At 45.5% G+C, this 232,161-nt stretch overlaps 7 protein-coding genes and 2 long non-coding RNA genes across 18 annotated transcripts; 4 read left to right on the top strand and 5 right to left on the bottom strand.

The window, feature by feature from the left end:
- The first annotated feature begins 24,657 nt into the window (after positions 1-24,657).
- LOC109204143 (collagen alpha-1(XII) chain-like) lies at positions 24,658-36,372 on the top strand. The gene is made up of 11 exons (XM_019364428.2): positions 24,658-24,789; positions 26,387-26,452; positions 27,925-27,978; positions 28,571-28,606; positions 28,674-28,736; positions 29,947-30,009; positions 30,587-30,716; positions 31,027-31,089; positions 34,826-34,973; positions 35,072-35,122; positions 36,287-36,372. Exons 1-7 carry the CDS (start codon positions 24,703-24,705, stop codon positions 30,656-30,658), a joined length of 441 nt encoding a protein of 146 aa, XP_019219973.1. The 5' UTR covers positions 24,658-24,702; the 3' UTR covers positions 30,659-30,716; positions 31,027-31,089; positions 34,826-34,973; positions 35,072-35,122; positions 36,287-36,372.
- A 4,411-nt stretch (positions 36,373-40,783) lies between these two features.
- LOC109204142 (collagen alpha-4(VI) chain) lies at positions 40,784-62,467 on the top strand. 4 transcript variants are annotated; one of them, XM_019364425.2, is made up of 5 exons: positions 40,784-41,221; positions 44,773-45,397; positions 45,471-45,555; positions 47,530-47,612; positions 61,687-61,980. In XM_019364425.2, the coding sequence occupies exons 2-5, from the start codon at positions 45,037-45,039 to the stop codon at positions 61,857-61,859; spliced, it is 702 nt and encodes a 233-aa protein (XP_019219970.1). In that variant the 5' UTR covers positions 40,784-41,221; positions 44,773-45,036; the 3' UTR covers positions 61,860-61,980. The 4 variants fall into 4 exon arrangements, 3 of the variants coding, with proteins under 3 accessions (XP_019219970.1, XP_025767124.1, XP_025767125.1); XM_025911339.1 differs by having other exon boundaries at positions 44,752-45,397; XR_003222116.1 differs by lacking the exon at positions 40,784-41,221 and adding an exon at positions 62,355-62,451 and having other exon boundaries at positions 61,687-61,979.
- LOC109204144 (uncharacterized) lies at positions 48,068-49,248 on the bottom strand. Of its 2 annotated transcripts, XR_002063700.2 has the most exons (3): positions 49,005-49,248; positions 48,878-48,939; positions 48,068-48,803 (listed from the first exon to the last, which is right to left on the bottom strand). It is a non-coding gene; the product is annotated as an uncharacterized LOC109204144 (long non-coding RNA). The 2 variants fall into 2 exon arrangements; XR_003222117.1 differs by having other exon boundaries at positions 48,878-49,248.
- Positions 62,468-63,908: 1,441 nt separating the features above from the next.
- On the top strand, positions 63,909-139,253 carry col6a4a (collagen, type VI, alpha 4a). Of its 4 annotated transcripts, XM_019364405.2 has the most exons (44): positions 63,909-64,009; positions 64,112-64,214; positions 79,459-79,530; positions 92,251-92,348; positions 94,082-94,684; positions 95,048-95,635; positions 97,005-97,574; positions 99,589-100,209; positions 100,316-100,876; positions 101,464-102,021; positions 103,337-103,915; positions 105,060-105,638; positions 105,749-106,101; positions 107,281-107,359; positions 107,438-107,583; positions 108,330-108,422; positions 108,855-108,908; positions 109,314-109,385; positions 109,469-109,495; positions 109,581-109,625; positions 110,564-110,617; positions 111,360-111,422; positions 112,725-112,790; positions 113,091-113,144; positions 113,727-113,762; positions 114,095-114,157; positions 114,234-114,296; positions 117,119-117,181; positions 117,608-117,670; positions 117,748-117,798; positions 117,966-118,001; positions 122,465-122,527; positions 122,611-122,673; positions 123,720-123,755; positions 123,839-123,875; positions 123,955-123,966; positions 129,407-129,900; positions 133,165-133,252; positions 135,143-135,784; positions 135,960-136,047; positions 136,251-136,408; positions 137,266-137,436; positions 137,848-137,895; positions 138,140-139,253. In XM_019364405.2, the coding sequence occupies exons 4-44, from the start codon at positions 92,273-92,275 to the stop codon at positions 138,313-138,315; spliced, it is 8,292 nt and encodes a 2,763-aa protein (XP_019219950.1). In that variant the 5' UTR covers positions 63,909-64,009; positions 64,112-64,214; positions 79,459-79,530; positions 92,251-92,272; the 3' UTR covers positions 138,316-139,253. The 4 variants fall into 4 exon arrangements, with proteins under 4 accessions (XP_019219950.1, XP_019219949.1, XP_019219952.1 ...); XM_019364404.1 differs by lacking the exons at positions 63,909-64,009; positions 64,112-64,214 and adding an exon at positions 69,338-69,465; XM_019364407.1 differs by lacking the exons at positions 63,909-64,009; positions 64,112-64,214; positions 94,082-94,684 and adding an exon at positions 69,339-69,465.
- LOC112848163 (uncharacterized) lies at positions 76,603-78,290 on the bottom strand. Its single transcript, XR_003222121.1, has 2 exons — positions 77,842-78,290; positions 76,603-77,039 (listed from the first exon to the last, which is right to left on the bottom strand). It is a non-coding gene; the product is annotated as an uncharacterized LOC112848163 (long non-coding RNA).
- Positions 139,254-139,674: 421 nt separating the features above from the next.
- On the bottom strand, positions 139,675-154,285 carry pik3r4 (phosphoinositide-3-kinase, regulatory subunit 4). Of its 2 annotated transcripts, none has more exons than XM_005455998.4 (21): positions 154,003-154,285; positions 151,841-152,570; positions 151,599-151,732; positions 150,642-150,852; positions 150,172-150,561; positions 149,964-150,098; positions 149,654-149,875; positions 148,830-149,003; positions 148,537-148,682; positions 148,257-148,460; positions 145,943-146,144; positions 143,597-143,688; positions 142,908-143,130; positions 142,662-142,827; positions 142,420-142,584; positions 141,953-142,164; positions 141,709-141,840; positions 141,521-141,621; positions 141,351-141,439; positions 140,711-140,831; positions 139,675-140,625 (listed from the first exon to the last, which is right to left on the bottom strand). In XM_005455998.4, exons 2-21 carry the CDS (start codon positions 152,556-152,558, stop codon positions 140,455-140,457), a joined length of 4,008 nt encoding a protein of 1,335 aa, XP_005456055.1. In that variant the 5' UTR covers positions 152,559-152,570; positions 154,003-154,285; the 3' UTR covers positions 139,675-140,454. The 2 variants fall into 2 exon arrangements, with proteins under 2 accessions (XP_005456055.1, XP_005456054.1); XM_005455997.4 differs by having other exon boundaries at positions 151,841-152,575; positions 154,003-154,284.
- A 6,839-nt stretch (positions 154,286-161,124) lies between these two features.
- Positions 161,125-193,247, top strand: atp2c1 (ATPase secretory pathway Ca2+ transporting 1). The gene is given in 29 exon segments (XM_013275003.3): positions 161,125-161,261; positions 178,007-178,111; positions 178,312-178,428; positions 179,961-180,050; positions 181,496-181,531; positions 181,736-181,797; positions 182,679-182,752; positions 182,755-182,786; positions 183,777-183,932; positions 184,529-184,597; positions 184,705-184,780; positions 184,965-185,031; positions 185,574-185,698; positions 185,798-185,895; positions 187,195-187,290; positions 187,382-187,471; positions 187,992-188,096; positions 188,957-189,113; positions 189,204-189,374; positions 190,047-190,144; positions 190,255-190,305; positions 190,427-190,593; positions 190,956-191,024; positions 191,107-191,223; positions 191,559-191,706; positions 191,852-191,947; positions 192,033-192,174; positions 192,447-192,562; positions 192,707-193,247. Coding segments are annotated over 29 exon segments (2,856 nt in total). The 5' UTR covers positions 161,125-161,237; the 3' UTR covers positions 192,809-193,247.
- A 9,031-nt stretch (positions 193,248-202,278) lies between these two features.
- On the bottom strand, positions 202,279-205,439 carry LOC102076842 (sialic acid-binding Ig-like lectin 10). The gene is made up of 5 exons (XM_025911144.1): positions 205,388-205,439; positions 204,911-205,285; positions 204,560-204,820; positions 204,283-204,373; positions 202,279-204,011 (listed from the first exon to the last, which is right to left on the bottom strand). The coding sequence occupies exons 1-5, from the start codon at positions 205,437-205,439 to the stop codon at positions 203,966-203,968; spliced, it is 825 nt and encodes a 274-aa protein (XP_025766929.1). The 3' UTR covers positions 202,279-203,965.
- A 7,364-nt stretch (positions 205,440-212,803) lies between these two features.
- Positions 212,804-230,798, bottom strand: cmtm6 (CKLF-like MARVEL transmembrane domain containing 6). Of its 2 annotated transcripts, none has more exons than XM_005456020.4 (5): positions 230,639-230,798; positions 228,778-228,898; positions 220,841-221,017; positions 215,424-215,522; positions 212,804-215,266 (listed from the first exon to the last, which is right to left on the bottom strand). In XM_005456020.4, exons 2-5 carry the CDS (start codon positions 228,889-228,891, stop codon positions 215,108-215,110), a joined length of 549 nt encoding a protein of 182 aa, XP_005456077.1. In that variant the 5' UTR covers positions 228,892-228,898; positions 230,639-230,798; the 3' UTR covers positions 212,804-215,107. The 2 variants fall into 2 exon arrangements, with proteins under 2 accessions (XP_005456077.1, XP_025767127.1); XM_025911342.1 differs by lacking the exon at positions 230,639-230,798 and adding an exon at positions 229,305-229,402.
- Positions 230,799-232,161: the final 1,363 nt, after the last annotated feature.

The raw sequence follows: 232,161 nt of genomic DNA, 5'->3' as shown, positions 1-232,161 counted from the left end.
CTCCAAAACTTTGGAATAATCTTCCTCTTCACATTAGGCAATCGACATCAGTGCTGGTTTTTAAATCCAGATTAAAAACACATTTTTATTCGCTGGCCTTTGACTCAGTGGTTAACTGACTTGTATTTACTTATATTTTATTGTTATTACTATGTTTATTATTTTATCGTATTTATTATTCTTATTGTATCTCTTATATTTCTCTTGTTCAGCACTTTGGTCAGCCTTGTGTGTTTTTAGAGTGCTATATAAATAAACTATGATGATGATGATGATGATCACGCATACACACACACATGGACTCAGCGTCAGCACATCCAGCCTCACAGCGCTCACTCGCTCATAAAAGCTTATATGCAAACATATAATCAAACAACACCAAGCACCACATATTGCAGCCCATGGAGCCTCTCGCCTCACTTTACACTGATGTATTTTTTTTTTCTCATCCGTGCAGCGTGCAACATTAGCTACACACACACAGCTATAGGTGTTTGTTACATGGAACGTGCATGGAGCTGCTCCAGAGAGAAGAGGGTAAAGATATTTAACCAGCGTGAAAAACTACAGGCAGACATTGTTTTATTATTGACACATAGTGTCATGAACGACTGTGTGCAGGCAGAACAGAGAGGACCCAAACGCAGACCCATACACTGAGTGTGTGTGAATGGGGGTGCGTTTGTGTGACTTCCTGCTGATCACAAAGGGTCATCTCCCCTCACCCCTCTATATGGCTTAACTTTTACCGTATACAAACATAGGTGAGGAGATAAAGAGCAGGAAGTAAAACATCCTCACTAAACAAGAAAGCAGAACCCTCACATAGAATGTGCCTACAGTTACACTGTAGCCCCCCTCAACATTCAACAGGCTGGGGAGGGGAACAGAAACAGAAGAATGTCTTTGATCATGCAGTTTAAGGCAAGGCTTACAAATTTAAGTACAATAATGGCAACATTTAACATTTTCAACCTAAGAGAGATGCTGAGATGAATACACAGAAGGATAACGAGGAACACACGAGGAACACAGCTGACACGAATAACCATAACGAGACAGGGGAAGCAAAACTGAACAGAACGAACACGAACAAACGAAACACGAGACTTTCACAATAAAACAGGAAACAGAGGAACATGAGATATAGAGGGCAAAGACACGAGGGGAATTCTAATAAACAAATTTAAACAGACCAACCCAGGTATTATTGAATAAACTGTGGACCTAAAACATAAATAGTATTACAAAATGACACAAGACACAAGAAAACTCCAAAGACTGGGTGATATGACCCGGGACCATGACACACAGACCTGTCACAGGTTTCCTAACGTGTTCTCAGCCTGCTATAACTCTGGACAAAGGGGGGTAGCAATTTGAATACATAAAAATATTAATTTGACAGTACTCAGTACACAGTTGTCAAAGGAGTTTGCGAAGAAAAGCGTCTGGACTTCTTTAAGTTGCTTGAAGATGTTTCACCTCTCATCTGAGAAGCTTCTTCAGTTCTAAGGTCAAATGGCCGAGAGTCCATTTGACCTATTCAGGTCAAATGGACTATTCAGGAATTGAAAAAAAAACATCAAATCCTTAGAAGAATCCTACGTGTCCGACCAAGATCAGGAAACATTGAACAAAATACACAAAACAAAACTAGAATAAGAATAAACCTCATTTTTTAGGATTTCTATGAAACTTTATATTCACCACAAATAAACCCATCTATAAATGAAATTGACGAGTTTCTTGACATCGTAACGCTTCCAAAATTACTAGACAGCCAAGCAATGGCACTGGATTCACTGCTGACACCAGGTGAACTCCAGGAAGCCCTGATAAGTATGCCCAATAATAAGGCTCCAGGTCCAGATGGCTTTCCAGCAGATTTCTGCAAAGAATTCCGGAAAATTCTGGCACCAGTATTCACAGAGTGTTGCAGGAAATCAAGGAAAATGGCAGACAACCACCAAATTCTGCAAACATTAATCTCCTGCTAAAACCAGGCAAAGACCCCATATTTCCCTCAAGCTATCGTCCAATATCCCTTATAAATGTAGACCTCAAAATAATCTGCAAAGCTCTCTCAAAAAGATTAGAGAAAATAATCCCCCTTTTAATTCATCCTGACCAAACTGGTTTCATAAAGGTAGGCACTCATCAACAAATACACGTAGATTACTTAATTTAATAGACTACTCAACAACAGACACATTGAAACCACAATATTGCCTCTAGATGCAGAAAAAGCGTTTGACAGAGTTAAATGGAAAGTTTTATTTGCAACTCTACACAAATTTGGTTTTGGAACCTCTTTCATAAACTGGTTAAAGATATAATAAAACTCCCCAACAGCCTGTGTCAGGAAAAAAATGACCAAACATCCTCCAGCTTCTGTCTCCTGAGGGGCACCAGGCAGGGATGCCCACTCTCCCCCACTAGCAGCAGCAGTTAGACAGGCCAAAGTGATTAAGGGCATAAAATGTAAGAATGTAGAACAAAAGATCAGTCTTTATGCGGATGATGTGTTGCTTTCTCTCCAACACTCACCACGGATGCTTCCGTGTGACCAGAAAATCCTTTTGATTTACAAGTCAAACATGTAAATCCACCTCTAATGAGGAAGATGATGGGAGGAGCAGGAGGAGGTGAGACCCTTCCTCCTCCACCCCCGTCATCGCCCCTCTCCTCCTCTAAAAGCAGCCCTGATCTGCAGCTCTGGGTCTGCTGTGTTTGGTTGCAGAGGTGCTGATGCTGCTGCAGCAGAGCTGTAAGTGGGTTCACGTCTTTCTCTCTTTAATCTTGTGCAGTCAGAGAAAATGTGCAGATTTTTCTGTGTCGGGTTGGGAAATTTGGAAAATCCTGTGTGTCAGAGAGGAAATAATTTCAGCTTTAAAAAGACTTCTTGCGTGAACAGTTTACCGTCTGTCTCCTCCTGAAAATATCACCTGATGATGTCTGATCACAGATCAGTTTTGTTGTGATCCTTGCTGTGATTTTGATTCTTCTTTGGAATCAGATGGTGTGAAAGCGGCTGCTTATCTGCTGAGACTTTTAGTGAAGCTCAAACTACAGACTGAGCTGCAGCAGCTCACGGTGTGTCAGAGCGGACCGGGCATTAACGCTTCAGCTGCAGCTGCTCCAACATACTTCACCCTGGTACCCACAAAGACCAGAGTGTTTCTTACTTTGGCACGCTTACACAGCCGCCTCTTCAGATTGGGATTCATTTAAAATGTGCTGCTTGATGAATGATGCTTGGATGGACTGACACTGCCTTATAGCCCGCATGCTATTTCGACCTTTATGTCAGATCTCAGATCTTTGTGCTTTAATCAAGGACCTTTTTTATTATTGTTGTTAATTTTGAAAATAAAGTCAAGATATAACAGTAAAGACATAAATCTAAAAGTACAAATTCAGAGTTAAAGTCAAAATACTGTTTACTCTTTAATCCTGAAATAGTACTTTGAGATCTCAACTCTTTGACTTTGTTCTTCAAATTAACAATAATAATAATAATAATAATAACTAAAAAAAGTTGCATTTCCTGTGAAAATGCTGTGTGAATGCCTTGTAGTGGAATCGGAAAACAGCAGAAGATGGAGAACAATCTGCTGAGAAAAGCTGAAGAAGCTGACGTTTGTGCTGAAAACAGCTGAAGAATCTGGAATTTGTGCTGAAAAGAGGTGAAAAAGTGAAAGTGTTCACTGAAAAAAATGTTGCCATAAGCACGACTTGAACCCTGGTCTCCCACTCTGAGAACTGCTGCTCATCTCACTGAGCTAAAACACAGCTCAGCCCAGAGAACCAGATCAGCAAAGACACTAGTGATTTGGTCCCAGTCATCAAACTGGGCCAAAGAAAATGGCATAAAAACCTTAATATTTCAAAAAGTATAACAGTTATGAGCACCAAAAGATATAGCAGGCATCAACTGAAGGAGCTGAAAAATTAGCTGACAAGAACTGAAAAAGTTGCAATTTCTGCAGAGAAGAGGTGAAATAACTCAAATCTGTGCTCGAAACAGGTGAAGAAGCAGAAAAGAAGTGAAGACACTCAACCTTCTGGGTCAAATACTGTGATTGAGCAAAAATACTATGCTTTGGCACAAATACTATGATTTGGTAGAAATACTATGTTGTAACACAAATACTATGATTTAGCAGAGATAATATGATTTGGCAGAAATACTAAACTTTGCCACAAATGTTATAATTGAGTACAAGTACTATACGATAGCAGAAATACTATAATTTCTCTCAAATACTATGAAATAGTAGTAATACTGTGATTTGGCAGAAATACTACGTTTTAGCACAAAAACTACAACAAAGCGGAAATACTATTAGTTAGTAGTAATACTATAAAATGACAGATATACTATGATTTTGCAGACATACTATGTTTTTGCACAAATACTATGATTTGGTATAAATGCTATGATTTGGCACATATATTATATTCAGCACATATACTATAACCTAACAGAAATTCTACGACTTAGTAGTAATACTATTACATAACTGATATATTATGATTTGGCACAAAAACTATTTTTCAGCAGAAATACCATGATTTGGCAGAAATACTATGTTTATGCAAAAATACTATCTTTTAGCAGATATTTCTGCTAAAAGATAGTATTTCTGCTTTTTAGCAGAAATACTGTGCTTTGGCATAAATACTATAATTTAGTAGAAATTCAAAAACAAAGCAGAAATACTATGATTTAGCAAAAATACTAAAACATAGTAGAAATATTATGATGTGGTACAAATACTATGATTTAGCTGAAATACTATGATTGAGCAGAAGTACAAAGATGTAGCAATATCGATACACACACACACACACACACACACACAGAGCGCAAAGGGACCAGTGGCTGTTAAGAGTCTGGGCTTGGTATATCTAGGTCAGTTAAATTAGCTGCAGCTGCTGTAATCAGCACTTACACACACAGACACAGAGAGAGGTATAGGTTTTCTGCAGTGTATTTCTGACATTCAGGATTCCCCTCAAACAAATGGCCATAATTTCCTAACCGTAGGGGCTAGAACGCTCATTCTGACACCGCTTTGTTCAGAAGAGATGGGGGAATCTGCAGGTCTTCATAATTCATAATTAAAATATAAATTATTAAAGATATATGACTTGTAATACACTGTAACTGAGTACAGGCGAAGCAAAAACTGCCTTGACTTGCCCTCAAACAATGTTTTGTAACTCTAAATCTATATGGAGCATCAAAATCATTCTTTCAGTGTAAGAAACAGCAGGCTTTGGTGAACAGTCATGGGAATTTTCAGGTCTCTGTGGAAATCCATCAAAAAGATCTGACGAGAGAAAAAAGTGCCTCATTTCCAGAGTTTGAAATCTGAAGAAATCTGAGTGAGGGACGAATTTCCTATCCTCAAACAAGTGTAATTCATAGCCAAACGGTAATAGGTGAGAAAGAAATTCTTGAATTGTGAGCATCACGAGTGTCTGAAGATATACTGGCACAAGCCTCATGTCTTAATTTTGCTTTGTTAAGGAGATATGAGTATTTGAAAATGTGTCTCATTAGAGAAATCCAGCAGTGATTTTGAACAAACTCTCCATTGACTGTCTATGGAGAGTTTTCAGACTTTGTGTTGCTCTGAGGAGATTTCCAAAAATTCTGTAAGTCCCACAACAATGATAGTGACATTTTATGAAAGCCAGCAAAAATACCTATGTTTTGATGTATAATTTGTGGGAGTTGAGTGAAAATTGAGCGAGTAACAAGAAGTTGTTCGGACATGAAGAGAAAATTCAGAAAAGACCAGTGGCCACTCTAAGTTAGTTGCATAGCAACCATAACAACGCATGTATTTTCTGAAAAATCACAAAGCTGCAACTGAAAACTTAAAGAGGCATTAAATTAAAACGGTAACAGATATGAAAAAGCTGAATCATACATGAATAGCCCAATCATTTGAGAACATTTTAAAGTTTGAATGGAGTTTCTACGTGAAAGTATGAGGATGTTGTTAAGTTTCAAAACCAAGCAAGTTTTAGCAGAATTGTGGAAGTTTTCCATTCATTTCAATGAGACAAAAAAAAGGAAAAAAGCTTAATATTTTAAAAAGTATAATAGTAATAAACACAAATGAATAGGATGAGGGACCTATGGATTCTTTGATACCCAACATCCACAATGACGGCGAAACAACTAGTAGCTCAGTGTTCCAACATTCAAAAGAAGGGACTGCTCTCACAGCAAGAGATTGACGAGGTACAACATAAATGCTACGGCAAGGGGGAGCCAGGACACCAGCTCAGGGGGGAGATATCATCACCCCCACCCGAGATTGGGTACCAAGCCCCAAGTGCGATAGGAGAAGGATCGCACTTGGGTGTACTCTCAGTGGCAGGGGAACAATATGAGAACAGCACCACCAAGGCTGGAGACAGAACAATACTGGAAGAGCATATGGGAGAAGGACGCAACTCATAACAGCAATGCTCAGTGGCTAGTGGATCTGAGGGCAGTGTGACAAAGTGGCTAGGACTGGATTCATTTACCATTTGTCAGTTGCATATATTGTTATTTTGTGTTCTGTTATCCTATAGTCTATCATAATGCTTTAATGTAAACACAGCACATGTAACCTTGGCTCTACATACTATCCCGGGTCTGTTTGTGGTAGCATTGATTATATTCATTTCATCTGTGCAAATGTACTTAAAGCTAAATGTCACTTCATCATTAATTGATTTGAATCTTTCATTTGTTTATGTAGTTTGGTTATACTTACCATTGTGTGTTCCTTTGAGCAGGTCCTATGTGTAAAACAGGTATGTGGGAAGGGCTGCCCCAGTACTTCCTGATTTAATAGGATATGATGTCACTGATCATGTCAATTGGGTGTAACCAAATGAAGGGGTGTTTCTTTTGTGTAAAGTTGTTTATTTCATTTAAAATAACCTCATGAGTCAGATTAAGTGAAGAGATTGACTTTTCAAACTGTTTAGTTGGGTGAATGAGTTTGTTAAGTGGAAAAATGATTTTATTCCTGTTTCTTTGTCTAGACTGTTATTTAGTCTACCCTGTTTTCCCAATGGTAGAGGTTAATGAGATCCAGGTGTGAGTGGAATTCTATATAAAGCAGGTGAGATTTTGACTGCCAGGTTCTTATGTTTTTATGAAACAATTGTTGAAAGGCGACGCCAGAAAATAAAGAACACTTAAAAGAAACTTGAACAGTCTGCAGATGCTGTCTTCCTATCACTTTCCATGCTGCTTATGTTATGCTACTTCACAGGCAGACCACAGCGACCTCCCTGAACAGGGTCCAGTAACCATCACAGTGGCAGATATCCAAGAAAGGGTCTCCAGTATGAAGAGTTGGACAGCACCAGGCCCTGATATGGTTCACACCTACTGGCTGAAAAAGCTGACTGCACTCCACGAACGCCTGGCAGCACAAATGAACCAGCTGCTAGTTGACGAGAGACACTCAGAATGGCTAACCGAAGGCAAGACAGTCCTGATCCTCAAGGACCCCCAGAAGGGACCGGTCCCCTCCAACTACCGACCAATAACCTGCCTCAGCACCACGTGGAAGCTCCTGTCAGGCATCATAGCGGCTAACATGTACAGGCACATGGGTCAATACATGAGTGGGGCACAGAAAGGTACGGGCAAGAATACCAGAGGCGCAAAACACCAGCTACTGGTAGACCGAGCAGTCAGCTGAGACTGCAAGACCAAACTGACCAACCTGTGCACTGCCTGGATTGATTACAAGAAGGCCTATGACTCAATGCCCCACACCGGGATCCTGGAATGCCTAGAATTGTATAAGAACAACAGGACCCTGAGAGCCTTCATCGGGAACTCAATGGGAATGTGGTGTACAACACTAGAGGCCAACTCCAAGCCCATAGCACAAGTCACCATCAAGTGCGGGATCTACCAAGGAGATGCTCTGTCCCCACTGCTGTTCTGCATAGGCCTGAACCCACTCAGTGAGATCATTAACAAGACTGGCTACGGATACCGACTACGGAACGGAGCAGTTGTCAGCCACCTCCTGTACATGGATGACATCAAGCTGTATGCCAAGAGTGAACGAGACATCGATTCACTGATCCACACTACCAGGATATACAGCAATGACATCGGAATGTCGTTCGGACTGGAGAAGTGTAGTCGGATGGTAACAAAGAGAGGGAAGGTAGTCAGAACTGAGGGGATCGAACTACCAGAAGGCAACATTGCAGACATAGAGGACAGTTACAAGTACCTGGGGATCCCGCAGGCGATTGGGAACCATGAAGAGGCCGCTAGGAAAGCTGCAACCACCAAGTACCTGCAGAGGGTCAGGCAAGTCCTGAGGAGTCAGCTGAACGGTAAGAACAGGATCCAGGCCATCAACACCTACACCCTGCCCGTGATCAGGTACCCTCCTGGGGTAATAGGCTGGCCAAAGGAGGAGATAGAAGCCACTGACATAAAGACAAGAAAGCTCCTTACCATGCATGGAGGGTTTCACCCCAAGTCCAGCATCTTGAGGCTGTACGCTGAGCGGAAGGAAGGAGGTCGGGGACTGGTGAGTGTCAGCACCACAGACCGGGATGAGACAAGAAACATCCACGAATACATCACGAAGATGGCCCCAACTGACAGCGTGCTCAGTGAATACCTCAGGCAGCAGAAACCCAAGAAAGGGGAGGAAGGTGAGGAACCATCATGGAAGGACAGGCCCCTGCATGGTATGTACCACCGGCAGATAGCGGAGGTGGCTGATACCCAGATATCCTACCAGTGGCTGGACAAAGCTGGACTGAAAGACAGCACGGAGGCACTAATCATGGCAGCACAGGAACAAGCACTGAGCACAACATCCATAGAGGCTGGGGTCTATCACACCAGGCAAGACCATGTATGCAAGATGCTAGCAGGCAAGGCATACATGGAACACCCTAACCAAGTGGCCGGCATAGTGTACAGGAACATCTGTGCCGAGTATAACCTGGAAGTCCAGAGGTCAAAATGGGAGATGCCCCCAAGGGTGATGGAGAATGACCGAGCTAAGATCCTGTGGGACTTCCAGATACAGACGGACAAACTGGTGGTGGCTAACCAACCGGACATAGTGGTGGTAGACAAACAGAAGAAGACGGCTGTAGTGATCGATGTAGCGGTTCCGAATGACAGCAACATCAGGAAGAAGGAACACAAGAAGCTCGAGAAATACCAAGGGCTCAGAGAAGAGCTCGAGAGGATGTGGAGGGTGAAGGTAACGGTGGTCCCCGTGGTAATCGGAGCACTAGGTGCAGTGACTCCCAAGCTAGGCGTGTGGCTCCAGTAGATCCCGGGAACAACATCGGAGATCTCTGTCCAGAAGAGCACAGTCCTAGGAACAGCTAAGATACTGCGCAGGACCCTCAAGCTCCCAGGCCTCTGGTAGAGGACCCGAGCTTGAAGGATTAACCACCCACAGGGGCGAGCGGGAAATTTTTTTCTTTTGTGTATGTATATATATGTACATATATATATATATATATATATATATATATATATATATATATATATATACTTCTTCATAGACCTGAGGTACGTGTGTTTGAGTTTATAAAGTATACTTCACAGATTTGTGAAATTCCTCGATATTTCATGTTATTCATTAACAATTGTCATCTGAGTGTTTTAGAATGATTAACACAGATGGCTGCTGTCATCGGGATGAAGAAGGACTGAAAGCAGGCTATGCTTTCAGCAAGATCGATCAACTGCAGACCAGACAACAAACGACGGAGGCACCAGACAAATGCAATCAAACGATGAGTTTATTAACACAGGAGAGGAAACATCAGCATATGTCTTCCTCTGACAAAAATACATCAAATGCTGGTTTTATAGCATAGAAAATTAACGCCCACACATACACGTCAATACAGGTCAAAAATACATTGTTTACAGACATGAGCACATCTCGTACATCTTAATAACTATAAACAGTCATATAACTTCTCTTTTCTATAACACCTGCCTTTTAAGGTAATAAACTTCAAGCTTCGGGATCGTTAAGAGCTAATAATTGACCCTCGTCCTCAATCACTAAGTAGACTGAATTGGCGCAGGTCTCAAAAAGAAGCAGAAGACACTTGGGCCTTCGCTCAGGCCTGCTACTAGATTTATGTGTATTGTAAGCATGCATGCAATTAACCTGCTATGTTCTCATCTTCCCTCAACATGTATCACCTGGACACTCTCACCAGTGAAGCTTAAAACCCTCTTGGATGGAACATCAACTCTAAACAAGCACAGTTATGCATTGTGTATAGAATAAACTCAACCTGTGAATAGAAAGGTCAATGTGATGACAAACATATTCAATGCAATATGAACCCTATGAGAAATATTACCAATAAAATAATACTGTAAAACATGTTATTAATGCATTTATCATAAGGCAGGTTATATGGTAACAATAAAAGAATCTCTGAATCCCAACATTCCCTCTTTTGACATTCCAACAAGGAATGTCACCACACTTCATGTTGTATCACTCCCTGGCCCACTCTATGGGTTCTAAGTTCATCTGGTAGATGCCCTCAACCCAGCCAGGGTTCGCGACCCTCGCCATTATCTTTACCAACAATCCTCTGACACAAGGAATGATACAACACCCAACAATGACCAGTATTCCCAAACGTACACCCAAGGATCAGATCACTGACATAGCCACACCTTTCCATCGTCCAAACACGGATGCCATCCAGGACTCCAGCGGGTTTTCGATACCTGAGTGCTCATGCATGGTTTTAGACAAAGTTTTCAGGCCCTCCAGAGCTCGGGTTACTGAGCCATCTGGGGCAGTATTATTGGGAATAAAGGTGCAGCACATGTCTCCGAACATGGCACACATGCCTCCCTTCTCTGCCAACAACATGTCAAGGGCCATTCGATTTTGCACTCCCATCAGCGAACTCGGACCCAATTGTTCTGCGAACCCCATCATGGCGTCTCTGGTTAGGTTAGAGAATCTCAGCAAGTTGTAATGAACATAGTTAATGCGATCAACATTCTTATTAGGTGTTACCCAAAGAAATATACTTTCAAACCCTGGAGCTACCGGATTTACCAGCTTGTACTCGTCTGGAACTCCCCTGGGCACTCCTATGGAGTCTATCCAAGTCGGTGAGTTCAGGCGAGGATCATAAGCATGTGTACCCTGGGTCCCTCTTTAGGCCAAAATATGTCTCTTGCGTCTTGCAGCTAAAGTACGTGTGTTGTGGAATAGCCTTTACCTGGTTCCCAATAAGCATGAGCGGAGCTCCCAATCGCACCATCGCACATGTCCCTACGCTTCCCATAGGAACACGAACCAACAGAGTATTTTCCCCACAATAATAATACAGCCCACTTCTTGCCCATGTTCCAATTACCATGTTTGGGTCGCTTACATTATTGGTGGTTCGTCCCTGGAGTGTGACAGCACACCAAGTTGGGTCGATCTCTCCCACCTTGTACTTTTCATTATCTGTAGAGAACTTAAAACATGTGTAGTTATCTTGTTTTGGCATAAATGATCCCACTGTCATCTGCTTTGAAACGGGAGGGAAAAGTCTGGACAACAAAGTACAGTTGCCAGTAGTCACTGCACTTCTAGTTAACTGTAACATACAATCATAGCCCCACTCATCCTCTAAATGCAACGGTGCGGGCTCTGTAAACAAATGTGGCCGAGCTGAAGCACAGGCGACACAGTCAGATACATGTTGTTCTCTAGCATTTTGAGCCACCCAATCAAGCCAGAGGTTACTGTCCTTGAAACCTGGTGGCACGCTCAATCAAATCCTGGGGCTTTAATCTAGTGTAATCTGTTGTAACAAGTAATCTCTCTTTTGGTTCCTGTTCCTTTTGAGCTACTATTCCCAAAGTCACCATCTGATCAGTCAGAGTGGTGACTGAGCTTTCTGCGAGCAGCTTAGACTTTGGGTCAACTAAATTTACCCTAATTACCCCTGATGGATCTGTCCCTATCACATCCACCCCAATTACTAAATAGAACACGCCTCCCGGGATCCCAGATTTTGGGAGCGTATCCCACGGTCCTAGGGAAAGAGTGACAGGGTTCTGCAAAACAGAATAATCCCTTTGAATGGCTATCCCTTTCAGTCCCTGTGGCACATCTGGCTGCCATCCTACTCCTGTCCAGCCTACCACATCTTGCCAAGCACACCACTGATCTGTTACATAGGTGTAAACGTGTTTCCCCCACGAGGGGCCCCAAACAGCCTTACGGAAGCATATCATGGGGTGATTGCAGACCCATACATCATACGCTCTCCAGCTACTACTAGCTCCTGTACACTTAATGACGTCACACAAATCAAACGTGAATGAGCTGGTAGTCCCTTTAACATAATTCAACTCAATGCCATTATTCATGCTGAGACACTCATCACCTTTACCTGACACCTCGCGCTTTTGTCTTTTTACCGATCCCGTTTTGGCAACTACAGTCTCAGGAAGTGCTGTGCTGGACTGGCCTCCGTGTTCAGACAAGTGGTCCAGAGTGCCCTGCAAAATATAAACAATAAACAACACAGCCATCGTTAATATCACAGTATACAATAGACATGTGGTTGTAAGGAACATTTTAATCAGTTTTTTCTCATTACGTGTCTCTGACTCGTGTGTCTGCATCATGTTGTATAAACTTTGTGTTCTGGACTGAAACTCCCCTGCTTTTGGAGTTCTCAACTGGTCACCGCTCCTTTCTTCTGACGTGACGACCTTCTCAGCTGCTGCTCTTCTTTCTTCGGCCTCCCAGGTGGACTACTGGTTGGCCCGTTGCACAGGTGAGAGGATTTATTCTGCCTCTGCTCGTTACCACCTGTGTCAGTTGAAGACGAGTTTTCCTCTACCAAACTCTCATGTGCTGGCGCACACTGCGACCAATGATACCAGGTATCGCCTTTCCCTTTCAGTTGAACTGCTGTGGTTGTTCTGGCAACGACGTCATAAGGACCCGTCCAGCGTGGCTCCTTCCACTTGCGTTTGATAACCTTCAGCCACACCGCCTTTGCTTCTGGGGTCACCTGGTCCGCCGCATGCAGTCCAGAGGTAACCTGTTTTGTGAAACTGGAGACAAGACACTTCACTTCATCCCAATATTCTGCATGAGACCTGTTACTCCTTGTGGTGTGTTCCACCGGAACCTCTGTCCAAGGTGCTGGGAATGGCCTTCCCGTCTGCAACTCATGTGGCGTGAACCCTGTGGACTTATTAACAGAACATCTTATAGTCATTAAAGCAATCGGTAAAGCTGAAACCCAGTTTAACCCCGTCGCTGCGCAGATTTTAGATAATTTTTTTTTCAGATTCAAGTTCATTCTCTCTACCTTCCCTTGAGACTGAGGATGGTAGACTGTCCCAAACCTGTGTTTTACTCCCAACATCCTCTCTACTTCCTCCAGGTCTCGATTTTTAAAGTGGGTTCCATTATCTGATCTAATGCGCCTTGGAAACCCATGCCTGGGGATATAATGATTGATTAAGCACTTAATCACGCTTTTGGCATCTTCTTTTCGGGTGGCTCAAGCTTCTGGCCATCCTGTCAAATTATCTACACACACTAACAGATATCTGACTTCCCCTGGGCCCACATCAATCATATCAGTATAATCAATCACAATTTCTTCTCCTGGCCTCTCTGGCAGGAGAAACTTACCTGGTTCTGGTTTTACCACTGGTTTTGGATTGTGAGCTCCACAAATTAAACATGTTTGGGCTTCTTCCTTTATCATAGCTGTTAGTCCTGGGTGCCACCAGTGACAAAAATTTCTCTCCATCTGTGCCACTCCCACGTGGCCAAGCCCATGTGCCTCAGTTATCTTCTGTCTGGTCAGTTTGTCAGTTAAGACTGGTCGTCCATCAACTCCTCTCCAAAGACCACCCTCTTTTCGGGCTCCTTTGCTCTGCCACACCTCTTTCTCCTCCAGAGAAGCCTCCTCTTGGGCCTGTCTGGCCTCCTCCAACATATTGATGCCTGCCTCCTCTTCAGCAGTTACCTGCACCATTTGCTGTCATCCTTTATAGCCTGCTGCTTCCTTTGCGGCTTCATCCGCTTTCTGATTTCCTCTTGCAACCATGGTATTTGCCTGAGAGTGTCCTTTACATTTGATAATGCTTACCTCACTTGGGTCGTGCAAGGCCCTCTCCAGTTCCTCCATCTCCTTCCTATGGCAAATAGGAGCATTTGTTGCTGTTCGGAACCCTGCTCTCTTCCACTGCTAGAGCTCCACGTGGGCTGCTCCAAAAGCATAGGCTGAATCAGTGTAAATGTTCACTCTTTTGTCTTTGGCCAGTCTCAAGGCCCTACTCAGTGCAATGACTTCTGCTCTCTGAGCAGACTGTTGTCCCTCAATTCTCCCTGCTTCTTTTACCTCAAATTCAGTTCCTTGTTTGCAGACTATAGCATAGCCTGCTTTCAGTCCTTCTTCATCCCGATGACAGCAGCCATCTGTGAACCAATCCTCAGCTCCAGGGATAGGTTCTGCTTTTAAATCTTCCCTGACTTTCCCTTCAATTTCTGCTTTCTTAGTACAATCATGAGGTTCCCTTGCTCCCATGATTGTACTGCCATATTGATTCCTTCATGATTCCTTGATTCCTTGATTCCTTGATTCCTTCATGTGTAAATGTCAGATTTGGAGCATCTAGAACTTTACTCAACCTCTGTTGTGCTAATGATGTCATAGTGAACGCCTGCGAGTTCACATATGCCACCACACTATGTGTAGTCAGAACTTTTAGTGGGTGTTCTCTCACTACATGTGCTGTTTTCTGTATTATTTTGGCAACCCCTGCTGCATGCTGTGTGCATGTAGGATGCCTTGCTTCTGTTGGGCTCAACCTTATGCTGACATACATAAGTACCTGTCTTCCTCCCTCTTTTTTCTGAAACAACACACCATTTATTATTCCAAGTGTTTCAGAAATATCCAAGTAAAATGGCTCATCATAGTTAGGTGTAGCCAAATCTGAGGCCCTTGACAAGTCTTGTTTCAATGAAATGAACGCGGCTTCAGTGTCAAGCGCCCATGGCAATTCAGCCTTAAGGTTTCGAACGCCCACCTGTTTAATCAAATCCCGTAAGGGAGCCGTCCTTCCTGCATACAGGGAGTGCAGAATTATTAGGCAAATGAGTATTTTGTCCACATCATCCTCTTCATGCATGTTGTCTTACTCCAAGCTGTATAGGCTCGAAAGCCTACTACCAATTAAGCATATTAGGTGATGTGCATCTCTGTAATGAGAAGGGGTGTGGTCTAATGACATCAACACCCTATATCAGGTGTGCATAATTATTAGGCAACTTCCTTTCCTTTGGCAAAATGGGTCAAAAGAAGGACTTGACAGGCTCAGAAAAGTCAAAAATAGTGAGATATCTTGCAGAGGGATGCAGCAGTCTTAAAATTGCAAAGCTTCTGAAGCGTGATCATCGAACAATCAAGCGTTTCATTCAAAATAGTCAACAGGGTCGCAAGAAGCGTGTGGAAAAACCAAGGCGCAAAATAACTGCCCATGAACTGAGAAAAGTCAAGCGTGCAGCTGCCAAGATGCCACTTGCCACCAGTTTGGCCATATTTCAGAGCTGCAACATCACTGGAGTGCCCAAAAGCACAAGGTGTGCAATACTCAGAGACATGGCCAAGGTAAGAAAGGCTGAAAGACGACCAACACTGAACAAGACACACAAGCTGAAACGTCAAGACTGGGCCAAGAAATATCTCAAGACTGATTTTTCTAAGGTTTTATGGACTGATGAAATGAGAGTGAGTCTTGATGGGCCCGTGGCTGGATTGGTAAAGGGCAGAGAGCTCCAGTCCGACTCAGACACCAGCAAGGTGGAGGTGGAGTACTGGTTTGGGCTGGTATCATCAAAGATGAGCTTGTGGGGCCTTTTCGGGTTGAGGATGGAGTCAAGCTCAACTCCCAGTCCTACTGCCATTTTCTGGAAGACACCTTCTTCAAGCAGTGGTACAGGAAGAAGTCTGCATCCTTCAAGAAAAACATGATTTTCATGCAGGACAATGCTCCATCACACGCATCCAAGTACTCCACAGCGTGGCTGGCAAGAAAGGGTATAAAAGAAGAAAAACTAATGACATGGCCTCCTTGTTCACCTGATCTGAACTCCATTGAGAACCTGTGGTCCATCATCAAATGTGAGATTTACAAGGAGGGAAAACAGTACACCTCTCTGAACAGTGTCTGGGAGGCAGTGGTTGCTGCTGCACGCAATGTTGATGGTGAACAGATCAAAACACTGACAGAATCCATGGATGGCAGGCTTTTGAGTGTCCTTGCAAAGAAAGGTGGCTATATTTGTCATTATCCTGGGTCCGTTTGACCCAGCGTTTTGTGTTTTTCTATTTAGTGTGATTTTTGTTCTGTTCTTCTTCTGTTTAGTGTTTTCTCTGTTCGGCCCGTGTGTGTCCTTGTATGTGTAGTTCCTGTTTTATTGTGACGGTCTGTGTCTTATGTCAGTGTGTCCTGTTTACGTTCCCCACCTCGTCAGCTGTTATGTCTCCCAGGTGTGTTCCCTCCTGTTTCCCATCCCCCTGATTACTGGTGTGTATTTATTGTGTGTGTTCACTCATCCTCGTTGCTGGTTCGTCTGTGTTGTTTCCCCTCGATCTCCCTGCGTCTCTCCATGCGTGTTTCCTCGGACCTCCCTGTCTCTTTGTTTCTGGTTTGCTTTGTTAGTTTTTCCCAGTTTAGGTTTACCTGTTAGTGTCACTCGTCATTTCTGTTTATTTGCCTTACTGTTAATAAATTCCCACTTGCACTTGAGCTGCCGCTGCCTGGTCCTACTTAATTCCCACACGGCTTGCACCCGCAAACCGTGACAGCACGAACCAGCCAACATGGACCCAGCAGCTTGTGACCCTTCGGAGGAGCTAAGGGATGACATCATTTTCTCCGTTGAGAACCTTCTCAGCCGGTGGTTGGAACATCCCCCGGAGGAGCTTCGTCGCGCTGTGGAGACACGCCTACAGCGGCTCTTCTCCGGTCTTCCGTGGCTGTTTGGCTCGCTCTCTCCGACCATTCAGGCCTTCCTTCAGCGCACACCTCACCTGCTCTCTGCCACTCCTGCCTCGCCGCCCGACTCGCCGAATGTGGTCTTGCCTGGCCCGTCGGAGCCGTCGGTGGGGAGGAAATGTCGATCGCGCCGCCGGCGCGCCACCCCACAGCCGGACATCCGGACTTTTAATTCGCCGGTTGTGGTGAGTGAGGGCTCTTTTTCGGACTGTGTGACTGTTCGTTCTGGGGCTGTCTTCTGTGGGGCGGATGATTATGAGAGCAGCTCTTCGCCTGCTCAGCGGCCGCTCTCAGCTCAGTTTCCTGGTGTCACTCCACCGCCGCTTTCAGAAGCCAGGCCCTGCAGGAGGAGCAAGCAGCGGCGAAGGAAGGATTGTGTGGTGGAGGACACTGGGCTTACTCCGCTACAATCCTTTGCTTTGTTTTTGGGACTTCCACGTTCGGAGCTACACAAACTTCCCACCTCCTCGTCCCAGCCTCGCTCCGCCACTCCTCCCCAGCCTCCAGTAGCTGCCCAGCCTCCAGTAGCTCCCTTAGCTGCCCAGCCTCCAGTGGCTCACTTAGCTGCCCAGCCTCCAGTAGCTCACTTAGCTGCCCAGCCTCCAGTAGCTCACTTAGCTGCCCAGCCTCCAGTAGCTCACTTAGCTGCCCAGCCTCCAGTAGCTCACTTAGCTGCCCAGCCTCCAGTGGCTCACTTAGCTGCCCAGCCTCCAGTGGCTCACTTAGCTGCCCAGCCTCCAGTAGCCCCCTTAGCTGCCCAGCCTCCAGTGGCTCACTTAGCTGCCCAGCCTCCAGTGGCTCACTTAGCTGCCCAGCCTCCAGTGGATCACTTAGCTGCCCAGCCTCCAGTGGCTCACTTAGCTGCCCAGCCTCCAGTGGCTCACTTAGCTGCTCAGCCTCCAGTAGCTCACTTAGCTACTCAGTCTCCAGTGCTCCCAGTTTCACCTGTAGTTCAGGCCCCTGTGCCGCCTGTAGTTCAGGCCCCTGTGCCCCCCGTAGTTCAGGCCCTGTGCCCCCCGTAGTTCAGGCCCCTGTGCCCCCCGTAGTTCAGGCCCCTGTGCCCCCTGTAGTTCAGGCCCCTGTGCCCCCCGTAGCTCCAGTCTCACACTCTCGCTTTAGGCAGGGAGAAAGTCTTAGTTCCACCCAGGGAGATTCTTGCTCTTTAGCTGCTTCAGGCGAAGTAATGCACTCCAGGGCTTCCCCAGAAGCTAGGTTTCACCCCCCAGCTATTACTGGACCCCTGAAGATTAAGCAGCCCTCAGAGAACTCCTCCATGTTAGTGTTGCCTGGGCAAAGCCAGTGCTCCGTGCAGTGCCAGCTGCCTTTATGTCGGCTAGTGGACTCTTTGCCTCGTGTCTCCGCTGGAGGGTCCAAAGGACCGCTCCGGCCTTTGCTTCCTGTCGTCGCTGGAGGGTCCGAAGGACCGCTCCGGCCTTTGCTTCCTGTCGTCGCTGGAGGGTCCGAAGGACCGCTCCGGCCTTTGCTTCCTGTCGTCGCTGGAGGGTCCAAGGGATCCGTCCAGCCTGCAGCGCCTCCGTCTCCGGCTTCCACGCCGCCGCCAGCTGCAGCGCCTCCGTCTCCGGCTTCCACGCCGCCGCCAGCTGCAGCCTCACCTTCCATGCCGTCGCCTGCAGCCTCTTCATCCACGGCTTCCACGCCGCTGCCAGCTGCAGCGCTTCCGTCTCCGGCTTCCACGCCGCCACCTGCAGCGCCCCCGTCTCCGGCTTCCACGCCGCCTGCGGCCTCTTCATTCACGCCAGCTGCAGCGCCTCCGTCTCCGGCTTCCACGCCGCCGCCAGCTGCAGCCTCACCTTCCACGCCGTCGCCTGCAGCCTCTTCATCCACGGCTTCCACGCCGCCGCCAGCTGCAGCGCTTCCGTCTCCGGCTTCCACGCCGCCGCCAGCTGCAGCGCTTCCGTCTCCGGCTTCCACGCCGCCGCCAGCTGCAGCGCCACCGCTTCTGGCTTCCACGCCGCCGCCTGCAGCGCTTCCGTCTCCGGCTTCCACGCCGCCGCCAGCTGCCGCCTCTTCATTCACGCCAGCGGCAGCCTCACCATCCACGCCAGCGGCAGCACCTCCGTCTCCGGCTTCCACGCCGCCGCCAGCTGCAGCCTCACCATCCACGCCAGCAGCAGCCTCACCATCTACGCCGCCAGCTGCAGCGCCTCCGTCTCCCACCCCGTCGCCTGCGGCCTCTTCGTCTCCGGCTTCCATGCCGTCGCCTGCAGCCTCTTCATCCACGGCTTCCATGCCGCCGCCAGCTGCAGCGCTTCCGTCTCCGGCTTCCACGCCGCCACCTGCAGCGCCCCCGTCTCCGGCTTCCACGCCGCCTGCAGCCTCTTCATGCACGCCAGCTGCAGCGCCTCCGTCTCCGGCTTCCACGCCGCCGCCAGCTGCAGCCTCACCTTCCACGCCGTCGCCTGCAGCCTCTTCATCCACGGCTTCCACGCCGCCGCCAGCTGCAGCGCTTCCGTCTCCGGCTTCCACGCCGCCGCCAGCTGCAGCGCTTCCGTCTCCGGCTTCCACGCCGCCGCCAGCTGCAGCGCCACCGCTTCTGGCTTCCACGCCACCGCCTGCAGTGCTTCCGTCTCCGGCTTCCACGCCGCCGCCAGCTGCCGCCTCTTCATTCACGCCAGCGGCAGCCTCACCATCCACGCCAGCGGCAGCACCTCCGTCTCCGGCTTCCACGCCGCCGCCAGCTGCAGCCTCACCATCCACGCCAGCAGCAGCCTCACCATCTACGCCGCCAGCTGCAGCGCCTCCGTCTCCCACGCCGTCGCCTGCGGCCTCTTCATCTCCGGCTTCCACGCCGTCGCCTGCGGCCTCTTCGTCTCCGGCTTCCACGCCGTCACCTGCGGCCTCATCAGCCACGCCAGCAGCAGCCTCCGAGTCCTCAGCGTCGCCTGGTCCAGCCTCCGAGTCCTCAGCGTCGCCTGGTCCAGCCTCCGAGTCCTCAGCGTCGCCTGGTCCAGCCTCCGTGTCTTCAGCGTCGCCTGGTCCTACCCCGTCGGGGTCTGCAGCTGACTGGCCACTTTCCGGACCACTGGCCAGGCGACATCGCCGTCGTGGGCGGCCCCGGACCGCCTTCGCCTGAGTCGCCGCCGTTGCCTTCCGCACGGCCGGCCCCTGAACTGGGTCCACATCGCCACCGCTGCCGTCCTCACGGCCGACCACCTGAACTGTGCCCACGTCGGCGCCGCTGCCGTCCTCACGGCCGGCCCCCTGAACTGTCCGGGCTCCTGGGTTGTCGGCCCCCGGGCCGGCCCCCTGACCTGGGTCCACATCGCCACCGTGGCCTTCCGCACGGTCGGCCCCGGAACTGTTTGGACTTCTGTGCGGTCGGCCCCCTGGCCGGCCCCTGAACCCTTCTGTTTTGGACTCTGTTTTTTGGGGCTCCAGTGTGCGTCTTTTGTTGTTGTTTTTTTGGTGGTGGCTCGTGATGTGGTTTTTGTCCCTCTTGTGCACTGGTTTTGTTTTGCCCCGATCCCTCCGTCCTGGGCCCCCACCGCCCGCCCTGGTCGGGTTTTCTGTTTTTCTGGCTGTTTTTGTTTTCTTGTTGGGCTGTCTGGAGCCAGCCTTTGAGGGGGGGGTACTGTCATGATCCTGGGTCCGTTTGACCCAGCGTTTTGTGTTTTTCTATTTAGTGTGATTTTTGTTCTGTTCTTCTTCTGTTTAGTGTTTTCTCTGTTCGGCCCGTGTGTGTCCTTGTATGTGTAGTTCCTGTTTTATTGTGACGGTCTGTGTCTTATGTCAGTGTGTCCTGTTTACGTTCCCCCACCTCGTCAGCTGTTATGTCTCCCAGGTGTGTTCCCTCCTGTTTCCCATCCCCCTGATTACTGGTGTGTATTTATTGTGTATGTTCACTCATCCTCGTTGCTGGTTCGTCTGTGTTGTTTCCCCTCGATCTCCCTGCGTCTCTCCATGCGTGTTTCCTCGGACCTCCCTGTCTCTTCGTTTCTGGTTTGCTTTGTTAGTTTTTCCCAGTTTAGGTTTACCTGTTAGTGTCACTCGTCATTTCTGTTTATTTGCCTTACTGTTAATAAATTCCCACTTGCACTTGAGCTGCCACTGCCTGGTCCTACTTAATTCCCACACGGCTTGCACCCGCAAACCGTGACAATATTGGTCGCTGATTTGTTTTTGTTTTGTTTTTGAATGTCAGAAATGTATATTTGTGAATGTGGAGATGTTATATTGGTTTCACTGGTAAAAATAAATAATTGAAATGGGTATATATTTGTTTTTTGTTAAGTTGCCTAATAATTATGCACAGTAATAGTCACCTACACACACAGATATCCCCCTAAAATAGCTCAAACTAAAAACAAACTAAAAACTACTTCCAAAAACATTCAGCTTTGATATTAATGAGTTTTTTGGGTTCATTGAGAACATGGTTGTTGTTCAATAATAAAATTATTCCTCAAAAATACAACTTGCCTAATAATTCTGCACTCCCTGTATTTGTGCTAGTATAAAAAATAGTTTGTGTTCAGTATAAGACAGAGGAGAGCACCACAGGCCTAAACCCTGCAGGTCTGACAGCAGGAGGTGTGTCAATCCTGTTTTCCATGTGGGAACAGTGTTTACACTGGAATTTGCCTTTGTTGGCTTTTTTGGATCAACTGTGACATTCAGCAGTACAACTGACACACAATAAAAAACAATAACTACACAACAAACTAACTATAGCCTCAAAACACACTAAACGTTACTAATGTCTCACATATGAAAACTCGCTCTCTCTCTTTCTTTCACTCGCCTGCTTTCCGTCACGGGTGTCACTCCAAAAACTTCCCCTTCTCCCTAAACAACCAAATGTCACATGTTGCCATATCATTTTTTTTGATTGGCTGACATGGTAAACTCTAACACCAATAGGGAAGGGGTGTTTTTTCTTTTTCTTTTTTCACTCGCAAGCGGAGAGCGTATGCTAGGCTGTCTGTAGAAAACTCCGTTTTTACCGTTCTTCCCGCTGTAAACACCACTGTTTTGTTCAGAAAAAAACATCGCGTGTATTTTTTATCATAACTCTGGTTTTACGTGGCCCATCGACACAATTCAGAAACTGGTATATAGTTTGAAGTCTGTACTTTCGACCCAATTTGAAATGGAGACTCTGAGTCACTGCATCTTGTAGCTGTGTCGTCTTAAATTGGTCATGTGATTTTGACGCGCCGGTGCGTCCGTCGACCCCAGAGAGTTAAATGTTAGTCTAAATAAATAAGTCTTAAGATGATCTTTAAAAGAATAAATACAATCCAGGCAACGTAAAGATGGAGGGAGAGAATTCCACAACCTAGGGGCCACAGCTCTAAAAGATCTATCACCTCTGGTTTTAAAACGTGTTTGGAGGACTACCAACAGCCTTTGATTACATGATCTCAGGCTGCGAGAGGGAGTGTGAGTTTCTAAAAGATAAGAAATATAGACAGGAGCGACATGATTCAAAGCTTTAAAAGTCAGTACTGAGATTTTAAAATGAATTCTAAAATGTACTGGAAGCCAGTGTAATGAGCGTAAAACTGGTGTAATGTGCTCCCTTTTTCGTGTCTTTGTTAAAAGCCTTGCCACAGCATTCTGGACTGACTGGAGACGGTCAAGAGTCTATCCATCCATCCATCCATCCATTTTCTTCCGCTTATCCGGGGCCGGGTCGCGGGGGCAGCAGCACAAGAAGAGAAGCCCAGACCTCCCTCTCCCCAGCCACCTCCTCCAGTTTATCAGGGGGAACCGCCAAGGCGTTCCCAGGCCAGCCGAGAGATATAATCTCTCCAGCGTGTCCTGTGTCTGCCCCGGGGCCTCCTCCCAGTGGGACATGCCCGGAAAACCTCACCCAGGAGGCCCCCAGGAGGCATCCTTGTCAGATGCCCGAACCACCTCAACTGGCTCCTTTCGATGTGGAGGAGCAGCGGCTCTACTCTGAGCCCCTCCCGAATGGCCGAACTTCTCACCCTATCTCTAAGGGAGAGGCCAGCCACCCTTCGGAGGAAGCCCATTTCCACTACTTGTATTCACGATCTCGTTCTTTCCGTCACTCCCCACAGCTCGTGACCATAGGTGTGGGTAGGGGCGTAGATCGACCGGTAAATTGAGAGCTTTGCTTTTACACTCTCAGCTCTCTCTTCACCACAATGGACCAATACAGCGTCCGCATCACTGCAGCCGCTGCACCAATCCGTCTGTCGATCTTCCTTCTCCCGTAACGAACTAGACCCCGAGATACTTAAACTCCTCCATTTGGGGCAGGAACTCGTCCCTGACCCGGAGTGGGCACTCCACCCTTTTCCGGCTGAGGATCATGGCCTCAGATTTGAAGGTGCTGATTCTCATTCCCACCGCTTCACACTCGGCTGCGAACCGTTCCAAGGCGAGCTGGAGGCCATCATCCGATGAAGCCAACAGAACCACATCATCCGCAAAAAGCCAAGTGAAGGCCTTCCGCCACTTGGCTACACCTAAAAATTCTGTCCATAAAAATTATGAACAGACTCGGTGACAAAGGGCAGCCCTGGCGGAGCCCATCACTCACCAGGAACGAGTCCGACTTTTTGCCGGCTATGCGGACCAAGGTCTTGCAACGATTGTATAAGGACTGAATGGCCCGTAGCAATGGGCCAGACACCCCATACTCCCGGAGCACCCCCCCACAGGACCCCCCGAGGGACACAGTCGAATGCCTTCTCCAAGTCCACAAAACACATGTAGACTGGTTGGGCAAACTCCCATGCACCCTCAAGTATCCTCGAGAGGATAAAGAGCTGATCCAGTGTTCCAGGACTAGGCCGAAAACATTGTTCCTCCTGTATCCAAGATTCGACTAACGGACGAACTCTCCTCTCCAGCACCCTGGCATAGACTTTCCCAGGGAGGCTGAGGAGTGTGATTCCCCTGTAGTTGGAACACACCCTCCGGTCCCCTTTCTTAAAGATGGGGACCACCACCCCGTCTGCCAGTCCAGGGATACTGCCCCTGATCTCCACGCAACATTGTAGAGACGTGTCAACCAAGACAGCCCTACAACATCCAGAGCCTTCAGGAACTTGGGGCGGACCTCGTCCACCCCAGGGGTTCTGCCACCAAGGAGTTGTTTAACTGCCTCAGTGACCTCGTCCCCAGAGATTGGCGGGTCATCCCCTTCGTCCCCAGACTCTGCTTCCGCCACGGAAGACGTGCCAGTGGGATTGAGGAGGTCCTCAAAGTATTCCTTCTTTCACATATCGTGGAACTTTATTCCATAATAAACACCAATAATGTGTTAAACATATCTGCAGTCTGAAGATGAGATGGTTTATGTCACGTGACTGTGGAAGAAGAAGCGAGATAAAGTCGGAGCTGACATGGAGAGAGGAGCAGGAGATGACGCCTGCTTCTGGTTTTGTTTGCAGGGAGAGACGGGAGTCGGTGGACTGAGAGGAGACCGAGGACCGCCGGGAAACCCAGTAAACAAAAAACACCCAAAGTTTCTTTGGTTTTGTGCTTCAGCTCTGATCATTGTTACTTAATGAGATGATTTCCATGTTTCATTTTATTGTTATCATCGCTGCAGATTCTCTGTGTTATTTCTGTGTGTTATAACTGGGCTGGGTTTTTGGAAGACAAGCTCTGAGATGTTGACCTCTGACCCTCCTCACGGTATCCCGGGGACCAAAGGTGAGGCGGGATGGAAAGCAGAGATGAGACTAAGAGGGGATTCGGTGAGTTTCACTGCTTTAGTTTCTAAACATTTGAGTGAAAGCACTGAAGTGTCAGAGCTGTCCACATGTCCGAGAGCTGCAACCCCTCAGGTCACACGATCTGATATCATCGTGCTGCTGATACAACGAAACTAATGATGGTGCACGTTCACCAATCACTGTAGCGATGTCATAGTTTTGCAACGTGGAAACGCCATCACACCACATGACAAACCCTAACCCTCACTCTACACTACACCCTTTTTTTAGATGTTTTTCCTGACTGTACATGTGCGGGGGGGTTGTCAAAGTTGCAAAGTTATGACATCATAACAGTGTGAGTTGTCAGGTACAGTGTTGATTCTGGAACACGAGGATATCAGATAGACCCTGCTGGGTCGGTTATTTCATTGTGACAAGTGATGAAACAAACATGGTGGAAACTGGCCGCCCTTCAGCAGCTTGTGGAGCCACCTTCAACATCAGAAACCTGAAGTAAAGGTTATCTCTGTGACTTCGTCTGTCTTTCTCATCACTGTCGAGTAGTTTTGGCCCAATCGTCTTTACAGTGTTGCGTTCATTGAGGATTATGCAAAGCTTTGAGAAGATCCACCACAGCATCTCAGGCAAGCTGCGCTCTGGACTCTGATTGGACCACCGCAAGACTTTGACAGTAGATGACACAGGCGAGCAGTTTGAGTCTAATATCCAAAGTACCAAACAAAGAAAAGAGGAAACAAAAATCACAAAATAAAAAACTGAAAGTGCAGCTTTACTCTTACTCAAATGTAATTGGGAATAAACACTAAAACTAGAAACCACTGAACGCTGCTGAAGCCGGACAGAGGGAGCCACTCAAGTTTGATTAGAGAGACAGCTGTGAACACAGCTGGGTCTAATCAGGAGTAATGACACAGAAAACAGGAGCCATAACACTGAGACAGAGGCAAAGGCAGGAACTTGACATAAGTAAACAGACACGACTGATTTCACAAGGAAACAAAAGGATAAAACATGGAAATTAACTATCTAAATGGAAAGATAACATACACGTGAATAGACTAAATACAAGGAAACTGACACTGGAGGAAGAAACGCGGTGGCAAAAACTGAACACAAGGCACAGGAGACGAGGAAATGGCAATATAAGACCAACGGTAAAGAAACACAGGGAGACGAGACTGGCTTCATACAGGGAACACACAGAGATGAGACAAAGACACAGACTGGGAACTAAAGGGAACAAAATGAAACGTGAACCAAGAACTAAAATCAAGGAAGTACTCGGAAAGATTTATACTGTCGGTATACCTTTCTCCTGTTTGTTCTTTATTTCTGTTGTCTACCATTTATATTCCTGCACAGTTGGTAAGGAGCACCCACAGTGTTGTTGTGCATGTACGACACTGAAGGGCATCTAAACGATGTAGAACGAGTGAAAGCAAAGCTGAAAAATACATAATGAACTCATTTATCCAAGTCAATCATGAACGTTTTGTCTTCAAAGTTGATGTTAGAGGAAATGGGTGGATTTGACTGTGATGGCAGCTGGGAAACAGCTGGAAGCTCCACTTCAAGAACCAAACACTGACTCTGGATTTGTGTGTTTGTCTGACAGGGCACCCCGGGTGTCGACAACACCAGACCAGGACCCAAAGGAGACCCCGGCAGCCCAGGGACACCAGTAAGGCACATCCATACTCTGCATGTAAAAGATGGAAGTAGTGACCATGACATCACCCACTGGTTGGTGGTGTAGTACTTTGAAGCCACGACTTTATGGTCGGGTTTTTGGGGATCAGAGGTAACTGCATTTCCATGAGAAGGTGTCTGCTGTAAAGGGAACTCATTTTAGGAGCATTAAGTGAACATTAGAGGAAGTGCAGCTTTTGGGGTCTCAGAGTTATTTACAGAAAGAGTTAAATGTTGGGGCTGAACTGTAAAGTACAGTTGAGTTCATTTTTCTACATCCATCTGGATCAGTGAGTGATGCTGGAGATGGAATTCTTCTGGTGAGCTCATCAGACAAACGACATCTCGTTCATGCTCTTACATGATGGCTGATTTGGAGTTACAAACCACTTGGCCTCTTGTATAAACATATTTGTTCTTTAAGAGTTTCCTGATGTTTTCTTTTAGACACATAAGTGGGCTTAAGTATGCAAAGTATTGGGGTCTGACAGGGTTTTTATTCATGGGCCTTTTTGTTTGTTCTCAGTGTTTTTGGCAGCTCTCACAGACGACTCTGGGTATTTATAAAGCTTGTATGTAACAGTGTAGCATCAAACCTGTGTCATTAATCACTCTGATTGGGACCGAACTTTGAGATATTTAACCGCTGTGATGTGTATTTCCAAACTCAGTTTGCTAAAAGCTTACATCCCGTGTTTCTCCTAAACACATTCCTTGGATGAAAACACCCCGAGGAAGGACTTTTCACTTGAGGTCTATCAACCCATATGGAAATGAAATAGTAAAAACTTATAAAAGACTTGCATAAGATGTGGCCTACTTCATATAGTGAGTAATATAAGGCTTACATGATTTACTCATGAAAGTGGCCACTTTCTCATTACTTTCATATATTGTTTTAGTAAGTATCCAATACATACAAGTTTCATTTATATAATTTTTCAAGGGATCTTATATCTGTTTTCACTCTTGTATGCTTTTCATACAAGTTTCACACAAGACAGATCTAAGATTTATATATATATCTTTTCCATATGGGAATCTTCTGCTTATCTGAAGTCAGGCCACGGCGTCAGTAGGCTTCTCCCCAGACACATTTTCCAGTTCCTCCTGGGAACGTATAAGACATTCCCAGGCAAGAGGAGCTATATAATCTCTCTCATTGGTTCTGGGTCTGCCGGTATTCCTCTCAGTTGAGCATATTTGGAAAACTTCCAATAAGCGGTGTCCAGGAAGCATCCTAAATAGATGACCTAATCAGGAGCTCCTCACCCAGCCACCCTGCTAAGTTGTATTTTCAGCTTTACACTTTCAGTCGTTTCATGACGGTTGGCTCAGCTCTTGCTTCATCACCACAGTCTGGTATAATGCCCAAATTACTGCTGATGCCGCACTGATCTGCCAGTCCAACTCACACTCTACCTACCCAGAGGAGGACTTATCACAATGTTTTCTAATCCACAGGGTGATCCTGGTCCAGACGGGTACGGGGGTGACGGTGGACTCGATGGAAACCTGGTGAGATTTCTGATTTCTTAGATAAACGTTCTTCTGTTTCTAAGAAAAGCTGTTTTCATGAGGCATGCAATCAGGAGAGCAGTGATCCTCATACAGAGACTCGGGTATACAGGTATACGACAGTATAAATAATGCCTGTCGACTTTAATTCAAATGTTCATTTAAAGTTCAGACTAAAACAAATTGATCACATAATCCCAGCACATGTTATCGATTAAAAGCACTGATAGTAAAAAGCTTTTTGGTTTTTTGCAGGACTGTTGTGGAGACGATGTGTTCCACACTTCAGGCAGTCACTGGATTTTCATCCAAGTTTAAAAACTTATATTTAAAGTGTTGGTTTTTCCAATTACTTTTAAAGCTTTTAAAAATGGGAGGCTGTGCATGAAAATGTCTGGGATCCCTGAACAGTTAATAAAACCTTTGATAAACCGAAGCTGAAAGTCTTCAGTCACATTTTAATCTGTTGCCTTAAACGTACAGACACAACTTTAAATATTTTTAAGACTTTTATTTAGTTTTTTTTGTGAAGCTCTGGTTTAGGACGCTGTTAATAAATACATTTGATTTATGTTTTTTATTTCTTGTGCAGGGTCGTAATGGAAGAAGAGGTCCCAGTGGTGAGAAGGTAGGAGAAGATCAAGGATTACACAGTATATCTGTGACTGTACACAGACATCTGACTCTGTTTGCAGGGGTCACCTGGTGAGAGAGGAACCCGAGGACCTCCCGGTATCCCAGGTGCTGCTGGGCCACAGGTGAGAGTTAAGTCCTGTCGTGACGGTACGCTCACCCTCACTGGTCCCATATTCCTCCTGTGGATATATGGACTTCTGTCTTTAACTACTTTTTTACTCTACTTCTCATCCAGGGAGCAATCACTGAAGGCTCATTCAGAGCAGCTGCACACATTTAGTCCTTCAGAGTTCTCATGAATAATGATCCTTGGCATCAGTTAAGTGTTTAACCCCAGCGTGGTGTAGCTGTTGGACTTGGCTCATAAAGAGACTTCCAGAGAAATTCACTGGAGGTGTTTATGCGTGCGGTTTAAATGAGAAGTAAAACTTGGAACAAAGACTGTGACATACCACTTCTACTTAATATTATAGTTACATTGTTCAATTACTTTTATAATTATATACACACACACACACACACACACACACACATATATATGTATATATATGTGTGTACTATTTTTGCTTTGGTACATCACTACGATCGATGGATTTTAAATCACACAGTGAACATGCCGTTAAAGTGCAGACTTTCAGCTGGCTCACTGGTGCTTATTGATGATGTAATGGGAGCAGCAGGATGAGCTGTGAAGCGTTCAGGGCTAAACTCGGCTCACATTCAGACCAATGCAACAGTCAGACTGAGCTTCACAGAGCAGCTGGAAAATGAGCCAAAGCAAACTGCAGGAGCACCCCAAGAGTTGCTCAAGCCAAAGATATGGGAGAATCACATGATGTCAGCCCAACAGAGCAGCTTTTCAGTTACTAAAGATAAAACTGAAAGCAGAGAGTCCCACAAAAAAACAGTAAAGGCCTGTAGAGAACCTCAAGGGAGGAAACAGGATCCTTGTGGAGCCGATCTGCATGGGTTCCAGACTTCAGGCCGGATTCCCAGTTCAAGTTTTAAAAGCAATCCCAAGTCCAATTACTTCTGGGCAAAAAGTTTGTCTAATTACTTCTGGGCCCCCGAAAATGGGATGCTGTGCATAAAAATGTCTGAAATTCCTGAACAGTTAATAAAACAGTTAATAAACAGTGAATAGAAAATAAAACCTCTGATAAACACTGTGAGTCAAAGCTGAAAGTCTGCACTTTAGTCACATTTTAATCACTGTCCCAAAGGTATGGACGCAACTTTAAATATTTTCTAAGAAATGATATAAATTCATTTCATTCATTCAGATTGATGACAATGATATACACTCGTAATCAGGCATCAGTGTTGTTGCAGGGAGACGGGGGGAACAGCGGCCAACCTGGACCCAAAGGAATGCCTGGTTTTCCAGGATCTCAGGTGAGTGCGTCACTTCATCTGTGCAGCCTATAGTGACTGATTTAAACAGTATCACTGCTCATGATGTTAATAGAGTGTGAACTGTTCCTCCTGCTGTCATGATCCTGGGTCCTTTTGACCCAGTGTTTTGTGTTTTCTATTATGGTACTATGGTTTCTGTTCCTCCTCGGTTTGTGTTCATGCTTTTCTGCCGAGCATTCCTGTGGTTAGTCCGTGTCTTTACATGTATGTGTTCCTGTTTTATTTTGAAGGTCTTTGTCTTATGTCAGAGTGTCCTGTTGACGTTCCCCCACCTCGTCAGCTGTTATGTCTCCCAGGTGTGTTCCCTCCTGTTTCCCATCCCCCTGATTACTGGTGTGTATTTATTGTGTGTGTTCACTCGTCCTCGTTGCTGGTTCGTCTGTGTTGTTTCCCCTCAGTCTCCATGCGTCTCTCCGTTTGTATTTCCCCGGACCTTCCTGCACCTTCGTTTCTGGTTTGTTTTGTTAGTTTTACCCAGTTTAGGTTTTCCGGTTTCATGTTCACCCGCCATTGCTGTTTGTACCCACTCCTGTAAATAAATACTCACCTGCACCAGAGCTGCCGCCTTTTGGGTCCTCTCTACAAACTCCACACGCCTGCCACACCGGGCGTGACACCTGCAGGGTAAACATGGATCAGTTGGAGAACCAGGGCCAGCTGGAGGTCGTGGACGTATTGGACAGAAGGTGTGTGACATCACTTCCTATGCCTCGTCAGTGACTGAGTTCTGATGGCACCCAGCTGTAAAAGTGACTGTGTTTTTAGGTTTTTAGAACTGAGTATGGTTACAGCTGACTCTCTTCAGTCAGACAGTGGTTTCTGTATCTTTCCTTTAAATGATGTCGAAGTACCTCCTGTTCGTTTACAACAGAGAAAGCCAACAGCACATAAACACTTCCTGTATCTGAAGTTCCCAGTTCAATATAATGTTCACACATATTAACATATGAGAGCAGATGGTTTTTAAAAGTTTTGAATAATCTGTTGTTGTTTAAGGGCCAACCAGGAGATCCAGGTGTGAAGGGTAATTCTGGATCACAGGGACCCAGAGGAATGCCGGTAGGGAATTTAACGTCTCATTTAATGGTTTTTCTTTATTGTCATGACTATTTACATTGTAGATTCTCACTGAATCAATCAGAATCAGAATACTTTATTGATCCCCAGGGGAAATTATTTTTCGTTACAGTGCTCCATTATAAACAAACATTAACAAAGACAGACAATACACGAACTAAGAATAGCACAATATATACAGGCATATATATACATAAAAGTCACTTATTAATAAATAGCTGAAAGAACATGTGCAAGAAGGGTGTAGCTGTTGCAGTAAACAGTGTGTTAAATCCAAATCCAATTTATTTATATAGCACATTTAAAAAGAAAAGGTTTGTGCTGTACAAAAACAAAGTGTAAAACACAAGATAAAACCACTGACACTTACATAAAACATAATAAAACACATAAACTATCAATATAAACACAACACATATATAAATATCAACTCACGCCAGTCTGAACATTATCGAAAAAAGGTGTGTTTTCAAAAGCGTTTTAAAAACAGGAAACGAAGATGCTCGTCTAATATTTAAAGGCAGCGTATTCCAAAGTTTTGGGGCCATAATTGAAAAGGCTCGCTCTCCTCTGCATTTGAGCCTTGATTTTGGGACAACCAACAGCAGCTGGTCAGCTGATCTGAGGGTCCGTGAAGGAATATAAGGGTGAAGTAACTCGGAAAGGTATGGGGGAGCGAGACCATTAAGGCATTTATAAACCAGCATTAGGACTTTGAAATTAATTCTGTGATGAACAGGAAGCCAGTGAAGAGAGGACAAGATAGGTGTTACATGTTCATGCCTGTGGGTAAGAGTCAAGAGGCGGGCAGCAGCATTTTGAACAAGCTGAAGACGAGCAAGAGACCCTTGGCTGACTCCAAGATAAAGTGCATTACAGTAATCAAGCCGAGTTGAAATAAAGGCATCTATTACCATCTCCATGTCACGTCTGGACAAAACAGGCTTCAGCTTTGCTATTTGCCCCAGGGTGGCTGTGGCTACAACGTAGCTTGCCATCACCAGTGTGTGAATGTGTGTGTGAATGGGTGAATGACTGGATATGTAAAGCGCTTTGGGGTCCTTAGGGACTAGAAAAGCGCTATATAAATACAGGCCATTTACCATTTACCCCTGGGTTCAAAAGACTGTGCTCCTGATGTTCCTTCGGACCCAGGAGTTAAGACTGTTTCATCTGGAATTGTTTATTCTTGGGCTATGTTTTTTCAGTCAGCTGCCCGGCCACCTTCAGCTCAGTTACCTGCTCAGCAGTCACCTTCAGCTCAGTTACCTGCTCAGCAGTCACCTTCAGCTCAGTTTCCAGTGTCCCCGCTGCCTATAGCCCAGTTGGCCGTCCGGCCTGTAGCTCAGTCGCCAACTCCACCATCACTTTCACCTCAACTTCAGTCGCTCTCTGTTCAGTCTTCTGTGTCATCGCTAGCTCAGTCTACACTTCCACCACAATCAGCCCCGCTACCTGTAGCTCAGTCTTCAGCCCCGCTACCTGTAGCTCAGTCTTCAGTTCTGTCAGCTACTCAGCCACCATCACAACTAGCATCACTGCAACCTTTATTACAGTCTATAGCTCAGTCAGTAGCTCAGTTAATTGCTCAGTCACAGTCTTGACTTGCCCCTCTTCAGGAGGCTGTGCCTACACTGCCCATTTTGGACTGTTTTTCTAGCACTCACTCTGAGCAGAGAGACAAACATATTAATACTGAAATATTTCCTCATGAACTGGCTAGTTTAGAGACTGTTACTTGCTCCAGGGCCTCCCCAGAGGAGGAATTACAGACCTCAGCTGACTCTGGACCCCTGGAGGCTAAGAAGCCAGATAAGGACTGCACCCGGCTGTCGCTGCCTGAGCAGGGTCAGTGCTCTGCGCAGCTGCAGTCTGCTCTGTGTGTGCCAGAGGCCCACATGTGTGCTGGTTCTGCTCCGTGTGTGCTGGAGGCCCACGTGCCTGCTGGTTCTCCTCGCCTGCAGCAGCAGCTTCATCCTCACCTGCAGCGTCAGCGTCCTCATCCACGCCTGCAGCATCAGCTTCAGCCTCGCCTGGTCCAGCCTCAGCTTCAGCCTCCTGAATGGTGTCGCCGCCGCCGCTGCCGCCTTCCGCATAGTGCTTGATGGTTTTTGGGACTGCACTTGGACACATTCAAAGTTTTAACAGTGTTCTGGACTGACTGACCTTCAGTTCTTAAAGTAATGATGGGCTGTTGTTTCTCTTTACTGAGCTGATTGGTTCTTGCCATAATATGAATTCTAACAGTTGTCAAATAGAGCTGTCAGCTGTGCACCAACCTGACTTCTGCACAACACAACTGATGGTACAAACCCCATTAAGAAGGCAAGAAACTCCACAAATGAACCCTGACAGGCTCACCTGTGAGGTGAAACTATTTCAGGTGATGACATCATGAAGCTCATTGAGAGATGGCCGAGGGTTTGCAGCGCTGTCAAAGGTGGGCAGCTACTCACAGGAATCTAAAATATAAGACTTTTTTTGTTTTTAAGTCCTTGCCCCTGTGGGTCCTCTACCAGAGGCCTGGGAGCTTGAGGGTCCTGTGCAGTATCTTAGCTGTTCCCAGGACTGCGCTCTTCTGGACAGAGATCTCCGATGTTGTTCCTGGGATCTGCTGGAGCCACTCGCCTAGTGCTCCAATTACCACTGGGAACACTGTTACCTTCACCCTCCACATTTTCTCGATCTCTTCTCTGAGCCCTTGGTATTTCTCCAGCTTCTTGTGTTCCTTCTTCCTGATGTTGCTGTCATTCGGAACCGCTACATCGATCACTACGGCCGTCTCCTTCTGTTTGTCTACCACCACTATGTCCAGTTGGTTAGCCATCACCAGTTTGTCCGTCTGTATCTGGAAGTCCCACAGGATCTTAGCTCGGTCATTCTACACCACCCTTGGGGGCGTCTCCCATTTTGACCTCGGGACTTCCAGGTTATACTCGGCACAGATGTTCCTGTACACTATGCCGGCCACTTGGTTATGGCGTTCCATGTATGCCCTGCCTGCTGGCATCTTGCACCCTGGCTTCTATCGCCTCCTTTGGCCGGCCTTCAGTTAGCCATTCCTGATGTGTCTCCTTGATTAGCAGACCACTCATTTGTGCTGCCAGACACTCATGGAGTGCATCCGCTTCTTCAGCCAGTAGGCATGAATCAAGCCCTGGTGCTGTCCAACTCTTCATACTGGAGACCCTTTCTTGGATATCTGCCACTGTGATGGTTACAGGACCCTGTTCAGGGAGGTTGCCATGCTCTGCTCTTAGATCCACTAGCCACTGAGCATTGCTGTTATGGGTTGTGTCCTTCTCCCATATACTCTTCCAGTATAGCTCTGTCTCCAGCCTTGGTGGTGCTGTTCTCATATTGTTCCCCTGCCACTGAGAGTACACCTTGGATGGTTCTGTGGAGAACAGCTAGTTTATTCTTCTATCTTCGATCTCTCTGGTGTACCGCTTCAATCCACTGGCCAAGGCTGTGAGTCTTTGCTTGGCAATTTCCAACACATCTTGTATGGACAGCTTGCTAAACTTCTTAGGTACCCCTTTCTTCATCGCACCTTTCTGCAGCTCTAGTTGGTTAACTTCCCTCTGTGCTACCTTTATCTTAGCCTCTAGTGTCCTTCCCCAGGGAGGGTACTGCTCCTTGTGGCTGTCATCTTGTAGCCAAGCATCTCCGTGTTCACTGGTGCCATGGTGTAGATAATCTGGTTGGTTTCTTTCAGGTCAGTTCTTCTCACACTCAACACTCCTTCTGTCATACTTGGGGCTTGGTACTCATCTCAGGTGGGGTGATGATGTCTTCCTCCTGACCTGCTGGGGTTACCTGCGTAAGAGCTTTCCAACAGCGCCCTGTTCTCATCTCCTGCCCACGTATGCCTCCTTATTCCATTAGCCCACTTCTCATCAGTGTGTGCTCGTTCTTATTTATAATCACACACTCACTCTTCCATGTTTCTGTCTGTGTTCAGGGTCTAAATGGCAGAGATGGATTTGGACTTCAAGGAACTAAAGGCACTAAGGTAGACCCACTCTTTACGATTTAAAATGATCACTTGTTTCCACCAACTTACATTGTGAATCTGTTTATTGTTCTGCTGTTCATCAGCTAATTAAGTCACTTCAATTAATGGAAAACCAGAAGAAACATAAAATAGAAATATGACAGCAAGTTCCTGTGATTATGAGTTACCTAGTTATGAGTTCTGTTCATCTCCAGTGACATTTCAAGGCAGACATACGGTTTAAAGTTGTTGTTTTTTTAAGTTAAGCGTTTTTCATAGACAGGTAGTCACAAAGCGCTGCACACAAAGATTAAAATAAACAGTACGATAAATAGCAAAATGCACAATATACACAATATAGAGTTTAAATGTAAATTAAAAATATAAAAATGTAAAAAGCATTGGTCAACAGCAAGCTTGTTTAAACAGTAAAGTTTTTAACTGTTTTTTAAAGGATTCCTCAGAGTCAACCACACGTAGTTGTAGAGGTAGACTGTTCCACAGCCGTGGTGCCACAGACTGAAAGGCTCCGCCCCCTTTCGTCTTCAGTCGTGTTCAGGGAGCAACCAACAAACTCTGAGTCTGAGAGCGGAGACGACGAGCAGCAGTGTATTTTGTGAGAAGCTTGGATAAATAATGTGGGGCTTGGCCATTTAGTGCTCTGTACGTTAAAACAATAATTTTAAAACGAATTCTAAAATCTACTGGGAGCCAATGTAAAGAACATAAAATAGGAGTGATGTGAGCTCGCTCGCTAGAGCGAGTTAGTAGTCTGGCTGCTGCGTTTTCCATTTTGCAGCTTGGAGGCGAGAAAGAGATGATTTATCCAAGCTGGTAAACAGGGAATTACAATAATCTAAACGCGATGACACAAATGCATGGACAATTTTTTTCCAGTTCAGCTAAGGAGACCATATGTTGCAGTTTAGAAATATTCCTTAAATGAAAGAAACAGGAACGAGACAGAGATTTTACGTGTGAGTCAAGGCCCAAAGAAGAGTCAAATATTACTCCAAGATTTTGAATATTTGGCTTAGCAGAAGAACAGAAAGGGGCTCTCAGCGAAGACGGTCGCACTTTTTCTCCTCTCCTCCTTTCCCCTATCTTCCCTGCTTAGCTGCTTATGTCCTTGTCTTGTCTCGTGTTTTTTTTCTTTCACTTCCCTGGAACACTCTCTCACAGTCTGTGTCTAAAAACCTAAAGAGAACTATGGATTTGATCAACTGGTCTCTGAATGCTATTGACACCCTCTTCTCAACGAGAAGTCTGGGCTCGGGAGACCCGAGTGCCCTGGAGGGACCTTCCCTGCCGGATACACGATGGACGGGTGGCAGAAATGGAGGATCGTGTGCCTGGCGGGACTGTCGATCGAGGACGCTGAAGATATCTACCTATTCGGAACCATGATAACAGGGTTCTTGCTGATCGGAGCTGGCTTGGCCCTGGCTTATCAGAGAATTAAGAAAGCGGAACCGGCTGTCCAAACCGCCACAAAGCTGCCCGCTGAGATTGAATTGACGGGACGAGGTGCGGGTTTTAAGAAAGGGCTCACAGACAGGGACATGGTCAAGAGCTTGGAGGCAATTGCGGCTGCAGTGAATACTCAGAATAACATCTCTGAGCGGATATTGGGATACATCAGGGAAGAATCCGCTGAAATCAACAACTATGGGCGGAAGTTGGAATACATCACGGATCAGTTGGCTGCGGTCGCGAGGTCTCAGAATCTGATCTGTGAGCAAAAGAATGACAAGATCACGGAATTGAAGGTAAATAACATCATGGAAAAACTCGCAGCTATCCAACGGGTGATGGAGGGACCAGTGTCGGAGTGCTAAAAGAAACAGCTCGAAATTCTCATGAGTTGTTGGAAGAAAATCGCAATCATAATGTGGCTACCCCTCCAGCACCAGCTGCGGGCTCAAGGCTGGAGCCGATCAAAAGATAAGATAAGATAAGATAAGATAAGATAACCTTTATTAGTCCCACACGTGGGAAATTTGTTTTGTCACAGCAGGAAGTGGACAGTGCAAAAGTTATGAAGGACAATTAGAATAAAATAAAATACTATATACAGTAGAATAAAATAGAATAAAATATACAATAGGATAAAAATAGAATACAAATGCTATATACAACTGAGTGAAAAATACAACGGTTGCCAGAAAGATTATTGGACATTTGTGTTATTGCACATGTGTGGATGTGTGTGTTTGATCAGTTAAAGTCTTTGTTGTGGAGTCTGACAGCAGTGGGGAGGAAAGACCTGCGAAATCTCTCCGTCCCACACCGTGGGTGCCGCAGTCTCCCACTGAAGGAGCTGCTCAGTGCTGTCACAGTCTCATGCATGGGGTGGGAGATGTTGTCCAACAGGGATGACAGCTTAGCCGCCATTCTCCTGTCACTCAAAACAATCCCTGATAACGACTATGTTGAGACTGTTCCTTCCCATCCCATGCAAGGCCACCTGGGTTGGCTGGTAGACTGTTTACTTAGCCTGGCAGGGCGAAGGACACTGTCTCCGCTGAACTATGGACACGCATACACATACACTTACACTGATAAGCATACACTGATCCCCCTCCCTTTCCAAACGCCTTCGATGCTTGTTTCCTGCGGGGGAACACGGCGGGTCTATGTGCCGCGCTGGAATGATAGCGCTGTGCAGGGCGGCTGCTGTGTTCGCTTCGGATGACTCCTCACCCCCCACCCAACCCCGTGGCTTGTCATGTCCTTCATAATGTTGTGCTGTGGACATTCATGTGCTTTTTTGTGCAGAGGAGTTTTTTTTGTTTCCTGTTCTCATGCTGTCCTACCATGGAAGCACAGCATGAGTAGGGGTCTCTTTTTTTCCTCTTGTACTTTCCCATTGTAATGTACATTTCAATGTTTTTCTCTAATGCTACCAATCTCCGACCTGTATCCCCATGTAATGTCTGTGTTGTATGTGTAAGGTCGGGGGGGTCCCATTTCACTGCAGGGCAACCTGCATGTGACGAATAAAGCTTTGATTGATTGATTGATTGATTGATTGATTGAAGAACCTGACTGATTTTAGAATATAGATCAGGAGGAGCTATGATCATGGTCTCTGTCTTGTTCATGTTTAAAACAAGGTAATTGTTAGAAAGCCAATCAGAGATTTGAGTTAAACACTGGACTAGGGTGGACAGCCTATCCAGCTGATGAGGCTTAAAGGACATATACAGCTGAATGTCAGCGGCATAGAAATGATAAGACAGGTCACTAAAAGACTGAATAATGCCAGCTAAAGGAAGCATATAAAAAGAAAATAACAATGGACCCAAAACTGAACCCTGTGGAACCCCGCAGGTCAGGGCAGCAGTGTTAGAGGAGAACCTATCAGTCCTAACAGAAAAGGTCCTGTCTGATGTAGGAAGAAAACCAGTCTAAGGCGGTGCCAGATATACCAGCCAGAACCTTCAAACTGTTGAGTAGGATTTTGTAGGATGGTATCGAAGGCTGCGCTGAGATCTAGCAAAATGATCACGGAACAATTTCCTGCATCAGATGCCATTAGTAGATCATTATGGACCCTTAAGAGAGCGGTCTCTGTAGAGTGCTGCTTTTGAAAGCCAGACTGAAAAGGGTCAAAAATCTGCAATCGGCATAGTAGGACCTGAACTGGTTTTCTACAATTTTTTCTAGTAATTTACTTATAAATGGCAATCTTGAAATAGGACGATAACTACTAGGGGAGGTAGGATCTAGATTCTGTTTTTTAACAGAGGGGTTACCTCAGCATGTTTAAAATAGGACGGAACGCAGCCTTGCCTCAGTGAATTGTTGATGATGTATAGAAGTGTGGGACCAATGCTGGTGAGAGTCCCAGACAGGACAGAGGGAGGTAATATATCTAAGGAGCATGATGAGGATTTCATTTTACCTATTACTGCAATTAAGTCATTGAGTATGATTGGAGAAAATGAAGTAAATGACCCGGGACAACAAATGGCATCTTCATAAGGGGAGGCACTTGAGGAGATTTTGGATCTCAAGTCCATCACCTTATTTACAAAGTAATTGAGGAAAGTGCTGAAGTCTTCATCAGAAAGTAACACAGCATGCTGAGTTGGAGGAGAAACAATACTATTGATAGCATCAAATAGAATTCTTGGGTTATTTGTATGACGATTTATGAGATTAATGAAGTAAGAGGATCTGGCCTCTTTGACTGACTCATTATATAAGTGAAGAAGTTCTTTGAAGTGTTCCCGATGGGCAACCAGCCCAGTGGACTTCCAGAGACGCTCTGCTTTTCGACAGGAGTGTCGAAGACCACGGGTTTGATTATTTAACCATGGTGTGCAGGAACTAACAGAGCAATGACTAGTTTTCAAAGGAGCAACCTGATTAAGAATGCCAAGATAGTGTTCATTAAAAGAATTAATAAGGATGTCAACATCATCAGAAGAAGGTTTAAAATTAAAAAGAGAAGAAAACTTTAAATTGACAGAGTCATCAATAAAGCGCCTGCGCCTAATAAAACTTTGGGGAAGAGACTCTGAGTTGACAGATACATTAAAAAAGACTGACTTATGGTCGCTAAAACAACATCATTTAAGTTCATGTGGTCAAGGGAAACACCACAGGTGAAGACCAAGTCCAGAGTATGCCCAGCTGTGTGAGTAGGACCTGATACATGCTGAACAAAATTGAAAGAGTCCATAATGCTCAGGAACTCCTTAGTGGTACTGTTTGATGAGTCCTCTGCATGAATGTTGAAGTCACCAACAATGATGACCTTGCCCAGTTTAATCGTGGAAGTTAAAAATTCTTGTAGGTCTGACAGAAAAGACACAGCAGACCCAGGTGGACGATAAATTAAAATGCCGTATATGGGCTGTTCTCGTCCAATTTTTATCATAATCATCTCAAAAGAGTTGTAACAGCTCGAGGAGATCATCTGGCATAAAAATGTCTTTTTAAAAATTACCGCTGTTCCACTTCCTCGTCCAGATATCCGAGGTGCACAGAGAAAAGAACAGTCAGCGGGACAAAGCTCTAAAAGATGTGAGACTTCATTCTCACGCTGTCACGTCTCAGAGATAAACATAAAATCAAGCTTCTTCGTACAGAACAAGTCATTTAAGATATAAGACTTGTTGGCAGTTGAGCGGGCATTAATTAACATCCATTTAACGCTGCGACCCACCGGGACAGGGGTAGAGTTTCCAGGAACAGAGTTCGTACTATGCTGTCAGGATCCTGGGTCTCCTGACCCAGCGTTTTTAGTTCCTTGTGATTTTTGTATTTTGTACTTGTGTGAGTTAATCTGTGGTTTCTAGTTTTGATCCCTTGCCCTTCATGTTTCTCTGTGCCCCCTCTGTTCTGTGTAAGTCTGTGTTTCTTGGTTTGTGTCTTTGCATGTTTTGAGTTTTTTGTGTTTTCTGTCACTCGGTATTGTGAATTATGTTCTCATGGTTGGTCTTTTGTTACTCCCTCGAGTCTAGTTTCTTGTGTTCCATGCTTAGTATTTCCCTCTGTGTATTTTGGTTAAGGTCTGTGTCTTATGTGAATGTGTCCTGCTTTGCTTCCTCGTCTCGTCAGTTCTGATTTCTCCCAGCTGTGCCCTCCTTCTGTGTCTCATTCCCCTCGTTACTTCCCAGTGTATTTAAACCCTGTGTTTCTCTGAGTCAGTGTCGCGTCGTCTCTCAAGCTGTGTGTTTCCTCGTGTGCCTCTCTGTAACTTGTAGTTCATATTTTTCCCAGTGTAGCTTAGTTTTGAATGACTTTACCCTGCCAGCAAATAAAGCTGAGTTCTTTGTGTTTAAACCTCGTGCCTGAGTAACTGCCACACAGCGCTTCCTGACATTTGCAGTAAGCTGCGCAGCAAAACGGGGTTCCTGCTGCGATGAGGCATTGCTTTCCATGCTTTCAGGTGAAAGCCTGGGTGGTAAACACAGTGGGTTGTGGGGATTAATCCAGCTCCAACAAGTCTCAGGCGGATCTTACCGCTAGCAGCCCAGGAGTAAAGCCCCCGAAGATCTGCCTCTTTCCGAAGATGACGGAGCAGGACAAGAAAGCCGGCTCTCTTCCCCTGCTTCCTCCGACGAGGCCTCTGAAGCAAAAATGAGCTGACCGGCAAGAGTGGAGGTAAACCGGGTGCTGCGTCGCGCTCAAGCGGCGGTGGGAAAACACGTGTTGACAACTTTCAGAGTCAACACGTTTCGTTGACTCTGAAAGTTATCCATAGCAGATTTGATCGCCAGTAACGCATGGCGATCATAAATCCAAAGGGAGATGACACCGGACAAACTGTAGCAAGAACACTTCATAACATATAAAGTAAACAAACACATGGATGAAGGCAGCGGCACAGCCAAACACAGGCGCCATCTTGCCCTCCCCCTCCCTGTGACATTTTTGGCTTTCTGATAATCAGTAAGATTTGTGACATATTTGAAAGGATGACGACATTTGCAAATAAATATTCACGCCTTAAAACAAACAGAAAATCCAGACTGACACATAATGCTTTTTTTTTTTTTTTTTACCTTTTCTACACATTAAGATCATACAATGAAACTGTTATAGTTTACACTGTCAGAATATTAGGCTGCTATACCTCTACCAACATCCCAGCCATCATCTTGCTCATCCTGATATCCGCTCACCATTTCTCTAAAGCTGAGTCCAAAACTAAGTTTGTCTGCACATATTTTTGAAAGTGTTCTTTTTGTCATGAATGGCTGGATTTGTTAATCTAAACTTTTGCCCCCCCCCCAAGCTTGTGCTTGTGCCCATGTATTTTTTCATGATTCACTCTTCCAGGCCAGCTCTTATAAACTCAGACCTGGCCACCAGATGCTGACCTTAGAGCTCCCCTCCCATGTCTGAGTTCAGTTCTAAAATCTAAAGAGGAGCGGATCTGACAGACTTACGATGCTTCTAGATGAGAATACTCTTAGAAAGGTGTTTGAATTCACTGAGAAGGCTTGTCTAGCACAGGACACGAAGTCTAAGACCAGGCAACAGAGAAAGTTTGTCGTACTTGTTGTATGTCGGAAACCACAGCAAAATACAGAGAGTGTCCTCAGCAGCCAGAAGAGAGGATGCCACACCGAGGATGTGGACAAGTGGGTGAAGAATTTGTCTGCCAGACAGCTCTCCCAAGCAGAGAAAAACATCCTTGCTAAAGGGTTACTACCAAATCACTCATGTACCGGTCCGTGAGTCGTTTGGTATCGGGCCGCGATAGTTGGCTTGGGTGTGAAATTTATGGTTTTCAGGGTTTTTATCAGTTTTTAGCATTATTTTCTTATCGTGTTTATTGTTAACTCTGTTTCCCTGGGTCTTTTCCTGTGTGGTATGAAAAAATTTTCTTTTTTTGGTACCGTAACTGGTTTTATTTTGTTGTATTTATCTGCGACACCTTAAAGGCCAGTTCATGAAAATATAGTCGGACATAAACCGGTCCGTGGCGCAAAAGGTTGGGGACCGCTGTGCTAGTGGAACTGATCACAGCCACAGAAACAGCAATTCGAAATAACAACAACTCTGCAGATGAGGCAGCAATGCAAAGCCCGCAGCATCCAACATCAGCATGGAGGAGAGGAAGGCACTCACATCACTTAGTAATGAAACAACATTATCATCCTTCCAGCAGACAAGGGTAGGTGCACAGTATTGCTAAACCAGAAAGACTATCATGAGAAAATTTTGTCACAGCTCAGTGACGAAAATACTTACGAGCCCCTGAAATGAGATCCAGGAAGTGGTTACAGGAAGAGGGTGATAGACTGTCTGAAGCAGTTAGAACAAGACAAGGCTATCGACTGGACCTCATACCACAGGCTGTACCCAGGGGAGTCTACACCAGGGGTCCGTTCTTCGTACCTCGCTTACTACATCCAAGATCAAATCATCGCGCCAACTTTGAGCTCGCTATTCCGGTTCTCCGAACACACCTGTTGTTGACGATTAGTACAGCTGGATGAAGTAATGTGAGATCACTGGGTGGCTGAAAAGGGGCTACGCATCGATAGTAGAAACATTGATCGGCAACCCTGTGATTGGTCGGCGAAGATGTCGAAGGAGCGAGCTCAGTATTTCACGGCAGCAGAGCAAGAACTCTTGATTGAGGGATTTCAGGAGTTTCAGAGTTTAATTAAAACGCAGGGGAACACTGCAAAGGCTGCAAAAGCAAGGAGAGAGGGCTGGCAGAAAGTTGCTGACAAATTAAACTTGTAAGTAATTTATTATATTATATTACATTATATCCTCTTTCACATTGGAGCCACAACAGGACCCACTAGAACATGGGAACAAGTGAAAGTGAAATATAAGAATATTCTACAGAATGGTAATATTTATCACTTATATTGCTTTTAGTCTCTTGAAAAGAGACCCTGAAATAATCTGTTTGTTTATAACAGCAACCAAGAAAAGGGCAGAGCAAATAAAGACAGGTGGTGGTCCTGCACCCCCTCGTCACACCCCTTTTTGTACTGTGACATTTATTGACATTGTGGGTTTTTTTGTGTGTAGTTTTACATAACACTCCATCACTTTTACCTGTTCCCATGCAAGGGGTGACTGAAGCATGCACAGTAAGTTGGGATATATATATATATATATATATATATATATATATATATATATATATAGGGAGAGAGAGAGAGAGAGAGAGAGAGAAAGTAAATAATACCCTCACGAGAGAATCGATATCTCTCTATGAGCACACTGTCGCGCTGAGCTAAAGGATCCTGTCTATCCCGCAATATACGCTGAATTCTGTAAACTCTCCTTATCAATCTTGCACCTTCCTTGCTCGCGTACAAACGGACAGGACATGGCTGCAACAGACTTCCCAAATCCACCTTCGCTTTTATAGCCGTGGTCTCTCATCTTGATTGCACGTAGTAATTTACTATTACTACTCTAAAATATGAATTACATCTGAAATAATCAAATACATGTAATAGAATGATTAATAGTACATTTCCCTTTTTTTAGGAAATGACCTGTATGTATCTGTATGAAATCAATAAAAGAATCAAATGCTGCATTATCTTTAGTTACATTGATGATATTTATTTATGGAAAAACAGTGGCGAAATATCGCTGTTGCTTTCGTATGAATGAAGCGGACATACCTGAGTGGCCGCGATCTAATCCTGTTTACATAAAGTAAACCTGTTCCCGAGCAGGTTTACGCTTACGGATCTGTTGCTATGACAGCAAGTCCCGGATGAGCTTCGGAGAACCGAACGATCCAAGATCACGCGAAATCGTCAACAATCAAATCCGGCTAATTTACTTAGCGAGGTACGAAGAATGGACCCCTGATCTACATCGTGACTCATTATACCACTTGTTTTTTTTATCTTTTTGCAATTCTAATAACTCTAACCGAGTTAGTAGCTGGCAACAGTTAAGACAAACATTTTCCTGCTCTCTTAGCAACTTTTGTTAGCTGATTAATGCAGACTGAATCATTCATCTTTCTTAACAGACCAAAGGCCACTCAGTACCTTGTTCTGCTTGTGCATCATGGTGTTTGGATGGTGCTAACTTTCACATCTATAGTTTCATTGTTGTGTAACATGACTTATTTGTACTAAAGAGGTAAATAATACCTGCAGGTTAGGTTGTAACTCGGCAATGAATAAATGTTTTTTCAGTGGCTGCTGTTGTCTCTGCAGACCCCTGCAGGCGTGCAGAGGAGTGCGCCTTCATCCAGGAACCAGTGGTGCCTCAGCAGGTGGATGTGGACCTGGTCATGGTGCTGGACAGTTTCGGGGAGATCCAGGCCGATGAATACACCGGTGCTCAGCAGCTGCTGAGCTCTGTGGTGGAGCAGCTGGCCGTGAGTCCACAGCCCCGCCGCCAGGCCCGAGTAGCTCTGGTCCAACAGAGCACCAAGGTGGAGTTCGGCCTGCAGACCTACCAGAACTGTGAAGACGTACATGATGCAGAACATGCAGCAGCAGGGCGGCTCTTTGGCGCTGGGACAGATGCTGGACTACACCCTGAGGGAGGTGCTGCTGAAGGCCGGCCAGCCGCGCAGCAAGAGGGCCGTCCTGACTGTGGTGGGCACCAAGACGGCCTACAGGGACCAGGCCAAGCTGCGCTACATCTCCCAGAAGGCCAAGTGTGAGGGGGTGGCGCTGTTTGTGGTGGCGGTGGGTGATCGTTATAAACGCAGGGAGGTGGAGGAGCTGGCCAGCGTGCCGACACAGCAGCACCTGATCAGATTCAACAGGCTGAAGGCCGACGAGCAGGGCTACGCCCAACGCTTCATCCGAGTCTTCCTCTCCGCCCTCAACAGTAAGAGCGCGCTCAGATCTCCTTATCGTCACTAACCAGACACATGCTGACGGGCTGTTTGGGTTTATTTCAGAGGGACTCAACGCTTATCCTCCACCCCCATTTAAACTGACCTGCAGCCAGCTGTCAGAGCCAGACGACACTCTGGACACAAACAGGTAACACACACTTCCTACAGACTCACACTGAGCCTCAGAGGGAACAGCTTCCACTGACTCACACAGCTTTGTCATCGAAGGTCAGCTGGTCAGAAACAAGTCTGTAAAACTAGATGACCGGGTTCAACATGGAGTCAGTGATTCATTGAGCAGCATTTCAGCCAAATATCTGGTGTACAGATACATCGTCCTCTCATTAATCTGTCTTCAGTGGGAAGATACTGCTGGAATTGTTTTCCTCAGATAAGAGCAGACGTCCTGGAAGTATTTGTTTGTTGATTTAGGCTGACTGTTTTTTTAATAAATGTTCAGATTAGATTTGTGCTGGGCTCAGCACCAAGACACATCAGAGAAATAACTTTATTTATATTTATCTGTAATATTTTCTGAGATGCATCAAGAATATCAGAAAAATTCAGCTAATTCATTCACCACACTTGTGAAAGCAAAACTCCCGTTTATGAGGAAGAAACGTCAGGCAGAACCAGGCTCGGGAGAGGCGGCCATCTGGGGACGAGGGGAGGAAGATGATAGGATATTATGGTCAACAGCATTGAACGCAGCACTGAGGTCTAGCAGGACAAGCACAGAGATGAGTCCACTGTCAGAGGCCATAAGAAGATCATTTGTAACCTTCACTAAAGCTGTTTCTGTGCTGTGATGAGCTCTGAAACCTGACTGAAACTCTTCAAATAAGCCATTCCTCTGCAGATGATCTGTTAGCTGTTTGACAACTACTCTTTCAAGGATGTTTGATATGAAAGGAAGGTTGGAGATTGGCCTATAATTAGCTAAGACTGCTGGGTCTAGAGATGCTTTTTAAGTAAAGGTTTAACTACAGCCAGCTTGAAGGCCTGTGGTACATAGCCGATTATTAGAGATAGGTTGATCATATTTAAGATCGAAGCATTAATTAATGGCAGGACTTCTTTGAACAGTTTTGTAGGAATGGGGTCTAAAAGACACGTTGATGGTTTGGAGGAAGTAATTATTGAAGTTAACTCAGAAAGATCAATTGGAGAAAAAGAGTCTAAATGAATATCACTGTATTAAAAGTAGCTGTACATATTATTCACCTGTGAGATGGTTATGAGTAATTTTTTCTCTAATTGTTAAAATTTTATTTGTGAAGAAGTTCATGAAGTCATTACTAGTTAACGTTAAAGGGATTGTTGGCTCAGTAGAGCTCTGACTGTTTGTCAGCCTGGCTACAGTGCTGAAGAGAAACCTGGGGTTGTTCTTATTTTCTTCAATCAGTGATGAATAGTAAGATGTTCTGGCTTTGCGGAGGGCTTTCTTATAAAGCAGCAAACTATTTCTCCAGGCTAAATGATGATCCTCTAAATTTGTGACACGCCATTTCCTCTCCAGCTTACGAGTTATCTGCTTTAGGCTACGTGTTTGAGAATTATACCACGGAGTCAGGGACTTCTGATTTGAGGCCTTAGTTTTCACAGGAGCTACAGTATCCAGAGTCGTACGTAGTGAGGAGGTAAAATTATTAACAAGATGATCGACCTCTGTTGGAGTAGCGTTCAGATAGCTGCTCTGCTCTATGTTGGTACAGGGCATTGAAGATGATAACAGTGGGTGGATTATATTCAGGCTTCCAGAAACTGACGAATCAGGAAAACATGGGCTTTTAAGACGAGACAAAACACAAGAAGCTTACTTCAGACAGTTGGTTCAGACCTTGACAGGCTGGTTTTCTCAGAAATTTGACACATCTGATTAGTCAGAGTGATGTGAAATAGATTTTTTTATTTTCTATTTTTATTGCCCTGAGCTGCATTTTAAAAGCCTGTCATGGTTCTCAGTCTCTAAAGTGTAAGCAAACAATTATTAAAATCATTTAGTCTGTCTGCTTCAGTGGGAAGATGGACTTCTGACTATAAACTGAAGTTGGCTGTTAAAATGTATCATCCAGAAAAATACTGGTGATGACTCAGCGAGTTTCTTCTGCTCTGTGTCCAGTCAAAGTGAGGCAGAGCTGGAGTTTCAGGAGCAAACGACGAGCATCAACAGCACTGTGAACACAGGAGACGACTCACAGTCAGGTAGAACGCACACACACACACTCACGCACACACACACTCACACGCACACACACACACACACTCACACACACACACACACTCACACGCACACACACACACTCACACACACACACACTCACACACACAGTCAGTGCGTCATTATCCAAGATGAGCTCGATGAGCCGTGTGTACTGTAGACTTAAGATAAGATGACCTTTATTAGTCCCACAGGTGGGAAATTTGTTTTGTTACAGCAAAGTGCAAAGTTATGTAGCAGAAATTATAAAAACACTGGAAAGCAATAAAATAAAATACCATATACAATATGTGGCAGCACGAGGTGGAAATAAAGTAAATACTCTTCACAGTTTTAAAACACAACGCCACCCTGGGAATTTCACCCAGAGAATACTGGAAGTAACACTAAATCACCAAAAAGGGCACTTAGGTTCACTATACTCAGTACAGAGACGAGGTTCAATGATAAACAAATTGACAATTTATTAATAATTATTTAAAACACCATATAAAAGCACAATCATAAATATTCATGTACAAATATGCTTAAAAAGGTATTCAGAGCTGAGGCTTACCAGAGGAGGGGCAGGGATGCCACACACAAACTAAAAGAAAACACACCAAGACACAAGTGCAGCACACTATCACACACTCACACTAATAAACTAAACAAGGCAGGTGTGTACACGCAAAGGATCCCACCACCAAGGCACCCTAGTCTCCTCCACGTCGGCGCTCCGCATCTGAATAAAAGAAACAAAGAAAATTTTAATATATCACAACAAACTAATGTGTAACGCTGGGGGATAACTCAACTGCAGGACCACACTGGTGATCTACAGCTAGAAAAAGGGCCTCCCACCAGTGGCGTAACAAAAATCCAAACTACAGATCAAACAACAGTAAAACAACATACAGTCTGGATAAAGCTCTAAAATCAGGAGCAAACGGAATCGCCGTATTGCTCCAACTTGCCGTCTGCACAACTACAAGTTAACGGTCAATCAATATGCACGCCAGCTGACTCCCATAACCGGCGGGCATATGGCTGCTGTCCACGCCGACGTCCACAGTGAAAGCTGGCAGCAGCAGGAAAAGAAATCTCGCAACGGGAACAGACGGTAAAAGCACAGCAAAGCAAAGCAGCAGTACTTCAGTTCGCGTAGCTTGGCGTAAAACTAAGGCCCACACTTCCTGCAAAGTATAATAAATAATTACTATAAAAGAACAATAGAAAGCAGAGAGCGTAACAAAAGTTGATTACGTACCAAGTAAGCCGTGTCATAAAACGTGAGCAGAATGGCTCAGAGGAGGCTTCTACAGCTACGACCTACAAACAATAGCCGTTTACCACCAAGTAAGGTAATATACACACTACAATGAGTAAACACCTACCAGCCGCGATGGAGGCTTCAGAAGAGTAACCCGCAAATGATCTCGGCAACACCAAAGGGAAGTCAGGTGACCAAAAAGGAGATCACAGGTAAGCGATCCAGGGACACTCAAATGGCCACTATTTATACTAGCGCCCCCTAATGCGCCAGGCTGAAAGTGGGTTGGACAACATTTGGAAAGTTGGATAACATTCATCCTGCCACAAATAGAATAAAATGGAAATACAAATACTATATACAACTGAGTAGGAAAATACAAAAATACAACTTCGTCAGAAGAAGAATTGCACATATAGCAGTCTTATTGCACATGTGTGGATGTGTGTGTTTGATCAGTTAAAGTCTTTGTTGTGGAGTCTGACAGCAGTGGGGAGGAAAGACCTGCGAAATCTCTCCGTCCCACACCGTGGGTGCCGCAGTCTCCCACTGAAGGAGCTGCTCAGTGCTGTCAGAGTCTCTTGCATGGGGTGGGAGATGTTGTCCAACAGGGATGACAGCTTAGCCGCCATTCTCCTGTCACTCACCACCTCCACTGGGTCCAGAGGGCATCCTAGAACAGAGCTGGCCCTGCGGATCAGCCTGTTCAGTCTCTTCCTGTCCCCAGCAGACCACACCATAAAAGATGGCTGAGGCCACCACAGAGTCATAGAAGGTCTTCAGGAGTGGGCCCTCCACTCCAAACGACCTGAGTCTCCGCAGCAGGTACAGCCTGCTCTGCCCTTTCCTGTAGAGGGCGTCCAGTCCTGTTTGTTGTTCAGATGAACACCAAGGTACCTGTAGCTGTCCACAGCCTCAATGTCCATACCTTGGATGTTCAGTGGTTGCAGTGGAGGATGTTTGTGCCTGTGGAAGTCTACCACCAGCTCCTTGGTTTTACTGGCATTGATCTGGAGGTAGTTCTGCTGGTACCAGTCCACAAAGTCATGGGTCTGTTCTCAGTACTGTCGTCCCCATCAGTGATGAGGCCGACTATTGCAGAGTCATCAGAGAACTTCTGCAGGAAGCACTGGGTGGAGTTGTGGGAGAAGTCTGCAATGTAGATGGTGAAGAGGAACGGAGCCAGAACCGTTCCCTGTGGGGTCCCCGTACTGCAGACGACCCTGTCCGACACACAGCCCTGAGTCCTCACATACTGTGGTCGGTCGGTGAGGTAGTCCAGAGTCCAGGTAGTGAGGTGATGGTCCACTCCCGAGTTCTCCAGCTTGTCCTTCAGGACCGAGGGGAGAATAGTGTTGAAGGCACTGGATAAATCAAAGAACATGATTCTCACAGTGCTCCCAGCGGTCTCCAGGTGAGCGAGGGAACGATGTAGGAGGTGAATGACGGCATCATCCGCTCCAATGCCAGGCTGGTAGGCAAACTGAAGTGGGTCCAGTGATGAGCTCACCAGGTGCCGAAGCTGAGCCAGGACCAGCCGCTCCAGGGTCTTCATCAGGTGGGATGTTAGAGCCACCGGCCTGTAGCTGTTGAGGTCCTTGGGGCGTGAAGTCTTTGGCACTGGAACAACACAGGAAGTTTTCCAGAGCTGTGGGACTCTCCCCAGCCTCAGGCTTAGGTTGAAGAGGTGCTCCATCACCCCACACAGTTGGTCCGCGCAGGACCTGACGACCCTCGAGCTGATGCCATCTGGACCCGCTGCCTTCTTGGCTTTAATCCTCCTCAGTTCCCTCCTAACCTGGGTGGTTGAGAGAGACAGGCTGGAGCCTTGTGTTGAGTGTGTATTGGATGCTGTTGTTGGGGTGGGGAGGGGTGAGCAGGGTGAATAGAGGAGGTGTGAAGTGTCTGAGGTGTCAGAGGTGGAACAGCAGCAGTGGGGGTGGGTGAGTCTGCAGCCGATGTTGGAGACTGCCTCATGGCTGAATCAAATCTGTTGAAGAAATGATTCAGTTCATTTGCCCACCTCACATCCCTCCCAGGCAGAGAGTTCTGATGTTTGTGGCCTGAGATGGTTCTGAGGCCTCTCCAGACTTCACCAACGTTATTTTGCTGAAGCTGGTTCTCCATCTTCTGCCTGTAGCTGTCTTTCCCATTCCTTATCAGTCCCCTCAGCTCTCTCTGCACCCTTTTCAACTCCTCCTTGTCTCTGGATTTGAAGGCCCTCCTCTTCTGCTTGAGGACAGCTTTAATTTCTGGGGTAATCCAAGGTTTGTTGTTGGAGAAACACCGTACAGTCCTGGTAGGTACGGTGTTAGCCACACAGAAATTGATATAGTCAGTAATGCATGTAGTAAGGCTGTCGATGTCCTCTCCGTGGTCGTCACAGATCACCTCCCACACAGTCGACTCAAAACAATCCTTAAGAGCCTCCTCGCTCTCCTCAGACCATCTCTGCACTGTGTGGGTGGCTGGTGGCTCCCTGCACACTAAGGGCTCATACACAGGGACAAGGTGCACAGGGTTATGATCAGATCTGACCAGGGGAGGGAGAGGTGATGAACTGTATGCCTCTTCTGCATTGGCATACAGTAAGTCCAGTGTTTTATTGTCTCTGGTTGGGCAGGTCACATACTGGGTGAAGGTGGGCAGTGTGGAGTCCAGTGAGGCATGATTGAAGTCCCCTGATATTATGAGAAGGGCTCTCGGAGATTGTGTTTGCAGTCTGCTGACCACAGAGTGGAGAGAGTCACAGGCTGCATCTGCGTTGGCCGAGGGGGGGACATACGCTGTTATCGCGATAACATGCGAGAATTCCCGGGGCAGGTAGTACGGGCGCATGCTAACGGCTAACAGTTCAATGTCTCTGCTGCAGAGTTGTTCTTTCACAGTGATGTGCCCGGGGTTACACCATCTGTCATTCACAAACACTGCCAGTCCCCCTCCTTTCCTCTTACCGCTGTCTCTCGTCCTGTCCGCTCGCAGCAGCTGGAATCCCGGTATCAGATCTCTGCAAAGAAAACCTAAAACTGTCCTTATGAAATAAATGAACATCATTCTTCGTCAAACCCTGGTGCTTTTTACTGTGACTTTAAACCTGCCTCATTTTCCTCACAAAGCCATCTTATTGGTCAGATGTCTCCAGTTTGCTGAGGTGAAGCCGAACAGAACAGCAGCTACAGCTAACTGTGTTTTACGTCCGCCTGTAATAATAATGAAGACTTTAAGTCTGGATACAGTTCAGAGTTCTGAAAACATCCTCCAGCTGTTATGAAGGGGAAATTATCTATAGCAACAAAAACAGCTTTAGTATCAGGATGTAAGCATGTTTATCTCTGCTTGTGACGAAGGACAGCCTCTTCAAGTGACAACCAATCAAAATGCTCCCTGATGGGGAGACTACTAGTGGTCAGTGTGAAAGCGGGGTGGAAACAGATGACTGATGACGTAGAGCTGGTGGTGTGTTGTCATGTTGGGTAAAGAGAGTGTGTGTTTGCTACAGTCCGGTCTGACTCTCCACGTGGCTGCTGTTGATTATTCTGGTGTCATCAGATGGTTTACGACTTTTTAAGTGCTTACTTGAGTGTATTAAGTAACATGTTAGGCCCACAGTATGAAAGGGACGACGCCCTGCCCCAGGAGATCATTGCAGACCTTTTAAAACAGAAATCTGTCATTTTCATAATAAAGATCTGAATTTATTTTCCAATAATTTGCTGATAGACTGTACAGGCAGAACCCGACACGTCGAGTGCTTCTCTGACTTTATTGGAAATTTGTTTCCAATTAGTTAAAAACAAACAGACTTTAACCACGAATGGTTCAGATTAACTCGTCAGTGAGTCCGCATCATTACAAGCACACACACTCGGATCACTGGCCTGTTTAGGGCTGTCTGTGTTGCTGTTTATTTCTCCCCTGTGGATGTAACTCAGCCTGTGGTGTTGTAAAGTGCTGTAATGAAAGCTGCTTCACTGAAGCTCTGCAGCTTTAACTCACACTCCTGGCTGACTGTTTGGTCTCTGACAGATGTGAACGTGGAGCTGACGAAGCAGCTGCACAGTTTTGTGTCCACAGGTGAGCATCCACCTGCTCTCAGTCACGCTGTCCTTTCTCTTCTTTGCTACGATGACGGGAAGAACGCTCAGTTTGAGAAATGCAGGCAATACACCAGGGGTCCTCGAGGGCCGCTGTCCTGAAACTTTTCCATAGCCATGTCCAAGTTTGTGAGCTGCATCCTCCTGAGGACCCGGCCTTTGCGGTCTACGTGGGCCGGGTCCTCAGAAGGTCGGGTAGGCCGGAAGTAAACGGCTGTGAAATTGGACGGTCTAGCCTTCAGATCAGCGTCACCGCTGTCTCAGAGGAGTTTAATAAACTCGGCCGTCTGCTCCTTGCTATCTAAGATATAACAGGACACTGGAGTAAGTTCTCGACCGTCTCACACTTCAGTTTAATCAGTTTTCTGTTTGACGTTTATTCAGCTGTGAGAAAACCACCCGGGGGATTAATAAAGTTTTAGTTAATCTAATCTAATAACTTTAATCTCAGCCAAACTGATTTACTCAGGAACAAATAAAACACTGAAAAAAGCCAAACAATAACATTTTTAGGTTGTGTAAGTGACTTATATATGACGTTTAACCTGAGTAGCGAAAGTCCGCGGTGATCTGAAAATGATGTGCCGGGAGTTGTGCCGTTCTCGCCGGCTCTAGTGACCCTCGACCTCCCGGTCAGCTATCGAGCTGGTGGGTAACAGACGTCTCCGAAAACGTCGAAGCACTTTTGGAAATATGCGATGTCTTGATAAACCGAGCAGATATTTGAAGTTTACACAGCTGCATTCTCGCCTGAAAATATGTTCAAAGTTTATTTTGAGACCCAGAAAAATTAATAAAAGTAATTTTAAAACTTAGTAGCGGCCGCCATTTTTGGAAACTGGAGTTTGGCTGGGCCGCGCTATGAATTCTGGGATATGGTGGGCCACGAAGGACACACCCGACCCATCCTTCAAATCTGGGGAAAAGGAGGACGCATTTGTCGGCTGCATTCGGAGGAGTCTACGAATTTGGACAGCCTCCATGTGTCCCTGCTGCAACACACCAGAATACAATTAGTAGGTCATTAACAAGAGTATAGAACGTGACTGCATGCTGACGCGGCCCTCGAGGACTGGAGTTTGAGACCCCTGGTCTGCAATCATCAAATTTTTAACTCATTTTATGAATTAACCTAATTAACTGTCTCCCTCAATAACTACTGTAAAATAAAAACCGATATAATTAACTTTGTCCTAGTAAAATGTCCTACATTACTTTTATCAGTTCTATGGAGACAGTCTCTATTGGTTAACCTGTTTCCTCTTTAAAACTTACTCCTGGTTTCTAAGCACACAACTTACACTTCACTTAATTGTCCCTTCGCCACCACAGTGTTTGGGCAATTCACATAACATAGTAATCCTTCAAACTATTGCTGAAGTCCCTCTCATTACTCTTCATTATTTTATGCTCACATTACAGGGAGTGCAGAATTATTAGGCAAGTTGTATTTTTGAGGAATAATTTTATTATTGAACAACAACCATGTTCTCAATGAACCCAAAAAACTCATTAATATCAAAGCTGAATGTTTTTGGAAGTAGTTTTTAGTTTGTTTTTAGTTTTAGCTATTTTAGGGGGATATCTGTGTGTGCAGGTGACTATTACTGTGCATAATTATTAGGCAACTTAACAAAAAACAAATATATACCCATTTCAATGATTTATTTTTACCAGTGAAACCAATATAACATCTCCACATTCACAAATATACATTTCTGACATTCAAAAACAAAACAAAAACAAATCAGCGACCAATATAGCCACCTTTCTTTGCAAGGACACTCAAAAGCCTGCCATCCATGGATTCTGTCAGTGTTTTGATCTGTTCACCATCAACATTGCGTGCAGCAGCAACCACTGCCTCCCAGACACTGTTCAGAGAGGTGTACTGTTTTCCCTCCTTGTAAATCTCACATTTGATGATGGACCACAGGTTCTCAATGGGGTTCAGATCAGGTGAACAAGGAGGCCATGTCATTAGTTTTTCTTCTTTTATACCCTTTCTTGCCAGCCACGCTGTGGAGTACTTGGACGCGTGTGATGGAGCATTGTCCTGCATGAAAATCATGTTTTTCTTGAAGGATGCAGACTTCTTCCTGTACCACTGCTTGAAGAAGGTGTCTTCCAGAAACTGGCAGTAGGACTGGGAGTTGAGCTTGACTCCATCCTCAACCCGAAAAGGCCCCACAAGCTCATCTTTGATGATACCAGCCCAAACCAGTACTCCACCTCCACCTTGCTGGCGTCTGAGTCGGACTGGAGCTCTCTGCCCTTTACCAATCCAGCCACGGGCCCATCCATCTGGCCCATCAAGACTCACTCTCATTTCATCAGTCCATAAAACCTTAGAAAAATCAGTCTTGAGATATTTCTTGGCCCAGTCTTGACGTTTCAGCTTGTGTGTCTTGTTCAGTGGTGGTCGTCTTTCAGCCTTTCTTACCTCGGCCATGTCTCTGAGTATTGCACACCTTGTGCTTTTGGGCACTCCAGTGATGTTGCAGCTCTGAAATATGGCCAAACTGGTGGCAAGTGGCATCTTGGCAGCTGCACGCTTGACTTTTCTCAGTTCATGGGCAGTTATTTTGCGCCTTGGTTTTTCCACACGCTTCTTGCGACCCTGTTGACTATTTTGAATGAAACGCTTGATTGTTCGATGATCACGCTTCAGAAGCTTTGCAATTTTAAGACTGCTGCATCCCTCTGCAAGATATCTCACTATTTTTGACTTTTCTGAGCCTGTCAAGTCCTTCTTTTGACCCATTTTGCCAAAGGAAAGGAAGTTGCCTAATATTTATGCACACCTGATATAGGGTGTTGATGTCATTAGACCACACCCCTTCTCATTACAGAGATGCACATCACCTAATATGCTTAATTGGTAGTAGGCTTTCCAGCCTATACAGCTTGGAGTAAGACAACATGCATGAAGAGGATGATGTAGACAAAATACTCATTTGCCTAATAATTCTGCACTCCCTGTATAACCTCTGTCTAACGAGCTCATAATCTTCTTTTCAATCTAAACAACAAATTTTCTGGAACTGGGCGATTCTCTGCGCTCTACGCTTCTTTTGGGTGCCCCTTTTCTTGGTTCCTGGATTCTCGCCAACCCCTTGTGGTTTTGGTGTGGTGCTGGAATCGTCTCCTTCTCTGGAAAGGACAGAAAACGAAAACAGCTCTCTCTGCTACGCCTCAATAATCTAATATGTTTATCAATTGTTCTTTTAATTATCCAAAGTTACTTCAGACTATCATGTTCTGGGCTCAATCATTTATATGTACTTAGTCTCAATATTATTTATGGGTGTAAGCAACACTTTTGACAACCTTTAACACACTTAAAGAGCCGCTTTCACCGTCTTTCCCCCAGGTGTTTCCTGTTATTGTTCTCTGAAACATCAAGAGCACGTTCTGCAAAAACTGTTGCTTATGCAGGTACAAATTGCAGTTACAAGCAAAAATATGTCTTAAATGAGTCTACATGATGTCTGTGTCTGTCAGCGTGTTATGGATTGACCTTTTACTGCACTCTGTCACCTTTCACAATAGATCATCTCTTTATGAGCACCTTTGCAGTATGTGTAAGAAAATGATTATAACCGCTTATTCTAATAAAAAAGATTAAAGAGAAAACAAACATTTTCAATCAGTTAAGCTTAAGCATATAAGCAATTACTTACGCGTAAGTTTTACCTTACCTAAATTATCAAACACCCAAAAAGTCATAAAATGATCATAAAACCCCTTATTTCAAATTAACCATGAAATCAAATCAAATCAAATCAAATCAATTTATTTATACAGCACTTTTCACAGGATAAAAACCACAAAGTGCTTCACAATAATATAAAACAGAAACACATAAAATACATTAGTAATCAAACATACAGCACAAATCTAATTAAAAGCCAATCTAAATAAATGAGTCTTAAGCTGCTTTTTAAAAGAATAAATACAATCAAGGCAACGTAAAGATGGAGGGAGAGCATTCCACAACCTGGGGGCCACAGCTCTAAAGATCTACCACCTCTGGTCTTAAAACGAGTTCGTGGGACTAACAACAGCCTTTGATTAGATGATCTCAGGCTGCGAGAGGGAGCGTGGGGTTCTAAAAGATCGGAAATGTAGGCAGGGGCATCACAATTCAAAGCTTTAAAAGTCAGTACCAAGATTTTACAGTGAATCCTAAAATGTACAGGAAGCCAGTGTGATGAGCGTAACACTGGTGTAATGTGCTCTCTTTTTCGTGTCTTGGTTAAAAGCCTTGCAGCAGCGTTCTGGACTAACTGGAGACTGTCAAGATTCCTTTTGCTCAAACAAAGAAAAAGACTGTTACAATCATCTAAGCGTGAGGAAATAAAAGCATGAATAACCATTTCTAACTCAGATTTAGACAGCAAAGTTCGCAGTTTGGAGATGTTTCTTAGCTGAAAAAGGCAATTCCTAATCAACTGGCGAGAGTGTTGCTCTAGGGACATGGCAGAATCAAAGATCACACCAAGGTATCTGAGGCTCAGGTGAACAGATGAGCCGAGAGAACCAAGATGCTGTTTGATTACAGATATCTGGTTGTCGGGGGCAATAATTAATGTTTCTGACTTCTCAGAGTTCAACTGTAAGTAGTTGTCACCAAGCCACTGTTCAATGGAAGCTAAACAATTAATTAAAGAGGACAGTTTATGGACTTCCATCGGCTTAAAAGAGCAATAGAGCTGAATATCATCATGAAATTCCCCCCTTTTGACACATCTTATGTGTCACAAACTGAAAATGCTTCACCACATCTTAGGAAACTAAAAGAAAAAGGTTAGTCATATTATTTCTCAGAACACCTCAGCGATTCTCCTCTCGAGTATATTTGCTCCGGGCCTGGAAACCTGTGCTTATCAGAATCAGAATACTTTATTGATCCCCAGGGCAAATTATTTTTCGTTACAGTGCTCCATTATAAACAAACATTAACAAAGACAGACAATACACTAACTAAGAATAGCACAATATATACAGGCATATATATATATATATACATAAAAGTCACTTATTAATAAATAGCTGAAAAAAACGTGTGCAAGAAGGGTGTAGCTGTTGCATTAACGGTGTGTTAAGTGGATGAGTTGTACAGGGAGATGGCCACAGGCAGGAATGATTTCCTGTGTCATTCAGTGGTGCATCATGGGTAATCTCAGTCTCTCACCAAGGAATAAAATCAGTTCAATTATCATGTTAAATCTTTTCAACTCCTGGCTTCATCCAGAGCTTGCCTCCTCCGAACTACCTAGAAACAAGACCTGTGTGTTAACATGAACTTCACATTTGAAACTCAGTTTCCCCCGCTGTCCTTCCCTGACTGATCACAACATGGGGATTTATGTCTTTATTCAGACATTTTTAATATTTTACTATTTTAAAGGGAAGAAAACCTCGGTCCCTTGGAGCAGTGTTTATTATTCCATAACTGTATTTTGAATGTGACAAGTCTACCATTCCCCTATATAATTCCTAAATATTGCTTTGGTTCTGACTATTTTCCTTCTATAAAATTTAATTGACTTCTACAGTGGCCTGTTATGGTTAATGGTAGCATTAATGAAAATAAATTTTCTCCCCTTTAGCATTTGGCATGTTCCCAACAATATAATGTGATACCATTATCGAAACCCAGCCAATAAAACAGAATTTTCTTAAAGCAAACATCAGCAACCCAAAATTAGCAGCCGAAAGGTAAAGTCTGCAGCTCCACACTCTCATGTGAACCTGCACTCTCCCCCTCCAGTCTCTCTCCTCCTGCTCCTGCCAAAAGCAAAGCAAAGCAAAGCATCCACCCTTCTCTTGCCGGCGTGGTGAATTGTTTGTCAACATTTACTCATCCTAACCTTGGTCCAGTCTTTGTCTCAGTGTCATGTCAGTCAACACTTCAGTCCCCATCGTCAGTCCAGTCACACACATTCCTCCACACGCATTCACACGAGATATTGCTGATACTGGAGACTCACGCGCAGCCTATTCCAGTCTCCATCACCAGCAAAATCATTTTAAAAGAAAAAACAATTGTTTATGATTTTGGACTGGATTGACTCGCTGCAATCCTTTTAAACAGGAACTCCCAGGTTCCCACCCGTGACCTTTTCCTCAGCCCATTGTAATCTGGAAAAGCTCACCTTATATTTGCTCCCCCGAAAATGTTTGATGAAATGAAAATGAAAATGAAACATCATCACCATAAGGGTGACACCTGACAGGTTTTCTCTAAGTGCACTGTTACAAAAATAATGGGCCCCTCCTCGACATGTCCGTGTTTAAAACTCCCTCTAATAAAATCAGGGAACAACCCAAACCTAACTGGCAGAATTAACTCGTCACTAAAACAAAACCCCCAAAAATCTTAATCACAGAAAAGTTTTGCTTACTAATCTAACAATATGTTGTGGGAATTAGAACTTTCCGGGCCATAGAAGTTTTGCTCTACTCTTGGCTTAACTGATACTTACATGGTCTGAAATCAGACTTAAAATCACTCCCTCTGTTCATTTTCCCCACATCATATTTCCGTGGTTGCCCTCAGATGCTTCAGCGTCCTGGACAAGTCTGAAGTCAATGGACATAGTTTCACCTGCTAAATACACAGAACATCTTGTTAAAAGCACAACAGTACTATTGCCCATTAAGCACTTTCTAACCACTTTATAACAATGTATCATCACTAAATTATAAATTTCTTCTCCAGGTCTGCACTACTGCACTTAGTCACAGACTTTATTTAATTGTCCTGTGGCTGCTATCATATATTTTACCAAGCAATTCTTCTCACACAGTCAGACATGTTTCTTTCAGTGCAAGCTTCACTCATGCAGTCAGACAGCAAACTTGAGTTGTTCTTTTCTTTTTTCTTTCTCCACTCATTCAACTAATTTGCCTATTTAGTCAGATCTCAAGAATGCATATTCAAAACATTACCACATAATTAAATTGTTTTTCATTTTCCTTTCTACAGTAGTCACTTCTTTTGCTCAATCGGCACAAAATCACTTCCAATTCACTATTTTCGAAATTGTTTTAAGCTTTTAATCACTGGTTTATCTTTTTCCTTTTCACAAAAGTCACTCTATTGTCCTGCAACTCCCTGAGTCATTCCTCAACTTCAGCCTTTAAGTGTGTTAAATCTACACCATTTAGCATTTATGTCATGTATTCACATTCATGAGTGTAAGCTGATCTTCATTGCATCTACGTGTTGTTCTAGTCAGATTAATTCATGCATCTTTGCGCTGAGCTGTGGATTCAAACTGTCTCGCCCCTGATTCTTTCCAAAAATAATTTTACGTGTGCCCATTTCTACATGTTTTCTATTTTTCTATTCATTTATGTATTATTAGTTTATTTATTTCTCTCTCTCTCTCTCTCTCTCTCTCTCTCTCTCTCTCTCTCTCTCTCTCTCTGTGTCCCTGCTGCAACACACCTGAATACAATTAGTAGGTCATTAGCAAGAGTATAGAACATGACTTCATGCTGACGCGGCCCTCGAGGACTGGAGTTTGAGACCCCTGGTCTGCAATCATCAAATTGGTAGGAATCAAGTAAAACATGAGGAATAAATATTCGTCTTAGTCTTTTATGTACTGATAAAAATGATACTATAATATATATTATGAAGCGGTACAGTTTGTTTCTCACACGAAACATATTGGAAACGCCCGGTGTTCAAGTATAAGAAGAAATACAGCACTTATCAAAACCAGTGCTCCCAGTGACATTTTGGGTGCTTCACAGCGACGGTGCTGGAATGAAATATAAATATTAGACAGAAGGAAAAATGACAAACAGGAGAAGTGTGTACATGAACAACAATAACAATTTGCAAAGCGCTCGCACAACAAGAATAGTACACAGTGTGAGTCCACTGTAATGAGCTGTGACTCCAGTTTGAGTCTCTTAAAAGTTAAAGAATAAAATGGAGTTACACCAAGAAAGAGAAGAAGTGCTTTTATCACTCGTCACATGGTGAGTCCAGCCGTGTGAACAGCTGCTTCCAGCTCATTCAGCCCCACAGGTGTCTGCATGCTGACAGGGCTGCGTCTCCTCCTGAGCTCGCATCACGACGGCCTAACAACGAGCCACAAGCTCATTGTCATGATCATTCATGTGCAAACTGTCATGACCACGAACGACCACGAGCACCATTCACAGAGTGGGCGAGTGGCTGTGAGATGTGTTCTTAGACCGTCCTCGGTTCACAGGTGGTCCTTACATAAATATCCTTCGTGACTTCTGGTCGCACATCAACAGTTAAGGCTGCTCCTCATCCACAGCAGCTTAAAGTTCATAATCCATTAAAACTCAAAGCTGCTGACTCTGGTCAGTACGTGCTGAAGCCCCTCCCCCTGTGCCATGGGCAGTCTGGGTTACTTGCTGATAAGTGGCTGGTGAGAAGCTGTCATCAGAGCCGTCTCTTCGTCACACCTCTGGAGTTTGCTCTTGTTATTTTTACCTCATCCTTAGTGGGTTTTATCCAAGTGCACCGCTGTGGAAAGCTGCCACACCCCACAGTTCACAGTCCGAGTTCTGATCATTTCGAACAGAACTCAGACTTTTCTTACAGCCATCGTCACGTTTGTATCTGCTGTGTTATGAGATCTGTTTGAATTCAGGATGAAGAGTTGAGATGATTCCTAATGATACCACGGTAACCTCTTTCCTTCTCGCCTCACGCAGACGCGTGTCTCCTGAGCGAGGACGTCGGCCACTGTCAGGATTACACCGTGTGGTGGTTCTTTGACCACAAACAGGGCGCCTGCTCTCGTTTCTGGTACGGTGGCTGCGGCGGCAACAAAAACCGCTTTGAGACGCAGGATGAGTGCGAGAGCGTTTGCCTGACACCGCAGTGATGAGGAGGTGGAGCTAGGCCGGCGTCCTCCATCAAACACGAGCAACGTGAAGAGCCGGCGACCTGGGAGCAGAAACACACCCAGGATCGTTTAAACTGTTCGAGGACTGAAAACCATCACGTCAGTGTTTCTTTGTCACATGCATGCTATAAGCTACATGCATGCTATAAGCTACATGCATGCTATAAGCTACATGCATGCTACAAACTCTGTTAAAGTTTCTGATTAAAATGTTATTAAAAAGTCAAACTTCGTGTGTCAGTGTCTCTTCCATCTGTCTAAACACATTCAGAAACGTCCTTTCATTCTCAGGTTTCTTTGTTTCTTGATGATGAGTTCAAACTCCTTTGTCTGCAGTTTCAGTGAACACAACCAATCAATTAACTTCATTTAAAATAAGCAGCAAAAAAAGTTCCATTCAAGTTTAGCAGATGGCACCAAATCACAACAAGAGTGTCGTCAAAGTGATTTTTAATGCTTCTCTACGATATTCAGGAGAAAACCTCATCACACAATCCCCTGTGAACAGCACCTGGCGACAGTGGGAAGGAAAAACTCCCTTTTAACAGGAAGAAACCTCCGACAGAACCAGGCTCAGGAAGGGGCGGGGCCATCTGCTGCGACCGGTTGGAGTGAGAGAAGGAAGACAGGATAAAGACATGCTGTGGAAGAGAGACAGAGATTAATAACAGGTATGATTCAATGCAGAGAGGTCTATTAACACATAGTGAGTGAAGAAGAAACACCCAGTGCATCATGGGAATCTCCGGCAGCCTACACCTATTGCAGCATAACTAATGGAGGATTCGGGGTCACCTGGTCCAGCCCTAACTATATGCTTTAGCAAAAAGGAAAGTTTGAAGCCTAATCTTGAAAGTAGAGATAGTGTCTGTCTCCTGAATCCTGCAGCAGCAGCTGCAGCAGCTGCAGCAGCCAGGGTCTTATGATGTTTTAGTTTTGGCACATGAACAGAAACAGTGAGTGAGTGTCTTACTGGAGGACGTGAGCCTTCAGCATCTTTTTAACATCTGCTGGTGTTCTGAAATGAGCTAAAACTGTGTTCTGTTGGGTCCTGATTATTTAAGACCTTGTATGTGAGGAGCAGGATTATAAATTCTGGATTTAACAGGAAGCCAATGAAGGGAAGCCAAAACAGGAGAAATCTGCTCTGTATTTCTAGTCCCTGTCAGGACTCTTGCTGCAGCATTTTGGATTAACGAGTTTAAATCTCTGTGTTCAGGTCAAAGATGCTGAAACATGCAGCAGCTATGCAGCAGCTGTACAGCTGTGCTGTGTTCCTGCCACAAGGTGGCTCTGAAACACCTGAGAAGCAGTCAGCAGGCCTCTCAGAACCTCTCAGAGCTTCAGTCACAGAAAGACTCACTCATCATTAGTAAGAGCTCCACACCTCTCTGCATTACCTCTGTCACAGAGCACACCATTGGTCCTGTTGTAGCAGGTGGAGATGGAGGTGGTGGTAAATGTTCATCCACCATCATGTTGTGATGCAGTATGAAGGGTTATCAAAATGTCCACATTTAGATATTTAGTGTTTGTGTGTAAAAACTTTAGTGTTTTCTGAACACGTGCGCGTGTCTCTTTAAATTCAGACGTGTGTGTGTGTGTGTGTGTGTGTGTGTGTGTGTGTGTATACACATTTGTGAGGTCATGCCTGTGATCTTTGTTGTAATATCCACACCCCTGAAAGGCCAGCAAAGAGCACCATAATCCACAGGGAAGGGTCCACAGCAGACACTCTTTCCTCTGATATCTTACCAGTGATTAATGCCATTGTTTATTTTTCCTGCCGACAGCCGGAGCGGTGAGTGTGGGTTTAGCTTGTTTGGTTGGAAGACTAACTGAGATTAAGTCATTTTCATTTAGATTAAACATTTCAATGAGGTTTTTATATGACTTGGGGTCCAGTGTTGGTAAAATATCAGAGCTGATTGACTTTAAATGTGGTTCGTCACAAAATTGCATTTGTTCCTTCAGGATTTTGAACTTTTTTGAGGTCTGAGATTAAATGTCATTCGTTTTCGTTCAGTGAGCTGTAAAAGCTCCACAGTGATTCCTGCAATGAACTTCCTGTGGTGTGACGCAGGCTCAGAGCAGGACGATGCTGCCGTCACTGGTGCATCCACGCACAGGTTCCTGCAGTCTTCTATATTTCTGCTGATACTTTATTCTCAAAGAAATATTTCTGATCATCATCTGGTCTACGTGACACTTTTTGTTTTTTTGTTCCACAGCTTTGGTTTGGGGCTCGGGTGTCACGTGACCTTCAACACTGACAGCTGCTGCAGGACCAGCTCTGCCAGCCAACAGGAGCACTGTTCATTTCTCAGGACGGAGGTATGTCACTCCACCATGACAGCAGCCATCGGTTAGTGGAGTCCAGTTCTGAAGGCTGTTTGTTTGTTTGTTTTAAATCTGGGCGTGGCCATATTAATCAGCTGATGCTAGTTAGCTTGGTTAGCAAGCTGTGTAAATAGTCTGAGTGCATCACACAGACACAAAAACTTCATGACACAAACCAAACAGGTGACATCTACTGTGACTGCAGTTCCTCTGATGTCCAGCAGAGGCAGCAGTGAGTCAGCCCCCATAGACTCCCATGAACTTGTTCACAGGATGATGCAGAAACTTTATAACTCCTGAATTAATTTTCAGAAGATTCAACGATCAGAGAGAAAGAAGGAATAACTGTACATGCAGGTGTTTTATGGTAGATCCTTACCTTACAATACCAAACAGCCTGAGGCAGCTGCTGTTGCTTTATAAATGAAACTGAATTGTACTTAATGTTCTGGAGAGGTGGGAGACTTTAACAGTTTCTGTGGCTCATATCAGGAGGCAGAGGCAAACATGGCTGCTTAAGCTGGAGGACTGTTAGCATTATTAGCTCCTCACCAGCACATCGGTGTAGACTTCTTATTGTCTTCTTCTGTCACCCATCTGCTGTGTTTTCTGCAACTTGATCGCTTTCTCATCAAAGCTGGGAGATTTCCTGATCTGGCAGCTGTCTCAGTGTGATACTGGGCCTGTAGTTCAGCAGACTGGCTGCTGTCACGTGCACACTCTGCATGACAAAGTTAGATCTGTTAAGGTTTGTAGTAGGAAGTTTACGGCCTGGGTGCAGTTCAAGCTGTCTGAGTGTGTGAAGTGAAACTGCCTCTTTATTCTAAACGGCTGACTTCAGATCATTTTCTGGCGTCTCACCGCAGAGACAATCAGCATCACATCTCATCTTCATCATGCAGTTATTTAAAACACACACGTCTGAATAAAGCTGCAGAGGCGCATCACTGCGGCCTGTGTTTCAGAGACCTACAGCATCACTAGCAGCTGAGGAGACAATTTTCAGCTTGTACGCTTTCTGCTTCGAGGCCAAGAACGCACTGGCAGATGTTCAGAGGAGCATCAGGGGGAAGGACGGGAGGAAAACAGCTGCAGCCGGCTCGGATCCTCCGGGACAGTTGGGATCCAGCCCTGTGCTCTGACAGAGACATCAGCCTCGGTCTGGACTCTCTGTGTGTTGCTGCGGTTAGTTAAACTTTATGATTATGTATCTGGTTTGGACCGTACACGGCGTGCTTGTTCACAGAGCAGAACTTCAGGCTGCCTCTGCGCATGTGTTCACAGCCAGGCGGCTCTCCGTGTGCCAAACACTGCGCTTCTCCTGTAGTGTCAAATTTGTGTTGCTCGTGGTGTGAGAGCAGAGCGAGGCCCGCACAATTCTGCAGCCGTGGGCTGATGTAAGCGTGGTTCATTCGCCCTGGGACGTGTTTCAGCTCGCGCTTAAAATCTGACCAGTCGTGCGTCTCTCAGTTAAAAACTAAATCCAGAACGAGATCATTTTAACCCCAAACACAGCTAATCGTTAATCATCTCCAACCTGTAAACATCGCCAGCGGGTGAAAGTGAAAAGCAAGCGAGGAAAACACGAAGGTCCAGAAGGATTCAGCCCCGAAGTCCTAAAGCTGAACGTCTGTCAGTGACTGATGATGCAATAGGTGACATCACGGTGATGTCACTCGTCGGTTTGTGTTTGCTGCTGAGGCTCGTGACCCTCTCATGTCATCTTCCTTCATCTTATCAAAGTGTTTTTGAATTCCTGTGTCAGTATCAGAGAGGATACTGTACTGTTTATGTTTCGACGTCATTATGGCCACAGTACAGTCACTGCTGAGAGCAGCAGACTCTGATAAGAAGCATCCGGCTGGGCCGCGACGATCCGCCGTTTGCGCCGTCACATATCAGAGTGTTTCCTGCTCGGGGCTCCTGGAGACCCGGGCCAGCACCAGGACCGGGTGGATTCTCTTTGTCTGTGAACCCGTAACGATGAGCGCCGTGTTTCACAGAAGCTGCTGCCTCTGATATTTCCTGACAGACACAAACACCCTGCTGCCTAAATATGTGGTGTTTTCAACATCTGTAAAATGTCCCCAGAGTTTTTACAAGCGGATATTAAAGTGGACACACAGCAGACGTGGTTAATTATCCTGCTTTAGAAAATTAGATTAATTAGGAGCACTGTAGACAAAAGAAGTCTTTTTTTCATGTGTAATTTGTGTTTGGCAGCATGGCGCGGCTCTCCCACCTTTCCATGTGCGCATGCTGCAATCAGCATCATCACAACAGTTTGGTCTTTACACAGTGAGGTGTTTCTCATACAGCTGCTAATAGAACAGTTCTACAAAGCTCCTCCAGCACTCAGTAAACTGTAGAAGTGAAATAATATCTCACAGTCCTTCAGCCATCAAGGAGTGCAAGAAGGAGCACCGAAGAATAAAAGAGCCGCAGGAAATCATTCAAACGCTGGGTTCTTGTAGGGGCTTCACCTCACAATATAAAGCACGTTGAGGTGGCCGTTGCTGTTGGTGCTGTATGAATAACACTGACGTGAAAACACCAACAAAGATCTGTTACATATAGAACTGTCTGGATCACAGGAAGTGCCGAAGTCTGGTCCCAGACTGAGAGTAAGAGGAATATTTGAGCCGCCATCACAGCAGGACATGTCTCGAACAACTTTAAATGAACATCTCCCCTCGGTACACACACACACATGCACACACACACACACAGCTGTTTCCAGCAGTGTTTATTTTTTTAATTTATTTTAAAGATGTTGTTAATGTCTCTGAGAGTCACAGCTCCATGATGTCAGTGTGTAAGCAGCGTGACTAACACGTTTGTCTGTGTGGGTTTTAAAGGCTGATGCAGGTATTTCTCTTCATTTCAGCAGATTTGACTGTTTCCTGAACAGTTTTGCTATTTTCTGGTAACTTTACCCCTGTGACCAACAAATAATCTACCCGGTGCATTATTAGGGGCGTGGCCTCTTTGACTGACAGGTGGATGGTGACACAGGCAGCTTTAGATGCTAGCTGTCTGCTAGCTTGACCTGAACTGGACCTGTGGACCGTGTTTATGCTGTTGGAGCCTTTTGGAGCATGTTTAATGACATCATGTGACCAATAACATGGCTGCTGTGAGGTCACTGTAACAGAGTGTCGACGAGTCAAAGTCTGGAGACAGTGCAGATCATATTGAGAGTGAGGACCCAGAGTGCAAACAGGGAGAATGCCCATACAGCAAAGAGCAAAAAGAGCGTAAACTCTTAACTAAGCTGGAGGAAACAGATACACTGACTAAGACTAAAGGGAAGACAGCTACTCTAAATACACAGGACACTGATGAGCAGAGAGCAGACACCTGGGAAACACAGCTGAACTCAATCAAAACAACAAGAAACGAGGAGAGAAAAACGAATCACCGAGCACGAGAAACTAAAAAACAGGAAGTAAAGAAACAGACGGCAGACTCTACAAACTGACACCAGGAACACGGGGAGGTGACTAAACCAGAAACTCCAGGACTAAAAACTACAACACAAGCAGAATCATAGTGTCAGGGCCTGGATCTGTGACCCAGTATTTTCAGTTTATTTTGTGATGTTTGTTTAACGATGTGAAGTTCTTGTGTTATTATTTTAGTTGGGGTTTGGTTGAGTCTAGTTAGGTTTCTTTATGTCTCCATGTGTGTCTTTTCTGTTTCCTGTATAAGTCTGTCTTGTCCTCTGTTTTACTGTTACTCGTCCCCCTTATCTGTTTCCATGAGTCTCTCCTTGTGTTCTGTGTCTCCCCATGAAGAGTCTGCTGTTCCATGTTCGGTGTGTTTACTTTTACTTCCTCTGTGGCGTTCAGGTTCATTTGTGTCAGCTGTGTTTCCAGGTGTTTCCACTTCCCTGTCTCCCTCTGTTCAGTGTCGGTTCGTGTGTTTCATGTCTCAGGTTTTCCTCATGTTCCTGTTCAGGCTGTGTTCATGTCATAGCTTTAGTTTGTCCCAGTTTAGGTTTCAGGTTACTTTCTCCAGTTCGCTTGCCTTGATTTTGTTTTTGCTATCAGCCTAATAAATGGCTCACTTTTTGTTACACCTTAGTTTTCTCTCTCCTGTGTCTCCTTTGTCACACCCCAAACACACCAACCCATAACACACAGGCTATACTACATCTATGAGGATCTGAGAACGTAAACATAAGTAAAACAATCCAGGAAGATCCAAACTACAAATAAGACAAAAAATACCAGTAAAGAAACAATACCAAATATAAAACTCAGTGGCAGCCTCAGGGTTCGGGACTCCAGGAAGTCCGAGCTCCTGTTTCTGATAGGATTTTAGTTTTTAAATGTCATTGATCAGCGTTCAGTTTACAGTCCGATTTCTTAATGCACATCCAGATGTGTACAAGCTGAAACATTTTGCCTTTTGGCCTCGGGACAGGGTGAGATGGAGGCAGATGGGGTTTGTGGCTCATGTTTCGCTTTAAGCTGCTTCAGTGATGAGAATTCTCTTCTTGGATTTTCTTGTAGGGCAGAAAAACCTTCCCCAGTGAACAAGTGCACTGCAATAAGTCAATAAGTCTTTTTGTTTCTCGAGCAGATGTTGGGAAAGTGGGAGTCGTCTCATTTTCGAGGCGGTGCGGTGAAGGTTTGCCAGAATCGGACCGTCGCTGACTGTTATTGGCACCAGGAACCAGTTTCCTGTCATGGGGGCTCCAAGGAAAAGGCGGGGCCTGTACCAGGGTCTTGGGTTATTTCCAAAGTGGGTTTACAGTATGCAGGGTCTGTTCCTCTGAAGAAGGCGGGATTTTCCTAGAGAAGCACATAATGAGCTAATAATGAGGGAATGAGGTGCGCTGATAATCGATGAAGTCAAAGCTGTAAGCACACACTATGTTTGGTCTGGTTCATCTGAACGTCTGTACACTTGTTATATCAGCACCCTCTGAAGAACCCACAAGTGTGTGTCCTCTGAAACAACCAAGAAGCAACCAAGTATGTCGCCCATTCAAAAGTTCAAGGAAGAAAACAGGAAGCAGGTTTCCTGCAGAAGAAAATGCAAACTCCACAGACCAACCTGGTTTCTTTAGTTATATGAGTTACACTCACATGAGCAATCACTTCTCCCCCTCTGCAGGCTGGTGGGAGGAGTGGAGACAGCAGGAAGGCGTTTCCTGCAGAACAAGTTACAGCTCCCTATATGGCTTTAGGACTCGTGTGCTGTATGTGTGAGGGTACGGACGCAGAGCGGCACAACTGTAAGTGTCTCCTGTGCATGGGTAGGATGGCTGCAGCCATTTAATTGGGGAAAAAGAGCAGATAGTGCGGGGCTTTGATTCAAAGGCTGATGTTCATGCAGCTTCTTTGTGCACAAAGTTGAGTTTTCATTAGTTCAGAAACTCGTCAGTTTTAAACTGTGAACTCCTTTATTTCAGTTTTAACATGAATATAGTGTAAAGCTGTAGAAAGGTGACTCTTACCTATGAATGTTTCCTTTAAAGGAGGACAAGTGTGGGGAAATTATTCATTACTACTAATGATTATTATGCATGCAAAGCAACTGCAGACTAGCAGATGGATTTAAAGTACATTATTTGCATTTTATCTCTGAAGTAAATGAGTCTATGGAGGCTTTTTAATACTCCAAATATGCAACGTTTTTTTTCCTGCAGTGGTTTTTGTGACGATTGTTTCATTTTTAGTCCTTCAGATGTTTTACCTTTGTGGTTCATCACTGAGACGTGATGAGGTGCAGTTTTTTATTGGTGATCATCAGAAGTCTGTAAAAAACAAAAGACCAGGCTTCTTCTGCTCGTTGGGTTTTATGGTTTTGTTACCTGCTGTTTGTAGACTTTGGCTTTGTTAGCCTCAGCCTGTGATGCTGCAGTGTGCCTGTGACTTCATCTGAAGGAGAATACTGCTCACTCTGAAATGTCTCAAATATTCTAAAATCCAAAATCCATTTTTTCATTTTCAGTAGAAACTGTTTGGCACTCCTGCTGGAAATTAACAAGGACATCAGTTTTGTTTTTTTTATCATAATCAAAGTGCTGAGTGTCGAAACTCAGAGTCAGCTTTTCACATTTCAGGTTATAAAATCATCGGCTGTTAGCGTTCACTGCATGAGAAAAGTTTGCTGGAGGCTCGGGTGGAGTCGGCGCCAGAATGCATGGAAGATCAATACTTTCTGATTAGGGCTGGGTGTCCTCACTGATTTCTATAATCAAGTCGATTCACACTCAGTCTGAAATATTATAACTCTGATCATTTATCAGCACATATCCATACTTTATATCTATAAAACCAAGCTGACACTGTGAGACTCCATCAGAGGTGTGAGCATCACAGCAGACGTCTTTGTGTCAAAGTAACTGAGGATAAAACAGGAAGCAGATTTTCCTGTTCTGGCTTTTTATAGCAAAGAACCTTCAAAATATTCTGCAGTCGATCAAAAACTGAAGCAAACCATGAATCAACATGTGAACATGACCTGATGCTGCTGAAGTGAAGCAGAGTCACAGTTTGATTACAGACACAGCTGAGCAATCGTTTAAGTCTCAATGTCTTCAGTTTGAACAGCAGAGATGAGGCTTTGCCGTCAGAGGCCGACAGCACTGAGCACAGCAGCAGGCTGCGGCGTGATGAGCAGAGAATAATGCAGAAAACAGAGATGTGATGGTAAACTGGTCTCTGAGTGCACTGAGAGAGAGAGAGCTGTGCAGGAAGTAAAGCAGCCAAAGTCAGAGAATTCATGACGATGTTTCTCAGACGTGAAGCGTAGTTTGAGCTTCTTTCGCTGCTGGTTCAGTCAGTTTTGGTCAGAGTGATGAAACCTTCAGCTTCAGAATCTGTGAGTGTTTCAGCCCCGACGGCGTGTCTGTGGACGATCCACGCTCTGTGTTTACATGTGTTTGCTCTCATTTCCTGTTTGAGCTGTTTGCTGGTTGTAGAAATAGTTTGGTTAGCTTTAACCTGAGATTCTGGAGTTTCTGATAAAGTACATTTATATTTATAAATCCATTCAGGATTTAATGAATCGAGATCGATTTATTCAGACTAAAGTCGATTTGAATCAGGAAATTCTTTTTTTTTTACCCCTATTTCTGATCAGTTCCTCTGTTTCTAACGTCCTAAACATCACTGGGATGAAGATGCTAAAAATATAATCTTGAGAAAACAACATTCGCACAAATTCTATGAAAATTTTATTACTTTCATTTAAAAGGACACAAAACAGTCAGTTAAAATATTGAAACAAGATGTGACCGTCTGTTACAGTCAAACACAAAATATAAAATGAAAACACTTCTTATCATTTTGTGAGGTATTATTTTAGTTACTTTCGGGCCCCTGATATGAGCTCATTTGAATATTGCCAAGACCACCAAGATCGCACTGTATGTTTCTGTTTGTTTTTTAATTCATTCATCAAAGTTTGTGGGTCTTCCGCTCAACCAGGAGTCATGAAATCCATCCCAGCATTAATCTGAGGAATTCTGGGGTAGGAGACAAACATACGTCCACTACACAAGTCACTGCCTTTGAGTAACATCGAGCTTAATGTGCCAAATAAAAATTCAGACAAGACAATTTAGCACTAAAAAACACCAAAAACAGACAAAGTTTGGATAATCAAATAATACTCAAACAAATGTGTTGGAGAGGAAGTCAGACTGTTTTTAAGGATGAGGCTGAGGATGGCCGTGCGAGTCTCAGCGCGTGCCGAGGCTCTGCCGGAGCTCGCAGGGATGCACACGTTCAGCAGACGTCCACGGACACTGTGGAATCTCAAAGCTCTGCTGACTGCAGAGCTGAGGCTGTGAATGTAAAAGCTCAGTGTTGAAACTGTGTGCTGTGTGGTTAATAATGTGTTCTTATCTGTAGACTAATATTTAAAACAGAACAAATGAAACTGATAAAGCTGATATCTGTAAAACAAAGATTAGTTTCTCTGCAGGTTTGTTTCCTGTTGTTGTCACTGTTGAACTTCCATACTGTGAGCCGCTCTGCGTCGCTGAAGTGAAGCATCCCACCCCCATCCTCTCCAGCTGCAGCTCATCTGGTTTCCATTTCAGTCTTTGGATGGTGCTCTACACTTTCATCATATAGGAGCCTAAAATGTGTCCGCAGTGACGTCATCTTTATGCTGGAGTCTCATTCCCTCAGCTCCAGCAGAACATTCCAGAATCAGCACCGCTCTCCAGGATTTCCTCGACGCTCTCGGCCTCTTCTTAAAGAGCAGCAGTCGCTAAAATCTTGTTTCCTGTCAGTGAGCCTGCAGAGTTTCATTTATGCAGAGGTTTATGTTCAGAAGAAACATTTACGTGACAACCACATCGCCTCATATCTCATTCACCTTCACAAACAGCTGTCCTGTAGCTACGTCCCCCCTCCATAACAGCTGGACAGGGAGAATTTTTAAACTGTATCAAGTTTGCATTCTTAGGGGCGTGGCCTCTGAGGGACGTTTTATTGGGATGTGACTAAGTGGCACTAATTATTCGTATGGTGCTACGAGTTACAGTCCTGTTTAAAGATGTGCAGCGTCCACCTGTGGAGCTGTGAGAGAGTTTAAGAAAGCTTTTATTCTGAACACTGAGGGTGAGGGTTTCCACTTTTTTCCACTCGCCACAGTTTAACCAGAAATGAGTTTATGACACTGATCTAACACACCACACCCACAACAATGGACACGCCCACACTGTCGACTGCAGTCATGTATGCTGGGTTTAACTGTGACCTGCTCATTTTATGGTTTAGATCCCCTCCTGTGAGCCATAAAAGTGTGTGTGTGTGTGTGTGTGTGTGTGTGTGTGTGTGTGTGTGTGAGTGATGCAGAATAGAGACTGTTGGGCCTTATTTGGTCAGAGTTTACATTTCTCAATGTAAAGTCATTAGCGGGGAGAGTTTGTGAAGGCATGGACCAATCAGAAGATGAGATTAGAATGAGACCCCTCCCCACATATGTGTGTGTGTGTCTGCTCTACATCTCGTCTCTGTGAGATGTGATAAGCAGCACAAATTCAGAAATTCCTCCACAAACAGTGACGTAGCCTCTGCGGAACGATCCAGCTCGGCATATTTTATGTGTAGAATCCAACCAGTTGGCAGCAACAGTCACAGACTGCAGTGAGCTGGACCGCTTGGATTTAAGGACAGCTTGCCTCCTGTCAGGCGACCTGTGTGGTCACTAACACTAGAAAATCGGAGGCCCACAGGTGGATTTCTGTCATTGATGGTGTCTGTCTCCTGAATCCAAACTGGAAGCTGGTTCCACAGAAGAGGGGCCTGAAAACTGAAGGCTCTGCCTCCCATTCTACTTTTAAATACTCTAGGAACAACAAGTAGGCCTGCAGTGTGAGAGCGAAGTGCTCTAATAGGGTGATATGGTACTACAAGGTCATTAAGATAAGATGGGGCCTGATTATTTAAGACCTTGTATGTGAGGAGCAGGATTTTGAATTCAAAACAATTACATAATTTAATATGATATTGTTATATTTACAGTGATGCACAGGGCGGGGTGGGCCCGGGTCTGAACTCCTGTTTTTGCTCCCGAGTGTTCTCGATGGACGAGCGTTTGGGGTCTCGGAGTTGGAGTAAATTTTCTGTCCTGTTTTCACTCGAATTTTCCTTTTTCTTACTTGCTTCCACTCCATCAGGCACTAAATCAGTTTGTTAGCTGGCCATGATTCATGAATGCCTCACACTGAATCATAATCCATGTGACACGATGTGAGGCACATTCACTGTCTGACTAAAGAAACACAATCATACTTGTAGGTGTAATCATCCTACTTGGAGGGAATGATTGTGAAGTTTTCACCATAGTTGAGCTGTCAGAGATCGTCTGTCCCACTTTCATTGTTTTATTCTGGAAACATGAACCCAGCTGCAGCAGCAGCAGCTGCAGTAGCTGCAGCAGCAGGGTCTTATGATGTTTTAGTTTTGGCACATGAACAGAAACAGTTAGTTTCAGCGTCTTTTTAACATCTTCTGATGTTCTGAAATGAGCTGAAACTTGTGCATCCGGCAAAGAGTTTAAACTGTGACTCTCGCTGACTCAGTTTTTGCAGCTGGCCTGTTTTATATTCACAGAGCATCAGCTGATGGCGCAGACATTCTGTGTTGTTTATATTTCTGCTGTTTTAAACAATTAAAATCTAAAAAAAGCTCCAGGTACTAACTCAGTGACACTATAAAAAGCACCGATGATAGTTTGTCCTGTCAGCTGACCTCTGATTGGATGAAACAAACAGACTGAGTTTACGCCTCACTGAAAGAAAGGAGCATACATCGAGATGCCAAATTAGGAGAGAGCTCGTCGTCCCGGCGGTCGCCTGAGAGCAGATGAGCCGAGCAGGTGTGATGGAGGCTTTCGTGCACATGTTGAGTCTGTTTATTGGAAGCAGAGACGTCCCTGCAGACACGCCACTCCTCCGCTCATATCTGATTAATTTTTTCCTGTTTATCTGCTCTGGGGCAGGACACTGGCCTCACAGCAGGAAGTGCCTTTGGTTTTGTGTATTTTCTCTGTACACATGCTAAACTGGTGGATCAGCAGGAACTTTGGAGGGTGAAGCAAAAACTGAAAAGTGGTCGTCCAGTGCTCCGGCTGGTGGATTCATCCTCACATGAATGGAAATTAAATCTCGTCAGTGCGCCATAATCTGTACTTTGATTCATAGACTCAGCAGCTTTGCATGATTAGCTGTCCAAAATAAGCCGGCTTTATCTTACACTGGGCCACAGCTGTTCTTACCCTTCTTCTGATTGGCTGCCCCTGACAAACAGAGGGCTTGAGGTGGGTGTGGCTTCTGTGACATCAAACAGATTAAAAGAAAGCAGTCTGCAAGCTGAGCTTTGGGCTCATGGGGATTACTGTACATGCACTGAGCTCAGTGTTGGAACCATCCGTGTTTAATATGAACATCCACCACAGGCTAAAGAGGCATGACAAGAAATAATGAAAAGCACGCTAGGTCCACTTTAACACGAATGTCTCCATTAAACAGGACTGTCAGAGCTCCACGTCTTCTCGAATGCTTTCTTTCCTTGTGAGAAAACAGAGAGTAATATTCCCTATAATCACGTGTTTCCATGACCCCGTCATCAGGATGTAGTCTGTTCTCCCGAGCTGATCTTCAGTATGTTCATCCTGGCTCCGCCCCTTTACCACAGCTAACATCTGTATCAAATCAACACAGCTTTAAGATTCAGTGACTTATAATTGACACTTCAGGTTGTACGCGATACTTCCAGCCCCCTGTCCTGTTTTCATAACAGCTGATGACATCACACTCTTTAACCCTCCAATATGTCCTCCTGTGTGACTCCTGCGCTGGCACCAATGCATGTTCAAAGATCAGCACATTCCCGTTTGAGAGGAGGCGGGGCTGGTGACGGCTCTCGCAAACACAGGAATTTCACTGGGGAGACTGGAAGTGGTGTGGGACCATTGTTGTTGTTCTTCATCAGTTTTTTCTCTTTGTTCATATTTTTATTTCCATTGGTTACGTTTGGAGACCAGGGCTATGGTTTTGGTTAACACGAACCCTTTTCAGTATTCACCACAAAAACTGTAATGACACAGTCTGGCATCATGAACTGTCCTAAGCACAACAGGAAAGTCATTTTGAGAGTTACCACACTTCATGTAAAATGTGAATCTTTCTTCACTGTTTTTTCCTTTTGAACTTGAAGAAACTTCACTCTGAGCCTCCTACAGTATCTCGTACAGTATTATAGAAACTGTTCACACTTTTAAAATCTGTCTTGGGTGGTCGCATCACTCAGACCACCTTGTTTTCAAAAGTGAAAATGTTAATGTCTTGTGATGTAGCTTAGCAATAAGCTGCTGGTAATTTCTGACTCATGGTGTAGGCATCAGCTTTGTGGTCGGGTTGTTAGTGCAACAAACCTGAAAGAACTCCTGTTACTTCTTACCAAAGAACACACACCTGTTACTTTCATTAATAAAACAGCATCTACAGGTTTCAGACACCACGTTTTAAAGCCTCAGTTAGCATTCTAGCTGCAGCCGTGTTAGATTTTTGTACCAGAAGTAAGAATTTTAATTTGAGGGTGGAGTGCTCGTCTATCGTCTAATGCTAGCTAGCTTAATTCTCAAGCTGGGAGCATCACACAAAAACAGGTTCCTGCTAATTAGTGCTTAGAGTTTTACTCTGCAAAACCAGAGCTCTGCCTTCTTGGACTGTCTGTTAGCACAGTGACCTCACAGCAGCCATGTTATTTGTAGCACTTATGTGGAGTTGTATACAGAACCAATGGATAACTACCAAGGTAATGAGTAATTTGGGCTAGTATCAGAAGATAAAGAACGACTCTTAGAGCTCTGGTACATGAATGGCAGAGAAACCAGACAAACACAGTTGTGTGGCTTAAAAGTGCTTTAGTGATTTTAAGCCTTTTAAAAGGATTTTGTAAACAACACAGTGTTACAACAGGTTTTAACAGAACTTCAAGTATAAAATTCTCCCCCAAAGTAGCAAAAACAATAGAATAAAATAAAATTGTGCACAAGTAAAAGTATTAGTCTTTTTTAAGTCCAAATGGTACCGGTGGGGCCCATGACAAACGGGTGTATCGCAATAGAGTCCGTCCAATGGTAAGAGTGTGTGTGATTGTCTATCCTACCGTACTACTCGTACAGTAGAGGTAGTAGTCCATCAATGTGCAAATGAGTGTGCGTGTGTATGTATATCGTCTCCTAGGATCTTGGGTCGGCTCGCCATCCAGTGAACACTGGAACACTCTGGGTTCTGGAATCGCTGACCTGGTCTTTGGATTCATCCCATATAAAAAACCTGACCTATAAACAATGGTCAAATATATGTCACGAACAATTTACGAATAACTCTCACAAATTAAACTAAAGTAGTGTCACAGTGCAGTAACTACTATTCAGATCAGCTATCATCAATTCAATCATCATCAGTTCAGTCATGTTGTACAACATTAAAATATCAAGTTTCAAAGTATCAATATCCAAAATTTCACAGTATCAAGGTTCAATACTTGTTTGTAACCTGCAGTAACATTAAAGATTATCTACAAGGTTTCAAACATTCAGGAATTATAGTCACCATATAATTCACTTTCATTGTAAAACATTAATTACATTCATCAGAATAAACTCACTGTACATATATATCTAATCACAAATAAATAAGTATACTACCCCTTCTAAGAAATGGAATAATATGCAAATGCTTATCAGAAATTGAACAAAGTGCAAACAATCAGGTTCAATAACATGTAAACACAAGGACTCAGTCCACAAATAGGAGTATTAAAATAGATGTGCTTAATCCTGCTTGTACCATAGGCCTACTAGTACAAGTGGAAATACACTAAAAATTACCTCCAAGTATTCAATACTGAGTATTCTAAAACAACAGATTGACATCAAAATTAAACAGGAAGCAGGATAAAGTCTGCTTACAATTATCTCTCATAAAGTTACTTTTAGCTGCTTTAAACATTTACAGCTTTCACATGTTAATGACTTGGTCAACGATCTAACTAACATAGCAACAGTGCGTTTCAGAGACATCCAACAACTGTACCCACACTCCGCACATCACGTGTCTGATTAGCCACATTTAGCTTACCGCCGTCGAGTGTATGCTCAGCGTTTACGTAAAGCCACAGCTCAGTAAACCTTCCGGTTTCGCTCTGCCCTCGATAGCAAAGTTTTAGTCCGCCTGCTCTGTTCGGCTGTAGAAGCAAGAGACTGCAAACTTGGGAGCTGGCACTAAGGAGGGACAAGAGCTGCATAGAGCTTCACCGATTGGCTGACATGCGAGGAGTGGAGTAAAACAATAGGCTCTCATCAGAGCTCATCAACCCTCTGAGAAAACTTAACCCTTGTTTGACCAGAGCATATCATATTTAATCTGCGTCCCTTCCATGTTTAAATAAATGTATTGATCTCGTTTCACTTTTATTAAACAAGGACAGTAAGAACAGGAACAATGAACATAAAATGTTTTACTTTTTCTTCTCTTTTGTTTGAGATGATTTTAGGAACTGGGTTACATATTGGTCACTTGATGTCATTAAAAATGCTCCAAAAGGCTCCAACAGCACAAACATCTCTGTCTCTCTTCCACAGCATGTCTTTATCCTGTCTTCCTTCTCTCACCCCAACCAATCACAGCAGATGGCCCCGCCCCTCCCTGAGCCTGGTTCTGCCGGAGGTTTCTTCCTGTTAAAAGGGAGTTTTTCCTTCCCACTGTCGCCAAAGTGCTGCTCATAGGGGGTCATATGATTGTTGGGTCTACCTTACAATATAAAGTGCCTCAAGGCGACTGTTGTAAATTGAAAGAGGATCCAGCTCAGGGAATTAGCTGAGGTGAAGCCTTCAGCTGCTGCATCTTCTTTGCTAATGTTTCATTAGCGCCCCTGCTGCAAACTGCAGGAACACCTGTGAAGTCCTTTTGGTAAACAGCTCTGCCCTAACCCTAAATGTAACAGACTTCAGCTGCTGTGCAGTTTTCTGTGACTGTGCTGTTGCTGCTTGGTGAATGTTCAGAGTCTAGAACAACAGACATCGAATCTGACATTGTCTGTACTTTAACATGACCAGGAAAAGGGTACTGGCACTTCAAATAAACCTCAGAGTCGAGCACATGAAGACGAGGAAACCAAACGCTGTTTTAGTTTTGATTTGTTTGACTTACAGTCTGAAGGTTTGCTGCTTCCCGCTGCAACATGTAAATTAGCACTGGTTTCCTAGACAGAACATGAAGGAATACCTGCACTTCAAACATGACAGCTTTAGTCCCAGTGCAGAGCAGCACCAGTCACAGGAGATGCAACATCATTCTGATACAACATGAAAAGAGGTTTGCAGCTGTGCAGCAACTGTATGCAGGGGAACGCAGCTTCGATGTAACATCCAGCAGAAAACTTCCAAACTGAATCCAATGAAGGTCACCAGCTAATGACATCTGGCAACGAGATCAGCTGATCTCACGGCTGAGTTCTGAAGTTACACGTTAGATGGCCCTTTGACCAAAGCAGAAACCAAGCTGCATGATGGAAATGTGGACATAGGTCTCTGTGCAGCTGCAGCTCCTCATTGAACAGATGTCTAAAACCAACGAGGTTAATTAGATAAACCCAGAGTTCCTCCTGTGAGTGAGCGTTTGGCATATCGAGGCAGTGTTGCAGGTGAAGCTACTGGTTGCTGATGCTGACTCTTCTTTTTTGTTTTTGTGATCCAGGATCATCAGAGTCTCCTGACCACCCGTCATCCAGCTGAAGTGTCCTCGAGCCGAGCGCCGACTCTCTGCCAGGTAGTCTCTTCACTTCTATCATTGGCCATGAGTGTTCATAAACATGTGACAACTGTTTGGTTTCTCCTTGCACCTCCCAGCTGATTCACTGCACACATATACTGAGCACTTGAAATAAGCTGTGAAACCTTCAGTGTTTAATTAACATTTCATCACAGATGCTTGAATCTTTGTTCTTCTTCTTTGGTGCTTTAATCTCGCCTCAGAGGGATTCACCTCCTCCACTCTGGCTGCTGCGGTGACTTTTGTTGGTTTGTGAAGCTCATCGTGGAGTTTTATTAGTGGCTGAAGCTGATGTTGGGTCGTCTCTGATCCTCTCTGTGGTTTTCATATGTTGTTGCTTAGTTTAAGTTGTGACAGGAAGTAATTACATAATTAGCTTTAGCTCCGGCTTTCTCCAGGATGTTACTGCAACAAATCCATAATGAGGAGTTTCCTGCAGATAACTATCGGTTTTAGTTCTGATTCCTTCGAGTTTGCTGTTTGATATTCTCTCACACGGGGAACATTTGTCCTCAAATTCTCCCTTTGATGTTTTCTTAGCATTGCTAGCATTTTTATTTTCATGGGAGCTTTGACCAAGAATGCAAACAAACAAGTCAAAAGGGGCTTTCTCACATTAAAAAGTGCTGAAAAAGCTGCTGCTCCAGTGTTCAAAAGGAAAACATAAAAAAGCATCTGAAAACACAGCATGTCGGAATTCAGTTTCAGTCAGTTTCCAGCAACATGAAACACAGAAGGCTCCTAATGAAGAGCTCTGTCTCCGTAGCTCCTCAAAAACATGTCAGAAAGTGTTTTACAAAGAAAAGCATCAGAACCAGGACCACATGGTTCTGTGGAGGGTCTTGGAGTCCTTCCCTGCATCAGAAATTTAATTTCTGGTGAATTTTGTGACATTGATTTATGATGCAAATATAAATGCCTGCGTTCGCCTAAAACACAAAAATCAAATGATGTATCAGCACTTTCATGTTTTTACTGCCTGGGACAAATATATGCATTCTAAATACCAACCATTCGCCCTGAAATCCACAAGTATGGCACTACATATCTTACTCATAAATATCCACATCAGCCTCCTGATTCAGATCTTTGTCTTAGTGTTTACATCTCAACCCACAAAGCGAAGTTGAAAACCAGCGGACAGAGAACTCAGAGTGATCGCCACAGGTAGAAACGGAGGCTGCAGCCTGACTGCTCATCACTCAGGCTCTGGCTGCGGGGCTCGGGTCTGCATGCGCTCAGCTCTAACATCAGTGTGGGTTCTTGGCTAACTTAGCGTTAGCATGCTGTCTGTGCAGACACTTGCAAAGACCCAAAGCTGTGTTAGCAGCTTCTGTCCAATGCATTTTACTGTCACACTCTTGACCTGTTGTGCAATAAAAATAAAAGTAACATCCACATCTCCGCTCCTCAAAAACTGTATTGCTGTAGTGCTCCACCATTTTCTCCCTTCCAGCTGATTGCGACCCAGTGCTGTGTGCATTTTAGTTTTATTTTGTTGATTATTGTATTTTTTCTCCATGTTTCCTGTTTTATTTTGAAGGAGTCTTGTGTTCTTTGTTCATTGTGTTTAGTTTCACTTCCCCTGTCCTGTCATTAGGTTCATGTCAGTTTCCCCATGTGTTCCCACTTCCCCTGATCACCTCCTGTGTGTATTTAAGTCCTCTGTTTTCTGTGTGTTTTTGTCAGGTCGTCTGTTAACTCCACCATAGTCACAGTCATAGTGTTTCACAGTTTTTCTCAGTGTTTTATAGTTTTCCTAGTTTCCATGTTTTTCACGTGCCATCATCCAAATAAAGGATCACTTTTTGTTAAACCCTGCAACTCCTCTTCAGTGTCTGCTTCTGGGTCCGTTCAACAAAACACGCCGGCGTACCCCGCCGTGAAAAAAAAACTTTTTTTTTTCTTTCAGTCTGAACTGAAGAACATTTGTAATGCAAGTAACAACATAACTATAACTAATGTAATTATTGAATTTAGTGCAACCGTACCTACAACCGTTCAGCACTCATTACTCCATTAACACCACCTGCTAGATTGAAAACTCTGCTATTGTATTCTGAAGGTGATGAGCCACTAGTGGAGTATTCCTCGCTTGAAAGGACAAATTCTGTTGAAACCTAACGATCCCAAACACAGCAAACACATCCGTGCAGCTGAAGCTGCTGCCTGAACCTGATGGCTGTGCTGAGTCTGTAGCAGAAGAAATCAAGATGACATCAGTTCATCCTGAAAATAATAAAATAATTAAATTAAATAAAAAATATGAGGAACACTTGAAAATGCTGCAATGTGAAGCTTTGGGGTCACACTTGCATACATCTATGTTATTATCCATGTCCATCATACACATCCAACGCTGTCACATGACGAGGAAATGCGAGGAGACAACGATGAGACTTCACAGTTTCAAACCTGTGCTGATGCACTCAGACTTCCACACATTTAACGGACACGTGCACTGAAGTGGTGCTGGTGAGGGGGTGATTCTCAGCAGCTTGTTTCCTGTTACTAACATCATCACTTCCTGGTTTGAACCACCTTCAGCACAGAGACTGAATCAGCTCAGACTCCTGCTGCTGTCTCTGGCTGCACCGGCCTGATGTTTGAGCCAGTTTATGTCCTCGGTGCATTAACAATACTCTGTAATTTACGTTGTTTGTTTTCTGTGGTGACTACCATTATCAGATTTTAGCCCCAGAGGTATTCGCTGAGAATTCTGGAAAACCACAAATATTTTTAAGTAACAGAGCTTTGGTTGGTTTCCCACCTCTGAACAAGAACATGCTGATGGATTTTAGTTTTATGTAGTTCTCAGCTTTGAACCTTCACTTCACTGCCCTCTTTTCAGGCTCCATTAATATTCGTTCCATTTTAAACACACTTTCAGTAAATTAAGCTAATGCGGGACACCTCGTCAGAGCTGCCAGACATGAAGTTTGGAGGGCTGCTGACGGTTCTGGCTTTTTTAATGATTATAACTCTGTTGGTCCAAATCAATAACACCAGCCTGCTGGTTAGCTAACGCATGTTTACAGTGCTTCCATTGTGTTTGTATTACTCTTACAGCTGTGCATATTTTTATTTTCACATCTCCAAAATCCTAAATAATGGGAGAAACATGCATAAAACGAATCCCAGAAGTTTAGGCCCTGAATAAATCTGACCACACCTCGACGCAGATGTCAGCTGGTCAGGGTAGGTCGTCAAGCCTCTGGACCACCTGCAAGGTGATGAGCCCACTAGGAATATCCGGGCCTGGCCAGCTTTCAGAACTGAAGAACCCACTCGGATGAGGTGAAACATCTTCATGAACTTAAGAAGTCGGGTTGCCTTCAGTTCAGAGAGGCTGCAGGAAGAGCCAGAGAAAGATAAATTGTGAGTCAAAGCTACCTCAGTAGCTCCCAGAACAAAAGCAGAGGGCTGAAACGAGCTGACGAGACGAATGAATAACAAATGCATGGCACGTTTTTCTTCTCGGCTGTTTTTGAAGTAGTGAAATTTTCCCTTATAATTAAGATCTGATTTAGCAAATTGGTGCATCTGATACCGAGTTTGTACTTTAGAAATATCCTGAAATTAACTGGTTGCTGTGACTGGTTGGATCCGGTTTGAAGGATTGGTAAGAGTAATCGGCACAGATCTCGGATCTGCATTTCCAGTGAAAAGCAACAGTAGGGCTGGATTTGGTGAGATGTAATCTCAGGAAGCGTTTTAAACTGAGGAGACTCTCATTGGTCAGAATAACCAGCCCCTGGAGTTTGTAGCCATGGAAACATTGGCTTTCCCTGAGTGAACAAACACGCTGACAGGTTTCCATGCTGAGTGAAGAACCTGAACCGGGACTGAAACCAGATATGACAGATCTGTGTGACCCGGGATTTTCAGTCATTAACAGTTTAAACATGTTGGAAATATAAACCTCTGATAACTTCAGTGGTAGATAAAAGATGACCGGGCTGAGATTTGCATTTCAGATTGTTAAAAGGAAAAAGAAACAGATGTTCTTTCACACTGAAATTTATTCTTTAGAAAAAAAGACTCTTTGCTCTTTGCTTTCCAACCAAACGTAGACTTTTTTAAATTTCTCTGAGTGTTGCCTGTCTGACCAGTTTAGCCTCCTCTATCAAAGTTAGAACAAACACACAATGATGAACGATGGACTCGAAGGCTTGCACACTCGCATCGTTTTGAAGACGTTTCTTGTTCAGACCCGTCTGAAGTTTCTCACCACATGAGTCCATATTTTTCTAGATTCTGCCTGTAAGTGTGTTAATGAGCTGCCGAGTGGCTGAAACATCTGGATCGTTTCACTGTGCTCCAAAGTTCTGAACAAATCCCTCAAATCCATCTTTTAGCTGCCTCTGTTGTTTCACTGTTCTCTTTGAAGAGTGAACGTACTGAGATGAGCCCATGCATTTTTCATCAGTGCTTTTCCTTGAACCTCACAGAGTAGATGCATAAAGATTCGTCTGCTGGTACTGAAGGTTTAAACGCCCATCAGCTGCTGAAAGCAGAGCTGTGGCTGCTTTCTGTCAGAGTTGCTCCAAACTTTGGTTTCTATACATCAGAATAACAAATTCCTTGGTTTAGATTATCCAGAGCACAAACATCTGCCTTTCAAACACTTCTTTAATCAGGGAGGGAAGTGCGTCCCCCAACGGGCCCCCGGGACGTCTGGGTGTCCTGTGTGTTTGACAGAGACTTTACATCATGCAGCAGAGCTTCAAGCTGTGCATTCTTCACTCTAAACATTAAAACTGCAGTGACTCAGACTGTCTGCATCCTGATGGACCTCCATGTTTTTCTTTTTTGAAAGTTTACTTGTCTTCTTCTTAGCCCACCCACCTGCTGGTTGGTGCAAAATGTTCCCTGATGGAGACATGCTTAAAAAAAACCACATCAGATCATTCAATGGCCAAATGTATCTGGACACATCCTGTCCATGCTCTAACCACCTCTGTTCTCCTGCTTTGAGGGCTTCTGCAGGGATTTCTTCCCACCAGCTCCATGTGTCTGGATACTGATATCATTGAGTCCGCTGATAATTTTCTTGATTACACTTTACTTTGGAGGGCTGCTCAGGTATTGACCACCCAAGGATGATTAATGACTCATTCGTTCTTCTACTACTGGTCCATCCCTTGACTCTTACTTTGAAATTTCAGTCACTGCTTCCTGTTTCCCCACTGGCTGTCTTGGTGCTGTTGTGGTGCTCTTCAGCATAATTTCCTCTGGTAACTTCTCCTTCCACCTCCTCCATGTTGGCCTGCAGTTGGTGCTGCTCTGAAAGTGCTGTAACTAAGTTTAAGAATATAATCCACCCACTGTTATCATCTTCAATGCCCTGTACCAACATAGAGCAGAGCAGCTATCTGAACGCTACTCCAACAGAGGTCGATTATCTTGTTAGTAATTTTACCTCCTCACTACGTACGACTCTGGATACTGTAGCTCCTGTGAAAACTAAGGCCTCAAATCAGAAGTACCTGACTCCGTGGTATAATTCTCAAACACGTAGCCTAAAGCAGATAACTCGTAAGCTGGAGAGGAAATGGCGTGTCACAAATTTAGAGGATCATCATTTAGCCTGGAGAAATAGTTTGCTGCTTTATAAGAAAGCCCTCCGCAAAGCCAGAACATCTTACTATTCATCACTGATTGAAGAAAATAAGAACAACCCCAGGTTTCTCTTCAGCACTGTAGCCAGGCTGACAAACAGTCAGAGCTCTACTGAGCCAACAATCCCTTTAACATTAACTAGTAATGACTTCATGAACTTCTTCACAAATAAAATTTTTATCATTAGAGAAAAAATGACCAATAATCATCCCACAGATGTAATATTATCTACAGCTACTTTTAGTACCATCGATGTTAAGTTAGACTCTTTTTCTCCAATTGATCTTTCTGAGTTAACTTCAATAATTACTTCCTCCAAACCATCAACGTGTCTTTTAGACCCCATTCCTACAAAACTGCTCAAAGAAGTCCTGCCATTAATTAATGCTTCAATCTTAAATATGATCAACCTATCTCTAATAATCGGCTATGTACCACAGGCCTTCAAGCTGGCAAACATGTCACCTCAACACAGACTCTCAGGTCTCATGAGCTGGATCATCAGAGCAGGAGAAGCTTAAGGCTGAAGTGAGACACGGTGGTCTCTGTTCGGACATGTGCTCTCAAGATGTGAATCTGTGGAGGTCGCTAATCTCATCCAGGGTCAGCCCTAATTGCGGTGCTGCTCGGGGGCACAGCCTCTTCGTGCGTGCTGGCAGCTGAAAACAAACACAGTGATCGGCTCCTTTTAGACATTTTTCTCATTAAATTGTGTTTGTGAATTTTTAACAATGCCATTGTTGATGATGGTCGCTGTTAGACCCTCGCTTAACGATTTTAGTGGGGCTGGGAAACTCAACCAAGTATTCCAAGCAGCCAGACTGCTTCCAGCTGGACAGGTAATCCCTGTAAGGCAGCCGTCTGAGACCTGAAACGGTCCCGAGTCCACCTCCGCTCCTGGTGAGCGTGATGACTGTCTGTAGCTGGAGCCGACATGTGTGAGCGGAGCCAGGAAGCGATTTAGGTTTAGTGTTGGTGGCAGGCTTCATGTTAGTCATGTGACAGGAGACATTAACTGACGGACGTTTGAGCCTCATTATTTTTTATTTGCTTTTGTCTTCATCATTTCTGCTCAGTACAAACAGCCGCCCTGATGTTACGCTGCATTTAGACGCTGGACCGCTCCCTGCGTGCAGAGGCATCGCAGGATGTTAGAAAGACAGGAGCAACAAAAACAGCAGAGCACAAACAGTCTGCAGCATCGATTCAGGCCAAAGCACCGAGTCTGCTTTCTGCAGAGACAGAGAGAAACTCCAGTGACTGTGGTGCAGAGAAAGACTCCTAGCAGTAACACTCACATCTGTGCAGAGACCTTCAGGATTGAAGCTCATATATAAATGAATGAAAGATGGCCGTGTGCCTAACTTCAGGGGTCACTTCATGTCGATAATTCAGAGGGTCGTTTTCACTCCCCTGCAGTCACACTTCTGCGACACACCCACAAACTCTCTCAGCATGAATGAACTTGTCTGTGATGACCTTTAACGGGTTTGTGACGTCAGACATCTAAAGACTGACAGGGATGGACGGACGCTTTGTCCTCTCTCATCTTTCTTTCTGCTCTGAGGCTCTGAGGCCCCGCCCTGCTCCCGTTCATCATCCATTATCTCTTCCTTTTCTCTTCACCCCAGCAGAGACGTTAAATAAGTCGCCGTGTGGTCACAGCAGAGGTGTGCGACTGTTTCAGCTGTGTGGTGTTTATTCTCTGTCTGTGCTTGTTCAGAGCTCTGGTAGGAGCAGCTCCAGGTTCTCCTGAGTGTTTCATTAACCGTTTCAGTGAAGCTCGTTCTTGTTCTGCATTATGAAAATGTTCCTGTCTCCAGACCAAACATGACATTCAGTCTCACTTTACCTGCATGCATGTAGCTGTCAAGCTCCCTCCTTTTTCCTTTTTCATTCATCGCTAAAGGACGGCTGATGAGCGTCTCCTGTCTGTGACATCAGGAATCTCCACAGCAGTCACACAGTCTTTGACCTTATAGGTTTGAACATAACGCTGTGTGAGAACTGCTTCTTGAAGGCTGGGCTGACGCACATTTGTGATGCTTCATAGAGCCTCAAACACTGGTGATTAATATAGAGCTGTTTTTGTCAGAGGCCGCCTCCTCAGGAGACGCTGACGTTGCCAAGTCGGCTCTTGGAGGTTGGCATAAATCAGCCACATCGTCCCACTTGGATCGTTTTGCTCAGTCCAGGATTTCACTCGCTGTTTGAGGCTCTGAAAAGTACCTGGCTAAGCTTTTGCCCCATCACAGCAGTAACCCTGCTCCTCCACAGGTATGTGACTCTGATGCCTGGAGGTGTTTTCAGTGGATGTCCAGGGGATGAGAAGCAGCAACACCAGGAGAAACGAGCAGCCCACATGACATTAAGTCAGACAGAGGTCGGGGTGGGCGTGGGTTCCAGAGCGTTCTGCAGATGCACAGCGACAGTGGGCAGGTTTAAAGCAGGTAAACAATTCACTTGTATGTGACGTGGACGATCGAATAGGGGGGACTTGGCTGCTGGATTCAGGGTTAGAACTGAGCCGTGAGCTGATGTGGGCTGGCACGAGACCAGCTGAGTTTGATCTTGCGGGCTGCCGCAGCTATTCCCGGTTCGTTTCTCAACTGTGTGTGGCGCTCTGAGTTACCGTGTGGTCAGACGGCATTTCCTAGTTCCAGGCTCTCCAGCCAGCGGCGTCGAGAGGATAGGCTTGCTCAACACGAGAGCTGGAGTGAGAAGTCCAGTCTCAGCTCCTCTTTGACCTCCACAGCTGAGGCTTTGAATGTGGGATTGTTGGTCGGACACAGATTCATGTTAGAAATGTTCCAGCTTCATGCAGCTGTCCACGATTCAGAAATATGTGCATTCTCCTAAACTCTGCTCGGAGGGCCCAAACTGTCCTCCAGTGCGCCTGCAGAGAACGTCGGCTCTATAATGTCCTCATCAGTGAGGAGAACCTCCTGCATGTGTGACACCAGTTTGAACTGGAAACCATGAGCCATTCATTCTTTTACATCAAACATCTACGGTCCATAGAGCCAACAGGAAAGGGCTGCTCACGCTCCGAGTAAATACAGTTGGAGGTCTGTGTAAATAGAGCTGGACCTCACTTCAATCAGCCTGTCACTGGAGCGCTGATGACCTCCACATGCTTCGCATTAGAATAACCCTCCCCCAAATCCTCCTCCACTCACAGGGCCTCCAGCATCAGACCCGTGATTAAACACAGGCCTGAAATACGCTCGTGGGCGCACGCATGTTCATACATGTAGACAGAGAGAGGGAGGCGTGAGCTGGATTACAGCCGTCCAATAAATGAAGCCCACACAGATCCAGAGATTCGTATTGTCACTTTTACTGCCTGGAGGATGAAGCAGATTTATCTGCAGTACCTTGTAAAAGGATCGAGCCGAATTTCCTTGAAATCTTTATTAGCTGGTATCAGCTGGTGAAATTCACTGGAGATGTGCGCCAGCAGGAGATGAGGGAGGCTCCAGGAAGAAGACGAGTATGGAAACCATCATTCAGGACAGATCATTAACATATTATGCAGTTTATTCATTGGGAAATTAAAGATAAACTAAAAGCCAGTAAAACCTTCTGATCAGTCAGTTCTGAGTACTGAAGATTGAGGCTGAGGTTTGTAGTTGTTGCAGACTGGCTGTTTATAGACACCTTCAAATCCTCACTCGAGTACCATCCAGGACGCATGTTAGTCAGATTTCTTGTTTTGATTTGACGACGGCTCACCTGCACGTCGTGCACGATTGTGTCGTCGTGTGAGTGTGAACAATTCGTCGGAGCACCCAGACGATGGTCGTCTGTCCGTAAACAACATTCTTCGTTCTCACTGCTGTGCATATGTTTGTGAATCATCTGAGGATGGGCACGCTGTCCACACCTCTGATAGAGATCCTAACAAACAGGTCAGTCCCTGCTGGGACAGAGGCAGTAAAAGACGGACGGCTGTGCAGCACTAACAGCAAACACCTGAAGCTAACGAGGCTCATTAAAGTGCATCAGAGGGTTCACAGCCACCTGTGTGTGGTGCTGGATAACCGTCCTCTGCTGTACTTTTCTCTCGTCTCCTGAGTGAACCCAGCCTGTTCTGCTTTGGAGGACCTCTCAGGCTCCTCCAGATGTGATGACCTTCTGGCGTGGACCTCGATCTTCAGGTCATCCCACAGTCAGGCCGGACTTCTGGAGCTTGTTTGTTGCAATATTAACTGATCCCCACAGTGTGCCACTGCTTCCCTGTGGGGCATCTTTCTCCAGGTCATCCTCAGCATACTGCAGTCTGACTTGAAGTTGTATCTTCTGCAGAAGTTTTTGGCGGTCCGTTCCTCTGCAGGGTTCTAGCGATCGTCTCCTTTGAGACTACGATTCTCATCTTGGCTAACTCGTTCACTCGCTTCTTCTCAGCTCTTTAGACTTATCGTTATTTTTCCCCAGAATATTCCAGATGTTTGCTTCCTACCTCCTCCAGGCTTCTTCTGCTCTCTGTGGCTCTCTTTGAGTTTCTTGATGTTCTTGCTCCCGTTTTCGACATTTTGAAATGCTGTGATAACTTTGTACATCCACCTCCTGCTGTGTGAGCATCACCAGATCTTTTTCTCAAAGCCAGATCTGATTTCTTTTGTTTTTGTCCTGATGTTCTCTCAGTGACAGCTCGAACCATCGCTGATGTTTTGCACTGTGTGTAAATTAGAAGATGACCCTCAGTTTGAACTTGATTTGCTTTATTCAGCTTTAAACATGAAAGTGCATCATTGCACAGCAGTGCTCTGTGCTGTGAGTCACTTAATAAAATTGATCCTGGTGATTTTATAATTCTGTGCAAATAAAAAAAAATCATTTGTTTCGAAATGCTTTGCAGAAAAAAAGCACTAATACAAACAACATGTTAGCAGCTTCTTCTTAAACTGTTGACATGTGGATTCTGTCATCTGTGCTTTATGGTGTGATCGTTTACATGTAAAATTTCTGAATCTGTTTGGTTAGCATGTGGCTAAATGCATGCTAACTGTGACCCAACCCTGGAACATCAGACCGCTCCTCTCATCGTTCACTCCTCCGTTTGCCCTGCTCTTCTAATGAGATGGTAACGGAACACAAACATATTAAATACTGATGTTGTTTTGTTGTGAGATGATCTGAGCAGGAGTTCAGGGAGGACGGAGTTTGAAATGAGGAAGTAAACAGAGAGCAGAGACTTTATGGTGGCAGGCGTGAGACGAGAAAGTAGAGAGGCAGTAAATACCAGCAGGAAGCTCCTCTGCATCTGATGCACCATCGTCCAGAGAACATTTAAAATATTCTCTCATTCATCCGGCCTGTGATGTGGCCAGACAGTGTCTGCCTACAGATCTCAGGAAATGGCACCATGAGGCGGTAAGGAGAGCCAGATGATGCTGTGAAGTCTTCTGGCTGCGAACACCAGAAACAGTCTGACTCATCTGGCTGCTGAGGCGCAGAGTGGAGCTGCACGTGGAGTTATCGTGTTTGGCCCAACGGCTGCAGAAAATAGCTGAGGATGTCTGAGGGTTTAGCCTGTTTTACACACACTGTATATAAAAGATGGACGTAGCCACTGGTTGGTGTGTTGGTGGATACGAGTAAGTGAAGGACACAGAAACATTTCATTAACCTTAGAGCGTACCCCTCGATCAGCTCGCTCGTCCTTTCTGGATTCGTTTTCAAAATTACCCTCATGGTTTTGAATTATGTCCGACCTGAAACCAGCGACTGAGACCTCAAAGTTCACTGAGCTGTCAGATCAGGAACACTTCAATACAAAGAGACCTCTTTACAACTAGAGGAGTCGCCCCCTGCTGGACATTAGAAAAAATACAGGTTTAACACGCTAACAGGCTTCCCACCTGGATGCTACAGATGCTGCTCCATCTAGATTCACATGGGATAAAACACTTTTGACTAAATTCCGATTTCCTGATTCCTGCTGGCTCCTCCCCTGCCGTGTCCCTGACTCCACGGCAACGCTGAAGTTATTCAGACTGAGCGTCACATCTTATTTCCTGTCAGCGCGCTCACACGCCGAGTTTTAATAGTTTCCCCGTGTCTGACACTGATTTACAGATGCCGCACAGACATGATTGGCAACCTCGTAGTTGTCGCTCAATGATTTGTAGCTTTTATTCCGGTGCTGCGGTTCTGGTTTCACAGCACTCCGAGAAGATGAGTTCATGGCTGCGAGCACGAATGTGTCATTTCAATAATTATACTGAAACTTTCAACATCACTGGGCTCCAACCAAAGCCGGGTGCGGCGGGCGGGGTCATCTGCGTGACACACTCAGTGAACCATTTCAGCTTGATTAAAAACTGACCAATCAGGAAGCTCCATCTTCATCATTGTGAGCTACATCTCACATGTCTCAGCTCAGAGGCGGGGCTGGAAGTGATTTACTTTGCTGGATGCAGCAATTTTTGCACGGCTTCTTTACAGTTACAGATTGGGAAACATCAGATAATTCCTGTCATATGTTGACATGCAAATCCAGATCCATATTTCCTGCTGAAGTTGTGCAGAGAGTGTGGAGGGAGGGTTCATCCTCGGCTGCAGATGCAGACTGCGGACTGTTGTCCTGATGCATGCCTTACAAACACTGTGTGCATTAATAAACACCATGTCATCCATGCATTCATTAACAATTTATTAGACGAATCCTTTAAACCTTTATTTAAAAAATGATTAAAGTTACACATAATTGTCCAATAATTTAACCTGGACAATTGTAAATATCTTAACTGGGCCTGAAATATCACATAATTATTATCATATTATCATCACAAATATTGTTCCTCCCCTCGTGTCTCTGCTGTGTTTCTGTCTCTATTATATAACAAAAGTCTGTTTTGGCACAAAAAGCTTCTGCACACATCTACTCATCCTCAAACAGCGTCACGTTTCTGTTCCCAGGATGGAGCAGATGTTTGTCGGAGCGTTCGATATCCGTGCCAGTAAAATACTTTATGTGCTGATTTTATGACAAAACGAAATCAGCCCCCCCCCCCCCCACCCCCCCACCCCGCCTCCCGCTGTGATGGAGCTGCTTCCAAATGTGAAACAGACTTTGTGTTTCTGTCGCAGGTACAGAGAAACCCGATCCAGCATGGAGGGGAGGCGGGCTGCTCTGGTCGGCCTCATCATGGCGGCGTGTTTCTACAGCAGCGGCGCTCAGACGACAGGTGGGTGTGATTATGCAGCTTATGGCTATCAGTGAAAGTATGACATCAGTGAAAGCTGTTTATACCATCCATACACTGACTGACACACACACACACACACACACACACACACACACACACACACACACACACACACCAGCTGGACCTCACGCGTGTGGTAAGTTTTGGAGTTCACACACGGAGCACTAACCCTGCACAGGAATGTGTTTGCAGCTGAGCACGTGGACGCGCACAATTAACAAGCTCACGAACGCACAAACACAAAGCTTCGACTGGTGTCTGGTTGCATAAAACATTTTCCTTCTTAGGTCTCAGACTCCAGATTAAAACTTCCTCCACTGATCCTGTTGTTCCAGCATCACTGCCACAGAAACATTTAGTATCTGTTTAACCACAAATTACTTCTCCAACAGTATGTAGAGCTGGACGTTTAGGTGCAGGCCATGGTCACTGTCAGTAATTAAACTAATAAATAATTTATCCCTGAAAAACGTAGAATTAACTTGTGGATCATGACTGGAAATAAAAAAGCAGATTGAAGTCAGCAGCGTGTAGCCAGGACTCCCGAAATGTGATTCGTCAGCAGTGCTGAGACGTCTGCAAAGGGGATGAAGTCCAGTAGAAGACAGAATACATGTGTGTGAATGGGAGGGGGGCAGGTGACAGGTGAACATGCAGGAGCAAAAATGGTGAAGGTTTAAATAGCTGCAGTCAAACATCCACAGGACAGTGCACAAGAGAGGTGAAGAAGAGTGCAGGCAGGGTGGAGCGGGTGGAGGCAAATGTGACTGAAGGATAGCAGCAAGAGTGAAAGGGAAGGGTCAAGGATGGAGGTGAGACTTGGTTGGAGACGGTGGAGCCGAGCTGAAGATGTTCAGTGAGCAGGATGGAGGGAGGGTGGAGAATGAAGATGCAGCTGCAGGCAGGAGAAGAGGAAGACGTTGGGATAGGTTGAGGTGGATGCAGATGATCCACTGTGAGCAGCAGAAAGAAGGAAGACCCCGGTGTGTGGCTCTAATCGGCGCCTCGGGCTGTGTCCCTGGTTCTTCTCCACACGGCTCGTTTTACCATCATTAAGCTGCACAATGAGGGAGCAGTTTTCTGGGTTTGAAAAGTTTCTTTGGATGTTTTCATAAATCTTTCAGTGTCCAGCAGCTGTACTTTAAAAAGGACCTCTGTAAAAATAGATATGACTCCCTCTTATTAACCAACAGTATCTATAAAAAATGGATGAGCCTGACCTGTCGTGCTGTCATTGGGCCTGATTTGCTGTACTCCAACTGGAGCACGCTCACGTTTAACCTGTTCAAGGTGTTTCTGAGACTGCCCTGAAGTATTAGGGTTAGTGTGGAAATGTTTTTGCAGCCAGGCACATGAATGAGATGCAAGGGTTAAAGGTCGGGGTTTCGTTAGCAGTCAGGTAATCTTTCCTTTTTCCAGCAAAGCTTTCTGAAGGCAATAAACACCAGCTGTAAGCCATACGCCTCTTTTTATCATTTTCCTCACGCTTTTCCACCCTGAAGGTAAGTGCTGCTCCGGTCCAGAGGTTTTTCACAAGCTGACGGCAATGTGCCCATTTTTCTTTTCTCGCAGTCACATGACACAGCCCACCTCTGTTGTCTATAAGCCACGCTAACACTTCACCTCATGCTGCCAAACGTTCTCGGCTACTGAGAGATTTCCTTTTAGCATCCAGCAGTTCCTCTCGGTGACTTAAAGACCTTTCCTCTTAGTCTGTACTGAAGAGGCCGTGGCAGACATCGTCTTCCTGGTCGATGGCTCGTGGAGCATCGGCGCCGAGAACTTCGAGCAGATCCGCCAGTTTCTGTTCACACTGGTCAATAGCTTTGATGTCAGCCCTGATCATGTCCGCATCGGCCTTGTCCAGTACAGTGACAATCCACTCACAGAGTTTCTGCTCAACACCTTTGACAACAAGGAGGACATCCTCAATAACATCATCAAACTGCCTTACAGGGGGGGCGGAACCCTGACCGGTAAAGGCTTGGAATTCATGTTGAACGAACACTTTGTGGGGAAAGCTGGAAGCCGAGCTGTGCAGAAAGTGCCGCAAATTGCTGTGGTGATCACTGATGGCAAATCCCAAGACGATGTAGAGTCTCATGCTAAGAACCTGAGGAGAAGAGGGATTGTTTTGTATGCAATTGGTATCAAAGATGCAGATGCAAGCCAGCTGAGGGAGATTGCAAATGACGATCAGCATGTTTACAGTGTATCAGATTTTGCAGCGCTGCAGGGAATTTCTCAGAACATCATCCAGACGTTATGCACGACTGTAGAAGAAGCCAAGCGACAACTCCTGCAACTGTCCCAAGGTAAACCCCAAAAGGTTGATTCTGTTCATCTGGACGTGGCGTTTTCATTTCGTCACTCATCCAAGTGACTTCTTCAGTCTCAGCTGACTGCAGGTTTCCCCAACCTCATAAACAGTACATTTGCACAATGACTGAAAGCAGCCCACTGACTAACAATGGGCTGTGAGGTCAGGTTCATCATCATAAACATGCAAACTGTCGTCTCAAGGTAAAATAAGTCTAAGAACCAGTCCATTGACCATTTATTAAATATAAAACCGGGAAAGCCCCGCCCAGATTTTTATCTTTCTCGAGAAATGTAAATATCCAACAGGTTTCACTGGCTTTCCTCGTGTTTCTGACTTTCTTCTTCTTCTTTTCCAGAATGTGCCAGAGCCACCGTGGCAGACATAGTCTTCCTGGTTGACAGCTCATCTAGCATTGGCGTTGATAACTTTGAGGAAATTAGGCAGTTTCTCCGAAGTTTCATTTTAGGGCTTGACATCGGCCCTGACAAAATTCGGATTGGCTTGGCTCAGTATAGCGACGAGACCTACCAGGAGTTTCTGCTGAAAGATCACATGGACAAGGATTCTCTGCTGGCCGAAGTCGATCAATTTCCATATCGAACAGGAGGCAGAGAAACGGGAAAGGCTATTGACTTCCTCCAGTCAGTGTATTTCACCAAGGAGGCAGGGAGCCGGGCGAGCCAGCGAGTTCCTCAGTTTGCTGTAGTCATCACAGACGGGGACTCCACGGACGATGTAGTCGAGCCCGCCAAGCGCCTGCGCGATCAAGGAGTTATCATATTTGGCATTGGGGTGGGAGAGGTTAACCAGCAGGAGCTCGAGTCTATCGTAAACCTACCTGCACACCACTTTCTTTACACTATCGATAGCTACCAGGCTCTACAGCGGCTAACAGACAGTCTGCTGCAAACTGTATGCATCTCCGTGGAGAGTCGGAGTCAAGGTGAGACAACAACTTAAAGAAAACGTCCTTACAGAATTGTTTATTATAAGAGAAGGAAATAAATACCTTAATGTATCTGCTGCTTGTTTTTCTTTGCACTGGTCAGCGATTTAAGATGTAACTGCATCAGAGCATTTCTGCTCAGTTTGCATCAATAGCAATCTGGGAACGTATCGGCTGATCTCCTGATTTAGAGATGTTAGTCCAGTTACCCGCAAGCTACAGCGGAAGCCCTGAAGGCTTTTCTCATCCACCAGTCAATGTTTATGAAACAGATACGTTCTTTGCTTTAAAGCAAATAGAAAGAAAAACCCCCGACAATCAATGACAACGTTTTTTCCAGCGTATTTCAACAAATACCACCCCTCGTTCAAACGTGATTGGTCGGTAGCATGTGGACTCTAAATCACGTTACATTTTCTGACATTCTTGATTCAGTCTTTATTATTTATTATAAATGAAGAAATTAGGTTGTTTAAGTTACACTTCCTTATTTTTACTGACATTATGACCAGTTTTTCTTTTTTTTTTTAACTGGTTAACAATCACTGCTGACTATAACTTCATTAGGGTAAACTGAACGGACTATTGTCCAGCTTTGGTGGAGCCCATTGCAGCATAACTAAGGGAGGATTCAGGGTCACCTGGTCCAGCCCTAACTATATGCTTTAGCAAAAAGGAAAGTTTGAAGCCTAATCTTGAAAGTAGAGATAGTGTCTGTCTCCTGAATCCAAACTGGAAGCTGGTTCCACAGAAGAGGGGCCTGAAAACTGAAGGCTCTGCCTCCCATTCTACTTTTAAATACTCTAGGAACAACAAGTAGGCCTGCAGTGTGAGAGCGAAGTGCTCTAATAGGGTGATATGGTACTACAAGGTCATTAAGATAAGATGGGGCCTGATTATTTAAGACCTTGTATGTGAGGAGCAGGATTTTGAATTCTGGATTTAACAGGAAGCCAATGAAGGGAAGCCAAAACAGGAGAAATCTGCTCTCTCTTTCTAGTCCCTGTCAGTATATTAATATAGTAGGTAAGTTATATATGATCTGGCGTGCTGTGTCCTCTCTGAGTTTTCAGAGAGGTTTTGGAAAAAACACAAAAAAGGAAATTAGAAGCAACAAATGCATCGCTCTGAGACAGGGTGTTTCTAATTTTAAAATATTGTGCAGATGAAAGAAGGCAGAGAATCGTACCATCCATGGCAGGCTTGTGGTTACAAACTGAAATTAAAACTAGGAGTTAAAAAACAACAGTTTTTGTTAGTTAGAAAATTCCAAACCTTTGTCTTTTAGACCTGCAGGTAGTGTAATTTCATATAAATGGAAATGTATCTAATAATAGTGAAGGACTGTTTTCTTCTTAATTTACAGCCTTGGCAGAAAAGTTTGCAGACATTTTCTTCCTGGTGGACAGTGGCATCAGTCAAGCAGATTTCCAGCAGATCAGATCCATCCTGGTCCGACTGGTCAATCAACTCAACATTGGAGCTTCTGGCTACCGTCTTGGATTGGCCCAGTATGGTACGGTTACCAAAGTGGAGTTTCTTCTCAATACTTTCCAAACCAAAGAGGACACGCTTGCTGGTGTAAGGTCCTTCCGCCAGAGCCGACTTCAGCCCAATCAGCCACGCTACCTGGGCAGCGCACTGGAGTACGCCAGCTCTAACTTCTTCACGAATGAATCAGGAAGTCGGGCATCCCAAGGCTTCCGACAGTTTCTGGTTGTTCTAAGTGGAAAAGACTCGGATGATCAGGTTTTTAAGCAGACACGTCTGATCAAATCTCTAGGCGTAACTATCGTTGGAGTGAGCCTGGGTGCATCAATGGATGAAATTCGTGTAATAGCCACAGCACCGCACGTGTACGAGTCTACCATCAATGCAGTGCCTACGCTGAAGAACGTTTTTGAAGCGGAGGAAGTGGAGATCACTCTCACTCGAGGTGAAAAGTCTTTACTTTCATTATTGTTGTCATCAGTCATAAAATCAACTCCTGTGCATCTCTGAAGTGTTTTACAAAGGATATTCACAAAAGAACAGTCACATAAATTACCTTTATTACCTTTAATCCTGATGATAAACTTATCCTGCCGGAAACGCCAGCCAGCACGCTGTGGCGAGAATATCCGAGATGTGGGAGTCTTCATGCTTCCATATTTTAACATTTATTTTTACTTTCACATTTTCAGTCTGTTAGATGCAGATAGCACTGCACAAATTACCCTTCGCTGCTGATATTTAGATTGATCTTCCCTGCAGAGAAATCACAGCCTTCTAGTTGGATTAGGTCTATGTTGTTGTGAGAAAGTCACAGTTTTATCATATGCTAGGTTTAGACAGTGCAAACACAAGGTCACGGTTTGTGTTAAATGCACCACTTCACAACATAAATGTGTTTATTTGTTGCATTTAAATGTGACAGTCATTCATGAGTGGAAAGTAGCCTGTATGGCTTGGTAAGAGACAACTGCTGCTAGCTTCACGGGCAGTACAACCAACATCATTGAAATATATTTAACTGAAACTCTATTACACTTCAACATCATCAAAACACTTTGTGAAATGCTAGTACTCACTTCTCAGCATGTAGTGGGTGTCCCACTGTGACCGCCTACATGAGTTATTAAAACAAATAACATGGAACTGTTTGTTCTAATGCTCCTCGACAGTATATGTGGACTAATTCTTTAGTTTGATTGCGGAATATGAGGGCAATACAGAAACAGGCACCCTGGATAGGAAACCTCTACCTTTATTAGCTGTCACATACCTGGAATTCTGTGCCAAAGGAACAACATCCAACCAAATGACCTACTAGCAACTAGGGATGGGTATCGTTTAGATTTTATCCAATACCAGTACCAAACCAGTACTTTTGAAACGGTGCCGGTGCTTAAACGGTGCTCAAACCGGTGCTTAAAGAATGAAGAACACAAACTTTGTCCAAAAACCTCTCATGTTCAGCAGTTTTCCACTTTTTCTTTGGTCATTTTAGCCTTTTTGGCCAGGGTGAAGGGAGCATCTGCCATCAAACAAGAAGACAGCCGCATGTAACTACGACAGTGTTTGCTAGTTCACCTTACATGCATTAATGTAATAATGTGGTTAGCCTACTCAACGTTAATTACACACGAACAACATGAAGCTACTCACGCAGAGAAGAACGGCTGCTGCTGCCATCATCATCATCCTCATCATTTCTGCTACACTGACAGGGCTAGGGGCCAGGACTCTACTCTTCAGGTTTTTGGGGGATGTTGCTAACTCCGGGTCCGATAACAGGCACCACACCCGCAGTAGATGTGCACGGTGTGAGGTCTCGCAGCAAGCTATCAAACACGGCGCATTTCTTTTAAAAAAACGCTATGCGTCGCCAGGTGTTTCATCAGATTTGAGGTGTTACCTCCTTTGACAGTATCACAGTATCAGCTTAAAGCACTTGTTTCAGGCTGCTGAGTTTGCATCTTTTGCTGTGAAGTACAGCCAGACTTTGATCGCTTTGCCTTGGGCATTTTTAATCTGTAGCTCTGCTCTAAAAGAACGTACGTACCTGGCCCCGCCTACTATCCTCGGAAACGTAAAATGATTGGCTAGAATCCAAAGTGTGTGACATCTCAGGAAAAAAAAGCACCGAAATAAAGCACTGAAATGTGCGCTTCTTTTCAGTCTGGTTACTACCATATATGTCAGAACATGGCACCGGATACCGGTACCCATCCCTACTAGCAACACATATTTAACCCTAATTCCAAAAAGTTTGATGCTGTGTACTGAGATGTGAGATTGTATTCTGCTGTTATTCCCATTTTGTACAGCATCCCAACCTTTGTGGAATTGGGCTGCACAATAACAAAAACACAAGTAAAAAGAATTGTTGTGGTGTCACCGTCACATCTGGAAAGGTACCAGAATACTTGAGTGACTCTGGAATAACGAAATTATGATTTCCTTTACAGACTGCAAAGCAGCCAAACTGGCAGACCTCGTCTTCATCGTGGACGAGTCGGGAAGCATCGGCTCTGAAAACTTCGACCTGGTGCGCTCTTTCCTGCAGTCAGTTGTCAGCGGCTTGGACATCGGTGACAAGAGAGTTCGGGTGGGTATCGTTACGTACAGCGACCGAGCCACAGCGCTGGTCTACCTCAACAGCTTTAATCAAACGGACAGTTTGCTGAATTTCATCAAAATCCTGCCTTATCGCGGAGGTGGTACAAACACCGGCGCTGCCCTCGACTTCACCCGCGAAAATATTTTCACAGAGGACGCTGGAAGCAGGAAAGATAAGGGTGTTCAGCAGGTGGCAGTCGTGATCACAGATGGTGAATCGCAGGATAACGTGACCGAGGCAGCAGCTGCTCTCCGCCGTGCTGGTGTCACCGTTTACGCTGTAGGAGTCCAAAACGCCAACGAGGCTGAACTGAACCAGATAGCGTCCCACCCCCCCAACAAGCACGTGTTCATAGTGGACACTTTTGACAAGCTGAAAGGTCTGAAGAAGAACCTGCAGAAGACTCTTTGCTATAACATCATTCACCAGGCGGTCTCAGTCAGCACAAGAAGAGCTGGCATCAAAGAAGGTGTGGACCAGCATGTTCTTACACTTTCATGAGTTAACTTGAACATCATGACTTTTTTAACAAATTTAAAGATGCAAAACTCAGAATGTTTGCTTTTCCTTTCCAGGCTGCGTGCAGACCGATGAAGCAGACATGTTCTTCCTGATTGACCACTCGGGAAGCATTCACCCCACTGACTTCTATGACATGAAGAAGTTCATCATTGAGTTTATTAATACCTTCCGTATCGGGCCTCAGCATGTCCGAATGGGCGTTGCCAAATACGCAGATTCGCCAAACCTGGAATTTGATCTGACCGATTACACAGATGCAACCACGTTGGAGAAAGCTGTGGAGGAAATTATACAAGTAGGTGGCGGCACACAGACGGGGCGGGCCCTGGAATTCATGAGTCCACACTTTGAGAGAGCTGTGGCCACTCGTGGTCACAAAGTCCCAGAGTTCCTGGTGGTCATCACGGATGGAAAATCTCAGGATAAGGTCAAGGTTCCAGCAGAGCGACTGAGGAAGCAGGGTGTCATTGTCTATGCCATTGGGGTGAAAGACGCCGATGTGGCTGAGCTGGAAGAGATTTCCGGCAACCCCAAGAGGACTTTCTTTGTCAATAATTTTGATGCCTTAAAGCCGATCAAAGATGACATCATCACAGATATCTGTTCTCCAGACGGTGAGGGGAAATGAACCACACTCATGTTACAAATGCATGTCTAACAGTTACAAGCAGCACATACTTTTTACTGCAGGTGCATTTTTTTCATTTTCAGTGTTTAAGTCGTTGTATATCTCATTGGGTTTAAGTATAATGAAAAGGGCCATATAAAACTGCCATATTCAGCCTTAAACCAGTAGTTAAGAGTAGAATGAAACTGAAATAAGCAAAATGAAAGTAGAACAGATTTTACTGATGACATAAATCGTTGGATATCAGGGAGTTCGTCACCTTAACAGAAATGAGTTTTTACACTGAGAAAGACACTGTTTTAAGTGTTAGCATAAAATACTGAATTAATATGCATGAAATTGTAGTACTTAACAAATACCACCAGAGGAATAAGATAAAAGTGAGCAAATATTAACCAAAATGTATCTATACATAGAGACAGATATATAGATATTATATGCTGCACATGGTCATTAAAGGCTGGAGAGGACAAGAGCCATCCAACGCAGGACACCTTTGTTTCTTAAAACAGGGTTATTATCATGTAACATGCAGGCAGCGATGCTAACATGGCTGTGCTACTCTGCCTACAGTTTGTAAAGATATACCAGGCGACCTCGTCTTCTTGATTGACAGCTCTGGAAGCATCTATCCCGAAGACTACACAAAAATGAAAGAGTTCATGAAATCGGTCATTAGGAAGTCCATCATTGGGAAGAATGAGGTGCACGTAGGTGTCATGCAGTTCAGCACTGTCCAAAGACTCGAGTTCCCACTCAACGTCCACTACACCAAAGAAGAAATGTCGACAGCCATCGATAACATGGAGCAGATGGGTGGAGGCACGTACACGGGCAAAGCCATAAGAGAAGTGTCTCAGTATTTTGATGCAGCCAGAGGAGGACGGCCCAGCCTGAGGCAGAGGCTAGTGGTCATAACAGACGGCGAGGCCCAAGATGCAGTCAATCGCCCCGCTGCAGCTCTGAGGGCCAAAGGAGTGGTGGTCTATGCCATTGGAGTGGTGGATGCCAACACCACCCAGCTGCTTGAGATCAGTGGATCCCCAGATAGGATGTATGCTGAGAGGGACTTTGATGCTTTGAGGGACTTGGAGAGTCAAGTGGCTTTGGAGCTCTGTGATCCGGAGAGAGGTGAGGGGAGACTGGGACCAACCCGAAACATGAACTATATCCTCATTTTTGTAAATATTTTAAAAAGTCTTTACAGTTTGCAGTCTAGTGCCAGGCAGCGGGGATGAGATCATTCAAGTCTCAGGCTTCTTACTTTAACAGGTTAATTCACAAAAACACTGCCATTTATTGAAACATCATCATCCTAAAACTAGGTAAGGAGTTTCGTTGACTGAAGGTAACACACTAGTCTGCTAGTTAACAGGCTTTTTGCTGTAATGAGACGGATCCTGTTCTTTAATATGTGTTTGTGTAAAGACAGGAAAGTATGTCTGTGAAGGTTCTCAGTCATCCAAGGCAGGAAAGATTTTGTCATTCGTCCACTCATCTTTCCAAGGAGGGGAGGATAAAAAAAGGGTCCTCTGTTTTTCAGACCTGTGTAGCTACACTGTGAACTACAGTATTCTAATGAGGTCAATGTGGTGGTTAGGACTGAATTCAATTTTATTTATACAGCGCCAAATCACAACATCAGTCAGCTCAAGGTTCTTTATATTGTAAAGTAGGCCCTACAATAATACATACAGAGAAAAACCCAACAATCATATGACCCCCTATGAGCAGCACTTTGGCGACAGTGGGAAGGAAAAACTCCCTTTTAACAGGAAGAAACCTCCGGCAGAACCAGGCTCAGGGAGGGGCGGGGCCATCTGCTGTGATTGGTTGGGGTGAGAGAAGGAAGACAGGATAAAGACATGCTGTGGAAGAGAGACAGAGATGATTTTAGCAACATTATAGATTAGCGGGGAACTTCTGGAGCAGATTAGGGCCTTTCTGTTTGGGTGTTTGCATCTGCTTGCAGCTTTCTTTCAGTGGCTCCAGTTTCTTCCACCATTAAAACCTATTGTGGTACATCAGCCCTACATGATAAAGAGATCCTCGTACACCTTCACTTTAATATTTTAACCTCCTAGGACCTGGCGTCCACATATGTGGACATCACATTTTGGGTTTTCTAGACCACAATACTTAATATTTCTCTACAAGGGCCTAATATCCACTTACGAGGACATTATACAGCCACTTTTCTATCAAAATTAAAAACAAATATCTTTATATGTGGATTTCATTCTTCTCAGAAAGAAAAAATAGGTAAAAAAAAAAAAAATCTGGTAATTCTTTGTTTTTTACATTCATCAGGTCTTAATCAGCCCAAATAGCAAAGAGAAATTAAAAATGCATGCCATGAAAGGGTCTTAGGAGGTTTTAAAGAGCTGTTCCTTGACGTTCCTGCTCCTGTTCCCTCTCACCGAACATTTCTGTTTTTTACCACCAGAATGCAAGAAGACAGAAAGAGCTGACATCATTTTCTTGGTGGACGGTTCCACAAGCATAACCCTGAAAAAGTTTCAAAGCATGCTGAAGTTTATGCAGTCGATGGTGAACCAAACCACAGTTGGCAAAGACCTGACTCGCTTCGGTGTCATCCTCTACTCGAATGAACCCAAGTCTATTTTCACTCTCAATCAGTTCAGCTCCAAGCAGGAGGTTTCCAAGGCCATAATGGCTCTCAAATCCCCGTATGGAGACACGTACACTGGCAAAGCTTTGAAATATGCTCTACAGTTCTTTGATGCAAAATATGGTGGACGGGCAGAGTTGCAGGTGCCTCAGATCCTCATGGTAATTACCGATGGCGATGCTACTGACCCATACAGTCTGAATGAACCATCTGTGGCTCTGAGAAACAAAGGGGTCACTGTCTTCAGTATTGGAGTGGAAGGAGCCAACAAGACACAGCTGGAGGTCATGGCTGGTCATGATAAATCCAGAGTTTTTTACGTGGATAACTTTGATGCCCTGGAAAAACTCTACAAAAACATCACACAAGTCCTGTGCAACTCCACCAAACCAGGTAAGCAACTAAACGTCTAATTACATCAGACAAAAGAAAAATAGATTTGCAAGGATACAATAAATGATGATACTAATAGCACATTTCTGAATTTCAGACTTGACGTAAATAATCCTCAAATTGATTGAGAAGAAGCATTTTAAAAAACTTCCCAAATCATTGTAAGAAAAGCAAGCAGGAAGATTTTATATTGGCAACAGTAAATTGAGAAGTTTTCTGGGTTTTTTACACTCATCAGGTCAGATATTTGATTTCTACAGTCAGTACGGCATACTGGATGTCTTTAAACACCAACTTGTCACATGATACTGATACATCTTTGATTAGCAAATGCTCACAAACACATTATTCAACGGTCACAAACATCTGACCGAAGTTTGGATAACAAATCACTTTATAGCTTGGTTAACACTTGTTTCCACAGCATCCCACAGATGCACCGCTAATTAGTGCGTAATGAAGTCCCCAAATTTCACTCAACAAAACTGGAGCTCAGATTTCTTGATAAGTCTGTTAGTACTATTAACCTAACAGCAGCGATATTATTGGTTGGTACATTGTTGCATTAAAAATGCTTCAGTTCAAAGACTCCAATTAGCTGTTCAATTCAATTCAATTCAATTCAATTCAATTTTATTTATATAGCGCCAAATCACATCAACAGTCACCACAAGCCGCTTTATATTGTACAGTAAAAGATGTTAAAGATGCTATCCCCCTAATAATGCAAATAATAATGCAAATTGCCTTCTTAATAATACCTAAAGGCCCATGTTATTAAAAAAACGTCTCCCCCTGCACAGTTGCCATGAAGTGGGAAATTAGCTTGTGTATCAGGCGGTAAACGTGTTTATTTCTGCTGTCACGTTTTAAGGTGAGAGTCTAGGGGGCTGACTCACTGCTGGAGCCTCTGCTGGATGTTAGAGGAACTGCAATTTTTGGCACGAGTCTAAATTTTTAACCCTGGGCTAAAAACTGGAAACAACTAACCAACAGCATCATACGTGTGGAGCACCGAATGTGTTTAAAATATGAGTTGCATGCCATCGTCACAAAAATCATCTGTATTTGTCAACAAAAAACCATAAAGAGCCTCCACACAGTGTATGGTCCACATCTCTAATATCTGCGTTTTCATTTACAGTTTGTGAAAAACAAAGTGCTGACCTGGTCTTCCTAGTTGATCAGTCGGGTAGCATTAGCCAAGCTGACTACGCAGTCATGAAGAACTTCACCATAGATCTCATCAACAGCTTCAAAGTCAGTGAAGACTTCATTCGTGCTGGGTTTGCCCAGTTCAGCGACATTTTTCAACACGAGTTTTACCTCAACCAGTTCTACACTGAGAAGGAAATATCGGATCACATCTTGAAAATGAGTCAGCGTGGGGGAGGAACCAACATCGGACTGGCCCTGACTTCCATTAAGGAGTATTTTGAGGCATCGCGGGGCAGTCGTAAATCTGAAGGCATCTCCCAGAATTTGGTGTTGATCACAGATGGAGAATCGCAAGATGATGTTGAAGACCCTGCCATCGAACTAAGGGCTCTGGGAATCGAGGTGTTTGCCATCGGCATTGGAGATGTCCACATTCTGGAGCTGCTGCAGATCACCGGAACACCGGAGAGCCTCTTCACTGTGCAGAACTTTGGCAGCTTGGAAAATATCAAGCAAAAGGTGGTCGACACCATCTGCAAATCCAAACTTACCCCAGATCGACCAGGTGAGTTTGAAAAGTGGATGTTGTAGTGATCTTTTGTCTTTGTCTCCCCCTCTTACCTGCCATATCCACCTGTCTTTGCCAAAAAATATATACAAATCTGTCTGTTACAGCCTGCAGCATTGACATCGCCATAGGATTCGATATTTCTAGAAGAAGAAATCCAAATGAGGTGCTGGTCAGCGGCCACAACAAGCTCAGGACCTTCCTGCCAGAGATCGCTAATTACGTTTCCTCAGTACAAGGCCTGTGCTGCCTCGGCCCCGAGCCCATCAAACCCAACGTAGCCTATCGAATCGTGAGCCGCGACGGAAACACAGTGGAAGACTTTAGCTTTTCGGAGTACAGTAACAACGTGGTGACAAAAGTCATGGACTTTAATTTAGCAGAGCCTACGTACTTCAACACTGCTCTGCTCAGATCCTTTGGGGAGAAGTTCAAGCTTCAGTCCAATGCTGGTGTGAAGGTGAGACCGAGTACTTTCATGTATAAAAAAGTACTTTGTATAATTGTACTGGGTTCCCCATCCTTCTAAAGGTGACTATTATGAATCTGGAACAAGGCTGAAGACAGTACTGTAGAAGTTTAGCCACAGGGTACTTACTTGCTAACAGTTTATACACCGATGGTTCGCATCGAGGGGGCGTGTGTTTACACGTGAGGGATCACCTTCGTGACTATAGACGAGCGCTCTGCCTTTCACACACTGAGCAGTATCAGTGGATGAAAGCTTTGTAAACTTCTGCATTGCCCTGGTTTTCTTTCTTCAGAGGCGGCTGCACAACTGGCTGCTGATTTCATAAACAGGAACTGATGCTGATGGATCCTGTAGACATGTCCATTACATTTATCTTATGCAGTTTAAATACGCGCGCGCACGCACACGCACGCACACACACACACACACACACACCAAAAAAGCTGGAAAAGAAAAGGAATAGAGTTTAGGGACCAGTGTGCTGCCTGATCAATCACATAATTCCAGTTACTGCTTCACTCATCTCTGAAGCTTCCCAATAAACTGCGTTGTAAGACTTCCGAACACGCTGCACTTGAAGGCGTTCTTCAGCCAGACGGCTGTTTCAGTTTGGAAGGATTTTTCCAGAATACTGGAATTCCTTCTGTGTGGGAACGATGATGATTCACAGTAAAGGAGTATGGAGCAGCTGATAAATGACCAAGTGTGGATTAAACAAACCATGTGATTTATTAGTGAGTGGAAGCCGAGCAGCACAGCTGGAAGAGGATCACTCAGTGTTTGTTAATCACACAGTCTGATCCCGTCCTGAAGATGACGCCTGTTTTTAGTCCGTCCTCTTAAGTCTTTTGTCTATTTCCTGGTTGGTTTGCAGAGTCTTTACCTCACATAAAGCACCTTGAGGCAACTTTTGTTGTCTGTGACATTTAAATAAAACTGAATTGAACCGAATTTTATCCACATGGAGCAAAAACGGCAAATAAAATGAGTCCAGAAAAATGACCAAATCACTTTGCACTCTTCTCTCTTTAGTTCTACTTTTCAGAATTTATGCTAAATGTCTTTTAAAATCAGTCTTAACAATGATTAATACTAAAACCATTTCCTCCTCCATGTTGGTGATGGCATAGAGGGAACTTTGTGACGTGTGGCTAACCTTTCCATCAGGTGCTGGTGATCTTCTCAGATGGATTTGATGAAGATGTGATGATGCTGGAGAACGAATCAGAGTCACTGAGACAGTCTGGTAAAAACAGCTTCACTTGTTCACTGTTGAATATAACTTTACGGACACATTTCACATCAGCGGTATCTTCTCTCGCAGGCGTCAGCGCTCTGCTGGTTGTGGCTCTCGAGGGAGCGCGTTACCCCACCCAGCTGCAGATGGTGGAGTTTGGTCGAGGTTTCGGCTACAAACTTCCTCTGAGCATCGGCATGCCGAGCATCGGCAGCACCATCCTCAAACAGATTGTAAGTGATTCATGTCGCTGCAGGAAAATCAACCTCACACTTTGACGGGGAAGTGACTGATTTACAGTCTTCAGTTCAAAGCTGGTTTATTTTTGCATGTAGCTAGCTGCTTCTGATGAATGCTGCAGACAGAACAACTGTTCACAGCAACAACAACAAACTGTCATCTTTAATTTCTGAACACTGAATCACACTGAGGTTCAGAGGAACAGCTAACAGATCATCTGCAGAGGAATGGCTTATTTGAAGAGTTTCAGTCAGGTTTCAGAGCTCATCACAGCACAGAAACAGCTTTAGTGAAGGTTACAAATGATCTTCTTATGGCCTCTGACAGTGGACTCATCTCTGTGCTTGTCCTGCTAGACCTCAGTGCAGCGTTCGATACTGTTGACCATAATATCCTATTAGAGCGATTAGAACATGCTGTAGGTATTACAGGTACTGCACTGCAGTGGTTTGTATCATATCTATCTAATAGACTCTAGTTTGTACATGTAAATGTACAAAGTCCTCTTCACACACTAAGGTCAATTATGGTGTTCCACAGGGTTCAGTGCTAGGACCAATTCTGTTTACATTATACATGCTTCCCTTAGGCAGCATCATTAGGAGACATTTTCACTGCTATGCAGACGACACCCATCTTTACTCTGTGTGTGTTATCTGGCTTCATGGACAGATGAACCTCAGATTTCCTGTTTCTTTAACTTAATCTTTAAAAAGTGTGTGTCTCTTTCTCTCTGCAGGACGCCGTGTCAAACAGGGAGTGCTGCGACGTCATGTGCAAATGTTCAGGACATGAAGGCATCCGTGGCTCTCGGGGCCCCCCGGGGTCAAAGGTGAACTGAAATATTCACGCCTTTCAAGTTGAAACAGAATAACAGAGACTGTGCCCGAAGCACTAAAGAAGCTGGACCAAACAGACGCTTTCAGTGATTTCATAGAGTTAGAAAGTGGCTGGGTTTATATTTCAAAGTGAAGCAGGAGCAGACTTGGGAGGTGCTCAGAGGAATGATTCTTTAAACTCAGCTGGAATGTCGGATTAATATATAAAAGAGAAAATATTTGAAAGAGGGAAAAAGAAGGAAAAACAGGAAAGGGGGCAGAACTGGATGTTTCCTGGTTTTTATTTTCAAACCTTACTCAGACTTAGTGAAGCAGTAGGCGAACATTAGGAAGCATGGAGGCATGAAGCTGTCTGTCTTTCTGACCTGTGAAAGTTTCTCTTCTCCTTTTTTGCACTGAACCGTCACCTGTATTTTTAAAAACAGGGCACGGTTGGACAGAAGGGTCACCCCGGCTTCCCCGGAGAGGAGGGCCTCGCTGTAAGTGCTTCTTCATTCGCTTCATACACATGAACTCATCTGCACACATGCCTCAGCGTCTCTCTAACATCCTGGTTACTCACAGAAGATATATATCTCATCGAATATACTGCAGTAAAATAATCGGCACGTGAGTCCATCTGCTGACACTTAAAGCCACAGAAAATATATTTGTTGTTACAGCGTCTCCATTACGAGTCTTTCTCTGCAGTTTTACGTCACTTTGAAGTGTTGTTGAGGGCAAAAAAGACGTTTAAATAAAGAGATAAACATCTGTGAAAGTGGTCTCTGTGAGTCAAAAAGGACCAATAGCATCACTCTGTCTGCCAGCTGCTCAAACGTGGATGACAAACCATCATCTGCGTCTTTTGCTGCGTCGCTGCTCACTCTGACTGTGTGTTGCAGGGCGGGCGAGGTTTACCTGGACCGAGCGGACCTCAGGGAGTCCAGGGCTGCTCGGGAGTCAGAGGACAGAAGGTAGAGCAGTGCCGCTGAAATGTCCTGGAGCAGATCTGCCAGAAGCCGATGTTGATGATGTGTGTGCATTTGTGTGTTTGCAGGGCTTCAGAGGACTGCGAGGAGAAAGGGTGAGTTACTCAGGAATGTAGGAGGAAGGACAAACACTCACGTCCTGATAAAGTCTCACAGAGGACTTTTCTTCCACCGCCGCAGGGCGAAGACGGAGAGGACGGGCTGAGCGGAGTGGACGGAGAACAGGTACCGACACACAGATAACATAGCTTCATCCTGATCGCCTTCATCGTCAGGTATCTCTGTGATCTGTAGCGTGAGATATCCTGACACGTAAACAGGAAGGATGATGTCAGCCAGCCTGACAGAGAAACCTGAGTCACACCGACACTAACGACTGAATCACCACATTTCTGCTTTCTTTGTTTATTTTCCCAATAAACTGGTAACTAAACATTACTAAATAATTATTTTAGCCATAACATCAATGAAATATTTAATAAACATTTGATAAATTATTATGTTATGTCATAGCTGCTGGTGGCTCAGCTTCCTATGTTAACCCGAAGCAAAAGTAAAAGGTTCATATGAATAATATCACACCATCGTTTATCAACACTGTTACGTTTCCTTTAGTCTTTTATCCACTCAGCAAAATAAGCACCAGACCCCCGGCTTTTATTTTGAAAGTTTCTGCTAACCATCAGGCTGGTTGTCGATGCCAGTGGCTGCCTCTGTAGAGACTCTGGTATCCAGCTGTTGGGCTGCAGCTGGTGTTGGTGGTCCAGGTTCGGTTCTGAGCTCCTCTGTGAGCCGGCCAGAACCGGCAGCACGGGGAGATCTGGTTCCTGAGCTCAGTGGGTGCAGAGCTCACAGGCAGTGAAAGCACACGGAGAGTACAAACACAGCATGTCAGTGCGCTGCTTTTCCTGCCTCGATGGTCAACTTTCATTTTCATCATGCATCAAATGTTGATCATATTACCGCCACCATAAAAATGATTAGTAAACAGCCTGAAGAGTCAGTGACAATGATCCAAAGCTTCAGCTCAGATTTGACTCACTGATGGAGAGGACTGAGTTTCTGTCCTCATCATGGAGGAAACTAACGGGCGTGCTCAGGAAGGGAGCTGATTGGAGGGGTTTTCCATGCTTAATGGCATTCCTGTGTTTCTGTGTCGGCAGGGACTGACAGGACAGGATGGAGCCCGAGGAGAGAGAGGACACCCCGGCAACCCGGTAAAAAAACAAACAAAAACAACTATATAATGTTATTAATAACGTCGAAACTTTTTAGGACAATTTTCAAATGAATTCTGAATTTCACTGAAGTCAGTGAAGGGAACTAAGAATGAGGCAGCGGTTTGTTTTGGACCGTTGGAGGTTGTTACGGAGGACAGACAGAGATGCACATTTCAAAGTGACTCACAGAAATCACGGCGGGAGAAAAAGTGTGAACTAAAAGTTATTTTACATGATTGGGTGACAGTAGAGGACAAATTTCAAATACCGCACACTTCAAATGTTGGCTCACGTAACGACCGACCTCTTTAAAGAAACAGTCGAACACGAGAACGTCGGGACTGAGCTGGAGGAAATCTGAAACATCTGATGATTAACGGCAGTGAGGTTTTCACCGAGGAAGGAGACAGGCTGTGGCATCTGCACAGCAGATAGCAGTTAGCAGATGTTACAGATGTTAGCATCAGTTCTGAAACATGTCAGTTTATGATGAGAGGCTCCTGAGAGCAGCCAGATCAGTCATGTGTTAATAAGAGTGGGACGATCGGAGGGGTCAAAGGTTGCCGAGCTACAACCGCCTGTTTCTGCACGTGTCGTTAGTGAGTTTCAGTAAAGCCGTCTTGGTGTCTTTAGAAATGAGGCTGTAATGATCCGAAACAGTGGGATTTAGAGGAATGATGCTGGTGGTTGCTGACCTTTGACCTCTGCTTATATTGATGGCTTGAACTCTCGTCCTTAGGGTATCCCAGGAATTAGGGGGGAGACGGGGGTGAAAGGACAGCAAGGACTGAGAGGAGATCCGGTGAGTGTCCAAACATTTCCTCGTCTTCTCTCGTCTCTCCTCCTCTCTGAGCTGTTTTCGGCTTTTTCGTGTTTTCTCTCCTCCTTACATCAACATTTCTTCTTCTTGGTTTTTGATATCCTGTCCTGTCTGCCAGCTTCTGCACCCTGAATTGTGATGCCGAACACATTTAGCTTTTCCAAGAACAGATACATGTAGGCTCCTCTAGTTCATGTTTATTTATTCATTTCCATTTGTGCTATTTCAGTTATGACTTATTATATGTGCTATAGCATGGAGAGGCAGGGGTAGAATAAAGCAGCCAACCCGAGCCACCAAGACAGCGCGCCAACAACCAAACCACAACCTCCAGCCATGCACCCCGGGACCAAGAAGCACCCGCATTCCAGGGAGGGGCAGAAGCGTCCCGCGGGGAGCGGTGACCATGGGAAGGCCCAGGCATGCACTTCCCACCCCCACCCCGCCCACCCCGTGGTGCCAGCGAGCAAATGGGCCGAAGCCAAAGCGCACCACAAACCCCGCCTTTAACTGGGTTAAAGTGTTAAAGTTAAAGTGGGTGTGTGGGCGTGGGCGTGGGGGGGGGTTGCACATTCTTCTTCTTTCCTGTATTTATTGAGGCAAAGCTTTGAACTTTGTCAGGGCTTTTTAATAGCAAACTGTGATGAAACCCAGACAGCCAGGATGTTCATCACACACGAGCGTATTAATCTGTGCATGAACAGCAGATGCTTAAAGTCATCGGTGTGTTTGTGAGACTGTGTTTGTTTGTCGAGGAGCGATGAAGGCCGGCGCCTGAAACACAAACAAACACAGAGAGAGTTCAGATCTGGAGATGAGACTCTCACACGAGCCGGTCGTCTGTCCTCAGACAGGAAGCTGAATCTGAGAGCTTCAGTCTGGATGTTTCAGTGCAGAAACCAGCTGCACCAACCAAAACCAGAAAGTCTTAAACTGTGAGGTGGGGACATGAAACTGTGTTCTGATGATCAAACTGGTATTCAGGTATATTATGTTTATCGCTTTGGAGGACAACTACAAATGTTTGAGCACCACGAGGGTTTTTAATGTGGCACAAACGGGACTGAGGGCAGCGGATTCCAGCTCTGTAATCCTGGACTCCAGAACAGTCCTCGCTGACGCCGGCGCTAACGCGAGGCGAGCTGCGACCGAACCACACACTCAGAGTAACCACAGCCCGTCTGCCATCACACATATTTTTAATAAATGTTTGCGTGGAGCACAGCTGGGCCACAGCTGGAAGCTGACTGACTTTAATCTGTGGCTTCGTCTTTCTTCTGACAGGGACAACCGGGGGCCGATAACACCTCCCCAGGAGCCAAAGGAGACCCAGGAAACGCCGGGCTACCGGTGAGACAAGTCCCAGAGCAGACGCTCTGGTCATCCTGCAGGCGCAGCAGAAATGTGTCTCACATAAATAAAAGTAGACACCTCGATTCTCTTTATCTGTGTTTGAGGGCAAACCTGCTGACATCTGTTTGGAAAAGACTTCATTTCTCTGATTTCCAGCACTGATGTGAAACCTCAAAGTCTGACTTTGAGGTTTCTCTAACAGATTCCTGCTGCGTATGCACATCTGTTTAAAAAGCGTGCTGGTGTCATCGCCGTCTCGAATCCCTGCACTGAAGTGTCATGTGTTCAAATCCACAGGGAGCACCTGGGCAGGACGGCCGGTCCGGAGAGTCCGGGATCGTCGGAAACCCGGTGAGCTTCTTCATTCTCAGCACGAGGAGCAGATCTTATTTTTCCAGGATTATTAAAGCAGCTATGATGAGATATCAGCCAAACAATCCTGTACTCTCATGTAATACTACCATGAACCACAGGATGGGGCAGCGAGTCAAACACGAGACACTAACTAGCATTAGCTCAGCGTTCGCACAGATCTCTTACCAAAGTTAGCCGCCTGCTTCTGGCAGCTGGAAGTCGTCTCTCACTCACTAAAACCTTGTGAATGAACTTCCTGCCAGCTCTTCGTGAACGCTGTTTTTTCTTTAACCATCTTAATAAAAACATTTGCAGAAAAATATTTCAAATAAACGGGTGAAATCAGCCCTGCAGGCACCGAGCCAGCCTGCCTGGATGGAAGTCTTAGAAGAGCTTAAAGTCTTCCTCACTCCATCCTCAAACGCCCAGAGACAGCTTGACTGAGTGAAATCAGCAGCTGAGCAGCTCCAGAAAAGCATCCCATAATCCAATGGGGCAGCCTGTCATGTGATCGTGTATAAATCAGTAATGCTGTAACAGCTGTGAGATTATTGAGCAGATATGTGGACTTCTCCTCAGGGACTGAACGGAAGACGGGGACGACTGGGTGACAAGGTAGGACACCAACACACTTGGAGCTGCAAACGTGTGTGTGTGTGTGTGTGTGTGTGTGTGTGTGTGTGTGTGTGTGTGTGTAGGTTTAGGCATCTTTGTGAGGACAGAAAATTGGCATCCCACTCTACCTGTGGGGACCAAATGTCCGTCCTCACGAGTTTGAAGACATTTTTAGGCTGGTTAGGTGGTTTTAGTGTCAGGGTTACAGTTGGGTCATTGTCAGGGTACACAGCTGGGGAAAGATGTGACTGAGATGTCCTCACTAAGATATGAAAACGCGTGTGTGTGTGTGTGTGTGTGTGTGTGTGTGTGTGTGTGTGTGTTCTCTGCAGGGTGCAGCTGGACCACCTGGAGATCTGGGACTAGAAGGCAGCCCAGGTGCTTCTGGTCCACAGGTGAGCCTTCAGGGCAGGAAGAGTCAGATTTAATGTCCACATGCTGCTGCTAACACGCTAGCCTTTGTCTCTGCAGGGTCCCAGAGGGGTCAGAGGTCAGCCTGGCCCGAGAGGAATCCCCGGCCTTCCTGGACCTCAGGTCAGCTGATCATTTATTGAAAAAGCTGATTTTCATTGTCTTGCTCCAGCAGTCTCCTCGAGTCACCGCAGGAGCAGACCCACAGCGAAAGAAGAAGAGGAGCAGCTTTAAATCGATTTGCAGACTGATTGGTGGATGGTTTCATGGTTAGGGTTCAGGTGTTCATTCATGAAGCTCAGCTCCCCGCTGCTGCTGGAGCTTCAGTCTTTCCTCCTCGGGGTCGATGCGGACTGCAAAACATCTTCAGGAGTTTTTGTGAGTTTTTCCCCCAAAGGGCCAGAATGAGGAGGCCACCCAGGGCTGCTGCAAACGCCGATGAAACATTTGATGTTCTTTGCTGCATCACATTTGGTAAAGTTGCAGATCAGCCTGATGGGATCAGCTGGCTCTGCTTTTCAATCTGGAAGTTTAGATTTCCCTCACGTCGGCTTTGTGGTAGAAACGTCTCGTTTCAGCAGTTTGCACCTGATAACAGTGGCCCCTGATGTGTGTTCAGCTTCTCCCAAAGATCCTATCTGTGTAGCTGAAGGCCCAAACCCTGAACCGTGGAGTCTGCTCATCATGACGACTTTAACCTGAATCTGCCCTTTATTACATAAACACACTTATGAAAGCTGCAGAATCACGAGATGCGACACAGAAACGGTCGATTTCCAAAACTACGGCCTGGTTTGTGAGTCTCTGGAGACACTGAGGTTTTCATTTCTTCATCCTCGTTAAGGCTCATTTCGCTGCGGGCTCATTTTGTGGTCGTCATATATGTCACCTTCATCGCTGCGTTTCATAAATCCCGAGTGTGACGGTCGCTGCTGCAGCTGCCAACATCTGGACCTCTGCAGTCTGGGCCCATCTTCCCTGAAGCTGCTGTCATGTCATAACTTTAGAACCTGCACATCTTAAAAAAGTCATCTCGTTAAATGCTCGTTGTATTTGGTACAAGTTGTTTGACCTCCATGCACAGCGCTCTGCATGCGGCTCTGCGTGCAGCTCTGCATGGAGGTTGTTTAAACCAAAGGATTTCTTTCCAACGAGCTAAACGAGGACATAAAATCCATCGCCAACAAGAATGAATGCTCTTGAGTGCTGCTTGCGCCCCAGAGTCGTCACTCTCCATTGCAGCATGATTGGTTATTAATGAATAACGGGACGGTTCATTTCGTCCTGCAGCTGTTCTTCGTCTGGCCTGCAGTGCTTCTCATCCGGTGTCGGAGATGTCAGCTGCAGAGCTGCAGAGGAGGAGAGAGGGGAACTTGTTGTTGTTGTGCCAAAAGTAATAAGTGACACTCGTTCTCAAAGATCACGACCCAGCTTTACATAGGAACTATTTTCTTTCAGCGTATACATCCACCAACCAAAAGCGCTTACAGCTTAGAGCCTGCTTACTCATTGATGTATTCATTCACTTAGTTTTTGATGAGCAGTTTAAAGAGCCGTGAGTGGTCAGTAAGAGGGAACAATATAAATGCCAGGAAAATGCACAATAATGTAACAGAACATAAAAAATATAATAAAGAGTGAAATACATTTTTGATGTGTGTAACCAGATCCTGCAAAGAGACACTGCTGCTGAGATTTCTAATGTATTTTTTGGTACTTTGAGCAGTTGAAGGTGAGAGCTGTTCAATTCAAGGGTCAGTTCAATTCAATGAAAGGTTATTTATACAGCACCAAATCACAACAACAGTCGCTTCAAGGTGCTTTATATTGTAAGGTCGACCCTACAATGATACATACAGAGAAAAACCCAACAATCATATGACCCCCTATGAGCAAGCACTTTGGCGACAGTGGGAAGGAAAAACTCCCTTTTAACAGGAAGAAACCTCCGACAGAACCAGGCTCAGGGAGGGGCGGGGCCATCTGCTGTGATTGGTTGGAGTAAGAGAAGGAAGACAGGATAAAGACATGCTGTGGAAGAGAGACAGAGATTAATAACAGATATGATTCGATGCAGAGAGGTCTGTTAACACATAGTGAGTGAAGAAGAAATACTCAGTGCATCATGGGAATCCCCGGCAGCCTACACCTATTGCAGCATAACTAAGGGAGGATTCAGGGTCACCTGGTCCAGCCCTAACTATATGCTTTAGCTGTGCGGTCTGTTATTTATTGAAGCCTTCATCCGTAAAGCTGGACGCAGGCCGGAGGCACAGACGTGTACATTTGAGTTTTGGGGTGAACTGTCCCCACAGCTCCACGAGTCTTTAAGCTGTGACCGTTCAGCGTCCCCCTCAGAGGGAACTTTAAACAAAATCAAAGCGATCCGAGTTTAGTCTGGAGTCAGCTGTGTTTGCTTCCGTCACCTCGTCTCTCAGCTTTTTATCTTCAGCGTGTGGCAGAGCTGCATGAAGCCAACGAAAACACTGACAGACAGTTGTTCCAGGTGGAGGTCGTCCACGGCCCAGAGCTACGTCTGCTCCACTCTCCCTCATTCAAATACATCGTGTGTCACAGTCTAAGCTTTAACTCTTTTACCAGATGTGCTCAGTCCTGAGCTGCTGTTAGAAAATCTTTTCCTCTTTGGAGCTCAGAGACAATCACATAAAAAATTACTGAGGAGCTGCTGAGCAGAGATTTAGGACCAATAAAAGTCCAGACGACAGCTCAGATTTATCACTTGGCAGCGCTCAGCAGTGTCCTTCTTTACTCTTCACCTGTTTGGGTAAGCACCGTTAAAGTTGATGATGAGCGGAGATTTAAGTGAGGCCCTCAGACCGACGGGCTCTGAGCTGTTTTCAAACATTACTGTCCACGATGCATTCAGGGATAATCAGATAAAAGGGAACTGTGTGTGACTCTGACTCTGCTGGTTCTTCCTCCAGGGTGAACCAGGTCCTGCTGGAGACCCGGGATTACCTGGACGGATCGGTGGTAACGGACAGAAGGTGTGTGACATCAGCGCCTCATCATTTAACATCTGATAAAGCAAACGTCCCCGCATCACATCAGATAAGATCAAAAACTGATATCACATTTATGAGATTAGCTGATGAATACTCTAAGAGGTCAGATGAAGAGATTACATCCTGCACAGTTTCCACCCAGCAGGGCCTGAAGGCAGGAAGTTGGTCATACACGTACATCCATACAGGGTACATGGGGAAAAAAGGGGGCGTGGCCACCACGATGTCATCCGCTTTAATTGTGAAGCCTCCAGTTTAGCCTTTTAACCAGTTATCGGTCTATGCTAGCTGGCCTGGTTATCAGTCTGAACCCACACATATAGAGCCAGTGGAGGGTTAATCCAGTTGATATGAAGGGGGAGGTTATCTTCAGTCACCATGACAGACTAACTGTTGTTGTTGTTAAAGGGCCAACCAGGAGATCCTGGTGATAAGGGCGCACTGGGACCGGACGGACCCCGAGGAATGCCGGTAAGAAGCCGAGAGCCTGCTCTGTTCAGATAAACACTTTGATTAGATGTCAGTGGCTCTGACTGTCTGCGTTTCAGGGTCAGGACGGCCGGGATGGTTACGGACCCGCAGGACCTCGAGGTGCAAAGGTGACCCTTCATAATAAACAATTGTGTACTTTATCCTCCTGACTCTGCTGAAGTCACAGCAGTCTAAACATCCATCTCCTTCTGCTTGTCTGAATGAAGTAAGAGCACTCTGCTTCACATTCATAACAATGTTCACAGTTATGAGGATTTCTTGCCGTCTCTTGCAGGGTGATCCCGGTTTCCCTGGTTATCCCGGTCTTCGGGTGAGTTCACTGTTTTCCACGGACAGCAGATCAGATTGAATCCATCCTGGCATTCACATTAAATCACAGTAAACACACAGACAGGAAATGAAGGCGGCCTGCTGGGAACGGATCAGAAACAAGTTAGGATCCAAACATCGGAGCGGGCTGCTGGAACGTTTCAGGCTAACAGAAGTCCAACATGAGAGTTTTTAAGTCCACCGAGCTCAGGAGCTCACAGAGCCGTCCACGAAAATGCTGCGAATACAAAATAATCTGCGTGTTTGCTGTGATTCATATCTAACCTGAGCACCTGGAAACACCTGCAGGTGTAAAACTGATGTGTGATTCTGCTGTTCGCTCTGAGAGTGATGCTGTGAAATCGGCCTGTTTGCTTTCCCACATCATTCAAACTGATGCAAACAGCAGGTGCTGCTCGCTCGTGCTGCTTCTGGACGTCAGCAGGTGTTTGTGGCGTGGACGAATCAGAGTGGACCTGTGAGGTCAGCGAGTTCAGAGGTTACACAGCAAACGTATCAAAGCTGCACTGAAACTGGGCAGAAACACAGAAACACTGTTCAGGAGCTCTTCAGTGGATCAAGTCGTTGCACGGGCTGGTGTAAGCCACGCCTACCTGTGCAGCAAAAATGTTTCCACAACGGTCCAATTAGGACTGTTTCTGTTAGTAGCCAAGAAACTTTAATGTTTGCAGTCAAATAAACATTTACAGTGGCTTGCAAAAGTATTCGGCCCCCTTGAACTTTCCCACATTTTGTCACATTACAGCCACAAACATGAATCAATGTTATTGGAATTCCAGGTGAAAGACCAATACAAAGTGGTGTACACGTGAGAAGTGGAACGAAAATCATACATGATTCCAAACATTTGTTACAAATAAATAACTGCAAAGTGGGGTGTGCGTAATTATTCAGCCCCCTGAGTCAATACTTTGTAGAACCACCTTTTGCTGCAGTTACAGCTGCCAGTCTTTTAGGGTATGTCTCTACCAGCTTTGCACATCTACAGACTGAAATCCTTGCCCATTCTTCTTTGCAGAACAGCTCCAGCTCAGTCAGATTAGATGGACAGCGTTTGTGAACAGCAGTTTTCAGATCTTGCCACAGATTCTGGATTGGATTCAGATCTGGACTTTGACTGGGCCATTCTAACACATGGATATGTTTTGTTTTAAACCATTCCATTGTTGCCCTGGTTTTATGTTTAGGGTCGTTGTCCTGCTGGAAGGTGAACCTCCGCCCCAGTCTCAAGTCTTTTGCAGACTCCAAGAGGTTTTCTTCCAAGATTGCCCTGTATTTGGCTCCATCCATCTTCCCATCAACTCTGACCAGCTTCCCTGTCCCTGCTGAAGAGAAGCACCCCCAGAGCATGATGCTGCCACCACCATATTTGACAGTGGGGATGGTGTGTTCAGAGTGATGTGCAGTGTTAGTTTTCCGCCACACATAGCGTTTTGCATTTTGGCCAAAAAGTTCCATTTTGGTCTCATCTGACCAGAGCACCTTCTTCCACATGTTTGCTGTGTCCCCCACATGGCTTGTGGCAAACTGCAAACGGGACTTCTTATGGTTTTCTGTTAACAATGGCTTTCTTCTTGCCACTCTTCCATAAAGGCCAACTTTGTGCAGTGCACGACTAATAGTTGTCCTATGGACAGATTCCCCCACCTGAGCTGTAGATCTCTGCAGCTCGTCCAGAGTCACCATGGGCCTCTTGGCTGCATTTCTGATCAGCGCTCTCCTTGTTCGGCCTGTGAGTTTAGGTGGACGGCCTTGTCTTGGTAGGTTTACAGTTGTGCCATACTCCTTCCATTTCTGAATGATGGCTTGAACAGTGCTCCGTGGGATGTTCAAGGCTTGGGAAATCTTTTTGTAGCCTAAGCCTGCTTTAAATTTCTCAATAACTTTATCCCTGACCTGTCTGGTGTCTAAATCCAATCGAGAATCTGTGGCAAGATCCGAAAACTGCTGTTCACAAACGCTGTCCATCTAATCTGACTGAGCTGGAGCTGTTTTGCAAAGAAGAATGGGCAAAGATTTCAGTCTGTAGATGTGCAAAGCTGGTAGAGACATACCCTAAAAGACTGGCAGCTGGAATTGCAGCAAAAGGTGGTTCTACAAAGTATTGACTCAGGGGGCTGAATAATTACGCACACCCCACTTTGCAGTTATTTATTTGTAAAAAAAATGTTTGGAATCATGTATGATTTTCGTTCCACTTCTCACGTGTACACCACTTTGTATTGGTCTTTCACCTGGAATTACAATAAAATTGATTCATGTTTGTGGTAGAGATGGACCGATCCGATATTATGTATCGGTATCGGTCCGATACTGACCTAAATTACTGGATCGGATATCGGAGAGAAATAAAAAATGTAATCCGATCCATTAAATATCAAAAAATCACCTCACAAAACTTGCGACACGGCGTAACTCGGCTCATAACCGTAGCAGTATGCATCACGTGATAGAGCGGCTGTGTGTATTTGGAGCCTCGCTACCAAACCAGCATTTCATCTCCGAGGAAGTTATCCCAGAGAGAAGTAAAGCAAGTGTGTAAGTTCATCTCTGAATGTTTGTAAAGCGTTCCCACGTTAAGCTTAACAACCGATATATGGAGCGACTGCCTCTCTCTCCCTCCCTCTCCTGCTGCTACTTCAATCATGAAACTGATCAATGATCAGCTGATCGGCTTTTCTGTCGCGAGTCCGTCTCTCTTCTTTGTTTTTGGCCCACTTTGCACCAGAAAGAGGAAACCAGCGGCTGAACAACAGCAGCACGTTTAAGCTTGATAAGCTGTTGTTAGAATGTATTTAATATTACTTTCTACACCAGGATCCTTTTCTACGTAGCTGACAGCTGGTAACTGTGCAGGGGCGGATCTAGCAAAGTGTAGCCAGGGGGGCCGATAGGGCATGAACAGGGAAAAGGGGGCACAAAGACATACTGTTCTTTCTTATTCTCATTTAAAATATCTCGCTTTTAATAAATAATTATCTGAATCTTACACCCAAAGTTTTAATCTGATGTAAAATGTATAGAAGTCCATTACTGTATATAGTAACTGTTAAGTCTATATACCCTAGTAAGCTATAGTACTTTTTCCTTTGGGAAGGTACCATCTGTGCAGTCTGCAACTCTGTTGAAGAAAGATGTTGAATCTATTTAATTATTCTTGAAAAATAATTGATTTCTGTGCATTTTTTTTTCACACTGCATCAAATTAAAGTTGATTACATCGATTAAGCATCATGAGGTGGAGGGTGGGGGGTGGTTCCCTATTTTTTTTTTTTGCTGGGAGTTTGCAACCCTATTAGTTAGGTTGCTTAATATTTCTGCAAAGTACTCTTTAAAATACCAGAATAGGGAGGATGGAGCAGGTTTAAGTTTATTAGATTGATCAGTGTTGCTGAACTATGAAATATTTTGGGTGCAGTGTATTTTTTACATACAGGTATAACAGAATAGCTTTAGTGTTGTTGTTTATTTAAACTTGAGTATGAACGTGGGCGATCGTGGCTCAAGAGTTGGGAGTTCGCCTTGTAATCGGAAGGTTGCAGGTTCGAGCCCCGGCTCGGACAGTTGTGTCTCGGTCGTTGTGTCCTTGGGCAAGACACTTCACCCGTTGCCTACTGGTGGTGGTCAGAGGGCCCGGTGGCGCCAGTGTCCGGCAGCCTCGCCTCTGTCAGTGCGCCCCAGGGCAGCTGTGGCTACAATGTAGCTGCCATCACCAGTGTGTGAATGGGTGGATGACTGGATGTGTCAAGTGCTATACAAATACAGGCCATTTACATTTACCATTTATACAAAATGCAGCAAGATATTAAAAAAACAGTTTTATTGATTAAAAAAAACACACTATATCAGATTCATATCGGTATCGGCAGATATCCAAATTTATGATATCGGTATCGGACATAAAAAAGTGGTATCGTGCCATCTCTAGTTTGTGGCTGTAATGTGACAAAATGTGGAAAAGTTCAAGGGGGCCGAAAACTTTTGCAAGCCACTGTATTTCTGCTGTTGGATGTGTTAACGTGGGAGGCCGGACTGCCTGCTGGAGCCTCTGCTGGTGCTGCGTGGTTGCAGCCCAGGACTCCTGTAAAACTAATACAAGCCTGCCTACACTGGTGGCTCATAAACACCTCGCTGTGCTGCCTGCTGCACACATTCATACACAAAAGGTAGACAGCAGAGCATCACTGAGCTCTCACAGCTTTGTGGTAAAGTCGACTGGATCCTTTTAAAGGATTTATGAGAGACCGGCCGCTTTTATAAATAAGTACATTTTCAGTTTTACTCGCTGGTGTTTGTCCAGAAGCTTTTGGATGCCTGAGATAAGAACGCTCTTATTTATTCTTGGGATGAGGTCAGGAAGCACTCGGGGCCGTTGACTTGAGGGCTTGTGTTTGGATTTGTCAGAGACACGTTACATCATGAGCCGTGTTTCTTTCTCTGCAGGGCGAGGAGGGGCTGCAGGGACCCAAAGGATATCCAGGGCCCAAAGGGAACCGTGGCCGAGGGGTGAGAGTCCACTGCTCAGATAACTGAGTCAAGCTCGGTCTTTGAGTCCATCAGTGATGTTTGTTTGTGATCCCGTCACGTAGGGTAACGCTGGTTTGCCGGGAGAGTCGGGAGTTCCCGGAGAACCAGGATATCCGGGACACAGGGTGAGTGTGGAAAAGCTTTAGAAAGCTGCTCGGGTTTTAGGCTGACTTAACATCACGCTGCACAAACTGAGCGCCTGGAGTCAGAATGATCTCTGGATGTGGATTAGTTTATAAGAAGACTTTTGTTTTCCTCCAGCTCTATTTAGTCCTCTCTTACAACGATGAAGGAAAATGCATTTTCACCCAAACTTAACTCTAACGGTTAATTTAAACAGGTCCAGAGGTATTACTGTCCTTTACAGAGCTCCGTTTTCTCGCTGTCTTATTTAAAATTACTGGAAAATCCTTTGTGTGGTTTTTAAAGATCTCGGAGCTCACAGTGAAAGGTAGTTCTGCAAAATTTATCCACAAGTGGACACCCTTTGTGGAATATCTCAAATCTTTTCCTTAGTATTTAGAACAATGCAATTTACCCACCCTGAGACTAGACTGAAGAATTTGAAATTTACTCTTTTTTAAGGTAGGCATAGGATTTAAGCACCCCCCCCCCCCTCCCCCTTTCTATTTTTTTATTTTTATTTATTTATTGTTTAATTTAAATTTTTGTTTTTTGATTTTGATTTTACTTTATTTTATTTATTTATTTCATATCTTTTCTAATTTACTCACTTTTTTTCTTCATTTTTTTTCTTTTTTCTCAGTTTTCTGTTCTTGTTTTTTGTATTTTAATTTGTCTTTTGTTTAACAAGAAAAGTTAAAATGTTTGGGAAAGAAATGTTTGAGAAAATATGTCATGTAAGATGCATACAGTGTATATAAGTTTGTATTATCTCTTGATAAGCAAATTTAAAAAAAAAAAGATCTCTGAGGTTCACGCTGTAGCTCAGGTCACCTGCTAACCAAAGGTTGGTGATTTGATCCAAATGTCCGTGTGCACGATCCTAACCCCAAGCTGCTCTCTGATGCTTCCATCGGAGTGCGAGTGTTCGATAGAAAGACTTTACACCAAAGGGTGAATGAGGCAAAATGTGTCTTTGTTGGTGTGATGTCATCAAATGTGAGAAAGGTTCTTCTGTCATGTTACTCAGATATCACACTGTTCACAGGGGCCCCGAGGTTCTCCTGGAGGCAAAGCCATGACTGTAAGTCCACCTTAAACCCACCTCACCCACATTAAGGAAACATTAGTACAGGATGTAATCACAGGTCTTTCCTTTTGACTCAGGACTGTCAGCTGATCACCTACATCAGGGACAACTGTGGTAAGACTTCCTCACATCCTCACATCATCTCAGGAAATGAAACCTGCACGTCTCTAAATGCTGTTTGTTCTCCCTCCAGCTTGCTCTGCTGGTACGTGTCTCCACTCTAACACTCAGGTATCGTGGTGAGTACAGCTCAGCAGCCATGGCCACAGACTGGATATCAAAGATGGACACGGCTGCACTCTCTGAAGCTTCAGCATTAGCATTTGGTTCACCACAGTGTTGTTGTTGTGATTCTTCTCCTCAGGAATTTTATCATTTCCTCATTTATTGCCGTCGTTAGTGTCAGGATGGTGAAAATGGTTTTCTTAAAATAATTCTGAGAATTACTGAAAGCTACAAACTCTGTGGTTGAAAAAATAAATATATATATATACACATATATATATATATATACATACATATACACATATATATATATATATACATATATATATATACATATATATATATATATATATATATACATATATATATACATATATATATATATACATATATATACATATACATATATATATATATATATATATACATAACACCCAGCACGCCCCTGCGGGCGGTTTATCCTTCAAGCTCGGGTCCTCTACCAGAGGCCTGGGAGCTTGAGGGTCCTGCGCAGTATCTTAGCTGTTCCCAGGACTGCGCTCTTCTGGACAGAGATCTCCGATGTTGTTCCCGGGATCTGCTGGAGCCACTCGCCTAGCTTGGGAGTCACCGCACCTAGTGCTCCGATTACCACGGGGACCACAGTTACCTTCACCCTCCACATCCTCTCGAGCTCTTCTCTGAGCCCTTGGTATTTCTCCAGCTTCTCGTGTTCCTTCTTCCTGATGTTGCTGTCATTCGGAACCGCTACATCGATCACTACGCCCGTCTTCTTCTGTTTGTCTACCACCACTATGTCCGGTTGGTTAGCCACCACCATTTTGTCCGTCTGTATCTGGAAGTCCCACAGGATCTTAGCTCGGTCATTCTCCATCACCCTTGGGGGCGTCTCCCATTTTGACCTTGGGACTTCCAGGTTATACTCGGCACAGATGTTCCTGTACACTATGCCGGCCACTTGGTTATGGCGTTCCATGTATGCCTTGCCTGCTAGCATCTTGCACCCTGCTGTTATGTGCTGGATTGTCTCTGGGGCATCTTTACACAGCCTGCACCTGGGGTCTTGCCTGGTGTGATAGACCCCAGCCTCTATGGATCTTGTACTCAGAGCTTGTTCTTGTGCTGCCATGATTAGTGCCTCTGTGCTGTCTTTCAGTCCAGCTTTGTCCAGCCACTGGTAGGATTTCTGGATATCAGCCACCTCCTCTATCTGCCGGTGGTACATACCGTGCAGGGGCCTGTCCTTCCATGATGGTTCCTCGCCTTCCTCCTCTTTCTTGGGTTTCTGCTGCCTGAGGTATTCACTGAGCACACTGTCAGTTGGGGCCATCTTCGTGATGTATTCGTGGATGTTTCTTGTCTCATCCTGGACTGTGGTGCTGACACTCACCAGTCCCCGGCCCCCTTCCTTCCGCTTAGCGTACAACCTCAGGGTGCTGGACTTGGGGTGAAACCCTCCATGCATGGTAAGGAGCTTTCTTGTCTTGATGTCAGTGGCTTCTATCTCCTCCTTTGGCCAGCCTATTACCCCAGCAGGGTACCTGATCACGGGCAGGGCGTAGGTGTTGATTGCCCGGATCTTGTTCTTACCGTTCAGCTGACTCCTCAGGACTTGCCTGACCCTCTGCAGGTACTTGGTGGTTGCAGCTTTCCTAGCGGCCTCTTCATGGTTCCCATTCGCCTGTGGGATCCCCAGGTACTTGTAACTGTCCTCTATGTCTGCAATGTTGCCTTCTGGTAGTTCAATCCCCTCAGTTCTGACTACCTTCCCTCTCTTTGTTACCATCCGACTACACTTCTCCAGCCCGAATGACATTCCAATGTCATTGCTGTATAGCCTGGTAGTGTGTATCAGTGAATCGATGTCTCGTTCACTCTTGGCATACAGCTTGATGTCATCCATGTACAGGAGGTGGCTGACAACCGCTCCGTTCCGTAGTCGGTATCCGTAGCCAGTCTTGTTAATGATCTCACTGAGGGGGTTCAGGCCTATGCAGAACAGCAGTGGGGACAGAGCATCTCCTTGGTAGATCCCGCACTTGATGGTGACTTGTGCTATGGGCTTGGAGTTGGCCTCTAGTGTTGTGTGCCACATTCCCATTGAGTTCCTGATGAAGGCTCTTAGGGTCCTGTTGATCTTGTACAATTCTAGGCATTCCAGTATCCAGCTGTGGGGCATTGAGTCATAGGCCTTCTTGTAATCAATCCAGGCAGTGCACAGGTTGGTCAGCCTGGTCTTGCAGTCTCGGCTGACTGTTCTGTCTACCAGTAGCTGGTGTTTTGCGCCTCTGGTATTCTTGCCAATCCCTTTCTGTGCCCCGCTCATGTATTGAGCCATGTGCCTGTTCATCTTAGCCGATATGATGCCTGACAGGAGCTTCCATGTAGTACTGAGGCAGGTTATTGGTCGGTAGTTGGATGGGACCGGTCCCTTCTTGGGGTCCTTGGGGATCAGGACCGTCCGACCTTCGGTTAGCCATTCCGGGTGTCTCTCGTTAACTAGCAGCTGGTTCATTTGTGCTGCCAGACGCTCGTGGAGTGCAGTCAGCTTCTTCAGCCAGTAGGCGTGAACCATGTCGGGCCCTGGTGCTGTCCAACTCTTCATACTGGAGACCCTTTCTTGGATATCTGCCACTGTGATGGTTACTGGACCCTGTTCAGGGAGGTCGCTATGGTCTGCCCTCAGATCCACTAGCCACTGAGCATTGCCGTTATGGGTTGCGTCCTTCTCCCATATGCTCTTCCAGTATTGCTCCGTCTCCAGCCTTGGTGGTGCTGTTCTGTTATTGTTCCCTTGCCACTGAGAGTACACCTTTGCTGGTTCTGTGGAGAACAGCTGGTTTATTCTCCTGCCTTCTATCTCTCTGGTGTACCTCCTCAAGCGGCTGGCCAAGGCTGTGAGTCTTTGCTTGGCAGTTTCCAAGGCCTCAGGTATGGACAGCTTGCTGTATTTCTTGCTGTATTGCACCTTCTTTGTCGCGCCTTTCTGCAACTCCGTTAGTTGGCTAACCTCCCTCCGTGCTACTTTGATCTTGCCCTCTAGCCTCCTTCTCCATGGAGCGTACTGCCCCTTGTGGCTGTTCAACTTGTAGCCAAGCATCTCACTGATCACTGCTGCCGTAGTGTAGATCAGCTTGTTAGTGTCGGTAATCGTGGTTGTAGGTATCATCCGTAGTGCTGCATTAACATCATCTAGCAGACCTTCTGAGGGTACTTCACGTAATCTTGGTAACCGGCTAGGGGGGGGTCCAGGTTTCAAGCTTGGCCATGATCCTATCTTTCAGGTCAGTTCCTCTCGCACTCAACGATCCTTCTCCTATCGCACTTGGGGCTATGTACCCAATCTCGGGTGGGGGTGATGATATCTCCCCCTGACCTGGCGTCCTGACTCCTCCTTGCCGTAGCATTTATGTTGTACCTCGTCAATCTCTAGCTGTGAGAGCAGTCCCTTCTTTCGAATGTTGGAACACTGAGCTACTAGTTGTTTCGCCGTCATTGTGGATGTTGGGTATCGAAGAATCCATAGGTCCCTCATCCTATTCATGTAACCCCTTCCGCCAGGGTTACTTGCGTAGTAGCATTCCAACAACGCCCTGTTTTCGTCTCTTGCCCACCGATGCCTTCTTGTTCCAGTAGCCCACTTGTCGTCAGGGTGCCCTGGTTCCTCAACACCTGACGCGGACCTTGTTGATCCGGGCGACGTCCGAGCCGGCATGCCTTCATATTTATCTGTCTCGCTCATGTCTGCGGTAGGCTCACTTTTTTTAGCATAGGGGGTCTAGCCTTAGGACCCTTACTGGATACAGACGCCCCAGGCAGGAATCGAACTTGCGATCTTCTGCTCCAAAGGCGTGTAGTCTAACCACTACGCTATATATATATATATGTATATATATATATATATGTGTATATGTATGTATGTATATATATATATATATATATATATATATATATATATATATATATATATGTGTATATGTATGTATGTATATATATATATATATATATATATATGTATATATATATATATGTGTATATGTATGTATGTATATATATATATATATATATATATATATATATATATATATATATTGGCTGGTGAGTCTGTGGATCTGAAGCATGTGTGGGTCCGTGCAGATGTTTACACAGCTGTGAATATTTCCACTCCTGATAAGCGCTGCGCTCTGCAGGTCTCTGTACTGGAAACACACACTTCTCTCTCTCTCTGCACCACTACAGTGCTCACTGAGCATCTTTGACTCATTCACAGTTTTATTTTTTTTTAATTATACAAACTCTGCACAAACAGCGATGCAGGTCCGATCCAGATCAGCCACACGTGGCATGCTTGGTGTCACACTCCAGCTGAGCGCTGTAGCAGGCTCCATGCTCACCTGTGGTGCCAGGCGCTCAAAACAACAGTCAGTCTCAGAATGAACTGTATTGTGTTTGGTTTGTCGCACTACTTGGAAACATGCTGACACATCAGTGTAAAACAATGTGTGTGGGCAGCTGTACTGCTGCCCAGTATCCACCACGGCCACGTTTCTCATGGACACACTCAACTCTGCCGCTCAACCCAAAAATCATTCTCCTTTCAAATGTGGGGAAGAAAACAGCAGTTTTACAGCAAAGAAACAATCAGCCAAACACAGATTTGTGACCTCGACCTGAAACGTTTCATTAGAAAGTATATTTTACCTCCTAAGACTCTTTCATGGCAGTTTTAATTTCTCTTTGCTATTGTGACTTTATAGTGTTCGATAGAAAACTATAAAGTCACAGTTGAGCAATGATGTGCAAAACTCTTTGTTTGCTGTCTGAACACAGGAGCAAAATGAGAAGCAACAATGGGCCCCTTTGAAAGCGAAACTTAGTATTGTGGTCTCCACAACCCAAAATGCGACGTCCCAGTATGTGGACGGCAGGTCCTAGCAGGTTAATGAACTGTTTTTATTTGTATGGCTTCACCGCAGAAACCAGGAGTTGTATCTAAGGATTATACAGATCATATGTGAGAGTCTGTGACGTGTGATTCAAACTTGGGTTTCTGGCACAAAGGTAATAAGATGAATTGTTCCTTCAGCACCACCATCATCCACGCATCGACTGTTTCGGTCCTTGTTTAGTCTCCGACGGTATAAGAGCAGCTTTGCATGATCAAACAGAGCTGAGGTTCATCAGCGTGGACGTTAACATGAGAGGAATAAACTCACAGCCTCCCTTTGATAGATGCTGCTGGCACTTCTCTGCTCACCTTTACCCCGACTCACACTTCTGTGATTAGCTTTACAGTTTGTTGTAAAAATATCCTTTATGTAAACAGATTTGTATAAGCTGATATGAACGTGACACCAACCTGGTCTCTGATGAATGGTTGGATGCTGAAAGTTTAACACAAGCTCTTCTTTGTCGGTCAGATCAGTCAGCGTGCCCGGCCTACCCCACCGAGCTGGTGTTCGGTCTCGACATGTCTGATGACGTGACCCCGGGGGACTTTGGTAGGCAGCGCTCCGCCCTCCTCTCCCTGCTGAACGACATCAGCATCGCAGAGAGTAACTGCCCGCACGGCGCGCGTGTCGCTGTGGTGGGATACAACACCTACACCAAGTACCTGATCCGCTTCCAGGACTACCGGCGCAAGGCGCAGCTGCTAGAGGCCGTGAGGAACATCGCCCAGGAGAGGACGTCCAACAAACGGCAGCTGGGCGCCGCCATGCGCTTTGTGGGTCAGAACATCTTCAAACGAGTCCGAGCAGGAATAATGATGAGGAAGGTGGCCGTCTTCTTTTCTAGCGGGCCTACAGAGGGGGCTAACGACATTGTAACGGCCACGATGGAGTACCGGGCCCTCAACATTGTTCCAGCCGTCGTCTCTCTGAGGAACACTCCTGATATTGAACAAGCGATGCAGGTAGGTGTCGTTTACCTGCAGCTACCAGATGTTTTTAATCCAGATGTTGACAGTGTCAGCACAGAGTGGTCAGTCCCTTCAGACTGTTTTGCCTTCGGTCTGAAGCGAGGGGCAGGTTGCATGTTAGCACAGGACTAAAGGAATCATTGTTTGGTGTTTGGAGGCGTGGTCCTGCTCCTGAAATTCCGATACATAATCTCCAATTTATGCTAACTCTGCCACCATTTAGCTTGAAGGTGAGAAGGGAAGTCATTACTGCTGGTGAGGAATGTGGTTGGCATGGTTTTCAGAGGCGCATGAACACGATGATGAGGTCTCTGCCCACAGTTCATAAATGTGGGAGTTCCAGATTTCCAGAACTCCAAACTCTTGGAGAGAAAATCCACTTTCTTTACAAGACACCAACACCAGAAATGATGACGTCAGCGTATCGAGTATAAAAACATCTGTTAATGTCATAGCGACTGATGCAGCTACCATGGAAACTTGAAGAGTTTCTGGGGAGCAGGAGGGGTCCCAGGAGTTTTGCCTGGAATCACGCTTGTGGCCTTGACCAATGATGCATGATAGGTGAGGTCACGTTTGGTACGTTCTGCCACTGCACACATAAAGACCACAAACCCTAACTCGTTAAAACTTGGACAATCTGTCTTTCAAGGTCGTCTCTCCTGCACCTTTGGACCAAATGTATTCCTGGTCGTGCTAATGACACGACGCAAGCAGGAACAAGCCCTGGAACAAGTCCAGAGGTGCACACAGGTGAAGGGACAAGCTTGAAGAGGACAGTGGCCAAATTCAAGTTGTATGTGTGGATGTTGAGACGCAAACATAAAGATGACTCACACAGCACAGGTTCCAGGTCAGATACTAAACTATACATACAGTGCAGTCAAGTATTTTCAGCATTTCAGACTATCAAACTTTAATATTAGACAAATATAACATCAGTAAATGAATATTTCATTTCAACCTACCTGCAAAAATACAGGGAGAGCAGAATTATTAGGCAAATGAGTATTTTGTCCACATCATCCTCTTCATGCATGTTGTCTTACTCCAAGCTGTATAGGCTCGAAAGCCTACTACCAATTAAGCATATTAGGTGATGTGCATCTCTGTAATGAGAAGGGGTGTGGTCTAATGACATCAACACCCTATATCAGGTGTGCATAATTATTAGGCAACTTCCTTTCCTTTGGCAAAATGGGTCAATCAAGCGTTTCATTCAAAATAGTCAACAGGGTCGCAAGAAGCGTGTGGAAAAACCAAGGCGCAAAATAACTGCCCATGAACTGAGAAAAGTCAAGCGTGCAGCTGCCAAGATGCCACTTGCCACCAGTTTGGCCATATTTCAGAGCTGCAACATCACTGGAGTGCCCAAAAGCACAAGGTGTGCAATACTCAGAGACATGGCCAAGGTAAGAAAGGCTGAAAGACGACCACCACTGAACAAGACACACAAGCTGAAACGTCAAGACTGGGCCAAGAAATATCTCAAGACTGATTTTTCTAAGGTTTTATGGACTGATGAAATGAGAGTGAGTCTTGATGGGCCAGATGGATGGGCCCGTGGCTGGATTGGTAAAGGGCAGAGAGCTCCAGTCCCACTCAGACGCCAGCAAGGTGGAGGTGGAGTACTGGTTTGGGCTGGTATCATCAAAGATGAGCTTGTGGGGCCTTTTCGGGTTGAGGATGGAGTCAAGCTCAACTCCCAGTCCTACTGCCAGTTTCTGGAAGACACCTTCTTCAAGCAGTGGTACAGGAAGAAGTCTGCATCCTTCAAGAAAAACATGATTTTCATGCAGGACAATGCTCCATCACACGCGTCCAAGTACTCCACAGCGTGGCTGGCAAGAAAGGGTATAAAAGAAGAAAAACTAATGACATGGCCTCCTTGTTCACCTGATCTGAACCCCATTGAGAACCTGTGGTCCATCATCAAATGTGAGATTTACAAGGAGGGAAAACAGTACACCTCTCTGAACAGTGTCTGGGAGGCTGTGGTTGCTGCTGCACGCAATGTTGATGGTGAACAGATCAAAACACTGACAGGATCCATGGATGGCAGGCTTTTGAGTGTCCTTGCAAAGAAAGGTGGCTATATTGGTCGCTGATTTGTTTTTGTTTTGTTTTTGAATGTCAGAAATGTATATTTGTGAATGTGGAGATGTTATATTGGTTTCACTGGTAAAAATAAATCATTGAAATGGGTATATATTTGTTTTTTGTTAAGTTGCCTAATAATTATGCACAGTAATAGTCACCTGCACACACAGATATCCCCCTAAAATAGCTAAAACTAAAAACTAACTAAAAACTACTTCCAAAAACATTCAGCTTTGATATTAATGAGTTTTTTGGGTTCATTGAGAACATGGTTGTTGTTCAATAATAAAATTATTCCTCAAAAATACAACTTGCCTAATAATTCTGCACTCCCTGTACCACAGCCCCCTTTGTTAGCTGGGATGAAGCATGTGTTCTGGACAGCTGAGTTCATGTTCACTGCCAGAGCTGCTGAATCAGGAAATGCCTGAAATAAAAGCTGTCTGACAAAGCAGGCTAAAAGATCTCAGGAGCACATCACACCAGTCAGCCTGAAAGGTCACAGAGACATTTCTAAGGCTGTGGGACTCCACAGTGAGAGCCGTTATTCACACATGGAAAAAACCTGGAACAGTGCTGAACCTTCCCAGGAGCAACTGGATGACCAAATGACTCCAAGAGCGCATCGACAACTCAACTGGAAGCTCACAGAAGAATCCAGAACAGCGTGGCCTCTGTGGGAGAGGTCCCAGGAGAAAACCCCCGCTGACCTAAGAGCCAGCACTGGTTTTCCTAACAAATTAGGGAGGGGATAAAGAATTTTCCACGACACTGTACTTCATATGTTGAGCAGGAGTGATGGATGAACCTGGACCGGTGCTGATTTTGCAACTTTTCTTTCTCCAGGAGAAACTAAAGCATGAGCCAATGATGATGCACCTCCAGGACCGCTCTGCTCTCCTTTCATTAAGATCAAACTAACACATTTCCATTTGAGCTGAATTCAGCTCTTTCACACATGGGAACATCAAGACAACATCTGGCTCTTCAGGACAAACGGTGCTTCACTCCGAGTGTCTCTCTGCGAACAAAGGAAGCTTTTTCTCCCAGCTCAGATTTAATCACTGAAAATCGTCTGCGTCTGAAAAACGATGTCTAATGAGTAGATTTAATTGTAAGCTTGTACTCAGCGCTGTGTCTAATGATGTTTCCCATCAGGTTGATGACTCGAGAAACTTTGTGTTCACGGTGCTGGGAGAACGGGCCACCGGGCTCAGGAAGGTCAGGAACTGCGCCATCTGCTACGGTGAGCATCGTTTTCTGCTCTGATCTTTCTTCTGACTTTTCGTGGCTGTAAAACTAATACTGACTCAGTCCTTGTTAGAGATGGACCGATCCGATATTACATATCGGTATCAGTCCGATACTGACCTAAATTACTGGATCGGATATCGGAGAGAAATAAAAAATATAATCCGATCCATTAAATATCAAAAAAATCACCTCAGAAAACTTGCGACACGGCGTAACTCGGCTCATAACCGTAGCACGTTGCAGCAGTATGCGTCACGTGATAGAGCAGCTGTGTGTATTTGGAGCCTCGCTACCAAACCAGCATTTCATCTCCGAGGAAGTTATCCCAGAGAGAAGTAAAGCAAGTGTGTAAGTTCATCTCTGAATGTTTGTAAAGCGTTCCCACGTTAAGCTTAACAACCGATATATGGAGCGACTGCCTCTCTCTCTCTCCCTCCTGCTGCTACTTCAATCATGAAACTGATCAATGATCAGCTGATCGGCTTTTCTGTCGCGAGTCCGTCTCTCTTCTTTGTTTTTGGCCCACTTTGCACCAGAAAGAGGAAACCAGCGGCTGAACAACAGCAGCACGTTTAAGCTTGATAAGCTGTTGTTAGAATGTATTTAATATTACTTTCTACACCAGGATCCTTTTCTACGTAGCTGACGGCTGGTAACTGTGCAGGGGCGGATCTAGCAAAGTGTAGCCAGGGGGGCCGATAGGGCATGAACAGGGAAAAGGGGGCACAAAGACATACTTTTCTTTCTTATTCTCATTTAAAATGTCTAGCTTTTAATAAATAATTATCTGAATCTTACACCCAAAGTTTTAATCTGATGTAAAATGTATAGAAGTCCATTACTGTATATAGTAACTGTTAAGTCTAATATACCCTAGTAAGCTATAGTACTTTTTCCTTTGGGAAGGTACCATCTGTGCAGTCTGCAATTCTGTAGAAGAAAGATGTTGAATCTATTTAATTATTCTTGAAAAATAATTGATTTCTGTGCATTTTTTTTTCACACTGCATCAAATTAAAGTTGATTACATCAATTAAGCATCATGAGGTGGAGGGTGGGGGGTGGTTCCCTATTTTTTGTTTGTTTGTTTGTTTGCTAGGAGTTTTAGAACCCTATTAGTTAGGTTGCTTAATATTTCTGCAAAGTACTCTTTAAAATACCAGAATAGGGAGGATGGAGCAGGTTTAAGTTTATTAGATTGATCAGTGTTGCTGAACTATGAAATATTTTGGGCGCAGTGTATTTTTTGCATACAGGTATAACAGAATAGCTTTAGTGGGGTTTTTTTTTTTTTAACTTGAGTATGAACTTATACAAAAAGCAGCAAGATATAAAAAAAACAGTTTTATTGATTAAAAAACACACTATATCGGATTCATATCGGCAGATATCCAAATTTATGATATCGGTATCGGACATAAAAAAGTGGTATCGTGCCATCTCTAGTCCTTGTACATGAAAAATGAGACTGCTGCAGTCTTTTTGCCAAAGAACATGTTTGTAGTACTCGGGGTTGAAAGTCCACAGTGATAATAAATGCATAACGAATGATCTGATGGCGTCGATGCACTGTTTGAAAACACTGAGCTAATCCTTTGATCCTGGATCAGAGGATGACCGCTGTGTTTCCTGTTGACCTTTGAACCCATGGGTAACAGCACGCTGGCTGATATCAAAGCACACTATTAGACCCTGAATGAATCCATGAGATTCAATAATTAGAATATGCTGGCGTCTTTTCTAAATGCTTCTGTGCCACACCATCCTGGTTCCTGTCAGGTAGGCCAAGATCTGATGTGCACAAACACGACGGGTCACTTGTAGCTTTTGTAGCTTCCTGTCATCAGCATCACGCTTTCTGATGTCGCCTCTGTCTCTGCAGACCCCTGCAGGCGTGCACAGGAGTGCGCCTTCATCCAGGAACCAGTGACACCTCAGCAGGTGGATGTGGACCTGGTCATGGTGCTGGACAGCTCCAGGGAGATCCAGGCCGATGAATACACCGGTGCCCAGCAGCTGCTGAGCTCTGTGGTGGAGCAGCTGGCCGTGAGTCCACAGCCCCGCCGAGCCGGCCGTCAGGCCCGAGTAGCTCTGGTCCAACAGAGCACCAAGGTGGAGTTCGGCCTGCAGACCTACCAGAACGTTGAAGACATGAAGACGTACATGATGCAGAACATGCAGCAGCAGGGCGGCTCTTTGGCGCTGGGACAGATGCTGGACTACACCCTGAGGGAGGTGCTGCTGAAGGCCGGCCAGCCGCGCAGCAAGAGGGCCGTCCTGACTGTGGTGGGCACCAAGACGGCCTACAGGGACCAGGCCAAGCTGCACTACATCTCCCAGAAGGCCAAGTGTGAGGGGGTGGCGCTGTTTGTGGTGGCGGTGGGTGATCGTTACAACCGGACGGAGGTGGAGGAGCTGGCCAGCGTGCCGACACAGCAGCACCTGATCAGACTTGACAGGCTGAAGGCCGACGAGCAGGGCTACGCCCAACGCTTCATCAGGGTCTTCTTCTCCGCCCTCAACAGTAAGACGTTTCCCATCTGCAGCAGTCAGATTAGATCAGATTAGAAGGAAGGGGTTAACTATTATTATTTCAGATTTGACTTTCCTTTAAACGTTCACGTTAACCATCAGTTCCTTTCCCGTTTCACTGCAGCGTATATCTCACCATCACTGTTTTTGTCCTGTGATTATTTCAGAGGGAGTCACCTCATATCCTCCTCCCTCTCTGAGGCGAGCATGTGACCAGCTGGGTGGCCAGGAGGGAGGACAGATATTGATAACGGGGTAAATCACACACTCACACATACCGCGATCACGTGGGCCTCAGCTAAAACGAACATTTGCAGCTCCTGAAATTTCTAATTCTTGGTTGATCTTTGAATCAAGAAGAGTTGTTGTGCATTAGGAAGCTGAAAGGTTCTCCTGTGAGGAGATTAACATAACATGGTGATGGTGATGGTGTGTCCACACGTGGTCGCTGTGTTCAGTCAGGGCGTGGCACAGGTGGAGGACGTGTTTGGAGAGGAGGTGGAGGAGGACTTCCAGGAGCAGACCGGAGGACAGGTTCAGACCGGGCAGCTGGACGTCATCGACACTCTGATCAGAGGAAACGGCCAGAAAGTCGTCTCTGACACGCACGTCAAAGGTAGCCGCACACACGGCGCAGACACACTGCTGCAGGTGAAGGTCCGCTCTGACAACGCCTTACATAATGGCAGAGGTAAACGACCTCTGACCTCTGGAACTCTGACCTCTGAGGTTGTCCTGAAAAGAAGTGTGTCCTAAAATGCTCGACTGTGAAAAAAGAGAACATTTTATACAGTAAATGAATCCTATACAGTAGAGGACGTCGTGTGCAGGGTTCAGACAAACTTCTGCAAATCCGCCTCTTTTCATACAAATTCTCAGAGTGGCATTAAAGTTTATACAGATGTTCTTTCTCTCCTTCAGCAGCTGTACAGATGTGGTCGGCATGCTTTACAGCAGTCGCGTGTCATGTGTGCTTTAACCTCGTGTCTTTGTTCGACTGCATGAGCGGCGGTTCTCAGCCACAGACTGTACATAAAAGATGGACGTAGCCTGCATTCTTTCAGAGGCAGTAAAAGCAACTCGAGGAGGAGGTGATCATCATTTAGAGGCGCTCGGGGTAGGAGGGTGTGCTCGTTTGTCAGCCATGATGGATGACAGAGCTGATGATGGAAAAAAGGTTGCTAACAACAAAACTGGCTCAGGTGGATAAACCTCTGGTTTCAGAATCTGAATCCCAGAGTTGCAGCTGACTGCACCGTCGCTGTGTCTTTAGGTTTGAAGGTGTTTCTTAAACATTGAGGGGAAAAATTGGCACCCCTACATCCTTCCCCAAAAAGAGACACTGACCTTTCTCCCAAAGCTTCCTCCTCCTGAGTCGCCCCCTGCTGGTCATCAGAAGGAATGCAGGCGTTTCTGTCAGTCTGCGCTGGAGCCGCTGCCTGTTTGTAGTAAATGTGTGTGTTCTGCTTTCAGCCCGGTGTCAGCTGCCCGCTGATATCGGCGACCAGTGTAAGAAATACGCCACAGCGTGGTTCTTTGACACAAACGTCGGTGCATGCTCTCGGTTCTGGTATGGCGGCTGCGGCGGCAATGCCAACCGCTTTAGAACGGAATATGAATGTTTCCGGACATGTGGGAACCAGCGTAAGTCCAGACTGCACACCAACTGACCGCTCCACATCTGTGGACCCGCTAACCTCTGCTATCAGTGGACAGCTAACAGGATCCTCTGCGTGTCGCTTTCTACTAAAGTCCTCTGTGGTCGCACTGATAGCACGCCCTCTGTTACTGCTGTCCACGCTCAGACTCTGTCTGCACACGTACATGCATACACATGTATGTACATGGGGAAACGTGGGGGACAAAGGTCACAGCTCAGTTTTAATATTTCGACATAAAAAGCGACGCTCTGCTTCTCACACACCTGAAACTTTTTCACATGCCAGCACTTCCTGCTCAGTGACAGAACACGTCACAGCGACCTGCGATAAGCCCTCATTGCTGTTCGACTGCACAGTTATCGCCTCTCTGACTTTATTCTGTCGTCTCTCGCAGATCCCAACATCGTGGAGAAGACTCTGCCTACCAGCTTTGTCTCTAAAGGTAAGACCCGCCTGTACGATGGACAGCGGTGACAGAAGAGCACACAGGTGTCTCTACCTGTGAGAGTCCTGCATATCAGTGAGCTCGCACATGGAAACGTGTTTGTGCCGAGAGAGGATGCTGGGAGAGGAGGAGCTATTTCCCGGTTGTTCTAACGAGGACGAGCGTTCATGATGATGTTGAGATGTTTCAGGTCACGTCTCGCTCTGTAGTGCTCTAATATCAGTCTCCTGTCGTCCTCCAGATGCCTGTTTCCTCCCTCAGGACCCGGGCAGCTGCGACAACTACACGATGATGTGGTTCTTTGACACCGCACAGAAGGAGTGTGCTCGCTTCTGGTACGGCGGCTGCGGCGGCAACAAGAACCGCTTCCTGACGCAGGAGGAGTGTCAGAGCCTGTGTGTGATGAAGATCAGATGAGGAGGACGAGAGCGTCACGGCTGAACACGCATAAGGAAACCTGCCGAGGACACTCGATGAATTAGTCACAGCATTTCCCCCCCGCCCTCCTCCCCCGCTGCCATCAGGGAAACAGCTCGAACGCTTTCAGTCATCCGTCGCCTGCTTTTTGTTCGTTTACACGCATGTTCGATTTAAGGAGGCCCAGAAAGGTCACAGGAACAATCGCCTTTGCATAAAGTCTCAGTCCCAGCACGTGTGACCTGTAGCAGCTGACACGGTGCAGTCGCTGCTCATCGCACTGGTTTGTCCTCGTTCACATTTAGGAAACATAAAAAAGTGAGAAATACAAATTCAGGACTTGCTGTTTGTACAGTTAGCCTCAGTCAAACAGGCCACGCCCCCTGTAATGCAAACTTTAAAACGGGCTGGAAACATGCTTATTTCTGCTGGAAAGGTTTAATGTGCGATTCTGTGGGGACTCACTCACTGCTGCCTCTGCTGGGCGCAGGAGGAACTGCAGGTTGGTGCTGTATCATAATCCAGCTCAAAGGAAATCTGAACATTATTGTGACCTTTCAGGGCCTCCGTAGTTTTCCCTCCAGAGCACATCCCGTTTCACTCGCAGCTCGACTGGCCGACCCCCCTCACAGACCCCGCCCACGCTCCGTTCCCTCCAGTCAGGTGCTATTTTTTTATAAATCAGGTGCAGGCTGATGTGACAACAAGGTTAAGGCTTGAATGTTTGAAGGAATCGAAGCAGAGAGAGGTGAAGTTAACGTGTTGATGTGTTATTTTCCGTAAACCTGATGCAGCATTAAAAACACAGGTAGAGAAGCGAAACATGATCTGTACGTTATCGTTCCCACAGACAGGACCGTATGGACTTCATGTAACTGTAACTCAGCAGCTTTCACACGTCAACGATGGTTTAAGAAAATAAAATGATCTCAAGTGTCCGTCTGACTTCCTCTTTGTGACCAATCAGCAAACAGCCACGGTCTCTGATCACATGGTATGTGTATGTGTGTGTGTGAGTGAAAAAGAGAGAGAGACTCTTTATATTTAAAACTGTAAAAAATGAAGAAAGAAATTTGAACCTATGCAGGACCAACATACACACACTCTCGTTTTCATATCTTAGTGGGGACATCTAATTGACATAATGCTTGCCCTAGCTGCTTACCCTAACATGACCTAACTGTAACCCTGACACTAAAACCACATTTTGAGTCTAAATAACACCTTCAATGTGGGCACTTTGGTCCCCATAACTATAGTAACATTCCAATTTTCGGTCCCCACAAAGATGTCTAAACAGGTACACGTGCACACACACAGAGTTTTCAGGTGTCATTCAGTTTCCTCCGTAAAGCATCGTTTCATACATGATGATTTTATTTTCACACACAGATTCTGCTGGTTTGTGGAGCTCTTACAGTGTTCGATGCTTCTGAGCATCGTTCGGGTGAATCATCAGAACGAGACAGGAAGTTTACCTCAGGCGACTAATCTGTGCTCCTGATGTACTCAGTCCTTTTGTTAATGAAACACTTTCAAATGAAGCAAGAAGAACGTTACATAGACTCAACAGCGGTTCCCAAGTTGTGGATAGGGACCCCTGGTGGGCCCTGCAGGAACAACGTGGAGCTCAGCTCAGCTGGAAGCGTTGCTCCGACACTGAGCCGTGAAAAACTCTGAGGAGCACTGATTCAAAGAAGCTGAATTTCACCTGCACGTGGAAAACTGAACTAAAGATGAATCAAAACAAGACTACATGTCCCATAATGCAACTCAACAGAGATTTACATCTCGCTAAATCATCAGCGCAGCCACGCATCGTGGTTCTGAAAATCCGGTTTCCTCTTCGTATCCAGGCAACAAGACTTCAGAGTGAAAAATGGCGTGTTCATCAGGCAGGAGCCATATCAGCTGATACCAACGCGTGCACACCTGCACTTCCTGTCACCTGACGGACATGAAAAGCACAAACTAGTCGTCAGGGCTCCAAGTCTGCAGCAGAGCATTTCACTTCCTGCTTGAACCACGTCATATGACGTGATGATGTAACCGTGTTCATGTGGAACAGGAGCATGTGTCCATAAACACACACACGCGCCTCCTCCATGCGTGTGTGTGCTGTGATGTCACCGGGCGCCCTCATTTCCAGACTTTGACGATGCCGTCTCTGGACGAGGTGACGATGAAGCCCTGCGTGGTCTGGAAGGTGGCGATGTCCGTGATGATGTCGTGGTGACCTACGGGGAGGGACTCCGGGCCACGGCGGGGCGAGTCCTCCACCACGCCGCTCTTCTGCTTGCTGTGGATCTCCTGCAGAGACGGCAGTGTTCAAAGGTGAAAGCAGGAAGAGTGTGTGTGTGTGTGTGTGTGTGTGTGTGCGCGCGCACACTCGTACCTGTACAACCTCAGTCCCTTCGATGATCTTGCGGCTGTAGAGGACAGACGGGCAGTGCAGCGAGTCGTTGGCTCCGCCCGCCACAATGTACGACCTCTCCGGATACGCCAGGTCCCAGAACCTGAAACGAGGTCAGCAGAGGTCAAAGGTTGCTCAAAGAAACTTCCAGAAAAACTGTTTGTTAAACGAACACAGCCGTGACTCTGAGCTCGCCCTGCTGCCATGTTTGATGTTCTGTGGGTCACAGAGCGACGCTTACACCTGAGGGTCAGCTGACCCGATGACCCGTCGGTGTCAGCTGCACAACTACGACATCATCTCTCCATGACTACGACTTCCTGCCAGGACCGAGCGTTGTGAGTGTGGAGGGTGAAATACGACCCAGCCAGAACCAGAACTTCCTGTTGGGCTTCACTGAGTGAGTCTGGCTAATCTTAGCTAATGTTAGCATGCCTGCTAACACAGGTAAACGATGTGCTACCAGCTACAGCGAGCTAACCTCAGCTAACCTCTCTGTGTGAGCTGGGAGCCGCTCGCCCGGCGACATCAGTGATCCGTGGACTCCACCTGTGAGCTAACGATGCAGAGAACTGTGAGGTTCTGTGGAGTGTTTGTGTGGATGTTTCTCTGTGGGTCACACCTGATCCTCATGTCAGAGCCGGCTGTGAGCAGCAGAGGGTTCCCGTCAGCAGGACTGCAGTAGATCCCGTTAATGCTGTGTGGGGACGGCTGCAGACACACAAACACACACCTCAGTAACCTACACACACACACACAAACAAACAAACCTGAGTGACCTCAGACACTCACCTGCATCTCAGAGAGTGGGGGTGCCGAGCTCGCCCACAGGGTGAATTTGCGGTCTCCGGTCTCCATATCCCACATGGAGACTTCATTGTTGCCCTGCACAGCTGCAGACACACACACATACACACACACAGATATTTATGACTCTGTGGAGACTTTAACAGAAACAAACTCTGAGCGACTCAGCTGACCTGCGATGACAGACGACTGGTAGAGCGGGTGCATCAGCAGCCGTCTGATTCGTGCTCGGGCAGGGTGGGAGTGGTTTGAGATGGGCAGCTGGAACCGCATATCCCAGCAGGCCATGGTGCCGCTGCTCGTACCTGCAGGAAACACAGAGACGTGAACGTGTGACACCTGGACGTACGTCTTTGCACGTCTGTTAAAACCGTTTTCCTGCCACCACAAACACATTTCATGTGAGGACACACGAACCGAGGCAGAGCCAGCACTGGTGCATATCCACGGCAAAGGACGTGATGAGTCCGAGGCGGAGGTCGTGGCGCAGCGTCCAGGCGTTGGAGTTGGAGCGGAGGTCCCAGCCGACCAGCGAGCCGTTGACGGTGGCGTACGCCAGCACAGACTGGGCGCCCGAGTTGAAGTGGTGGATGTCGACCGTGCAGCCGTCCTCCTGCAGGTCCAGAGACCTGAAAGAGCACAGAGAGCGGCATGAGAGCAGCTCTGTCCCCGACTTCTAGTCAGGTATCCTGGTACTCATCTTAAACACGGCTATTTCAAAGGAGGATTATTTTGAACTGTGACTCATGCAAAGCCGCCCTCGAGGAGTCAAAGATGAGCTTTAGACGAGACGTGTCAGACTAACAAAACCTGTTGTGGGTCCCGAGTTTCCACGGGAGCCACACCCTCACCTCTCTGATGATCAGAGGGCGTGTTTCTGTTACCTGCTCTGGAACGGCTGCACTTTGGGGGACTTTGGTGGTTTGTTGGCTTCGACAGCGAGTAGCTGGATGGATCCGTTATCCGAGGCCACGGCTAAATAGTGCGAGCCCTGACAGAAGGTCAGCGTCTTCACGTGGCCGCCGATGCGAGAATACGTCAACACCGACCTGCGCAGACACAGTGAGGGTCAGTGACTCCGCGGCGCCACTTCTACATGCGGGGCGGGCACACCTGAGGGGCTCACCTGGTGGTCGTGGTCTTTCCCTCCATCTTCTGGCTGTCCCACACTTTGACGGTGCCGTCGTTGGACGCCGTGGCGAAGATGGAGTGCTCGTCGGAGACTCGGATGCGGTTCACGGCAGCTTTGTGTTCGTGCAGGTGGGCGACCAGCAGGCCCTTTGGGTGCCACCCTGAAACAGTCACAGCTGTGTGAGGTATGAGCTCGACGGCGCCCCCGCCCACGGTCCGGTGCGAGTGTGGCGGTGCTTACCTGGAGGAGGAGGTCGGCTCTCCCACTCAGCGCTTTCCATCATCTGCTTGGCCATGCGCTCGGCGCTGCACTGCTCCCTCTTCTGCTGCACCAGCTGCTGGAGCTCCGTCTTGCACGTGTTGAGGCGTCGCTGATAGGCGGGGCCACTCGCCACCGACTGCAGCACGGGCACCGCCGGAGCCGCGGTGCTCTTCCTGATCTGACTCCCCGGCCCGTCGGCGGCCTGCAAACAGACCCAAACCCGAGTTTACTGACTGAAAGGAACCAGAACCACAGAATCATCTCCCATCATGCATCGGGGCGCACGAAAAGAAGGCGTGAAACCTTAGTCGAGCAGGTTTCCTCCCACTGCAGGAGCCTGAAGATGAAACCTAACGATCGTTCCTCCTCCACAGCACTGACACACGACTACGTTACAACATGATGACGACACAGGACGAATCACAGCTGCAGGTATGATGGAGAACCCACAAAGTTTACCCACAATGCATTGCTTTGAGTGTTCTCTGGTGAGCAGTCAGAATACAGATGTCCCTGATGATTTTAGACCCGCCCCTCTGTACCTGCAGCCTCTAAACTCTGAGAATAATCGTGTGGGAACCTTACATCTGCTCTCAGACTAAATGGGACTCTGCACCACCTGCGACCCGGCACAAACGCAGCATCGTACAGATGTTGGGTGGCGTTACCGTGGCGGGCTGGCTGGAAGGCGGCTCCTGAGATCCAAACATGCTCTTCCACTCCTCGTTCATGGTGGAGTCCTGCTTGGTGTGCTTCCTGGCTGTGGGACAGACATGCAAACAGGACGTTAAACCAAATGACCACGCAACCACGAGCTCAGATGAAGCAGCTTCCACAATCGGTGAAACTAAATCCAAGAAGGCCAAACAAATATTTCAGTCACACAAAGAAAAGATCAAATAATCCTTCATGTGCTCATCGAGATGAGATGCTTTTATTTTGGAGGGCTTTGATTAGACGGAGCGAATCTGTCGACCGCTTGCTGATCACAAAGGCAAAGTGATTAATGAGAGAGATTAGAGAGCGACTTTCTTCAACAATCTGCTTCTTTCACATGGTCTGGCTGCAGATGGAGGTGATTACACAAAAACATCTGGAACAGGATTATTTCAAAGCAGCGGGACCTTTTAAATAACCCACAAGAGACGGTCATCACAACAGACACATGGAAACACTCAAGAAAACAACAACACAACAAGCATCAGAGCTGAAACCCTGCAGTTCCTCTAACGTCCAGCAGAGGCAGCAGTGCGTCGTGTTTACAGTCTGATACACAGACTGCTCTGGCATCTGCAGGTAAGGTTGTGTTCACAGTTCACAGAGTGTCACTATATACAGATGATATACGTTTATACAGTGAGGTGGAGCGAGGCTTACGAGTCACAGGTAAACACATCCTGTGACTCCTTTAAACATGTCCTGTACTAACAGACTGAGCTCCAGCTTCATGAGTGAAATCTGAGGATTGTATGTGGATGGTGCTCAGCACCGATTAGCCAAAGTGCAACAAAGCACAACCAAAACAACAACACTGAAGCATTTTTGAAGTTTAGTTCAGTTTCATGTCACATCTTTGTTGAGGCCACTCAGCTGTGAAACTGTAAAAGATGTGTGAGGTGTGTACGAGCCACAGGTGGAGGAGCTTTAATGTGACCTAAGACCAACTCAGGTCAACGACACTGGCGCTGTACCTCAGTGAAAAACATGATATTTCCTGTTCCCACCAGGTGGCGCTGTGACCAAATACAGTGGTCCCTCGCCATAACACGGTTTACATTTCGTGGTCTCGCTGTTTTGTGGATTTTTTTGTTGCAATTTTGCAATTTTTTTTTTTTTTTACAGTGCATTGTGTTCTCCGTCCTGATTGGCTGTAGAGCATTGTCAATCAATCCTGTGCCATGTCTCCTGTACAGTACAGAATGCGTTCAGTTTGTCAAATGTACATAAATCTTCGATCGCTGGCGGTGAGACTGACGTGCTGTACTGTATGTTTGTATACTGTAACACCTGGAAATGGTCACATTGGCACCAGAATGGCCTCTTTAATTCAAAATGGCCGACTTCCTGCTGGGTTTGGGACATGGGTCCAGTCACTACCCGATCTGTACCGGAAACCCGATCGGTACCCCCCATGCGCGAAAGGTGTCTACTTCCGGTCGAAGCGTTTTACGATAGTTACGGGTCAGAGTATCTGTTAAGATGTTAAGAATAATAAGTATATCTTCAAATGTTTGCAATAATGAAGCATTTCAGTACAATGTAGACAAAAACAAAAAATAAAAAGATAGTTACGGATCAGGACTCCCCGATCCGTACCGCGCATGTGCGGGGGTTTTCTTCTTCTTCTGTTCGTTTAATGGCAGTTTACTCCCCAGTGTACGAGGATACCGCCACCTGCTGACCGAGCGAATGAACCCTATTGTAAACTGAATTAGCGTCATTTCAAATGCGTGTTAAATTTGATTTAGCGATAGTCAAGTGTGTTTATGTTTGTCTGTGTGGAGAGGATTGATTGGAATAGTGATGATGATGTCCGCTATCACTGTCAATTGTCAGTAAACACTTCATCTGGCTGATGAATCTTCACGTGACATATTATAAAGTCTGTATTATTAACTCTGTAATTAGGCGCTATTCTTATTATTTTACGGAGCTTTTGTTCAATCGGGGGACGCTCTGTGTTGAGGAGAAAAGCATGAATTTGTTTGTATACGGATTATCCATAGTTTAAATGTCCCGGTAGTCGAAAAGGAGGCAGAGCTGTTGAGAAATGCTAGGATCTAACTGGGCGCTAACTGTATCATTCAAATATATTGAATGTCGCAATGCTGGCAAAGAGAGGAAGTGACGTAAGATTTGCGCATGCGGGGTACCGATCGGGTTTCCGGTACGGATCGGGTAGCGACAGGTCCAGTGGACTTTTTGGTCCGCCTTGGCTCGTTACAACTATGTACCAAATTTCATACGTGTATTTGAAACCCTTGGGTTTGCTGTGTGGATGGGGTGTGGGTTACCTCGCTTGTCCTCGCCCTCAGCTTTGGGTTTGATCAGGTCCACCTGGCGGCCGGTGATGCCTAGCATGGCCAGGTCGATGACGCCGGTCTGGCCCGCCTCCCCCGCGTGGCTCTGCTCGCCCATGTTGGCTTTGGCCTTGTTGGATTTCAGCATGAAGTCTTTGAGCGCCAGCAGCTTGTCCTCCTCGGCCTCGGTCATGCCCTGAGAACAGAGTCATCACGGCGCTGTGCACTCAGAGAACACACAAACTCTTCACATGTGGACTCATCTGGGGTTTTATTTCCCCACATTACCCCCCCAAACTACTCCACATCTGCACGAACACATCACAGCAGTGACAAGTAAACACAGAAACACGTCCACCCAACAACATGTAAAAAACTCTCTTCTGTTAGTTTTACAGTCTAAGGAGAAAAACTATGAGCCTGACTCAGCCTGAGTCCCGCTCGGCGTGGCTCACATCCCCCCGACACTCCATCGCCCGCCCCCTGCAGACCTGCTGCAGGGTTGCTGATGGAGCTACACATCGATCTGCATTTGGAAAAACCACGTCTATGTGCAGCTCGTCCTACGTCCTCCACCTGTTCTACCTGAATGTTGCTGTTGCTGTATTCCTGTCACTCGCACGTTTACTACACTTGCTTTGTGTATTTTGCTGCGTGTACTCGTGTGTGTTCGTTACCAGCCTGTGGTTGTGAGTCCATCTCGGTCAGGACTCTCTTGCAAAACAGAATCTGAAACTCAAGATTTGAATGATCCTGATTAAATGAAGGTATTAAAACATTTTAAAGTCTTGCTGTGTGTCGGGGAGCAGCAGGTCCGCTGAGCTTTCCTTTGTCTCTGTTCAGGCTCCACTTTGCCCTTCGTGGGCTCGCTGTGAGTGGATTTTTACGGTTGTCCTGCTGCGACGTTTCTCTGCAGCACAGCTCAGAGATGACAGATGAACAGATTTTTCTCTTTGTGGGCAGCTGGAGCTGCTGCTGAATTTGAAAAATGCTCCAAAAACACGAATAACACAACATGAAAATGATGCTGTGCAAACACCAAAACGAGAGACGCGAGTCAGGAGGAGCAGCAAACCCTGTGATCAGAGTCTGCAGGCCCAGCTGTGTGGAAGCTGCTGTTCTGTCTCCATAATGCTGCATATTTGCGGATTTCCTCAGAACACGATGACTAACAAAGGCCCGAGTGATGCATCTGGCAACCTCTGAGCAGCTCGAGCACTAGCCCCGCCCCCTGTGAGCATTAACTGGAGCTGGCCCGCGGCGACGGCAGAGTAACTCGCGTTGTGAAAGCTTCGAGCGTCTGCCAGAGGAGTTTGTGGGAGTTTTCTTTGGAGGCCTGTTTCCAGATGTTCCTCAGACAGTTTTTGGCCCTCGACTTTAATTCTGAGGAAAATGTTCAATCCAACCACAAACCTTCATCGGATCACAGCTGCAGCGTGGGAGCCCCAAGCACTGTCTGCATGTCTGAACTCAGGGACGAGGCCGTGAGGAGGCTCCAATGTGCTTAAAGCCTTCAGCACTCCTCTTCCTCCCCCTCATGAACGCTTTCCTCCTCATTTGTTTCACTGCTGAAATCTCAAAACAGACACACATTTGAATCCAGCCTCACTCTTAGCATTTAGACCGTGCGAAGCCTGGACGGGAGGATCATACACACAGATACCTGCTAATCAGTAGTATCCAATTAAAACCTCTCATTAACCTGGAGCTCAGCTGGCAGCCATGTTATTGGTCACATGGTGTCATTGAAAATGCTCCAACAGCACAAACACGGCCGCAGAAGAATAATAATTTAGGTTTCAAATCAGCTCGACAAACAAATCGTTTATCTTCAGAAACGGCAGAACCACGACTTGAAAACTCTCGGTTTCATTTCACTGAAGAATGTGTGGAAGCAGGTTTCATGCATGAAGCTGAGCGAGGGCTGAGCCGTGCAGGAGGCTAAACGCTGCTCTTCATTTTCTTTTTACTAAATGTGTTTAAATTCATGAACCTATTTCAGTTCATGTTGGCCTCTCACTGAGCATGCTCCTAATATACTGTATAAGTGACTGAAAGCAGTCCAACAAAAATGCGAGGAGGGAATTGTGTGTCTGTGTGTATAATAACATGTTTCCCTCCTGGTACGCTACTACTGTGTGTGCTGTGCGTTGCTGCCCCCTTCTGACTGCAGCCAGCATCGCTGCAGAGAAACATCATGGAGCTCGCTCTGTGTTGATATCAAGCACAGCCTGCAGTTCCTCTAGCATCCAGCAGAGGCAGCAGTGAGTCGGAGCCCATAAGATCCCGTGTGAAAACGTGTTCTCACCTGTGAGAGCAGCTTCTTGAGGAGCTGGGCGATGGCCGGGTCATCGGGCGTGGGGCATTCTGGGATGGTGCCCGCGCGCTTCTTCTGGCGCAGCAGCAGGTGTCTGAAGAGGGTGGCGATGTCTTTGGAGCGCAGGGCGTAGTCGAAGATGGAGCGACTCACGGGCTCCTTCAGGACGCTGAGCAGAACAAGCTCCTTATCGATCTGCGGGGCAGATGAAGACGGATGAAGTGAGGAAGATGCAGGAGGTGCGAGCGTGACGATGGTGGCGCGGACTCACCTGGATAATGGGCTGGGTGATGAAGGGGTTGAGGTGGGGCATCAGCTTGCAGTAGACGTCGGCCACGTTGAGGTGCTGTGCGACCACGGTGATGAAGCCCACGGCGCCGTAACGGATCCACAGGTTGGGGTGACACAGGAACGGAGCTACGGCAGGCGGGAGGAGACAGACTGGGTTTAGTGTGTGACATCACGGCCACGGCTAAAACACGTGGAAACCGCTGGAGGGGAAAAGCTCCCGTGGTGATGCTGTGGCGTTCTCTCGGGGAGAAGCTGAGCCTCCGCCCCGCTTACCGATGTCGCCGACGAACTCGTAGATGTGCGGTTTCTGCAGCAGACCCAGATGGCACATGCAGGTCAGCGCGTTCAGGGCTTTGTAGATGACAAACTCCTCGGTGTCGCTCAGACCCTGCTGCAGCAGTGGCTTCAGGATGGACGAACTCTGCCAGCCGACGTACGCCGCCACGCCTGCAGCGCCGCCGCCACACAGACAGAGAGAGAGAGAGTGTTTCTTATTTCCTGTTTGATTTTGTATTCATCAGAGTTTCACTTCCTCCCCCTGTTAGTTGTTCCTTCTTTCAGACTGTTTGCCCCGCCCTCTTTAGCATCACCTGATCATTCCTGAGGTTCCTGCTATTCTACGTCCTTACATTTACATTGATGTATGTATTTATGACCTTGGATCATGAGTTAATATGTTTATGCTCTCCTTTGTTTGTTTGTGTTTTTGTGGAGAACTTGAAGCTTTTGACTCAGAATTATTGTTGGTTAAAAATACAGAAAAACTGATTTGACTTCTATGACGATGTCACCGACTCTACCATCAGTTTAATGAGGCAGAGGAGCAGAAACACGCACAGGTATCCTGAACGATCTGTCTCAGCGGCTGAGAAATATTACTCTTCCAGCCAGAAGATGTTTGTGGCATCAAGACTGAGGAGCTTCTACGTCTGCTTCACTCCAGCCTTCAAACACTGCCCTCTAAAGCCTGTAAACTGTGATGGAAGAGAACTACACTCGTCTTTAGCTGCTGCTGGTGGCTAACCTCACAGCAAACCAGCTGCAGTTCCTGCTTCTGGCCACAGAGGCCGCTGCTGGGTTAAATTCGGCGCGCTTACCCACGATGCTGTCGAAGAAGGCGCCCCGCAGGTGCCAGTCGTTCTTGTCGTTGAGGAAGGTGATCATGTGGGACAGCAGGACGTCGTTGGCTTTCTGCCGGCCGAAGAAGACGCAGAGGCGCGTGATGCCGTTCTCCATCAGCGACTGCTTGACGATATTCTCCGAGTCGCTGAGCAGCGTCACCACCTTCTGCTGCACCATCTCGTGCAGCGCCTGCAGCTCTGCACAGCACACACACAGCGAGCTCGTCACTTGGACGCAGAGCGACGCATTTATAAATTTATAAGCAGCACGAAGGGCGGGGCGTACCTGAGTCGTAGTTTTCGTTGGGGTGGAGCGCTTCCTCCGCGTCCTCGCCACTCAGGTCCTGCTCTGTGTTCACGTTGTTTTCCTGGACCAGCTCCAGGAAGCGCAGCGCGCTCTCGGCCAGGTGAGCAATGTTTTCTGAGAGGAGAAAGAAGGCGTCAACAATCTAAACCTGCACGCCGTGTATCTGCGGGGTTTCCGAGTCACTGACCTGCGTATGCCAGCCTGACGATGGTGGCGTCGTCCTGGGCGAGGTGGGCAATGCCCGGCAGGATGTACTCGGGGTAGATGTTCACGTCGTTCCTCGGGACCTCCTTCACCAGCGCCAGCACCTTGGCCAGCGTCCGCACGGCCTGGGCGCGCACTCGGGGCATGGGGTCGTTGCAGAAGTGCAGCAGGTACGGCGTGATGCGGTCCAGCAGGACGTCTACGCTGAGCCGGGGGGCCAGGTGAAGGACGAGCTCCAGCGCGGCGAGCTTGGAGTCACAGCAGCGCAGCGTCTGGAGGCAGGAAGTGATGACAGAGACGAGCACGATGAGGCCCTGCTCCTCACGGGAGCTCGTCACGCCATCGCCGCCATCCTGAGAAGAGGAGGTGGAGCCTGAGGGGAAACAAACACCAACAGTCAGGTTTCAGCGGCAGCAGACTTTCAGAGAAGTTTCACCCTCAAAGGCGCGTCACCTCCGTGCAGGTTGTGCAGGATGTTGTCGAGGTCTTTGCGGATGATGAGCACGCGCTCGTCTGCCGACTGGAACGTCTCTTTGGCGAACTGCGCCATGTACGGCTGCAGGAAGGTGTAGAAGATGTCCGGGAACGCTTTGCCTCGCTGCTGCTTCAGATAATCCTCTGCTGTCAGGCGCTTCTCGGGCTCCCGCTGCACCATCTGGGTCACCTGACAGGAAGCACACACACACCGGTAAAGACCTCGCTGTGGGCGCTGCGCTCGCCACCTTCAAAAGAAGGCCAAGTAAGACCTCCACACGACCTCGGCTCGACCTTAAGAGCGGTTCTTGTAACTTCCTGTTTGTTTCTGGCCAAACGTCTTTTTATCATAATGAACAATGAAACATTCTCCATTCAGTGTAGGTGAAGATCTCACTGCATTTATCCGACTTCTATGGAAGGGATACATATGCACTTAAATATAAAAACAATTTCTTTTCAAAATAAAACTGAAAAAACTATTGATCTATATCTGAAGTCTCCAAACAGAGGTTTCTGTGCACTGCTAGAAGAAAGACACTTACAGCATCAATCAGCTGAGCACAGGTAACACTGATGCACGACCTGAACTTTCAGAATATAACACACCTGCACCACATCCTGCTTCCAACACCAGCAGGTGACAAACGAGTCTGAACAAAGAGAAGCGTTTTGGATTCATAAACACGCTGGCTTCAGTGAGGCTCCCTCTTTCTTATAACATAAATATATAATATAAAAAAGTCATGTGTGTTTGATGCTGTGTGTGATCTCCTCCTTCTCTGAGCTGACTTTAGTTGACTGTCTGGGCTTGATGTTTGGGTGTTCTGGGCGCTTTCACCTGCCCAGGTTTTCAAAGAGTGAGACTGCTCATTTTCACCCTTCAGCGCCTCTGACGACACATAACTGATCACCAGCCGGGTCATAAATCAGTACCAGCTCTCTGACGCTGCGGTCCTCGATCTTCATGAGGACCTGCTCTGTCTGGAAGTGTCCTTTACGATACGCCAGCAGCTGGGACAGATCGAAGAGCGGGACGCCCTCTGTGAACAGCTCGGCAATCACACAGCCTGAAAACGCACACACACACAGATGAGGTCTGGTGTTCCTCTGAACGCAGAAGCATACAAACATTTTCACTGGAAGCGTGATGGAAGCTTCCAGAAACGCCTCCGTACCTGCAGAGAAGATGTCCATGGCCTGCTTCAGCTCCCCTCGGCTCCTCTGGTTGTTGTTGGTCAGGTCCACCAGCGGCGTGTTCTGGTCGCTCTCCGTGGTAAACATGCTTCCATCTACGAACCTCTCGGGGGCGATGTAGCACGTCCTCCTCCTGGACGTGTCGAAGAAGTAGTTGAAGTCAGCAGGGTTGTCTTCGGGCAGGTAGGTGGGCTTGAAGCTGGCGAAGTCGGTGAGCAGCACCCAGTTCCAGCTGGTCACCATCACATTCTCCGTCTTGATGTCCCCGTGACGCACGCCGGCCTTGTGAGCCTGGTCGACGGCGTTGAGGATCTGGAAGGCGAGCCAGCGCTTCTCCACGTTGTTAAGGAACGGCCGCGTGCTGATGCGGTCGTACAGGTTGTCCCGAACGTACTGGCGGAACAAGATGGCGGCCTTCTCGGTGAGAGAGGTTTTCTGGAAAGGCAGGCAGTTCTGGCAGGAGTGCAGGCGGATCTTCAGCTCCTCCAGCTCCTGCTTGTAGCTCGTCAGCGGCAGCGACGGGTCCTGGATGGCGAAGACCTTCACCACCACCAGGCCCTCGCGATGTTTGGCCCGGGCCACCTTGAAGAAGCGCGTGCTGCCCAGGCTCTTATCGTACTCGTGGTCGACGATGTCGGAGAAGTAGCTGTCCACAGACAGGATCTGAGAGGGGGCGATGCCCGCCAGCTGGTTCCCCATCGTGCCTTGAAGCTGTGCTGCGGAAAGACAAACAGGAAGAGAGGTGCACATGCACGTAGTGAGTGAATCATGGGAATCCCCGGCAGCCTACGTCTATTGCAGCATAACTAAGGGAGGATTCAGGGTCACCTGGTCCAGCCCTAACTATATGCTTTAGCAAAAAGGAAAGTTTGAAGCCTAATCTTGAAAGTAGAGATAGTGTCTGTCTCCTGAATCCAAACTGGAAGCTGGTTCCACAGAAGAGGGGCCTGAAAACTGAAGGCTCTGCCTCCCATTCTACTTTTAAATACTCTAGGAACAACAAGTAGGCCTGCAGTGCGAGAGCGAAGTGCTCTAATAGGGTGATATGGTACTACAAGGTCATTAAGATAAGATGGGGCCTGATTATTTAAGACCTTGTATGTGAGGAGCAGGATTTTGAATTCTGGAGTTTTGAAGATCACAGAGAAACAGTGTGTAGTTCAGGGCCCGGCTCGGCTGTCGTGTTTTCCGGGTTTCTTTCTTTGGCCTCACACATCGCGGGTTGCTCCTGCTCCATATCAGCCTTTGGGGAAGAGCTTTGCATGAAATGTGACTGATCCAGAAGCAGCTCAGCTCTGCTGCCTTACTGAATAGAAGGTTGAGAATGAAAAATGTATTTGACCCTTGAGTATGTGCCAGCAAATATTTTTAGTTCTTTTAGGTTTTATTTGGAGGGTGTGGTCAGGGTCAAACAGGAGGCCAATCTGCAGTTTTCCATGTAAATATATCAGACGTCAGCCTTCGGTGTCATGTTGGGTTTCATTGTGCTGCTGTGGTGTTTAATGTCTCTGTGCAGAGGAGTTTGGCTAAATGTAGATGATCTCGTGCCCAGCGTGTGGCTCCGAGCTCTTCTGCTCGGCGTCCATCCTCCCTCCTCTATTTGTCATCTTTAAACCAAGACGGTAGAAACACGAGCTACATCTGCTCATTTCCTGCAGATTGTTGTGATGACGACATGTTTCTGCCCACGTTAAACTGTGACATCACTAGGTAACGTGGGCAGGTATTAAACAGCTGGCGGGTGAACAGGTGTGTGCAGGTAAACTGGAGTGTCCGTGGAGCTGATCGGTTGAGTGTGAGGAAAATGTCGGCTCGTTATTTACACAGAGACACGAGACCAGGCGGAAGACTTTCTGATTTCTGTTTTTAATTAAAATAATTTCGTTGTTGTCTGAAGATAATATCGATGCGTGTATGACGCACGAGCTGGAGATCTTTAATCTTGTCTTTAATCTGGAAGATGTAAATGGATCCAACAAGTTAAACTGGGACACCGGCCTGACCCAGCGGAACATCAGCGGGAGAGCCTGAGCTTCCAGAGCTCGGAGTGAAACCGGCTGTGAGACCACAAACACACTAAAACACACGGAGGCTAACAGTTAACATCTCTCTGAGGGAAGTACACGGTAAAAGGCAGACAAACCTGCAGCCGTTTGCTCTCACGGGACTACAGCTGCTGTTCCTATTAACTTCAGCGTGCTAGTAGCGCTAGCCGTAGCACTGATGCTAAAGGCTGCTAACGGGAACAGGCTTCAGGCTGATTCGTTGATTCCGGTCTTCATGTCGGCTCTCCTTCTGCCACCGCAGTACCGACTCACCGTGCTCAGATAACCGAGAATAAACAACAAACCAGACGGACTCGCTCAGCTAACCGATCCGCCGTTTCCAGCTGTTATTGTGTTTCCGGGTTACAGCGGAAGCGGAAGCATCCTTAAGGATGAACCGCGGTAGTTCCAAAGATCGTCTATAAGCGTGTGAGGCTCTCTGTCGATTCATTCATCCGTGTCGGTTCACTGACAGGTCAGCGCGGTGGAGCAGTGAGTCACTCTGAGTCACAGAGACAAGGTCCGGGGTTTGAATCCGGCTGGCTCTGTCTGTGTGGAGTTTCCATGTTCTCCCTGTTCATGTGGGTTCTCCGGGTTCCTCCCACAGTCCAAACATACCTGTGAGGTTAGAATAGAATAGAATAGAATAGAATAGCTTTTTATTGTCACTGTTACAAGAACAGTGAAAGGCAGTTTGGCATCTCTCCATGTGTGTGGAGTACACAATAGCGTAAGTATTTACACAATAACAGACAAATTTACATTTACACAAGAAAGATATGTGCAAGTTATAGATACACCTGCAAACATACATGCGCATACATACATATATGAATATATACATATATGTATGTATGTATGTATGTATGTATATATAGCTGTAGCTCAGGTGGCAGAGCAGGTCAGCCACTAATCAGAAGGTCGGTGGTTCGATCCCAGGCTGCATCCTGGCTGCATGCCAAATATCCTTGGGCAAGATACTAACCCCATGTTTGCCTACTGGTGGTGGTCAGAGGGCCCGGTGGCGCCTGTGTCCGGCAGCCTCGCCTCTGTCAGTGCGCCCAGGGCAGCTGTGGCTACAATGTAGCTTGCTATCGCCAGTGTGTGAATGTGTGTGTGACTGGGTGAATGACTGAATGTAGTGTAAAGCGCTTTGGGGTCCTATGGACTAGAAAAGCGCTATACAAATGCAGGCCATTTACCATTTACATACATACATATATGTATGTATGTATACATATATGCATCCGTACATACACACACACACACACACACATATTTCTACATACACGCTTACATCTATATACATACACATACATCTAACTAGCAGGTGCATTGAGAGGTGCAGTGTGATCAGTGACCTGAGAGTCTTCTTGTAAGCATGTATATGTATAAATGATGAAAAAGTGAGCAATAAAGTTTTACTTTCAATAATAATCAGACATTTCCTAAATCATTGAGCCAGGTCATGACTAGAGTTGGATGTCTCGAGACCGGTCTCGAGACCACTTTTACGTGGTCTTGGTCTCGTCTTGGTCTCGACGGACTTTTGTCTTGGTCTCGGTCTTGGTCTCGCTGTTTCGGTCTTCCGTTCTCAAATCGACATAGTGTTCGGGAGATTTGGAGTCAACCATTAGCGGAGCGGGGGGGTGGCTTACTGGGCTTAAGCCCGGGTCATTTTTTCAGAAGCATGGGGCACCGTCGTAAATTCCCCCTAATTTTGGTATGATCCGAGCTCAGGCACTAGGCGACTGAGCACAGCACGCATGTGAGCGAGGGGGGAGAAGCTGCTGCCTGCGAGTTTGCTGCAGACAGAGGACAGCTTAAGTTTGACCAGGTACCAAAGCAAATCATTCGTACTGAACTAATAATGTAAATATGACGGTGTATCACAAAAGATTGATATCAACTGATCAGTTGGTTGCGTTACTTGCTCTTCGAGTGAATCAACAAATGGATCAATAAAAAGCCGAACAACAACAATGCTGATTTTTTAGAGAGTCTTAGCTTACATTTCATATTTTCAGTTGTTTCCCTCCACGGCTAAACAAACTCTCTAAATCGGTTTCAATTGTGTACTGATGAACACAACAATGGACATAAGAAGCTTCTTTCAAAGAAAAAACTCAGGTAGATGTTATTTTATATATTATGCTTTGTATGTTGTTCAGTATATCTATGCAAAACAAGAGGAATTCCAATACACAGCAGTATATTCACAGGTCAAACCAGATATTTACACTTTAGGGAGAAAACATAAAAACTATTTTTTACTGTTAAACATTAATTTAGAGTAAACTTTTGTTTTAGATAAATAAACTAATCTTTTGAATTAGTTTAATGACAGAATAAAGAGAGACAGAGCTGTCTATTTTTATCCCTTTCATCAAATTTAGGAGAACATATACACTAAGTTTATTGTTAATTAATAAGAAAACTCCAGACGATTCCATTCTGAGCTGAAGAAGCTTCTGATAGGTTCGTAGAGTCCATGTGAGTAAATTGGTGGCACAGCTGTGGAAGCATATAAGGCAAAACACAGAGCCTGTTTCTTTGACATGGGAAAATCAAGAGATGTCAACCAAAACACCAGGAAAAGAATCGTGGAGCTCCATAAGTGTGGCTCAATTTTGAATACAATTTGGTGCCATTTGCAATTAAGAAATACATATAGTTTTTCTCTTTACTCTTAAAGTTAACAAATATGTTTTTTATATTTATCAATCTAAAAAAATAAACATTTAGTCTGATTTGATGTTACAATTAAAAAAGTGTTTGTGTTTTTATCTGAAGAGTATGTAAATATCTGGTTTCAACTGTATATTTGATGATGTTGGTGTTTGGCTTGATTGTCAGCACAAAGAGGGAGAGAGAGGAACAGAGAGGGAGAGAGGAACAGAGAGGGAGAGCGAGGAGCAGAGAGGGAGAGAGGAACAGAGAGGGAGAGCGAGAATGAGGACAGAACAGAGATGGAACAAGAGCAGGTGAGACACACATGTTAGTCAAATGGTTGTTTGCCAAAACTCATCAGAACATGTATCTAGTACCTGTTTCTTTTTAGATACCATTTGTTACTTTTCAAATTCTATATTTATTAAGTTATGCAGGCTTGTTTGCACAACAAGGCTAAATAATTATATAAACTTTTCAGAATCTAAATAGCGTACTTTGGTAGAATTAAAAAAACAAGTGTAGTGCAGGTCTATGATGATTTTCAGTGCTACTATCATCTAGTTCTGATTCTGGTTCCGTCTTGGTTAAGTCCTAAGTAGTCCTGATTTTGAACTGTTGTAGTCCTGTTTTAATTCCGGATCAGTTCTGGGTCTGGTTGAATTGGGGTTTAGTCCCTGTGTCTTGATACAGCCCGACTTTGTTCTGCCTTGCTGCTTAATTAAAAACTAGTTTAAGGTGTCCTGCATATGTGATATTTATTTTTTTTCCTATATGAAGTCATTCTTTTTTGAACAAAACTCAAAACAGAGCTTAATAATCTTTCAGTCATTTCTACCCTCACTTAATTTCCTTTCGCTGCTCAGCTCTCACACAGTGGCTCAGCTATGCTCCAATCCCTCCATATTGTTGCCAATCACATGCGAGGATATAGGATAATATCATTATGTGAAAAACAGAGAGGGTGAGAGACGCGACAGTCAAGTGGAGCGTGCGTCTGTCCTCTCAGTAAGTGAGTGAGACAGTAGACAGCGGTGAGGAGGGCTGTGCGAAAGCAAAAACACATAAATATGCCTGACACCCGTAAACGTAGCAGCATCTGGCTGCAGTTTAAAGACTTTTTTTGTCTCGGTCTTGGTTTTGGTCTTGGTCTCGTCTCGACTCGGTCTCGGTCTTGGTCTTGTCTTGGTCTCGATACCCTCTGGTCTTGGTCTTTGTCTTGGTCTTGATACCCTCTGGTCTTGGTCTTGTCTTGGTCTCGGATTAGGCGGTCTTGACTACAAGTCTAGTCATGACCCACCCGGAGACAACTGGAATCACTGTGAGGGTCACATTTTTAGACTTCTTCAGTGCCTTTAGTACAGTCACCTGGTGTCACCTGACTGCATGGACAGTTGATTACCTCGCCAGCAGACCACAGAGGCTTCAGGACTGTGCGTCTGAGGTGGTGGTATGCAGCACGGGGACCCCTCAGGTGCTCCCTCCCTTCATCTTTACCGTCTACACTTCAGATACCACTAACTGCCACCTCCAGAAGTTCTCTGATGATTTGGCGATGGTTGGATGTGTCTCTGAAGGGAACGATTTGTAGTACAGGAAGTTCATCACCGACTTCAGCACCAGTAAGATGAAGGAGATGGTGGTCGACTTCTGGAGGAAACCACCACTCATCCACGGTTTGGACATTGAGGTGATGGACAGGTACAAATACCTGCATGTTTACCTGAACAATAAGCTGGACTGGTCGGATAACGCTGACACTCTCTACGAGAACAGCCAAAGTCGGCTCCATCTGCTGGCAGGCTGAGGTCTTTTGGGGTGTGTGGGACATCACTGACGACCTTCATGACACTGTGGTGGCTTCTGCTATCTTGTATGGGGTTGTCTGCTGGGGAGGGACAGAAAACAGCTTAATACATTGCTAATGAGGGCCAGCTCTGTCCTGGACAGTGCCCTAGATCCCATAGAGGAGGTGGGTGAGAGGAGGATGTTAGCTAATGCCCATTATGGACATCCCCTCTCACCCCCTGCATGACACATTGGAGGCCCCGAGCAGCTCCTTCAGCAATGACTGAAAGCAAAATATATAAAACTAGCGATGTGTCCTGTGTGTCGAAGCTTCGATACGTGTGTCGGATAATCTCTGGGGAGTTTTTGTGAAGCGCGTATCGAGGCTTGCTTTGATTACGTATGCAGTGACGTTCGAGGCCTCGCGGGCAGCCCGTACCATGTGACTGATTCAGGAACTGGCTCGCCGGTTCGCGCCAGATTCGAAATAAAATGGGCAGACAGCTACTTGAGCATTTCTTCTTCAATGAGATTTTTTTTAATCTCATCTCTTCTAATAAAGTATGCACACAGTAATAAATATCACGAATGATAAGTACCACAATATAAATAAACAACAATACAGATCCTATAATCTGATTTCTGTCTTTTAGTTCATTAAAAAGTGCAGCGCCACACACTAGTTTGTGTCATGATCCAGATGTACATAGGCATGATTACACAGTTACAGGGGTGGGTTTTGATTATCGATTTATCGATTAAAATCGATTCTGGCTTGGATAACGTGATATCGATTCATTAAAATCCTGAATCAATTTTTTAATATAAATTCATTTTGCCCGAAATGCCAGAATCTCAGGTGAAACCTCACAAAATTTCAACAACCACCAAACAGCTAAAACAGTAAATGAGAGCAGGAACACAGATTCTGCACATAGATGTAAACACAAAGCGCGGAGCCTCCGACGGATCAGAATCAGTGAGATGTCGCCTTTCTCACCCGACGGCACGGACGCGGTCGGGGCTGAAAGCCGACAGCTCGCTGATTCTGATGTTTCGGCGGTCCGCGCTTTGTGTTCACGCCCTTTTTGCGCTGATTCTAAAGCTGTTAGTTTGATCTCTCTCCAAACAATATTGACCGAACCAGCAGCAAAAGAAGATCCAAACTACGCTTCACATAAACATCGTCATGAAATCACTCTGACTTTTACTGTTTTGCTTCCACCAGGATAAAATCACACTTCATGCACAGCTCTCTCTCTCTCTCTCTCTCTCTCTGTACTTCAAGAACAGTTTCCGGTCTAAAAATCTGTTTTCTGCATTATTCGCTTGCTTGTTACGCACAGGTCTACTGTTGTTTACAGCGCTGTCGGCCGCTTTTTCTTTCCTTTTACATACTTCCGAAAAGAAAACCTAATTTCTGCCGTTCAATACTGAACAAATTTAAATTTTTTAAAATTATGCAAAATTGCAAAACGCTTAGTTGTGTCTCTAATCAAACCGCTGTAACTTTGCTTTGTTTCACTTCAGCAGCATCAGGCAATGTTCATGTGTTGATTAATGGTTTTCTTTTGTTTTTGATGTACTGCAGAATATTTTTATAAAATCCCAGGCCAGGAAAACCACCTTCACGTTTTTCTGTGTTTTATCCTATTCAGTTACTCAGTTACTTTGACACAAAGGCTTCTTCTGTGATGCTCACACCTTTGATAAAGTCTCGCAAGTGTCAGCTTTCTTTTTATAGATATAAAAATATAGAAATGTACTGATGCATGATCTAAATTTTCAGTTTCTTTTTTTTCCAGTTTCTCTTTTGTATCAGACATACTGAGACAATATTCGGGACAAATAACCATGAAAACAATTTATTTATTCAGTTTAGAGGTTTACACATCACATCATTATAATCATAGAGCCTGTTTCACTTGAATCGTCCACTTGATGGCGCAGTAGAGCAAATTAATCATCACAATGCTTCGAACCATGGGTCGACCAGTTGGATGGAAAGCTTCAGTTCGTCACAAGGCTTCATCTCACCATCACTATATAAAACATGTAATAACTACTTTAGCAATGAAATATAAGTATCAGCAATAGTGACAGGTAGTACTGAAATTATATGATATGACGTAGTAGTAGAAGTACTCGCAGCATTTGGTGGTAGTGAGTCATGTGCTGCAACACACAGGATCTGTGTTTTGACCAGAGGAACTTTCTGGCACGGTGAGCTAAGTCATCTGAAACCTAACAGGAAGTGAGGTGACTGCGTATTCAAAATAAAAGCCAGCCTGCACTGGCGTTATGACTAACCTGTCTGCCCAGGTGGGTATGAAAAGCACTGTTTCAAACACTGCCCCTTAAAAACAGCACGACTTCGCCGTTAGTCATCTTGTTTTTATGTTTTTATACTTAAGGTCGTATAAAAACAAGTATACAACATACAGATAGTGGGATGTAATACTTTATGAAATAAACAAATTTGGAAAATGCTTTAAAAATTGCAGCGCACCTTCATTAGAATAAAAAATTAATTAATATTTTGATGTTGCTGCGTTTCAGTGCGGGAGCTGGTGTAGCTGCTTTGGTATATTTTTATTTGTATCTTTTATTTTTATATAATTCGTTGTTTAGGCTTCCCGCTCCGCTCGTTTGCAGCCTCCGCGTTTATGCTTTTATTTAGCTGCTGATGTTTAACTTTTATTGAAATCAGTAACACCTACGTTGTTGAAAGAACCATCAGAGGACCGCCCATTTCCGCTGCCGGTCTTATTTTGAAAGCGTGTCCGGAAGCGCGGAGCAGAGCCCGTGAGTACGGCTGGCATGGTGGACGCTCCTCTGTCGGAAGAAGACGCTGCGCTCCGGGATTTCACGGAAGATGCAGAAGAAACGGGAGCTGCTGGTAAGTTTTACAAATTTTTACTTTTCCTTCATGATGGCGGCTCATAACGGCACTAAACCCACCTCTGAGCCCACGAATCAAACACGGTTCGAGCGGTGAAACCCTCCGGAACTCAGTAACTGTCCGTAGCAGCTGACAGCAGCCCGGCGGCGGGTTTGTTTGCTTAGTTTGTCTCTGGGAGAGGAGTGCTGATAGCGGCTGTTAGCCTGTAGCTGTCACCGGGAAACCTGACGTAAGTTAGCCCCTTGGAGCTGACATGGCGGAGAATGAGACCCAGACAGTCGGCAGTCGGTGCTCTTGAGATCGTCGTGAGTGTCCGAGGCTTCCAGCGGCCAGGTCCGCGATCCCTGTCCCCGGGAACCGTGAGTTCACCGGCGGGGCAGCTAGCAGGCTAAGCCAGGCTAACACTGTGAGAGCTCCGCGCTCGTTATCAGAGTACAGGCGTGCCAGGGCCGGTACAGGTTAGGCTTATTACGGAGATGGAAAAAAATACCACGGGCCTTACTGATAATAAATATACAGGTAAATAAAGCGAAATGCCATTTCCGCTATAATAAATTATTATGTACATATAATAAACTATAATGATACCCAAACATAAACCTCGGTCATTTATAGAGAACAAGTACGGAAATATCAAAAACTTACGAAAATGTCAGGATGACTGTGGGTTATAATATATATGATAAAACTGAGTACCTAAACTATATTAGGCTTGTATGGGGAAATGAATAAGTAAATAACCAAAATATATAATAAATGCTTTAAATATTACAGGTAATGTGTAATAAAGTAAATATTTTAATAACGTGAGACAAGAAAACCTCTCGGACCATCGGGAAAAAAGAATTCAGTCTATTAAAGGCTATTAACAGTTATAAATAAGTAACATAATTAAATATTGCAGAGTCAAGAAAAAAAAAAAGATTTCAGGTAAAATAAAATAATGGAGCCTAAAAATCCCGGTGTGTTTGTGTCACTGTAGTTATGAAGCTGCTGGAGAATACATGTATTAGGCTCTTTACTGCATGCAGAGGAGAGTATTATTTTACCTACAGAATACATGTACAGCACCAATAAATGATGACGTAATAAAACATGGTCTATGAGTGTGCTATAAAAACTCAAATGCATAAAAACTACTTCGTTGAGGGAAAAATCCAGGCTAAACAAAACTTGGATTTTTTTTTTATTATTTTAAATGAAATAAATGATTTCTTTATTCAGACTAATGAACCAAATCTCAGATTTCCAGGAGAGAATTCTGTAACTCGAGATGCTCTGAACTTTGGCTCAGGTGGCACTGATAAAGGATATCAGCTGATATCGAGCAGTAGTTTAGTTTACTGTTATCAGCAGCGGCGTCTCAGGCCTGGAGACCTGGCGCGCTCTCCGCCCCGCTCTTGGTTCTTTGGAGTTATTGTGTTAATTTGGGTTTGCACATACGTGTCACACCTGCTAAAACATCCACGCACGGCTTTGATGCGTCAGGACAACGGTATGATGCTCCGCATGCAGCTGGTGGCGTGACTGCTTCCTTTGTTAGGACCTATTTTTATTATAGAACCGGTCGCAACACCGGTTTTATAATAAAAATCGTCCCGCCCACACCAGGAAACTGAAAGCAAAGCATCCTGCTGATCAGCAGCCGCCTCGGCTCGTGTGGTGTGATTAACTGACGTGATTGGTTAGATGGAAGTGTGGACCACATGTGTCTGGTGACAAAATCATGTGACAAATCACTTTTTTTTTGGTGGCTTTTAGACTTGTAAGTTTAGTCTTCTCTTGTGATTTTATATTTTATACTTGAAAGATTTTCCTCAATTTCCCCTTGAATGTTTTTAATTCCCTGATAATATTCATGATTGGCTCGCTCTGTAAATTTGCTGCTTTCTTCTCAAAGAAAACTCAGGTGACGATCTGTGTGATTTTTAAAATGTAGATTTTCTCTTTCAGATTTGTAACTTTTCTTCACTGATAACATTCAGAGCTTCAATATTTTTAAGTCAAACCATTGTTTTTGAAAAGTTTTTAACAGTTTTTTTTGTGGTTTTGGTGATGCTGACCAGCACAGGCCGGGGACAGAACAGCTGCGTGTGGACGGGCTGAGGCAGGTTCGGGTGAAGTTTAGCGTGCTCTTCATCAGTGCGGCGCAGCGCAACGGTTCAGAACAGTCGTTTGGGTTTATGAATCCTGGAAAATCAATTTTGTGGCTGCTGTGGAAAGTGCAGTCAATACAGCGAGGTCACAGAAGGTGGTGTGCATGTGTGTGCGTGCGTTTGTGTGAATATCAAAAGTGACACGTGAGTGTGTGCTAATCAGCTGAGAGGGAAAACTGTGATGTTTCAGACTGAGGGTTGATGGAGTGACTCCACCCGTCTTCTTTTATTAGATTAAAGCTGGCGCTCCACCCTGATGAAGGGCGGAGCTGTGTAAGCTGATCTGAGTGATGTAGTTATTCAGAGGTCTTGCTCAGCTCCGATTGGCTCGTCTTTGTTGCAGAAGTGCTTGTGGTCCTGAGTCTGGAGGAAAACAGAGTGGTGCGTGAGCTCCATCACTGGTAACTTCACCTACAATCATTTACCCCACCAGCACCACCTGAGCCTTTGATTCAGCGGCTCAGGAGAGCTTTTATTGGCTCATCTGTGAACAGGTGTCACTTTGTTGTGAAGGCTTATTATCATTATTTATATTATTATTATGATGATTATGATTATTATTATTATTATTATTATTATTACTCCAGATAAAGTTGAAGCGAGCCTCTCAGTGAGGTCTCTGCTGTAACAGAGGTTAATTTGCAGTTTCAGGTTGATGTCGGTGATCAGCGTGGTGGATGGAGGTGGGTGGAGGTGTGTTTGCTCTGCTGCCATGTTTGAACACGCTCAGTGCGACACAGCGGCGCCATAAGCAGCTTATCCTCGATAATTAAACGGTAGCTGGGCCGTGAGGCGGCGTTCAGGATGGAAATCATAAACACTGAGGTGGTGCTAAGTGTACCTGCTCCTCCTCCACCACCATAACCTGCACAGAGTCCTGTAAGCTTGGGAGCGTCGGGGTCGGCTGATGAACGGCAGGTTGTTGGTCCGTGTCAGGTAACGTCCACCCAGAGCTTCATAGTGCTGCCCCGCCCATCTACACCTGCAAACATGAGCCGAGTGTCTGTTTTTAACTTTATGCTTTTAATAACAAATAAAGACCCGAGTACGGAGCAGCCGAGAGGATCTAAGTGGAAATAAAACCTCTTTGTTGTTTGTTCCTGTAACAGCAGCTATGTGTGTTTGTTGGGATGAAACTGAAGGAGAGCGAGGACGAGGTTTCAAATGAACAAAGGGTTCATACGTCAAACACCAGAGTGTTCTGTGAACGGGCCTCCAGTGATTATAAAAACAGTCAATTAGGATAAAATTCCCCTTTTTCCTTTGTGTTGATGTCAGTGACGCAGCGCTCTGTGTGTGTCTTTCCCACGGTGCTTTTCCTCGGGTTGATCCTGGTGTCTGACAGGTCGTTGCTAACGAGCAGCTAAACAAGAAGAGATAAATTCACCAGGAGCGCCCGCCATCGTGGCGCTGGGCGAGAAACCTTAAATGATGGTGACATCAGACATTACCATTTTATTCAAAAATCACAAGACGGAGTCGGTCAGAGCATTCGGATCATTTCCTGTGACACTGCAGTGAAATCAGAGTGTGTGAATCAGGTGGTAAAGCGGGTCGACGGGTTCACCTGCAGCACTCTGGCTGACGCTGGCCGAGGTCATTGGGCAGGTTTGAATGTTTTTTTGTATAATAAAATAAAACAGTCCTGAAAATCCTCCTCATCAGGACGAAGAACTGTTAAAATGACTTGGTCTCTCTGTGGACATTTTGGCCAGTCGGCTTTGGGTCCTCAGGTCAGCGCCATCCCCCCACGTTCCTGCAGAGGGAGCTCAGCCCGACCCGGTCGGGATCTCAGCCGGTCAAACCGGTACAAACGTCAAAGGTTTTATTTACTGTGCAAAGCATTTCGGGCCTGCTGTGCTGCACTTTGCATTTTATTATACGGTCGGGATCAGTGCTACAAGTCCAGTTTCAAACGTGAGCAGACTTTTTCTCCATCGTGTGGATGTGAAACGAGACGCGTCTGATCTGTGAATGTTTTCAGGACAGTTTGGTCCAGAAATAAACACCCGTCCTCCTCTGTGGACAGACCTTCTTCTCTTTAATGAATTCAATCACGTCCTCGTCTGAAAGTCACCGCCGGCTGTCGGGTCCGACCTACTTTCTCTTTCTGCCCGTCATTAACTTAGAGGGATGCAGCGATGTGGAGCTCTGCTGATATTCCACTGGAGTCCGTCGATCCTTCGGGAAGTGAAATGAGTACCAGCAGCCAGTGAGGCGTGCCGCTAACGGCCCATTTGGCACCGAGCCGGCCGTCATCCAGAGTGCAGCTCGGTGCTTTAACCAGATAAGAGAGGCCTGTGAAACATGAGGCCACACAAAGAACAGGAAGTCTCAGATATTTTCTGCACACAAAACACACATTATGTCAGAAATGACAGCAGCTCTGTGTGTTTATTGTGACGCACGCGCAAGAAAAGATGTGAAACTGAAGGAGAGCGAGGAGGTTTCATACCGAGGATAACAAAGGGTTAATATGTCAAACACCAGCGGCGCTCCAGCAATTTAAAATCAGGTCTATACAAAGTGTGTGTGTGTGTGTGTCTTCCTGTAGCTATCTTTGTGAGGATCGAAAACTGCATTCTTTTTTTTTTTTTTTTTTTTTTTTTTTTTTTTTACACTTTATTTTTATTGACAGTCCTGTATATTTTTAACAAAACATTCAGATCCCCAACACGCACAGAGCATCTAGGCTAACAAACAAAACAAAAGACACATCCCTTTATGGTACAATCAGATCAAATAGGTGAACAACAGCAATGAAACATGGTATCAGAAATTATAATATTTTTCCATTTAAATAAAGGTCCCATTTTTTCCAGTATTTCTCAAATTTATCGGCAGCCAGTCTTAGTGGAAAAGTCAGTCTCTCCATTGTGTAAATTTCCTTGATAATACCTAACCAGTCCAAGAATGATGGTGGATCCACGTTTAGCCATTTGCGAGTTATGGCTTTCTTTGTACCAGCCAATAATATCAATAAAAGATATTTGTCTGAAATCCTCAGTCCTTGGGGCAAATCACAGATAAAACACAGTGAAATCAGGGGCCAAGTTCAAGCCCATCATGGTAGTGATTTCTTTGATCACTACTAGCCAGTAGGGGACAATCTTAGCACATTCCCAAAAAATATGAAAATATCCTGCAGATACACATCCACAGTTCCTCCAACACTGAACCTTGTCGGGGTCTTTACTTTGTTTACTCTTAGCTTTAGGCGTGACAAAAAAGCGCACCGTGTTTTTCCATGCAAATTCCCTCCATAGACCTGAGCTCGAGGTCATTACCACAGCCTTACATATATTGAACCAGTTGTCGTCATGTATTATTATTTCGCCCTCTTTTTCCCATCTAGCTTTGATGTACGTTGTGTCATTATTCCTACATGTTTGTAAACATTTGTATAATCTGGATATCTGTTTCTTTGGTGCATTCCCCTTACAAGAGTCAAGGAAGATTTTAACCAACCTGTGGCCTCCTCTTCTAGGAATTTTATGTTTCTGTCGTAATGGTACCTCAGCTGCAGGTATCTAAAGAAATCCTGTCTTTCCAAGTAAAAACTTCTCTGGAGTTGCTGGTAGTCTTTTAGTACATTTTTATCTGTGATCTTCCAGTAGCCTGTTATACCCTTATGATCAGTGACCACTGTATAAATCTCTTATCCATGTTTGCAGGTGCAAAATCCGAATCGTAAGAAGGCCATCGTAAAGTCCGGGCACTTTTTTCAGTTTTCTCATATTTGAGTATCCTGTGCCATATCTCTATGGGCCCTTTCATTAGTGTCGGGAGCAGGTCTGCATCTATATGTCTTTTAATGAGTGGTTGATCTCCAAGCAGTGATTGAAGCGGTGTCTCACAGTAGGATTGATCTATCTCCTTCCATTTAGCCTCACACATTGGATCACACCACCCAATCATCACTCGTAACTGTGCAGCCCTATAATAGTCCTCAAGACACGGCAGAGCGAGTCCACCTTTGTCCATTTGCAGTTGTAACGTCTGAAATTTTATCCTTGGTTTTTGTTTGGCCCAAATAAAATTAGAGATCATCCTATTCCAATCGTTAAATTGCTTGGATGGTACGTGTATAGGCAGCGCCTGGAACAAATAGAGAAGCTTTGGCAAAAGATTCATTTTTATCTATCCGATTGTGCATATTCATTGGCAATAATGACCAGCGCCGTAGGTTTGCCTTAATTTCTGATGTCAGTGGGACATAATTGCATTCATAGATCTGTGGGTATATGGATTCCTAGATATTTTATAGAGGAGTTACTCCAGTTAAACTTGGCTATCTTTTGAATGTCTTGTGATGGGCGGTAATTATATAAGAGAATCTGAGTTTTCTGTAAATGTAATTTATATCTGGAATATATGCCAAATGTTTTCAATAATGAAAGAAGATTAGGCAGACTGATTTCCGGGTTAGTTAGCGTTATGAGAACATCGTCAGCATACAGACCAACTTTATACATTATATAATTAATTAGTACACCTCTAATGTCTTTAGATTCCCTGATAGCTTGCGCCAGGGGCTCAATGAATAGCGCAAAGAGAGTGGGACAGTGAGGGCATCCCTGACGACAGCCTCTCTCTAGTTGTAGTGTATCTGTTAAATCACCATTAATTTTAATCCTGGCAGTGGGTGAGTTATATAGAGACTGTAAGCACCTGATGATTTGGCTGTTAAAACCAAATAAAGATATCTCCAGCAGACAGAGTCAAATGCCTTTTCGGCATCAAGACTAACAGCTACTGATTCGACATTTTTCATTTTGTTTATTAGATGGAGAGCCCGCCTCACATTATCGTGAGTTTGCCTGTTTCGAACAAAACCGGTTTGATCTGTATCCGTTAGTTCTGAAGTTATAAATTCCAACCGTTTAGCTAATATTGTTGCAAATATCCTGTAGTCGATATTCAAGACTGTTATGGGCCTGTAGGAACCACATTCTGTTCTATTTTTACCCAGTTTGGGAGTTACTGAAATAACTGCTCGTTTCCAGGATGGTGGTATCTCCCCCCCCTGTAAGCACATGGTTAAAGCAATCCCTCAGCAGAAGGGTTACTAGATGTCTGAAGTGTTTGTACCAGTCTGCTGGGTAGCCATCCTCACCGGCCATCTTATTACCTTTCAATTTTGAAATGGCCTTGTTAATCTCCTCCGCAGTTATTGTTTGTGTTAATCTTTTATTTTGTTCTGTTCCTATCGATGGTAAATCAAGTGAGGAAAGAAGTACATTGACAGAGGGCACATCTATCCTGTGTGGTTCTGCGTACAGTCGGCTATAATAGGTCACAAAAGATTCTTTTATGCTTCTCATGTCATGACATATCTTATCATTTGCTGGGTTTTTAATTTTCTGAATAAATCTGTCAGCGTGCTGTTTCCGTAGCCTCCGAGCAAGGAGTCTCTTGGATTTGGGACCATTTTCATAATAATTCTGTTTAATGAGTTTAGCCCTTTTCTCTATTTGATCCTCGTATAACCTATTTAATATCTGTTGTGTTTCTTTAATTTGTGATAAGGTGTCATCATTGTTACTTTTCATGTGTTCTGATTCTAGGTGTTTCAGTCTCATAGTAAGGTCTTTTAGATACTTCTCTTTCCTTTTTTTTTTTATATGAGGACCACAAAATTAGCTTCCCTCTGAGAACTGCCTTCGCTGCATCCCATAAAATACTAGGAGAAACATCACCATTGTTATTGTAGTCCATGTATTCCTTAAATTCTTCTTTTACAAACCTTTCGAATTCTACATCATTTAGTTGACTAGTATTGAGCCTCCATAAAGACTCTTTGCGATCTGAATCCAGATGGAGTGTCAAGTACACCCCTGCATGGTCCGAAATACCTCTCACCCCTATATCACAGTTTATAATTCTATGCTTATCAAAATGTGACATAAAGAAATAGTCCAGTCTTGAATACATATGGTGGGAATGTGAAAAAAAAAAAAGTATATTTCTTTTCCAGTGAGTGTGCATCCCTCCACACGTCAACCAACCCCAGTTCCTTAAGCATTCTTTAACAGATACTGCTTCTGATTGTGACAATTTAGTTTTGCTGGACGTGTCCAGAAACGGATTCAAGTTAATATTCCAATCTCCGCCGCATATTAATACGCCTGATATTTCTGTTGCAATTAATTCAGAAAGGGTCCTGATTAAATGTCTATCAGTCCCTGGTGGTCTGTACACGTTAAACAATGTAACTTCCTTGTGATCTGTGTACCCTTTAACCAGTATATAACGCCCCTCCTTATCTCTGATTTGTGAGGAGAGTTGGAAATGTACTTTGTCAGACAATAAGATGGCCACTCCTCTAGAATGGTTTTTTTTATGCGAGGAATAATACACATTTTTGAACCCCATTTTACACAATTTTTTGTGCTCAATGGCAGAAAGATGTTTCTTGCCAGAAAATTATATCTTGTTTTTCTCGTTTCATTTTAGCAAGAGCTTTATTTCTTTTAATGAGGTTATGTAAACCATTAACATTAAGTGTTATTACCTTATATTGTTGTCTGATCTCCATCAGCAAAAGGAAAATACACAATACCTGTAAATCTCTAGGTGCTCTGAAAAGAAAACGGGGGTCTGCAGAACAAAGGAACAACATACCTGAACAAATAACATATATGACTTCCAATTATGAAGTGTACGTCCAACTTCAAAACAAAGAGGAGAGTCCCAGAGAGCCCCTCGTAGTGCTGCTTGGTGATCTCCGTTCATCACAGCAGCGCTCTTGGAGAAAGCTGGTAACATCCCAAACTGTGGTCAAACCTATCACTCTTATTTTACAGGGGAAAACTGCAGTCTTAGGTGCGGAAAAAAAATCTTTTTAGGTGTTACTATCCATGCACTTGAATCTCTGGAGCTTTTCCTGGATGTATTTCATCCGTTCCTCCCGGGTCCGCCGTGGCGCCCCGCTCGCTCTTTCCCAGAAGCGCGTCCTCGGCTTAAGTACGGGGATGCATGAGATTGGATCGTCCGCTCCCTTTTCCATCAACTTCCTCTTCTCCAGGTCGTCGGATGCGTCTTGCACGTTGTTGTAGATCACGGGTCTGCTTTCATAAAACACACTCAGTCTCGACAGATGTTTGGAAGCGGAGCCCCTTCTCTTTTAAAATCCTCCTGATCGTGTTGTATGCTTTGCGTTTCGCTAAAATGCCACTAGGATAGTCTTGGTCGAAATACACATGCCTCCCCTTCAGCAGTATTTCTTTTTTGGTCCACGCAGACCAGAGCACCAAGTCCTTGGTCTTGTATTCCAAAAAATGAATCCCGACGGATCTGGGGTTGGAGCCTGGAGGTGGCTTGGGGCCGAGTGTGCGGTGGCACCGCTGTATGCCCAGATTGGTGTCGGGGAGGGCCAGTTCCTTCTTTATAAAATTCTCCATGAATTCGAGCATGTTGTCCCCTTCTTCCCCCTCTGGTATCCCGTGAACACATATGTTATTCCTGCGGGAGTGGGCTTCCAGGTCGGACAGACGTGTCTGGAGGTCCTCTTGTAACTGGAGAGTATGGCCGAGCACGTCTTTAAGGTCGACTGTGACCTCCTCCACCTCGGTTACTCTCTGTTCGACCTCCTCAATCCTGCTTGTTACCTCTTTCATGTCCGTGACAATTTCGTCGAGCCGTTGCCCCCCCACTTCTTTCCTAAACTCCGACATTTCTGTTTTCACAAGCCCAGTCTTTTCCGCTATTTCATTTTTTAAATTATCCTGGGCTTTTTTCAGCTCCGCAAGAATGTTAGCTCCAATTGCCTCCATAGCTCCAGGTAGCTTTAGCTTGCTAGCACCGTCAACTTCTTTCGGTGAAAAAACTCCTTCCTCCACACTTTCTTGCCAGATTCCTCTTGTCTTTCTCTTGTTACCCCCTGGCATACTACTATGAATATTCTTAGTTGAGTTATAACATGTCAGTTTTCAAGGGGTAACCAGACCGCCTGGGAGCTGAAAGATTATGCTGCAACCAGCTTCCCCACCATCCGGAAGTCGAAATCTGCATTCTACTATACTTGTGAGAACCAACCGTCACTTGTGAGGACACACTCACCGGTCCCCACAAGTTCGAAGGTCTTTTTGAGGCTCAAAATGTGGTTTTAGTGTCAGGGTTACAATTAGGTTATGGTTAGGGTGAGGGTCAGGGAAACCAGTATGTCAATGAAGGTGCTCTCTAAGATAGCTGAACGGGCTTGTGTGTGTGTGTGTGTGTGTGTGTGTGTGTGTGTGTGTGTGTAAATCAGATGAGAGGGAAAAGTGAGGGTTGATGGAGGAACTCCACCCGTCTTCAGTTATTAGATTGAAGCTGGAGCTCCACCTTGATGAAAGGTAAAAAATTACCTGTAAAAAAAAAAAAAGTTTAAAAAAACTGCGATTGCATCACTGACCAAACAGCCAATGGAGCAGCAGCTCACTCTAACACCACTACCTTCCTGAGTAGGGATGGGTATCGAAAACCGGTTCTTGTTGAGAACCGGTTCCCACTGTTTCAATTCCTTGGAATCGTTTGCCATTTTTGCAAACGATTCCCTTATCGATTCCAGTCGCCCTGAATGACGTCACCACGTTGCGGAGCGTCGGAGCGTACCTGGCAGGAAACACGGTTCCTAAGCGGCTCAGACGCTTAAAAGTTTGTTTATACTTTACGAGAACGGATGACAACAGGGCAACTTGCAATACTTGCAAAGTAGATATTTCATTAAGGGAGGAAACACTACGAATATGCAAAAGCATTTGCTCACAAAACACGCGATGACCTTAAATGAATGTCTTTAATTCTGCTCCGGACTCGTGAATCTCAACCCAGCAGCAGCAGCGGTAACGTTTGCACGTCCTCTCCCGTTATTGCGGCAGGTAAATAATCAACTAACAGTGCATATTATGTTAGCGCGATCTGCTTTATTACAAAACCTGCCATTACTGTGCATTTAGGTGACCATGATGAGAGAGACAGAGTCTGGCTGGCGCTCGCTGGCAGTTGTCGCCGCAGTCCACCGGTAGCGTCTCTTTTCAGGCCCGAATGTCACCGAGCAGTTTGTGGTCAAAACCTTGCAGCCATTTGCCACAGCAGATGGTAAGTGAATGTGTTTAATTGTAGGCAGGGACATTACTGGATATTCTTGTGTAATTGCTACAGAATAATTTATGTTAAGATAAGATAAGATAACCTTTATTAGTCCCACACGTGGGAAATTTGTTTTGTCACAGCAGGAAGTGGACAGTGCAAAAGTTATGAAGCAAAAATTAGAATAAAATAAAATAAGAATAAATACAGTACACAACTGTACAGAATAGAATAAAATAAAAATAACAATACTTTGTTATTGCTACAGAAGAATATTTATTTTATTATTTTACATTTACAATTTTCCCCGGGGACCCTGTGACACCCCATTGCAGAGCCGTAGGCTGTGGATCTCTTAAGATCTCACTGTTGGGTTTGTAAGGCCATGTTACTCCTAAATTTCTGTCTTGTTCAAAGAGAAGATATAAAAGAGTTCTAAGCTAATCGACCTTAGAGTTCTCCTTTTTAAAAAGAATCGATAAAGAATCGAATCGTTAAACAGAATCGAAAATGGAATCGGAATCGTGAAAATCTTATCAATACCCATCCCTATTCCTGAGGCACTGTGGTTGAAGGTCAGGTGAAGCTTCTGCACAGCGTCTACCTGTTCCTGTCCTCGGTCACTGCTCCTGTTTAAAGATGTGCTCAGAGAGAGTGCTGCGCGTGCTCCTCCTGATGCTGCACGCTGCGCTTCACTGTAACACTGTATCTCTGATCCTTTTCTCTCTGAGAGGCTGACGTCTGAGCTGTTGGAGGATGAGTTATGGACACTCTGATGTTTCTGTCTCGTCTCTTGCTGTTGATGGAAAGTTATTTACGACCTCCACTAGAGCAGGGCGATATGACCAAAAGTATTTATCACGATATACATTTGAAAATTTGCGATAACGATATAACTGACGATATAATTGACACTAGACAAAATACTTTACAACTCCACAACTTTATTAGTGCAAAAAAACCCCAAAAAACATCAATGTATTTTCACTTAAACAAGCAGCTGTTTTTTATGTGTATACATTTTTATATAACTTTAATAAGTTATATAAAAATGTAACAGTGCAAACTCAAATTCCTCGCTGACAGTTTAACCAAAAGGCATTTCCAGTGGAAACTGGCCGACATATCCTCAGCATAACCATGTATAATATCCACAAAACTTAAAAAGAGCTTAAACACACACAATACAGTAATATTATGTTGAAGCACAGTACGTATCACTCCGCGAGGCGCCTGCCTACGGTAGCCGTAATGCTCCGACAATCCATCAAGCAGTGCGGCTTCGTAGCTTAGCAAAGTCGAACTAAAACATCTGACAGATTTTCGAGCGCCGTGTACATAAAATCGTTTCGAGGTCAGTAAACACAATCAGAATTCATACATAAGGCACACGGGATTATAAGGGGCACTGTCGATTTTCAGAAAAATCAAAGGATTGATTTTAAGTGTGCCGTATTTTCCAAACAACACGGTAATAACGACGGCCCGCTAGCATGCGCTACCAAAAATAGTGCTTTGTTGTGTATCTGACGGACGAAAGCTAAACCAGTTCCACACCACTGAAGTTGCAGCATTTTTACAAACCAGTTCTGGTTCATCCGTTTCATTCAACGATCCACTTTCCCCATTCTCATTCTCCGTCGCCGGTTTTCCTCCATGTGCGTATGAAAACAAAGGCACTGCGCATGCGCGTTTTACCCATATTCTATCACAATATTTCATTTTCTTATCATTGCCCGACATTATACCAGTGTTACTGTGAACGGTATGATATGGCCGAGCCCTTGCCTCCAGCTCGCTGCGTTAGCTCGCAGCTCTCCTGCAGAGCGACGATGAAATCAGAGTTGCAGCTCGCTGTGTGAGAGCTCTGACGGCTCAGTGAGGCCTCACACAGACGTGGGAATCACCAGCCAATAATAATATGTTATTATCACAGGATATGTTATCTTTGGGACTTTTAAAATCTGGGGATATGATGATTGTGTCCTCAAAGTTAAACTTTGTCAGTGTCTGTTTCATCCAGTAACATCATTTTTTCTCACTGCAGTTATGTTTTTGTGTATTTCTGCCTCATGAGATTGTCAGGCGTACAACAGCGTCACTCAAACCTGTCATAAGGCTGATGTCTGTGACTGAACGGCTGTTTCTGTCTACTTACAGAAATTCATATTTAACTCTTAAATCTGCACTCTACAGGCTTCCTGCAGGGAAATCACGGGCTGCGTCGGGAGGCTGAATGCACCGTGCTGTAATCTGCATTTATATCTCAGACTGAAAGTATTTGCAAACCTTCCACACTCTCTGTGAGAGTGTGCTGTCAGACTGCAGCTGTTTGCAGGATGGCTGTCTCCTGTCGGGCAACCTGATCACCTGACTGATGATGTCCGCTGATGATGTCAGATGGTAGTGAAGCGTGCCTGAGCCCGGTGTACAGGTCTGGTTTGTTTCAGTTTGTTTGGTGTTTGCATTCAGTAAAATCAGCAGTCAAATGAGTCGCAGCAGAAAGCAGCAACAAAAGTGAGGACAGGTAATGACTCCTGTCACCCAGCACACCTGAACAGGTGTGAGTGTTTGTTTGTGGGAGGCGTTTGAAGATTTTCCAGCTTCGGGGACCTCAGAGTCACTTCTGACTTGTCCAGATGTTCATCATGTGACCAAAGTACCTGCAGACTGTGAGGTCAAACCCACACTTTGATGTGACTCGTGTTTGCTCAGGTGTGACATCAGCAGTGACCTAGGTGCTAATACTCTGACAGCAGGAGCTGCGTTTAGTTTAAGTGACTCAGACTGCAGTGACCCTCCCGTCCTGCGGGGGCAGCGTGAGGAGGAGGCAGCAGGATGGTCGTCTAAGCTGCGCTCACTGCTAATCAGAAACAATCCTCTCAGCTCACACTCGCTGCTCCTCTCCTCTGTCTGCGGAGCAAAGACGTTTTTAAAGCAGACGGGCGTTTGCTCAGAGGCACAGGGGCAGCTCTGTGTTTGGATGCTGTGAGGAATTTTGCACACTTGTGTCTCAGGTAAAGCTGACTGAAGAGGAGGCCGGCAGGTGATCACAGGTGACTCACAGAGCAGTGTGCACCTCAGCTGAATGGCAGCTTCTAGCTCACAAATAAAATGAAGGTTTCGATGTTTTCCTGAATAATTTCGACTGTGACGCCGATCGGCCTTCAGACTGAGGTCGGTTTTAAGCTGCAGCGCTGATGTTTGTCTCGGGGTGTTCATGTGACCCCGCTGGGCAGGCAGGCGCGTGGACACCCGACTTTGTGACCACGATAACTTGAGAAGGAGGCGGCGTAGGATTTTCAAATTGATAGCAGAAGCGTATGTACAAGGAGGCTGAGGGGCGGGTGTTTCATCTCCTGCAGGAGCGACGATTGGACGTAACGCTGTAACTTTGCCGTACCAGCTGTTTCTATTTTAACTCTGATTTCAGCTTTTCTGACATTTTAGGTCTCGTATGATCCTAAATGCACCTGCGCCCTCCTCACAGATCACCTGTGAGTCTGCTGCTCAGGTCACGGCATTAATCAGCTGCAGACACCTTTGTGCTGTTGGCTGCAGTTTCTGCTGACATGCTGTTTATTCATCGCATTCAGCTGCCGCGTGGGAAAATGTCCGCAGTTTACCGGCCGGAGCCGCCCGGCAGCTCTGACTGTGAAAACATTGGAAGCAGATGAGAAATGCCGGGAGTTCCTTCACCTCTGTGGGACAGACTTGTTCTCATGCCGTTACAGCTGCACTCAGCTGGCTGTTTATCCCCTCACAGGCCTGCGGCTGCTCCGCCAGGCTCAGGTCAAAGCTTTAAGCCGGCAGGTGAGCCCAGGTATATCTGCTGTTGCACAGCCGGCCTGGGACGGTTCACCAGAAACACGTCACTCAGTTTTATGGTGAGACTTTGCCCTTAGTCGTGTCTCTCAGGTGGGGCCATAAATTGAACGAGTTCAGGTGTAAGAACAGGCATGAAAGACTCGTCGCTGTCGGCTCTCTCATGTCTGTGGTATTAAGGTAGCACAAGCTAGCGTTTGGTCTGAAGCCGTCTGCCCAGACTGGACTTTGACCTTTGACACGGCCTGGTTGCTGTTAGCTGATGCTAGCCGCTGTGTTTGCTGAGCGCGACAGCCTGAGGCCGACTCTCGACAGTTTTCTTCAAGTAGCTCTAAATTAACTCAGACTGAGTCTGTGATGTGATGCACTTCCAGTAAACCTGTGCAGGTGTTTGAAAAAGCTGCTCTTGCTGACGGGGGAGAATCGACTTCCTCTCTGCTCTTTGTTCTGCTTTAAACCCTGCAGTAGGTTTTGTTTCCACGGCGCCGCTGTCGCCCTCGTTCTGTTTCCTGCTGTCAGCCTTCCTCTTCATCAGCCTTCCTCCTCAGACCTGCAGCCTGCTGGGAGGAAGTGTCATGCATGACAACAAGCACCGACGGTGGAGGAGGCTCACTTGAAGCTCGAAGTTCTGTTTGGGGTCATCCTTACCTCTCTGCTCTGTAAACCTGCACCGCGTCACGCTGTTAATTCTGTCAGATGCCGTCGACCACAAACAAACTCAGACATCACAGCTGACTGTCTGCGTCCCAGCCTGATGAAAACCTTTGTTTTCTTCCTCATTTTAGTGGCATTAAAGTCTAAATTCTGCCCTCCTCACATTTATTTCATGAAGAATCGACTCCGAGTTCAGATGTTCCCGATGAGCCGGTCTCTAGCGGACATCAGAGGAACTGCAGGTTCCTGGGGAGATTACAAACTCCTGAAAATAAAACCTCTACATTAAGTGCAGAGGTGCTTTTACTTTGGAAGTCATTCTGGTCCTCTTTCTGTGCTGCTGTATGTTCATTTAGTTCATAAAAGTAAAACTTCAAATGCAGTCTTTGTGGCCCTGTGGGTGGTGTCGGTGCCTTCTGAAGCATTTTTATTAACACTGTAGTACAAACGTATGTCTTGGCCCTGGTTGTAAAAGGTTTCCGGTTACTTCCTGTTACCTCCCAGCAGCATTAAGCCTGCAGTAATGAGAGTCCTGTAACCCTCAGTGATGCTCAGGCTGGGTGAAATGTGACTCTGACCATCCTGCAGCACACGTGGATTATTATCTTTGACAGCAGCTGATGAGAAACTGGATTTGAAGTCATCCAGAAAAGGTGAAATGACAGCGTTCACCCAGAGGTCACAGAGGTCACAGCTGTGTCATCACTGAGATACTTACCTGCACAGCTGGACGTCAGGTGTGTTTAACCAGCCTGAGTCACGAGTGCTCCCACCTTAGAGGTCCCTGACTCTTTAATTGTGGAAAACAGATCCTCTCCTAGAGTAAACCTGGAGGAATGTGATTAAATCCCGTTTCACGGAGAACCTCGGTCCAGTCTGTGGGATTAGCCTGACAGGCGACCTCTTCACTGTGGGAGCTGTTTAATGCTCGTTTTGCAGGTGGAGGTTGTTCGGCCCTGGATCTGAGAAGCAGCTCTCGAGCTACAGTAGGAACACTGCTGCAGTCTCAATCTCTCTGTTTTATTCCTGTTTCAGCTTTCCGAAGGAGAACCCTCCAGTGAAGATGAGACCATGGTCCCAGTACTGACGTCCAGAAAAGCCAGTGAACTGCCCGTCAATGAAGTAGCATGTATCCTGCAGGTAAGGAGGCCAGCGGCTCTCAGGGTGACACTTATCTCGTTTATCTCAAAGAGCGCCCAGCTGTTGTTTGTTTCACTGATCAGTTCATGAGAACGACGGTGACGGCATTAGACTGAGCCAATGAGACGCTCGTCCTGTTTCTGTGCGAGCTTCGTCTCTGAAACGGTAATCTTGAGCGCCGCTTTGTGTCACGCCCACAGGCCGACCTGCAGCTGGGTTTGACCCAGGAGGAGGTGAGGCGGCGGAGGGCGTACCACGGCTGGAACGAATTCGACATCAGCGAGGACGAGCCGCTGTGGAGGAAGTACCTGTCACAGGTAACGCACGCATCGCATGCAGACTCACTCAAGGCGATTTCCTGTTCTCTCTCTGTGTGACGGCGAGTCAAACGTGCAGCAGCAGAGTCACCCAGCACGCTATTTTTATCCGTAGCCTGAAACGCGTCTGCAGGCTTGCCATGTTCCCGACTGTCATTGTTCCGCCGCCGCGTTAACCCGCGCACGTCTGCAGCACTCTTACATAACGTCGTGTGGAAGAATACAGATTTATTTTTGCACAGCGCACACAGCAGACGTTCATTGCCCCACAGCTATGTTAGAAACACGGGTAAGGACACGACCTGCAGCTGTAAACACGCTTATGTGGACGGCACCGTGGTAACCGTGACCTCATCGCTGCTCAGCTCAGCACGTTTGTGATGACTGCACAGAGGAGGTTGAATCTTTCAGCGTTCTTTGTTTCTGTCTCGGAGCTCGTGTCACCGCCACAGCGCGGCGTTGTGAAACTTATCAGGGGCCTCGTTCAGGCGCTGCTGATTGGACGAGCCAGTTGAGGAGGGCAGGTCTGACCTCTCTCAGCCCTGAAAGCATCAGGTAAATTAACTGAAGGGGAAACGGCAGCAGGGAGTCGGAGCACTCGAGCGGCTGAATGATGGAGGCCTCCAGCACCCCCAGCTCAAATACAGAAAGTGACAGCGGACGTAGAGGACAGGAGGAAGGGCGATGATGGGAGGTGGTGTCGGCGCGGCTCACAGAGAAAAGCTCGAGTCCAAGTGAGCAGACGGAGGAGCAGAAACACTGGAAAATGTAAACAACATCAGCTGACGTGTGCAGAAAATCAGATATTTGCTTTGAGAAGTTTGCTTTTGAACACAGAAAATGAAAACGACTTCACATTAATTGTTCCCTGAGTGCTGAACAAGTGGTCGCCCTGTGAGGGTGGAGGAGGCGGAGCCAGCAGCTCTGTAGTTGTGCAGCTGATACTGGCAGAAAGAGAGGGTCACAGATCACATGACCAGAACCGTGGGATGTGAACCATAAGGGTGAGGAAGGTCAGAGCCTCGTCATCGCCTCTGACTGCTGATTGGACGGCTTCACAAACACACCTATTGACTGTAATCTGAGCGCGTCTTCTCCTGCGATCGCACGCTCGAGCCGCTCCTTCATTAAACCAACGCCAGCCCTGCTGCGAGTCGTGTCTGAGAGTCTGAGCTGCTACGGCGCTCTGACATCACGCTGACCTCACAGTCCAGACACGAGCTCAGACTGCCAAAGAGTTTCTCCTTCAGCTGTACGACAGTAACCTGACAATCACACACGTTTATGACGCCGTAAACGTGCTGGTTAGAAACAGGAAACAGGAAAGCCTGACTGTGCACAGACATCCACTCGTCTGTCACATGATCCCTCCTGTGATGACTCGTTCGAAACGCTTGATTCACCCACGCTGCTGAAATAAATGTGCAAACTCGGCGAAGCTGAAAGTGTCCACGCTGTAAAAAGTGTCCTTGTTAAAGAACACGTCCTCGTGTGACATTTGACCTCTGACCTCAGCCTGTGTCTCTCTGCAGTTCAAAGATCCGCTCATCCTGCTGCTGCTGGCGTCGGCGGTCATCAGCGTCATCATGCACCAGTTCGATGACGCCATCAGCATCACAGTGGTAGGTAACCAGCGGCGCTCAGGCGTCCTCTGAAACCTGCAGGTCCTCCACACGAGGTTACACACGACAGCTGTTTGTCTTTGTGACGCTGCGGGAAAAACGGTGTGTGATATAAAAATGTCCAGAGGTCAAAGTTCAGATGGCAGAAACAGGAGAAGTGGAACTGCTGCTCTGTATTTTTAGACTCAGAGACTCAAATGAGGCGAGTTTTAAATGTAAAGGTCACGTGGTCGGTGACTGTGAGCCGTGCTGGGCTCTGTGATTGGTCAGCACAGTGCATGGTTTTTATTGTCTCCTCTCACTTAAGCTCAGCTTACACCATCACAGAGAGGTGGATGGCAGCCGCCTCGGGTGTCCAGGGGAACGCCACAGGCACAGAAATATCTCACATGTGGTTGAGATCCGATCTTCTCTGCAGCACGTCTGCACACGGTTGAACATCTGCACGCTTCACATTCAGTCACAATCATGTCAGGTCCATGCACAGAAGATGGGTCTCATTTACCTAAAGTCATCGATTTGTAGTAGTTCATCTGCATCTGTGGACTAAAACCTGTACAGGAAGTCTTGGCCCGGTGTTCTGGGAATCCATCCTACCTCAAAAACTGTCCTACCAGTTGTTTCTGCACATGCACACAACACAAAGTTAAGTGGCAAACCGTCCTCATGCTTAAATTTATGCTGGAATTATTGTTGACAGCATAAACTACGTACGGCAGGACGGTTTGTCAGAACACCGGATATCCTCTGGTTTTAGACCAAAGGCTGATTCATGTGCAGAGAGAGGAGCTCTAAGTTGGAGAGTCTGAGTGCATCACACAGTCTGACCTCCCATAAAAGGAGAAACGTGAGTCCCTGTGTGCACGCAGGCCGGCAGCAGGAGAACAAACAGCTTCATCACTGTTTGCTTTCAGACTTTGGGACGGTAATTGAAGTGATCCGGGAACACTTCAGGATGTTTGATCAGGTTTCTGTTTTAATCCTCCAAATGGACACAGAGATTCAGCAGCGTAAGCCAGAAGGTCAGCTGATGGTCAGTCCACCTCAGTGTGTTCACCGTGAATGAGCAGAAATGACGAAGAGCTTCTTCATGACATCACATTTATGATGACTGTGAAAGGAGACAGGGCCACAGTGAGGCCAAAGCTCCGCCTCACAGGAAATAAACATAAATGCATCCTCAGCAGAGGTGAGAGGTTAAACTGTGCTTTTAATTTGAAAGGAAATGTGGAATACATTTCATAATGCAAGAAAAAGATGAATGATGTTGAGCTCCGATATAGCAAACATTACATTTCCTGAAATCTTCAATAAACCCTGAACGACAGGCTCACAGCATGTCAGTGGGATTTCCACACGTTCACAGGATTGTATTGTAAATGATGGAAGAATAAAAAAAAAATCATGTTGGACCTCAAAGTTCAGTCTGTGCTTTTTCCCCCCAGGCCATCATCATCGTAGTGACAGTCGCCTTCGTCCAGGTACGTCCTGTTTTTATTCTCCAACATCCACCTTTAACAACACGGCTCTTTGTGTGTGTGTGTGTGTGTGTGTGTGTGTGTGTGTGTGTGTGTCTGTGTGTGCGTGTGTGTGTGTGTGTGTGTCTGTGTGTGTGTGTGTGTGTCTGTGTGTGCGTGTGTGTGTGTGTGATGAAGCTGAGCTGTTATCTGGGTCGTTGTGTGCAGGAGTACCGCTCAGAGAAGTCTTTGGAGGAGCTGGGGAAGCTCGTCCCTCCAGAATGTCACTGGTGAGTTTAATCCTGACCTCGTTGAGGGAGAGTGGGCGGTGGTCTCCTCCACCCATCATCATATTTAGACTGAAAGCCGAATCATGACGGGACACTGCCTCCTCCTCCTGCATGGATTGAGTCTGTGGAGGAGAGATCATCACGTCTCCTAGTTTTGATTGTTTGTAATGAAATATGCAGTTATGACACTGAGTCTGCTCCTCTGTCATCTCACAGCCAAGAATCCAGAAATTCGATTCCATGAATCAGTTTAAAGTTAGACCCAGCTCCATCTGTCCACACTGTGTAACGCCCCCTGTTGGCACACTGTGTGACCAGCTCAGAGAGTCAGAGAGAGAAAAGCTGCACTCACATTACTGCGTGAACACGAGTACACACACACACACACACACACACACACAGAATTGTTCTTCTCAGCCTGAGCTTCATTTCGTGGAAGTGGGTGGGTCACAGGGAGGTCACAGGATTAGATTTCACTCCTTGTGATGTTCTGAGAAACGTCTTTAAATTTCCCCTGAAAGCTGAAACTGAATCCTAGCAAAGATAAAAGTTCTGATAAATCATCTGATGCCTTTACGATGCGCCGATGTCGGAGCAACGAGAGATTCCCGAGGCGACCTGAGCAGCACGGTTTCCTCCAACGATCCACTACTTCAGGGTTTACAGTTGGGTCATGACTAATGTTTGGCATGTGAGAGACAGAGGACAGAGCTGGAGCCTCACACTCAAGCTCATTCTAGAAATTTCATCTTCTTCCTTTAAAATTTTTAAAAGTGATTTAATAATGAATTGTGTCCCTGATGCTCTTCAGCAGAGCGCACAGGGAGGGGAGGAGCATCAAATGACTGTAAACCCCCCCCCCCCGCTGTCTTCCTCCTCAGTGTCAGGGAGGGGAACCTGGAGCACCTGCTGGCCAGAGAGCTCGTTCCCGGAGACACCGTCTGCCTGTCGGTGGGGAGAAGGTCCCGGCTGACCTCCGTCTCTTCGAGGTAAAAACACACCGACAGGTTTCTGTCAGCCTGGGGTGAGGGAGCGAGGGATTCTGGGACAAGAGAGACCACAGCTGTGTGTGCTGGAAGCTGAGCAATTCTTGTTTCCAAGAAAGAAACTAAATTCTTTCAGGTTGAAAGATCAGAGGAGATCAGATTCCTGCAAACACGGGAGCAGGTCGTCCTCTGATCAGGCCTGCAGTGTGAGGCCTGCAGGGGGCGCGCTCGAGTCCCAGCACAGATCAAAATGTACATTTTGTGTGTGAAGATTTTTCTTTCTGGACGTTTTCTGCCTGTTTTTGACTGGAGACCTTCAGACCGCAGAGCCAGGTTTCACAGGTGAGCGTTACCACGAGCCTCCATTTTGGTTTTGGGCATGAAGCGAGCAGCAGCTTCCACCTCCAGCCTGCTGCTGCTTCTGCAAACAGAAGAAAACTTTCACACAAACTTTGGGTTTTTCATCCACTCTGCGTGAGCTCGAGAGCGCCCCCTGTCCAACAGGAAGTCCACAGTGAGTTTCTGATTATCGAGCAGCTCCCTGCTTCACTGCAGGTGGGGCAGACATCAGAACAAACAGAGGTGGTCACCGTGGTACTCGTCCTGCGTCCATCTTCAACACGTGCAACAAATTACAGTGACAGCGGTCCTCATCAGTTAAACAAGCATCAGCGAGTTAATTACATACTCACAGGACACTTTTTATTTCCCCCAAGTCGTATTTTACCCACAGGTATCCCTGAGGCGGGTGTAGGCAGGTGTAGTCGGTACTTTGAGGCCTTTATTTTCACTGGGATTGGCTCAGGAGTGAACGGCCCATCGCGCTGGGAATCGTGTGTGAACCTTCATTAGGAGCAGCTGCAGTCGTGTAAAGATGGCCGCCTGCTCTGAGGTGGGGGTGGGGTTAATGGTGGCTTTAGTGAGCAGGGTAGAGGCTAAAGGTCAGAGTATCTCTCCTGGTTGGAGTTAAATCTGTGTCCTCCGCCCTCGCAGGCGACCGACCTGTCGGTGGATGAGTCCAGTCTGACAGGGGAGACCACGCCCTGCGCCAAGTCCACCGCCCACCAGCCGGCATCCACCAACGGAGACATCGCCTCCCGCAGCAACATCGCCTTCATGGGGACGCTGGTGCGCTGCGGCAAAGCAAAGGTAGCAGCTCGCTCTTCTTCTTCTTCTTCTTCTGCTCCACAGACTGTGAAGTTACAGGAAATGAAGGTGCACTGAGATTCTGGCTGCAGACGGTGTGAGGAAGTGATGACGTGTCCTCCATCTTTATATTGATAGTTCAGTGATAACAGACGGCATTTAGGACGCCGCCGTGGTTGTAGGAAACTCTGTAAACATCATCTTAGTGGCTGCTGGCAGACGCGCCCACATGTGGAGAGCTGAGTTATTCTGATATAGATTCCTGCTAATCACTAACATCTAATCAAAACCCTCGAATTTCTCACAGCTCAGACTTCTGTGACCTCACAGCAGCCATGTTATTTGTCACATGAATGGGCCACGCCCCTAAAAATGCAAACATAAGCATGAATACAGTTTAAAGAGGACAGGACAGGTGTTATGATGGAGGATGCAGACCGGTCTGTATCAGGCTGTAAACCTGACTCACTGCTGCCTCAGCTGGACACCAGAGGAACTGCAGCTGTTGGTATTGAAGCTTTTGGAGCTGATGTTTAAACGATGCTTAGACGCCTGTTGGTGGCGTTTTACCTGCTCAAAGCTGTTCTGATGTTCTTCAGGGCATTGTCATTGGAACCGGAGAGAACTCTGAGTTCGGGGAGGTGTTTAAGATGATGCAAGCAGAGGAGGTGAGGTCTCTCACATGAAATCTGAATATAATTCAATACAAATGTCACAGAGTTCCAGCCAGAGTGCAGTGCTCATGAAAACATCTGTTTCCTGTTTGCTTTGTCAGGCTCCTAAAACTCCTCTGCAGAAGAGCATGGACCTGCTGGGGAAGCAGCTGTCGCTTTATTCCTTCTGCATCATCGGTGAGTTTATGATGATCATGTGATTACGAGGAGACCCTGTGATAGGGTAAGGGGCTGTGTCTGCAGTGAGCTGCCCCGCTGCTGCGTCCTGCTCCCGAAGGCTCTTCCATCACAGACCCTGCGCGTCTGTCCCGTCGCCATGGTGTCTGCACGCCGCACTCAGTCTGTCTCTGATGTGTTTCAGGTGTCATCATGCTGGTGGGCTGGCTGCAGGGCAAGAGGATCCTGGACATGTTCACCATCGGTGTCAGGTGACCCTGAGTGATGCTTCTGTTTGGTTATTGGTTGAACCGAGGCAGCTGCTTCCTCTTCCTGCGTTTATCAGATTATAGCGGAGCGCGGCGATGTGATAGCAGCAGGTTTGTGACACTGGTTTCATGTTTGCTGGGCGACCAGGAGAGAATAAGGAGTAAACTCCACCCACAGACAAGGACACGAGAGTCTCTGCCTTCAGTGTAAAACAGTCTGCTGTGTGATTTGGTGCACACCTGAAGGAGCGAGCTCAGTGCGACAGGTGGAGCAGCCTCCATATAAATGAGATCCCATGTTCTGCTGCTAGTGAGGCGGCGTTAGCATGAGGAGAGTCGATCCAGCCTTTATAAGCGAGAGAGGAAAGTTAGAGCTGTAGGACGGGAGCAGAGCGCGTTACAGGTGATTCCTGTTTACACCTGTGGGATCTGTTAGAGGGAGCTCCTGGAAGCAAATGTAAACACAAATGTTTTCTGGGTTTGTCTGCGTGTTTTTTCAGTGAGGATGTGAATCAGTCTGACTGTCTCCTCCTCTCCTCCTTCAGTCTGGCCGTGGCTGCCATCCCAGAGGGCTTACCCATCGTGGTGACGGTGACGCTGGCGCTCGGCGTGATGCGGATGGTGAAGAAAAGAGCGATTGTCAAGAAGCTTCCCATCGTGGAAACTCTGGGTATGTCGTCATGTGACGGAAACAGTCGTGCAGGGAGTAGTCCGACCTTCTCTGTGAGCCGCTGCACGTCGGTGACGTTTGTGCTGTTTTCCCCATCAGGCTGCTGTAATGTGATCTGCTCGGACAAAACGGGAACGCTGACCAAGAACGAGATGACGGTCACTCAGGTGTTCACGTCAGACGGACAACATGCTGAGGTCAGACTCCCACGCCGTTTCCTGTCACGCTTTAAAACCTCCACAGGCTCTCTCAACTTTCAGCGTGATCACAGGGTCAGCTTTTCAATGATCAGGCTACCAAACACAGCTGGGGTTCATATTGGTGGTTGGCGGGTGGTTGATCATGTGATCAGGTTTTTATGTCTCACGAAGCTCGTGTTCTGCAGAGGTTTCAAGTTCAGGCTCCAGTTTCCGTCTGCTCGCCCGGAGTTTATGGGCTCAGTGGAGTCGATCAATCCTGTCCGGGATATTTAAAGGTTCCCCGACTGGTCAGTGAACTTTGAGGAAGCTTTGAAACACGTCCCCAGGGCGTCCTGTGGGTGGCGCTGCAGGAACCTGGAGTATCGGTGAGACTGCAGATTAAATGAGACTGTAGGTGTTTGTAAAGTCTTGGGGCCCTGGTGTTCAACCAGAGTTGTCAGACTACCCCACAGTCTCTCAGCCGACCTAATGGAGGCGTCTGCAGCTTCTCAGACAGTTGATGAGTTGTACTGAAGCTGCTGGCCTCCTAAATCTACACCATCTATTTTTCATAGGTGTCTGTTATTTTAATCTCAGAGATGGTGAACATGAAACAGCATCAGTGGAAATGTTCCAGTTTGACCCAAACAGCTGATTTTCACCTTCTAAAAGGTCAAAAAGGAGGAGAGGAGATCACGTGAGTCTCAACCCAACAAGCCAAGTTTCAGATCACATGAACAAAGCAATCGCTGTAACTTGTAAGGCTGATGCTCTTATTTTGAAAGCTGAGCCCTCTTCCTCCTCATCAGTTTGCAGCGGCTTCTTCTGAAGCCTGATCGCTGCTGTGATGCAGAGTCTGCAGAGGGCTCACTGACCCAGTTAATCCATGAGGAAATCCCAGCTGGCATGCTGGGAGAACTGGGTCAGGGTCTGTTCTGCTCACTGCAGGGAGGTCAGAGGTCGCGGAAAGATGCTGAAGGCCTGCAGGGTCACTGGCCTCACCTGTCAGTGGTTCTAATGCTGAGGCAAACCTGTGTTTAAGTGATACTTTATGCGGGCGAAGGTCACGGCTGTGTGTGTCTGTGGTTGAAGCAAACATTGAAGTCCTGCTCTTTGTTTTAACTTCCACCTGTGAAAACACTCGTTCGGGCCTCGCTGGACGAACCGCCCGGGCAGCGACATCAACACGTCGGCTCCAGCTCGTTCATAGTAAAGTCCACGAGAGGAAAGCGGACGCCGACCTTCTGCTCCTGCCTCCAGTGTCTCGAGGTCACAAGAGAGCGTCTTTGTTATCTTACCCTCGCTGTTGTCTTGCAGGTCACCGGCGTCGGCTATAACGGACAGGGGGAAGTTCTGCTGGACGGAGAGGTGATCCACGGCTTCTCGTGTCAGTCCATCAGCAAAATCGTGGAGGTGAGGTCGCTGACGGTTTGTGTCTCAGCTCAGATCATGCCGGTACACTGAACTCTGAACCCGGGTTTACTGAGCGTGTGTGTGCTGACAGGTCGGCTGTGTGTGCAACGACTCCATCATCAGGAATCACAACCTGCTGGGACGGCCCACAGAGGGAGCGCTCATCGCCCTCGCCATGAAGGTAAAACCCCAGAGCGCTGCGCTCCGAGTCGTCGTCAAAGTCTTGAAATCAGATCAGTTGGGCTCATTTTTTTATTCTGACAGTAGGAAGCAGCTTTGCATGAATCACAGTTTGAAACGATCCAGCTGTTTTAGCCCCCCCCCCCATGCTGTTTGCCCTCGTTAAACTCGTTTATCGCCTCCAACTCTCCGTATATAAAACATGAGCATTAATGGGACACAGCAGCTGAACATGAGCGAACAACAGGGATCCAGTTTGAAGCTGAACATACAACAATACTCACAAACACACACTCAGACGCACAAACTTGGAGCGACTAAGAGCTGTCTGGTTTGACGCTGGCGTCTGGATAAAGATGGAGGTGAAGGTTTGGTGAGAGCGGCTCGCCAGCCTCACAGGTGACTGACGCAGAAAAGGGGAGAAATAAAAATGTTGATAAAACCAGATGAATTGATAAAAACATGAATATGAGCGATGAGGTGTTTGTGTGATGAGCTGTGCTCCTCTCTGTGTCCTGCAGGTGGGGCTGGAGGGTCTGCAGCACGAGTACGTGCGGGTGGAGGAGCATCCGTTCACCTCGGAGAAGAAGTGGATGGCTGTGCGCTGCGTTCACCGCACGCAGCAGGTCTGTGATGAAGAGCTGCTCACATTAACCCTTCATCCTCGCTTCGATGCTCTGATGTCATTAGGGGACAAATGATTTCACGGCGCGGCAGCAGAAACGCGGCCGGAGTCGTTGTTCATACATGTGATGTCTCAGCAGATCATTACATGTTTGTCATGGCGTTATTTTTGGGCCTCTATTCTGAGCGCATGAAAAAAAAAAAAAAACAATTGCAAGTACAAATGTTGCATTTTGAGAAGAAAATTACTTTAAGTGAAGAAAACTCATGAAAGAAATGTGTTACAGTGTTTGCTAATATCCACACACAATAGCTGCTCTCTGCTCTGTGTGCTCAGACGTCTGCAGACCTGCTCTCTACATCTCTGCTGCCTGCACTCTCAACTCTCTGTACAACGTTATAAATGTGCCACAAAACCAACCAATCACAGACTTGGATGCAAAAATTCTGATTGGCTGTTTTGGTCTCCAATCAGATCGCTAGCTACTAGCTAAATCCAGCAGAGTGGTTTGGTTTAAACTAGATTAAAACCAACAATGGTCTTAAAAAAACGATATATTTTAGAATAAAACAATTAAACATACTAACTGAAAATGGGTTTAGCTACACTCTGGACTGTTTCTGGATTGCAGTGGCTGAGTTACTGCGACTCAGATGTGAGCGTTCATGGACAACGACTCAAACATTCCTCAGTTTTCTCTCACAAGTGTTTCCTGTGGATTTGTCACAAAGGGAGAAACTGAAAAGCAGCAGTTTGTCATCAAACGCATTAAAGCTGAAATCATAAAAGTCAAAGTTTAATATTGTGTTCTGCATCAGCAGCTCTGACATGTGTCCTTGTTCTTCCTGCTGCCATCTCCAGGATAAAGCTGGAGTTTACTTCATGAAGGGCGCGTACGAGCAGGTGATTCGCTTCTGCAACTCCTACAACAGCAGAGGCAGCACGCTCCCCCTGAATCACCAGCAGGTGGAGCTGTACCAGCAGCAGATCAGCTACATGGGCTCAGGCGGGCTCAGAGGTGAGAGCGACACCTGCAGGCAGAGCTGGGGATGCCCTGAAAACACACTCACTCACTGTGTGTGTGTGTGTGTGTGTGTGTGTGTTTCAGTGCTGGCGTTCGCGTCGGGCTCTGAGATGGGGAAGCTGACCTTCCTGGGTCTGGTGGGTATCATCGACCCTCCAAGGTCAGGGGTCAAAGAGGCAGTGGGCACGCTCATCAGCTCCGGAGTTGCCATCAAGATGATCACCGGAGACTCCCAGGAGACGGCCGTGGCTATAGGTCAGCTGATTCACACGTGCTTACGCAAATTTATAAAGTTAAACAACAGAACAAGTCCTCAGTGTTTTTCTGCGGTGGGATGTGAAAATAGTGTTTCCTGTTTTACATCACAGCTGATCGGGGCTTTGACCTCTGGTTTAGGTTCCCTCTCCTCGAGCTTCCTGATCAAAAACGCCTCCGTCAGGAGGATTTTTCACATCTAACGTCACATTTTTCCTCCTGCTGTCCTCAGCTCCTCCATCTGAACAACAGAAGAGAAAAATGAAAAGAAACAAACACAAACATTGTTTGGTTACATTGATCAGCCATGATGATTAAACTCCACTCTCTGAATTCCAGATTAAAAGCCACTGTTTATTAGCTTTTATTGTGAAACAGCCAGAAGAAGAGCAGGATCATCATTCACTCATTAAATAAAGAGAGGGAACAAACTCTGAGCTGTTAATCAGCAGTCAGTCAGTCAGTGGCTCGTCATGGGGAAAACATTCACCACAAGGTGGCAGCGTTTCACCAGCAGCTCGAACATGTGCTGGTGGGACATGAACTCTGGCTGAACCCACTCAAGTTTGAATAATACTGGTTTGGGTCAAGTTGGAGTCACTGTGCTACCTTGTGGTTCACAGTGGTGTTACATGAACGTACAGTAGTCAGTGGATGTTTGTGTGTCTGCAGCCAGTCGCATCGGCCTCTTCTCTAAAGGAGGGCAGTGTTTCTCTGGGGAGGAGGTGGATCAGCTGGACCTGCAGCAGCTGTCGCAGATCGTCTCCAGAGTGAGCGCGCGCACGCACGCACACACACACACACACACTCACAGCAAGTCATGTTTCAGAGCTGTGTTGCTGTCACTGACGGCGTTCCTGGATCCGTCCTCTGTCAACAGATTTCCGTGTTTTATCGCGCCAGCCCGCGACACAAGCTGAAGATCGTCAAGGTGAGCAGACAGGAAGTCGAGTTCATGAGGCGGGAAAAGTTAAACGTGATCTATTTGAGGCACGAACGGGACGACGGCTTTCTAGAACAAAGTGATGATAAAGCCCCGCCCCTCTCTTCAGTCCCTGCAGAACAATGGCGCCGTGGTGGCCATGACGGGCGACGGGGTGAACGATGCCGTGGCTCTGAAGGCTGCTGACATCGGCGTGGCGATGGGCCAGACGGGCACCGACGTCTGCAAGGAGGCAGCCGACATGATCCTGGTGGACGATGACTTCCAGACCATCATGTGAGTCAGACGCCGCGGCGACGAGCCCAGACTCGCTGTCTTTGTGTGGAGTAACACGCATAACACTGACTGTAACCATAGTAACTCATTTCCATCAGGACGACCTGTATTCACAGAACTCGTTGCTCTGATTAGTTACGATTCATCCCTCACGCAGGAAACAGTTCACAGGAGGCAAGCAGCGTCAGCGAGGGTCCGAGTCTGATGTCACGATCAAATCTGTGAACACATCAAAGTCCTGATGTTTCTGAGTTTCATCCAAAAGGCTCAAAGATTTATTTACTGAAACAGTTTGTTCCTGTAATTAGCGTGCGATTGCAGCGTTTGTGGTTCAAAGGTCGGCATCTGTTTCCTGTCTGCAGGTCGGCCATCGAGGAGGGAAAAGGAATTTACAACAACATCAAAAACTTTGTTCGCTTCCAGCTGAGCACGTGAGTACAAACCGCCGACAGTCACACTTCCTGTCTCTGGATTCAGTTTTTGAGCTCTCCGTCTCCCCCTGCTGGTCACCAGGAGCATTGCAGCGCTCACCCTCATCTCCTTGGCGACGCTGATGAACTTCCCCAACCCGCTGAACGCCATGCAGATCCTGTGGATCAACATCATCATGGACGGACCGCCGGCTCAGAGGTGAGCGAGCGACTGAACGTTTCACTGCTTCGACTTTGACCTTTGACCTCAGCCGACACGGATATTTTAGAAGAGACTAATATTCATCTGTGATACTTCAGGCAGCTGGTCGAGCTCTGACAGGAAAGCTAACGACGTGTTAAGTTTGTGGTGGTTGAAGTCTGCAGCGCCCCCTGCTGTGTGCACACCTGCACTTACACCTGCTCGTTAACCAGAGTGTGAATATTCCAGATGTTTGATTTGATTCGACGTATTATAATTTTCACATGTCTGTGCCGACCTCTCCTTTTGAACGGGGGCGGGGTAAATCCTGTTTGTGTGTGTTCTCTTGTCAGTTTGGGGGTGGAGCCTGTGGACCGCGACGTCATCAGGAAGCCTCCTCGCAACGTGGGAGACAGCATCATCACCCGCAGCCTGATCGTCAAAGTGCTCGTGTCGGCGTTCATCATCGTCTGCGGGACGCTCTTCGTCTTCTGGAGAGAGGTGGGTGGCCGTTTCTGACCTCAGGTTTTCCTGCTGCTGATGTCACCGGGCGCCGACCTCGGAGCGTGCTCAGTGATCAGCGTCGCGGTCGTTGTCTGCTGCTGTGACGTCTCCAGCTGACTCGCTCTCCGTATTTTATTTGCAGTTGCAGGACAACGTGATCACTCCTCGAGACACCACCATGACCTTCACCTGCTTCGTCTTCTTCGACATGTTCAACGCTCTGAGCTCCAGATCGCAGGTGAGCGCGCACGTTTACCCTGACATGACCTCGGCGTCGGATTAAAGACCATGTGACCCCAGCTGTGCCCGTCTCTGCTCCTCAGACCCGGATGGTCCACGAGATGGGGCTGTGCAGCAACCGCGCGTTCTGTTTTGCCGTCCTGGCCTCCATCATGGGGCAGCTGCTCGTCATCTACTTCCCTCCTCTGCAGAGCGTCTTCCAGACGGAGAGTCTCAGCGTCTTCGGTAAGTCCTCCTGCGGGAGCTCAGGTCTTATTTTGTCTTCCTGGTTTTATTTTATTTTTTCGAAAGAAATCACAAAATGTCATTCCTGGAATATTTTTTTTTCTAGTTTTCGAGGACTTTGCATCATTTACACAACATTTCATCAAAATGACCAAACAGTGGAAAAAAACCGGGTGAAGGGACACTTTCTCCCGGTTGAACACGGAACACACACCGGCACACAGATGTGCGCACAGCTGTGTGACTGTTTCCTGCTCTTTGTCTTCCTGCAGACCTCGTCTTCCTCGTGTCCCTCACCTCCTCCGTCTGCGCCGTGTCCGAGGTCATCAAGAAGGTGGAGAGGTGGAGGGGGGTGGAGAAGAGCCCTCCCTCTGACTTCTTCCACGAGGTATGACCCCGCCCCCCTCGCTGTCCAGGCTGACGGACTCTGGTGTGTAGAGGATAAAGAGGAGGGTGGAGGTGATGGAGGATTTCTGTCCTGATGGCACTGACTTGTTTGAACCACAAAGACTTTTTTTTCTGAGATCCTCAGATGGGGACGAGACTCCGGTCTGGCACTGGAGGAGGCGCCTGGCCACAGGGGGCGGGGTTAGCAGTCTGGACCTGCGTCAACCGGCCGCGGTCGTTTGGCTAGAGCCCCTCCCTCTACGCCGTGGTCCGAGCGACTTCTTCCTGCCCCATCATTTAGGATGAAATCCGGGGCGTCTCCGTGACCTCTTCCTGTTCTGTTTTAGTTTAGACAGCGGTGACCACCAGTGGGCTCGCTTCTCTACACGAGGTCGACGTTGTGTTTCGCGTCCTCGGTGGGAGCGTCTGCGGTGTGACGGTACAGCACCAATCACAGATCAATCAGCGGGGGAATAATGTTTCCATCTTTAATTTATTTTGATAACCTGACGGGTTCTGGTGTGAAATTTTATTTATGTCACAAACGGGAGCGAATCATTTCCTGGACGCTGGGAAGTTTTACTGATGTGGGTTTAATCAAGACGGTTTTTTTAAACAAAGGCTTTGACTACGAGAAAAGTCTGAGGGCTGATTTTTGTTAATAAAGTTCATATTTTAAAAACTAATCCGTGCTCTGCGTTTTTGTGTAAATGAAAGTAAACTTTGCCTGAAAGTCGACGTTTGTCTGTTTCTGTTTTGAAAACCGATCCTAATGAGTGGCAGAGGTAATAACCCAGTGTGGCCAGAAGAGGGCGGTAATTTCACCCTCTTGCACTGTAAATGGACTGTACTTTTAAGGGTCCGGCTGCATTATTTAGGTCTTTATTTTTTTATTATGCATTGTATTCATTGCAGCATTATGTTCGACTATTTAATTGTCCACTTATATTACATATAAAAATGCGATGAGGGGCATTCTCACTTTCTTACTTAGAATGAAAAGTAAACACCAGCATACACTGCAGATGACCATAAAACTATGTGACACCAATTTAGTTGTTTTTTAAATTATTGGACACTGTAAAAAAAAAAAAAAAAAAAGAAAAATCCTAGAAAAACAGTAATATTCCGGCAGCTGGGGCGCCAAAATAATACCATAAAATTACAGAAAATAACTTTCTCATGAAAATACAGTTATTTTCAGTAATGACAATACAATTTGTTGCCCTAATTTTACATGGGATTTTGCCTTTTTCAAGTGCTTTTAAAGATTAAATTAGGAACATTTTAATGTGATTAAACAATGAAATTACCTATAAACAAGGTCAATGAATGCGGCAATATGAATAATAATACTTAAATGTACAGAAATATACAGTTAAGTTGGTTTAAATAATGGATTGCATTCATACAGCGCTTTTTGAGACCCTCAAAGCGCTTTACAATTCCACTTTATAATTCCCCTCTGATCATCACCAGTAGGCGTAACAATGTAACAATGATGCTAAGTTTAGCTAGTAAAACAGTTTGCTAGTGTAGCTGCTGACACTAGTCTCATTTCAGTTTGATGGTACAAACGTAACAGGAGTGACATTATTGATATTTTACTATATACACACCATTTTGGCAACTCAGTTGTCTCAAATATGACGTTTCAGTCAAAATTCAAGGTATTTATTTCTAGTTCATATCATTTATGAGCCCTGTGTGAAAGCTTTAGTTATATTTAAGGACAATATCCCAAAATAAAGTCAGAGATTTGATCCTTGTGTGTTTCAGATGAAATGAAGACAAACTGATGCAGTAAATATTCTTTTATTGATGAGAAAACTGCAGTATAATTTACTTATGGTGAAGATATGAGAGCATTAAACAGGCTGATGTTTGGGTAAGAGGCTCTAACAGGAGAGAGATGATACAGAAACATGACATCCTTATAAAATAATGACACTTTATGAATGGACAACTTTTCACAGCTCTTTGTATTTAAATGAGCTGCATACTTTTCCCACTGAAACCAGCACAATCCCACTGTAAACCATATTTGAACTAAATATATTCTGGATAAATCAAAGTTGTCCGTGGTTCCCTTATTTTTCCTTCTTTCCCTGTCAGATCCTGTCCTGCAGGACAAACAGCAGTGAGTGGTTCCCTGTAGGCAGCTGTTACAGTTTGTGTTGGAGATACTTCTGCAAATACAGGAAGCAAATATCAAGACAGTGTTTTCAATGTTTTTACCAGTCCCTCAACTACAGAGAGCTGTCTGTTCTCCTCTGCATCTCTCAGCTGCTGCTGGCTCCTCTTCCTTGCACACTGTCCTGGATCTGTCCTGGTGTCTCATCAGGGGTGGAGAGCCTCTGTCTCCTCTCACCTTCTCAGTCTCTTCTGACTCTGGACACTTGCAGAAGGAAATCAACCACAGCAGTTAGCAACAAAAGCAGCAGAAGTTGATCAAATATCTGTTAACTTGCAGGATGAAAACAGTTTTCTCTTATAATCACAAAGACACACTTTATGTCTTTTAATCAGAGAAAGGAGAAACAGGACAGGATCCTGCAGAGTGTTGTCTTTATAACAAAGGTGACAGACTCAGGTTGTTTGATATAAGCATGACAAAAACAGCAGAGAAACAGGACGCCGCCGCCTCCATCTACTGTCTGTCTCATTATTAGTGCTTTATACAGGATGAGAGCTCTTTAAGGACAAACTGCAGCACAGCATGCTTGAGTCTGCGTCCTCACCGCAGTTCGCGGGCCAGATATTTGGTCAACCGTCTGCTCGGTGTTTCCTGAAACGTTTAAGTACGTTTGGCTTCTCACCGACAAACAGACCCAGCTTCGGGACAAACCTAAACTAACGTCACGTAACTTAGCCGAAGGTTCGCTAAACGTGACTTTTTAAGACTTTTCATTACGCTAACATTTGTTCCGCGGTATATTTGAAGTGAGATAAAAGCCCCGTACTTACTTTGAAGAGTTTAGTTCTGGACCGCTTTACTTCGACCGTCCGCCATTTTTCTTCAACCTTCGACTCGCAATGAATCCTGGGATATGGTGGGCCAACTCAAATCTGCTGTTGCGCAGCTGTTAGCGCGCGCAAGGGGCTTTTATCCATGTGCGCGTGCGTTCTTTGTGACGTCACTGGCAGATCAAAGGAATTAGCTTTTGCTTTGATCCGTCAGCTACGTCTCGGGCAGGGAAACCCATAAATAGGGGCTCTCACACAGAAACGTCACTGCTCATCTGTTTGCAAATGTTCAACAGTCGGTGTTCCCTAAAACAAGGAAATTCTCCCGCTGTTCTCTCAAACCCAGAAAATCAAATTTGCGACAAAACCATGGCAACACGCAGCGAAAATGAAAATTCAATCGTGGTCACACCAGACCAGATTATGCCACCTATCAACAGGTGCTTCGAAAGGCTCTCTGAAAGTCAATTGAGCATGATAGAAAGTGGTGCATGCGACTCGGACGCCCAAGCGGCGCTCGCTGATATGATTTGTGAAATCATTCAGATCGCCTCTACCGGAATCCTGAAAAATGCCCTTCCTGTTATCCAGGATCGCAAGACGAGGGAAGATCCGGAGCCTTTAGATGCGGGGAAAATAAGCCCGTCCCTCGGAGACTCGATCTCAGCCGCCATCGCCAGCGCTCTTGACGTCCCGAAACAGCGACATGAGAGCGCTGACGAGCTGACACGGATGGTTGAGGAAGAGATCTCCAAAAAGGTCAAGTCAGCAGTTAAAGTCATTACCGAAAGCCCCGATCTCCCACAAGACCCCGCCGTTTATGTTAGCGGCAAATGTAGTAATATTAAAAAGCTGCACCGCATGGTTTGCCACGCTGCCTCGTGCCTTAAAAGGTATGTAGCACGTAAGCCGCGCTGCCGGTGCGGGTCAAGCGGCTCTGATTCCGGTACAGAAAGTACGGATTCAAAGATGTCGGTGCAATCAGTAATCACAGAGATTTCTGTGATTCTGTCATCAAGGAGCTCAGATGGAGAGATGACAGATAAAGATAAAGATGAGGAGGAAACTCTAACAGAAAAGGACGAAATCAAACCAGCTGCAGGAAGCCAAAGTATCCGAGCTCCAACCCCAGTAGAAGTGGTTGCAGCTGACATCGTAAATGAGATACTTGGCAACATGGATTTAAGCAGTGAAGAGCACTGTGAGAGGTGTCGCTTACCCAAACCTGCCTTTAATGCAGGATTAATTATCAACAAGCTGAGAGACTTCTTCTCCAGATGTTTGCCATCCACCTCTCACTCCGGGCTCAAAGCACGCAAACACCGCTTTTCCATGTTTGCAAAAAAACTATTTGAAAAAATGAAAAAAGAGCTGAGAAAAGTAATAAAGGCAAACAGGAATTTTTTTGTTTGTCTAAAAAACATTTGCAAGTACCCCAAAAGTGACACAGTGCCCTCAGATGAAAGTAAGGTTTTCAGCCTCTCAGGGTCAGTCCCAGAAACTCTTCGTCCCCAGAGTACAGAGGCTCATCGAGCCCCTTCCCGAAACACACTGCTTCGTTACATATGTTCTGCTCCGGTCGACTTTGATGGCATTAGATCAGAGGTTTATCAGTTATTTGACAAACTAACAAAGAAAGAAGAACCTTTCATCATTCATAAAACACTGGAAAACTTTAGAACTAGTGGGGCAACCAGAGATTTTACTGTGGAGTTGACGGGAAAAGTGTTTGATCTACTTATGACAGATCGACTGTATCAAATCCCCGAACCTCTGATGGGTAGATCCCTGTCTGACACCGTCATCTCCAGGACTCCACGACAAACACATGGCTCAAAGCGTCCCTTTTCTGCTGAAGTCCTCTATGTGCTCGTAGAAGACGCAGTAGAAAAGTTTGTACAAAAGCTTTTACTCTGGGTGGAGAACGAAGACCAAGATCAAATGATTGATGACAAGGTTTCTGTGGCTGTGGAAGACATCCAGAACTTTATGAAAAGAACAAGGACCCCAACAAAGGACACAAGCACAGATTCAGATGGCAGTGGAAGAGAATCTGTTCCATTACCTGTAACACCAAAATCTGGGAGCATTACCCCAGAAAAATTCTCCCTGGCAGCTGATCAGAGACCTCAAACACCAAAATCTGGGAGCATTTCCCCAGAAAAATTCTCCCTGGCAGCTGATCAGAGACCTCAAACACCAAAATCTGGGAGCATTTCCCCAGAAAAATGCTCTCTGGCAGCTGATCAGAGACCTCGAACACCACAATCTGGGAGCATTTCCCCAGAAAAATCCTCTCTGGCAGCTGATCAGAGACGTCAAACACCAAAATCTGGGAGCATTTCCCCAGAAAAATGCTCTCTGGCAGCTGATCAGAGACCTCAAACACCACAATCTGGGAGCATTTCCCCAGAAAAATGCTCTCTGGCAGCTGATCAGAGACCTCAACACCAAATCTGGGAGCATTTCCCCAGAAAATTCTCTCTGGCAGCTGATCAGAGACCTCAAACACCAAATCTGGGAGCATTTCCCCAGAAAAATTCTCCCTGGCAGCTGATCAGAGACCTCAAACACCAAAATCTGGGAGCATTTCCCCAGAAAAATGCTCCCTGGCAGCTGATCAGAGACCTCAAACACCAAAATCTGGGAGCATTTCCCCAGAAAAATTCTCCCTGGCAGCTGATCAGAGACCTCAAACACCAAAATCTGGGAGCATTTCCCCAGAAAAATCCTCCCTGGCAGCTGATCAGAGACCTCAAACACCAAAATCTGGGAGCATTTCCCCAGAAAAATCCTCCCTGGCAGCTGATCAGAGACCTCAAACACCAAAATCTGGGAGCATTTCCCCAGAAAAATTCTCCCTGGCAGCTGATCAGAGACCTCAAACACCAAAATCTGGGAGCATTTCTCCCCAAAAACGCTCTGCCAGTGTTTCAGGCTCTCCCAAGGATTCCTCTGACATGTCAGAGATGAGGTCATCAGTGTCATCTTCTGATGCTGAGAGAATTTCCAATGACCTCGCTTATATCCTCATGATGAGAGTCATCAAAAAATCAAGCCCTGAAACTCAACACTTTTGTGTCAGGACCTCATGTACTACAAAAGAACTAGACGTGGTCCTCAAGCGTCTGCGAGATCTGATGCAGCCTGAACTCAGCAGCACAGAGTCCGCCACAAGTCTGACCAATGACAAGAAAAAGTTCATCAAGAAAATGGCCAAATGCCTCATCAAGGAGTTTGGCTCCCCAGACGATGTGTTAAAGGCTGCGATGGCAAATGATGCGTCTTTTGATGAGGCTCTGATAAAGCATCTAAAAATGCTCCTCGGAGTCATCCCCAGTCCTCCCAAAAAGTCCAAAATTTCCAGGTTTTTTTCAGCGTTGGGAAAAACTCTGCGAAAACCCTTTAGGTGGTTCACTAAAGCCAGAGATGATTAAAATGACCTTCCTGGCTTTTCCCCGCCGCGCTGCTTCTTTTAACATCTTGAAGCAGAATTTTGGCACCAAATCCAAATTTTAACAACTGTAGTTCACGCCATCTCGTCTCCTTTTTGATTTCCATCCCCCCCAACCGGTCGCAGCGGATGGCCGTCCCTTCTGAGCCCGGTTCCGTTGGAAGTTTCTTCCTGTTAAAGGGAGTTTTTCTTCCCCACAGTCGCCTAGTGCTTGCTCAGAGGGGGATCATTTGATTGTTGGGGTTCCCTGTAGTACTGTAGGGTTTTGACCTTACACTACAAACAGGGAGGAGACTTTGTGATTTGGCGCTTGATTTTTAAAATATCTAATTCGGCATAAAATAAAAAAATCTACATTAAAAATACATTCCAACTTTGTTTGTGTTTTTCTTCTGTTGTCAAATATGTAGAAAGGGTTGCACGTGTGATTTTAGTCAGTTTGCATCAATATGTAGCCAACATGTGTCTGTTTGTGATCATGCTGCATCTATTTTTGTCTGATTTGTGTCTTACTTTAGTCAGTTTACATCTATTTTGTGGCCCAAATGTGTGGATCCTGTTTGACATTGCTCTGTTTTGTCTTAATGCTTCACTTTGGTTGTTGATGTTTGTGCTCGTTTTGATTCTAGATGTAGACCTGCCATCTGAACATTAGCACCTCGCCCACTTGGAGCACTTGTTCTTTAGTCCAGGGGTTAACACGTTTTTTTATTTCACTGACCTTGTAGAGTAACATGAAAACAAACACAAAGCGGTAAAAGCATCGTCAGTGTCATTGACCTGTAGACCCTTGTGCCCCCGCTCTTTTATTGCCAACATGAATTTATGTGAACTTTTCTTACTTAGTAGAACAAATGATTTAAAAGCGCTGAGTGAGCTACTGTCTTGTGTAGTTAATGTGTTGTGTAGTGGTTGTTGTGTGTCAGTGAGGGCACTAATGAGTGTGACAAAGGCTGCAGTGTAAACAGTCTCCAGGTGGAAACAGCAGCAGTGATACTCCTCCTGCTGTCAGGCCTGCAGGTTTGTCCCTGTGCTGTTCTCCTCTGTCTTGTGGCCACAAACTGTTTTTTTCACTCACACAAATAATTTGTGCAGCATCTTATTGTGACACCTGATTGTTCTCTTATTGTAGTTTCAGGAGTTGTAAATGTTTGTACAAAAACCTGTGGGATGCATTGACTTTTAGACAAATAGTTGTATATAACTTTATTGTTGTGTGCATACGTTTTTAAAATCTGACTGTTTATATTTGCATTTCAACTTTAGTAAAATTATTCACTAAACATGTTTGTGGTTCTTACAGTAAAGCGAATATAACTACAACTAGGATTTGATGTTTTTGTGTGATTTCAGATCAGTTGTGTTACTTCAGTATGTCAGTGAAAAACTCCGTGTAAATTCAGACACGTGAGGTTGAGCTGAAGAGAATGATACCAAACAAACGAGGCAAAAAAAGACGTAAGGGTGAAACACAAAGTAGTGAAAAGTGTGCGGTTATATCGCGTTCCCCAGAGGGTGAACCCAACAAATCATGAAAAATTAGCTTTTTGTTCACGACGTGCAGATTTCTGACATTTTGTGTAAATTTAAGCAACAATTTGATTTTTTCTAACAAGATGTGAAACTTGAGTTGAGTTGAGTTGAGTTGTAATCGGAAGGTTGCCGGTTCGAGCCCCGGCTTGGACAGTCTCGGTCGTTGTGTCCTTGGGCAAGACACTTCACCTGTTGCCTACTGGTGGTGGTCAGAGGGCCCGGTGGCGCCAGTGTCCGGCAGCCTCGCCTCTGTCAGTGCGCCCCAGGGTGGCTGTGGCTACAACGTAGCTTGCCATCACCTGTGTGTGAATGGGTGGATGACTGGATATGTAAAGCGCTTTGGGGTCCTTAGGGACTAGTAAAGCGCTATATAAATACAGGCCATTTACCATTGAGTTAGACTTGTGTTTGTAAATGAACCGCCCCATGTTGTGTAGCTTTATTGGGCTACATATTTATTTATTATACAGGCTATACAGTACATAGCATCCAAACTCACATGTAACTGAGGTGTTTCATTATGTGGCTAAAGAAAATAATTCAGTTATACAAACGTGTGCAGACTTACTGCACGTGAATCATTGTAACCATATGTAACATATGTGTTTAAAAAAGGCTTTGATTTGACCCCCCATTTGATTTCCATGCCCCCCTAAGAAACTTCCTCTAGATCCGTCCCTGGACCTGCTGCCTCACAGATTACACCTCAGGCTCAGCTGTCAGTCTCCCCACACTGGACCAGCTCACTGATACCTGAGGAAGCAGGTGAGTTCTTTCATGTCAGAAACGTGTCCACAGGAGGCCCCTGGGAAACGTATTTTCATTCTAAACACTGAAATATGCAATAATATGTAAACGTGTAATAATGATACACTGTAACCCACAGACAGCATTTATGGGGAAGCTGCTCTGCGTGTATTTAGCTTCCTGTGACTGTTGCCAATATACTTTGTTGGAAAATTGATATTCAGAGGATTATTTAAGTCCTATTTGTCAATACTTGATATTATAAAGGAAATGTTTAAGCAGTAAAAAAATACTTTTACACCATTTTACCTTAGCTCGTGTAAAAGCTGTAAATACTTCAGTGTACTCCTGTGTTGCTTCATCTCCTTCAGGAGTCTCATCCTCTTCCTCAAACCTTCTCACAGCCATCACTTCATCAATGTTCGCCAACCGTGCAAACGGGCGCGCAGCAACCGGTATGGCGCCAAAGTACTTACCCCCGACAGAGCCTGTCCCCCTGTCCCAATCATGGACAAACAGTATTCCCACATTCTTGAAATGTGTTTTACAAGAATAAAACAGACGTTTTCTCCAGTGATGCACTCAGAGAGGTGGAGTTTTGTTTCCAGCAGACATAACTTTGGCAGCGTGCACCAATCAGAGCAAAGAGTATTTTTATAGGAGGCCTGGAAACAAACACAGAGACGTTTACTCGCTGAGAACGCGGTACATGAAAGTTTCCATGAATCCAGTTCAAACACACGTGATTCTCTCTTATTCAGCACAAATACCACGTGACAACAATACACGTATCCACACACTGAACGGTAACATAGCCACACCATCTTTCACGGTTTCACTAAAGTCAGACGTCACGACTTTCACGTTCATGTTCATGGAGCTGACAAGGCCATCTAGTTCTTCCTCTAATTTATCACCAATGTGAAGTATTCCTCTTTTGTGCACTGCTGCTGCTTTAAACATTAAGATTTTATATATAAATCACACGAATAGCTTATAAAACATCGTGTTGACTGTTTCCTCTTCATCTTGGAATCCATCCTGGGCTCAGTGATAGAATCACAGATGAACAAACACATAAAAACCAAGATGAGAGAAATATTGGACGTGGACTTACTTCATTGTTTGCAGTTTTAAATTCCATCTTATTGTAATTATTTTCATCTCTAAAGCTTTTTAACCGTTACCATTTGTACCCATTTCATCTTTTTATTTGATTTTTGTTTCCCACTTTGGACCTGATCCATATCCGAGGTGTGATCTCAGGTTTTCCTGTTCCTGTTAAAGACGCCGATGATCTCGATTCGCTGTAATGCTCGTCCTGTAAGAACGAACACCTAAACAATTTTATCAGACAGACTTTGTCCCGGACTCAAACTTGGAGCCAGAGAATCAATCCGAGTGTGTTTAGCTGTGATGTCAGCAGTGCACCTGTACCTGCTGGTTAGCTCACCGTATTGTTGTTACCTTTGCACTCAGAGGGTCAGCGTGAGAGTCGCAATCGTCTTTAGGGCTGCACCTGATCAAACGTCAGCTGTGGAGCAGCTCGTTATCCCTGCCAGGGTTGGTGGTTCAATCCCTGGTTCCCCTTGCACTGTGCTGCTGTGCATGTGTATCACTGACTGTCGTGGACAGGTCTGATGTTCCCTGTTGGATGATTTGGGTCCACTTCTTGCCAACCACACAGCTGAACCATGACATTTTCTGTCCAAGCACTCTGAAACAGTCAGGCTCTCATTGCTTTAATAAGTCGCAGCAGTGCAAAGAAACACTGAATCGTTTTAACAGTCACAGAAATAGAAAGAATATGTCCACGTGTTTGAATAAAAATAGACTCGGTGTTTCTCACAGCGGAAACTAAAGCAAGAAGCAAAAGGAAAGCTGAAACGGCTCCAAACACACTAACACATGTTTGATCTTTGTGGCCTTGATGTTAAGACTCGCTGATTGCAGACGGATCATGAACAGCTGCACTTGTGTTGGACTCATTTTAAACGCCACCTTAAACGGCTCAGAGTGTGACCGTGGAGTCTGAACCGCCACGGTGAGCATTATGGGTAATAAAGCAGACATGTTACAGGTGACGATGCCGTCACGCTCGCCGGCCACGTTCTTCTTCGTTGGTCCTCGGCTCCTCAGTGACATCTGGAGGCTACAACAGGAAGCAGAGTTCAAACAGCAGCGATGAGATAACGAGGAAGAGAAGAAGACAGCAGCAGACAGGTCGGTGCTGATAAACAGGCTCAAACTCCAAATCATGACGAGTGATGCAAGCAGAGAAAAGTTTGTGATGATTCAGATAAAAAGAGACTCAGTGCTCAGAGGAAGGATTACAGTCTGACAGAGAAAGCCATCCGTGACCGTTGCTGTGACTTCTTCTCATCCTCAGCACTGACAGTGTTTGTGTAATTACTCTCACTGCCAGAAGGGGGAGACACAGCTCCAGCCTGCAGGGAGAAATCTCTTCAGCGATATCAAGTGATTTTCACAGGTGGGCGGGACCTTTGTGAACACCTGTAAACGTCTGCTTCAACAGTCTTAATATCTGGGTCAGAGTTTCATCAGGTTTGAAAATGTTTTCTTATTTAAAACTAGAAGAACCAGATTTAGAGTCAGACTCACTCACAGACCTCGTGTGCTTCCTGATACCTTTGACAGATCATTTATATAATCATGTGACTCACCTGAGCTTCCAGATGTCTCTTAGCTTTCTGCTGCTGACCTGCTCCTGTGCTGCAAACAACACGTCCTGTGCAGACAGGAAGAAGAACAGTCAGAGGTGGGAATGTCAGCTCTCATCCAAGTCCAAGGACAACGTGAATATTCCAGGTTCAGCTCCAGGACCCATTTCATTCAGAGCTGCTGGCTGTGGTGACTCCTGAGTCCCATCTCTCTGTTTTACACATGCTCTCAGCCCTGAGCTGGACTCACCTGACACAGGTGCATGTGACTGTGCTGGTCTGTGAACACTGCAGCTGATGTTCCAGGGGATTCACTGACAGAGAATGGGAGGAAATTACCTTTTGATTATTACTGAGGCCACAGTGACGATGAGCAGCATGTGAGCGCTGAACAGAACCAGACGGACGACTGTGAGTTCGTTCAGGTTTCCTGTGAAGAAGATCAGATATTTCTGAGCTGCTCTGCAGACGCCACACAGATCTAATATATTTACCTCCTGGATCGTGGAGCTGCAGGTTAACACATGTTGTGGGGAAGAGAGCAGCGCAGCAAAAGTTTAGCATCATGCAGCTGTTTGACAGAGAGGAAAACCTGAGAGAAACTGATCACACCAACCTGCCTCCACCTGCAGGCTGTACGGCTCAGAGACAGTCTCCATGTTGGCCTTCAGAGCACAGGTGTAGTTCCCAGAATCCTCTGCAGTCAGAGGGATGAGAAGGAGGGAGGAGCCAGTCTCTGAGAGGGCGTGGCCATCTTTGAACCAGGTGACCTCCAGTTGGTGGAAAGTGCAGACTGAAGCACAGAGCAGTGTGACGGTTTCACCTCTGCTCAACTTTTTATCATCACTGGAGCTGATTATTCTCATTTTAGACCCATCTGAAATCAAAGTGTTCATTAGTTTTAATAAACAGTCATTAATATTAACGATTAATATTTGTGTCAGAATCAGGAGATTTATGTTCTCACCATCAACTCTGACAGTCACTCCTGTCCTGTTAGTAAAATGTCCTTCAGGATGATCAGCTTCCATCCTGAAGCGAAAGGTTGCGCTGTCTCCCTGCTGAACATCTCTGATCTGTAAAGTGCATTTTGTCTTCATGTCTCCCAGATATTGATAACGAGGATCTCTGTTTGCTGAGTTACTGTCAAACACAGACGGAGTGCCGCCCTGACAGATCTCATGGTTCTTACACCAGCGGACTCTGACGATCTTTAGAGGAACTTCTTTCCCACCGTCACTGAAAGACTTCCGAGGTGTGAAGATGCAGGGGAGGGTGACAGTGGATCCTCTGACAGCACAGGTAGACGTGAGAGGATAGATCACAGTTTGACCCACAGCACCTAAAGAAGAGCAAACACAGAGATGAGATTTGAACACAGTGACTGAGTCTAGCAAAAATTTGAAAAGCAAAATAATTCCCACAGTCAGAGATCACGTCCTACCTGCCAGCAGGAACAGGAGACCCCACAGAGTGTTTTTGTCCCAAACTGCCATCCTTACCTTTTAATGAGCCGACTGAATGACTTCTTTAAACGTGCGATCAAACCGCAGCAGTGCTGATGAAGACACTGACTGACACACTGGGTTTGATTTCTTTGTGGTCAGCTCTGAACTTCCTCATTTATTTTTTACCTCTTATTAGAAAATATTGAAATTTCCTATTTGTCGCAACATTTCATCAAAATGACCAAACAGTGGAAAAAAACCAGGTGAAGGGACACTTTCTCTCGGTTGAACACGGAACACACACACACACACACACACACACACACACACACACACACACACACACACACACGCATGCATGTACACTGACACAGACCTGCACTCACCCCCCACCCCCTCCAAACGCCTTCGAAGCTTATGTCTTCTACGTTGTGAGATGTGATGATTCATGTGCTGAGGTGTTTTCTGTTCTCAAACTGATCTCCCTGTTGGAGCTCAGTCTGGGGGGAGTTCTTTTTTCTCCTCGTCTTTCCTCATGTTGTGCATTTTCCATGGTTATACCTCTCTGACCTGTCTACCCCGTGATGTTTGTGTAATGTATGTATGGTCGGAAGGGTAAGATGGCGTTGGCACGGCTGGCAGCCTTAACCCAATTTCCCTCGGGATGAATAAAGTATTATCAATCAATCAATCAATCAAAATTGCTGCTGATGTGCCTCTCACCTCCCCGTCTCCAATCTGCTGTTTTTTACTGTAAACATCAGATTTAAAGCTTCTGTTAGAATAGAATAGAATAGAATAGAATTCAACTTTATTGTCATTGCACATGTCACAGGTACAGGGCAACGAAATGCAGTTTGCATCCATCCAGAAGTGCTTTAGCCGTGATATAGATATATTACAATATATATTAGCAATAATATAGATGTGTAAGTATATTACAGATATGGGTCTATTATGGTATGTTATAATGTACACAGTGTGAAGTATGTTATGAATATGCTATAACTATAAGTATGTACAGGCTATGAACAGGATATAAATATGAAATAAACTATACAGAAATATGAACTATGCAAGTTATGAACAGTTGTAGGATTAAAAATTATCGTATGTACAGAATGATTATCTACACAGAACTATACAGTAGTGGTAAAGTGCTAGTGGTTGTGAGTGGTGGTTCAGTCCATGTTATTATTGTGTGTTTGAGGGTACGGTTGTCCATTGTGTGTGTGTGTGTGTGTGTGTGTGTGTGTATGTTCAGTCCATGAGTTTAACGTGGGTCAGATGTCAGGAGGCAGAGTTCAGGAGTCTGACAGCTGTGGGGAAGAAGCTGTTCCGGTACCTGGTGGTCTTAGTCCGGAGGCTCCTGTAGCGCCTCCCAGAGGGCAGGAGGGTGAAGAGTCCATGTGATGGGTGACTGGGGTCTCTGATGATTTTCCCAGCCCTTTTCAGACACCGCTTCCTGTAGATGTCCTTTATGGCAGGAAGTGGTGCTCCGGCGATGCGCTGAGCGGTTTTCACGACCCTCTGCAACGCCTTCCGGTCCGAGGCAGAGCAGTTCCCGTACCAGACTGTTATACAGTTGGTCAGGATGCTCTCGATGGTGCAGCGGTAGAAGTTCACCAGGATGTCTGAGGACAGGTGGTTCTTCCTCAGAGTCCTCAGGAAGAAGAGGCGCTGGTGAGCCTTCTTGACCAGCTTGGAGCAGTTGGTCGTCCAGATGAGATCCTCGGAGATGTGGACTCCCAGGAACTTGAAGCTGCTCACACGCTCCACAGCCGTCCCCTTAATGTGGATGGGTGGATGTGGGTCAGCATTCCTCCTGTAGTCCACGATGAGCTCCTTGGTCTTCTCGGTGTTAAGCAGCAGGTTGTTTGTGTCGCACCACTCAGCCAGACGATCCACCTCCTCCCTGTAGGCGGTCTCATCGTTGTCACTGATGAGGCCAATCACCGTGGTGTCATCTGCAAACTTAATGATGATGTTGGAACCATCGGCAGGTCTGCAGTCGTGGGTGAAGAGGGAGTAGAGGAAAGGGCTCATCACACAGCCTTGTGGTACACCGGTGTTCATTGTGATTGTTGATGAGCAGCGGTTATCCAGCCGGACATGCTGGGGGCGGTTGGTCAGGAAGTCCAGTAACCATTTGCAGATGAGGGAACTGATGCCCAGGTCTGTCAGTTTCCTGATGAGTTGTGAGGGGTGGATTGTATTGAATGCTGAACTGAAGTCTATAAACAGCATTCTGGCGTAGGTGTTGTTGTTGTCCAGGTGTGAGAGGACAGAGTGCAGTGCGATGGAGACTGCATCCTCTGTGCTCCTGTTCTGGCGGTATGCAAATTGGTGGGGGTCCAGGGTGGGGGGGAGACAGGATTTGAAGTGTGCTAAGACCAGCTGCTCTAAGCACTTAGTGATGATGGGGGTGAGGGCTACTGGGCGGTAGTCATTGAGGCTAGATGGGTTGGAGTTTTTGGGTATCGGGACGATGGAGGTGGATTTGAAGCAAGCCGGTACCACAGCGTGGGCCAAGGACAGGTTGAATATGTCTGTGAGCACTCCTGCAAGCTCCCCAGAACACGCTCTGAGAACACGCCCGGGGATACCATCAGGACCTGCAGCCTTGTGGACATTGATCCTGCTCAGCACCGCTCCTACATCGGTGGGGTGTTGAGCTCTGTTCAAAAAGAAAACCACACTGAACATCAGCATCACAGTATAATTTTAATAAAGTGCTCTGGTCTAATCTCTGTCTGCCTGGATGTTTGACCTGGTTTGAATCATTCATTGGACAAAGCTTCAAAAGTGCCTGTCTGCTGGGAGTCATGTTACCATGTGTGATAGATGGCTGCTGCGAACAAGTTTGAACATAATGAAAACTCCTATTTTTAACTACATGTGATAGGAGGACCATCCTCTACTCTTTGCATCATCAGATTGTGAACACTGATGATATTCAACACTAATCTTTGCTGGGAATGTCTGCTGGATCCACAGCTCTCCCTGTTCGCTGAAACACTGGGTTGTGACGTGTGAGAGTCAGGATGTGATTGCCGTCGGTTTGTTGCCAACAGGCTGCAATCGTTCTTCTTTTTTTCCCCCACATATTTTTATTGAATTTTTTTTTTATAGAGCACAATACAAACAAATATAGAACACCCTCACATTCACACACCCATCCATACATCAAACCTGCCTACATCACATTCAAATGTAGAAATGAGCATAATTCTCACAGTAATACAAAAACACAATGAGTTAAGATAGACAAGATTTTCCCCTCCTTCACCTCCACTCCCTAAAATATCCATATATGGCTTCTGCAATCGTTCTTCTAATTTCGTCACACCGGCTTTTGCCATGGATGATTTATGCAACAGGTTTTTTTGTTGCACATATTTCTTTCTTTTATACGTCAACGTTACACGGTTCACTTCAACTTTATTTAAATAGCGCCAAATCACAACAAATGTTGCCTCGAGGCGCTCGTATTGTAAGGTAAAGACCCTGCATTAACAAAGACAACAGATGAAACACAAATGTTCCCTCTAAGCTGCGCGCATGCGCTATCTGCTGACGAGGTCTGCACGCACAAAAAATCCAACCTGAATTGAAATTAAAATAAATGCGTAACAATTCATTTGAGGAGGAGAAGTTTGAGGAGTGACGGCGTTGAGAGAGAGGGACAGTTTTGAGATGTGAGAGATTTGTGACGTTTAGCGTGTTTGGACTGTGTACTTAGTGAGTTGTGTAGTCGATAGTTTTGCTGTGTGTGTCAGAACAATGAGGCGGCTGCTGAATGTCACAGTTCTGCCAAAAAGCCTCCAAAGGCAGATTACAGTGTGAACGCTGTCTGCAGGTGGAAACAGGAGCAGTGACACACCTGCTGCTGTCAGGCCTGCAGGTATCAGGCTGTGGTGTTCTCCTTTATCTTATAGTGGACAGAAATTATTGTTTGGAGCGGCACAAATAATTTGTGTGACTCTTATTTGATGCAGAACAGCTGATTGTTCTGTAAATAGTTTGAAATGGTTATAAAAAAACACCTTGGCTGCATTTTTAGGTAAATAGCTGCAAATAACTTTGTTGTTTGCCAAACGTTTTTGTTTTGCAACTTGCTTTTTTGAAGAATTAACTAGTAATTATAATTAATTATAATTAATTACTTTTTCAAAATAACTTGCCCAACATTGGTCATTATATAGTGTATTTTGCAGACAAAGAGTTCCAGGACTGTCTCCCAGACCACAGCAGGAGCTTCACACAGACTCATGATAAAGTCAGAGCTTTAAAAAATGTTGCGTTTTCAAAATTGGAGTTTAACTCATTTTTACTTCAAATAGCATTAATATGCTACACAGGTCATGGACAAGATTTTTGTAATTTTCACTGTAAGTGGGCTAAAGCACTTAATTAAAAGTATTCTAACAGAAATGTAAATGCTGTAATTTTATTCTTTTAATAAACTGCGTAACCTGGATGGATGCAATGCTGGCCTGACTACAGTGCACACGTCTGATGTTGCTCACAGTGGTCCAAGGGACGCTCAGGGAGTTTGTGTGTTCGCTCAGACATGAAAAATAAGAGGGAACATTGCATATGATCCCCACTGCTTTAGCAACAGTGGGAAGGAAAAACTCCCTTTTAACAGGAAGAAACCTCCACCAGAACCAGGCTCAGAGAGGGGCGGGGCCATCTGCTGCGACCGGTTGGGGTGAAAGAAGGAAGACAGGATAAAGACATGCTGTGGAATGATCACATGCAGAGAGGTGTATAAACACCCAGTGCATCATGGGAATCCCCGGCAATGGTCCAGCCCTAACTATATGCTTTAGCAAAAAGGAAAGTTTGAGCCTAATCTTGAAAGTAGAGATAGTGTCTGTCTCCCGAATCCAAACTGGAAGCTGGTTCCACAGAAGAGGGGCCTGAAAACTGAAGGCTCTGCCTCCCATTCTACTTTTAAATACTCTAGGAACAACAAGTAGGCCTGCAGTGTGAGAGCGAAGTGCTCTAATAGGGTGATATGGTACTACAAGGTCATTAAGATAAGATGGGGCCTGATTATTTAAGACCTTGTATGTGAGGAGCAGGATTTTGAATTCTGGATTTAACAGGAAGCCAATGAAGGGAAGCCAAAACAGGAGAAATCTGCTCTCTCTTTCTAGTCCCTGTCAGGACTCTTGCTGCAGCATTTTGGATTAACTGAAGGCTTTTCAGCGAGTTTTTAGGACATCCTGATAATAATGAATTACAATAGTCCAGCCTGGAAGTAATAAATGCATCAACTAGTTTTTCAGCGTCACTCTGAGACAGGATATTTCTAACTTTAGAGATGTTGCGCAAATGGAAGAAAGCAGTCTTACATATTTGTTTAATATGTGCGTTGAAGGACATGTCCTGGTCAAAAATGACTCCAAGGTTCCTCACAGTGTTACTGGAGGCCAAGGTAATGCCATCCAGAGTAAGAATCTGCTTAGATACCATATTTCTAAGATTTTCAGGGCCGAGTACAATAACCTCAGTTTGATCTGAATTAAGAAGCAGAAAGTTAGCGGCCATCCAGGTCTTTATGTCTTTAAGACATTCCTGCAGTTTAACTAATTGGTGTGTGTTACCTGGCTTCATGGACAGATAGAGCTGCGTGTCATCTGCATAGCAGTGAAAATGTATGCTATGTCTTCTAATGATGCTGCCTAAGGGAAGCGTGTATAATGTAAATTTCTCTACTTACTGATGATGTCAGACTTATTGATGTCATTGTCATCTGCATATACCAGGGGTCAGCAACCTTTTACACCCAAAGAGCCACTTGGACCCGGTTTCCACACAAAAGAAAACACTGGGAGCTGCAAATACTTTTTGACATCTAAAATGAAGATAACACTGTATATATTGTTTTTTACCTTTGTGCTTTGTGTGAACAACTAAGGTGTGCTGCTTATGTAATCCATGAAGTGCTACAGAGAAAATTACATTTTATTTATGTAATCAACACATTTTGAACTCTTACAGAAATATAACAAAAGCAAAGACACCCAGCTGAACTAAAATGATCCATGTAGCAAACAAAAACTGTTGTCAGCCGCCACCCTTATATCGCCTTTGGGCTGTTGGAGCCTTGACCTGACTTTTAGAAAATAATTGGAAAAAAGCTCTGTGCTGCTGAAAAATGAAAAATAGGTATTTGCAAAATTCTGCCTAAATATGTATTTTACCTGGTTAATGCGTGCGGCGGGGCGTGGTCTGCAGCACCGCTGCAGGGGAGGCAGACGCACCTGAGCGGCACCTGCAATCACGCCTCGCCGCCTTAAAGCCTGTGCTCTCTCTGCTGTTGTGTTGTCGGGCTGTGAGCTGAAAAGCTACAGCCGGCTGTATGCGTACAGCAACCGTGTGTGAAAAGTGGTCAATAAAGAGATGCTGAAAAGCGTGTTCATGCAAACATCGTCGAGTCCGCCGTGATATGTTTACAATGGAAGTTCTGGTCCCGAACCTCTGCGCACAGCGTCTGCAAATCGGGGCTTTCATCTTTACGCAGGACTGTAAGCTGTCATCTGTCAGGCGTGAACGGTGTTTGTCTTTAACATAGTTCACGGTGGAGAACAGCTGCTGACATAATGTGGATCCGGAGATCCATAATTGGCCTACCTGGGGTTGAAAGTCTCGATAAATGCACGGCGTTTCGGCGGGTACACCGGCTTCCGCGAGTGTGACGCTTATTTTGAGCGATGAAAAAAATAATAGAATATAATTTTATTTTTATATTTCAATATCACAATAATCTTCCAATTTAGAACTACAAGTTAAAAAAGAACTAAACACAAATAAAATACACTTCAGCGAAATACTTCTAATTTATTTGCCCAAACCAGGCGGAGCCACAGTATAAGGACAAAAGAGCCGCAGGTTGCCGACCCCTGGCATATACACACATGATCACACAGCTACCCACAGTACTTCTTTTTTCTTTCTTACTTTTACTGTGCATGTTGCACTTTGATGTATAATGGAAACAAAGTCTCCTGATTCTGACACGTTAATATTAACGAGCACTCAGTAAAACTAATGAAGATTGAGAGTAACCTGATCCAGTGGTGATAAAAAGTTCATCAGAGGTGAAACCGTCACACTGCTCTGTGCGTCAGTCTGCACTTTCCACCAACTGGAGGTCACATGGCTCAAAGATGTCCACACCCTCTCTGAAGCTCCTCCCTCATTGTGAGTAATATATTTATTAGGTCATAAGTTTGATGTAATTTTAATGAAGAGTTCCTCAGAGGCCCTCCTGAAGCTGTGGGTGCTTTGACACCATTTCTCTGTTGGGTTTTAACACGAGGTCAGATTTTTCTAGAACTCACCTTCAGTCCAAAAAGTTTTCCATGTATGTGGGTGAAAACAGAAACCGAACACGTTTCTTTATTGAAAATCTCTTTATCATGTGACAGAAAGAAACTGCAGCAATTTATTACAGACAATGAAATCATAACTGTATGTTCACACACAGGCTGCCAAACATCAGAGAAACTTATATACAAAACAAACGGGCTTTCTGTCTTGAAAATAAACTTTACTTGGTCTCAAATAGAAATGATTTCAGATTTCTGGATTGTCTGACACACACAGAAAAAGTGTTCCAGTGTACTCTGATTACTAACAAATGTCCTCGTCATCATAAAGTGTTTTTCATTTTCACAAATGTAGAGAAGTTTGTATAAAAACCGTCCTTTATTAATCTGCTGCTTCATGTGCTCTCAAATGTTTCTGAATTTCAAACTTCTCACTGATTTCATTTTTTTAACAAAAAATGTTGAATGTGACTTTATTTTGTCTCCTGAGACTTTGGAAAAATGGACGCAATTTAAAAAAACAAACAAAAAAGATAAAAAATATGAGACCTCAGAAATAAAGAAAAAACAGTTTTTATAATTAAACATTTAAAAATATCACATTTGTAGTAAAAAACCACAAACAAAAACAGATGGATGTTTGCCTTTAAACTGCAGTCCGCTTCATTTTCTGGGCATAAAACTGATTTAGAGTTTGATGTGACTTTAGTGAAGTTTGAGTGGGTGTGAGTGGGACGGAGGATTACTGAACCACGAACACGTTCACAACAACAGAGAAGGGGGAGGGACTCCAAGGTGCCCGACAGTACTGGTGAGAAACCCCATCAGCGAGTGACAGAGGGGAGGGAGGACTTGCTTCTAACAGGAAGAAAAGGAGAATTTCTGCTCAAAGAGCTCGATTCCTCTCACATTCCAATTTTAAATCATTTGTAGGCACGCAGTATCATTTTCAAGTGTAATTTTTGTCTTTTCTTTTTAATGACGCTGCCGGCTGTGGAGGCTTCCCATCCACGACGCCCTCACACACCCGCAGCTACATCAGCTTCAGCCGCCAACAGCAGAGAGTAAAGACAAGAAAACCTCAAACAAACACTTTGATATTCACCCTTTCATTGTTTCATTTAACACATTCACACGTCAGCGATTAGAATCACCAAGAGTCACTATGATTTACACTCTGATGCGCTTGAGCCCAACATCAAGGCAATAATTAGTGATAACAGTTAATAAAAGCATTAAAAGAGATCATTAAAAGCTCTGAGCTGATTTTGCTAAACTACCCCCGATATTCATATTTGAGTACACGGCATCAAAGATATCAAACACAAACAGGAAGTAAAAAACTAAGTTTAAAAATAAAAAGAACAATTTCGCTTTTAAAATGACGTCAAGAGTGACACCAAACATTAAAAGACCTGAAAACTAATGCTCTGTAACGTCCAGCAGGGGGCGACGACTCTGGTAGGAAAACAAACCGAGATCATCAAACAGTCTGTCGCTCGTTTCACGTGAAAGCGTTTAAAAAAAGCCTTCATCACCAACAAATGGGTGATGTCACAGCAGCTAGGTCCATCTTTTAGATACAGGCTATGGATAAACCTGACTGGTCCACGGGGAGAAATTTAAGGAGGACTAAGGCACATTTGGCAAAGGACTGCATTTCCACAGGGTCCAGATAAAAAAATGAAATAAAAAAAGAACTTTAACTCATCTGCAACAACTAAACAACCAGACGTCTCCCCCTGCTGGACACCGAGTCATTTCAACACGAGTAAGAATGATGAATAATTGGCCGAATCGTGACAAACCGCTGCTCTCTCAGCAGCTACTGTGTGGACTTTAACACGCTCTCAGTCTCAACCTGAGCATCGTGAGGCGTTCAGGGACACAGACGGTACTTCAGGAATATTTTCCTGAGGAGGTAAAAGTGTGCAACATTTCATTCAAATTAAAACTAAGGAGAATATATTTTAAAATCAGGATTCTGCTGGAGAGACTTGGACCAATCGGTGCCGACGCCTTCAAAAACACTTCATTCTGTGATTCTTTCTATGACAACAGGACGATAAAGCAAAGCGTTTATCACAAACTGCGTAAAAATAAATCCTACAATCTAAACTACAGCAGAAGATTTAGTGGTTCGGTGGTTTTAGTGTCTCTCGTTTTTGGCGCTCTGCACAGTGACAGGGTGATGACGGGTAACCGATTTCTGAAGAGAGCGCCCTCAGCGCTGGGAAAAGAACTACAAACCGGATTTAAAAAGAAAAAAAATGGACGTGAGGTCAGCATTGGAAGCTCCGCCCCTTCATCATCATATTAGAGGAATATTGGGAAAAGTAATGAGCGGCCTCACGCGTATGAGCAGAAAGATGCTTAAGCTGTCTCGGGTTTGAGTCTTTCCTCCTCTGCCGGCGGCTGGATGCCGTTAGTGTGCTCCTGCTTCTTGTCCTTGTTTAGGAAGGGAAGCCCGTGGCTCTTCACCATCAGGCCGATGTCAACGAAAAACGCCACAGTCGCCAAGAAGCCAAAGACCTGGACGACAGAGAAGAAGAAGAGCGCTGCTGTAGGTGACCTGATAACACACTGTCAGCCAGGAAGGAAAGGAAAGGAGGAGGTATAGAAGGAAAGAAAAAGGAAGATTCAGGAGGTAGGAAAGGAGGGTAGTGTGAGTCCGAGGACGTTTTCTCACCACAGCAACGGTCGCCTGAACCAAATGGCCGCGGTCTGTGGCGAAGACGCAGGAGGAGATGAAGAGCAGCAGAGCGATGACCCCGGTGTAAATCAAGTCCTGTAAAAGAGAAGAAGAAGAAGGTGAGACGAGCGCCTCCGACAGTCTCCCAGTTGCTGCCCTCAATCTGACCGGAACAATAAAAACAATAAAGGTGGACTTTTCTCAAACTGGAGGCGCTGCAGCGTGACGTACAACAGCGACACAAGCTTCATTTTGAGCCTTCAGTCTGGATTATTTCAGCACGCTGAACCCTCGACTCACCGTTCACGGCCTCACTGTAATACCTCACATGTGACAGACTTTCATCGAGACAATCCTGCCCGCTTACAGCTTCCAAACCAAATCCTGAATCAAACACACAGAGCCAAACATCCACACTTTGGTTTATCAAAGTCCAAGTTCACATTCAGAGCTACGATCCATCAACAGTCTTGGAATAAATGCGTGTTAAAATGTTTTGATCCATCTGAGTTGTAACACTCCGGACTCTGACTGGATGGAATCTTTATTTTGAACATGTTGAAAAAGTGCAACAACATAGAATTACAACAAGACAAACAAACAAAGCAAAACAAAAGGAAAACGAGCAACTACAAATAACTTTCATGTTCAAACAGGAGCAGGAAGCGTAAGCTTATTTAATCCCACCCCTTTTCCACTGTTTAGTAATCAATAGACTACAGAAATACCTCCTTACAATTACATTACATGTTACGTGTATTTTTTTAAAATAAATGTATTAATTATATGTATGTCTTTCTATCTATCCATACATACATATATACACATACACACATATTTAATAACCCCAGTAACACCTCAAAGGATACACAACCTACAGATATATATACTCATACCAACATACCCGTGCACCCGCACACATGTGAAAATATTGGACAAGAACACCCAATCAGATCTCTGCCTCCTCCCTGTACCCTGTAAAAACCACATCCTTAAACCGCTGTTTAAACTGCGCCGTGCTCGGACGTTGCTTCATATCTTTACTTAGTCTGTTCCACAGCTTCACTCCACACACAGAGATGCAAAAACTTTTTAATGTTGTGCGGATATAAGGATGCTTTGAATTTAATTCCCCCCTCAAATTGTATCCCCGTTCCCTTTTAGAAAACAGTTTTAGAATATTGTCAGGAAGCAGGTTATTTATTGCTTTATACATAATTGGTGCAGTGAGAAAATGAACCAAATCTATGAATTTTTGATTTTAAGAATAGTGGATTTGTATGATCTCTGTAACCGGTTTTATGGATTATCCTTATGGCCCTTTTTTGTAATATAAAGATTGATGATAGTGAACATTTGTAAGTATTGCCCCAAACCTCTGCACAGTAATGCAAATACGGTGCAATCAGGGAACAATAGAGAATGTGGAGTGATTTGTGGTCCAGAATGTGTTTTACTTTACTCAAGATTGAAACACTTCTTGAAATTTTGTTATGTATATGACTTATATGAGACTTCCAGTTTAATGTATCATCTATAATCACACCAAGAAACTTGTGTTCAAGAACTCTTTCAATTTCCACACCATCTGTAAGAAACGCACGAGTGCAGATTCAAAGTCACTTCTAAGTTCAAAGACTCTGACTAGAGCAGTGGTTCTTAACCTGGGTTCGATCGAACCCTCGGGGTTCGGTGAGTCGGTCTCAGGGGTTCGGCAGAGCCTCCGCCGTGACATGCACGGCTCATTTTGTGCACCAGTAAAAAACATATCTATGTCTTGAATTTGAAAAAAAATCATATTCTATTTTTCACTAAAGAGGGGTTCAGTGAATGCGCATTTGAAACTGGTGGGGTTCGGTACCTCCAACAAGGTTAAGAACCACTGGACTAGAGGCTACAACTGCAGTTCAGTCTGCAGACTGTAGGTGGCAGCATCACGCCGGTATATGACAGCTTTTACTGGTTTTCAGCCACAGTGGTGTGTGTGTGCGCATGCTCCAGCTGTGAAGGCTGCACAGCTGCAGGAGGCAAATGAGGAAAAGCAGTTTTTTTACAGTCCAGAAATCTTCATTCATTCACTCTGATTGTTTCCAGCCTCACAGTTTCACTCTGGGACGTCTTTAAAGTTGTAGCTGCGATAAAACCAAGTTCAGACTTTAGACTTTGTGTGACTTGTGGCGGATGTAGGGCGTGTCTGCATCCACGGTCCGGTTCACGCTTTCAGTTTGGGGCCGTATCTCGTTTTAATTCATTGTTTAGTGGGAATGAATAAGTCCATCATTCTGAGGCTAACGAAGCTCGACCGCTCGTACTCGTCTCGTATTTAAACACACCACAGCTGGCGGGCGCTCGCTGTGGTACCGATGTGAAAGGTGATGTTGACAAATGTTCCCGATCACTGAGATTCAAACTCGTCCAGCACTTTGAGTAGATGCATCTGGAGCGGCTGTGACAACCTTACATTGCCTCGTTCTCACATTGTCACAGTCACAATCTTTGGCGTCCACGCTGCCCGACAGCAGGTCGACGCCATCAGCCTTTTAGGCATGAGCGCTAAACAGAAAACCGACGCTGTGGCTAAAACACGTGTGTTAAAATGTGAAGCCTGAAACCTTCGGGTGACGTCATGGCGGCTGCGCCAGCGTCCGATCTCAAGTTCAGCCTCTGCGCTTCTCTCGTATCGACTGTTTTTTCAGCTCCTCTGTTCTTTTGTTCAGTTTCATTTAATTTACAAAGATCCCACAGAGAAAACACACACACACTCGGACCGCCATTAGAGTTCTCCCTCCCTCTAAGACAACTTTCTCCTGATTGGCTGCCCCTCATATGCAGCAGGAATAAAACAGATGGGAACAGGTCACCTCTGATCACTGACTGTGGAAGTGTGGGCTTAAAATGCCTCCCATCATGCTTCCTTATGACAACATGCTCTTAATGTGAAAATTTAGCTGCTGCTGTTCCTGTCTGGTGTTTCTTTGCGGGCATGTTGAGGTTTCTCTTTAATTGGTACGATGAAGAAGAACTCTGTGGCTCGTCAGCTGTCTGAGCAGACACTGTTGTTCCTAGAGTATTTAAAAGTAGAATGGGAGGCAGAGCCTTCAGTTTTCAGGCCCCTCTTCTGTGGAACCAGCTTCCAGTTTGGATTCAGGAGACAGACACTATCTCTACTTTTAAGATTAGGCTTCAAACTTTCCTTTTTGCTAAAGCATATAGTTAGGGCTGGACCAGGTGACCCTGAATCCTCCCTTAGTTATGCTGCAATAGACGTAGGCTGCCGGGGATTCCCATGATGCACTGGGTGTTTCCTTTCCAGTCACCTTTCTCACTCACTATGTGTTAACAGACCTCTCTGCATCGAATCATATCTGTTATTAATCTCTGTCTCTCTTCCACAGCAGGTCTTTATCCTGTCTTCCTTCTCTCACTCCAACCAATCACAGCAGATGGCCCCGCCCCTCCCTGAGCCTGGTTCTGCCGGAGGTTTCTTCCTGTTAAAAGGGAGTTTTTCCTTCCCACTGTCGCCAAAGTGCTCATAGGGGGTCATATGATTGTTGGGCTTTCTCTGAATATATTATTGTACGATCTACTGTACAATATAAAGCTCCTTGAGGCGACTGTTGTTGTGATTTGGCGCTGTGTAAATAAAATTGAATTGAACTGAATTGAGAGCACCACGCTGCGGTCGTTGTTGTGTTCCTCTTTTTATTTCAGGCAGGTAACCTAAAATAAAAGTGTTTCCACACACGAAGGTGGTGCTGAGGCCTCCGGCGGAGAGAGAGCGCCGCTGAAAATCAGTGCAGCGGAAAGGCTCGGCCTTCAGTTTCCTGTTTCCTGTCCACGCTCACCTGCATGACTTTTAAACTTTGAAAAAGCAGAGGAAGCAGCGTCTCTGTCAGCAGAGTTAAGGCTGACACCATGATCCCGGAGCTGCTCCACCATTTCTCAAAGATCGGCCTTTAAACGGCTGCAAATACCAACCGTGAACTCACGCCAACTTTACTGGACCAAACTCTTTATGCTTGTGCCCCTCTGACTCCTCCCCCTCCTCGCATCCAATCCCACGCTTTCCTGCTTCAAAGTTCAGAGCAGGTTTTTTTCCATGTGGACGTGAAAATGAGGGAACGCTTTAATTACTTTAATCTGAAGTTATTTATGAGCATCTTTATTTAGATGAATCATTTCCACGTGAATGATTTAACAGGAAGGCGTTGTTTGACTGGCCAACTTTAAACCTCATCTCTATAAAAATAAAAAAGGTGGGGGCGTCGGTGCAGCCTGGTTTGTGCTCAGCCAATCAGAGAGAGGCAAAGAGGCACCACTCTAAAGGAAAGGGCGAGGGTTCGATTGAAGCTGGCACCTTCATTAGGTTTAGAACAGCTGGTGCACTCGCAGCTCCACATGCAAACATTTTCCACCCTGCTGAGTCTGAATTTGCAAAAAGAAAATCGTCCGCTTCTCGTTTTCGAGTTTCACTGCGCCCACGCTGTAAGATGAAGGACTGAGCGGGAAACATCATCTGGAAGAGTCATCAGTGAGAGACTAAAATAAACCGTCTGTTTTCATTTTGGTGCGAGACGACAGCAAAGCTCGCAGGAGGAGAGCCGGGACAAACGGCACCGCCGCGCATCCTCCTCAGACTGATTTTACTCGAGTACTCACACGAGTACCCGACTCCCTCAGGGTTACTCTGGCATCACAGACAGAAAGCACGCCGGGCTGTCCGTGCTCTGATGCTGCAGCTCAGTGAACCAATGCAAAGATGTTTTTTTAGTCAAGCAAAGGTTAAAAATAGTAACAAGACAAATAGTTCCTCATCTGTCCAGAAATTCAAAACGATACAAAATTAAATGTATAAACTGAAGTCAAAGGACTGAAATATGAATAATACGGAGCCCGAGCATCATGTGTTGCTGGGTTAATGCTAGTTCAGCACTCTCTGGACAGCTGCTCTGACTACATGAACGAGTGCTGGGCCGACTCGAGTATACACTCACGATCTGACTGTGGAAGCCAAACTCGACCTGCTCCTCTAATGACTGTCGATCGGGTCGTTATTGTAGTTTGAAGTGGGTTTGAACAAAGACCATCAAAGATAAAAGTGTGCTCTGAAAGAGGAAGTGACTCTAAATAAAGCCAGACATGAACTCTGTTCAGATTCAGAGACTGTTTAGACGTTTCCAATACTCAGAGTGGGACCGTCTCTAATCACTCATTTAGTCTTGAAATACTCACCTGTGTAGCTTTTATTTCTCAATAATATAGTTTTATATTATTTTCCCTTCCTTTACTATTTTTAATGTCACTTTTAATTATCTTGAGCCTGGCCAGCTGTTTCCAGCCTTAATGCTAAGCTAACCTGCAGCCGTTCATCAGCGGAGAAGAGTCGGACTGAAACGTGATCTTCAGGTTCTTACCACTTTGGACCAGTCCTCGATGCCGATTTTTTTGTGCAGCTTAGTGGACAGGAGGACGAGCAGCAGCAGGGTGAAGAGGAAGGCCGTGCAGCTGACGAACTCAAAGAAGTAGAGAGGAGAGCAGCTGAAGCAGCTGTCCACCGTCTCCTCCAGGATGAAGGCAATGAAGGAGAGCACCTGAGGGAGAAACAGGAGGTCAGCACAGGTGAGGATAGAATAGAAATATAAGTCAGGGTGTGCCCCAGGGATCGCTCCTAGGACCACTCCTGTTTGCTTCATACATCAAACAGTCGGCGTGTTAAAGCGAGATGTTCTCCTAAAGCAGAGACCGACCTGTGAACACTACTGTGAATCTGTCACAGCCTGTGAAACCACGGCTGCAGAGATTCTCGTGATGCGTCTTTTATTAGTTGAATAAAAAATGATCTATGGATCTGCAGGTTCATCAAGTTAAACCTGAGTCTTAGAATAAAACGTGTAGTTTCAGTGGACCGGCCCACTCAGGATCAAAGTGGGCTGCAGTTTGACATCCCTGCGTTAAAGCACGAACAATGATAATAATAATGATTATTCTCATATTTTGTCAGACATTTTGGTGATTATGAAGAAATAATTGCATGAAATGTTATTTTGTTTCACTTTTCCCACTAAAAGCTTCTTCAGCAGCTCACATATTCACGAGGGGCCAAAAACGCTCTGCGTGTTTGATTTGTCAGTTTTATTCTGCACGTCTGCTCCCGGCATCGAACGCTGCAACTATGACACACTGGGAGAAACTGACCCGACAGTCACCACTTCCTCTTCCTGTAGGAAACTGAGACCTTCAGTCTCTGTCAGCTGCTGCCTCGTGTATTCGTCTTTTCGTCCTCTTATCTGAGACGAAGCCAGCTTGTTTGATGTGAGCTGACAAACTGGAATGTGACGTGTATTTCCAGTCTGAGCAGCTGCTGGCAGTTTCAGGCCGGCGTGACAACACAAAGGCGCCAGCTCTGCTGCGTTTCATGAGAAGTTGTGGTCGAACCGCTCCGACCGCTCCGATCTGTGTGGGCGGCAACAACAGCAACTGCTCCACACCAGCAGCCATCGCAAGGACGCCCTGAGCACATCTGAACCACCACAGCGGCGAGACCATGAGATCTGCAAACCAGCAGGAGCCGATAGGAGCGCTTCACCCCTCAGACCCCCCGAGTTTGGGGACCTGAAAGAGCAGGCAGTATGGGCCTAGGCAGGGGGGCGGGGGATGTTTGGACTACAAACATGGAGGAATTCGTGGTTGAGCTCTTCCAGGCTCCAAACACAGAAATCAGAAATACGCGTGTTGTGAATGTAAACTGACCTTTAAATGACTCAGAGAGCAGCGCAGTGCAGAAGGACGGCTGATGTGGAGCTTCCACTAACTGCTGGAAGGAGGAAGTCAGGACCACACCAACTCTCTGACCACTTGTCAGGACAGAAACTTTAAGAAATGACACTACTGTGCTCTGATTGGTCCAGATGTAAGTACACGATGATGTGTCGAATGCACTCTCGAGAAAGTCCAAGCCTGCCAGAGTTGCTCTGTCTGAAACGTTTGAGGAGCGTGTCAGAGCTGCACGCCTGCTTTCTGCAGGTGACGCCGTCCCGTCGGCTTCTTCACACCGCGACCTCCGGGTGGAGTAAAGCTGCCAAAATGAGCATAAAGACAGAGCTCAGAGTAGAGTCGCCGCTCGTCCAGAGCCAGGAGAGATCGTCACGCCAACAGATAAGAACCAGGAACCAAAGTCGGGATCATCAGGAATCAGGAGGAACAAACATATTTAAATATGAACTACCAGAGTCTTTAAACAGCCGTGCACGTGTGCAGGGATATTTTCCTCTCGCTGTTGCGTGTTTATCCTCGTGGTTAAGCCGAACGCCAGCCTCTGTCTCCGTTACAGTGGCGAGTTTAACTGTAGGAATATTCCATGTTAAAGTGAGCCTTAGGTTATAAAAAGGCTTTGTGCTTTTCTTCAGACAGACAAACCCAGAACCACAGAGCGAAAAGCAGACCGCCTGACGTCAGCAGGCCGAGAGCGGCTCTCCTCTGGACGAAGGTTTAAGGCGCCAATACTTTTATCCTTCAGTCAGAAACACCGACATGACTCATTCTCTGTCAGTAATCTGATTACATGTTCTGACACTGTTCTGTACCACCAACAGGTTATTTTTAGGGACGCGTATTTCTTTATTCTAGGAGCAGAAAACATAAGACGTGAGAGAATCTGAGTGACTTTTGAGTGTTTCTGTAAATACTGCCACTGTGTTTGTGCCCATCATTGACATCCTGCACATCCTGAGTCATCTGCTCTCACTTCCCCACACTATATGAACTATATGAACATAAATATGCAAAGACTGAATTCTGCCATCACTGTCATCAGTCAGGCTCCCACCATCGGACTGTTCAAATCAGAAACACAGCGAGTGGGTGGAAGGTGGAAATCAAGAACCTTCACCGGCACCTTCTCGTGCAACTCTGCTGTTTCTACGTCGCTCAGTAGAAGACCTCCACCATGTGTCAGTCACTGGTGCTGGATCTCCTCCATCATGTCCAAAGTGGTTTATTTTAGGGAACTGAAAGAAGACATGAAGAGACGAATCTGCAGAACGGGGCGGGTGAAGACGCTCTCGTCCCGGGGTGGTAATGTGGAACTCCACGCTGACAGCTTCGTCTCACCTTCGATGCACAACCTCATATAAATAAATCTAAACATGTCGTTAAGGTTGGAAACTGTGGACTTGCATGAAATTGAGGTCACCTGGAACAGAGAGTCTGCGGTGAAACCTGTTTTTTCCAAATGAGCTGCACTCACTGAATTCTGATGCACACAGAGTCATTTGGTTCCACAATGAGCCTGAAATATGACAGAAACTGCTCAGGTCACTTTGATGGTTCCTCCTATTACGCTTTAAAGGGTTCAAATGTGAAGCAGCTTTTGGTGCCTTTGCTCGTGAACATCTGAGCTCATTTAAATCAGGGCTTTACGCTCCATTAAGCTTCACTACAACAAGTCCAGATCCTTCTCAGCGTCTTAGATGTGTTTTGTTCTTTATGGCCCTCTTTTATGAACGCTCTATATTTAAACAGTGCTGCAGTAAATTCCATCGACACCCGGCTGCGTTCGGCTCTGCGGTCGCTCGTGTGAAAAACAGCAGCTCTTCTTTTCCTTTCATCTTGCTGTAAAAGCAGAAGTTTGATGTGTTGCAGTAATGAAAACACTGACAGTATTTAGCGTCCCGTTTCCCACAAAATAAAAATGCGTCACTCGTGAAACGCTGGATTTTAGAAACCTGACGGATGTACACGGGCCAGCGTGCACACCCTGAAATCCTCCCGAAAGACTTCCTGTTCAGCACAGACAGGTGAGCGAGCTGCAGACAGACGTGACCCGGCGTGAATCAGCGCGCCGTCAGCACCTGCAGCCGTGTCACCTTCACTCAGCTGACGTATCACACTGGGGTTAAACTCACAGTGGGAATCCCCGCACGATTCCACAGTGAAGCTGCTGTTAAAAACTCACTCAGCACTTCCTGTCTGCTTCACAATAAACTTACACTGAGACAGTGGGAAGCTTTTATTGTGAAAGCACCTGGAGAGGCAGGGATTGAAGCTGGACAACAGCAAACACGGTGCTTTAACCTTCAGGGAGGCGCACGTGTGTGTTTGTTAGCGATTCTCATGAATCTGTGCAGCAACTTTAACACGTTGTTACATTTTTTCTAACATCATTAAAACAAAGACAATAAGCAGCAACATGAGGATGATCTAAATGATTTATGCAAAAAACTGATTAATGTCAGTTTGTTCGAATCTCTCACAGCTGAAGGAAACAGAAACACGGCGTCCTCTGCCTGCAGTGATCTTCAGACATTACACATCACTGAGGAACTGATTTATTTCTAATGCCTACATCCACCCAAACGATCAGCTGTGTTAACTACACCTCTGTGGATGAACAGGTTGGAGGCAGACTGCACATGCATGTGGTGACTGGGGTTAAGTGTAATGCAATGCTACAACCTGGTTTACAAACCTGTAGTTATGAGGGGCAGCCAATCAGAAGTTTAGGTGGACAAAGGCTGAGTATGGGGATAAACATGGATTATTTTGAACTGTGACTCATGCAAAGCTGCTCTGGTGGAGCCCACATGGAAAAAACATTAGACTGGGCCTCCTTTATTCTGTGGCTTTCAGTTGTTTCAGAGTTCCAGTTTATTTTGCAGGAAGGTTTCACAAAGATCTGACCGCACATCCTCTTTCTGCCCAGCACCCACCCGCGCCAGCTCCATCCAGACTCCCAGGGCCGGATGCAGGCGTCGTTCTCCCACCGAACACCTCACTGAGCTGTTGCAACGGCAGCTCTGAGATCTGCTAACGACAGCCAAACTGACTGCTCCGCAACACTTTCACTTCCCGTTCTGCAGCTTCCTGAAGAGCTGCTGGATGAGGAAGATCCAGTCACAGAGAGGTCACACACACAAACACACACACACACACACCGACTGGTTCCCTCACACCACGGAGCACGGCCAATGAATCCATCCGGCTCGTCACCGTCCGGCTGCTAATACGCATTAATCTGTCCTGAAAACAGTTCCCAACAAACGAACCTCCACTTCCTGTTTTGCTGTTAAATTCTGCTCATGAAAGAGACGATGATGTTTGTGAGGCAGAAGCCGCCGAGCCCGGAGCCGAGAGCCACAGACTGGATGTGTGGATTCACACTTCAGCTTAGACAGAACCTCCACATTAAAAGCACCAAAGCGACCTCATCCCCGTCTCCTGTAACCAGGAAGTCACAGACCTTATTTGGCCATCATCATCGCGCTGATGCATTTCACCTGCACCCGTGTGCTACATACAGCGGCCTGTCGACACGCGCTTCCTCGTGCCCCTGCAGACACTATGGCACGTTCCTCGACTGGCTGCTGGAGGTCAGAGGTCAGATGCAGAGAGAGAGCTGCACCAGGGTGAGTGCTCTGGTCCTGAACAGATCGCAGACGTGTTTCCAAACACTCGCTAACTGCTCGCAGTGAAACTGCCGGTAACTTGCGCCATATTGCTGCACAAAAGCAACAGATACACATTTTTCCTACCAACCAGTGGTTGCCATGCAGCTCTGGGAGCAATAAAAATGTCCTCACTCCGGTGCACACAGGTCAGGACACAAAAGGATTCAAGTCATACACATAAATGTGTTTACGACCTGTCCGAGTACAACGCCAGCTGGGATAGTCTCCGCCCCCTACTAGTGGATGAGAATGGAGGGACAGAAACTGACTCTGCGTTTGTTTTGTATGAATATCTGCTTGATTCATTGATGCAGAGACACTTTTAAAAAATTCAGCTTGAAAGCCGCTGACACAGATTTCGCTTCTTGTTTCTGGAACGATGACATAAGTGCGACACTCAAAGATGTCAGCCCGTTTCACGCCGTGAGTGTTTCCGTGCAGTTGTTCGGTGTGTGGCGGTAACACAGTTTATCTAAGAGCGTCTGACTTCAGCAGCAGGTTTTGTGTTGCTGTTGGTTCAGACGACTCTTCATCTGTGAGGAGCGCGGCCAAACTGTTAAAGAGGCGACACCGCGAGGGCTTCACCGCTGTGAACATCATTACATACATGTACACAGGCGCACGCGTAATTCTGCTCTGCTCTTTTGTTTGTGAAGTACTTTGTGCCAAACAGATGAGCAAATAATCAGCAAGTGCTGGAAAAGTTGTCTGCCGGTCGGCGATGACGGTGGGGGCGCTGCCGTCCACCACCGGCTGCTGGAATACGTGTGACTGACGCACAAGAGACTGAAGAGATGCCGAAAACCACCACAGTATGAACTGGATCAGAGGGACAGGACGTGCTGGGGGCAGTTAGTTAGCAGAACCTGAACTTTCAGAATAAAAGCGAATGGATCCTTCATGAAACGAAACTATGCCGATGACGGATCCTTCCTTTGGAGTTATTAAATATGAGCAGGTCAGCACTTCGTGAGGTCAAACTAAGACACATCAGCTCTGTTCACGGCTCCGTTAAACATCTGGTTCCAGCTGCAAACCCCGCTTTAAACAGAGATCTGCAGGAGAGTGCAGCAGCTTCCTGTCTGGTTACTGGCAGTGGACTGTGAGCGCACCACAAACTGCGGAGGCATTTCCTGCTCTGAGCAGCCTGAAGGGAGGGCGTGTGAGGAGCGTGCTGCACGTCCTAAACAAACTGAGGTGAAAGCACAAGTCCACCTGGTTTAATCCTGAAAGCAGCGCTCATGTGCGCAGAGTTGTTTTGGTCTCAGTCCAGGAGGATTTGTCTACTGCGATGATATTTTTGTTCGTTACCTTCATGACTCCTCACCCATTTAGCATGTTTCCAAAGTCCGCCGGGACATTACAGCATCACCTCACCTGCATGGATCCAACTCAGGTGCTCACAGAGTTACAAGTCTTTTTTTTTAAAGCAGCAAACAAGTCACCATCATCGTTAACAGACCGGTGATGAGTGCAGACTGTGTAATTTGTAATTCCTGTCACCATTTCTCATGCTCACAGTGTTTCCTGTCAGTCAGCTGATGGCTGTGAGCCTGCAGAGACTCGCAGAGGATCGACTCTGCAGCCGGTCGCTTTCGGTTTTTTGGGGGTTTCCACAGTAACGACCCTGAAAACAGCTGAAACTATAATAGATCCTGTCAGCTACACGGCTGGGCTTGGCCACCAAGACATCACCCGTCGCTTCAGGTCATCTCACACGGTCCAGCCTGAAGATGGTCAGTGGTCACTTTTCTCTGGGCTCTACAGTTATGATCTGCACACCCGAGGCCCCCGCACACCCGAGGCCCTGTGTGTTTGCATGTGCGTTTCCTCACTGCTACTCCTTCTGTAGCTCTGACATGTAAAGAGCTGAACTCTGTTGCACCAACACCGAGCTGCAGGAGAACCTGAGAGTGTTTGACTGAGAATCACTGCACATGTGCATAATTCATGGAAGTCACAGAGCAGCAGCAGCAGCCGCTGCATTGTTTTCCTGCACCATGTGGGCTGCACAGCGGATGGTTACAGAAACATCAGACCCACAGCAGAGTCAGAGGTGAGAGAGCAGAGACAAAGAGTCTTTTAAGACATCTGAGGCAAAGTTTCGGCAACATGCCAAACACAATCACAGTTTCAGCATCTAAATAATGAATCTTTCCTCTCTGAAGCATCAGAAACCTGCTTTTCTGTCACAGCTTTCAAACTGAGCTACTGTTCACCACACCGGACAGGAAACTGGGCACCTCTCCACAGGAAGGGCCCGGCGTCGGCCCGTCTTCCTGCAGAGGCGCAATCCTCGCTGTTAAAGGGAGTTTAAAGAGTGCGTGCAGGTCGGGCCAGAGCCTGAGAGCAGGCAACAAATATCTGAAACTTATTCTGAAGGACAATTTAATCATTTACCAACATTAATGTTTAAACACCAAATGTTCCCAATCTCTATAATTCTTATTCCAACTAAATATCATTGATTTAAAATAAAAACAACTTTTAATTATTTAATTTTAAATCTGAGGAAGGTCATGATTTTTGTTTTTAACTGAATATTTTACTTGAACAGTTTTAATTGAAAGTCTGCAGAGGTGTTTGCCAGCAGCAGACAGAGGACAGTGTCAGCTCATAGAGCAGCTCAGTGTAATCCAAAACAAGTAAAATGAAAAAAACGAAGCTTAATTTCAGCAGACTCAGACTTTTACGGCACACCTGCAAACACACGTTTAAGTTTTGCCCGTTTTAGTTTCAGCCAATGAGCTGACACAATGAGGAAACCCTGAATGTTTCACACAGTTTGTGTGTTTGCAGGTGTGAGTGAATGCTCCTGGTACTCCAGTGTAAGTCTGGATAGACTAAACGAAAGCATCTCATTGGCTAATGAAGAGTCACATGAGTCTGAACATCTTTGAACTCACCACTTCAACGACTTTTAGTATAAAGCGGTTTCTGTCCAGGTGGGCCGAGGGGATCAGGCAGAAGCTGTCTCCAGGGTTTGGGGTCGTTGTGGAAGTATAAACTGCGTCAGTCATGATGGAGCTGAGAGAGAGAACAGAGACAGGTCAGATCACAAACACCACACACTCGTGGTTTCTGCTCTAAAAGGGACAAAAACCTGCAGCGCTAATATTTCACTCGAATCTCACACCAGAGGCCGGCAGCACGGGGCAGGGCCTGGGGCTTACAGAGGCAACTTCAGGGTTACCTGGACTGTCAGGTAAACCATAAAGGATAACCGCAAAGATACATCAGCATGGCAACCTATGCTGCTGCCCCAACCTGCTCCAGAGCAGGTTACGTTCAACGCTGGTGTTCCTCCATTCAGTGGAGTCGGTAAGTTCCAGCTCAGCAGGTTTCATACATAAAAAATTCCTTCAGCACAAAAACTGTTAAAGAATCCAGACGTGGCACTTTTAAACACACACTTCAAGCCAGCATCAGTTACCATGGTGATGGTGAAAAGAGAGGAAAGGCTGAAAACTGTGGCAGCTCTGAGCACAGCAGCGTTATTACAGCTCGTCCCACCATCAGAGCAGCTGCACACTTTATCTCTTCACAGAGGAGAAGCACCGGAAACAGCATCAGCAAAGACTCCGCCTATTCAGGGGGTCTGGGCTCACGTTTAGGGACACACGTCACTGAATCCGGTTTTACGTCACATTCAACGGGAGATGAAATCATTTTATAATATTTCAAATCCTTGCCCACTTCCACAGGAACCACGTGACCACGTTTAAAATCACACTAACATTTATTCATCTGTGTAATAATAATGATAATCTCCAGCTGCACCTAAACAGCAGGTGAGATTACAGGTTTTTAAAACGCTGAATGAACGTGAGGTTAAAGCTGCTGAGCAGAAAACTAAAGCAGTCACAGAGAAATGATGGTGGCTGCGATCTGGATTCAAGGAAAGATTTAGTGTATTTATGCACAGCGATGGGAAACTCCTGTTTCAGAGCAGCCGAAACATTAAAGTCCGCCTTAAAAAACAAACAGAGTGAAAGAAAAAAGCTCACTAAAGATCTAAATATGGCGTCAGGCTCGTTTGTCTTCATAAACAGCAATAAGGTCGACATGACGTCACGCAGTACAACTGAAGTGAAAAGCGCTAAAAAAGTCACTGAATGTATTTCTGCACGCGTCCGTGGAGCTTCTCCGTGGAGCTGTGGGGACATTTCTGATAAATTTCTCATTTTCACAGTAGTGAAAGCGAAAGTGATCCGGGCAGGTGAGCACAGCTCAGGTGTGATAAGAGCAGTTTATGAAGCTATCAGCCAGCCGGCCATCTTGCAGTCATATTTGAACCACAACACTGAACTTTAATGAGAAATGCTGATAATGAGCGAGTGTCTGATTGTAGACAGCTACAGATCCAGTTACAGAGTGTCCCGACAAACTGAACACACTGCACGGCCCTACTCTGCAGATAATTCAGTGATAAACCAACTTTTTAAGCCCACACGGCCCGCGATCAAATACACGATAAGATGAAGAGGCTGCTGCCGAAGTGAAGAGCGGCTCGGTCACTAAATATTTAAAGATTCTGCGATGATTTTAATTCAGCGCTTTTCTCCAGAAACGACCCTAGAAAATAAAATTGACCTAATTCTGAATGAAGCCTGGCGTGCGTCGCACTTCCTCGTGAAACGGACGTGCTGTGAGCTTCGTATCGATTTTTGATGCTGGCCTGAAATGTACGTAACGTAACCACTAAAACAGGAAGTGAGGATAAAGTTTGAAGTCGATAAAAACGCGAATGTTCAGAAACAAACTCACCGTTCAGTTTTCTGCCGCTGAGCACGAAGATAAAGTTTCCAGCTGTAAAGTTCAGGCTCGACTCGAAGCCTTCTTCCTCTCTAATATTACTCAAACTTCCGCATTCTGCCCTGTGTTTTCTACAGTCAATGGTCGTGCCAAACACACACAAACCGGGAAGATTTTCAAAGTAAAGGTGCTCAACGTTAGTAACAAGGAAACAGTTTCAAATAACCAAAATAAGACAGAAAGAAAGGCGTGAAAAGGTGACACAAAGACAAATAACGTGAAAAGAAACAAGAATGAAAGGAATTTTTAAAAAAGGTGACAATAAAAGGAAATAAAGTCAAATCAGAGAAAAGTTACCAAATAAAACACAAAGTTATCAAAACCAGAGAGTGATAAAAATTCTGAAAAAGGAAATAAAGTTAAAAAAACAGGAAAAAATGAAACAAAATAAGATGTCAAGTATAAATAAATAAGGTGATAACAAGACAATATTAAGACATGAAGAGGCAAAAATAAGAAAAAAAGACTAAGACAGTGTCTGCGTCAGGAAGAAGAAAAATGGACTCGAACAACAAACATGTTACCAAAACACAAAGAGACCAAAAACAGATAAACTGGACCAAAACAGCATTCAGCACAAAAATAATAATACTATAATAAATACAAATATATAATAAAATATAATAAAACGAGTGACAGCAGGAGGAGGTCTGCTCTGCTTCTCACACCTGCTGCTGTGGAAAACTTCAACACTGTGAACTTCAGCTCGATCAACAGCTCTGATCATGGAGGTCAGAATGTACATGGTGTTATTAATTACGCTAACGTTACTCAACAAAACCAGCTTTACCTATTAATAAAGCAACATGTGAGAATAATTTTAGCTGCAGAATAAGAAACAACCAAAGGGTTCAAATACAAAAATGTACAAAATGAATTTTTCATCCACAATACAATGGAGTGAAAATATACAGGTCCTTCTCAAAAAATTAGCATATTGTGATAAAGTTCATTATTTCCTGTAATGTACTGATAAACATTAGACTTTCATATATTTTAGATTCATTACACACAACTGAAGTAGTTCAAGCCTTTCATTGTTTTAATATTGATGATTTTGGCATACATAACTCATGAAAACCCAAAATTCCTATCTCAAAAAATTAGCATATTTCATCCGACCAATAAAAGAAAAGTGTTTTTAATACAAAAAAAGTCAACCTTCAAATAATTATGTTCAGTTATGCACTCAATACTTGGTCGGGAATCCTCTTGCAGAAATGACTGCTTCAGTGCGGCGTGGCATGGAGGCAATCAGCCTGTGGCACTGCTGAGGTGTTATGGAGGCCCAGGATGCTTCGATAGCGGCCTTAAGCTCATCCAAAAAATTGAAGAGAAAAAAAAGTAATTCATAAAAAGCAAAAAATGAAGAATTATAACGTTATATAAAAAACAACGCAATGTGCCATAAAATAGAAACGGAGTAGAGAAAAAACATCTCCAAAAGTTGATTCTGTTCATCTGGACGTTTTCAG

The sequence above is a fragment of the Oreochromis niloticus genome, linkage group LG11 (genome assembly GCF_001858045.2).
Source record: "Oreochromis niloticus isolate F11D_XX linkage group LG11, O_niloticus_UMD_NMBU, whole genome shotgun sequence".
In the NCBI taxonomy this organism is placed as follows: domain Eukaryota; kingdom Metazoa; phylum Chordata; class Actinopteri; order Cichliformes; family Cichlidae; genus Oreochromis; species Oreochromis niloticus.
Note: the sequence above shows the minus strand (reverse complement) of the source record. Positions and strands in the feature narration are given on the sequence as shown.

What these genes read in the sequence shown, in the direction of transcription:
- col6a4a (XM_019364405.2), top strand. Translation starts at nt 92,273, where the DNA reads ATGGAGGGGAGGCGGGCTGCTCTGGTCGGCCTCATCATGGCGGCGTGT. An exon ending in CAGGTGCTTCTGGTCCACAG is followed by an intron (nt 114,158 to 114,233) that starts GTGAGCCTTCAG and finishes TTGTCTCTGCAG; the next exon opens with GGTCCCAGAGGGGTCAGAGG. An exon ending in TCGGTGGTAACGGACAGAAG is followed by an intron (nt 117,182 to 117,607) that starts GTGTGTGACATC and finishes TTGTTGTTAAAG; the next exon opens with GGCCAACCAGGAGATCCTGG.
- LOC109204143 (XM_019364428.2), top strand. Translation starts at nt 24,703, where the DNA reads ATGTTGACCTCTGACCCTCCTCACGGTATCCCGGGGACCAAAGGTGAG. An exon ending in TGAGACTAAGAGGGGATTCG is followed by an intron (nt 24,790 to 26,386) that starts GTGAGTTTCACT and finishes TTTGTCTGACAG; the next exon opens with GGCACCCCGGGTGTCGACAA. An exon ending in GTGGACTCGATGGAAACCTG is followed by an intron (nt 27,979 to 28,570) that starts GTGAGATTTCTG and finishes TTTCTTGTGCAG; the next exon opens with GGTCGTAATGGAAGAAGAGG.
- LOC102076842 (XM_025911144.1), bottom strand. Translation starts at nt 205,439, where the DNA reads ATGGCAGTTTGGGACAAAAACACTCTGTGGGGTCTCCTGTTCCTGCTG. An exon ending in TCTCCTGTTCCTGCTGGCAG is followed by an intron (nt 205,286 to 205,387) that starts GTAGGACGTGAT and finishes GCTCTTCTTTAG; the next exon opens with GTGCTGTGGGTCAAACTGTG. An exon ending in CAGCCTGCAGGTGGAGGCAG is followed by an intron (nt 204,374 to 204,559) that starts GTTGGTGTGATC and finishes TCTTCTTCACAG; the next exon opens with GAAACCTGAACGAACTCACA.
- pik3r4 (XM_005455998.4), bottom strand. Translation starts at nt 152,558, where the DNA reads ATGGGGAACCAGCTGGCGGGCATCGCCCCCTCTCAGATCCTGTCTGTG. An exon ending in CTTCTTCGACAGCATCGTGG is followed by an intron (nt 149,004 to 149,653) that starts GTAAGCGCGCCG and finishes GCGGCGCTGCAG; the next exon opens with GCGTGGCGGCGTACGTCGGC. An exon ending in CTTCCAGCCAGCCCGCCACG is followed by an intron (nt 143,131 to 143,596) that starts GTAACGCCACCC and finishes GTCTGTTTGCAG; the next exon opens with GCCGCCGACGGGCCGGGGAG.
- cmtm6 (XM_025911342.1), bottom strand. Translation starts at nt 229,387, where the DNA reads ATGGTGGGACGAGCTGTAATAACGCTGCTGTGCTCAGAGCTGCCACAG. An exon ending in CTCTTTTCACCATCACCATG is followed by an intron (nt 228,899 to 229,304) that starts GTAACTGATGCT and finishes TCTCTCTCTCAG; the next exon opens with CTCCATCATGACTGACGCAG. An exon ending in TCGAGGACTGGTCCAAAGTG is followed by an intron (nt 215,523 to 220,840) that starts GTAAGAACCTGA and finishes TCTCTTTTACAG; the next exon opens with GACTTGATTTACACCGGGGT.
- LOC109204142 (XM_019364425.2), top strand. Translation starts at nt 45,037, where the DNA reads ATGATGCAGAACATGCAGCAGCAGGGCGGCTCTTTGGCGCTGGGACAG. An exon ending in GACACTCTGGACACAAACAG is followed by an intron (nt 45,556 to 47,529) that starts GTAACACACACT and finishes CTCTGTGTCCAG; the next exon opens with TCAAAGTGAGGCAGAGCTGG. An exon ending in AGGAGACGACTCACAGTCAG is followed by an intron (nt 47,613 to 61,686) that starts GTAGAACGCACA and finishes CGCCTCACGCAG; the next exon opens with ACGCGTGTCTCCTGAGCGAG.